The sequence below is a fragment of the Maniola hyperantus genome, chromosome 20 (genome assembly GCF_902806685.2).
Source record: "Maniola hyperantus chromosome 20, iAphHyp1.2, whole genome shotgun sequence".
Lineage (NCBI taxonomy): Eukaryota > Metazoa > Arthropoda > Insecta > Lepidoptera > Nymphalidae > Maniola > Maniola hyperantus.
In genome coordinates, this window is record NC_048555.1 from 9489142 (window position 1) to 9718523 (window position 229382).

Here is a 229382-nt window from a genome sequence, read left to right on the forward strand (position 1 = left end):
GTCTTGCACAAGTACAAAAACATACAGCGCTGGTTTTCAGTATACAGCGCTGGTTTTCAGTGCTGGTTCTCAGAATGACAATCAAAGAATCCTTCTCTGATTGTCATCACAAAATCGCAATGGCTGTGACTAGATTTTAACCGACATAGCTCAACGGGTTGCGAAGCTGAAGTGGCAATGGGCAGGGCACATAGTTCGTAAAACCGATATACATTGGGGCCTCAAGGTGCTGGAATGGCGACCTCGCACCGAAAGACGCAGCGTTATGATGGCAATCGGGGTATGAGGCGGGGGGACGCCCCGCACACCCGCATGTCACCCGCGCTCGCTCGCATCGGGTTAGTGCGGGAGCCGGTGGGTGTGCGGGGCGTTCCCTCCACGATTGCCATTTCAACCTGCCATTTCGCGTAGGTACTATAGGCGCTTGTATTTTTTTTTAAATTTATTTAATATAATGCACACGTAACAACAATTTCTCTCTCGGCAAACTCATAGTGGATTAACTATTATTATTTATAACTAAGCTGTGGTAGCCTAGTGGTTAGGACGTCCGCCTTCCAACCGGAGGTCGGAGGCTCGATCCCGGGCTCACGCATCTCTAACTTTTCGGAGTTATGTGCGTTTTTAAGTATCTAAAATATCACTTGCTTTAACGGTGAAGGAAAACATCGTGAGGAAACCTGCATGCCTGAGAGTTCTTCTCCATAATGTTCTCAAAGGCGTGTGAAGTCTGCCAATCCGCACTTGGCCAGCGTGGTAGACTATGGCCAAAACCATTCTCCCTCTGAGAGGAGACCAGCTAGTGCTCTGTAGTGAACCGGCGATGGGTTGATCATGATGATGATGATGATTTATAACTATATTCACTTCACTGTATATTCAGTTGGCGAAGGAGTCCTTAATAAAAACTTCTTTTAGTTTCTTCATAAGGACTCCTTCGCTGACCATTAGATCACCGAGGAGAATATTAGATACAGTAGGTAGGTAGGCACCTAAGTTTTATTTTATCCATTGTTTTGGATTTCAGTCCAGCTTTTAAAACAACTCATCTCTGTTATCACAATCATTTATTTCTATAAGCAACCCACAAACTATAAGTATATAACTAAAGTTATCTTAACTTAGGACTAATGTACCTAGGTATCACTTATTTACCTTCTTCATCACTATATTCGTTAGAATCCTCGAACGAATTATGACCTCGTTCGCCGCTGCCGAATTGATTTTGTCTTCTAGATCCGCTTGGTCTATCAAATCGGCCCTCATTGCGGAATCTGCCCTGGCTTTGACCTCTATATCCTCCCTGGCCACCGAATTCTCCCTGGCTTCCCCGGATGCCGATTCCTCCTAGACCACCTCCGCTGTTAAATCCGCCCTGGTCCTGTCCTTTAAATCTTTCCTGGCTTCCTTGTCCACGGAATCCTCCCAGACCACTTTGACTGTCAAATCTACCCTGGCTTCCTTGGCCTCTAAATCCTCCCTGACTTCCTTGACTACCGAATCCTTGGCCTCCGAGGCCGCCTTGACTGCCAAATCCAAATTGGCTCCCGCCGCCTAATCCGCCCAGAGCTCCTTGACTGTTTAATCCACCTTGGCTGCCTTGGCCCAGGCTTCCTTGATTACCTAACCTGCCTTGGTTACTTTGGCTTCCGAATCCGTCTTGGCTGCCAGATCCAAATTGGCTCCCGCTGCCTAATCCGCCCAGACCACCTTGACTGCCTAGGCCTAGGCTTCCTTGGCTACCTTGGCTTCCGAATCCGCTTTGGCTGCCAAGTCCAACTTGGCTTCCGCTGCCTAATCCGCCCCGGCTACCTTGGATTCCTAGTCCGCCTTGGCTGCCAGATCCAAATTGGCTCCCACCGCTTAATCCTCCCAAACCACCCTGGCTGCTTAATCCGCCTTGGCTACCTTGGCTCAGGCTTCCTAGGCTACCTAATCCGCCTTGGCTTCCGCGTCCTCCTTGGCTGCCAGATCCAAACTGGCTCCCACCGCTTAATCCGCCCAAGCCACCTTGACTGCTTATTCCACCTTGGCTACTTAATCCGCCTTGGCCTCCTAGTCCGCCTTGGCTGCCAGATCCAAATCCGACCCCACCGCTTAGTCCGCCTAAGCCACCTTGACCTCGGCTTCCTTGGCTGCCTTGGCTTCCAAAACCGCTTTGGCTGCTAAGTCCAAGTTGGCTTCCACCGCCTAATCCGCCCTGGCTACCTTGACTTCCGAATCCGTCTTGGCTACTGCTGCCAAAGTCTGAACCGCTGCCACCACCCAGGCTGCCACCAGTACCATATCCTGTCAAATGAAAAAAAGTACTTGAAGGGAGTTACAGCACCCCGTAGAAAATATTGTACATCGACCTTTAGAAAGAGATAGCGGTTTCGTAGAGCGTAGACTACGCTCTACGAAACAATATATATGTACAATATTTTCTGCCGGCTGCTGTATAAACCTACTTGGTAGATTTATCTATTGTATTGTAACTGGCATAAGACTAATCTTATAAAGCGTAGGTGCAGATTTAAATAATAATAATATAATAATATTATGTATACTGTATAGAGATAGAAATTGGTACGAACAAATAAGTTGCCGTTAATTAAAATAATTAGTGAGCAGATTCCTAATCTAAAAAATCTCACCTGGGCTAGCCGCCGCAATGGCAACTAATGTTAAAACGACCACCTGAAAAAAAATATTAGGTATGTGATTAGTATGTTTAATGATGATAATATGTGCAGAGTTCATAATTGTACCTATTAATACACAGGACATACCTAAGTTATGAAAAACTAGCATTTTCAATATCAAGTTAGCTCTTGATTGCGATTTCACCTGGTATAATAGTGACGATGGAAGGCATAGGTAGAGGTAGGTATGGAAGTGTTGAATTGAACAATCTATTATCCATATTTCCATCTAATACCTACCCTATACCTACCTACCCTGGTAGATGCATTTGACGATTCAAAAGTAGTTTACGTGTAAAAGTTCATTTGAATAAAAATCTTTCTATGTTACATACCTATTATACCTATTTTATTTATTTATTTATTTACGATTTTAGATTTAAAAAGGGATAGACAATTATATAAAAAAACTTAAATCTAAATTAAAAGTAAAATAAGATAACATTAAATAAAAACTAAAATAAATTAAATTAAATCTAAGACCTCATCGAGACCACCGCAGCGAGGCATTGTACCCAAGAAGTTGGCAGCCCGCAGCATTACCCCTTTGGATGGCCAAACTAATTCTCTGACCAAGATAGCTTCCAGCTCTTGGGCCTCCGATAGACTCGGTAACCGTTTTCGAAATTTTCTCAAAAAGAGCTTGAGTCCTCGGGCCCCACGGCCCCAAGGTCTCCACACCAAAAGGCACGAATATGAAGCTCTCATCGAAATTTTCATATTAGCGCCTCTTGGCCTGTTCGGCGCTGATGGCCGCTGCACCCGCCATAGAGGAGATCGCCTGAATGTGGGATGCAGCTAAAGTGTCTGCACACGTTGCATCCCAAACAAGCGACCTGCCCAACAACTTTTTATAAATTCGAAGTGTGTTCATTTGTCTCGTAATTTTTTCACGACTTTCAACCCCTTAACCGATTTTGATAAAATTTGGTGCAAAGTTAGCTTGCATTTTCTGTCGCCCTTTTGCTAAAAAGCGGCTAGTCCTGAATCGTCTAATTTATTACCTATTTTGAATAAATCATTTGACTTTGACTTAATTTACCACTGGTTTGGAAATACCGAGAGGAACCAACAAGAAACTAGGCGGTTGCTGTTGCGTTGAGCTCAGCCGGCGGTGCACGGTGGGTTGATTTGATCATGATGATGATGAATTTAATTTTACTTAAAAAGCTTCTTAAAATTTAATTAATTAAGTATTACGACTAACTTTACTTATCGACATTTTTCACTAATTTATTAACATTCCTTATTTATATAACTTTTATTTACTTATGTAAATATTTAAGATACTAATTAACACCGGTATTTCACATTAGATCATTCTATGGAAATTTAAGATTTAATAATGTTTACTTACCGTAAATCTATACATGTTTAGAGGCGGTCTGTCCAACCTTACGAATCAACTTCTTATGCCGGTATATTAGCACTGCGGCATATTTATATAAGCAGGTGCAAAATTCGTACCTATCCTGACCTCCGATGGTTGTTTGGGTTTTGTTATTAAGTATAACTTTAGTAATTAATGCTAGGTATTTCCTTACTTTAGGTGTTTCGTGGAACGACATCGTTCGACATTATTTTAATTTTATTTTACTTCTCTCGAATCTAAGTAATAGTCATAATAACTAAGTAGGTATAATAATACTTATCAGATTAAGAAATTTTCCTTAGCACGCTCCCCAGCACCTCTTATACAAACGCATAGATTAATTATTGGTCCGCTCTACACAAACGTTTAAATGTCAACCAATCGAGCTCAATGTTTTAGAAACAGATTCTACATACAACATAAGATCAGTATCCTTATTATAAATGCGAAAGTGTGTTTGTTTGTTGGTTTGTTCTTCAATCACGTCGCAACGGAGAAACGGATTACTGTGATTTATGGCATGGGTATAGTCAAAGATCTGGAGAGTGACATAGGATACTTTTTATCCCGGAAAACTAAAGAGGTCCCTCGGGATTGTTAAAAACCTAAACTCTGCGGACGAAGACGCGGGCGTCAGCTAGTTTGCATATAAATCTTTTTGCCCATGTTACTTTAAAAATAACTATTTTTGCAGAAATTTGGAAAACCACAGACATATTTTTTTCTAGAACGACACATTGAGTTTGATTAGTTAATATTATTCAAATGATAACCAAACTACGTTTGTTTGGTGTGCGCTACGCATAAAGTCCTCTTAATTACCTGAGTACCTAATGGAAATTTTATAAATAACTAGCGACCCGCCCCGGATCCGCATCGGGTGATGATCGGGTGCAACAATACAGTAGGTAATGAAGAAAATGAGGTTAATTTTTGTCCCAGAAAATCAAAGAGTTCCTAACCTGCGTTTAAAAAAACTTAATGACAGGGCGTTGCCATGATTTCTAATAAGTACTATAAAAAAATAGAAAATATAAAAAAATTAGACTTTATACTTTGACGTAAGATTATTTTACACCTTTATTACCTTTTATCTCTCAAAGCCACCATGATCCAAACAAACGTTCCTCCCAGTGTTGGGGACAATACTTACCTACGCAGATAAACTTTCAGCTTTTATAAGATAATGGCTGGCTCTCTCTATAAATCCATACCGAAGAAATTGCGCGCAAGATCTATTTGGTACAGAAATAGCTTGTATCCCTGAAATGGATATAGGCAACTTGTTTCCCGGAAAATCAAAGGGTATCCACGGGTTTTCTAACGAATTGGAATTGTTTTTCTAATTGCATTAGATACATAATATTTATCATTTAATTGTACCTAAAACTCTTTTTGGACGCCCCAGAATCATCAACGCCAGCGTGGTCGGCCGAGGCGACGTTGGCGTGATGAATTAGATAAATTTACAGTTACGTGGCCTGAAGAGGCACGAAATAGAAAATTGTGGAAGGATCGGAGGGAGGCCTTTGCCCAGACGTGGCAGCACAGGCTGATTTAGATAGATTAGATAGAATTGTACCTAAAATTGTATTTGCAATTCCCTGACAGGGTCTCATGTGCTTATAATATTTAGCTTTAAGCACCTACCATCAATTCATCAGTACCCTTATATAAATGCGAAAGTGTGTTTGTTTGTTGGTTTGTTGGTTTGTTGGTTTGTGGGTTTGTCCTTCAATCACGTCGCAACGGTGCAACGGATTGACGTGATTTTTTGCATGGGTATAGATAAAGACCCGGAGAGTGACATAGACTTTTTATCCCGGAAAATCAAAGAGTTCCCACGGGATTTTTAAAAACCTAATTCCACGCGGACGAAGTCGCGGGCATCAGCTAGTGTAAATATACATGAAAGCAAATAAATAAATCTAATCTAATCTAATCTACAACCCTTGACTGCGATGTCAACTATAGTGGTCAGTAATGATGCCGTCTAAGAAGGAAGCGGGCTAATTTGAAAGGGGTATGGCAGTTTTATTAAACCTTACCGGTTTTAACACAGTATTGTACCGGAACGCTAAATTGCTTGGCAGCATGGCTTTGCCGGTAGGGTGACAACTAGCCACTGTAGAAGCCTCCCACCAGACAAAACGCGGATGAAATCGCGAGCATCATCTAGTACAAATATGGTACTTACTAAGTATATATGTATAGCACGCGTCAGGTTGAGATGGAAATCGGGGTATGAGACGGAGGGACTCCCCGCACACCCGCACGTCGCCCGCGCTCAGCCGCACCGGGTTAGCGCAGGGGCTATGTGTGTGCGGGGCGTCCGTCCCCACCCCGATTGCCATCTCGACCTGTCGCGTACATAGGTATTGTACGTTGCTTGATATCAAGGCTCTCAATACTTAGTGGTAAGTGCTACCTACTCAAGCGAACCGGGGTGGGAAGCTAGTTTTTAATCCATACTTATACTTACATATACCTATCTATACTTATTAATATTATAAATGCGATAGTGTGTCTGTCCGTCTGTCTAACCGCTTTTCACGGCTCATCCGTTTACAGAACAGAATCTATGTACAGAGTTATCTTACAACTCGAGGACGGACATATGCTACTTTTTATCCCGGAAAATCAAAGAGTTCCCACGGGATTAAAACAAACTAAATCCACGTGGACGAAGTCGCGGGATTAATCTTACAAAGCTACACATATACTATAGATACTAGCGGATACCCGCGACTTCATCCGCGTTGATTTAGATTTTCAAAAATACCGTGGGAACTCTTTGATTTTCCGGGATAAAAGGCTGTCACTCTCCCGGTCTTCACTATCCATGCAAAAAATCAGGTCAATCTATTGCAGCGTGATTGAAAGGCAAACCAACAAACGAACACACTTTCGCATTTACAATAATATGGGTACCGATGTCAGTAACAAATACTCTATCCCATTTTAGGAAATTCTTCTCATTTATTTTCTTATAATTTTTCAGTACATATCGGCTGATATTGCACAATTCTTACATTCCTCAAATAACAATCAAGTGTTCTTCAGTACTTAATGTTTGTCACTGTCATATTTCCCGTGGCTGCTGTGTCCGCCGTGCTGGTGGCCATATCCACCTTGGCCGCCAAATCCACCCTGGCTATTGTGTCCGCCAAGGCTACCCTGACCGCCCAGGTGTCCTTGGGTTTCACCATGCAGGCCGCCTTGACCGCCCAGTTGTCCTTGGAATCCACTTTGGCCGCCAAATCCGCCCTGGCTATTGTGTCCGCCATGGCTACCATGACCGCCCAGGTGTCCTTGGGTTTCACCATGGCCGCCTTGACCGCCCAGTTGTCCTTGGAATCCACTTTGGCCGCCAAATCCACCCTGGCCATTGAGTCCGCCATGGCTACCATGACCGCTTAGGTGTCCTTGGGTTTCACCATGGCCGCCTTGAACGCCCAGGTGTCCATGGGATCCACCATGGCTGCCTTGACCGCCCAGGTGTCCTTGGGATTCACCATGGCCGCCTTGGCTGCCTTGGCTACCAAATCCAAGCTGGGCGCTAAACCCACCCTGGCCTTGTTGTCCTGTCAAAACATAACAACAACAAGTTTATTGTCGTTGTTGCCCAAAAGGGATACAGTGTGACCTAACTTCGAGTAGAGGAAACTGTTTTCAAAGTACATTTTTTGTTATTGGACCCATTTCTTTCAAAATAGTTTGTTGAGATTCCTTGTGATCTCAAAAGAGAAAATGAAAATTATTGACGGCTACTGAAAATTATTAACCTTCAACTATTGTAAGTACCTACTAGCGGATACCCGGCGTGTGCTACTACGTTAAAAAATGAAAATAAAACTCTAAAACCATCTTCGCATTATTGCCTTTCTAATGCAACTGGTTTGGGGCACATCGGTTGGATGGTTTCAAAGTCTTTAACGGGCACTGGTACAGTAGTGTAGATACATCGACCTTTAGAAGGAGATAGCGGATTTGTAGAGCGTTTTCTCTGTAGTTGAGTTGAGACCGACAAAGCGTCATATACATATAGGTATGAGTGATAGAGACAACCATATAGACAACAGGGGGTCATCAATGTAGACAACGCAAGACAACGCTTCTTTCTAAAGGCCGATTTGTACATTATTTTCTGCCGCGTAGGTACTGTAGAAACATTTTTTGTGTTTTAAATTATAATATAGAGATTTAACTTACCGTATCCGCCTTGGCTGCCGCTGCCGCCGCCGCCGTATCCTATGCAGTGAAAATAATTGTGAATGAAGAAAATAATATCAGAGTCCATTAATTATAACGGAATTAAAATAACTAAGTAGGTAGATAAATCTTTGAAATCGGGATGGTGCAGCATATTTCACCGATTTTTAGCTATTGATACCTGCTGTCTATTTACACAAATAATTAGGACGCCTAACACATATCTAGCCCTCTAACAAATAAACCTGGAATAGCGGTGGAATAGTTATACTCTGTTTTGTCTTTCTCTGTCATCAGTAATTTGACATTTGAAGGCAAAAGACAAAACAGAGTATACCTAACTATTCCACCGCTATTCCAGGTTTATTTGTTAGAGGGTAGCACTTTAAATTAATATACGTGTGTCTATTTTTCCGCGGTGAAAAGCTCGCGCGCCAAAGATGTAACTACTAGTACTAGATATATGCCATAGCATCCCAGTCTCACTACTTAAGGCCCTGTAGTGTTAAGTAGGTGAAACTATTTAAATCAATATAATCAGTAGGTACCCTCATCAGTAACATTTATTATAAATGCGAAAGTGTGTTTGTTTGTTGGTTTGTTGGTTTGTCCTTCAATCACGTCGCAACGGATTGACGTGATTTTTTGCATGGGTATAGATAAAGACCTGGAGAGTGACATAGGCTTTTTATCCAAGAAAATCAAAGAGTTCCCACGGGATTATTAAAAAACCTAATTCAAACAAGAACAAAGGGGACACTTGACGGCAACGTTAGTTCCTATTATCGCCACGCGCCAAGATAGCCTAGTCGCACTGTACATCAAATTACGCCAAACGTTTATGACGTCACGTCATACAAGATAGGCAAGCGTCGGCGCTTGATAAAAAGTCGCTGATTTGACTAGTAGTCATCATTCCTATTGTAATATAGTAGCTATATAACTCTAGACAGGCGGAGGTTAAAAACAGGACTCTTATTTTTGTTCCTAGTGCCTCTTTAGGCCATATTCTCTTTGTCGCGGTCCTTACTTAATTTTATTATTTTATTATATTATTCTTAATTCTGTAGGGTTAAGTATATTTAGGAGATCTGTTTAAAAAAAGGCACTTATGATGAACTAGGTGACAAAGGAACAATTTTTGATTGCATCGATTTTTCATCTTCAGTTTTGATTTGTACCTTGTTATTATCTAGCTTATTTCAGTATTAGGTATAATAGGAATGTGCAACATCCGCATAAACTCAAGAGAGTTTCTGGATGTCAAGCGGTAGAATGTAGGTACAATAATTATTATTTGGTTGAAATAAAGAATTAAAAAAAAATTTGCAAAGATTCCACATACCTGGCGACGCCGCCGCTACGGCAACTAACGCTAGTACGACAATCTGAAAGAAGGAAAATTTTACAATTAGTAAACAGCTAAGCTACGTGCGCACGAGTGGTTAAATTACAGTACGCGGCCAAAAGTGATGAACATCGATCTTTAGAAGGAGACAGCAGATTTGTAGAGCACTGTCTCTATGTAAGACGGACAGATGGACTTGATCGCACCGGTAGGTTCCTTTTCTATATTAATTATGTTTATTTTGTTTCGAAACCTTAAAAAATAAAAATAACAAAACTATTGAAGTCTCACACTTTTGTGTAAGGTACCTATTTTCAAGTTCAGTAGGCTTTAAAAAAATTTGCGTTTAAACTAGCGTGAGTGATTTCCATTTTACTAAACTAGTCGGGCTATGCTATTACCTCGACTAAATACGTGAGTAAAGCCGGCTATCTCCTATATGTATAACAATAAAAATATTCCAAAAATAAACCATGTAATACACAAAATCACAATCCTACCTGTACACAGTAAGTGTACACAATATGACAGTTTGTTCCGGCGCTTCTTTTGCTTGTTCTCAGGTAGAAGAAGCGCCAGAATAACCAGCTCTTAGCTTTAAGTTGTGATGTGTGGCACAATTGTATAAATAAACGTTTTTTCTTTCTTTCTTTCTTTCTTTCTTTCTTTCTTTCTAAGTATATAAAAGAAAATTAAGTGCTATCGACTATCGTCATGAAATATCATGCTCATGCAAAACACCCATAATTAATTCCATTTGGCCACCATCAGCTGACTCTGTTTATCCACCCTAAACAACCAATCTTCAGTAGGGTGTATACTCGAAAACGCATGTCCATCTATTCACCCCGAACAAATTACTTATAGTTACAAATTCGCCTTCTGGAATGCACGGACACAAGATTCCGCGTTATGGCTGTTTTAGGGTGGATTAACGGAAAAAGCCACCAGATCTTCTTTAATGTAGATGTCTCACGATTATTATAAATATAAAATAACTAAAGCTTTATATATTTATTTACTTACAGTGAACTTGTACATATTTATAAACACAAGTGGTCAGTCTGTTAATCTCACGAATTATGCCAATACATGCATCTTACGGCTTTTATAAGGACTGTAGGATACCTATATCATTCTGACCTCATAGGATCGTTTTTATGTCCTTTATAATTTTTATTATCCACACGATAACGTTAATTCTTGAATTCAGACATTTTGTGAAATATCACGGACGTGTTTCGTCTCTTTGACCTTGTCCTGATCAAATATTTTTCCATCACCTTAGTTGTCAAAGCAAGTTCTCATTTTCTCATAACTACATTATCGAAAAACTATTTTATTTTACATTTAGCCTAAAAATATCGACATGTGCCATTTTGCTGGTTTTTCAGCTTTATTCAGCAAAATGAATTTTAAACTGCACCTGTAATGTAGACCTGCTATTTGATTTGGTAAAAGCACAGTACTTCCTTAACAAAAGCTTAGCTCCATCGATGTACCGTACCTAATATTCAAACTCTACGATACAGATACAGTGTTGCGTAAAATAGACTGCCAGTGCCGCATACCTACTGTTTGTCCGCAAATGTTTCCATTTGCAGCATTCCACTAGAAGATGACCCCACACTATGCAGCATGCCGCATGATCACACGTATTTCTGCGTAAAACAGCCTTTAAACCTCAGTTTAACAGACATAATTCGTTTTTACCAATTTTAATATTTGACTGCAACTTGAATTATTAGTAAATAGATAGTTTTATTTTTCACTCGATCGACAATATTGTCAGGTTATGCAAATTTTATAAACAACTAGCTAATGCCCGCGGCTTTGTCGGCTTGGATTTAGGTTTTTAAAAATCTTGTGGGACCTCTTTGATTTTCAGTGGTAAAAAACCTTACATACCTACCTATCAGGTACCTTTCTTCAGGTCTATCTATCCTATGAAAAAATATCGTCGATCCTTTACACCGTTGCGTTGCGTGATTGGAGGACAAACCAACAAACTAACAGATAAATGGGTACCTACCTAGTGATAAAGCCTGTTCGCTGACTTAGTGTAGCTACACCCGCAGGCACACTTAATATTTTGCTTTTATTATGTTATTTTTCACTGCGTTTGATAAATAAATGTTTACTATTCTAAGAATACTATATACCATACCATACCATAACCATAAGAATAATATATACTAGGTATATTATTCTTATGGTTATTGTAATAAAATACGAATATAAATAATAAACACAAGTTGGGTATCGACACTGTGTTAGTGAACATACTTTATAAAGTAATAGAAAACAGGTTAGGTAATCTATTAATCAATTTTTTTAAATCGTATGTTCGCTTTTTAGAGGAGGAGGGATAAGGAGACCATTTTAAATCGTTAAAAAGTTTTTTTCACAAGAGATTTTTAATTATTATCTACTTTGAGTCATTTTATGGGGTCACAAATCACAAAACCTCTCTTTTATAAATCGGTTAATCGAGTTCCAACTGTAGGGTTAAGTCCAAGAAACATACAGTGCGACAAGGCTCACTTGGCACTTGAACGACATAGACAGGGGGGCGCTGTTGGAGAACAAAGGCTTAGAATATTCAAACAAGAACAAAGGGGACACTTGAAGGCAACGTTAGTTCCGATTTTCGCCACGCGCCAAGATAGCCTTGTCGCACAGATCTCATAAGAATCAGGTTTTATTTTATAATTTTTATTTCTTTCATTGCATTTTGACTTGCAAACATGCAAATATTGTTTTATTATATAATAAAAGGATTTAATAAATATAAATGCATAGGAGGGCTATCTATTAATTTACATGGGGTTATTCAAGTGGCGGACCAACAAATTCCAGCAGATGTTCATAGGCGGCGGTAATCACTTAACATCCAGTGACATGCCTGCTCGTTTGCTAGCTATTAGTTTTCACATAAAATAAATAGAGCTAGGTACTTATGCATATTTTTCTTGAAAAGTACTCGCATGACAAAAATAGGAAGTTCAAATTATCATTTTGCCTAGGAGCTTATAACTTTTCATTAAAATAAGCGTTTTACTTTTGTTCAAAATGCTTTGTAGGGACAACCTATATATAACCTAGAATTCGTACCTATAGATACCTAAAACTTTTCTCCTATTTGGATGAGGAACTGTTTTGACGACCTCCCTGGCGCAGTGGTGAGCGCTGTGGTCTTAATAGTGGGAGGTCCCGGGTTCGATTCCTGGCAGGGGCTTGGAATTTTATAATTTCTAAATTTCTGGTCTGGTCTGGTGGGAGGCTTCGGCCGTGGCTAGTTACCACCCTACCGGCAAAGCCGTGCCGCCAAGCGATTTAGCGTTCCGGTACGATTCCGTGTAGAAACCAAAGGGTGGGTTTAATAAAAACTGCCATACCCCTTCCAGGTTAGCCCGCTATCATCTTAGGCTGCATCATCACTTACCACCAGGTGAGATTGCAGTCAAGGGCTAACTTGTATCTGAATAAAAAAAAAAAACTGTGAAGATCAAAAGCATTTATAGAGGGGAGTGATCAGGATATGGCTACTTTCTGTTGCCAGATATTAAGTAAGTAGGTACGTCAGTCTGTCTGCCCTGAGTGATTGCTATATGTACCTATTTATGGCGTCTGAAAAACATGTTGTACTTAAGTCCTGTACATTGCTAATGCGCGTGGCTGCCATTTTAGTGACGTCAGCAATAGACTGAAGTTTCGAGCTGACGGTATATTTTTATTTCGGCTGCTGTCAACTGACATCATTTCGATGTTAATGAGACATGGTTCCAGCGCAATATTTTTTGCAAATTGTTGTATATCGTAAAACACGAATATATGGGTGGTGATGATATAAAAACCAAGTACTCGGTAGTTGTACTTTTGCGACTTATGTAAAGACTCTTTAATGTTCGGTTGCGTTTTGGAGCTATGACCTTTCAAAAAATATTATGCAAAAATAAAAACGATAATGGAAAGTGCCCGAGATGGTATTGTGAAAGCAAGTAGGTACAGTACTGGGCAGAAAATAATGTAGGTACCTTTACAAAGACATAGGGGTTTTGTAGAGCGTTGTCTCTGTCGCTGATACCGACAAAACTTTACATTGGTATGACTGGTATGAGTGATAGAGACAACGCTCTATAAAGCCGAAAACTCATTCTAAAGGTCGATTTACAATATTTTCAGCCGCGTACTGTCATCACCATCATCATCAACCGATAGACGCTGCTGGAAATAGGTCTCTCGTAGGGACTTCCACACGCCACGGTCTTGCGCCGCCTGAATCCAGCGGCTCCTTGTGTCTTGTCTGATATCGTCCGTCCACCTAGTGGGGGGTCTTCCAACGCTGCGTCTTCCGGTACGAGGGCGCCATTCCGGCACCTTGGGAGCCCAACGTCTATCGGTTTTGCGTACTATGTGCCCTGCCCATTGCCACTTCAGCTTCGCACCCGTTGAGCTATGTCGGTTACTTGAGTTCTCCTAAGGATCTCCTCATTTCTGATTTGATCACGTAGAGAAAGACCATATCTCGGATCCATATGTCATCACTGTAGGTATATATTATCATAAAATCCATGTTTAGGTACTTACTTATCTATATATCGCCTTCGGCTCGGGAGTATCAGTCAGATGGGCGAACATGTTGGATAAAAATCTATTATTCCATAAGATTTCATATTCCACATTTGTAAAATAGGCATTGTTTATCTCTTAAAGTAACAACTAAAGCATTCTATCTAAGCAGCGGATGTTACTGTCTTGGGAGATAAAGAGTCAAAGTAATCTATACCTACCACCCACCTACCAGTCACCCCACCAACTGACTGACTGACAAATCTCAGAAACTATAAGGCTTATAAACTTGAAATTTGGAAAGTAGATTCTTTCTAAGACGTAGGTGTTAGCTAAGAAATTGTTTTAGAAAAACCCTCCCTAAGGGGGTGAAATGGGCGGTGGAAGGTTATATTTATTATTAAGCAAACGAGCAGGCGGGTCATCTAATGTTAAGTGATGACCGCCGCCCATAAACATTTGCAGCACCAGACGAACCGCCACTGCTTGCAAGGCATTGGCGGTTCGTCTGGTCTACTCACAATTTTTACTAAAGGTAACTTTAACAGCTATTCAGCAGCAGGTTATTGTACACTAATTACTACTCCATCTCGTCTTTGGAAATACTTCTCATTTATTCTCTTATCATTTTTCATCCAATATTGCACAATTTAATTCTTACATTTCAAAAATCACAATCAATAAGGTACAGCTGTTCTATCTATGAAATCTTTCTATTTTCTCTCCGAATCAAATTCGCCATCGGAGTTTTCTCTGTCGCTATGTTGTCCGTGGGATCTGCCATGTTGTTTGCCCTCTTCCCCTTGATTGACGAATCCACCCTGATGTTGGCCGTCTTCATCTTGGCTGCCAAATCCACCCTGTTGTCGGCCACGGGATCCACCTTGGCCGCCGAATTCGTCCTGATCGTTTTCGAATCCACCTTGGCTACCTTGGCCGCCTTGGCCGCTAGATCCACGCTGGCGGCCTTGTGCTGTCAAAAGAATAACAAGTTAATTTTTTTTAATTTTTTTTAATGAAAATAGTACATAAACACTTAACGTTAGTTATCTAATTACTATACAAATCATGCCCGCGTGGAATAGTGCCAAGACTTTGCATTTCCACGCTGGACAGCCAGCCTGAGTCGTTGCGCAAAAAATGTTCCAGCCCTTCTGTCACCAGATGAGGCTATTAATCGCGGTGAAATGTCTTCGAATTTTTTTTAGCACCAAGACATAATGGCTCTAGGGTCTCCACGGCTAACAGGACAAAAATGTAACTTTCGATAAGAGAGGCAGACTTGCGCCGCTTGCCGTTTTCAGCTGTTTCTGCTGCGGCTTCCGGTCTTGATGCTGTCTCCCTGATATGACACGGGGCCAATGTGTCAAGGCAAGTTGCGTCCCACATTAGCACCCGTCCCCGTTCCCAGGGAACCAGCGCCAATCCATCAGGTCTATTTATTTATTTCATTTAGGACAACTAGTGTCTCCTATGCTACGTCTGTGACTACCACATTCAGAAAGTGGATTCTACTGAGGAGAGCCGACAAAAACTCAGTACAGTCTACACTGCATACTACAGTCTACAGCTGCACCATCTTGTGGGCAACTAATTGCTCATCCGGTTGCTTCCACGCAATTTTGTCACTTTTAGACAATAACTACTAACTACACTAACCGGCATAAACGTATAGGTAAGGTTTGCGGATGCCTACGTCATAATAGGCTATCGGCATGTCAAATTCCAGCCCGATCCGTCCAATAGTTTGCGCTGTGCGTTGATAGATCAGTCAGTCACTCAGTCAGTCTCTTTTTCCTTTTATATATTTAGATTACTTACCGAATCCACTTTGGCTACCGATGTCGCCACCACCGCTGTAGTATCCTTTGAAAAGAAATAAAAATTGAAGATATAGTATCGGAATCCACTGAAAATATTGGAATTAAAATAACTAAGTAAAATAGTAAAGTAGGTACTTAAATCTTTTAAATTGGGACAGCGCGGCGTTTCGCCGATTTTTATATGCACTGCGTGTTAGTAGCTAAAAATACCTACCTTCCTACAAAATCAGATTTATACGTGTAAGAACCGTATTAGGGACCCTTACCAGATTATCTCTAGCATGCAAAATGCTAATGCAAAGGGCTGCATGCTAAGCAGGTACCTACGATACCTAATTTAAAATGTAAATTTATCGTCCGCGTCGTCGGTAGACTGTCATAATATTATTGTAATATTCCAATTCTATAGCATAACGATGTTATTTATCGCATGTTGTTTCTTCGGCGTATATATCTCTATTTTGTATTCGGTGACATCGAATACAAAAGATAAAAAAATTGTATTCGATGTCACCACATAGGTACCTACTTATGTAACATATTTTATGGAGAACTCTCAGAATTCTCAGGCTTGCTAGTTTTTTTGCTAAAGCAAGTGATATTTAATTGCTCAAAACGCACATAAGGTGCGTGCCTGGAATTTAACCCTCCAATCCTCCGAATAGGAGGCTTTTTTTAAATTCATAGACTAGCGCTTGGCTTCCATCAGACCTGGTGGCAAGTGATGATGCAGGCTAAGATTCAGCGCGCTTGCCTAGAAGAGTCCTATAATAGAAGGCTGACGTGGCACATAACCACTATAGGCTATCATTGCTATAATTACTAACAAAGGTACAAAAAATACATAATGTCATAATATCCCTAGCTGAAGCACGCGACTGCGTCCGCGTGGATTTAGATTTTCAACATCCCGTAAGAACTCTAATGAGGAATCGAACTTTATCACTCTCCAGGTCTTTAACTAAAATTTTATTATCAACTAGCTTCTGCTCGCGGCTTCGCCCGCGTGGCCTACAGGAAACAAATAGTCACCTAACCTCAAGAAAAAACCTACTTTCCAAATTCAAGTTAATTATAATATCAATAATGAAAACTTTCCCATACAAACTTTCATCCCCTATTTTACCTATTTTACCACCCTTATGGGCGAATTTTCCAAAAATCCTGAAACACATATTTCTTCATTTGTGATCGAAAACCCAAATACCAATTTTCATGCAAATAACTTGACAAATGACGGACTTTCATACAAACTTCCATCCCCCATTTAACCCACTTAGGGGTGGAATTTCGAAAAATCCTTTCTTAGTGGATACCTACTCTTTACAAAGAATATACCCTCCAAATTTCATGTCTTTAGGACCAGCGGTTTAGGCTGTGCGTTGATATATATGTCAGTCAGTCAGTCAGGACTTTGAATTTTATATATACAGATGGTTAACAAATAAACTATTAATAAACTTAAATCTAAAAAAAACAACATTAAATTAAAACTAAAATAAATTAAATTAAATCTTTAACTACACCAATGGCAAAAAAAACTCACGTCGATCGGTTGCTCCGTTGCGACGTGATTGAAGGACAAACTAACAAACAAACTCACTTTCGCATTTATAATATGGGTAGTGATAATGGACAGTGAAATATGGGTAGTGAAATAGATTCGACATACCTGGCGACGCCGCCGCTACGGCGACCAAAGCTAGTGCGACAATCTGAAAGAAAGAAAATCCATTTAAGTAGGTAGGTTGTAACTTGTAGGTAAACGGTTTTAAAATAAAGCAACTGACGTAGATAATAATAGGCAAATTAATTTTCTTCCACTTGCTCGGGATTTGCTATAGGTACTTTACTGAAGAGGGATTTCACTACAGAGGACTGCTATCGGGTCTTTACTGGCCGCACGCCAACAATTTCCAAGAGGACTGTAATGGAAATTGCTGGACAGTTTCATACTGATGACGAGGTTCTTTATAGTGTAGACTAAAATAAATTGAGTTTTTTTAGGTACACGATTTTATTAATATTCTGATTAATAAAATCGTATAAGTATACAGGATGGCCGGGGATGTGACGTCTAAAAGGAAAATTGCCTTAAATGCCTTATATTAAGGGGTATCCAAATCACCCCTATGTATGTTCAGTGGTTTTTAGTAGTTTAAAAGATATGAATTTTTTAATGATTTTTTCACAATTTTCATCCGTCAGTGGTTTTTATTTTTTTTCTCTTTCTGTAGAACGTTTTTGGACATGTTTTTTGTGGTAATTAGTAAACATGAACTCAACTATTGCCCAAAAAATTACGATTTACCTAGGCATTATGAAACATGACTAAAATTTTATTGAAAGTTCAAAATTATTGTTCGAGCCCAGTAGTTACAAAACTTCAAGACTTGAAAAAAAAATTAAAAAATGGCGCTAATGGCATCATAGTATTTTTAAGAACTTTTATGGACTTACCAATTTAGAAATAATTAAAAAAAACCTAACCTTAATTCAAAATTAATCATAAAATTTTCTTCAAATTATGAAAAATTCACAAAAAGGTAACATGTACTTCATTAATTTAACAGTTTTTAGGGTTCCGTACCAGAAGAATGCCAATGGGTCCCTATTACTAAGCCTCCGCTGTCCGTCCGTCTATCCGTCCCTCTGTCAGTCAGCGGGCTGTATCTCTTGAACCGTAATAGGTAGAGACTTGAAATTTTCACAAAATGTGTATTTCTATTGCCACTTTCACAACAAACAATAAAAATTTCAAAATGGACTCGCGCACGGAGGGTTCCGTACAAAATTACTTCTTACTACTTACAAGGTTAGTACTTTAAATTTTTTTTTAATTTACCTGGTGGCTTATTTGTTATAGCAGTGATAGAAATACCCTGTGAAAATTTCAAATCTACCTATTGCGGTTCAAGAGGTACAGCCTGCTGGTGCTCACAGATGGACGGACAGCGGCGGCTTAGTAATACTAGGGTTCCCTTCGGGTGCGGAACCCAAAATATTAAAGCTTTATAGGTGTTATTTACTTACCGTAAACTTGTACATATTTACAAACACAAGTGGTCAGTCTGTTAATCTCACAAATTATGCCAATGAATAAATCTCACGGCTTTTATATGGCCTACAGGGGATACCTATCTGATTCTGACCTCATAGGATCGTTTCGGAATATCTTTTAGTAATTTTTACTATCCATATCGCTAATTCTTGAATTCAGAGATTTAGTGAAATATCCATTTACGGATGTATTTTTTTATTTCCTTGCCCTGCCTACTGATTCACTAACTCAGTGTCTAACACCAAATGATAGCCACCGAGCTCATTTGATAGATATTTATTTTTAATTCATTGAAGGTATTCTACGAAATAAATATCTTATTATCACTCAGTGAAGCAGTAATGTAGAATCAACCAATGTCAAATGAGCTCGGTGGCTATCATTCAGTGAGATAGTTCAAATCTTGGCCAGAAATCGACCAATATAGTTCAAAAGATTAGCAAGCCGAACAGGCAGTAGGCAGGCCATGTATGTTGCAAAACCGACGACCGATGGAGTATGCGTGTTCTGGAGTGAAGACCGCATACCGGTGAACGCAGCTTGGGATGAAATCCAGCGCGCTAGACCGATGTGACGACCTGAAGGTGGCGGGAAGCTGGTGGATGAGGAAGGCGGAGGACCGTGTTTGGTGGCGCGTTCTTGAAAAGTCATCGACGAACAGATGTTCATCTGTGTGTCACAGATAGAAAGTTGAAACTTGGAACAGTTATAGAATCTTATGAAATTTCTTGAACAGTTTTCCAAAAAATCTACAGTTTTTGAAATAGCCTCAAATCATTTTAGAATTAGATCAAAACAGTTTTAGATACCTATGTAATACCGACTTATGGCTAACTTTACCAGGAAACAACCGTTTTTACTATTTTAAATGTTTGACCGCAACTCGAATTATTAGATTTTGTTTTGGTTTTCACACGATCAACATTATTGTCAGGTTATGATAATTTTATAAACAATATAAAGTAATAGAAAACCGGTTAATCTATTTATCGTTGTTTTTCATATACTTAATGCTATAAAATTATAAACCTAGCTTAGATATATACCCGGAGCCTTGAAATTTTGAGGAGTTTTTACAATGAACCAAAAGCTTAATTTGCTGTATCCTGCTGAAATAGGTCGAATCTGTATGATGCAACATGCAGCATGCGAAATGCACCGCCCGCCCTCCCACTGCTAACCATGCAGGAAAAGCAGCCTCTCGGCAAGCAATACGCACCACCACCACGCAGCACCACACAAATCCTAAAACACACTCGACGCACGTTTCGCCCCGACACCGGAGCATCCTCAGGAGATGTAGACCTTACAATGCACAATTGCAAAGTTGGGAAAGAGTCCCATTGAAGCTTCGCATCTAAGGTTAAATAAAGGCTAAAATAAATAAAGGCTAGGTTCATAAAATAACAATATGGGGGTGTATTGCAGTTACACACTACAATACTTAGCAGTTTCAACTAAAATTCAAAACAGACCAGCTGATATACCAATTGCGGTGGTCCCCATACTTACGCACCAACGTAACTTTTCATCAAACAAACTCAAAATTCTTCTTCAAAAAGCTTAAAATTTCGTATGGGCTCTAGGGCTATACGAACTAGTAGGTACCTACTGCGTGGATTAGTTTTGGGCCATTTTTATTAGGTGATTACCAACCTATAACTTTTTATCCTATATTCTGGACTAGATGATGGAAATGACTTATCAGCGTGGACATAGATTTTTCAAAATCCCATACTGCAATATTTGATTTCGGGATAAAAATTAGCCTACGTCTGTCTCCTGTATATCTACCTGCCAATTTTTTTCAAATTAATTAAACAGATGGGTCGTAAGAACGTAACAGACAGACAGACACACATTCGCATTTATAATATTGGTATGGATGAACAAGGAGGCTACTTAAATTTATAAGTCGTTAAACAAGATTTTTACAAGTGAGTGGCATCTGAGCCATTTCATGGAATTACTAAAATTACATAAAAATTACTGTCGATTTTATTCACTGCACATAAAGCGCAGTATTGAGCAGCTGTTATAGTTTTAGAAATGGGAGGTCTTGCCGGTTTAGAAATCTAGAAATTTATAATTTCTAAATTTATATTTACACCGCGATTAACAGCGTCATCTGGTAACGGAAGGGCTGGCTCATTTTTAGCGCAACGGATCAGCCTGGCTGTCCAGCGCGGAAATGCAGCCAGTATTCTTGGCACCATTCCACGCGGGCTTGATTTGTACAGTAATTAGATAAGCCGCAGCAGAAACAATAAAAGCATATTACACAATTGAAGATTATCTTAATGATAAAAGAGCGTGGATTTGACCTGCAGCTCGTTCCAGCAACGCACAAGACTGCAAATACTATTTTATACATGGCATAATCTTGTACCTGTATCAAATATTTGAAAAGAACAACCGCCGAGTTTCTTGCTGGTTCTTCTCGGTAGGAAAGGCATTCCGAACCAGTGGTAGATGCATCCGACAATTCGTAAGTACTTGTAAAAGTTTCTACGAATAAAAAAGATTTTTATTTATATATTTATTTATTTATTTAAACAGCTGAAAACCAAGCAAGTATGCCTCTCTTATAGAGAGTTACATTTTTGTGCCGTTTGCCGTGGAGACCCTGGGGCCATGGAGTCTTAGTGCTAAAAAAAATTTACGAGACATTTCACCTAATTTTTTGCGCAACGGATCAGCCTGGCTGTCCAGCACGGAAATGCAGCCAGTATTCTTGGTACCATTCCACGCGGTCATGATTTATATAGTAATTAGATAAGGCTAACTATGTTAGTTAAATAAGTTTTTTTTGTGTAATTTATTTGGATTTGGCTTTTTAAAAATAAAACTTACAAATTACAAAAAAAAGGCTAGTTTTAAGTTTTATTGTAATATTTTTATTATTAAAAAAAAATTACAACAAAAAAACAAATCTAAAAAAAACATCTTATTATTAATATTGTCTCTGATCTGTAGGTGATTCGCTAACTCAGTGTCTAACACCATAAATGATAGCCACCGAGGTTGGTTGGTTCTACATTGCCGCTTCACTGGGTGTTACTAAATATTTTTTCGTAGAAAACCTTCAACGGATTAAAAAAACCAAGTGCGAGTCAGGCTCGCGCAATGAGGGTTCCGTACTACAGTCGTATTTTTTCGACATTTTGCAGGATAATTCCAAAACTATGATACATAAAAATAAATAAAAATCTGTTTAAGAATGCACAGGTGAAGACCTTTCATATGATACCCCACTTGATATAGTCATTCACTTCGAAAGTTGAAAATACTAATTATTAGTTCATGACCACAATTTAATTTTTTTTGTGTAACCTAACCCTAAATTCACGGTTTTTAGATTTTTCCCCAAATGTCAGCTATAAGATCTAACTACCTGCCAAATTTCATGATTCTAGGTCAACGGGAAGTACCCTGTAGGTTTCTTGACAGACAGACAGACAGACAGACAACAAAGTGATCCTATAAGGGTTCTGTTTTTCCTTTTGAGGTACGGAACCCTAAAAATGAGCTCAGTGGCTATCATTCAGTGGTAGACACTGAGTTAGCGAATCACCCCGGGTCTGGTGGGAGACTTCGGCTGTGGACTGCAGTTACCAGTAGTGATTTAGGGTTCCAGTTATACACCCCTAGGTTAGCCCGCACAGGTGAGATTGCAGTCCATGAATTTAGTTCTTCACCGACAACGCCAAGTGGAAGTTTCACTGCAAATAATTTCATAGCATTTGCTCGAATACTCTAAATCGCTTCCCTTAATTAATAGGTCCACAGCATTTGCTCGAATACCTCTCGACTCGAATCTAAATCGCTTGCCTATTCTTTAAAATAACTTATTTCAGTAGTTCTAGAACTCTAGTACGCGACAGGTCGAGATGGCGAGGTATGAGAGGGGGGGAAGGGGGAACCCCCGCACAGCCGCACGTCATCTCTGCTATGACTGGGGTCCAGCGTGTATTAATAGAGGTCACTGACTGTGACTGTCAAACTACGGCAATCATCAACCCCCAACAGAAATCATTAACCCCTCTATCCCGAGATATTTTCAGGGCCCAGTCGTTTGACTGATTTTGATGAAATTTGGTAGGTAAAGAGAGCCTTCCTTCCTTCTGTGAAACAGTAATGTTCAAGAAGGAGGCCGCCGAGCGGGTTCGCGAGCGAGCTGATCCTGCACGAAGGCGGAGACATCAGGGTGGCGTTGTTCAACGACCTGATCCGTCTAATCAATAATCCCTGGCGCTAGGATTTCGAGGTCGTGAGTGGCTGCACTTTCTCCAGGATGTGTCCAACGGGCGTCGCGCGAGAGAGGCACCGGCGTACGTTCTTTAAGAGTTCCCGGAGCCTCTCAATAACGCGCTGAGGAGCCACCGAGGGGGTTTTAGTGAGTAGAAATCCCACATAACCCGATTGGGTATCTTCAGAAGATTTCCCCCTCGAAACAAAAAAAGAAATAGGTAAAGAGAGCCTGTCTCAGTCGCATGCGATACCCGGGATCCTGAGACGCCTTATTCCTGACACGGAATATGCCGCTGGATTTTTAGTGGGTATCCTGTGGCAGTGCCAGTGAGTCCCACATACCTACCCGCTTTTGAGACAGGATCTAAGTGCATTTTTTCCAGCGAAAAAAGGTACAGAGAGTCTGGGGACGGACATAATAACTTTATGTCCCGGAAAACAAAAGAGTTCCTATGGGATTTTTAAAAATACAAACCTACCTGAATGAAGTCGTGGCCATCGTTTACTTATTTGGTACAGAGATAGTTTGCATCCTGGAAACGGACATAAGCTACTTTTATCCCGGGGAATCAATAAGTTCGCGCGGGATTTCGAAAAACCTAAGTACTTAGGTATATTATCCACGTGTACGACGGGTTAATAAATGCAGGCTTTCAGATTAAACTCAGAAACCAGTGATTTTAGATTAAAAGGCATAAGTAGGAAGTATAGGATAAGGAAGAAAATTGAGGATTAAAATATTGTTTATTCTTCTTCTACGACTCTTTGTTCTTACAGCTAAACATGGTTTATTAAATAATTGTATCTACTTATGTACAACAATATAATATTAAATTTATTAAAATTATCCTTTCAATACTTAAAAATACAAGTCTACTATCGATGTTTCTAGCAGGAGGTATCTAAAGTATCTTATTTGGAAATTGGAATCGATTGTGATTATTACTGATACGGACGGATGGTATAAAAATGACTTATTAAAAAAAAATTCAATGTACTTGTCCAACCTTGTTTAAACAGAATGGATAAGTATGTAACAGCCGTACTCAGAGTCGCTTAATCGTTACTTAAGATTGAGTTAAACGAGACAGAGCTATATCTCTCACATAAATCTGTCTCGTTTTAACGATTAGCGACTCTGAGTGCGGCAGTAAGTACGAATAAGATTCTAAAATATGTACCTACTTATAAACTACTTACAAGACTTATTTTATGTCCGTGTAAAATTTTATCGCGGTAGACATTTTTAAGCTTTGCAATCTTTTGAACCTGTTTCTTTAAAATTACATGTATCTTCTTAATTTCGTGGGATATCATGATTACGTAATACAGTAGGTATTCTTGATATTTCACAATAATAATAGTTTAATTTTTTTCACAATCAGTTTTAAATAAATATTCAGCTGCTGACGTCACGTAGAAAAGAGCTCTGAGCTATATAATATGGGTAAGTATGATAATATGGATGTATAATGTTCTTTCTTACAGCAAAATCTTGGCTGGCGAACCAATCGCATGTCGGAAAAGATAGCCAGGCTAGTAAATAGATCGATAAATCACCCAATGCGCTGAATCAAGGTCAGAGTCCTTTATATGTGACGTCATATAAAACAGTTTGATAAAACTCATTAATAAAAATCGTATCCACCGTGGTGTCCGTAATCTTGGCCATATCCGCCGTGGCTACCATGGCCAAATCCGCCGTGGCTGCCGTGGCCGTACCCGCCATGTCCGTGGTCGTAGCCACCATGATGGCCACCGTAACCTTGATCATAATATCCGCCGTGCCCGTAACCGCTGCCGTAACCAAGTCCGTATCCTTGATCATAGCCGCCGTGACCTGATCATGAAATATCTAAGGTTAAGGTGCATTTAGTGTCTAGACCAAACAAACGAATACTCACTCTATCCCCCCCTCTGTCGAATCCACTTGTTTAAGAGGATTCGACAGATGGGGGATAGAAGATGAACAGAGACCTAACTTTGAATCTGTCTTATGAAAAGAAAAGACACAATTGGGATTTAAAGGAAGCATTTGCTCGTTTGGTCTAAATCGACCTTTACACAATTAAATCTGATGCTCTACTATTGTTAAGACTCTTACAATGCGTGAATCTGTCATTCACTTACCTAAACTTACAGCAGCCGCCGCCTATTTTTTTTTGTGATTAATAACAGGGTTAATATTTGTGAGTAGGTTCGGTTCACCAAGACGTCCAAGTTTTTACCTAAATTGTTTTAGTTAAAATTCTAAAAAAATAAACATGTCGATTTGGTGGGGTGTCGAAATGGTCTGAATAACAGTATGTTTTTTATTTGAATATTGAGATAATTGGATTTTATTATCAGTACTATAGCCTAGATCTAACGATAATTATCACAGAGAAAAACTTAGGCGTCTTGTTGAACCGAACCTACTCAAGAAGATTCACACTGTTATTAATCACAAAAAAATTGGCGGCGGCTGCTGGACTGTTAATTTTTTTCGTCAAAACTATGACCAATGTCATTAGTTAAAACTAGTGCTTGCTAGTACCTATATAGGTATGTACTTATTGACTATTTTGCAGTTAAAAAAGTTAACTATTCGAAGGCACTTTGTAATTTTTTTTTAAAACTTTTTATTTCATGAATTAAACGCACCTGGGTAGGCAGCTGCTACAGCGATCAGCGCTAACACCACAATCTGGAAAAAAAATTGTTTTGGAATTCACTATAATCATCATTAATCCATCCCCGGCTCACTACAGCTGACCACGGATCTCATCTCAGAATGAAAAGGATTTGGCCTTAGTCCACCACGCTGGCCAACTGTAGATTGGCAGACTTTAAACACATTTGAGATCATAATGGACATAACACATATTGCACATAACTCCGAAAAGTTAGAGATGCGTGACCAGGATCGAACCCCCGAAAAGGAGGCTGAAGTGACTTCTCAACCACCACGCTATCACCGTTTGTGCCGGATATTAGCTAGCATTAAATATTTTATTTACGCACCTCTAACTTTTCGGAGTTATATGCATTTTATGTAATTAAATATCACTTGCTGTAACGGTGAAGGAAAACATCGTGACGAAACCTGCAATGCCTGAGAGTTCTCCATAATGTTCTCAAAGGTGTGTGAAGTCTATCAAGCCGCACATGGCCAGCGTGGTAGACATATGGCCAAAACCCTTCTCTCTGAGAGGAGACTCGTGCTCTGCAGTGAGCCGGCGATGGGTTTATCATGATGAAATATTTTAAGATAACAATATTATTTTTGTCGATTTTTCCTGAGTTGCATGTAACACTTGAATGGATTTTTCGATAGATAAATAATTGTTTAATTTTCCTCCTTAGAATACTTTTTCCTCGTTGTTAAACTAAGTAGGTAGTTTTATTAATGGTTACCTACTTACCATGAACTTGTACATAATTATTTATTATTTAGGTACTAAACACGCGCGGTCAGTCTGTTAATCTCGCGAATAATGGCGATGTAGCCCTTCCGCAGCCTATATATTACGGCTTGGTGATGAGTTGTAGCTTTTTGACCTCATGACCGCAAAAGTTACTGTCATTATCTCATGTCAACGCTTATTCTTGAATAGGGTCTTGGCTGTGGTAATAAAATAATGTGATTTTTTGTATAGGGGTACTTTATGGGGCGAGAATTAATTATTAAAGAGAATAATTAAAAAAAAACATAATTTATAATCATTTTTAAAATAATTAATTATTAACGTCACGCTGTATGGAAAGCGATTAATGACGTCACAAGGCGAAAACGACAAATGTTTTTCGATTTTTTACATACAAAATATTTTCGTGTAGCGTGACGTTCATGTTAAAAAGAAATAAAAATCATGATTTTTAAAATTATTATCTTTAATAATGAATTCTCACCCCATAAACTACCACTATACAAAAATCTACGTTATTTTATTACAACAGTCCAAAACCCTACTCGGTTTTTTGTGAAATGTCGCGATATGCCTAATTTTATTTGACTCACACTTTTCATGTACCTACCTTAGACTTTTTAAAAGCTGTGTTTAACTTATCACCAGATATTGCAAAATATAACGTGAAATAAATACTTTATACCACCAAAGTTAGTAAATGATTACCAAAATTAAAACACCAATTTAATGTGAAATTACAAGCAAAAAATGTAACATATCTTATGCATATCTTGCTATCCTGTGAAAGCAAATGACTATCTGAAGTAGGTATGTAAAGCACAAATAGTTATTAAGGACTAGCTGAACCGCCCCGGCTTCGCTCGGGTGGAGTTTAGAAAATTGAGGGGGAGGTTGAATTAAATTTTTTCTCTCCGTAGGAACCATCCTCGTACTTCAAGGAATATTATAAAAAAAGAATATAGCGAAATCGGTTCAGCTGTTCTCGAGATTTGCGATGAGCAACACATTTAGTGATTGATTTTTCTATACTCTATACTATTATATAAAGAGGTAATGTCGTTAAGTTTGTTTGTAGGGGGTAATCTTTGGAACTACTGAACCGATTTTAAAAGTTCTTTCACCAGTAGAAAGCTACATTATTCCTGAGTGACATAGGCTATACGGGATCTTTAAATACCTAAATCTACGCGGGCAAAGCCGCGGGGATCAGCTAGTATATTATAAAAGAGAAGATAGAAGATTACCAAACTTTGATGATTACAAAGATCTATGATTACAAGGACCGCGTTGAACACAGAGTAAGTGAATCAGCAGGCAGGTACCTGGTAACTTTATAACTAACTAGCTTATGCTCGCAACTTCGTCCGCGTAGACTACACAAATTTTGAACCCCTATATGTCACACCCTTAAGGGTTTAATTTTAAAAAATCCTTTAGCGGATGCCTACGTCATAATAGCTTGAATTTGAGCTGTGTGTTGATCAGCCAGTCTGTCAGTCAGTCACCTTTTTCCTTTTATGGTTTCTCATGAGATTAGAAACATTCCCGCTGCAAAAGGCACATCTCTAACATCAAAAACATAGGACTTTCATATAACCTTTCAAGCCCCATTTCACCCCCCTAGGGGTGGATTTTCACAAAATCTTTTTTAGCTGATACTTACTTACCACTTACAGAGCTTTCCTTCCAAATTTCAAGTTAGCTATGATTAAAACTTTTATCCCCTATTTTACCACCCTGAAGGAGGGGTTTTTCCAAAATAAATTATACCTACAGGTTTTTATAATTTAAAGCTGATAACCTAAATGCCGATTTTCACGTCTCTAAATTTAAAAACATAAAACTTTCATACAATTTCCCAACCCCCATTTCACCCCTTTAGGGGAGGATTTTATCAAAACCGTTTCTTAGCTGACACCTCCATTCTAGAAGGAATCTTCCAAATTTCAAGTTTGTAGGCTTTATAGTTTCTGAGATTCCGTGATGAGTCAGTCACTTATTTTAAGTTTTTATTTTAAGGGCGTTTCACAACCGCCAGATAAACCGATCGTGTTTAATTCATCCAAGACTTTATCTTATATAGGTACTTATATAAAAGAAAAAGCTGACTAACTGACTATCAACGCACAGCTCAAACGACTAGCTATTATGACGTAGGCATCTCAGAAAGGATTTTTGAAAATTCAATCCCTAACGGCGATTACGCACTGCTCGTCCGTCATCCGAGTTCTATCCGTCATCCGTGAGAATACCAGCGATTATCTACGACATAATTGTCATAAGCTCCCATACAAAACAAAAAGGAACTTATTTTCACGGACCAGGATCGGATGAGGGTGTAACCGCCGTAAGGGGGTAAATAAGGGGTTGAAATTTGTGCAGTCCACGCAAACGAAGTCGCGAGCATAAGCTAGTCTAATTAATAAAGACGTTATGACAGTTTTTGTATTGGGAATCTGTCAAAATGTTCTCTATTAATTAATTCTCTAGAATAAACGGGCCTTAATTTTTTTATTTTTAACAGCGATTTGAGATAGTTATTTAAGATAATTTAATAGGCAAGGTAGTAAGTAGGAAGAGGAACAAAACTGAATAGGTACGTTTTATTTTTACATAATATTGTTTACTGTTCTTCTACGACTAAGTTCTTATAGCTATAATAAAAAATGTTTATTAAATATTATGTATAGTACATAAGTATATGTTATACTTATGTACAACCATAATATATTTTTTTTAAAATGGCGGGTTAGGCGTAGCGTTTCATATTTTGTAAAAATTATTTATAGATCGATGTTTGTAACCAATAAAAATCTGTGGATGTTTAAATAAGTATGTACATTGTACATTGTGATTTTATTATTAATTGGGATTTTTTCATCTTAACCTTACAGATTTCAGGTTCACTGAAAACCCAATCGCGCGGCAAATAAGATATTATTTGGCCGTTGCGCCTCACTTTAGGTATATTCCTAACTAGATCGATAAATCATCCATTGCGGAGAATCAATGTCAGAGTTCTTTTCAATTGACGGAGACGGGCTTGTATTATAAAATTAGATAAAGCTATTTTGATCCGATCTACCGTGGTTTCTTTAATAATGTTCATGGCTATCTTCATGGCTGTCTTCATGGCTACCATGATGGCCATGATGGCTACCGTGATGGCCGTGGCCGCCGTGACTTCCGTGGCTGCCGTGGCTTCCGTGACTTCCGTGGCTGCCATGGCTACCGTGACCTCCGTGGCTTTCGTGGCCACCGTGGCTACCGTGGCCATATTGTTCATAACCGCCAAGTCCATGACCACCGTGCCCATATTCAGATCCACCGTGCCCGTAGCCATATTGTTCATGTCCACCGTAACCTGATAATGAAATATCTAGGGTTACATTAATAATACATAACATAACTTCGATACTAAAGCGTTATTCGTAGCTACTAACTAGTGTTACTAGTAGTAGACACTTCTAAGGCACTTCGTCGTCATCATCAATATCAACCGATAGACGACCACTACTAGACATAGATCTCCTGTAGGGACCTCCACACGACGTCTGAATCAAGCGGCTCCATACGACTACTTTGATGTCGTTTGTCCACCTAGCGGGAGTCGTCCAACTCTTTCCGGTGTGAAGTCGCCATTCTTGCACTTTGGGACCTCAACGTCTACGGCTTATGTGTCCTGCCCATTGCCACTTCAGCTTCGCAACCCGTTGAGCTATGGCGGATAAGTACTTACTTTGGTTCTACGGATCTCCTCATTTCTGATTTACTCACTTAGGGCCGTAAGATCATTCGTAGTTTAAATCACGCGAGATAGTTTAATCTCCTGTGTGTGTTAGAGTGCTTTCGATATTTTAAATATCAATACTTAAGTATTTCAAATATTTTAAAACTCAACATACCACCTGGGTTGGCAGCTGCAACGGCGACCAGCGCTAACACCACGATCTGAATAAAAATGATTTTTGTAAATATTTTATTTATTTGAAATTATTGTGTACGGTACATTATTTTGTACCTAATTAAAAATATAATATATATCTACTTTTCAAATACAGTAAAATAATATTTATAAATTATATGAAGTTATAAGACGAGTAGGTATCTGAATAATAAGGTACTAATAAATAAATAAAAATTGTAAAATTGGTAGGTAAGGTAGGTACCTATGCATTTGACAATTCAAAAGTAAGCACGGCACATACCTACGTAAAAGTTTGTTTGAATAAATAAATAACCTTTATTAATGATTTTAAGCTTATTTCGTGGTTAAACGACACAATAATAATAGGCAACTGAGTCGAAACATTGACACATAAAATCATCAAATTAATCGTGGTTAAAAATCTTTATATTTCTATTTCTATTATAGGTATTTATACAAGTTAAGTATATTAAGATTATAGTATTGTTGAATAATACTGTTGTATTTTATGGAAAGTTTGATTAAATTGTTTACTCACCGTGAACTTGTACATATTTATGTTTGTTTGTTTAACACGCGCGGTCACTTCGTTAATCTCGCGAATTATGGCGATGTACAACCCTCCCCCAGCCTTTATAATATTATAGGCCGGTGGTGAGCTGTATTTTGTCGAAGTCATGGCCGCAGGATTCTCAGTATCAATAAAAACATATCATGTTAACGCTAGTTCCTGCATTCGAATATTTTGTGAAATGTCCGGGTGTGCTAATTTTTTTAGCTCTTACTTTTCACGTAGGTCTACGTTTCTCTACTACAGGTTCTCCGCGTCGAGCCCAATAAGCGTCGCGCAAGGGGGCACCTATGTGTAAGAGATCTTCAGAGCCTTCCAATATGCGCTGCGGGTAGCCACTGAGAGGGTAAAAGTACTTTAAGTAGGTAAAAGTCCTACATAACCCGATGTCTTTTCCAGGACGTTGGGTATCTTCAGAAGATTTCCCTCCCCCGTTAACAAAAAAGCTCTACGTACAGGAGCAACCCATTTTTTTTAATTTGAAAATAATGTCTGTGTAGCGGTATGATAACAATTTTGTGTAATTGCACCAACTTTGTAAAGTTGAAAGTTGAAACCCAGCTGGTTCAGTTACAGGAACTTGATACTGTGCCGTGCGTAGTTTCTGAACCCATAAAGTTACTAAGTAGGCACTAGAAAGTCTGAACCAAATGGCTATGTCATGACATACAGACGGACTGTCAGATGTCAGACTGAGGAACTAACTGTAAGGGTTCTTTATTATACTGCGGAGCCTTAAAAAGGATTCGATTTTAACTATATTAAGTGTAAGTATGAGTCATAAAAACAAGTACTTAAGTAATAAAAAATGTTACGACAGAGCAATTTTATACAACCTTTATACTTGAATTCGGCACCTTTAAGCTCGATGTGTGTAATGTCATGTGAAACTTGTTATTTAAGTTTTTTTATCGATTACAAGTCAGCCCATGCGATCTCATTTGGCGGTAAGATATAAGTATATCTTACCGCCAAAATGAGATCTAGGAGTATTTCTTTATAATTTTATTTGATAAGTAGGCACTTGCTTTTATCTGCGCTTTAGTTCGGGGGTTTTAAGAAGTCGCGTTGGTAAGTATAGATATCTCAAAATCTTTAGTCAGTTTAAGAACTTACAAGTTTCAAGACCAAGTGGTCTGAGTGGTGACTTTTATTATATTTAATTTGGTCTAGAATAATATTTTTTTTTATTTTTTATTTTATTAATATTTTTACTTTTGTAGATAACTAGATGATGACCGCGACTTCGTTCGCGTGAATTTAGGTTTTTAAAAATGCCTTGGGAACTCTTTAATTTTCCGGGATAAAAAGTAGCCTATGTCCTTCCCCGGGATGCAAGCTGTCTCTGTACTAAATTTCGTCAAAATCGGTTGAACGGCTGGACCGTGAAAAGTTAGCAGACAGACAGACACACTTTCGCATTTATAATATTAAGTATGGATTATGTATAGAAGATAGCTCTAATAAGTTGTAGGTAGAGCCAGATTATTATGTGGTAGAGTTAAGTTTTAGCTTTTCGATTTCCTATCAATAGTACTTTTCTGCATTGACTTGTAGTCTAATGCAGAAAATATGTAATTGTCTCATTTTTATTGTTTAGCAGTAACTCTAACTCATAGATATACTATACTAGTTTTTGTGTTTTCGTACGGTAAGTTGAAACAAGGGTCAGATTTTTGACAAGTTATGCAAATGTCGTCAAAAACTAGCCAATGCTTCATGCGTTGCAATTTACCTCTTTCTATTTCCTTTTGAGTTACGGAACCCTAAAAATGTTGACAAATTAAAATAAAATTGTCTCGTAGGTAAGTATTTGAGTATGATTTTTTTGTTGTAGCTTTCCTATTGTTCTTAAAGAATAATAAATTAGATAGGTACGTTTATTCCTAGCTGATCCGAGGAAACACAACCTATTTTTAGGGTTCCGTACAGGAAGGGTGCCATTGGGATCCTATTACTAAGCGTCCGTCTGTCCGTCAGTCTGTCTGTCTGTCAGCGGGCTATAGATATCTCATGAACCGTAATAGGTTGAGTTGAAATTTTCACAGTCTGTGTATTCAATACAGATCAAAGGCATCATAATAAGAGTTTTCTGGTATGCAAATTCACTTATAGTACGCGACAGGTCAAGATGGCAATCGGAGATGGGACGCCCCGCACACCCGCACAACCTCCAGCTAAACCGGCGCGGGCGAGCGCGGGTGACGTGGTGCGGGGCGTCCCCTCACCTCATACCCCGATTGCGATACATTAATTATTTATTAGTCACTGATTACCTATTCATTTCCTTAGTATTCCAAAACATCTAATTCATACGTACCTATATGAGTTATTGAGATTAAGTTTTAATTAATCACATAATAATTTATTTGTCGGTTTTCCTTAATTCGGGTTTTATCGCTTATTATTTACTTAATTAGGAGTGGATAATGGAATTGAGTGTATCCGACCTCTCGTAACGACAGGTGGCCATGTATTTAGGTCTTAGGAATTAACATGCATTTTACGTAAAATAGTAGAATTATCTATCATATTTTTAGGGTTCCGTATTTCCAGAGAAAAAAAGGGACACTTCTTCTTCAATCTAGGCTGGTTTCCGCACTTAAACGTTTCCGTCTGTTGTGCGTGCCTAAAAGGGACCCTTAAAGGGTCTCTTCGTTGTCTGTCTGTCAAGCAAGACCCATTAAGGAAACCAAAACCTACCCAATACTTGCCCAACGTCAAGTTGCAGCTATTTAGTTGTAGTAATGGGCAGGTAGCAACTAGCAACGTCCCATAGTACAAGAATAGGAACAATCCGAAAACTGTGAATGTGTGGTTATATCTTTCAAAAATGGTTTGGATGGAGTGGAATGGACGTACGCTAGGTACCTAATAAGAAAACATACATGATACAAATTCTCAAGTTTCTATTCTATCGGTTTGATTAGCCAATCAATTTTGATTTAGTATTTTATTATTTTCATCGACATAGGACACATCACTGATTATTTTAGCGTTATTTTTTTTTAGTAAATTGTTACTTAGTAGATTTTATTAGATTATTATAGATATTAGAGCTATGATAGCCTAGTGGTTAGGACGTCCACCTTCTAATCGGAGGTCGGGGGTTCGATCCCGGGCACGCACCTCAACTTTTCAGAGCTATGTGCGTTTTAATTAATTAAATATCACTTGCTTTAACGGTGAAGAAAAACATCGTGAGGAAACCCGCATGCCTGAGAGTTCTCCATAATGTTCTCAAAGGTGTGTGAAGTCTACCAATCCGCACATGGCCAGCGTGGTAGACTATGGCCAAAACCCTTCTCACTCTGAGAGGAGACCCGTGCTCTGTAGTGAGCCGGTGTTGATAATGATGATGATGAGATTTTATTAGCAGACAGACTTAAATCAAGTTTAGCAATCTCAGGTCATTACCATTCGATATGATATTATTATATTATAGTGGCGTGAGGCGTCAGTTATTTATTTATTTGTATCTATGGCTAGAAACTCGATCAACCAGTTTGGCTTAACGACATCAAACCATAAAACTCTGTCGTAGAACAGGAAAAAAACACCAAAATCAGAAATATTTTAAGCAATTTAAGAATAAGGTTAAGGTCAAGATTGTCTGTCTGTCTATCTGGTAGCTTTTCACGGTCCATCTGTTTAACCGATTTTGACGAAATTTGGTACAGAGATACCTTGCTTTCCAAGCACGGACAAGCTACTTTTTGTCTCGAAAAATCAAAGATTTCCTACGGGGGTTTTAAAAAGAACCTATAGACTCCACTATGCACAGTTGCTAAGTGACTTTACCTGAGGATGCTCTGGTGTTGGAGTGAAACATATATTACGTTAAGTATAAGTCCCTCAAATTGCTATTGCGCTGGAACCATGTCCCATTAACATCGAAATGATGTCATGATTTTGACGTCAGCCGAAATAAAAATATACCATCAGCTCGAAACTTCAGTCTAGTGCTGACGTCACTAAAATCGCGGCCACGCGCATTAGCAATGGCGGGACTTATATATATTCTATTATATTCTAATTAATCTACTTTACATGCAGATTTCCTATCTTTTGTATAAAATGAGCCATCAATTTAAGGAGAGCGCTGTTTCCTAAAACACAGATGTAGGTAAACACAGACAGGTAGCTTAGGGACAGTCGGTGTTTCTGTATACTTAATAAATTGGTACCTATGTTATTATAAGAATTTATTGTACTTTTAAATATGAAGATGTACTTGTACATATGTTTTTTGATCAATAAACAATTTATTTAAAAAAACGTCGACGTATGGTGTTGTGTGCTGGTGGTGTGTGTTGCTTACTTTTCCTGCTTCTTTATTTGGTGGATTACAGCGAATTAAGCATATGGTTCCTTGTGTATCATGGACTTCCGCAAAGTTACGCCTGCTTCTATCCAATTTTTTTAATTTAATGTAGTTGTGCCCCTTGTTTGAATTTAATCTAAACGCAAGATATTTTTTGTTGGCCCCTATAAATCTACGTATTAACGTAATGGGTAAGTAGATATAAACTATTTTTTTATTGTTTACCGGTTTTGGCTTAATTGAGTTTCAGATTGTATCTGTATAATACACAGGTATAATATAATGCGTACCTACCTACCTACCTAGTCACCTAGTGCCTACCTCTGGCAAAGATTATAATATGTATGCCTATGGTTAGTAATCGTAGACTCTGATGAAACTAGATAATATCTATTTTTATTTGGATTGTTATGAAATTCTTTTCTTTTCACTCCATTTTAATTTATATTTACGTAGCGTAGCTGACATCAGGATATTCCCACGAAGTATAATAAATTGTAGAGGTGGCAAGCGAGGCGCGTGAGCCACCACGCGCTGGTCAAGTGTGGATTAGCAGATTTCACAAACCATTGAGAACATTTGTTGGACAATGATTTTTTCAATATTAAGACAGTTTGACTGGTACTCTTTGAGGTAAATACCCTGGCTTGCCCTCTGGTCTTAAAAACATGAAAAAAATAGACAAGAAACCTTAAGATGGCCATATTCAATCCAGGTTATGATCCAGATGATAAGTTTCTCTAATGATCAGATCAATAAATTTCTTTTGAGTCATTTAACTCATGAATGAAGAAGCAATGAAATAATTGCATAGAACTTGATTATAAATATAACTGCGGAAGAAGGCAAAGGTTCCTGTTGTTCATCTCCGTTTAAATCGTTAAAATAAACTTTTCGTTAGTGTTTTAATGGTTTTCCGGGTTTCAGTTAGAATATTTAACTAACTTTTTGCGTGATATTTTCTGAGGACGGCTCGTGGTTAAAAAGGTTGCTGCGGTTGAGTCGTAAGTAGATAAATGCAAATGTCGTTTCATAAAATTTGATCCGTCCTTTTAATCCAACGCACACAGCAAATTAATATAATAGTACCCGCCGCCATTTTAGTGACGTCAGCACTAGACTGAAGTTTCGAGCTAATGGCACACGAGTAGATATATAGACCAGAGGGGAAGCTTCATACTAGCGGCTGGCTGTAGGTTCACTCACTCTAGCGCAGCTCACGCACACCACGACATGTCACGGACGCTCATTTGCCGCCAAACTGGGCGCACGGAGCGTCAGTGGCACGTCGTGGTGTGCGTGAGCTAGTGTGAAGCTTCCCCTCTGGTCTATAATATCTACTCGTGTGCTAATGGTATATCTTTACTTAAATATACGTCAAATGACGTCATTTCGATGTTAATGAGACATGGTTCCAGCGCAATAGCAATTTGCGGGACTTATACATACCTAATATTGAAGAGATATGAAATAAATGAAATCTAAGTTCTTAATAATTATAATATTTAGATGAACATGAATAACGCTTAAATACAGAACTAATCGTATTTTACAGTCTTCAAAGTTACTTTTGGATTCATATACTAATACAATAATTAAATAGTGAAATGCAGTACACGGGGTACTTCGAGTGTAGAATTCTCGGGTTGACCCTAATAATAATAATAATAATAATTTTTTTTATTCAAGTAAACCTTCAAAAGTGCTTTCGAATCGTCGGATGCATCTACCACTGGTTCAATTAGTCATCAGGTTAATCAGTCCCGAACAGTACAAAGCGCCGTAACCATCCAATTTTTGAACTTTTGCGACTGGGATGAAGTAAAAAAAAACCGGCCAAGTGCGAGTCAGGCTCGCGCAATGAGGGTTCCGTACTACAGTCGTATTTTTTCGACATTTTGCACGATAATTCAAAAACTATGATGCATAAAAATAAATAAAAATCTGTTTTAGAATGTACAGGTGAAGACCTTTCATATGATACCCCACTTGATATAGTCACTCACTTCGAAAGTTGAAAATACTAATTATTAGTTCATGACCACAATTTAATTTTTTTTTGTGTGATCTAACCCTAAATAAATTTCATGATTCTAGGTCAACGGGAAGTACCCTGTAGGTTTCTTGATAGACAGACGGACAGACAGACAGACAGACAGACAGACAGACAACAAAGTGATCTTATAAGGGTTCCGTTTTTCCTTTTGAGGTACGTAACCCTAAAAATAAAACACAGACACAATCCAATTTTGTCTATGTATTCACTTATTATACCTAGCTATTTCCTAAATTTAGTTCTAAGTAAATTTCAATGTAGTTTTCACCAACATTAGAGCATTTCATGAGGAAGGTTTATATGTATAACACATTCACACATAGCCTAGGTATAAACACAGAGCTACTCGTGTGGCTAGCCCATCTGCAAATCTTGTGCAAGTTAGCTATTAATATAGGTATAGGATATACATCACTTTAATTAATCCCTTATTTTTTGATTAACCTGATTATTTTATCCTTTCCACTGCTTTGGTTTATGAACTCCCATTCTTCTCAAGTTATTATCACCGGGATATTTGAAGTACGGATAGTAAGCACCAACTTTTCTATTGAAAACTAAATATGGAGGCATGTGTTTGTAAAGTTCTGTGTTGCTAGATTTGGGAGACCAATTCCTTCGATGCACGGATTTGTCTTGGTGATGTTTTCTGTCATTTGTGGATATCGTGTTGTATGCTGCAGTATTTCTTGCTATGATGAGATTCAGGACGATTGAAGAGAGAATTATCTGTGAACAAAAGAATATGGTAAAGTCAAAGCAGGACTGGCTCAAGACATCACAGAGCTGGGCGCGTTTGGAACCCTCGTAGCTTTAGTTTTTAAGTTCGCCTAAAAATTATCACCACTATACATCTTACAAATGCAACAACCGACTTTCAAAAAGTGTAGTTTATTACCTATTTTGAATAAACCATTTGATTTGAAACACATTGTGGCAAATGCGATGCATTTTTCTAATATATTTCAGGCCAAACTAAACTGTAGCTCAAGTCTGTAATGTTTTCAAAATGTTTTCTCAACAAAAATAAATTATCTCTCTTTACATAGCGAAGCCAAAGTTTAGTTTACTTTAAAAAAATAAGTAGCTTTGCTTCAAAATAACAAAGACATGTCACTGCGCTTTGAATTTGGTGCGATGTGCTTCGTGCCTAAGTCATGAGTTTTTTCACTCATTAATTATAGCTATACCTGCAATTAGTAATTTATTCCATGAATCAGTCTTTAAATCACAATTGCTATAAGTAAGTAACGTTAGTACCGTAATCTGTCTGGGCGTTACACTTTTTGAGCCGTGATGTCGTTGAACTCTTTTGTATCGAGCATTATTTTTATTTCAATTTAACAAGTAAATTAAGTTTAAATCAGCTATGGTTTGGATTACAAGTAAATAAAATCTGTGTCTGTCTATGCCCATTTTAAGACATGCTGAATCGATTTCGATGGATACAGAGATGGAGTTTATTGTAGATGGTGCGAGCTGCTATAATGGCGACCTTGCACCGAAAAACGCAGTCTAAACGCAGTGCAAAACCCCAGACTACGTGTAAGAATGATCTTATGTGAGTTGCTGAGAGCCGGTAAATACAAGAAAACAATAATGTGAAAAAAGCTGTAAAATTTGTATTTAAAGCCTTCTTACCTTCAGTAGAAAGAGTCTAACAGCCTCCATAGCTCAAACCGAAATAACAAACAACACATAAGAAATAAAGTAGAAGTGTATAGGTATGAATAAAAGAAAACGTTCTTGTGAGGTCGCCTTGAACTTGGTTCTCCGCTTTATACTAACCTTTTTCGAAATGGCCTACTTTTTATAGAACATAGACATGTAGAGTCGACTTGAGTGAATGTAGAAATTAAATTTGTACATATTAATTTTATAACTAGCTGATGCCCGCGAATTTATCCGCGTAGATAATGGTTTTTAAAAGTCTCGTAGGCACCCTTTGATTTTCCGGAATAAAAGTAGCTTATGTCACTCTCCAGATGACATAGGCTACCATACAAATCCATGCAAAAATCACGTCAATCCGTTGCACCCCCTCGCGCCTCTCTACCCGCCTTCTTCACTCCTGACCGTAATGTAAATCCTTACAACATCGGGGTTGAGGAGTTTGGTCCTCGAGTTTAACGATTAAGTTTTTACGTGTTAGGTACCTTCAATATCAATTTATTACCGACAGTTTCTAATCCCATCTGTTTTATTAAACAGGTTCCTTGCAGCATCAGGATTGAGGAATTGGAATCCAAGTTTTTTATGAGACAATGTCGCAAGGTTTCTCTATCGGTTAAAAAAATTTACGAAAATCGATTTAGAAATCTCGGAGATTTCTGTGTACATAGGAAAGTCTCATCGAATTAGGTTCAGCCGTTCCGAAGATTAGCCCGCTCAAACAGTTGTTAGTGGTTGGGTATGTACTCGGCAGCGTATGTCCGTCTGTCCACCCCGGATGGCCAATTTGCTTATTGTTTTTTAGTCCGGGGGGGATAGATGGACACAAGTGTCCGAGTATACATGGAGTATACAAGCTAAGGTAGCTGTTTTAAGGTGGATAAACGGAATAACCAAAAATGAATGTTTGTGTGTTACTTAGGTATACGTTCGCACGTTTGAAGTAAAATATTATACTAAAAATATAACTATACTATCCTATGTCAATGATTAAAACCTTAATTAAAATACCCGGCTAAGTTTGTTGTGTGCTCTTCTCAGACTTGGGCGCGTTTGGAACCCTCGTAGCTTTATTTTAAAGTATGTAATTAATTATCACCATTATATTATATTATTATCATCTTAAAAATTACCAATTTTGACCATCAGTAAGCGTAACATGTTACCTATTCTGAATAAATAATATGACTTTGACTTTAACTTTGAAAACTTATCATAAAGTCATTCCCTAATTTAGAAAAAATTTGATATTAATAAAATCCATTTACTGGCGAAAATGCATTTATTTCATTCAAATTAATTACTTATTATGCAAATGTAAATTACCATTTGAATTAAGTACCAAGCAAAAAGTAACGTTGTGTTAGATAGTCTGAAGAGATTGTACCTACTTCTTGAAACTACTTACAGTTAAAGCACTCATTTATTTTTGATGAATTGTATTGTTTAATTAGTTAGTTCTTCAATTTATTTATGTGCTATTATTGCCACGTTTATTGCACTTCTAGATTGGAGATTAAGTTTATTACCTAATCCTAATTGTATTGTAATAATATATTATAGTAGGTACAATTTGAGAATCACAAAAGCCCCATAAAAATAAAGATTTATTTTATTTTATTGATAATCAAAAAGTGTACAATGGTACCTATTTTGTATAAATGGCTTTGACTTTATCACTTAGTACCTAAGTAGTTTTGTTTTTCTTTGGCATGAGACTTTATATTTCCGAAACATATATATACACCACACAATACCTAATAGACTAGACCCAGTGGCGTGCAGGTCATAGAGGCATAAATGCACTGCTTACCCCAGTTGTAATATCTCAATGCATAATTTTCATTATGACCTGCAAGTAAACAGGTAACCTAACTAATGCCTACCCTGGCTTCAAACCCTGTGCACGCCACTGACTAGACCACTACATTTTAAACAGCATAAAAAAGGCTAAATATAGCAAAAGTTTTATGTTTTAAATGTTCATTTAGATATTTTTTTGCATTAATTCAAACAATGTTATTTATTTAAGTTTGTTTTGTTTCTAAATAGTAATAAATGTGTGGACACACTGTATACATGGATAACGAAACTTCATGTCAATATTGCTCTTTTTTTGTATATTTTAGGACATTCAATTTAAATGTTTTAAACTAGATAAAAGTATTAATGAATATTTTTTATGGTGACTACCTAATTATAAATTATAGTGGCATATATTTAAAGTACCTACCTAAATTTAATTAATAACTAAAATCATCCTTTTATCTTAATTATTCAGTAATTTAATTCTTAGAACGACTTGTGTTATATAATATAGAAAAATATTATTCAAAAATTGAAAATAAGTTCCGTAACTACAAAAATTCCTTTAAAAATGAAAACAAAATATAATTATTCTCATATGACTCAAGATAGTTTTTTGACTTGCACACAATTTAAAAGATACCTACAATTTTTCTGAGCTTTTTAATAGCCAATTATATTTTATGACTGTGACAGTAAATTAGTTTTCTTATGAACCGCAAACGAGGAAAATGTGCCATTAGAATACCAGCTTAGCCAGCAGTTATAACAACATATATAATATTTAGCGAATATTAAAATATTAAATAATAAATTTATAGCACCCGGTTTTAAACATGTTTATAGATTCTCATACACACCTATTAACAATCAACACAATATTATGTAATATTTTAAAAGAACTTAAAATACTTACACAAAAAAATAGATATAAATAATACGTTTCAACATAATAATTATTAATAATTTTTACACGTGTAACAAATTAGCAATCTAATAAATTACATAAAATAATTTAAATTCCATGCAAGATTATTTAAATAGGTTCATAATAGTTTAATAATTGATAAATTGTGCAATTTACTATTTTTTTTAATTTTATGGAAAATGTTACTATAAAATTACCTACTGTAGTACCCATGATTAACTCATCGCCAGCTGAATAGCTGTGTGGCAGGGTAAAAGCCATAGTCTGCCACGCTGGCTAGGTGCGGATTGGCAGACTTCACACACTTATGAGAACATTATGGAGAACGTTCAGGTACCTATGCAGGTTTTCCTCACGATGTTTTTCTTCAGAAACTCCGAAAGTTAGGGTTGCGTGCCCGGGATCGAACCCCCGACCTCCGTCGGCGGCGGTGGACATCCTAACCACTAGGCTATCACAGCTTCACAAAAGCTTCAAGAATATCTACAGGCTGCTTTTTCTCGCTGAACAGTCAGGCTCACCCTTTGCGAAAGAATGAGCCAGCCTTTTATAACCAGACGAGGCAAAATGTCTGATTAGAATTTTTTAATACTAAGCATAGACCCCAAGGGCAGGTTTTGCACGGCAAAGTAAACAAAATATAATATAACTCTCGATAAAGAAGGCACACTTGCGCCGCCTACCAGCTTCAGCCATTTCTGCCGTGGATTCCGGTCTTGATGCTGTCTCCCTGATATGACATGGGGCAAATGTGACAACGCGCTTTGCATTCCATCCAAGGGTCCGTTTCCAATCTTAGGAAACCAGCTTTAAACCAGGTTTCTTATTTCTCTCTTCTTTTTATTTCAAGGGGGTTGCTTAGGCCGCAGGGAAGGCAAACTACTTTTTTTTATAAACATACATACAAATACCAAAAACTTGACCCTCCTTCCGGTGGAGTCGGGTAAAAAGCTCTAAAAGTATGCGACTCTACAGCGGTCACTGTTCCAAATGCGGGTCAAAGTAATTAGCGGATGTCTGAATATTGGCCAGTGTGACACTAACATTGATGTGTTTGCTTTTAGGGTTCCGTACCCTTGCTAATAGGTAGAGAGTTGAGATTTTCATAGAATAACATCCTTTGAAAATCTCAATAATTGCCGCTATAACAAGAAATTTAAATATATAAAAGTAAAAGGTGACTAACTGATTGACTGACTCTCTGACTGATCTATCAACGCAAAGCTCAAACTACTCGACGGATCGGGCTGAAGTTTGGCATGCAGATAGCTATTATGACGTAGGCATCCGCTAAGAAAGGATTTTGAAAATTCAACCCCTAAGCGGGTGAAATAGGGGTAATTTGAAATTTGTGTAGTCCACGCGGAGGAAGTCGCGAGCATAAGCTAGTACTTAATAAAAAATTCAAAACAGCCGGCATAAAAATTAAAATGTGTTATTTCTTGTACGATCGTACGGAACTTACTTCGTATGCGAGTCCAACTCGAACTTGTCCGTTTTTTTGTCTACATGTAGCTTGTTTGTCGGGCCCGTATTTAAATCGGATGTTACAGTGGCAGAACATTTTATATGCAGCTATTTACACTTTTTGGAAACCGATTTTGTGTCAAAATGTACTGCCACTTGAACATCAAGCGACAAATGACAAACGACAAGTGGGAACGGGGGGTTAAGCGGATTACGATTGACAGGAGTGCGGCGATGTGCGTTGGAATGCTTTTTTTTTTTTAAGAATATTAGCCATGTTAAATGACTACATGTTTGACGACCTCCCTGGCGCAGTGGTGAGCGCTGTGGTCTTAATAGTGGGAGGTCCCGGGTTCGATTCCTGGCAGGGGTTTGGAATTTTATAATTTCTAAATTTCTGATGACACAGATGTAGTCTGTCTGTCTGGTGGGAGGCTTCGGCCGTGGCTAGTTACCACCCTACCGGCAAAGCCGTGCCGTCAAGCGATTTAGCGTTCCGGTACGATGCCGTGTTGAAACCAAAGGGGTATGGGTTTAATAAAAACTGTCATACCCCTTCCAGGTTAGCCCGCTATCATCTTAGACTGCGTCATCACTTACCACCAGGTGAGATTGCAGTCAAGGGCTAACTTGTATCTGAATAAAAAAATAAAAAATAAAAAAAATGACTAATATTCCCTATACCTCTCCAACTAAGCGTCAAGCTTGTGCTAGGAGTAGGTACGACAATAGTGCAACGGGCGGGGTTTGAACCGTCGAACTTTCGGTTTTCAGTCCACTCCTTTACCGGTTGAGCTATTGAGGCTCTAAATGCGTTGTCTCTCAGAAGCTGCGCCACATGTAAAGGAACATTTATATCGCTGGATGTGTAGTACGCGACAGGTCGAGATGGCAATCGGGGTGGGAACGCCACGCACACCCGCACAGCCCCAGCGCTAACCCGGTGCGGGATAGCTCGGGTGACGTGCTGTTGCCCCGACCATCTCGACCTGGCGCGTACTATGGGTAATTTGCTTCAAAGTTCTTGTAGGCGTTACCTACCTATTTACTATGTAGTTATGTAGTAGTTATTGTAGTAGGTAGCTGAATTGATTCAATTCACGTCAAATACCACAAAATTGAACTGATTCCTGTAAGAAATGAATTTCGGTTCATAGTTTTTACTAAAAGATTTATTAATTATCCCCAGTCACTTAGTAGGTACCACTAGATGAGTGTATGGCAATCAAGAGCTGAGCTGTTGTTGTCGAATAAAAAAGAAAAAAAATAGAAAAGCCTTTATTTTACCTACTACTGAGACTATTTACTAAATTGGCACTGTAGAATTTTAATATTATCATTAAGTAACGAATTTCTAATTATTAATTGCACTAATAATGCAATTGTGCAATACTTCAATTAGAATAAGTTCACTATAAAATAAATAACTTTTGCCTAATTAGTTCATTTGCCCGTCAAATATCGAAGTCAAAATGGAACTGCGAGTTTTATTGGTGTTGGTGAGTTTTTTAAGAATTTTAAGAGCTACCGAGACGGAAATCAATTGACTGAAATTGACATCAAGCACGTAGATTTTTACTTGAGTCAAGCATTTTGACCGTTTACAAAGCTTGCTTGATGGTTGAGTCAAGCATTTACGTGCGTGACGCGTGAATGATGCGATTTTACTCGTATATTTTTGCTTGACGCGATTTTCGGTCAGTGTTCGAGATTTGAGAAAAGTGCCCTTTGCTTGATCTAGTCGCTTGAAATGCGCATCAAGTTCTCATCAATAGCAGCTGGATCAAGCAAAACAAATCTACATGCTTGACGTCAAAGGCGCTTGACCGTCTCAGAAGCTCTTGAGGAATTTATATTAATTTCTTGTTTCCTAGATTTATATTTTTTTTCTTTTTTCTATATGTATTCTTTACTCAATTATTATTCAATTCGATATACCTAACCTATACGAGTACGAGTAGGTATACTGGTTCATCATATTATTATGCTGTCCTTATCTTTGAGACCTGAGTATTTTCATTAAGTTTAACAGCTTATCTGAACATATATAATTTCTAAATTTCAGTGCTTGTGCGTCTGTTTGCTGACATCACCCACGCTTGCAACAGTAGCCATAGCAAATGCAGTGGCCCAGACAGCCATCAGCAAAGCGACAGCTATCGTGGGCGCTGGTGTGGCGCTGAAGACCGCCGCTGTCAAAGCAATTGGTACTAAGGCCCTGGCTGGAGTGGCACTTAAAGCAGCTGCTGTTAAAGGTAGGTAATTGCGTAGATAAACTGGCCCGCTCCGACGTGCTATAGTCGACGCACTTACAGGTCGTAGGTAAGTGCGAGCGAAACACATACATAGATAACTCCACGACTCAGTTTAAAATGCGTCGACTATAGGAGCGGATCAATTTGCCGCCCACTCCCCTCCCAGTCTTATCCCTGGACGGACTTGTTGCAACAGATGACATTTTGTATGAAGGCGTTCACAATACATTCTAATATTATAAATGCGAAAGTGTGTCTGCCTGTCTGTTTGCTAGTTTTACACGTCCCATCTTTTAAACCTCCGTGGACTCCGTCAGATAGGGTTGACAGGTTCTTAAAAAGGATCTATCATCCTAGCCCCACGAAGTACCATCACATGGTTTCCATTCCAAAAGGCACAAAAATATGAAATACCATAGTATACGACCAGTCATACCCCGATTGCCATTTCGACCTGTCACGGACTATATTTATTTTCTGTATCATTTGCGCCTATTGGCCCTGTAGCCGCCGCTTCGCCCGCCACGTAGATTGCCTGTAGACAGCGCCACTGTATCCAAAAAAGTTCTAATTCGATTTTTTACAGGTGTCCTGGCTTTGAAGGGTGCTGCAGTGGTCCTCGGTGTGAAGGGATTGGCCGCTTTTGCTCTTAAGGCGGCTGCTCTTAAAGGTAACTTCAGTTCTTACAATCTATACTGACTGATCTATCAAAATTCAAACCACAGCCTAAGCTGCTGGGGTTAGAATCTTGAAATTATGACAGTAGGCTCCTTTTATAACATACATTAGCTGCAGTAGAAACACGATAAAAGAAAAACACAGGGACAAGCTCTCTAAAGTGTAAAGGTCTTCTCATGCTCCACAATAACGTCGATAACTTATTATCGGTGATCCAAAAGCGTGTTTTGTGCAGCTGTATGATATTAATGATCCCTGTTTAGTAGACTATATTTTAACAGTCTTTATTGAGAACTAGATGATGCCCGCGACCTCGTCCGCGTGGATTTCGGTTTTTTAAAAATCCCGTGGGAACTCTTCAATTTTCCGGGATAAAAAGTAGCCTATGTCCTTCCCCGGGATGTAAGCTAACTCTGTACCAAATTTCATCAAAATCGGTTAAACTGTTGGGCCGTGAAAAGCTAGCAGACAGACAGACAGACGGACAGACAGACATACAGACAGACACACTTTCGCATTTATGATATTAGTATGGATTATTATTTCGTAAGCGGTGATAGCCTAGCGGTTAGGACGTCCACCTTCTAAATTTTAATCGAAGGTCGGGTGTCCGATACCGGCCCTCTAACTTTTCGGAGTTATGTGCGTTTTAAGAAATTTAATATCACTTGCTTTAACGGCGAAGGAAAACATCGTGAGGAAACCTGCATGCCTGAGAGTTCTCCATAATGTTTTCAAAGGTGTGTGAAGTCTACCAATCCGCACATGGCCAGCAACTATGGCCAAAACCCTTCTCACTCTTAGAGGAGACCCATTCTCAGTAGTGAACCAGCGATGGATTGATCATGGTGATGATGATAATTATTTCCTACATACTTAGTTTTGTCTGAAGTGATTTTTTTTCTTATATGTATTGCTATTATATTTTGCAGGAGCACTGATCGCAAAAGGCGTTATTCAAGGAAAAACTGCACTTATAAGCGCGGCGGCCGCCAAGGTCGGGGCGGCGTTGCTGGCAAAATCTTCTCTGCTGGGAGCTCTTACACCTTCTACTGTGAGTATTCATTATCGTCATCATTATTAAATGATAGACGTCCACTGCTAAATATAGGTATTAGTCTCGAAGCGACTTCCACACGCGCTGCTATGTCTTGTCACCTAAATTCAAGCGGCTATCTGCAACTTTTTTGACGTCGTCTCTCCACCAATATAGGGGTCTTCCAATCCACCATTTTAGTTCCTTGGGACCCCAACGTCTACCGGTTTTTCGATCTATGTGCTCTACCCATTTCCACTTCAGCTTCGTAACCGGTTGAGCTATGTTGGTTACTTTTTAACCGACTTCCAAAAAGGAGGCGGTTCTCAACTCGGTCCGTTTTTTTTCGACTTTTTTTGTTCTCCTAAGAATCTCCTTATTTCTGATTAATTGGTCACGTAGAGAAACTCCAAGCATAGCTCTTTCCATCGCCCGCTCTGGTGCAATCTCCAATTTGATGAAATATTTTTTTAAAGCCGTCGAAGATACCCACAATTTTCGACATCATATCGGGAGCTTCGAGCATCGTGCAGAGCAAACAGGAGATGATGGGCGATGTGATCGACAAGATGACCGGCCAACCGGAGATCATTGTGCAAGGACCACCAGTTTTATATGAGTAAGTTTTGATACTTATTAGTTACTTATTATAAGTTAGCCCTTGGGATCTCACCTGATGGTAAGTGATGATGCAATCTAAGATAGTACCGGGTTGACTTGGAAGGGGTGTGGGGGGTTTTTGTGACACCCATACCCCTTATCGGTTTCTACACGGCATCGTACTGGACGCGAAATCTCTTGGTGGCACGCTGTTGGTAAAAATAAATAACAAAAAAAAAAACAACCAAGTAAACATAAGCTTAAAATTTAAAATTATCTTGTTCTCTTTCAGCCTCTTAAAGATACCTCTACTTAGAAAGAATTTTCAAAAATTCCATCCCAGCGAAGCTAGCTAGTAACTTAAGTATAGAAAAAAAATATGTTAGTCTATGAAGTTGCCCTGCATAAAATTAAAATACTTAATTTGAATTTTGTACATTTAACCGAGTGTAATCTATACTAATCTATATGGACTAAGAGCCAGCGCGTGCCAGACCTTCGTTATTTTATAAAAGCTGAAAGTTTCTCTGCGTATTGTCACCAACACAGAGAGGAACGATCAACGACTATGAAGTTTGGATTATGGTGGCTTTGGGAGATAACCACCCCCTACTTGTTATCGAATCAAAAAATACAGAGTTCCTACAAGATTACAAAAAAACCGAAATTTGACTCGCGGCATCATCTAGTAAAAAAGAAAATTTTTTTTTTCAGGTACATAACTCAGCCGCGGGTATATTATGAAACAGTACCGGTCATAGAAGAAATAGAATACTAAAATTTAAATAAAGATATCAAAAACGTCTTTTGTTTTATGATTGGATTTGAAACCACATGCCATGCCATTCAAATGTTTGGGTAATCATTCATCTAAGGTTTGTTTCATTTCTCATATGACAGTAAAGAACTGTTATATTTTTGAACAGACGCAAGTTATTTAAAAAAACCGGCCAAGTGCGAGTCTGGCTCGCACACTGAGGGTTCCGATTTTGCACGATAATTCAAAAACTATAATGCATAAAAATAAATAAAAATCTGTTTTAGAATTCACAGGTAAATCCCTTTCATATGACACCCCACTTGATCTTACTTCGAAAACTGAAAATACTAATTATTAGTTCATGACCACAATTTAATTTTTTTTGTATGATCTAACCCTAAATTCACAGTTTTCAGATTTTTCCCTGAATGTCTGCTATAAGACCTACCTACCTGCCATATTTCATGATTCTAGATCAACGGAAAGTACCCTGTAGGTTTCTTGACAGATCGACAGACAGACAGACAACAAAGTGATCCTATAAGGGTTCCGTTTTTCTTTTTGAGGTACGGAACCCTAAAAATAGCTAATGAATTGCCTCTGTAAGAATTTTAATTACGTGTACCTATTGTTTTATATAAAAATTAGCAAAGGAAATTAATAAAACCTATTAGCAATAAATCTATAATTAATAAGTAGTTGCACCGACTTGGATTAGCATTTAAAATAAGTAGTCGATACTAGTTCCTAATAATTTGTTAAATCCTATTGCTTAAACGTACAGAGGCCTAGAATAACAATGACACGCGATTTGAATCGACTTGTTCTTATAGTCAAAGAGATGGAGAAAGTATTCGATAGAGGTTGGACCATAATAATTATTATGAGACGAGAGTACAAAAAGCAATCTAAGCAAAAAAAGAACGCTTAAGAATGGAATTGCTTAACAGCTTAGATAGCTAATAAGTTTAAGTAATTTTGTGAAGTGGTGATAAGAAAAAGAATACCCGGCTGAGTTATTCAGACCTGCACGCGTTTGAAACCCTCGTAGATTTAGTTTAAACTTTCTGAAAGTAAAATTTATCGCCACTATCATCTATAATCTGACTATCAAAACGAGTACCCTACTTCGAATAAATAATTTGAATTTTGAATTTTTGAAATTTTTTTGGCTGTAATCAGACTTGTTGGCAAGTGATTGGTGCCTAAGATGGTGTGCGGTTACCTAAAAGATGCATATTTTCTCTTGATTAAAGATATCTTTAGTAAAAGTGGAAGGGAAAACTGTTGCTGGAATGGCAATTCCATATGTACTATAGCGGTTCGAATTAGAAACGAGGAAGCAAATCACTTTATACGTGTCCGTGGAATTCCGAGTACGTACGGGTGCAAACCTTGATGATGCTTTGCGAACGATAGTATAGAAAGGTGAAGGAGGAACCTAGTCAAAAAGTTTTTGTTTTCCGATTACTGTAAGAGTAAACATGCAAATAACAAACCTGGGGGATTAAATTAAAATTCCTAAATCCACTGTGGACTGGCTGGAAAATCTTAGTTTCCATATTATTTGAAAGGCTACATTAGAAGTTATTATTTATATTAATATTTCATCACATAATCTTAGTTTTCATCAAACTCCTGAAAATATTCCATTAGCTCTTGAAGCATTACACGCTACTTTGTTATCGGTTGAACAATTACCTACATGGGACTTTAATTGAAAATGGTCTCAAAGTTTATTCATTTTTAAAATATGGGTATAAGAAGCAAAGAATTTAGTCTAGTCTTTATTATTTGAGGTAACGATGCCATTGCGCTTTTTTTGCGCAAATGAATCATTTTAAAGGTCTTTTCAAAAAGGAAGACAATAATAGTAAAGACTTAATAATAACTTTTCACAATTAATAAAATCCATAATATTACAAATGCGAAATGTGTCTATCTGTTACTTTTTCACAAAGGTACAGAAATAGCTTGCACGCTGGATATGAACATAAGCTACTTTTTATAATGGAAAATCAAAGAGTTGCCACAGAATCTTTCAGTCACCTAAATCCACGCGGATGCATCATCTAGTAGTTAATAAATAATATTATACATAGTAAAAATTAACTTCAGGCCTATAATAGTATATACCGAACTATAAATTACTTATTTGTTCGTACTTCAACCTTAGGTCACGAAATATTCATGAAAATTATTGCTTGTATGCACGACTTTCATGAAAACCAGCGTAACTGGCAAAATTACATCTCAAACCTACTATTCGGACCATTTGACAGCTAATTTAAATTTTAAAGTAGTTATACGTTGCACAGCATGGTTATTAACATATCCTATCGAGGTAAATCGGTCTGTTAAAGGAAACTGAAGTCGAGGGATGCAGGCGATTTCTGATCCTTTGTTCAACTGGACTTGATATCATGTACGAAATGCGTCATATTCTTTTCCAAGGAATTTTGTTCTTTTCTTCTTGGGAATTTTATTCTTTAGAGTCTATATTCCTGAAGATGTTTATTCTATTAAAATATACAAAGTTGTGTGGTCAGCCGTATCATTGCAGTACAGGTTCACCGATCGGTTTTTGTAGGCAGGTAATGATATTCAAATAGGGCGGCACAGTATTTAGCATTGTTAATTCGATGTTAGTAATTTTTGGCGTTGTATAAAAGGTGCAAGCAATTTGCAGAAGTCATCATAATTTGTTTTTAATCAGTTCTATTCACTAGTGTGTTGTAGCGGACAAATACTAGCCATGTCTCAACTTACGGTGAGTTCAGTGAATTTGGGAAGAAACAAAAATTAAAGAAAATTGTGCACATTTTGAAACAGTGAAATTGATATCGACGTATTTCCTTTCAGATTCTCTTTGTCATCGCCGCGGCGTATGGAGTGATTGCTGAGGGTAAATTACTAATCTTTCCAAAAGCTACTTTCATACTAAGAGATACCTTGCATCCTAGAGACGGGTGCAGGCTGCTCTTTATCCCGGAAAATCAAAGAGTTATCTCAAAATTAAAAAACCAAATACACGCGGATGAAGTCGTGGAAATCATATTTTAGTTAAGAAATAAAAAATTTAAAATATGAGGAATACAGATCTGATGTTTATTTTAATGTTGCAGATGTGAGGAAGGACGACTCCGCTACAGACTCTCGTGCTGCACAGAGTGGAGTAGTTGGATACGGTGTTCCCGCTCTTGGTGGACTCGGTGGACTTGGTGGACTCGGTGGACTCGGTAACGGACTCGTTGGAGGTGGTTGGGGTCTTGGCGTGCCCGCGGCAGGCATCGCCGTCGGATCTGGCCTCGTATCAGCTGGATCAGGACTCATCGCTGGTAGCGGCGGTAACCTGAACAACGCCGCTGCCGCTGGTGTGGCTCAGCTCAGCGCTATTCAAAACGCCCAGGCCGTGCAAGCTGCCCAGATCGCCAACGCCGCCGCCGCTGCCATCCAAGGTGCTCGTGCTGCCGAAGCCGCCGCCCGCGCTGGACAGGCTAACGCTATCCAGAACGCTCAGGCATTAGACGCCGCTCGTTTGGCCAACATCCAAAGAGCACAAGCTGCCGCCTACGAAAACGCTCGCGCTGCCGACGCAGCGAGACGTGCCTCCGCCGCTGCTGCCGCTGAAGTCGGACGTGCCGTAGAAGCCGAACGTGTCGCTAACGCCGCCCGCGTCCAAGCCGCCGCTATCGCTAACGCCCGTGCGGTAGAAGCCGCCCGTATTGCGAATGCAGCGAGAGCTCAAGCTGCCGCTATTGCAACCAGTGCCGCTCAGGCGCAAGCCGTAGCTGACACAGTCGCGAGGAACGCTGGAGCCGGTGGTCTGTTGCTCGGCAACGGATTAGGTTTAGGTTTGGGTAACGGAGGTGCAGTCATCGCCGCCGCTCCCGTAGCTGTAGGCAGTGCCATCCCAGTAGGAGTTGCTAACCTTGGCGGTCTCGGACTCGGTAACGGACTCGGTCTCGGCGGATGGGGACTCGGCTCTTACGGCCTTGGCGGTGGCTATGGAGGCAAACACTAAACTAATAAATAATTTAACGATTTACGTCATAAGGAAAGTCACCAAAAACTTATAGATAGAATAATCAATTTCTACAACCATTTCTACGTCTCGTTCAAAGGAAATGGTTAGCGGCATATTAATATTAAGTACTGATCGTGTAAATATAACATTAAAGAACATACGATTGCATTAAAAACGATTTTTCTTTATATCAGTTATTATAATATGATATACTATAAGTAGTACCTGAAACTTATACAAATCAATATATTAATTTTCGAAGTGAATCCATCGAAGAAAAGACAATTTTGCACGAATTAAAAACGCTGAATGATGAAAGACTTTAATTTTTACCCCCTTATCAAAGTTTTCTCCAAAATTGTATTGTTTCTAGAATTCTTAGGCTTATTTCAGCATTTTACGAAACTCATGATAGTATACCTACTACAATACATACAAAAAAATAAAATAAATGTACAGTAGGTAAGTATAGAATAATTAGATCCAGTTAGAGAAAACTTAAAAGATTATTTGTCATAAAAAATTATTAGTAGTACCAAGCAATACCAAGTCATAATAAAAAATGATAATAAGTAGTTAAAATGTCATAAAACAATAATAAAATGTCTATTATATGATATTTATCTAAGCATCTATACCTAAGTCCCACCTTCTTTTTTTGTTATACCTACCTATTCTTTTCCTTTTACAACCTCTCCTACTGCCAAAAGTCACTGGTAGAGATCTCAGAGAGTGCTTTTCTGTCCACTTTTATCTTTTATCTTTTTACTTTTATTAATTCTTGGTACACATAAATAAAAAAACAACATTTTAATTGAACTATTATTATCTATTGAAATAAAAATAATTAAAACGAAATTGTAGGTTGTTCAATGTAAATACAATGAACACATCCGGGAAATTGAAAATTAGTTAACATCGATTTCAGTCAATAGTAGGAACACACGAGTATAGAATATCTACTCGTGTGGTAGGAACTTCAAATTGAACTGTAGCTTTGGATGAGATTATGTAGCTACATTAAGTAGTAGGTACGATTATTTTATCTGTTACAAGAAAATGCATATCAATCTCCAAGGAAGGATTTGTGGTAAGTATAAACAGGTACTTAATAGGTCACAGCTGAAAATCAGCGTCCTGCATCTTATGTGTGTGAACGCATATGATGCAAGACATTATGCTGAGCTGTACACCCATTTAGGGTGGAGTCACAGATGAAAATGTTACATTTGTACTTTGTTTTTATCTGTGACACCAACAACAAATCAATGCATTTTCTTTCTTTCTTCTTTCTTTCTAACCTAATACCTAACTTACTACTTACTCTTAATTATTATTTTTCTCATATATTCTCAAGATGTTGCTAGAACAAATAAGTAAATGTTAATCGTCATCATCACATCATCACCATCATCGTCATCATCATCATCATCATCATCATCATCATCATCATCATCATCATCATCATCATCATCATCATCATCATCATCATCATCATCATCATCATCATCATCATCATCATCATCATCATCAACAGATAGACATAGTCTCTTGTCGGAACTTCCAGACGTCACGGTCTTATGTGGCCTGAATCCTGCGACCATAATACAATGGGGATGTTGTACTTTCGGTGCGAGGTCGCCATTCCAGTATCTTGAGACCCCAACGTCTATCGGTTTTTCGAACTATATGCCCTGCCCATTGCCTTAAATTCTTTTGTTTCCCAGGATAAAAAGTTGCCTCTATCAATTTACGGTACGCAAGCTAACTCTGTACAATACCAAATTTCATCAGTTGGGCCATGAAAAGCTAGAGCAGGCAGACATACTGACAGATAGACACACTTTCGTATTAAATTTATAATAATGTTAGTATGATTTAGTTCTTTTTTATTCTAAAAAACCGGTCTAGTGCGATTCAGTTTAGAAATGAACATTATTCTATTCTAAATAAAATGATATAAGAAACCTCAATATCATTTTTGAAGACCTATCCATAGATACCCCACACGTATGGGTTTGATGAAAAAAAAAATTTTGAGTTTCAGTTCTAAGTATGGGAAACTCCAAAATTTATTGTTTTTTTTCTATTTTTGTGTAAAAATCTTAATGCGGTTCACAGAATACATCTACTTACCAAGTTTCAACAGTATAGCTCTTATAGTTTCGGAAAAAAGTGGCGGTGACATACGGACGGACGGACAGACAGACATGACGAATCTATAAGGGTTCCGTTTTTTGCCATTCGGCTACGGAACCCTAAAAAGTGTAATTTACTCGTATATCTCGTATTCCATATTTATTCCGGTCAAGTAGGTCATAATGTAGGTACCTAGTCAAAAGATGTCGAATTTAAAATCGGTCGCCAATAAGTAATTTGGTTTTTAAGATTATTTTAACGAACATTCATCATCATCATCATCATGATCAACCCATAACCGGCTCACTACAGAGCACGGGTCTCCTCTCAGAGTGAGAAGGGTTTTGGCCGTAGTCTACCACGCTGGCCAAGTGCGGATTGGCAGACTTCACACACCTTTGAGAACATTATGGAGAACTCTCAGGCACGATGTTTTCCTTCACCGTTAAAGCAAGTGATATTTTAATTACTTAAAAACACACATTACTCCGAAAAGTTAGGTTTAGGTTTAAAGACGTTTATTCTCATAAAGACAAAGTCACTTACAAAGTTTACAAATATTCGCCATTGTTGCCATGAGTACCTACTCATTCAATGCATTTGTTGAAGTGATTCGCATTACTCATAATGTGAGCAGCTAATTCAGTTAAGTAAAGTTAGAGGTGCGTCCCCGGGATTGAACCCCCGACCTCCGATTGGAAGGCGGATGTCCCAACCACTAGGCTACCACAGCTTCTCGAACTTCTTAACGAACATTATCACAATAATATAACACTTATCATTTGGGCATAAAGACTGTTATTGCATAAACTTTTCCGCATTGTGTGGTCAACCGTTGTAATTCTTGTATGTGCGGGCTTGCATTTTTTCTCCTTACACGTAATGTTATACAAATAGAACAGTATCGTATCTATTAGGAGCTGTTAACAATTGGGTGCACTATAAAAGTGCATGCGTTTAGTAGAAAGTATTATTTACTTGATTAAGTTCCATCGAGCAGTATCTTGCAACGAACAAAATGTCTATATTTACGGTAAGAAGTGAGATGAATAGAGTTAAATAGATTAACATAAATCTCAAATAAAAAAATAGGTTTAAATTAGCATTTGTAGATAATCTTTAAAAGGTGAAAAAAAATATATATATAATACTTCAAAAATAATAAGTGAACTTAGCGCCGCAATTTTTAACCGACTGTGACAAACCCCAAAAGGAGGGCTATGTATTTAACATGTATGTCCGTATTGTCCTCTCGTAATTACTCAACGGCTCAACCGATTTTGATAAAAAATGATACGTTATTAGATTCAGTGTCACTGGGTATTTACATGAAATTCTTAAAAAACAAAATGGTAGATTTTATGCGTGTGCGGACTGAAAAAGATGCAGTGCAAACCGCAGTCGGGGTTTTTGGAAAACTTTTTAAATTACTTGTTTACAATTTTCCCTAATATTATACGAAACTTGTACTTTAAGCCAGTTTTATAAATAACTAGCTTATTCCCGAGAGTTCGTCCGCGTGGACTTCACAAATTTCAAACTTCTTTTTTTATCCCCTTAGGGGTTGAATTTTCGAAAATTCTTTCTTAGCGGACGTCTATACTGTATAGATATCCGCTAAGAAAGGATCATCATAATAGCTCTGGCTAATCAAGGGTCTGTCATAATAGCTATCTGCAGCCAAACTGCAGCCCGATCCGTGGTTTGAGCTGTGGTGTTATCAGTTAGTCAGTCAGTCAGTCAGCCAGCTTTGGCTTTTATATAATTTTACCATAGATCGATTGTACTTATTTGTTTTTAATATGCTCCATTTCGTTTTCAGATTCTCTTTGTCATCACGGCAGCGTGTGATGTGCTCGGAGCAGGTCAGTGGCTTCGGACACCTGCACCTGCTATAAATCCAAATTTATTTAACAATGCCAATTAATTGAAATTTTTGTGATTTATGTCAACACTTGGCAGGCGCGGACTGTGCCATGTACGAGGCACGGATTCAAAACATCCGCCTCGTACGTGGCGTGGCATAAATCATCCCTCAAGCAGTGATTTATTTCAAATTTATAGACTAGCGCTTGGCTGCAATCAAACCTGGTGACAAGTGATGATGTAGCCTAAGATGGAGCTATATATGTATAAGTGATAGCCTGGTGGTTAAGACGTCTACTTTCCATTTGGGAGGTCAGAGTTCAATCCCGGGCACGCACCTCTTACTTTTTAGAGTTACCTATGTGCGTTTTAAGCAATTAAATATCACTTGATGTAATGGTGAAGGAAAATGTGATGAGGAAACCTGCATGCCTGTGAGCTCTCCATAATGCTGTCGAACGTGTGTGAAGTCTGCCAATCCACACTTGGCCAGCGTGGTGGACTATAGCCAAACACTTCTCATTCTGAGAAGAGACCCATTCTTAGTAAAGGTTTGAAGATAAAGATGATGATGTTTATTTTTAATGTTTCAGGGGGAAGAAGGTCGAGAGGTCCCCCAGCAGTCCCAGCTGATTCAACGGGCGCACAGAGCGGTGGTAGTTCTATTATAGTTACCTCTGGTTCAAATAATGGATACAACCTGGGTTCGGCTGCAGCTGCCATTTCAGGCGGTCAGGGATACCAAGTTAGTGGACCAGCACTCGAAGCCGCACCAGTTCTAGGCAATGTTGCGGGTAGTAGTGCTCCTTTGAATAATGCTGCTGCTGTTGGCGCTGCTCAACTCAGTGCTATACAGAACGCTCAGGCTGTCCAAGTGGCTCAAATAGCAAACGCTGCGGCTGCTGCCATCCAAGGAGCACGCGTCGCTGAAGTTGCCGCTAGAGCCGGACAAGCTAACGCTCTTCAGAATGCTCAAGCATTTGATGCTTCCAGAATCGCTAATGTACAAAGAGCTCGTGCTGCTGCTTACGAGAACGCTCGTGCTGCGGAAGCTGCGAGACGTGCTGCTGCCGCTGCAGCAGTTGAAGTTGCCCGAGCGGTTGAAGCGGAACGCATCGCCAATGCTGCACGTGTTCAAGCTGTTGCTATTGCCAACGCTCGTGCTATAGAGGCTTCTCGTATCGCGAATGCCGCAAGAGCTCAAGCTGCTGCTGTTGCAACAAGCGCTGCTCAAGCTCAAGCTGTCGCTGAAGCAGTGGCAAGAAACACTCAGGATGGAACTTTAATACTTGGAGCTGCAGGTGGTCTAGCTAATGGCGTGGCACCAATAGCCGTTGGTGGAGGATACTCATACGGTGGTGTCGGAGGTGGTTGGAATGGATACACTGGAAAAGGACATAAATAAATCTAGCGAGTGAAAGAATTCAGAACAAAAACTAATGAAGATAAGGTCTCTACTGTATATCGATATTGTACCGTTTCACTATCTTCAAACAAAAATGGCGTGCCGTATATTAGATTATAGTATGTTTTGTAAATAATATAATGATTATAGATAGTAAAGAAACTTATGTGCCGTAATATGTGTATCTTTTGTTTTGCCTAAGATAAACAGTACTTGAAAACATTATTAATTAGTGTTTGGATTTTGTCCCTTTTCTGTCACTTTTTTTAAGGGAAACAGACAACTTAATAATAGTACTCAAATAAATAAAATCATTTTATTGCAAGTCAGTGACTCATATAAACATATTATAAACATTACCTAATGCTTTTACAACTAAGTACCTATTTGAAACTAAGTATTCGAATTATATTACTTAGTAGGCTATTTGTCCGTAGTCTGTACTGACATTATCGATCATATTTGGTGGTGGTATTCGTATAATAGTGCAGCAGCCGCCAAGTGGTTTTTTTGTGTTTAATAACAAGCTGATTCTGCGTCTGTAGGTTACCTTTGACGAGACGCCCAAGTATTGCTCTGTGAACAAAAAACTTGGCGGCTGCTGGACTATAACGTTATTTGTACCGTCTACCACTCCAGCAGCCGAAAACTTCTCATCCAAAAAGACTACAGATTAACTACAGATTTAATTAGCTTATTCTATTGGTCCTGGAAATCTATCGGTTGATAATGATGATGATGTTCCAAAACTCAAAATTTTGTAGCTGCTGCAGTTGGTATTAAGAATTAAAAACACAGTTCTTTACATAGAAACACCCAAGAATAAAGCAGCTGAATTTACAAGGGTTCGATCCCGGGCACCTATCTCTAACTTTTCGTTTTAAGCACAGACTCATTTATTTATTTTAATTTTTAAAATAACGGTGGTTTTAAGCAATTAAATAATACTTGCTCTTATGGTGAAGGAAAAAATCATGAGGAAATTTGCATGCGTGAGAGTTCTTCATAATGTTCTCACAGGTGTGTGAAGGTGTGGCGGACTATGTTCCAAGCTCTGTTACGAAATCTTTCTGAGAGGAGACCTGTGCTCAGTAGTGGGTCGGTGATAGGTTGTTCATGATAACCTATTGTATTGTTATAACAAGATAAACAAAGAGAATTAATTCCTGTAACTGATAATATTATTATTTATTACGTTATTCTTGATTCTGTGTAAGATCTAGGTTGGTAGGTACCTATACTTACTAATTATTATTTTAGGTAAGATAACAAAAATCGTTAATATTTACAAAACAAATATCTCGCCGAGGTCAAAAGTGTACACTTTGACGATAATCATGGTAATATAAAGCTTTGTGATCAAGTACTTATTACTTACAGTTCTTATTTTGTGAGACAAAATCAACAGTTAAAATGGTTTCCAGAGTGAGTCAACTGATAATAAATAAAATAATGATATTTATTGTAAAGAAATTGGAGACAGAAACAGGTCTGAGGAGAGCCCTCGACAAATTCGATATACGTGGGCCTCCTAGTCGGGGGTCCAGGGTTTGGTTCCGGACACGCACCTATAACTTTTCGGAGTGATGTTGATGTTAAGAAATTAATTATTACTTGCTTTAACGGCGAAGGAAACCATCGTGAGGAAACCTGCAGTCTAAGAGTTCTCCATAATGTTCTCAAATAACAACTCTCAAGATGAACTTTGCCAATTTGCACTTGGCCAGGCAGCATGGAAGACTATGGCCAAGCCATTTTCAATTTTCATTTAAAGAGGAGACCAATGCATAGTAGTGAGTGGGCGATGCGATGGGTCAATATTCTATCATATTTAAAAAAAAATCGGAATGTGAGTTTCTCTTCTGTATGATATGCTTTTTTTCAGACTATCTGCCTCCTTTTGCTAGTAGCCGTGGTCGTTTATGGTAATTTATTTTATATTTTTAAATTGTTATTTTTTTAAATTTCGTAACAAAAACGTTCAAGATGATGGTTAATTGTATTGTTTTTGTATTTATGTAGCGCTAAGCTGAAGAACATCCTTTTAGCGTCCATGTTTTCTCCCACATTAGTGCCTTCAAAGCAAAAGTGAATAAGTAGGTAGGCATTTTCGAAGCAGGTGTGACCTAGCACACATATTATTTTCTGTGATGAAGGCTTTTCATTGCTTGAAAATTGAAAAGCTCTTTAGAATGAAACACTCTTTAACTATGAAGTATCTTTCTTTCAGCGTACCCACAAGACGTCGTGGATGACCCTGGATTTGGAAATGGACAAGGACAGGGGGGTTTCCCTAGCCAAGGTAATGACCGTTGGAGTAAGGGTATTACAGTAAACATACTTACATTAGGGTTTAAACGTTGTGAGTGATTTTCATTATACATATATCACACACCGGCTTTACTCACGTATTTAGTCGAATGTTAGCCTGACTAGTTTCGGACCCATCCGGGGTCCTTTTTCACAGGGACCCAGTTCGCGCACGCGTCGCGGTTGAGTTGGGTGTACCCCGGATGGGTTCGAAACTAGTCAGGTTAACGTCGCCTAAACACGAGAGTAAAGCCGGTGTGTGATATACTTACATTAGCTATTTTGGTTGAGTTACTTAACAACTTTTTCATAATCTCTGATTCTGAATAGATTTCTGTATCGTTAAGCAGATTCTATTTTTTCATATGATGATTTATTGAAAGGCGTCGGAGATGGAGGATGGATAAGTGTCGCGATGAGTGTATGACGATTTCGACGACCTCCCTGGCGCAGTGGTGAGTGCTGTGGTCTTTTAGGTGGGAGGTCCCGGGGTCTATTCCCGGCGGGGTCAATATGAGGATTTATAATTTCTGAATTGTCTCTGGAGGTTTCGATCGTGGCTAGTTAGAACGCTAAACGATTTTAGCGTTCCAGTACGATGCCGATAAGGAGTTGGGTAGGTATAATAAACCTCCAAACCCCTTCCAAGTTGACCCGTTTCCATTTAGACTGCATCATCACTTAGGTACCATCGTGAGATTGCAGTAAAAAAGATTTTAAGCTAATCGTAATCCACCAATAAGTTTTTATGTATGTATTATGTAAATAACCAATATTGCTTATTAAACTTTTAGGTGACGTCGTCTCTGACCCCGGTTTCGGTGACGGCCAAGGCAATGGAGGTCAAGGTGCAGGTACGTACCTAAGCTTTATTTGTACACGTACGTGAGGTGGCGTCCTATTGTCATCGCTCGTGCGATGATGCGTTGCGTCCGACGAAAATGATCGCGCGTCCGTGCGTTCAAACAAACTGTGTTCTACTGAATGTCCTATTGAAGATCGCGCGATCATGCGATGCGTTCATATTGTCTTTCATCGCACGATGAAATCACATCGCATCATCGCGCGAGCGATGACAATAGAACGGCGCCGAGTCGGGCGAGCGTCACGCGTCGATTTCTAGTTCCTTATTTATTCCTTACTAGCTTATGCTCGCGACTTCGTCCGCGTGGACTACACAAATTTCAAACCCCTATTTCACACCCTTAAGAGTTGAATTTTCAAAAATCCTTTTCTAGCGAATGCCTACGTGTCATAATAGCTATCTGCATGCCAAATTTCAGCCCGATCCGTCCAGTACTTTGAGCTGTACGTTGATAGATCAATCAGTCAGTCAGTCAGTCAGTCAGTCAGTCACCTTTTCTTTTATATATTTAGATTATCACAGATCCAATAGATAAGCAACTAGCGTAGCCCCTATAGTCCCTCTCTACTTGTGAAATGTTATTCCTTATTTTACGTTCGCTTCGGCTATTGTAGCCTAGTATCACACGAGTACATACTACTCCTGTGGTAGTATATTGCAACCCACCATTGCAAAATATCAATTCACCAGCCCACACGGCTCACGAGTTCAGTACCTTGCAGCATCAGGATTGAAGAGTTGGGACTTGGAATTCAAAAACAAATGTCTATGCTCGGCATTTACAATATTATTTCACCAGGAGCAGTTCCTGCATCTCTATGGTTTAGGAGTGCTGTATGATGCTCAAACCTGATGATGCAGGGATCAACAGGTTTGAGGAGTTCGAACTTGGGGTGTAATCATGAAGCCGTTGCTTGATACCTAAAATATTAATTCACCATCAGAAATTCCTGAATCCCCACGGCTTAGGAGTTCAGTACCTTACAGCATTAGGATTGAGAAGTTGGGATCCAAAGTGCAATGGTATAGTCTATGCTTGTTACCTAAAATAATATCGCACCATCCGCAGTTCCTTAATCACTTTAGTTTATGAGTAGATACTATACCCCGCATCATCACTGCTTCATATTGAGGAGTTGGGACTTGGAATCTAAGCATGAAGTCCTGCTTGGTACCTACAATATTAACTCAATATGGACGCTCCCTGAATCTTGACGATTTAAACGGGCAGTGATCCTGCAGCATCAGGATTCCTCCTTGGATCCAGATTTTTTATGGAACCACCACAGAAACTTCTTCTGTTGATTAAAAAAAATTTGCAAATCGGTCCAGAAATCTCGAAGTAATCGGTGTGTAAAATGAAGATTTCAGCTCTGTTGGTTTTACCGAGTTTCCGGTATTCTTAAACCTACTTTTACCTAATTTTTGTAACTTTTCCAGATGTTGATCCGGGATTCAACCAAAATCCTAATCTGAGGACCACAAAACATAGATTTTAATAAATATATTTTTTCGTTTTACTTTATTGTTTTATTTATCAATGTAAGTAGGACGTAGGTCTAGACGTAGGTATCTTAAAATTTAAGAATTTTTATATTGAAAAATGCATAGAAAGTAGACAGGGGGTTGATGGCAGAAAAAAATTGAATCATTATGCCATGGTCGTATGCCAGAAGTGAGCTGTGATAGCTTAGCAATAAGCTCGGAGGTCGGGGGTTCGAACCCGAGCACGCACCTCTAACTTTTCGGAGATATGTGCGTGTCAAGTAATTAAAAATCAGTTGCTGTAACGGTGAAGGAAACCTTCCTGAAAGTTCTCCATAATTTTCTCAAAGGGTGTGAAGTTTGCCAAACCGTACTTGGCCAGCGTGGCCAAGTACGGTTATGGTCAAAACCCTTCTCACTCTGGAGGAAACCCGTGCTTTGTAGTGGACCCGTGATGGGTTGACCTTCATGAGTTGCTGGCCTGTGGTTGACGGACGTAAGGGGCATTCGTCAATCGAAATATAAACAGATCAGGAGGTAGCACGCCGTGTTCCGGGCGCACTTCCGAGACGGAATTGGTAGCCAGGCTAGCGATGGAACCCGCCTGCCAGTTCCAATACTACCGGTACAATACCGGTACCAATACTACTAAGGTATACCCGCGCAACCGCCAGTCTGTCGAGGCCCGAGGGACGAACACAGGATTAAGTGGGTACAAGCCACATATAACCCCTCCGTTTCGCTGACGGAGAGGTATACGTCAGGCATTTTCTGTGTATAAAAAAAGGGCACATAGTTCAAAGAACCTAGACGTTGGAGTCCCAGGGTGCTAAAATAGCGACCTCGCACTGGAAAGCGCAGCATTTTAAGACACCCATTAGGTGGACAGACGTCATCAAACGAGTCACATAGGGAGCCGCTGGATTCAGTCGGCACAAGACTGTGGTATGTGGAAGATCCTACAAGAGACTTGTGTCCAGCGGTACATGTCTATCGGTTGATAATGATGATGATGATGCTGAAGTTCCACAATAACTAAGTGGAACGACATAACATAAAAGGCATATAAATTAATCAGATTTATTTGTTTGTTTCCTCTCTGTGGGGTCAGAGATAAGTTAATAGTACATTACAATCCAGGCCTGAAATAAAGCGATTACTGGCCAAGTATTATTGAAAGGCCGAGGCAAATCCGAGGACTTCATAAGTGATTTTGAAAGGACGAAGCGCCAACCGAGTCCTTTTAAACCAAACGAGGTTGGTAATCGCTATTTCGGCCACGACTTGTATAGTAAAATATATTGTATATAATTATTATGAACCAGTAAAAAAAAAACCACAAAAATTTAATAAAATAAAAAGAACAAAAAACTAAAAAAAGAACAATAAGAGTAAAAAAAATTAAAAATAGGTACATTTATATAATTAAAATATATTTTTTATGAGTGTCTTTTACCTACATTTCAAGGAAATTTCTAAATAATTTTAAATACATATCAAAAATTGCGGAACTGGCAGGATTCGAACCCAGAAGATGCAGGTTCGAATCCTGCCGGTTCCGCAATTTTTGATATTTGTATTCAAATTATTTAAAAAAAATATTGAAAAAGAAACAATGATAATAAAAACTATACAAAACAAGATATCTTAACTAATTAAATAAATAAATAAATAAAAACTATTCAAAAAAAAGTTTAAAAATTAAAATTAAAAATAATTATATATGACGGCAGAGCCATCTTTAGTTGTAAACAGATTGCTCATTGAACATTACGCAATCGTCCCCACAGTCAGTTTTGCCGACATAAGAAATGAGGATAGCAGTTTAGTCAATTCAATGTTAATCTCCCTGGTTCTCCTACATATACAATATATATGCAATTTTATTAATATAAGTCAGAATATTATTAACATCGTGTAACATACATAAAAAAACTCAATTTGTTTTAGTCTACGCCATAAAGAAAGAACCTCATCATCAGCATTAAAACTGTCCAGCAATTTCCATTACAGTCTTCTTGGAAATTGTTAGCGTGCAGCCAGTAAAGACCCGATAAAGCTTCCTCTGTAGTGGAATCCTTCCTTCAGTAAAGTAGCAATTTCCGAGCAAGTGGAAGAAAAATAACTTTCTCTGGTGGGGTCAAACGCGCAAAATAAGATGCAGATAATTGCATCTTATAAAGCAACTAGAAATTCCATTTTTACTAGTCTGGAAACAATTGTGGGAGAAGAGAAAACTGTTCTAAATAAAATAATTGTTAAAATAATTGTCATAATGAGTTTCAGGGTAAGTATTTTTTAAACTTTTTTCTTTGTTGAAATTTAATGGACAGGGTACAGGTCTATATTTTCTTTGGAATCACCAGTTTTTAGAGCGTATAAATTACGTACAGGTCCAAAAAGAAAAAAAAAAATTGTATGCTGGACTAAAAATTTAACCACGATTAATTTTTAAATTAAATTTATTTTGCACCATTCCCACGCGGGTATGGTTTGTGCCACACGAATATCTATTCATGTGGTTTGTAAAAAAGTTAAAAAAGTAGGTACATACTTTGTTGAAATCTAACAAAAAGCTGTAAGCCTAGGAATCTCGCAGAAATATCTGAGCGAGATTCTGTTTCCGTTCTGCTACTCTGAGCATAGATAAGTTGTAGATATCCACTTACGCGGAACTAATGCGCAGAAAAACGCGAACGAAATTCGAACCGTTACTATGAAGCGCCCTTCCGGCATCAGATTTCTCCTTAAATTTTAATATACATAGGTATCTTCAAGCCAAGAGTGAATAGGCATATCTTGTAGGCAAACGCGCTCCATCTTAGGCTGCATCATTACTTTCAGCAAGTCGGATTGCAGCTAAGCGCTAGTCTATAAAAAATCACACAACAGTATTTGAGCGGAATTCCGTGCCCTTTTGGATAGGTGGATATACCATAGCTATATGAGTCGAAATGCGTGTGGTCAGACGGGCTCCACAGTACAACACAGTTAATTACAACGTATACAGCAAATTGGCAGGCTGCTTTTGTAGACGAAGAACTATGACTATACCCTATCCCCGGAAAGAAGTTAGTATAGCGCTCTCTCTAAAAATCTCAGTGGGCGCTAATCATTTTGAGCGCCCACTGAGATTTTTCGACCAATCACAAACATGTTTTCAGAAAACATTCGAAATTCAATATTTTTGTCTCTATAATTTGTATGGGATTACGTAATAGAGAGAGCGCTACTACTTTTTTCCGCGAATATCTTAGGAATATGTAACATGATGTATGAGAAAGAAAACGAAGAAGCGAAGCTCAAAACCTATCGAGTCGACAGCTCTTCATGTGAGGAGTTAAACCATTTGCTTCTATCTTCTTTTTAGTATAAATAGGTACAATATTGAAAACATTTTTTACTGTAAGTATATTTTAAATTGGTGTGAAATGAAAAAATTTCTATTCCAGGTATTTTGTTTTCTACTAATGCTCGTAGCCGCAGCATACGGTAAGATAGATTTATTCTTATTTTGAAATCCATACTAATATTATAAATGCGAAAGTGTGTCTGTCTGTCTGTCTGTCGGTCTGTCTGTCTGTCTGCTAGCTTTTCACGGCCCAACCGTTCAACCGCTTTTGATGAAATTTGGTACAGAGTTAGCTTATATCCCGGGGAAGGACATAGGCTACTTTTTATCCCGGAAAATTAAAGAGTTCCTACGGGATTTCAAAAAACCTAAATCCACGCGAACGAAGTCGCGGGCATCATCTAGTTAAATATATTATAATCCACACTATCCATCCATACTAATATTATTTAATGAGAAAGTGTGTCTGTCTGTCTGTCTGCTAGCTTTTCACGATCCATCCGTATAACCGATTTTTCTAATTGAAATTTGAATTTGAAATTGAATTTGAATTTTGATTGAATTTGAAAGGTACAGAGATAGCTTGCATCCCGGGGATGGATTTATAAAAACCTAAATCTACGCGGACGAAGTCGCGGGCATTATCTCGTATTAATATATGTATTATATAAAGTACTAAGTACCGACTTCGAATAGAAGTATTGTTTTCGCAAAGCAAAAGTTTTGATAATATATTATACTCGTATACTTACAAATGTAGGTATATTTAATATTTTTTAGGCTAAGACCTAATTGTGATCATCTTATTAGGGTTCCGTACCTCAAAAGGAAAAAAGGCACCCTTACAGGATCACTTCGTTGTCTGTCTGTCTGTGTCTGCGAATATCATCATCATCACTTACAATCAGGTGACATTGCAGCCAAGGGCTAACTTGTATCTGAATTAAAAAATTAAAATTAAGAATTAAAACGATGGTGCGGAACCCTTCGCGCGCAAGTTCAAGTTCCGACTCGCACTTTACCGGTTTTTTTTTTCCAGGATTCGAAATGTTATATGATCGCGAGCTTGCCCCTGGAAGAGGTAATTTTTTGAATATAATTATTTAGTAATGGTAAAGGTCACCCTTGCCAGGTTTTGCTGGTTTCCCTGATGGTGAGTTAGGTATTTTCGGGAATCAAGCGTTTTATGACTTCAATGTCCATCAAGATCAGTTGAGACCTGGGATTTTTTTCAAGTAAATTATTTAAAACTATTTTTAAGCCAGCCTTTTTTTTGTGAATTACCCATATTATAAAAATGCGAATGGGTGTTGGTTTTTCCTTCAATCACGTCGCAACGGAGCAACGGATCGAAGGTGTTTTTACTGACCTCATCAAAAGAGGCAAAGGTGACTGACTAACTGACTGACTGATTGACTGATTTATCAATGAACAGTTCAAACTACTGGACGGATCTGAAATTTGGCATGCAGATAGCTGTTATGACGTAGGCAAGGAATTTAAAGTATGTATGGAGTTTTGAAAATTCAACCCCTAAGGGGGTGAAGTAGGGGTTTGAAATTTGTGTAGTCCACGCGGACGAAGTCGCGAGCATAAGCTAGTACATTATATAAAAATAAAACTCCTAACTCGCCAATTGACTGACTCATTAACATTCATAGCCGACCTAGAAAGCTAAAATTTTGCACAGAGGTAGGTACATTTTATAGTGTAGATAAGATATTCCTAAAATGTAGCGTTATTAGGCCGGATTTTTCTAAATTCAATAATATACATTTTATTCCTCTCCTTCAACTCTCATCATCATCATGGTCTCGATCCATCCATCGGCCATCGATCGGTGGTCTTTTTTTTTTTTTTTAACGCTGGGAAATGCGTTTACGCATCCCCCCCTCCTAGAAGCCAGCCAGCTAACAAGCCAGAGAACCAACTGGAGGGAAGGTATGTGGGACTCGCCGGCCAAGAGGCGACCGGAATACCCACTGAAACCCAGCTGCTGCTGGTTCCCTGCACGTTGCCTGGTGACTGGGTTACGGGAACGCTGAAGCAAACCACCGCGACCCAGTCAGCGACATCCGCCGAGGCGGACCCTCCACCGGGGACCCCGCTCACGAGGTCCCCCACCAGGACCCCCACCACACGTCCGAGGCGCACCTTTCATCCCCCCCCCCCCCCCCCAAAGGGGGGTTTTGTTGGGGGTGTTGTTCATGTTTATTGTTTATGTTTGCACTTCGTTTACTCTTTCATGTTGTCTTATCATTTATTTTCCTCATATGCTTTTCAGGAGGGGTTCCAGACAAGGCTGTCTATGGAGGCGATGCAGATGCCTCGCTAATTGACGCGTGTGGACCTCCTGGTTGCGAGAAAAATTTAGGGGTTTTAGAATATTAAAATATATAAACTTTTGGTAATATGTACTATTGGTATGGTGGTATAGAATATTACAATATACATATAAACTTTTGGTAACAAATAAATATGAGTATTTTTTAAATTATTTTTTGTGTCAATCATTTGCCTCCACGTAAAGCATTCTACTCATGACACTGCGGCAGGGCCGATTTAGGAGGCAGCTAGATTGCAGCAATCTTGGGTGGTCCCTTACAACATGGGTCTGCCACTCAGTGAGATATCGGATGCATATTATTATCTAGGATGGCGACGTAGGATCCGATCTAAAATGACCCTATACACGACATGTTTAGGAGGCAATCTGGGATCCTCCCCACTATTTCACCCTATAAATCGACCCTGTTGCAGTGTCGTTAGTAAAAAGCTGTACATGGGCCAGTTGTCCGGTATAATTACCGCAAATTGCTAATGCGCGTGGCCGCCATTTTAGTGACGTCAGCACTAGACTGAAGTTTCGAGCTGATTGTATATTTTTATTTCGGCTGACGTCAAAATGACGTCATTTCGATGTTAATGAGACATAGTTCCAGCGCAATAGCAATTTGCGGCATTTATAACAAAGAAAATGAATAAATTATAAGTTCCTCCAAAATACTGACGTGATGATGATGAGTGACATGCTATTTTTTATCCCGGAAAATCAAACAGTTACCACGGGATTTTAAAACGTAAATCCACGCGTAGGAAGTCGCGGGTGGCAGCTAGTCTTTAATATGTATGCCTACTTTGAATTTGTGACGATTAGTGATTACCTTAGATAATGTGTGACATCATGATTATTTCTATTCGTTTTGGGTAACTTCCACAATAACAAAGTCGCGCAGTATAAATAAATTAGGGCACATAATATTATAATGAGTAGGTAAGTAACTAATCAGATTTGTTTACATATCGCCTGTCTATGGGGTCAAACGCGCATATTATGATGATAATTGTTGCTTATAAAACAACGAGAGATTCTATTTGTTGCTAGTCCGTAAATACTTGTGGCGAAAGAGAAAACTGTTATAAATTATAATGACTCTCAGAGTAAGTACTTTTTTAATTGTTTATTTTAGTAATTAGTAGATTATTAACCAAGGGGATAAAGCAGTGTCTTCTGTCGCGGGTGACGATTTAAGTTCACCCAAGACTAAGACAGCTTTATCACCGAGGTAAATACTCTACTTTTCGTACCATTTGCGAAAAAATTAACACAATTATAATATGAGATAAGCATTTATTAAACGAATTTTTAGAAAATAAACTTATTTATAAAAATAAATTAAATAAACTTAACGTTTAGGTACCTATTTGAAGAAAACAAAAACGCGGCAAATTCCTAATAACGCGACTAATGTTTTTTTGTCGGAAAAGCAAAGGCATCAAGCTCATACAGTCTCGTCGGTTTTCGTAATTTTATTTAATAATCATAACTGCATAATAAATGCGTATTCCTTTTTTAAAAAGATGTATAATGCTTTATATACAAACTCAATGGTGTAAACACAGATGTAGTCTGTCTGTCTGGTGGGAGGCCTCGGCCGTGGCTAGTTACCACCCTACCGGCAAAGCCGTGCCGCCAAGCAATTTAGCGTTCCGGTATGATGCCGTGTAGAAACCAAAGGTGTATGGGTTTAATAAAAACTGCCATACTCCTTCCAGGTTAGCCCGCTCCCACCTTAGGCCTCCTACGCACTGGCGACCATGGTCGCCGCGACCTGGCCGCGGCGACCAGTGAATTCTGGACTTTATATGGCAATCGCTATAGCCCCTACGCACTTAGCGGCCAGCGACCAGCGGCCACCGTTGGCCGCGGCGTCCAATTTGATGCCACGCGACCAGCGACCAATCGTGGCCGTCGAGAACATCACTTCTGTATTAAAATTCATCAGTGCTACCGCATCGGCCGCGGCGACCAGACGTGTAGCTAGCTACAGAGTGATTATTTTACAATGGCCAATTTCGACACGGAAAGGTTCATAATTGAAGTTGAAAATAGAAGAGGTTTATGGGATTTAGCATCAAATGATTACTCCAATAAAGTCCAATGAAGTCGACTGCAAATTTTTCGGCCGTCCACATGTCGCGCTTGCCTACGCACCGGCGACCATAGCCGCGGCGGCCTGGCCGCGTCTATGGTCGCCAGTGCGTAGGAGGCCTTAGACTGCATCGTCACTTACCATTAGGTGAGATTGCAGTCAAGGGCTATCTTGTATCTGAATAAATAAATAAAAAGAAATAAAAATTTCAGTATAAATTTCGGTACCTAAGTATTCCAAATTTAAATCACATTCTCTCCCTAGGGGATGAATGAAATTCAGTACAATTTTCTTTCCCTGTTTTTAACAGATTAAAAATAACTACTGTTATGTACGCTTTTTGTGGCATTGAATGTCACTTTTTTGAGCAAGTGGTACGAAAAATATATTTGCTATCGGAAACCTGAAATATCTAAATTATCTGAAATGCTCAAACTCAGATTACTTACTACAAACTCCCAGTTAATATCGCATTGGTTTTGTTTTGCATAATCTACATCTACACTAATATTATAAAGAGGAAAACTTTGTTTGTTTGTTTGTTTGTTTGTTTGTTTGTTTGTTTGTTTGTTTGTTTGTTTGTTTGTTTGTACTGAATAGGCTCAAAAACTACTGGACCGATTTTAAAAATTCTTTCACCATTCGAAAGCTAAATTATCCACGAGTAACATAGGCTATATTTTATTTTGGAAAAAAATAGGGTTCCGTAAGATATTTGGGTTTTTCGGACACAAGGTGTAAAAAATCAACCAGAAAAGTTACTTATTTTGCGTACGCTGCCTAAACTATAAAAGATAGAACCATAAAATGTTCTAATTAATTGTAGATCTTATAAATATCTACAAAAAAGTCCGCGACACACTATACCCATCTATGTCGAGTGAGGCACAGCAACCATTTTTTTTATTTAAAAATCTTGAATTTTTTTTGGACTACATTTAAACGCGTTTATTTTACTCATGCTATTAATCCTTATCAAAATAAATGATTTCATCACTAAGAACAGTTTATGGAGATAATATTTGGTCTTTGAATGATTAAAATTGGACGTTTGGTTTTGAAGTTATGGCGAAATTAAAATATTACGATTTCTGCTGCACGGCCCGTTGTATTATATTATATAAAGAGGTAATGTCGTTAAGTTTGTTTGTAGGGGGTAATCTTTAGAACTACTGAACCGATTTTAAAAATTCTTTCACCAGTAGAAAGCTACATTATTCCTGAGTGACATAGGCTATACGGGATCTTTAAAAACCTAAATCTACGCGGGCGAAGCCGCGGGGATCAGCTAGTCCTGAGTAAAAAGATGCAAGAATAGCCCAGCCCAACTTTCATACAAAATTCGGCATTGTCTTTTGTGCACGGAAATCCGCATGCAGAATTCTGTTTCAACCACTGCCTGACAACTTGAGTGGAGATTCTGTTTTTATTTTGTATATTTTGGTAAGCACAGGTGTGCCGATTGGCTTTTTACATTAAGTATTCTGAATTCGTGTGTAATGAGAATTTTCTATTCCAGGTACTTTGTCTTCTAATGGTCGTAGCCGTGGCATACGGTAAGTTTGCAATACATACCGATACACACAGCTCGAATAGAGGTTTTGTTTTCACAAAGCAGAACCTTTTTATTTTATTACTAGCCAGCGACTTCGTCCGCGTGGACTACACAAATTTCAAACCTCTGTTTTACCTCTTTAGGGAATTAATTTTAAAAAATCCTTTCTTAGCGGATGTCTATGTCATAATAGCTATCTGCGTGCCAAATTTCAGCCCGATCCGTCCCGTATTTCGAGCTATGCGTTGATAGATCTGTCAGTCAGGCAGCCATTCAGTCAGCCAGTCAGTCAGTCAGCTTTTCCTTATACTTACATATATATTTTTAGTGTTTGTAAACATCTTGAATTAATTTCAGGGCTCCCATACTACCATGGTGAAGATCGTGACCACCAAGGAGGTAATAAAAATAATATACTTAATTTAATAAACCGGCCAAGTGCGAGTCAGGCTCGCGCAACGAGGGTTCCGTACTACAGTCGTATTTTTTTGACATTTTGCACGATAATTCGAAAACTATGATGCATAAAAATAAATAAAAATCTGTTTTAGAATGCACAGGTGAAGACCTTTCATATGATACCCTACTTGATATAGTAATTATCTTACTTCTAAAATTGAAAATACTAATTATTAGTTCATGACCACAATTTAATTTTTTTTGTGTGATGTAAGCACAAATTCACGGTTTTCCGATTTTTCCCCGAATGTCAGCTATAAGATCTACCTACCTGACAAATTTCATGATTATAGGTCAACGGGAAGTAGGTACCCTGTAGGTTTCTTGACAGACAGACAGACAGGAAGACAGACAGACAGACAACAAAGTGATCCTATAAGGGTTCCGTTTTTCCTTTTGAGGTACGAAACCTTAAAAATCACGAAGGTTTATGTAACTTTCAATGGGGTAAGGTAGGTATTTTCAGGAATAAAGAGATAGGTATATATTTTTCAATTTTGGTGCGGAACCATATAATTGAAATTCTAGACAATGCCAAATACCTAACCCAAACAATGTTTAATTTAGGTATATTTTTAACTACGTAGGTATGCCTTATTACTTTGAGAGAGTTTAGAAATAGGTACCTAAGTATACAATATATAAATCATATATTTTTGATATTCAAGTATATATTTAAGTTTATTCAGGTACAGGCGGTTCTTCTGGATTTGGGAGGGGACAAGGAGGTTTTGGAAATCAAGGTACGAATAATTTTTCTGACTCATTTCTTACCCGACTACGGCAAAGCCAAAAGGAAGGGATGTCATTATTGAGTAAATAGGACAAAATTCAAAGTTCACAATATATCTAACTAAAGCAACTCTTAATTTTTAGGGTTCCGTACCTCAAAAGGAAAAAAGGAAGCCTTATAGGATCACTTTATCGTCTGTGTGTCTGTCTTCACTCGTAGTATAGAGATGTACAATAATAATAATTATTGTTATTTCAAAAAGGTGGATACGGTGGTAGCTCCGGAGGTGGCTACGGTAACCAAGGGCAAGGAGGATTTGGACAGCAAGGTACTAATATTATAGAAGAAATTAATTTAAGTCATTTATTAGGGTTCCGTACAAAAATGATACAAAAGGAACTCTTGTGGTGCGAGTTCATCCGTCCGTCTGCCACAACTTTATTTAGGAACTACTAAAGCTATAAAATACAATTAATTTCAAAAGGGCCCGAAAAGGGCAGTCAAAATTTTAAAGAGGGTTTACTAGATCAAGTGGAGTCTAAAGGTAAAGCTGACTGATTGACTGACTGACTGATCTGTCGACGCAATCGCTCAAACTTCAGGATGGGTCGGATTGAAAGGCATGCAGATAGCTAATATGACGTAGACATCCATTAAGAAATTTTCAAAAATCCTTTCTTATGCCTATTGCCTATCATACATACGCGTAGTACATACAGTAGGTACGCGGCAGAAAATAATGTACATCGGCCTTTAGAATGAGATTTCGGCTTTGTAGAGTGTTGTCTCTGTCACTCAAACCTATGTGACGTTTGTCGGTCTCAACGACAGAGACAATGCTCTAGGAAATCTCTTTCTGAAGGTTGATGTACGTTATTTTGTGCCGTGTACTGTATAATAAAACCCGTCTCTATCAAAAGGAATTAGTTATAATATGTTTCTATGTAGTTTATTTTGTTGCTCTCTATATGTTTGCACTTCATGTGCCTATCTACACATACTCTTATATGTTGTCCTAACATTTGTTTTCCCCATAGGCTCTTCAGGATTGGCTCCAGACAGGGGTTTCGGTCAAGGCGGCCAGGGTGGTTTCGGTCAAGGCGGCCAGGGAGGTTTCGGTCAAGGCAGTCAGGGCGGCTCCGGCCGCGGTGGACATGACGGCCACAGACACCAAGGAGGATACCAAGAACACGGATACTAAATATAACGGAATAAATTGTTAACGCTTAATTTTTTTTAATCCTACATTTTTTATTTCGCCCGCTACCTCTTTTTAAAAAAAGACAGAGAGACAAACTTTTGCATTCATAATATTACTAGCTGATGCTCGCGACTTCGTGCGCGTGGATTTACGTTTTTAAAAATCCCGTAGGAACTCTTTGATTTTCCGGGATAAAAAGTAATATATGTCACTCTCTAGGTCTTAAACTATACCCATGCAAAAAATCACGTTAATTCGTTGCTCTGTTGCGACGTGATTGAAGGACAAACCAACAAACAAACACACTTTCGCATTTATAATATGGGTAGTGATTAATTTAAATTGGGCAGGTATTTGTATTGATGAGCGAATATAACTTACGAATAAGTAGTTCTGACGATTGCTTGCGTGTCAATAGTTTAACACGACGTGGTTGCATAAAATTCTTCGAAGTTATGAATAATCAATTTGTTTATTGCCTCACTTTTACATGTTTTCATTGAACCGTTTCCACTGGTGATGCGAAAATATAGTGCAACAATGATCATTACCACGCGCTTCGTTATGAAGGTAGGTACATTGTTACTATAACCTAACAGTTCTAATTAAGTAATACACGTAATTCTGTTAATTACGATTATGATGGAGTGATTGATTATAGCCACAACAAAATTGCATCACAACATAATATCGTTGCATTGTACGTTTAAAAATACCAGTGTAAACAATCTATCTACAGATGCCGGCAAGAAGGATTGTACCTACCTACATCGAGTATTGTTCTAGTTTTCCGATATTTATGATGATTTTCTTTAGTCATTTATTTATGACAATGTTTCAATAGAATAAAAAATAGTTGATAGAGCTGAATTTAAATAAAATAAGTAAACAGTTGCAACTGATTTTATTATGCTTCATATTTTAAATGTTGTAAATATATAGACGAGTAAAATAGTACCTACATATTTTCACAATTTATCAGTTAGACGTAGCGTATCGTCATTTTGTTATCTGCCGCTGCCCAGTTCTGAAAATGTACTGAATTCTTGTACCCAACACAATCTTTTATATGCCTTGCATAATTTTAAGTTACAAATTAACATCGTACTGGCCACGTAAGTTCACTTACATAATATTATAATTCTCTAAATTAAAGGATAAATAACTTATTATCAATAATTATCAATAAAAATAACATTCATCATATTCTTCGGACCACATCTTCCTTGGGTTTCAAACTAATTACATAGTGATACCCGAAATCCCGACCATTCCCATTCGTGGTAGATATATGTAACTTTTTTTCTTGCTAATATTACCTAGGATTTCTGGTCCATCTAATACACAATTGGCATTACAAATATACTTGATATGGCTTCTATTCCATTCTTAATTATATTATATTTTTTTATAAGTGCCCTAGGGTGCCTGTTCAGTTCAGAAAACCGGAACGGAGATTTCCAAAAGACAAATTAGATAAATGTTACATAGATGACATGAAAAAAATTATCGCATCATCTATCAATATAATCAGATTTGTTTCCTGGAAATATCAATGTACGTGCAATGTACCTACTTAATCTGATTTGTTTGCTGGATTTATCTCCGCACCGCTCCACTAGGCACTCTTGTACCCATCAATCATAGACAAAATTTATTGTTCTAAGTTTCGGAATCATTTAACTCAGACCTTAGAAAACCATTTTATAATTGGAAATAGATAGGTACATTATATGGCATTTTGTACGTAGCAAACATTCTTTAACCCTTTCGACATTATGATAATAATAAAATCGTCTATCTATATTTATTATATTAATATTTTTGTACAAATTTCAAGAACTGGACTGGTCATAATTAATTAGGGTTGTTGAATTTGGGCATTTGATTGTTATCCGGCCCTTTAGGTAGTTCGGCCATCTTGTGGTGTTGTTCAGGAGGGTTCCCGATGGAGCCTGTCTGCTTCGGGTGTTCCTTTGTCTGGTGCTCGGGCGTCTTCGTGCTGGGAGGGTCTTCACAAAGGACCGTGGTTGCTAGCACCAGGATGCACAGGAATATCTACAAGTTTTAAGATTTTATAGTAATATGGTGAAAGCCTAGTGCTTAAGAGTCGGCCTCCTATTCGGAGGGTCGGGATTCGATTCCAGATTCCTATAAGTTTTCGAGATTATATGCGTTTTAAGAAATTGAATATCGCTTGATTTAACAGGAGTGCATGATCTGTGTTTTGCCGACTTCGCACCGGAAGGCGCAGTGTTGGAAGGCCCCCCACTAGGTGGACGGATGACATCAGACGAGTCACAGGAGCCGCTAGATTCTGGCGGCGCAAGACCGTGGCGTGTGGAAATCCCTACAAGAGACCTATGTCCGGCAGTGGACGTCTATCGGTGAAGGAAAACATCGTAAGGAGATCTGTAGAAGTTTTCAAAGTTGTGTAAAGTCTGCCAATACGCATTTAGCCAGTGCCAGCGTGGTAGACAAGGCAAACCACTGAGCAAGCTACTAATTCTAAAAGGACCCATGTTCAGTAGTGAGCCGGGGCGTGATCATGATGATGACGACACAATAACCTGGGATATGCCTACCTACCCGGCACCGTCGGAGAGAGATCAGGCGCAAGGCCACTGGCTAATGGCTGCTCTGCGCGAGGCACGGAGGTGTAACGTGTAACACTGTTAAGTTTTAATCCCGGGCTACTGAGTGAGGGAATAGAGGAGTGCATGATCTGCGTTTACAGTTGCACACACAGCACTCAATAGGTAACTCATAAGTCATACGGAGCTGAGAAGTCACTATTGAAATTGGCAGAAGTGGCCTAGTCAGTTAGGACTCAGGAGAAAGTTGACAACCTTCCTGGCGTAGTGGTGAGCGCTGTGATCTTAATAGTGGGAGGCCCCGGATTCGATTCCCGGCAGGTGAAATTTTGAATTTTATAATTTCTAAGTTTTATCTGGTCTGGACTGGTGGGATGCTTTGGCCATGGCAAGTAACCACCCAACTGGCAAAACCGTGCCGCCAAGCGATTTAGCGTTCCCGTAGGACGCCGTGTAGAAACCAAAGGGGTATGAAACTTACATACCCCTCCAAGTTAGCCCGCTACCATCTTAGCTTTAAATATAGAGTTGAGAACAATAAAGCTGTCAAGAATAAACACTTAACATCGACGCATAATCTTTTAAAAGATAAAATAATTAACGAACAAAATATAAGAATATAATATAGGTAAACAAGATATTACTTACCGGTATCCGAGACATCTTCTATGATTCCTATTATTTCTAGACTGACAGCGTATCTGTCTGGACGAACTTTTATACCAGCTTTCCTAACATCCTTTGTCACACGTTTTATTGAGAAAAAAAAAGTAACAATGGACTAATTAGTAATTGCCGAGTATTGCAGGCGGATTTACTGAGATTATAAGAAATTATATCGTCAAGATGTAGATAAGGAATCAATCAAATTGTCATAGTTATGTTATACTAGGAAATAAATGCAGGTACCTACGTCTGCTCAATGAATGTTTGAAAAAATCAGTCAAGTGCGAGTCGGACTTGCACACTAAGGATTCCGTACACGTACAAGAAATATAGACGATTCAAAAATACTTGTAAAAGTTTAATTGAATTTTTTTTTGTATGCAGTAAAGACTTTTCAATAAAATAAAATAAACTTCAATAAAGATTAGAACATAATATATTTATTTTGATAGTAATTAAGTAACTGGGCAAAAATATATAAGTGAGTTAGGTTTTCATTAATTTTGCGTCAATCACTTGTGTCCTCGCAACATGGGGTTGTCGTCTGTAACAATGAAAACATAACTTTTTACAATACTTAACTATTTTTACTTACCTACAAAAGGCGTGATAGCCTAGTGGTTAAGACGTCCGCCACCTAATCGGAGGTCGGGTGTTTGACTCCGGGCATGCACCTCTGGGCTGCCAGCCAGGTAACCTCCCAGTGTGGGTGCTGCTGGTCCCTTTTGGATATGTCCGAGGGGAAGAGCAGTATTCGGGCCGGTGCACCCCGGTAACATGGCTAATAATTTCTCTTCGGGGATATTGTTGGCCATGGGTAATGACCTGGCAGGGGGAAGGTTTCCCCGCGTGTCCCTCTGACTAGAAAAGGGCACAGTGGACGAGGCCGACGGAGGATAGGACGCGGGCGACGTGCATAGGATCGCGTTGTCGCCCGTTGGGTCCCCAGTGGAGGGTTGGCGCCGCTGGTTTTTAGTGGGTTGGTTAGCGGGATGACTTCCAGGGGGGAGGGGGGGGGGGAATGCGTACACGCATTTCTCAGCGATAAAAAAGGGCACGCACGTAATTAAAACCAGCCCAGAGGAAAGAAGTTAGGAAGTCTGCATCCCTGAGAGTTCTCCATAATGTTCTCAAAGGTGTGTAAAGTCTGCCAATCCGTATTTGGTCAGATTGATTTAATATCAAATCTGGCCTCTGGCACATTTTTGCGCCTTCTGGTTCAGCTACGTAGGTATTAGCCAGGCCCCAGACGATTCTAGATAATTATGCTAAGTGTACTTACATTGCTTTGGAGGGTACTGTTGTACATTTTCGGGTTCAGTATCTGAAATATAGTAACAAATGTTATTGGGTAAAAACTTCAATTAGGTTATAGGTAGACAGACAATCAACAATCAACAAGTCAATCCGTGGCTAAACCCTTCTCAATCTGGGAGGAAATCTGTACTTAGGTCGATTTCGTAAAACATGCATCAATCTTAATTACAATCTTAATTGTTGTGGTTGGCTGAATTTATGCTATTCTTAATGCAACATCGCATTGTAGCTAATAGTAAGCGAGCGTCAACCAATCAGAGGTGATTGCGATCGTGACACTGTAGCTGTCATTCTACCGCAATCGAGCAGCTGTGCTAAGTAGTGAGCCGGCGATGGGTTGATGATGATGATGACTTAGTCACCTACTTCTAATGTTATAGACATGTTACAGACGAAATTATCTGTGTTACAGACAAGTCAAGTTAATCCTTAGTACTTACTGATTGACTCGGTATCGCGGCTTTCTGTAAGACAAAGATACTTGATCAATTGTTAAAGACTAAAATACCTACTTATTAATATTATTCTTCTGATTAAAGGGAACCTCGAATACTCAAAATTAGGTAAGTATCTAATGTTAAAAATGAGAGGTATTTAGTACTTACGAGCTCCGGGCATATAGAAACCCTCGTCGATGACAACTGCAAAACAAAAAAAATACATTATTCCGGTGTCACCTTTACTTGAAAACTAGCAGTGCAATGTAATGCACAGTACTTAAAGCAGGATCCTTGACGCGACCTTCAGCACGATGACGCACTCACCGGAATTTGCGGGCGGCATAGAGATAGTATAAAATTCATCTAAAGGCGGGCGGAATACGCTAATTTGTATGAAGTTACATGCACGTTGAATATACCTACGCAAAGCGAAACACTTGTCGCTTCACTTCATTAATTAGCGCCGCTGCCGTCTGAAATTCCGGTGAATATTTCATTGTGCTTACAGACTATAGGTACTTACATCCTTCAGGATTTTCGGGGAAGGGATCTGAAAATAAAATTATGAAGTAAATATTGCATTCCGGTAAGCAGGTAAATTTTATTAATACAAGAGCATAATAATTTGTATCCTGTTGGATAATGCCATGTCCTTACATTTTTCTTCTATCTAGGCATGTAGCAGTTTTTAGCTCTACAGCCAGGTTGGAAAATCAAATGGTCAGAATTACCTGTGTAGTGAATTCCTAGCCTGCTCCACACGTTGGCCCCAACGCTGGCCCCAACACCCAACGTGTGGATCGGGAAATTAGCATTGGCCCCAACGTTGGCAAAGCTAATTTCCCGATCCACACGTTAGGCGGACAGTGTTTGGGCCAGCGTTGGGGCCAACGTGTGGAGCTGGCGTTAGATTAAGGAACGGTGGATTTATAATATAAACTTACTTTCAGGGTTGACGTCAACGTCGTTAACTGTAAAAATAACATATTGCAATTTAAATAGCGTACCTTCGTGTACTTAGACATAAAGTCGCGGGTACACCTGTAAGTTTTATTTACGTAAGTAGCTGACACGATTAACTTACGACAAATTTACTAATATATGTAAAACGTTAATAATTTTTTGTTGTCAACAGTTGTCAATTAATTATTACGTAAGCTACTTACATGAGTAAAACTTGCAGGTGTAATCGCGGCCTAGTAAAATTCAGTGAGTGTAATTAATTCATTTTAGGGTAGGAATGTATCTGAAAGCATTGTATCTATAGAAACTTTCGCTCACAGGCGTTCTTGTAACGTACTACGAGGGTTCCAAACGCGCCCAGTTCTGAGAAGAGCCCACAACAAATTAGTAATTTAAAAAGTTGATATTTAGTAATTCCATTCGGTCGTAGCCGGGGCGGAACCACTATGTGTATATTATGCCTTGTAAGTTGTATAACATAAATTTAATACTGGTATTATAATGAAATGTTGATTTAATCATCTTAGGAGGTTATTAAAGAAATTTGATTTTGATCATTGAACTATTAAGTATGTACTAACGATCTTGCTTCGTGATCCGAAGGCTAAAGGGACGAAATCTGGGGATATCCAACTTCCTGAGGGTAAGATCGACTTACGTGGTATTTAGGAGTCCCACATAAGATCTTACCCTCCAATATCCTCTCGGTGGCCATCCTCAGCGCAATTAGAAAAGCACCGGGATCCCTTCAACCAAGAGATAATAATTGTATATGGGACTGGACTGGGGAGGTTCTGATCTAGGTATGTTAGGAATGCACACGGCGTAACGCTTCCTGTACTGTACACGTGCTTAGTATTGAGGCAAGGCTTAAAGTACTTACTAGTTACCAGGGTCGCAGAAAAGATTAAAAACCTACATCGAAATATTATGATAAAAAAATAACATACCATCCTGTGAAACAGCCAATGTCATGGCTACCAAAGTCAAAGCCACGGCCGGGATAACTAATAAACTCTTCATATTCACGAAATAGGATATGATACGTTTTGGAACACTGCCAACTGTATTGGTTCTACTTGTTTTTATATTGGAAAACAGTGACAATTTTTTTATCAACTTGATAAGATAAAGTATTAAACCTATCAATTTAAGGCGTTTCATATAATATATGCTAGACAGTTGTCGCGGTGCGGTTAGTAAATGCGTTTTACGAACCGCAAGAGTAATAAAACCTTCTTTCCACTTTCACTGTTTTACCATGTACATAAATAAATTCGAGAAAAACATCAACAAACGCAGATTGTTTTTGTCGGTGAGGTGAAACCCATCGATAGGTTCTTACATCTATGGGTGAACCCATTCGCCTCCAAGTTTTGAAATACCTATCGAACACACTGTATGGGCTTCAAGTCATGTCTAACATGGTGTAAGGCGTTAGGAACATTGCTACACCGCCAATGCAGACGTAAAGCCGTCAGTTCTTAGCCGTGTATCGGCTAAGGCCTCCGTCTTGGCTTAGGACTATTACCTATTTCCTTGAATGCACTTGGTCTGGTGTCGAGTCCAAGGCCTTCGCGTTTTAGGTTATAGGCACCACCGCTGCGCCGCTACGATGACGTTCCAGTGTGCGGGACTCGCTCGTTTTCAATACTTCAACTGCCCGCCGCAAACGGCAATATACTTAGTGTGGCGAGGCACAAGAGACGCTTTTGAAAAGGATTTCTAACGGTGGTGTCATATAATACCTACCTACTTAATGAATAATAAATTTTAAGTATATTCCAGTTGATCAATTTTCGGAATTGTCATAAAGGTGTTCAAACGTGTACCTATGGGTGTGTATAGTGATCTATGATTCATTAATCCATACTCATATTATAAATTAATGCGTAAGTACCGTATCTGTTACCGTTTTGACGAATTTTGATGAAATTTGGTACAGAGATAGCTTGCATCCCGGAGACAGACATGGGCGGTAGGCCGTTATCAAGAAGCCGGCCGAAGAGTTTAACTGATGAAAAGGCGGACATCATTTAGCATAATGATATAAAAATTTATTTATTCACCATTCTGATACTAGCTGTTGCTGTCTCTTAAGTAGCGTTTGAGATCGAAACGATGAAAATAAAGGTAAAAATAAGTAAGTTGTATAAGTAAAATTCTCACGTTCGATCTATGAATAGGTAAATAATTGAAGTAATTTTCTACACTTATATCCATCCACTTTTTATAGTCACTATTTACTTAACTAATAACTACTATGTTCGTTACAGAAGTAACGGTTAAAATCGTTTAAGAGTGACATAATCATTATGCTACTATTATCCTGGAAAATCAGAACTCCCATGGGATTTTAAAAATACACCAGCTAGTATCGTAATAATTATGTTTTGCTATATAATATAAGAAACTAATATGATTTTTGTACATTATCGTAGTATAGACTGTAACATCTCTATTGTCATCGATATGCAGCTGGTTTTTTGCGCTGATTTCATCGCTATCTTCTCGAAAAGATGACAGATATTGAAATTTCCCATTTTATGACATGATGTCGAGATTGTATCAGATTTTGCACGGATCTAATTTTTGATATCGTACGTGCGTCGAGAGAGTGCCCAGAGGTCGTTGATATATCCAAAACATATGTTATCCACATTATGTTAACTATACATAATAATACATAATATTATGTTATTACACAATGTGAAAGTGTGTCTGGCTGTCTATCTGGTAGCTTTCAAAGCCCATCTTTTTAATCGATTTTCATGAAATTTGGTACCTACTGAGTTAACTTACATCCCAGAAATGGACACAGGCTACTTTCTGTCCCGGAAGACCAAAAAGTTCCCAGAGAATTTTTAAAAACCTACGTTAACAGGGACGGAATCACAGACATCATCTATTTTTTACAGACATAGCTTGCATTCTGAAGACTGACATAGTCTACGTCATCCCGAAAATCAAAGAGCGTGCGCATAAAGTCGCGGGCATCATCTAGTAAATCGTGAAATAAGCAAGTATTTTTGTCCGTCAGTCTGTCTGTCTTTCAATTTGTTACCTTTTCACGGTCTTAGAGCATTGATCTAATAGCTAGCTTATTCGGCTAGGGATTGTGAGACCCAGGGTTTGAGACCTGGGTTTAGCTGACAAGAATTGCTGGTTATAATATAATAATAACTCCTAATTTAGGTTTTATAATATTTAAGGTAATTTAATAATTATTGTATATGTTGTGTTATTATGAAGATTAAAAAAATCTTATAATTTAATACAAATGTTTAATGAAAGCTATATACTGTATTTCTTATGTATAATATATTATGATAAGTATATACAAAAATAATATCTTTATTTGGTATTTTAATTCTTCAAGGTTTTTCATCACGGAGCACAGGATTGTTATCTGAAAAAAAAAGTAGGTATTAATAGGTTGTAGTGAATAGGTAGGCTATTGAATTATTGGTGAAAAGTAGGTAGGCACCTATAGTATGCGACAGGGCGAGGCGGGGCGTCCTCACACCGATTGCCATCTCGAGTCGCGTACTATAATTGTGTGATCAGGATGATCCCACAAACTTAGAATACAAAATATTAAAATATGAAATCAATTAGGAAACAATATTTGAAAAATCGCGATTTTAAGTAAAATTTATTTACTCTTCATGAGATATAGTGATTGTTAGTCATGGATATTATTGACCTGACAGGAAAGGGGTGATCGCCCGCGCGTCCCTCTGAGCCCGAGCAGAAGGCTCACCCCTTGGCATAATGGATTTCCTTTACGAAAAAAAAAAGGTTTACAACTTACATTTCTTTGGTGGGTAGTCGTCGACATAGGCGGGGTCAGCGTCTGAGAAGAATAATAAAAACTTGTTACTTATAAACATTTATAAAAGTGCCTAGGTACTGTATCAAATTAATCGGTCCATTAGATCAAGAGCAAAATGGCTGTGACAGATGTATGGACAGATATACGAGGGATTTGTTTTTTAATTCAGACATACGAATTACTCTAAAAACAAAACAAATAAATCACAAAAGGTAGATTACAACTTTGCGTTCAGCACGGCAACCGACTTGCAGCATGAAAATTGTGATGCTTGCAATCGCAACAAGTACCTAATTGGCCGATTTTAACAGGGCATTTTAGCTAATATTAAGAGAGGTGTCAATCAATCAGCGAGATGATTTTGGTCATCACACTCATTGATGTTGGAATCCCCCTCTACCTGCAGCTCTGTCAAATTATGGCGGTAGGCCCACAGATTTTGGGTTGACTGTGATAATTATTAATGTGTCATTAGTAATAGGTTTAAAAAAAAAACTATTACTTTGGTATGCAATATATTATAATAGGTAAGTAATATTATGTATAAAGATTACTCACTTATAGGTGCGTCACCGTTAGCTGTGAAACGTAAAAAAATCAAATTAAATAAATGATCAAAAAGGTACAACAGTATTTTATTGATGTCCATATTATGATGATGATGAACTAACTCTTTAGGTTTATACAGAAATATAATAGTATTATCTACTTACGGACACCTGGTTGGTAGAAACCTTCATCGATAACGACTGAAAAAAAGAAAATATAATTTTGTAGATAAGTACATATTATGTTCATAAATCAGCAAATTAATAAGTTATGATTATTACTGTATAAAAGCTATTTTTACTATAAAATATATTATTTTTGCACTAATTTAAGTAAGTAACACAAACTTACAGCCGTCTGGGTTGTTGGGGAAGGGATCTAAAACAAAATAAATAATGAATAGGTATAAGTCCACAACAGGTTGAGATGGCAATCGGAATACGAGGCGAGGGAATGCCCCACACACCCGCAATGTCCCCCGCGCTCGTCCACACCGGGTTAGCGCGGGCGTTGTGCGGGTGTGCGGGGCTTTCTCTCCCCGACTGCCATTTCAACCTGTCGTGTACTATGTATCTATTTACGTTTAAAAAATTTAAGTTAAAAAAATTATTTGCAAAAATAGCACGATATGAAATGAAATATTAAGTATTTTTTGTGTATTTTGTTAAATATTAAGTATTTAAATGTTAATATTTTTTAATAATTTCTTAATACTTACTGCCTCCGCTGTTGTCAACTACGTTAACTGTAAAAAAAATTAAATTGAATTCTAAGGTAAGTAGGTACTAGGTAGGTACCAGGTAAGTACAATTAAATAAAAACGTAACATGATAAAAGTTTCACAGTAAGAAAAATAATTAAATTGAATCACAATTAGACGTAATGAGACAAAGTAGTATTAGTTTATAGCATTATATAATCATTTTATTTTCTTAGGTGGCGATTACGTCTGTAAGTTTTACTCACGTAAGTAGCTTGCGTAACTATTTGACAACACATTTACTAATGTACTTATATGTAAAAATACTGTTTACATTAGTAAAGTTGTAAGTAAATCATGTAAGCTACTTACGTGAGTAAAACTTATAGGTATATCCGCGGCCTTGGTAGCACTTAATTATGTACACAAAGAAAGCATGCGTGTTATTTGTAATTAACCCATTAATTGATTAAAGAGAATGCATTAAATAACATACCACCGCCGGAGTTGTCGACAACGTTCACTAAAAATAACAAATTAACCAAATTAATGTGTATTTGTTGAGATTGTATTAATTAATAATAATTAATTGTTTAATAAATTTTATAAGTAAACGATATCTATACAGCCGTTTAATTGATATATGGTCGATATCAATAAGTAGATAATACTTCAACTGCATCTCTGTGATCTGTCGATAATACGACTGTGTCTGTCTCTATATCTGTTTCTTATCTTTTTCCGGCCCATCTGCTTAACCAATTTTGATGAGTAGGTACAGACTTGTGTCCCGGGGACAAACTTTTGTCCTGGAAAATTTAAGAGTTCCCACGGGATTATTATAAACCTAAATCCTTGAGGACATAATCTAATCTAGTAATAAAATAACAGCTTTACACCGAACATTAAGGTACTGGAATTGGTCCACAAAGAGAAAGAACTCATGTCCACCAAAATGCGAAGGAAGCTCGCTTTCTTTGGACATTTACAGAGAGGAGCCCAATTTTTATGCCTAAGATTAGTGTTGGAAGGTAGAGTTAAAGGCAAAAGGACTCAGGTTGTCGAAGACGCAAATGGTTGAACGATATAAAGGGGTGGACACTGGACAGGGTTTGGTTAGGTTATAATCCAAAGTCACTCGTAAAAGAGGCGGCTTTAGATAGAGAAGCTTTTCTGTCGATGATGGCCAAACTTCGTTTCGAAGAAGGCATGTGATGATGATGATGAATACAACAAAGAGGATAAGAAAATACCTCCTTCAGAAGCAACCATGGCCACCAGAGCAAAAAGAAAGACCTGGAAAAAGAAAAGTAAAAACAATGTTTTGTTTATAATAATGTGTACCTATAAAGGTTGCGACTGACTTATGTAATATAAGATTTACAAAGAGCTGAAAAGCTAAAAATGTAAGGCGGAGATTTCAGCGAGCGATACAGCTCTCTGTCCTAAATATATGAATGCGCACATGTAGGTACTAATACATTAAGTTCAAATGATACAGGCCTTTCGCCAGCTTAAAGCACTGTACCTGAATCATTGAACTTTTAACGCTTGGACAAGATTGGATTGTATAGGTCGTATACCGCTTGGATGAGACCGTGGGGTAGGGTGCGGGTTGCGGGAGGGTGACTGTAACCTTGAGAACCTTGATTTATACATCTACTTTCTCTCTCCTGCAACTCGCGCCTTACCTCATGAGTTGTCTCACTGAAACGGTGAACCTATATGCTATAGCTGAATTTTTCGTCAATTGCATTGATTATTTTTTCATCTGTAATATTATATTGGTTTTATTGATTAAATAACTAATGATATTTAAACTCAATGTCATGAAACACTTATAAGACTATACTTAAATTTATTATCAAAGGTTAGGGGTTAGAGGCCTACGAGATAACAATATTCTGGATATAGTAGAGTGATTAAACCATATATCCGGCACCAAGAGCGTTATTATATTGTTATACTTGCCACAATGACTAAACCGATTTGGTTGAAATTTGGAATGGAGACAGATTATAACCTTTAACATAAAGGCTACTTTTAATACTGGAAAGTCAAAGAATTCCCGCGCGGTTTTGAAAAGTCGTGGCATTATCTAGTAAATTAAAAAATTGTGACTTCTGCGACAAATTTTATCAGATAAACTATTGACTGTAAATACTTATTAAAAACTTACAAAAAATGTATACAGTATCGTATAAAGCGCCCAGGGCGAGCCGGGCCCGATCCTAAAAGACGCGGGTTCGAATCCGGCCAGTTTCGCAATTTACGATATGTGTTTAAAAATATTTAGAAATTTCCATGAAGTGTATGTAAAACACTATCATAAAAATTATAAAATATCGTATAGGTATACTTTTGTAAGCAAGAAAAAAAATACAATTAAAAATATGACAAATAAATAAAAATATTGTAGTATCACATACCGCCAATTTCATGTTGAAGTGGGTACTACTGGTATCAGGGAGACACAAATAAAGATGTCAAAAATCGACTGTGAATTAACATCAAATACTTTAGCGTCTCACTTATAAAGTGAGAGATAACCTAGAGATACTATGGGTCAATATTTGGTGAGTGTCTTCGCTAACAGTAATTTTTCCCTGTAGAAATTCTGCTTAATCGTGAAAATTAATTATTAGTTTAACCCAAAATAATAAATAAGTAATTCTTAAGAATTAAATGCTTATGCATAATAATTTATGATTGTGTTGTTCAAAAATTCTTAGAACTTATGCAAATATTTCATACATACCTACGTATAGGTAAGTACTTCTTGGAGTGTAGACAAATAACAACATTTGGGATTTTTTAAAAAATCTAGATAATTCAAGTCAACTAATAATAATTTATTAAACCAACCAAAATAAAATAAATCAAAATGTGGCAAACACATAAGTCCCTATAATATAATTATTACGTTGCTAAAGGGCTGGCTTATTTTTGCGCTCCTTTGTGAAAGGCACGTGAAAGTCAAGCCAGCCTGTTCAGCGCAATGAAATGCACCCAGTATTCTTGGAATCATTCTACGCGGGCATGATTTTTACAGTACTAGAGTACAGCCTACATATAAGTTTTGTTGTAACAGTTTAAATTAAAGAAATATAATTGTTTTTTAGGGTTCCGTACCTCAAAAGGAAAAATGGAACCCTTATAGGATCAATTTGTTGTCTGTCTGTCTGTCCGTCGTGCCTGTCAATAAAACTTATAGGGTTGACCTAGAATCATGAAATTTCATAGGTAGGTAGCTAAGGTAGCACAAGTAAAGGAATAAATCCGAAAACCTTGAATTTGTGGCTACATCACAAAAAAAATTAAATGTGTTCATGAATTTATATAGCTAATGTTATTTGTATTATTATAAATAATATTATGTTATTCTATTTTTATTTTTCATTAATCTATAGAATCTACGTAAATGTTTGAAACTTTGACATAATAGTTATAACTTATCGGCTAGCTGTTTGATGTAATCTTTAACCTATTACTTAGTCTACATTGCCAAAAAATAAATATCAGATTAATAATATTATTAGTGTTGTACCTACAATAATGGTTTTGAAAACTGAGTATCATTATCTCAACAGTTATTCTGTTAAGTAATTTCAATTGGAGGTCACTATTAAATTGTTTATTCTAATATTATTGTTAAACAAACGGTACTAGACCAAGGCCAAACATTAGAGACTTTATCGCTTCATAAGAACGAGTTGAGAACATTATTCACATTTTATATTAAGTATACAGGTACTATTACCGACCCGCCCCGGTTTCTCATTCCCGGTACCTAGCTTATTTTCGAAAAATGTTCATAAATTATACTCAGTCTTTTTAGATAATCCCTCTTTCTCCGGATCCGGATGAAAATCCGCTGTATAGCCTCTGCGACTCCGTGCTAACGAGCGATTTTAATTTATAATAACAATAATGTGTAGAGACTAGCTTATTCCCGCGACTTCATCCGTTTGGACGGATTTTCTTAGCGGATGCCTACGTCATAATAACTATCTAGAAGTATCCTAAATTTCAGCCCGATCCGTCCAGTAGTTTGAACTGTGCGCTTACAGATCTGCCAGTCACCTTTTCCCTTTATATATTTAGATATACCTACTTAGACTAGCCGATCCTTTTCCTCTTGGGAGTCTAAGGTCTAAGTTATAAAGAAGTAGGTTCAAATACTTATACTTCTCTGTTTATCTCTAGGGGGTATGAATAAGAAATATTCGTAGTAATTACAAATCATTTATTTGTTTACATTTTCCATATTTAATATTAAAAATGCAAAGACGTGGTACTAAAGTACTTTCTTGTTCATTTGCCTGAGCGCAACCAGGGCGATTGCTGACCTGAAAAAAAAAAGAATTGTTACATTATGCACATCTAAAATATAATATTAACACAAATAAATGAAACTAAAATGTCTCTCTGTGATTTCGAAATGACTATTGTTTAAAAAAGGTTTCCAATAGTTATGTATGTTGTCCCTAATGTTACAAAAACAAATAAAATTCATCTATTACAAATTCAAATAGGTATTTATACCTAATTTATAATAATTTACTACTACCTCGTCTGCCAATCTGCATTAAAACTACCACTACTACGACCACGGGTCTCCTCTCAGAATAAGAAGAGTTTGATATTATTGATGATAGAGTTAGAAAAGAGATTAAGAAGGGTTTGGCTCAGTAGTGGTCCAGCAATATTTTGATGATGATGACTATGATGATATAATATAATATAATATAATATAATATAATATAATATAATATAATATAATATAATATAATATAATATAATATAATATAATATAATATAATAAATATATTTAACAAACATAAAAGCAAAAATACTTAACTCTACTTACGTCTGTAATAGATATCGGGATCAAGACTTCCTGTAAAATAGAAAATCTTAGTTTAATCTTGTGAACTCAATTCAACTTAGGTATAGATAGTTACCTAATTTTCACCCTTATCCATACTAAGCTATACTAATATTATAAAGTGATAAAGTTTGTAAGTTTGTTTGTAGTTGGTAATCTCTGGAACTACTGGACCGATTTTGAAAATCCTTTCGCCAGTAGAAAGATACATTATCTTGAGTAATAATTTTATTTTTAAAAATTAGAGATCCCTATGAAAATCGTAATAAGCTACCCGTACGAAGCCGTGGCGAGACACTAGTATTATGCGTGCCTAACCTTTCGCGACCACTCTGTTTAACCGATTTTAAAATTTAACGGGAACAGAGATAGTTTGCACTTTGCATTCCGAGGACGAACATATCAACATAGACTACTTTTTGTACCTGTGCGGAAGGATCTGGGAACCCAGCGCCTTATTATTCCATATCATTATGTGATTAATTTAAAGGGGCTACGGCCCTCAGCAATAAGGAATACGATTAAACAAAAAAGATGCAAAGACGCTTTTAGTATCTTTTAAAATCGCAGTTCTACCCAGTAGGTACCTTGTAAAATATCCGGCTGAATATAGCCTCGAATATTTTTGTATTTCAGGGTCTGCAAACCCTATAGGCAGTGGCGTGCAGGTCATAGAGACATAAATACACTGCTTACCACAGTTGTAATAACTCAATGCATATTTTTCATTATGACCTGCCAGTGAACAGGCTCCTACTTAACTAGTGCCTACCCTGGTTTCAAACCCTGTGCACGCCACTGCCTATAGGTACAGGAGAGGGTGACTATTAGGTATATTGTACTTACCCTGATTAGCTCCACCTTGGTTGAAACCTGGGTCTGGGTTTTGTATGACTACTGTAAAAAGGTAAAACTATAAATGTAGAGCCACAATTTACTTTTAATTTATAGGCCACTTTTGGTGAAGGGTTCCGTAGGGTACAAATGACTTTTTTTTTCATGGCGGCCATTTTAAATTTTATTATTTTGTTGTTATAGCGATAATGGAAACACACATTCATTCAACTCTCTACCTATTACGTTTCATGAGATACAGCCCACTGGCATACAGATGGACGGACGGACGGACAGCGGAGGCTTAGAACGTTTGCGCCCTTTGGGTACCAACACCCTAAAAACGATCGGCTGCTCTTACAAGTAGGTATAATCTTCTACTGTTGCAGTTCTGTTTCATTCAAATAAAAGTTGATAATGATGTTTAAGTATACCGTGGTAGAATAATACTAGTGCGGTCTCACCACAAAAACTTAAACTATGTTTGGTTTAAAGATGATGTTGTTAAAATTTAAATTCATGCGTTGTATGGGCTAAACAGGTTTAAGGTGACTCTATTCTTAGCGCTCTACAAATAAACGTCCTTTGAATAATAATCAAACAAACTCAATGAAATTATGTAGATACGCTTTGGAAACCAATGTCTGTCTCTATGGTTTTCCAGATTGCTATAAAAATGTTAAAACGTTTTAAAGTTGCACGGGTTCAGAGATCCCATACAAATTATTTAAATAAGAATCTAATTTTGTATGTATGGGGTGGGCTTGGGAGCGCTTAATCCATAATAATATTATGAATGCGAAAGTTTGTCTGTCTGTTTGTCTGTCTGCTAGCCTTTCACGGCCCATTCGTTCAACCGATTTTGACGAAATTTGGTACAGAGATGTAGCTTGTATACCGGGGAAAGACATAGGCTACTTTTTATTCCGGAAAATTAAAGAGTTCCCACAGGATTTAAAAAAATCTAAATCCATGCGGATGAAGTCGCGGGCATCCTCTAGTAAAGGATACCTACTTCTTCAATTACACCTGTAAGTTTTACTCACGTAACTAGGTTGTATGATTAACTTACGAAAAATTTACGAATGTAAAACACCTCTTAAAAGACGTTAGTAACTTTACTAAGGTAAATGACACGTCTTTTAAGCGGTCAATCAATTATGTAAGCTATTTTACAACTTACAGGTGTAATCACGGCCTTAAATAAGCTACTCATAAATTATAGTAAAGACGGAGAATTATTAAACTTACCCTGATTACCACCAGCTGTAAAAAACAAACAATTGGTTATTTTCGTAATTTAATTGATTTATTAAACAATGCTTCTAATGCCTGTTATACGGCTTATTCCGTTTATCCGCCATAAGCCTCTAAACAGCTACCCTAGGGTGTATAACCGGAAACGGATGAGCGTCTAGCCAGCTATCCACCCCGGGCTAAAAAATAACAATTATAAATTCGCCATCTGGGGTGGATAGCCGGACATACGTTACCGAGTATAGATACACCTTAGGGTGGCTGTTTTAGGGTGGATAAACGGAATAACCCATATTTATTATTTACTTACGTCTATAGGGCCTGCCTGCAGGTGGTCTGTTGAATCCAGGGTCAACACCTGTTAATGAATAAAATAATGACTAAGTATTCAATATTTGGAGTTAAATACAATAAGTATATGAATGCAAAAAGTAGACAGTAATAATGTATTTTTGAGAATTAGAAAGAAAGTATTATGATTTCAAAAAGTTTTACTCAATTTTTTTAAATTATTAAACTCCACAATGTATCTAAATGATCCTTCATATCTAAATATTTTTAAACAGATAGACCAGTAAAAAAAGAATGCGGAACTGGAGGCGTTTTTCCTTCCTCCTATATTCCTGACTAGCTGATCCCCGTGGCTTCGCCCGCGTAGATTTAGGTTTTTAAAGATCCCGTATAGCCTATGTCATTCAGGAATAATGTAGCTTTCTACTGGTGAAAGAATTTTTAAAATCGGTTCAGTAGTTCTAAAGATTACCCCCTACAAACAAACTTAACGACATTACCTCTTTATATAATATACAACGGGCCGTGCAGCAGAAATCGTAATATTTTAATTTCGCCATAACTTCAAAACCAAACGTCCAATTTTAATCATTCAAAGACCAAATATTATCTCCATAAACTGTTCTTAGTGATGAAATCATTTATTTTGATAAGGAATAATAGCATGAGTAAAATAAACGCGTTTAAATGTAGTCCAAAAAAAATTCAAGATTTTTAAATAAAAAAATGGTTGCTGTGCCTCACTCAACATAGATGGGTATAGTGTGTCGCGGACTTTTTTGTAGATATTTATAAGATCTACAATTAATTAGAACATTTTATGGTTCTATCTTTTATAGTTTAGGCAGCGTACGCAAAATAAGTAACTTTTCTGGTTGATTTTTTACACCTTGTGTCCGAAAAACCCAAATATCTTACGGAACCCTATTTTTTTCCAAAATAAAATATAGCCTTTGTTACTCGTGGATAATGTAGCTTTCGAATGGTGAAAGAATTTTTAAAATCGGTCCAGTAGTTTTTGAGCCTATTCAGTACAAACAAACAAACAAACAAACAAACAAACAAAGTTTTCCTCTTTATAATATTAGTGTAGACAGATGAAAAACGAGCCTGTTCGGATGACGAACCCTGTCTCAGAATACTGTTTGGAAACCGTGATTGTGTATAGGATTCTGGACAAAAAAAATAGTAAAGACGGATAATTATTGGACTTACCCTGATTACCACCAGCTGTAAAAAAACAAACAATTGGTTATTTTCGTAGTTTAATTGATTTATTAAACAATGCTTCTAATTCCTGTTATACGGATTATTCCGTTTATCCGCCATAACCCTCTAAACAGCTACCCTAGGGTGTATAACCGGAAACGGATGAGCGTCTACCCAGCTATCCACCCCGGGCTAAAAAATAATAATTATAAATTCGCCATCTGGGGTGGATAGCCGGACATACGTTACCGAGTATAGATACACCTTAGGGTGGTTGATTTAGGGTGGATAAACGGAATAACCTATACTTATTATTTACTTACGTCTATAGGGTCTGCCTGCAGGTGGTCTGTTGAATCCAGGGTCAACACCTGTTCATAAATTTACAGGTCAATACAACAAAAAAAAAACTATACATAGTAGGTATATACATACAGAAAAACTTATCACTAAAAAATTTATATTTACAAAAAATATACGCCGTCCAAATGGTCATTTATGGGCATTGTGCCCAAAACACTGGCGCTATTACCTCGCTGAACGGCTAGGCTCAACCGTTGAGCGAATAAAATAATGACTAAGTATTCAATATTTGGAGTTAAATACAATAAGTATATGAATGCAAAAAGTAGACAGTAATAATGTATTTTTGAGAATTAGAAAGAAAGTATTATGATTTCAAAAAGTTTTACTCAATTTTTTTAAATTATTAAACTCCACAATGTATCTAAATGATCCTTCATATCTAAATATTTTTAAACAGATAGACCAGTAAAAAAAAGAATGCGGAACTGGAGGCGTTTTTCCTTCCTCCTATATTCCTGACTAGCTGATCCCCGCGGCTTCGCCCGCGTAGATTTAGGTTTTTAAAGATCCCGTATAGCCTATGTCATTCAGGAATAATGTAGCTTTCTACTGGTGAAAGAATTTTTAAAATCGGTTCAGTAGTTCTAAAGATTACCCCCTACAAACAAACTTAACGACATTACCTCTTTATATAATATACAACGGGCCGTGCAGCAGAAATCGTAATATTTTAATTTCGCCATAACTTCAAAACCAAACGTCCAATTTTAATCATTCAAAGACCAAATATTATCTCCATAAACTGTTCTTAGTGATGAAATCATTCACAATGTATCTAAATGATCCTTCATATCTAAATATTTTTTAAACAGATAGACCAGTAAAAAAAGAATGCGGAACTGGGGGCGTTTTTCCTTCCTCCTGTATTCCTGACAGATGAAAAACGAGCCTGTTCGGATGACGAACTCTGTCTCAGAATACTGTTTGGAAACCGTGATTGTGTATAGGATTCTGGACAAATAAAACACTGCATTCTTACCCTGACCAATACCCGGTTGTCCGAATCCAGGGTCGACGTTCACAAAACCACCTGTTAAAAAATTACCATTTTATTGATGTTTTGAAATTTGAAATTAAGAAATATTTACCTATAAATACTGAGAAGAAAGTTCATATAAAATTTTCAATTTACTCGACTATCTGTCTGCCGGCCGGTTATTAAATAAGTACCTAATGTTTGTGTCAAAAGATTGGTTATTGGGTTAGCTAGGAACTCAATATACATTTTTGTACGCAGTGCACAATACAACACCCAGAACATAATAAGCATAATAAGCAAAAGCACAATGTGAAACTTTGAGATGCGTGACATCATTTTTATTTGGTATAGATACTTATTATGAAACATATGTAAATATTTAAAATGTATGTAAAACAAACGAAAATCGTGACACATACCTACCAATGTTTTATTTATTTATCACTTAACTTATGCGTAAAGAAAAGCAAACATACCATCGTGTTGGTACGGACTGTTATCAACAACGTTCACTGAAATTGAAATTAACCAATTAATTGGATTTACCTACTTATTTGTTTCAAATTAACCAATACATTGAATATACTTTCATAATTATTAATGTATTTAAGGAAAAGGTACCTCCGTCGTGGCTGTTATCAACTACGTGAACTGAAAAAAAAGTTTTTTTAAATGATAGTGAAATTATTATTAAATGGAAAAATAAGATTCGACAATAATTTTGTTTCACGCATACCGGGAGTTGGGTAGATATTATCAGCATTATGCCCTGAAATAAAAATTAAAAATTCAGTTAAAATTGATTGATTAAAAAATTGTGAATCGTAAATTAATATTTTTTAATTATTGAACGTGGTGATAGCCTAGTGATTAAAACGCTCTTGGGGGCTCTTATTCGAAGAGTCCAGGGTTTGATCCCGGGTACATACCTCTTACTTTTTGGTTATTTGCGTTTTAATCAATAAAATTTCACGTTTGCTTTAACGGCGAACGAAAATATCTTGAGGAAACCTGCGTCGCTGAGAGTTCTCTATAATGTTCTCGAATGTGTGTGAAGTTTGCCAATCTACACTTGGTCAGCGTACCTAGTTACACTGTGGCCTAATCCTATGTAATTTCAAGTGCACGCCCGTGCTAAGTAATGGACCGCAATGAATGGCGACGATGTTTTAAATTAACCAATAAAGTGAATATTATTTCTTAATTATTATTGTTAGGAAAAATTACCTTCGTTGTGGCTATTGTCAACTACGTGAACTGAAAAAGAAACAGATTATTATAGTAAAATTAAATTGAACAATGAATTTATTTCCAAGCTTGGGGCGCTGGGGCTTATTATCAAAATTATGTGCCGAGATAAAATCAATATTTACTGTTAAAAACGATTAACGAAAATATCAAATTATTTTTATTTTATTAATAAAATTGGGTACCTGGAGTAGGGAATGGGTCCACTACATGTACTGAAATGAAAATAAAAAATATTCAGTATGTAACTGTATGTGTGATTGCCATTAAAAAAATTAAACAATTTACTTAAAAAGTGAATATTTAGGACTTTCGTTATTACTTACCACCATGATGACTATTGTCAACTACGTGAACTGAAATTTAATAATATTGATTTTAATTAATATCAGACAATATTGATAATATGGATTAAATCATAATTACTATCATTTGTAAACCTACCAGGAGTGGGATATGGGTTGTTGTCAACTACGTTTACTGAAATGAAACAAAATAAATAAATTGATTGAACAGCTTTTAGTTAATTTAGCTTTTAGAAATTAAAAAATAATAATTAGTTAATGTGATAGAGATTTAAAATTGTAATTGTATTACTATCCATTTTAGACCTACCAGGAGTGGGGTATGGGTTGTTGTCGACTACGTGTACTGAAATGAAACAAAATAAATTAATAATTTAATTGTTAATTAATTTGGTGATAATTTAATTATTACATTTTATTGATTGCTTACCGCCGTGATTATTGTCCACTACGTGAACTGAAAATAAAAATAAAGCAAATTATTTTATGATAAATTGGGCAATATAAATCTTAGAACTGTACCAAATATTGCAAAGATAAATAATAGATATACCTACCTGGAGTAGGCGATGGGCTATTGTGGTCGCCTACGTTCACTGAAATAAATTCCATTAATTAATTAAACGTTCATTTTTCGTATCAATAAAACAATATTTCATCATTTTAAATTAAATTCTGACTGTTATCAACTGTGTCAGCTGCATTTTAATTTAATTGGTTATTTTCATTTTAAAACAAATAAGTTTGAGAACTCAATTAAGTACAACAAACACACCCGTGTGCAAGTTGTACTGCGATGGTGGTTTAAAATTTTAAATAAACTAACCAAATACTTTAGTAAGTATTATTGATTTGCGATTGATTGAATTTTTGCGGCAATTTAGACACCACATGTAGTGCCTATAAAATATTACTTATTAGCATTTTGAAATAGATGAACCTGGGCTAGGTTTCGTATAAATGTCTATGCTTTCTACCTCCTAGCAATGTTAGGACTCGGCTGGTTCTATCATGGACCTTAGACCTCAGTGAAGAAACTCGATCCAGGATTATGCCAGTGAAGCCCCCCACACGAGCTTCTGTGAACATTTTTATATTTTAAAAGGTTTTTATCACGTCACCTATGGGTTTTAAGGAACAAAATTGCAAATAAGTGGACTATTAGAGTGTTACGAATATAATATACAAGACACGCACACTAGTCTGACGTCGTGGTACCGGATTGGTTGATCGTCACGGCCACATACTTTGCGACCATCAATTATTATTATATTTCGAACCAGGCAGTGGTAGTTCAATTTCAATTTTTATTTCTATTCCTATTTCCACTTCCATCTCTACTTCTACTATTACTTCTACGTCCACTTCCATTTCTACTTCTACTGTAATTTGTTTACACTTTAACATATTCTTACTGATTTCATTTTTACATTAGGGAGGTAGGTACTTACCAACTTGAGGATTTTTGTCCACTACTTTCACTGAAAGCGTAAATTAATGATTTAATTAGCGAATGTAACAAAACATTCCTATTTGACGATTACACATTAAATACAATATAATCTTATTAAAAATATAGATGGACGAAATTCGTTTTACATTCAATACCAAGTTCAGATGCATTTGCCGAATTTTCTTCAGCGGTAAAAACATCATGACTTGTCAATTAGCTTTATTATGCTTACAATTGATTGCTCTTAGGTATTGTGATTGCCAGGAGAATTATAAGGTAATAATTGCATTTGAATCTTGAAAGTACGTAAATTGATTTTAGTGGTTCACCCTTAGGTGATTTGAAGGGCGGGAAAAGAGCGGCTCTGGCCATTGCCTCCATGCGAAAGGAGCGATTCACACAAAAAGTCTGATACATTAGCAAGGGCATTCCGACACATTGGTAGATTCACTTAACGATTCAAAAGCACTTTAAAGATTAAACACATTGAGCAAAGACTTTTCTATTACCATTTTAGTACTTAGTACTTAGTTTGATAGCACTTTTGATTTCATTTTTATAATAGGTACTTACCACCTTCAGGATTATGGTCCACGACTTGCACTGAAAGTAAAATGATTATATATTTAACGAATTTGACAAAACATTTGCATTAGAATTGATTGTACGTTGAACATGTCATCTTGTAAATAGAATTTCGAGATAAACCGTTTGTATCACATTCAGTGTTACCGAAGTTCGGTTGCGTTTTGCCAAAATTTTATTATTCGGCCGAAATGCGGTTCACGCTACCGATAATTTTGGTTCAAGGACGGAATATTTGGCAGCTAGAACACTAGTCACTAGAACAACTTATAGTTAATATTTCCTTTCCTCTTACGTAATTAATTGATTATTGATTTAATGATTCGCGGCTTTGTTGTTGAAGTCAGAAATAAGGTAGGAATTGACAGGCATGCCGTATCAGTGGTAGGTTCAGTTGAAGATAATACAAAAACTTTTCTTTTACTTTCTTATTGCTTAAACATTTATATTTATAATGGTCGTTAGCTTGCACTTAATTAAGTTCTTACTTATCTCATTTTTATATAATGTAGCTACTTACCCATTTCGGGATTTTGGTCCACAACTTGCACTGAAAGCGAAATTTAATGATTAAGCACATATTTAGCGAATATGACAAAACATTTGCATTAAGTAGTAAGTGTATTATTATGATTGCACATTGAACGTGTCTTGTAAGAAGTTAGGTATGTACTTCAAAAGTAGAGATAGATCGAGATTCGTTCATCACTTTTAGTTGAACTTCAGTAGGTATTACCGAATGTAAATTCGGTAATACTGAAATTCAGCTACAAGTATGTAGCTACTTACCCATTTCAGGATTTTGGTCCACTACTTGCACTGAAAGCGAAATTTAATTATTGCATTAGCGGACGACAAAAAATTACATTAAGTACCTAGATGATTGTACATTGCATTACATTTTGTTAATAAAAAGCAGGTCAAGTTGTTATGTAGCCAAGCAGGACAATACACAAGAATGTTGCTCCATTTATTTGGGCAGTTGCCCCCTTTGGCCCACTTACCCCGTTGCAACGGGGTAAGTGCACCTACCCCAAAAATATCATGAAGTTTCAGATCCTGATTCCTGCGAGTCAATTGAAATTGTAACGTACATCTGGACAAAATTACGTAATTAATTATTAGGTTCCAGTAGGTATTTTATGTACCTAACTACCTACTTGTTTTTATAGATACACAGTCACAGACAGATAGTCGAGTTTCTTATACTTAGTTATAAATACTATAACCTACAAATATTATAATACAGTACTGTATTAGCTTTTTTAAGTTTACCGTGGAAATCGAAACCTACCCATAATCAAAATCGACGAAAAGACTCTGGATGGAACGAGTCCAGTCTGTACTACCAGTACTAGTAATTGTACTAAGTACTACTTTATTTTGTAATTTTAAAGTTAGTAAAGTCTCTAACTAGAGCCAAGACTCTAATTAGAGGCCTACGAAAATTACTTTTATGGCAAATCTCTTAAGTCGGCTCCAGACTGAAGCCAGTATAAGATATTTAATACGTTAGTGGGTATACGTACCACCTCTTTGTGATGCAACCATTGCAATCACACCGAAGAGAACAACCTGAAAGAAAAAAATCATTTTATAAATAACTAGCAGTTGCCCGCGACTTCGCCCGCGTAAAATTTCTGATTTCTCATGAGTTCTGAAAATTTCCCGCTGCAAAAGGCCTCACTTTACTCACTCAGAGTCACCTTAAGGCACGGAACCCAGAATACCTAAATGCCAATTTTCACATCTCTAACTTCAAAAACATAGGATTTTCATATGACTTTTCAACCCCCATTTCACCCCCTTAGGGGGAGAATTTAGTTAGATCCTTTTTTATATGATGTGGCCTAGGCTTTTATCCAATTTAGAAAATTCCATTAGTTCTTCTAACTTATTCCAAAAATACCGAAAAGGTATTCTTGGAAAAAGTTAAAGAAACTAATAAAGAAACAAACCCCAGCTATAGCATTATTTTGTCGGCTCATTCCATTTATCCGCCTTAAAACAGTCACCCTAGGCCCCACTAGGGTGTATGCCTGTATGGGTATACTCGGAAACGTGTCTGTCCATCTACCCCGGATGGCGATTTTGTATAAGTATTATTTTTAGTCCGGGGTGGATACATGGACACGTTTCCGAGTATACACCTTATGGTGGCTGTTTTAGGGTGGATAAACGGAATAAGCCATTTAGTTAAATTAGGTACTTGTTTCGAAACTAACCTGTTAAAATTCGTAAATAGAACCTGAATCGTTTAAATAAGACATGTACCTATACAACTACGCTAGAAATTGTCAAAAATATTATATATTTTTGTATACTTACCACAATCATAGTTTTCATGATGAACAAAAATCACAGACAGTGGAACTATTTCGAAATCCGACTGGTAAGTATGGCGGCCATTTTTGTCGTGTCTCTTTATATGGATTTCCCAGTCTGAGCTAATATTTGGCAAGTAATTACTGTTGATTGTACAGATTGTTTTTCTTTAAAAACCTCGCGAAGTGCAAACATAGTAAAGCCGTCATATTTTTGGGAATTGATTCTACAATGAGAATAAAGCAAATTCATACTTATCTAAATCCTCGAACTCGACGGTAATAAATGCACACTAATATCCATACTAATATTATGAATGCGAATGTGTGCGTTTATTCTATCTGTCTGTCTGTTTCCTTATTACGACCCACCCGTTTAACCAATTTGACGAAATTCGTTACATCACAGTTTTACGATATGACTTGCATCCTAGGCCTGGACAAAGGCTATTTTTTGTCCCAAAAAATGAAAGAGTTCCCACGGGATTTTTAAAAACCTAAATCCACCTAGGCGACGCGACGCTACGTACCTACCTACATCATAATAATAATATTTGGTACAGAAATAGCTTGCTTCGCAGAGACTACGTACACGAATACACCTGTAAGTTTTACTAACGTAAGTAGCTTACATGCTTCACTTACGACTTTACTAATTTAAACATTGTAAGTAGGTACATTTACCTTAGTGTCGTAAACTAATTAGGTACGTAAGTTACTTACGCGAGTAAAACTTACAGGTGTAATCGCTTTCTAAGTATAGGTAAGTAGAAAATATCTAATAAAATTGTGATACATTATAGAATGCGCATACATACATAGGTACTGTACCTATAGGTAGGTACGTAATGCAAATGAATGAAGTACCTAGGTAGTTAGGTACCTAGGTCTTTATAATAATAAAATGCTGTAAGTATTTTATTATTATCAAGATAACCTTTACTAAGGAAAATAACACAAGCTTCATTAAATAATTTGTTGGTATTTTCTTAGTTATCTACAATGTTGTTTTTCTGGAAAATAAAGAAAAAAGGAAATCTTTCCTACCTACGTTACAGTCCGCGGCAGAAAATAATGTAAGTACATCAGCGACAGATACAACACTCTACAAAGCCGAAATGTCATTTTAAAGGCTGATGTAGGTACATTATTTTCTGCCGCGGACTGTACCTATGTAGTTATAAGTTAAGTAATTAGGCAGCCCTAATTAGTCTAGTAGTTACGTCGTTAGGGCACGTTAGGACGTCCATTTCCTATTCGGGAGGTCGAGGGTTTGATCCTGTGCATACACCTCTAGCTTTTTGGAGTTATGTGCGTTTTATGCTATTAATATGAGAAAACATCGTGAGGAAACCTGCATGCCTGAGAGTTCGCCAAAATATTTTCAAAAGTGTGTGAAGTCCCGGGTTCAATCAGTCGGGAAGTGAAACGGAACGTGGATTTCCCATAAGGCCGACTAAGCCCAGTCCTAGGGCGGCCAGATAATCTCAGGGCGGTCAAGATAGTCCGTCTCTGCGCAGGACACTGAAAGTCTGAGTAAAAATTACAAAATTTTGTATCATAATAATTTAGGTACCTACTTACCAACCATTTATAAAGGGCTTAGATAAAACTAACAGACTACAAACCTATACATGAATGTATCTAGGTACTATAACTCAAATAATTAGGTTAGATTTGTACGTGGGTTTGGATATGAAAGGATTTTCAGCAATGCCACCCATCAGAGCGGAGCCAGTGAACTAGTAGTAAATAATGCGTTATATAAATGTTAGTTACTATTTACTAGGTAGGTACCTACAATGTCTAAGTACTATCACCAATATAGGTACATAATATTTAGTAAGTTATAATATACCTATCAGCGTGGTAGACTATGGCCAAAAACCCTTCTCACTCTGAGAGGAGACCCGTGCTCTGTAGTGAGCCGGCGATGGCTTGGTCATGAATATACCTACCAATCTACTATAGGTACTACCTATAGTTCGCGACAGGTCGAGACGGCAATCGGGGTATGAGGCTGGGGGATGCCCCGCACATCCGCACGTACCCCACGCTTGCCCGCACCAGGTTAGCGCGGGTGCAGTGCGGTTGTGACTTGTGCGGGCCGTTCCCATGCCGATTGCCATCTCGACTTGTCGCGTACTATACTCACAATGACCTAGAGGCCATGAAATTACGATACACGGTGTAAAGATAGATATAATTATTTAATGGGTATTACCTATTAAATATAATGGATTCAAGTTCAAGGACTTGATGAACGGACATTAGAGTGCGGATTTGCTTCTTCTTAAATAGTAAGTAGATAATGCGTAGGTAGGTACCTACCGTAGGTATTGTTCGATAGGATCACTGGGTAATAACTTTAACGTGCTTTAACTTTATCCAGCTGTCCTGAATCTTAAGAATTCCACTACATTCTGCTGTATAATACGGAACCTTAAAAATGGATTGGTATGGAAATGGAAAATTCGCAAATCACTAAATGAAAAATGCGGGTACCTACATCATGCATTTTTATTACTAACGCAACAGAATATTATAATATAATAGTATTAACGTACTAACGCTATCATTACCACAGAAGATATAATTATAGTACTAACGTCATTAATCATTACATGATAGGAGCATAATAGGTATTATTCTGTTGTGGTGTAGACTGTAGACTGTAGAGCTAGTAGCTCTACAGTCTACAGTCTACACCACCACTTGACCAACATTTATTTACGCCCGCGCCATCTAACGTATATACGCTGTACTGCTTAGAAAACAAAATTTGCCGTGTGTCGACGATGTCGACTCTCTAAACTTTATATTTTGTGTCTATGAAATGTAGATGGCGCCGCACTTTTATTGCATGGCAGACATAGCTGTTATTTTCTAATATTAGGTAGGTAGGACTAATCCATTGATTAGAATTATGAGTTATTTTTAATAGGCCATAATTTAAAATTTGATGCCAGCCGGACCAACTCGTATACACATCGCCTAACACTCCTGATTGCATAGATAACTAATTGGAGTAATAGCTCTTGCAATCGTGAAAATAATGTCAAATTCGAAAATCAAAATGTCATTGCATCTTGTGACAGACGTCCACACAGAAATAAACAAAACATCTCAAACAAATTCTTATTTTGTTAGGGGTACGTACGAATATTACCATTATTTGTGCGATGGATTTGACGACAGGGTATGATGATTTTGTTTTAATGCATCCTTGAGCTATGCTTAAAATATAACCTCTTCCAGGGATTATTTTGTAGGTTAGGTACCTACTGGTTATTTAAAAAAATCTGTTCTGTAATGTTTCTAGGGATGGGGTTGCGGCTACAGAACCCTACAAACAATTTGCTCTTGGATGAAACATAACTATAACAGTGCCAACGTTCCAAGTATTAGAGAAATTCAGAAGATATTAGTAGAGCTTGAGGATAAACCAGAATCATTTCTGGGTTCCAGGCAATGGATTGGTAGTTTTGAGGTATGTAGCCAGTAGACACCTAATTCACTATCATAGTTGAGCTAATTTATAGAACAAGACATCACAGACAAGAATAAAAAGAAAGAAAGAAAGAAAACTTATTTGATTACTACAATAAACCTTAAAGCTAATTTAATCAATCTATATAATTAAACTGATAAGTAAAAAAATTATAATAAAAATATACGATATATACGTGAGACCAAATATAGGTCTCCCTATGTAAAAAACAGTGTGATCATGTGACAGAAGCAATACTGTACCTACTCTATCTTGCTCACTCATTTATGAGAAACTAGATGATGCCCGCGACTTCGGCCACGTGGATTTAGGTTTTTACAAATCCCGTGGGAATTCTTTGATTTTCCGGGATGAAAAGGAGCCTATATAAGGATATAGGCTCCTTTTTATCCCGGAAAATCAAAGAATTGCATCCCGGGCCTGGTTGTTTATTAGTATAGAGGTGACGCTGATTTATTTGGTTTCTAAACGGTGAAAAATTTTGTTCACTTGGCCATATCTTGTCATTTATATCGATAGGTTGTACCAATTTTTTTCAAAATCTGTTGAATGGATGGGCTAGCTATGAAAGGCTAGCGGACAGACAGACAGATGGACAGACAGACACACTTTCGCATGTATAATACTATGGAAGTATCTAGTACCTACTGGCTTCCCAGGATGTGATTCAGTCAAAAATATTTTATGGATCTTATATCTTTACTCTAATTATCTTACACACTAGGCAGGTCATACAGAACCAATATTTTTGAAGCTGCAACTCGTTTTTGCTTAGCTTACAACTTGAAGTCCAGTTCTATTTTTGACAGCTTCATAGAACACCATTTATTTAGAAAATACCCTGCCTATCAGATACTAATTTAGATCAATGTTTCATCAGCCAATCTCTATCGTTTCATCAGCCAATAAGTGCACGGCTTGCACATTTCATCACTGCATTTGTTCGTTCAATTCATTTTTAGTACTCCATGTCAAACATCTGTTAAGAAGCTTCACTTTTTTTAATGCATAATATCAGCAGCAGTCACAGTTTAACAAATTTTCAGGTATGCCTTGTCTTAGACAAACTGTACGATGTGCCAAGTAAAATAATCCATGTTAACAAGGGAGATGCTCTGGAAAGCATATTGGAAAGTTTATGCAATCATTTTGAGAAGTTTGGCAGCCCTATCATGATGGGAGGTGATGTTGACTGTTCATCTAAAGGTGTGATGGGTGTGCATAAAGACGGTGTGAACTCCAAGCTGTTGATTGTGGTAAGAAAACTCATGAATTTTTTATTCCCCTGTCCCAGGGTTGACAGAAATCCATTACTAATCCTAATATATAAAACACACAAAATGTTCCTACAGTATGCTGCCTCAGCCATAAGAACGACATTTTGGCTTTGTAGAGCGTTGTCTCTGTTACTCATACCCATATGAAGACAGTGTTCTACAAATCTGCTATCTCCTTCTAAAGGTCGATGTACATTACTTTTGGCCGCATACATTAGGTAGGTATCTATGTCCGTTATATAGACTTTTGAAACAATCCAACCGATTTGCCCTGAACTGATTTCATTAAAAAGGCATTCATTAATAATGAGACGATAGTTTAAGACAAAAAAAGTAGGAACTTTCTTTTTTTAGTGTACATAGTAGCACATACCGGATGTCCCAATCCGCTAGTATTAAATAATTTCTGAAGATTCTATTGTCAATTTTACTGTCTTGCTGTCTTGATACAAAAAGTTTTTAATATGGTAGATTGATATTTTTTCATATTTGTCAGAGATCTGAATATAGTAAACAGTTATTTCTGATTTTTTTGCAAAACTAACACTGTCTTCAATACTATTTAACTATGTTACTACGTCAAAAATAAATTATTTCTCAGTGCTCATTAAATAGAGGGTCTTCCAAAATACGTAAAATTCACGTCCTTTGTTAGTTTCAAGTGTAATAAGTTAATAACCATTTTAAATTATCGATTAAACTAAAAACTAACATAACAATTACGATATGACGTCACATTCCAGTATTTCATAGAATCTCGCATACTGAGCGTGCGTTTTCACGTTTGCTAAAAAGTTGCTGATTTGACTAGTCTTCAAATATCGTATTATGACAAAATGTAAATGCAAGGTCTTTTTTCTCTTGTTACAGGATCCACATTATGTGGGTAAAGAAGAATCAAAAGAATTTCTGCATCGCAAAGGCTGGGTGAAATGGCAATCATTACAAGATTTCCTGAGCACATCATTTTACAACCTTTGTTTACCACAAGCAAAACCGCATTAAAGATAAGTGAAAATAAATATATATTAATTGACATCTAGAGGTTTTGATTTTAATGAAAGCCAAAGTTAAAATTATCAGTCTTTATTGTTTAAAGTAACTTAGATCTAATGACATCTTCGGAGGAAAATAAACAAAATTAGTTGTACTTAACTTACATGGGCAATTGGAATTCCGCAATTCCAGGCAATTTATTTAATTATGAGAACACAACGACGTAAAGCAATTTAATGCATTACCCATTTCAGCAATGTTAATCAAAATAATTGCTCCAAATCTGATAATCGATCCATACGTGTTGCCGAGCTACAATTGCTTAAAAAATTGCCCATGTAAGCGCACCATAAAGCTGGAGATCAACTTGTAGCGTTCGTTTGTAATGTATCATTCGCGGCGAGCGCCGCGCGCTCCAATCGACTGTCGTTTTTCCGCGAATTTCCTTTTAGTGTTAGGTACATTACAAGTCAATGCAGGTCGCGTTATCGCGAGAGCAAATCTCAAGCGCAAGCTGTAAAAATGGAGCACACTTGAGCCATGGCCTCAAAATTAAATGATACATTACAAATACACGTTACAAGTCAGTCTGTGCCGCCTGTATTGTAACAAGATCGCCTTAATAATACATTACAAACAAACGGTACCAGTCAATCTCCAGCTTTATACATTTTACAATTACAACTTAATATCAAACCAATGTGGCTAATTCCGTTGTACACAATCTCCAAACTAAACTAAAATGATATGTCTAAATCTATTGCTATCCCTGTCATTATTTTGTCTGCAGAAAGGGATAGCACCAGATTTAGACCAGTTAATTTAGTTTAGTTTAGAGATTGTTTACAAGAGAATCGGCTCCAATCTCATACTAATCACACACTGCACTCTCAATACTTTAAATTGCCAAATCAGTCTTCTATACTCTCCCGGCTACTTCAGGCCTTTAGTCAGTATTCATCACAAGACAGACTCCTTGTAAGACCCAATGACTGATATGTTCCGCGGTCCATAGATCCGATTCAAACACAAGACCGACGCCCATAGCATTACGGCGCATCGATGTCGTGTACACCGGAGTACGCAGTGTATTCTGAAAAAAAAAAGAAACTTATAAGAAACAAATAATTTATCTATAAATAGTCTATCTATCTGATAGCTTTTCACGCACAGATAATAATATTACTATGCAAGTTCGTGCCGATGCAAAAAGGGGATAAGCAAGTTGCTTCAAAAATAGGTCAGCAATAGTAAGTTCAGCGTGTATTAGCTGTAGAAGTCAGTGTTTTTACGGCCCACCCGTTAAACCGATTTTGACGAAATTTGGTACAGATAATAAAGCACAAAATAAGACAGCTATATCAGCTTGCATCCTGATTCCTGGGGTTGGACATAGGGCTACTTTTTGTGCCAGAAACCAGAATTGGGATTTTTAAAAAACCTACCTAAATCGTGGGCCATGAAGTTGTGAAATAAATGCTGTTTGTGGAAAATTTTAGGTATGTTTTTTATTGATGGCGCTGAAAAAAAAGTTAAGCTAAAAAGATATTCTAATAGCGCAACACCATTCGGTTCCTGATGTGCTAAATTGACAGGGTTAAATAGTTCAGTCTTTTTCCGGTGATAAATTTTGAAAAAGAAGGCAAATTTTTAGTTAGAGCAATCAAAAATTTTGACTTTACATTATTAAGAATGTCACCTGTAATTTCAGTTTGTGGGCTTCAATGGGTATGATATACATAATGGGCAACTCGGTGATCAAAACTTTGGGGTGTGATCTTCTCAGGCAGCCGTCTTCTAAGTCCCAGCGTGCTCCTTCCAAATAAAGTCCTCGGACGTAACAACCCTGAAATTAAAACTCTTTAATAGCAAAGGTCTACGAGTTTATCATTTATGGTGGTTTGATAGAGCCAGCCGCGAAAATTCAAATTTTAGTTAGTTTTTCGAAAATAGTAGACTAATCATACATCGAAAGCTTATCGTTATGAGTTTTGCGGGCATAACACTTTAATGCATGTTTTTCCGTAAAAAATACTCATTTACTTCATATTTGTTCCTGAAAGATAATTTTCTGAATTTTCCCAGATTTGCACATTTCATTATCAAGATTTCAAATATCAAGCGGTTTTTTCACAAATTCTTCTATGTATTAAAAAAACTGACTTCCAAAAGCACTACAAAGTAAAAAGTAACTTTTGTTTCTACACGTGTACTATGTATGTTGAAGTCGGGCGAGCTTTACGCTTTGATTTCTAGTTACTGTTATTATGCTTTAAACAAAGCTTGCTTGCTTGCAAGCAAATGTAAGCCCGATCCGTCCAGTAGTTTGAGCTGTGCGTTAATAGATCAGTCAGTCAGTCAGCCAGTCACCTTTTCCTTTTATATATTTAGATTTAAAAAACAATTTAATGATTTATTCGACTCACAGTAACAGGCCGCTCTTCGATATCATCAGGAGATGTGAACTTGGTGACACGCGTGAACTGCGTGGAGCGATCTAACGGCCACGTGTACATTCGGCAAGCCATTTGAATGTGTGCGATCAGGTACGACTCCGGGATGTGGAGTCCTGACAACCAGATCACCACCGGTTCTTCTATTGTTGCCTGCAATCATGAAATTTTTCTCTAAAAATTTGTTTTTAAGGTTCCGTAACTCAAAAGGAGAAAAGGAACCCTTAAGGTCACTTCGTTGTCTTTCTGTCGTGTCTTCAATAATCCAAACCTATAGGGTTTTGGCAGGTAGGTATCTTTTATACTGGTAGGTTTTATCTAGGAACCTAAAGAAAAATATCTGAAAACCGCTAATTCGTAGTTACACCACAAATAAAAAAATTAAAATGTGTTCACGGGCAAATAATTAGTTTATTTAAATGACATGTAGATGGCGCTGTGCGTCATTAACTTCCAGTGTTATACATAAAAGGGCTAAGTATAGCTTGTATGATGGTACGGAACCCTTTGTGAGCGAGTCCGACTCGCACTTGATGTTTTCTGACGTTCCCTATATAGGCTCCTTTTATAGTAGGTAGGTATCTAAAAAGCTTGATGTGAATCGTGTTTGTCAGTCCCTTGCGTAAATCGATCGGGATAATCCGATTCTTCCCTGTTCCCTGATGTACTTAGCTTAAAGCCGACCTTTCTTTCGAACTTAGTTTAAAACCAATTTGCTGTCTTTGATATATTTTGGTGGCTATTCAAGTAAAGAATTCTTTAAGTCATCAAATAAATTGATTACTTTTTATATTTACGGTTAGATTTGTTAGAAATGTAGCTGATGATGATCAAGTACTTCCTAGATTTCTCTGTGAAATCAGTACCCTTATAAATGCGAAAATGTATTTGTTTGTTGGTTTGTCCTTCAATCACGTCGCAACGGTGCAACGGATTGACGTGATTTTTTGCATGGGTATAGATAAAGACCTGGAGAGTGACATAGGCTAGTCTCAGATAAGTAAAAGTAAAGTAAAGTAAAATCAGAATATCTCTCGGATCTATCAGTCAAGGGGCCTGTGTCAAATCGATTTTTCGTACATACTATAACTTCAAATTGTATGAGAACTGCTTTGCTTCAGAGATTTGCCTCTGCAAATGTCGTTTCATAAAACTCGATCCCTCCTTTTACGCCAACGTATACAGCAAATTTTTGACGACCTCCCTGGTGCAAAGGTGGTCTTATAAATGGGAGGCTATATGTTCGATTCCCGATAGTGAGTAGTGACAATTTGTGAATTGTCTCAGGGCTGGTCTGGCGGAAACCTGGCTGGTAGCCAGGTTCCCCCTATTGGCAAAGCCATACCATCAAGCGGTCTAGCGTTCCGGAACAAATGCCATGTTAAAACCGATAATTGAATGGGTTTAATAAAACTGCCATACCTCCCTTCCAAGTTGCTCGCTTCCATCTTAGACTGCTAGACGATTACTTACCCGTAAGATTGCAGTCAAGGGTTAACTTGTAAATGTCAATAGTTTCCTTTCGGATTATTTGTCTGTCACACAAGTTTGTCTCCCTGCTTACCCAGTCAGTATACTGCTTGGTCCTCGCCATGAAGTGGTCAATCCATCCGCCGAGGCCTTTGCACGTATCTGGAGCGAGACTGCGCCACACATTCGGCAGCTGTCCATTGAACAGACTGTAGGCGACGTTGTCCAACACCGCGTCCATGCCAATCTCACCTGCCAACGCCTTGCGTAGTTGAGACAGAGTCACCCGTAGCTTGCTTATCAAACGGTTGAACCTGACAAAATATTTACAACTAACTACCCGCCCTGGCTTCGCACGGGTAGCTTATTACAATTTTCATATCTATAGACTATCGGCCGCACTCAAGAGTCGCTTAATCGTTACTTAAGGCATGAATTAGTATGGTTAAGGAATGCGTTAAGTAACGATTAAGCGGCTGTATGTCACTCAGGAATAATGTAGCTGTCTACTGGTGAAAGAATTTTCAAAATCGGTTCAGTAATTCCAGAGATTACTACAAACAAACTTTATCCCTATTATATTAGTATGGATTAACTGATGTCCGCAACTTTGTTCGCGTGAATTTAGTTTTTTTACAAAATCCCTGGAAACTCTTTGATTTTCCGGAATAAAAAGTAGCCTATGTGACTCTTCAGGTCCTTATGCTTATGTAGAACTCTCCGGTATGCAGATTTCCTTACAAAGTTTTCTTTCACCGTTAAAGCAAGTGATATTTAATTGCTTAAAACGCAGTATAATTCTGATAAGTTAAAGGTAAGTGCCCGGCATCGAATCCCCAATCTCCCGTATAAGAAGTCGATGTCTTAACCACTAGGCTATCACTGCCTTTTTTTTGAGGAATGAATGAAATTACCTCTCAAGCTCCTGCAGTAGAACAACTATACTTGGAGTAATGTTCATCTCAAATTGCTTCCGTACGCGCCAGACCTCGTACAGTGGTGGAAGCTTTGACATGATGTCCACTGCGGTCATGTCTATGAATTCTTCTCTACTCATTGCACCACCGCCTTCGCCTGAATTTTTTTATAGGACTATTAGTGCCAGCTTTATAAGAGTATTTTTCACACATAGTTGTTAATTCCGTTTAGACACTGAACGCCAAAAATGCAAAATGCCAAACGATGTAAAACGATACCTACCCAGAGTGCCAAATTTGCGTAAACCTACGCGAAATGCCAAATTAACTTACCAATTTTTTCCACTGGTTGCATAAAAAAAAAAACAAAGTGTAAAGAAATATTTTCGTCAATAAAAATAAAATAAAACAAGGGATACTTATTAAAAAAAACGGCTGCTCTGCTATATTGAAGTTAAAAAAAAGCCAGTGTCACTCGGAACGAGCTGATGTGAAAATTCTAACGATACCTCATACTTCCAAATCTGTTGAGGGCTCAGGCATTTAAAAGTTATGGTGGAATAAAGATAATAAATACATACATGAATATTCTGAAAACATTGTGCTCTTTTTATTTTTGCATTCGTGTAGTGAAGTAATATAAAGTAGAAAATACATTTTTTATAGACAAACTCACCGAATACACTCGCTAGTAGCATGAAATCAGGGCAGAAAAACAAACATTAGGTAGATATAATCAAGAACCGACATGAAAATAATGAAGCGCAGAGTTCCCCGATTCCAATTTGTTTAACGAAACCCTTGTAGCCCAATTAGTTTGGAGCTGTTCAACATTACAATCAACCGGGGTTTATTGTTTCGTATATATTGAGCTGGTTTTAACAGATTTCGAAAGAAAATATAAACCGATCATATTACAAGATTTTCACAAAGACTTACTTACACTAAAACTTTGAATTTTTTTATGTACCTACCCTTTAATAAAGTCAGAACATATCTAAGGTAGGATTTTGTATTCATACTAAGTAATTGCTTAAGTTATACGTTATATATTATAAGTTAAACGACGATAGTTTTTTTAAACTGTTAACGAAATCTAATAATGATTACAAAACACCTAGTTAGCCAGGTACCTATGAATTGAGGGAGCAAACCAATTTTTTTCAACTCTAAAAGTGAGAGTTGAATAAAATTGGTTTGCTCCCTCCCTGATGATGTTGTTGATCCCTAAAAATCCTTTTCTATTTCAAAATTTTAATGTATCTGTGTTGCGGTAACGATTATTATACGATCATACGATAATATATATATATATAAAGACGAAAGTACAATTTTAGTCCTCGATTTAAAGGTGAACCGTACTTTTGACATGACAGAGCTTAATTTAACTTTATGCCTGTTATATGTAAAATATTTCCATAGGCTTTTTAGTGATCGATCCTATTGACAGACTCGTTAAAACTGAATAAATAAATAAAGTAAAGTTATGGTTATACTTGTTTGCGGCTGTAACTCGATGAGATGTCCCCACATTTCTCGCACGGCCTGGCTGAAGTATCCAATCTCTGCATTTGGGTGCAGTCCAAACACCTCGGGCGTATTCGCCAATGGCAATATATCGATGAAGGCTTAACAAAAACAAAACAGGTTATAAAAACATGTGGAAATTGTTTTTTTTTTTCTTTTTTCTTTTATTAAAGAATATTAGCCATGTTAAATGACTAATATTCCCCTTTCCTCTCCAACCAAGCGTCAGGCTTGTGCTAGGAGTAGGTACGACAATAGTGCAACGGGCGGGGTTTGAACCGTCGACCTTTCGGTTTTCAGTCCACTCCTTTATCAGTTGAGCTATTCAGGCTCATATTGGAACTAATATAGGGGTTTTATAAATTGGTTAGCTCTAATGATATTGAATTGAGTATTTAATGTGATCACCGATGGTCAATGAAGTAACTCAGGTTGCGTAAAATGTTTAAAGTTTAGATGCACAGTGCCAAAAATTTAAAAATTGCGTCTGAAGATGTTAAAAAATGCGCTAGCACTTGAAGTGATATGGAACTTGTAAACCATAGAGTATATATTTATCTCAATTTGTTTAATCGTTAGCAAAGGGATTTGAATATTTTAGTATGGAACCTGGCCTACCTAGTAGTCCACCATTTCCTTTTTGTTTCAAAATGGCGGCATCAATACAAACAAGTACTGTATGAGACAAAATCTTCCAATGTGTCAAATTACCGAGATATAAGCTATCAAAGTTGTACTAACGGCTAGATGTTGTAGTGATGCCACCAGTAGGTATAACTTTGATAGCTTATATCTCGGGAATGTGACACTTAGGAAGATTTTGTCTCATACAATACTTGTTTACCTATATTGATGCCTGCTATGTTATGCATTGCCGAAAATAATGTTATGATTGCTTTGGAAAGAAAAGAAAAATGGCCGACTACTAGGTAGGCCAAATATTAAAAATATCATTAAATTAAAATAACTAAAACTAAGAATTAAAGTACATATCAAAATTTTGAGCCCTAGGTAGGGTGCCCATTATGCAGGCAGCATTCCCGCGCTGAATAGCTATTGGAACCCTAAGTATAAAGGCTTATATGATTTCTCCTTACCAATATATTCCTCACGTTCGCCATCAGGTGGCATGACGTAATCAAATGTGGAGTCTTTGTAGAAATGGAAAGGCTGGAACTTGTCGAACAGGAACTCTCCCAAATATTCGTCCATGTACGTTTTGACAACTCTTCTGTCGAAATCGTCTATCACTCGACCGCCGTACATTACCTTTAAAAATTTCAATCATACTGTTAATTTTGCTTAGCTGTAATATTTTTTGATAGTCTTACGGCCGATATTAAAAAGTATTCAATCTTAACTAAAGACGTTTGTCGATAAGTTACTTAGCAATGTCGTTATTCGTGGAAAAATTTATGGTCTTTTCTTTTCGATAAGCAAAGCTCATACAATTGCACTTTAAAACGTGAAGACCACGTGACGCACTTTGTGCGCGTGAAATACGCGTAGAGACACATACTAGGTACATAGATATTGGCGCGGGCTTTAAAAACCTTCGAGCATGATCCAAAAAATGGCGACACGTTACTAGCGTTGCCTTAAAATAAATAAGCCTCCAACGTCCAAGCTTGCCACTTTAGCTGTTCCTGGCTTGGCTTAGATCACTGCGAGAATATGTCGTGACACCCTGTATGAAAACTTGGAGCCAAGGAGCCAAGGAGAAATTCTTGGAGCCTTGGAGATTAGGTTGATGTCGACAGTTTTTCTTTAATCTTCCTTTAGTAAAGCAATACTAACTTCACCAAACAAATACTTGAGCGTGGCCCACGGCACAGGGCCTTTAGCTGCGTAGCACCTGTCGAGGTAGCACTGCAATATCTGCATGCAAACGACAAAGTCCGACTCGCTGAAGTCGTACGATATGTTCCAGCCAATCTTGTCGTATTTGCGTCGTTCCTGATGAAAAATAAAAAGTCGGTTTTATTAGAATTTTAGTTGATGTTTGTGCAGTAGGTAAAGGTCCGCTATTTTGGCAGTTGGAGCTGGGTAACAAATTCACGTCGCTCTCAAGAAGGCTGTACCTAAGTAGTTGTACCAACCACCATACCGTACCAACGAGGTGTTTGAGGTCAAAGGATCACTTTCATCTGGGCGTGCCCAAATGGCGCCGTAAAAGGAATGCACTGGTGCATCAAGTGTCATGTGACCAATGATAGTGGGCTTAAGTTGGTAGAAACTCATACACCAGTGAAAGACCAGGTGTTTTCCACTGGCTGTATAGTAAAAAAAGTATGCCTAAAAAAGGAAAGGAAAAAGTTTATATCTGCTCATGCTGTTTTAAATCAATTTCGTGTAGTAATTAATAATGTATACCTGCACAACAGCGTGAAAAAATGCTAAGACGTAGACCAGTTTTTTGAATTGTGGATGTTTGCATTCGTCCAGCGCATGTGCACGCATCTTGAAATAAGTATTACGTAGGTTTAATTTCAATCCGTTTGGCGGTTCTGTGACCACTATAAAATAAAAGGTCTTGATTTGCAAGAACATTCTGTATAACATGACAACCATTAGACAAACAAAATAATTAACATTCTTGGTGAATATGCTACGTCTGCAGCTTTTTTTTAAATTCAGACACAAGTTCGCCCTTACTGCTATCTCACCTGGTGGTAAGTGATGATGCAATCTAGGATGGATGCGGGCTAACCTGGAAGGGGTATGGCAATTTTTTTTAAACTCATACATACCTACCCCTTTGGTTTCTACACGGCATCGTACTGGAACGCTAAATCGCTTGGCGGCACGGTTTTATCCGTAGGGTGATAACTAGCCACGGCCGAAGCCTCCCACCAGACCAGACCAGAAATTTAGAAATTCCAAACATCTGCCGGAAATCGAACCCGGGACCTCCCACTAACAAAGCCCACAGCGCTTACCACTGCGCCAGGGAGGTCGTCGAATCCAAGATTATTTATAACTAGCTGGTGCCCGCGACTTCGTCCGCGTGGATTTACGTTTTTCAAAATCCCGCGGGAACTCTTTGATTTTCCGGGATAAAAAGTAGCCTATGTGTTAATCCAGGGTAAAATCTATCTCCATTCCAAATTTCAGCCAAATCCGTTCAGTAGTTTTTGCGTGAAGGAGTAACAAACATACATACACACACACACACACACACACACACACACACACACACACACACACACACACACACACACACACACACACACACACACACACACACACACACACACACACACACGCACGCACGCACGCACGCACGCATACAAACTTTCGCCTTTATAATATTAGTGTGAAGTGTGATACATTCGTAAAACAATTCAGCCCTTACCCTTGAGAGATCTCTGAAGTATGCCGATTGGAAAAGTGGGAGTAGGATCCGTAGTCAGCCAAAGACGGTATTCGGGATGAGGTTTTTCCATCATCTCAAGCTGTTTCTCCAATTCACGCAAAAATGCCACAAGCAGGTGACAATTTTGCAAAATTAACCACTGCCCGTGAGAGATCGCGCCTTCTAGTAAAGCAAGTGCAGTCTAGAAATCAAGTAAGTTAGAAATTATTGCTCAGTTTCAAAGTATATTTCCAATAATTGTAGCCTATTTTTGAACGGGTTTTAGGAGGGATAGCTTTTATCATAATGGAACATTTTAATTACGTTCGCACATACATTTAATAGCTGTGATAGCCTAGTGGTTAGGACGTCCGCCCTAATCGGAGGTCGGGGGTTCGATCCCACCACCTCTAACTTTTCAAAATTATGTGCGTTTTAAGTAATTAAATATCACTTGAATTAACGGTGAAGCAAAATATCGTGAGGAAACCTGCATGCCTGAGAGTTCTCCATAATGTTCTCAAAGGTGTGTGAAGTCTACCAATCCGCACATGGCCTGCGTGGTAGACTACGGACAAAACCCTTCTCTCTGAGAGGAGACCCGTACTCTGTAGTGAGCCGGTAATGGGTTTATCATGATGATGATGATGATGATACGTTTCTGGTTATAGAGAACTACCAGATACCAAAATGTATATGCTAACGCAATTGATTGCTTTTTGAAAAAATAATTCGAGTATTTCCGTGTGAGATTATCATTGTAGGTATTAAATTTTTCTTCATACAAAATAAGGAAAACTATAAAGATACCCCTTCTTGTCCTTGTCCAAGGGATAGGTATTTGAATTTCCCGCCGCAAAAGCCGTATTTGTCACCCAACTTCATCAAATCAGCAGTGGGATCAGACCCAGGACTTAGGATAAACACCACAGGTGTGTACGGCGTGGTTTGTTCGTATATCATGTCGAGGCTGCAACACGAAATGGTTAAATATACCTAGTCCTTAGAACTATATTCCAAGGCAACTTTAAACAAGGTTAGGAAAAGATTCCGGATCCGATATTTTGCCACATATAGTATCGATAGTAAAATGGTGAGAGGGGAACTAGGTCGAATAGCACAAGAGAATTTCATTTAGAACTTCATATGACGAACAAAGTCATACCTGATGACAGGTGGTGTTATGTACTCCTCCCCCATAGTTGCGGTGATATAATCTGTCAACGCTCGATAGATGCGGTCGACGCGGAAACATCGGAGCAGCATCAGATTTTCGAAAGGGTTCAATCTCTCTCGATACCCATTTGGAATTTCGGTTGCTTCGGGATTGTCGCTGTCAAACCACTACAAAATTACTCAAACGTAAGTGTTATGTGCCTATTAGAAATTATCATTTATCTCACAATCTTTTTTAGAAAGGAAGCGTAGATCATATTAAAAAAAGAGATGTGGACTTTTGCTGTAGCAGAATCAGAAGACGTTCAATGATTCCTATAACATATTCCCCTGGTACCTAACTGTTCAAGGTCTACTCAAACAGTGTCGCTCCAAGTCGAGACGAAGTTAAAGCTTAAGTAAATTCATTGTTTTATAAACCAGTATAATGTTTTGTCTCTAGAAAGTATTTACCTCCTGCCAAGCATCCAGATTCCTAGTGATATCATCAACTAAATTGGCGAAACCCTCAGGAAAATCTGCACTCAGTTTAACGATATCTTGCCAACCCTGTCCAAATATACCATTGTTAAGATTTGTACAAAATCAGTTTTGTCAATACTATTATATTGTTTGAAGATGAAATTATTGTTGACGTCATTATGTACTTTAGCTTATGCTCGCGACTTCGTCCGCGTGGACCACAAAAATTTCAAACCCTTATTTCACCCCCTTAGGGGTTGAATTTTCAAAAATCCTTTCTTAGCGGATGCCTACGTTTTAATAGCTATCTGCATGCCAAATTTCAGCCCGATCCGTCCAGTAGTTTGAGCTGTGCGTTGATAGATCAGTCAGTCAGTCAGTCACCTTTTCCTTTTATATATTTAAGATAGTCATGACAGTAGTTTATTTCTTTTTGTCAGTATTTTGCCCTTTAACTTGAATTGGAACTTGTCATTTTCTGTAATATTTTTAAGGGACGAAAGAGTCAACTTCTTTATGGCCATGTTGACCTCTGTTAGTAATAAAGCTACCAACAGGGTGGTAATTATGTATTCAACCCCAAGCACCTATGTACAGTACGCGGAAGAAAGTAATGTACATCGACCTTTAGAAGGAGATAGCAGATTTGTAGAGCATTGTGTCTGTCGTTGAGACCGACAAAACGTCATATAGGTATGAGTGACAGAGACAACGCTCTACAAAGCCGAAATGTCATTCTAAAGGCCGATTTACATTACTTTCTGCCGCGTACTGTAGCTATTTAGGCGCTGCAAGGGCTTCCACAAAATCAACATATAAACGCCAAAGCACAAAGTGATAGGCCATAGTTCTGTACCTGTGTGGGTAACCATGGAGCAGGACATGCCCTCGCCGCTTTCTCCAAAGAGATGTTTCCCTTGATGAAGAAGTCCAGTTGCATTTGTGTTACGTTTCCTTCGCTTTGCTCGAGCTTTATGTCCATTTGGAACGAGAACAGCAACTTGTGCCTCTCAAAAATGCCTGCGTATAGGAAATTATGAGTTAAATATTTCAAAAATACTTGAACTTCCTTAGTTGTATGTAATAAAAATATGTCGAATTGAAGTACTTTTACGGCCGATACGTGTATGTTGTTCATGATTCAGTCAATACATCCCAATAAAATTCCTTTTGAAACTCTTTGATTTTCCAGGATAAAAAGTAACCTATGTCCTTCCCCGAGATGTGAGCTAACTTTGTACCAAATTTCATCAAAATCAGTTAAAAGCTAAAAGCTAGCAGACAGACCGACAGACACCCTTTCGAAATTACAATATTAGTATGGATTAAAAAGAAAGTTGATCCTTACAGTACCTCTGTGATTTGTTTCAAAAACAACATTAATATCTCTTCCCTGTATTAATATCTCCCCTAGTCAGTTCTATAGTAGTAAAAAATAATTGACTGGCTGCTTTTAGGATATGATGAGAATAAGTGTTTCGATAAAAAAGACTGCAATCATATTAACTTTCTATCATTTTTGTCGTGCCGCCTCTGCTACTAAGTTGTAGGACCTACTCCTTAACTAACTCTAAACTTTTATAATGACCCTTATAATAATGGCAGTGTTACCTGTGCATCCGTAGTCATAGATGTTTTTGCTTAACATGTCAATTATGTTCTTCAATCGTTTTGCCAGTATTACATTTGGCATAGCCTTGCGCAAAGAAAACGAGAACACCTATAAAGCAATAAAATCTTAAAAGATGCTGAAGTACCTGAACCGTTAAATAAAATCAATAACTATGCAGAGAAATGTAAGAACAAATTATAATTTACGTCAAGATATGAAGACAGTGAATACTGATACATTGTGTTGACGCTAGCCATGTCCGATAACACAAAGAATAGAATCGAGCCACGTTTAGCGACTGGCCGGTACCCATCTCGAAGTATCTCTATGTCTTTCGTAGTCGCTTCTGCCAATTCAAGTTTTTCCTTCACCTGCGAATAAAAATGTAATATTAAGTCACATTCATATTATACTGCGCTAAGACAAGAGACTGATGAGGCTGGTAATGAATGACTTACTTCAGCGGCTTTAGACTTTGTATTCTCCAACGTATCAACAAGTTCTACGTTATCCAGCATATTGCCCGTAGACGTTGCTAATTCTCTAAGCAAGGAGTCCTCTAATCCTGAGAGGAGACTCTTGTTAGCACTTGTCTCTATGATGAGACTCTCTCGTTGTTCTTCTAGATCTGATCGTTCCGAGCGAACCACAACGCTAAGCAGCTGGTCTTCTAAGCCCTAAGGAAGATAACTTATGATAATCTAAAAGAGTGAGACCAATTTACGTTCTTACATAAAAATATCTTGCTTTGCTTATCTATTTACTAATTGGATTTGGTAGCTGGAAATCTTTAATTACCTGTACAGTGACTGTATAGTTTATTACAACAGCTTTAGCATATGCAGCTGGGTTGAACTGCGGGTTGGCGAGTTTTGTAGTAAGGTACATTCGAAAGTGTGGATCGTAGTCCACCTCATTACTACCCAACATTACAAATGTCCGACCGCTTTCCACTGAAAGATAAAAAGTTTTAGATGCGTAATATAGCAGAAACATTTGTATTTAGCTAGAAATATTTTGATACCTTTAATATTTTTCTCCAAAACGTTATCAACTACTGGATCAATATACTCGTTAACATCTTGAAACAAAACCGGCATTCCATACTTAATCGCCATTTCCAAATGTCGCAGAAATTGCGGATCGTTAAATGAAAGTACCTAATAAAATATGAAATAAGAAGGTATATTGTATTCATAACTTATAGCGATAAAACTACTATGATCCTGATGGTCTTTCTATACATATAGATATGTGTTATTTTAGTACCTTGAGGTTGTTTTTAGCTTCTTTCTTTTTTATCCAATTGAGAGCTTGTGTCTGCGGGTCGATGCAAAGTGGAAATCGTGATGCCCTGACTGTGAGAATTCCGTTCTGTACTGACAACTCATCTGGAGGCAACCCCTCCGAGTTCCAGCTAAAACGAACATGTGAGGTTTGTTATTCCTCATGTGAGGAGCATGCAACAACTTAGAACTTGAGTTAAAAAACTTAATGTTCTCTTCTATATGAAATACAAACTGGTCTAACATACCCACTAATTTCAACTTCATTGGTCAAATTTTTTTCAACAGTATACGGTGTTGTAAGAGGGATGCCCTTTTCAAGAACATCTCCCATCCAATCCTCATACAACATTGTTTGTCGAAATGAGAACGAGAATGGACCAGTATAGCTCAGGAACGATGCTGACAACAAGCAGTTTCCGATCAGACGGGACTGTTCAACATACAACGCGGCCAAATCTACTGTCCAACGTTTCTGTTCACTTGACAAACCAGACATGAGTTTGTCTGCTGCTACTAATCTTCGCATCATAATATCTGTCTCTTCTTGCAACTCCTGTCTTCTTAACATGGCAGTTTCATATCTATTATTAAGCCCATCTAATGTTCGTTGTAAGCGGTCGATCTCTCGGTTAAGGGACGCTAAATAGTTGACTGCTTCGGTATATTCTTTTTCTAGAGCCTCTACCTTGTCCTTTTTGGGTTTTACTTCTTTGTATACTGCGCAGTAGCCTAATACAGCAGTAACGAATTTCAGCAGACCGTAACTACAATAAATAGAATATATTTTTAATATGTAAAATGAAGTTAAACTTTATGGGCTTAAAGTCAGCGCGTGCTAGACCTTTGTTATTTTATAAAAGCTGCAAGTTGCTTCAGGAAGGAACAATCAGCGACTATGAATGACTTTATTATCTGTTATCTTCCAAAGTCACGATGATCCAAACTTCATAGTCGCTGATCGTTCCTTCCTGTGTTGAAGACAAAAAGCAGATAAACTTTCAGCTTTTATAAAATAATGAAGGTTTGGCACGCGCTGGCTCTCTTTCCATTAATTAATTTCGGAATGCATTATTTACCCAGCTTTACTGATTTGTTGCATTGTTTCAAGTTTTTTGCTTTTTTTCATATGTGCCTTCACCGCCTTAACTTGTGCTTGTGTGATGAGGTCGCAATTCATTTCTTGCAAGTTCCTCAAAAAGTTTGGATCTGCCATCATTCCCTTAGCGCCTTTCCAACTAACATCTTTTATACCTCGAATTATCACCACGCATTCGCAGACAACCTAAAAATAATTTTAATAGCTTGTACATCATTTTTTGTGCTTCAATCATATTAAAGACTAGCGGACACCCTGTGTGTGCTACTACCCTAAAAAAAGAATGTGCCTAATGCATTGTTTTAATGGTCTAAAACCATCTTGGCATTATCGCCTTTCTAATGAAATCGGTTTGGGGCACATAGGAGGAGGTTTCAGAGTCTATAACGGACATAGGTAGAAACATTTTTTGTGTTTTATGTTTAGGTAGAATTATTAATGGTTTATCAAAACAAAGTATCGCATGGTCAAAAATCTTTTGATCACCTAATATTTTTTTCAGAACCGCTACAGCAAGTGATAATTAATATACCTATTCAAATTCAAATGATTTATTTGAAATAGATAATAAATTACGGAAACTTAAAACTAAAGCTACAAGGAAACTATATATAAACAATAGGACATTATGTGCTAGGCTAATGTACTCGACCCCTTTCTTGGCACCTACCTGAACAGCCTCAGGTGGGGTCGCAAAGGATCTAATTTCTGTGATGTCGTTCTTATCTAAGTCTGACAAAGCTAGTCTAGCAGCTTCAAGTGCTGGTAATGCTGCAGATAGAACTTCTTCGGCTTCCGACTTTTCCTCTGCTATAACTTTACTTTGTTCTGTTATTTCTACACTTTTAATTGCTGCGACATTCTGCTTGGCGACTGCTGCTTCCGTAGCTAAAATAATTTAACAAGATTATTATGAACTAGTTTATATTTTATGCTCGAGACTTCGTCCGCGTGGACTATATAAATTTCAAACTCCTATTTTACCCCCTTAGTGGTTGAATTTTCAAAAATCCTTTCTTGTTGTATGCCTACGGCATAATAGCTATCTGTATGCCATGTAGAAACCATACGGATGTGGGTTTAATAAAAACTACCACACCCCCTCCAAGTTGGCCCGCTTCCATCTTAGACTGCATAATCACTTACCACCTGGTGAGATTGCAGTCAAGGGCTAACTTTTATCTGAATAAAATAAAAAAAATCAGCCCGATCTGTCTCCTACTAGTTTGAGCTGTGCGTTGATAGACCAGTCAGTCACCTTTTCCTTTTATATATTTACAAAAAATGTTTTTGCTTTAATCTCTTTATTTGAATACCTGTTGAAATCTCATTGAGCAAAATTTCGCATTCCTTAGTTTGTTCCGCCACGATAACTTTCTGTACAGCTAACTTAGCATTTAGATCTTCTAATTGAACATTGGCTTCTTCAATCTTTGCAAGTCCACCAATCAGACGCTCGCACTAAAAAAATAAGAGTAAACGTAGCTAATGAGGAAGTTTCAGGGCAACGTTCCATAAAATGTTCATAGATTGACACGACCTAAAGCATATATCATATAGATATAGGTATTATTTTTGTTTTTAGTGGGTGCAGTAAACAGCGCAATCTATGAAAATTTTATGGGACGTTGCCCTGAAACTTCCTCATTATTCTACAAAGTGTACTTTGACTTTTCTCAGACTATATTTAGAACTAGCTGATGCCCGCGACTTCGTTCGCGTGGATTCAGTTTTTAAAATTCCCGTGGGTACTCTTTGATTTTCCAGGAAAAAAGTAGCCTATGTCACTCTCCAGCTCTTTAAATGTACCCATGTAAAAAATTACGTTGATCCGTTGCTCCGTTGCGACGTGATTGGAGGACAAAACCAACAAACCAATGGTAGTGATAAGAACGAGACATATAATGGCAGAGACTTTACTTAGGGTAAACATGAAACATAATTATGCTACAGATAAATCACTCGTTTCAAACTTCGTTTCTAATGCTAAGATCTTTGAATTTGCTCAGACTACTTAAAACTAAAACAATACTATGTCAGAGACTTTAGTTAAGGTGAAAACAAAACAGAATTATGTCAGAGACACGTTGACTTATATATTACTTCGTATGGACAGGGCTATTGAACAAACAAAATGGCACCGAATCAGTGGTACTTTAGCACCAATGCAACCTCAGTGACGTCTGGATTTCAAACGGGTCGTTCTAGTATCTAAGAGGTGGCGCTGATTTATTTGGTTCCAAAACCGTAAAAAAGTTTGTTCGCTTGACCATTATCTTGTCATTTATATCGATGCAGAGACAAATAAATCTGCCTCGTTTCAATTTTAGGAGTATAAATCTCAACCAAACAGTTTCACTCACCTGTGCTACAATAAAAGCATCTTTTTCGTTAAGCAATGAGATGTAGTTGGTAAGGAAGTCCATGTAGTGCTTGGGTGTGACGTAGTTGTTGCGGCGCAGACGAAGAAGGAATTCAGTTGAGTAATGCGCTACCGACATGTGAACATGCACGACATGCTCTACTATGATCGAACGGAACTCTTCAGGGATTTTTTGTACCTGTCAAATTTATTTCCGAACTTAGTCTAAACGCCAGGGTTAGCTGTTGTATAGAAGCTGGCGTTACTTTGCGGAAGTCAATGATATACAATGAACCAAAAGCTTAATTTGCTATAATCCGCTGAAACAGGTCGAATCTGTATGGTGCAACATGCAGCGTGCGAAATGCACCGCCCATCCTCCCACTGCTAAACATGCAGGAAAAAGCAGCCACCAGGCAATCAATACGCACCACCATCACGCAGCACCACACAAATCCCAAAACGTGCGTCGAGTGTGTTTTGGGATTTGTGTGGTGCTTCGACCTGTTTCATTGTATGCCAGGGTTAGCGTTCCGTTAGGTACGTTGTCGTATAGAATGCAAGACTGCATCATCAGCGATTCCAATCAAGTTCTAGCTTTTTAGTTGTCATTTGTTGGTTTTGGCTTAGTGTTCGTACAGACGAGCGGCACTTTGTCGACAGGGGCACAGTTCACGATGGCCACTTCACGCAGGATAGCCACTTTGTTGGCAAACTCTGTTAGTATTATTCCGATCGTTCTCTATAATATGGGTTTCTAATATTTACACCACCATTAGGCGCCACTTGGACGAGAGGTTCACCGGCCAGGAAGAGTTCTTATATTTTTACACCGCTATCAAAACACACACACAACACACAGACACAGACAAGGCTCTCTTGGCACTTGAGTGACATTGACAGGGGGCGCTGTTGGAGACCAAAGGCTTAGAATATTCAAACAAGAACAAAGGGGACACTTGACGGCAACGTTAGTTCCGATTTTCGCCACGCGCCATAATAGCCTTGTGTCACTGTATGTTAAATGGCTTTGATGATTACCTGGATCTGACGTTTCAGTAATGCCACCTCGTGTCCGCTATTTCTGAAAACCCTTATTAGGCAATCACAGAAGGTAAAACTACGTGTGTCTGCAAATTATTGAATAGTTTCGCGACAGTGGCTATATTCAGCTTTAGAGCTCGACTGACAGAATTAGTACTTACATCTGCAAGGAAAACATTAGCAACGGCGAGCAAGGCTTGCTTCGGCCAGGGAAACTGCCAGTCGATTGTCGTATTATTTACCAACCCAGGAAAACTGCGGCATCTATCATAAACGATATTGATTTGATCATATAAGTCTGAAGATTAGGTAGATGATTGTATTTTTGTGCAGTCAAGTGTGTGCCGGCTATCTATGTAAATATATCAAAGGAAAAGGGACTGACTGACTGATCTGTTAAACGCACAGCTACTATTGGATGGAACGAGCTGAAAGGCATGCAGATAAGTGCTAGTTTATAAATTAAAAAATAGATAGCTATTATGACGTAGACATCCACTAAGAAAGGATTTTTGAAAAATCCTTTCTGAAATGAAATTGAAGGGGTTTCAAATTTGTGTAGTCCAGGCGGCCGAAGTCGCGGAATAATAAGCTAGTAGAAAATAAAAGAGGCTCGATAGTTCCTGAAATCCGAAAGGTCGCCGCTTCAAACCCCACCCGTTGCACTATTGTCGTACCTACTACTAGCACAAGTGTTACGTTTAGTTGGAGGGGAAAGGGGAATACTAGTCATCATCATAAACGTGGCTGATATTCTTTAAAAAAACAAGAACAAACCTATTCCTCAATATGTCACCACTGGGTGACATGGATAACACGACATGCAGATTATCAGCACATTTGGTACAAAAGTAATGCCAGACTGCGTCCCTATAATGAACAGAAAATTGTAATTATAGGTACTAATATATTTAATTCATTTTAGGATAATTTTGGTCCCAAGGCGTTAAAGCGTCATTTGCCGTTTTATTAAGGATCTGCTTAACCCGCCATAGTCGATCGCCAGAACCTCGTCCGTTGTCTAGACTCTAGAGGAAGCACAACGGCAACCGAATAGTTGCCTTTGCAATTCTATGCGCGTTTGGACTGGTTCATAGAGCCTAAGGCTTAGACCCTTACTCAGACCCTTACTCCCCTTATAAAAATAGAAAGAAAAATTCGTTCTGACTAAAAATTTAGCGCCATATTGTATGAAATATTTGCTTGAGAATTCCGCAAAATTTTACCTTGACGCTTACTCAGCTTAGGCGGGAGGTTTATTAACAAGGTAGGTATATTGTTTTTACTTTCCAACGCCGTATCCAGCCTCTTGGCTCTCGTTTCGTACAGTGTTGATGATGGCATCCTTCTCGTCGTCTCCAAACAAGGCGGGTATCATGCCAATCATGAGAATATTGTTGATGAACTCCAGAAACCCTTCCTCTACGATCTGAGTTGAAATTAGAAAATAAAACACTTATTGAATCTAAGCATCTGACCTACTTACCTACTGACTGACAGAAATTTTAAAGTTCCGCTCAAATAGCTGGGACTGGAAACTTGAGATTTTGCAAGTAAATTCTCTCTCTCACCTAGAAATGATTTTCAGAAATACCAGCGGAGTGAAACCGGAACGGGTTAGCGATTATAATCACTAACTTGTTTGTTTATCCTTCAGTCATTGCAACGGGGCAACGGATTGACCAGATTTTTACATCGACATATTTGAAAATCTGGAGGTTACTTTTTATCCCGGAAAATCAAAGAGTTCTCACGGGTTTTTGTTGTTTCACTGTTTGTTTGTAGAGGGTATTCTCTGGAATGACTGAACCAATTTTGAAAATTCTTTCACCAGCAGAAAGCTACATTATTCCTGAATGACAAAGGCTATATTTTATCATTAAAAAATAGATTCCTACGAAAATTGTAATTAGCTACACGTAATAAGCTTACTCGGGGCGAGTTGCTAGTGAGAGATAAATTAATACCTGTGCAGCAGTGAACAGAAAGACGGTGGGCTTTCCATCGACACCGAGCTGATTATATAACTTTTTCATATCGTCCTTGAAGGTGTTCTCACTGTAGTTGCGCGTCACTGTTATTTCGAACACCTCATAACCTATGGTAAAGATAAATTAGTTGCATTTGTCGAATCTACAATGTTAAATGCTTTGTAGGCAAAATTTATGCCTAACTAACCCAAACTATGACTAACCAAAGGGGTAGGTATTGGTTTAATAAAACTAAAATAGCCCTACTAAGCCCGCTACCACCTTAGACTGCACATCACTTACCACCAGGTGAGATCGCAGTCAAGGGCTTACTTGTATCTGAATGATAAAAACTATGGCTAAACCCTTCGGTTAATGATCATGATATCACATAGGTAAAGTACACGATGTCTGCCTTATTTCTTAAGTTGGTTCCAACACTCACCAGCAGCAAAAGCAGCAAGGCGACAGACGTACTGCTTCCCAACGCCGATGATCATTGCATTGCCGCGGTCCATGGGTAAAATGCGGTGCGTCCCGCCGTCATCAAGTCCAGTCAAGAGTGATTAGGCATCTTAATGGCAAGCGCACTCCATCTTAGGCTGCATCATCACTTGCCACCAGGTCTGATTGCAGCCAACCGCTAGTCAATAAATTAAAAAAAAAAGTGTTCGTGGCAGTCTTCGAACAGCACCACCGACATTTTATTGTGATCAGAATCAGTGCCAATATCTGTCTTGTTTTAAGTTGGTTTCAACACTCACCAGCAGCAAAAGTAGCAAGGCGACAGACGGACTTCTTCCCCGAGCCACCAACCCCGATGATCATTGCATTGCCGCGGTCCATGCGCAAGATGCGGTGCGTGCGGGTCAGGTGTTCGAGGCAGTCTTCGAACAGCACCACCGACATTTTGCCACATCGCTCGTTGTATTCGTCCAGTATCTTTTCGATTTGAAATTAAGATTGTTATAGAGAAAAGTTTCCCTCAGGGAATTATGGCGCTGACATTGGTACATTCCTCTTTTTCCCCTGGTAGATTAAAGTGGAGTAAAAAGTGGAAACCAATTTTTATAGTTAAATCACCTTTAAAATTTTAGTACAACAAGTAGTTTTATTAAAACTGTTTTAAGCAAAGTGTTCTTAAATATTAGGATGTTCTTAAGTTTTATGGGTCTGTTTAAATTTTTATGTTCTTTTTTAAGGGTCTCTTAAATTTTAATGGTATTTTTTTTCAAGATTCTCTTAAATTTTAAGACGTAGCTGTGAGCTCGAAGGTTTTTGCTGGATCATCGATTTTTTACTTTTAGCTGTTCGCCTCCTAAGGGTTCACTGAAATCAGTGAAGCAAAGATGTGTTTAACCAAACAACCAGATTTATGAGAGATGACCTGAAAGATTATCGTGATTCAGACTGACGCGTCTTTTCTTTTATTTTTTTCTCTATTGTCAGCTTCTATGTGGCTAAAAGAAATCTTATAATCTATTCTAATTTAATTTCAAAGTTAAAGTAAAAATACCTCTTGGAACAGGAAATAAACCGCTTCATAGTCCAGCAAATCTTCGTAGTACCGTGTCTCTGCTTCGTCGAGAGAATTGCGATAGTCACCAAACAGAAGTGGATCACGAAGTACGTATTCCTCCAGCTATTATTGTGCAAAATGAGTTAGTTTAAACGCACAACAGACGGAAACGTTTAAGTGTGGAAACCAGCGGAGAGCGAAGAAAGAAAGCTAGTGTTATATCTAAACTCAATAGGTAAATAAAATGGTTTTTTTCATTTACTTTAGACTACAATCACACCTGATGGGAAGTGATGATGTGGCCTAAAATGGGATGATTTTTCTTAGAAGGTGCCCAATCACTCAATTTTTAAAGAAACGCGGATTATAATTGGCAGGAAACACTGATCTTGGAGATGAACAAACTCTAGCCATGCGAATAAGAAACGATGAGGCAAAGCGTTTTGCAGCAAGACACTCGAGGTGGTGGTCGGAGGGGAGGTAGGCGTGATGAAAACTCCCGTCCACATAGGAACGTTACGGTACGGTTCGGTTTTAGGGTCGTGATTGAGCCCGCGGCCCTACAACGCGTTGGCAATCATAGTACACACTCAGCAAAGCAACCCCTTCGATATGCTCAACTCGCTCACCACCAGCGTTTACAGCAAGACTTTAGTTGCCGCTATATTTTAAAGCATTTTACCGTTAATACTCGTTCTGCTTCCTCTTCGTGTTCTTCTGTTTCCTCCTCTTGTTCTTCAATAGTTGCTTGTTTAGCTGGTTTCGGTTCAGCCGTCATAAATTCTACAACACCATCAAATATTTCACGTTAAGACATTTAAAGGCTTAAAATATAAAAACTTCTTAAATATGAAGTGACTGATTTGATAAAATGCCAGAAACCAAAATGTATAAAATAATGTATTTTCATATTTAATTCATACCATCTTCTTCTTCTTCGACTTTTTCTTCTTCTTCAGGGATCACTATTTCTTCTAGAACTACTGGTTCTTCTTCGGGGAAGTATTTGACAACGTGTTCTTGTACGTGACCGCGCATCAGTTCATTGTCCTGTCACATTTGATTTAAATATAACTTCCTCACCTTTTTTTTAATTTATAGACTAGCGCTTGGCTGCAATCAGATCCTTTATATAATAGTTTTTGAATTATGTAGGTTGTCTGAATCGGTGCAATATTTTTTGCGTGATGCACATAATAATATCAACAAGTACCTAAACAGAACAGAATATGAAAAGGAGAGTACAGTACGCGGCAGAAAATAATGTACATCGACCTTTAGAAGGAGATAGCGGATTTGTAGAGCATTTGTCTCTGTCGTTGAGACCCACAAAACGTCATATAGGTATGAGTGACAGAGACAACGCTCTACAAAGCCGAAATGTCATTCTAAAGGCCGATTTACAAATACAAACCAACAAACAAACACACTTTTACATTAAATAATAGGGGTATTGAAAAGTATGGAAATTGTTTTACCGCCACACTGATAAGTCTATCGAAAATGACTCGCGTGAACTCATTCCTCCAGCAGCGGACCACACATCGCTTCTCGCTGAAGAAGTTTGGATGAGTGAGGCACATGCCCGCAGCTATCCGCGAGAGGTCTCGAAGGTTGAAGATGTAGTGGAATTTCGCAGGCGTTGGCGGCAGTTCTACGATGATAATCTGAAAAATATGGATGGTTCTTTACCCCTAATGCCGTCACAATATACAATACATCACATTAAGGTCTTGGACGACTGAGAATAATATTACTGTGATTTATTTTGGAATATATTTTTGTGACGTACCTACATATTTATAGTAACGTGATTTTCCAACGGAAAGGTTAAGTAGGTACATAAAAATATATTCACAGACGTTGAATAAGATTTCATTCTCCATTTTAAAATGAAAAATTATAATTTTTGCTTGAGTCGAGCACCTGCTTACCGCTTTTACGCAGCCTTTGTAGGCAAGTTTCTTTTGTTTCTTTACCGCTAACATTATGTATTTTTATTTTAATCTTCTAACGAGTCAAGAGAATACAAGAAAATTGCGCGCACTTCCTGATTGCATTACATTTTAACACTAGGCTAATGTTGCCGAATAATGTAAAGTAGGGAATAAATTTTAATTTTAAGTCAGAGTGCGCTCTATAGATCTCACCCTTAGGCCTCGTTTACGGAGACGCGGGGCGTCGCGCGTTGCGATGAACGACGCGGCCCGCACTGAATTTAAACATATGGCGTTGTATGAGTGCGTTTACGGAGAAGCAATTTTATACGCGTTTGTTTGAGATGGAGCATTTTTTGCGGCCGAGCCCGCGGATGGCATCGACGCGTCCCACGCGGCGTTCATCGTGGCGGCGCACGCGGCGGCAATTCTCGATGAAGCGATGCCCGCAGCGGAACCTTCTGCCAGTCTTCATTTGGAAATTGCATAACGCAGACGCGCCCGCCGCGTGCATCGCCACGGGCACAACGGCGGGCACCGCCTTCCCGCCTCGCATCTCTATGAACAACATCGTATATTGCCATATGTTTGTGATACGCGTGCGATGCTAAGTGCCGCTTCACGCGCCGCCTCACCGTAAACAAAAAAAAACGTACGACGCGCCGCGAGACGCCACGCCACACGCGACGCGCGACGCCCCGCGTCTCCGTAAACGAAGCCTAAGTCTTCAATGCTGCTCAATTTTTATGCACTCGTAGAGATATAATTTTCCAACTCACCTTATACAAGTCGAGGGTCATTTGTACAATTTTGTCGACGATCCCCTGTATTTCGTCGGGGAATATGGAGAAGTGTCCCTTTAGTATGGCAATGTAGATGTGGTTGAGGGTAGCTTCCGACGGGAATTGCAGATTGTACACGGAGAACATGGAAATGAACCGGGGATCCACCTGGAATAATAACATAAGCTCACCATCAGCTTTAAAAATAGCCTTATTCCGTTCCACTCTGAAACAGCCACCGTGTATATTTAGGGTGTATATTCGGAAATGTGTGATATATATACGTGATATTTATCTAACCCAGACTAAAAAAACCGGCCAAGTGTCAGGCTCGCACAACGAGGGTTCCGTACAACTGTCGTATTTTTTCGACATTTTGCACGATAATTGAAAAACTATGATGCATAAAAATAAATAAAAATCTGTTTTAGAATGTACAAGTGAAGACCTTTTATATGATATCCCACTTGATATAGTTATCTTACTTCGAAAATTAAAAAAAAAAAACTAATTATTAGTTCATGACCACAACTTTTTTTTTTGTGTAATGTAACCACAAGTTCACGGTTTTCAGATTTTTCCCTTAATGCCTTTAACGGGAGCCTTACTTTAACCACCAGAAACGCAAATGACCTTTTGGTCTGTAATGGTCGCAGATGTAGTAAAACGTTAATTTATAAATGCCGTTGTTCTTGCTTATGATGCGCAAATAGAATATTTTAGCATGCCTTTGTTCGCCGTAAGGTAAAATTACCGTGAGCCCAGGAAAAAGAAAAGTGCACATAGAAAGTCAACGCATAATAATTTCTAGCAGCGATGTTTCATGAATACCGCATTATGGCTCGTAACTTGTGTTGCATATAGGGTTGCCAACCGTACTCTAAAATAGAGTATTGTACTCTATATCATGTAGGCGTACTCTATAATCTATAAACACTAATAGATTATGCTATTTTTTTTTCACAATGTTTACTATAGGTACCTACCTACTAGTGCCAGTCATGTTATATTATGCAAATCAAATTATCATAACCAAAAAAGTCAACTATTTACTGTTAATTTGTTGGTATCCCTAATTTGCATGTTTCTGAACGCAGCCACTAGTCATTATAACAATGTCATATCACAAGTTGTTTTGAAAAGTGTTTTGAGGTTAGGTAAGGTACCTTAATGTGTATTGTCATCATCATCATGATCAACCCATCACCGGCTCACTACAGAGCGCGGGTCTCCTCTCAGAGTGAGAAGGGTTTTGGCCATAGTCTACCACACTGGCCATGTGCGGATTGGTAGACTTCACACACCTTTGAGAACATTATTGAGAACTCTCAGGCATGCAGGTTTCCTCACGATGTTTTCCTTCACCGTTAAAGCAAGTGATATTTAATTAATTAAAACGCACGTAATTCCGAAAAGTTAGAGGTGTGAACCCGGGATCGAACCCCGACCTGCGATTAGAAGGCGGACGTCCTAACCACTAGGCTATCACTGCTTCAATGTGTATTGTAATTTGTGGTATTAAATGTAATTTGTACCTACACATTTATCACGAAATACGAATTTTTCATTGTGTGGTACCTTTTTAAAAATATAAAATAAATGATACTCTTTTTTGGAAGTCCGTACTCTTTATTTACCTTCTTTAAAATTAGATACACTCTATTTCTTCTAATAAAAGTTGGCAACCCTAGTTTCATACCACAGCGAAAACTATACTATGCTATCTTTATAATGACTTTGTTTAAAAATATTGCAGCAGCACACTGACCTCTACTTATACAAGTAGGTATGCTGGGCTTTCGATTGACGACCTGTTTTTGAGGCAACTTCATTTTCGTCATTTTTTTGCCATTCTTTGTAAAGAGTAGGTATCCGCTAAGAAAGGATTTTTCGAATTTCCACCCCTAAGGGCGTTTCTGCATTTATCCATGAAAAAATACGAATCAAAAGAGTACGTATTTGTATGAAGATTCCATATTATAAATGTGAAAGTGTGTTTGTTTGTTGGTTTATTGGCATGTTGGTTTGTCCTTCAATCACGTCGCAAAAGAGCAACGGATCGACGTGATCTTTTGCATGGGTATAGTTAAAGACCTGGACATAGGCTACTATCCCGGGAAATCAAAGAGTTCCCACGGGATTTTTAAAAATCTATATCCACGCGTACGAAGTCGCGGGCATCCGCTGGTATAATATAATACTCACATCATTTCTTCCACCACCAGCCTTGCCCATAGCAGCAAGGAACCCTATGTCCTTCAAGTACTTCCAGTTGAGGTCCTTGCCTCTATCGTAGAAGCCTTTTCTTTCAAACAGCAGTTTCAGTAATGCAATCGGTTGCTGGGTGCCGTATGTGTCAACCTGATTGTGATAAGTCAGCGATCAATTACGTACTTTACACAACTGCCCAGAAAAGGAGTGTAGGTAATATTTTAGGGTGTATCTAAATATTTAAAAGGAATAGGTGACTGACTGTCTGACTGATCTATCAACGCACAGCTCAAGGTACTGGACGGATCGGGCTGAAATTAGGCATGCAGATAGCTATTATGTCGCCTACGTCACAATAGCTATCTGCATGCCAAATGCATGCATCCTTTAAGAAAGGATTTTTGAAAATTCAACCCCTAAGGGGGTGAAAGAGGGGGTTGAAATTTGTGTAGTCCACGTGGACGAAGTCGCGAGCATAAGTTAGTGTTAAGATAAAGATACCAAAGTAGGTGGTCAGACTAGTTAAAGGGATCCAGCAGGTGTGGATTTTATCCCATACCTAGTTAAAATGGCCACCAACAGAAGCCGGTGGAAACAGATAATCCATTCGAGTGAAGTTTGCCAGAACCACGATCTTCAGCAATGAAGGAACAACCGGAGAGAGAGAGAGAAGATAAAATGGCGCGTGAGAGGTCATTAATTACGCATGATACTTACTATAGGCATATTCATGTCATCTATGAACACAAGCATCTTCTTGCCAACGGGGGGCCCAAAGGTGTCCTTGGTCCGTTTCTCCACCACAGACTCCAGGTTGCGCTGGACGTCCATGGAGGAAGTTCGAGATGAAAAGTTCATCTGCTGAATTATCTAAAAAGGAAAGGAGAATTACACCTAATCTCATTCACAGAACCTTTGCTCAGTACGCGGCAGAAAGTAATGTACATCGACATTTAGAAGGAGATAGCAGATTCGTAGAGCGTTGTCCCTGTCATTGAGACCAGCAAAACGTCATATAGGTATGAGCGACAGAGACAACGCTTGGCTGCAATCAGACTTGGGTGGCAAGTGATGATGCAACCCAAGATGGAGCGCGCTTGCCTAGAAGATGCCTATATTCACTCTTGTCTTGAAGGTACCTACCCATATTATAATTGGAGGGGAAAACTCAGTGTTTCCTGTCAATTATAATCCGGATATCTTTAAAACAAGAGTCAATAAGCAAACGCGTCCCATCTTAGGCCACATCATCACTTCCCATCAGGTGTGATCGTGGTCAATCGTGTTCCTATAATGAATAATAAAAAAACATGAATATTGGCTAATTTTTGTCCCAGAAAATGGAAGTTCCCTTTTAATAAAAATCCAGGTGAATGAAAACGAATGAAAAAATGAACCACTAAGAAATATCTTCGTATGTATAATATTCAAAACGTAAACACGTGCGGAGTGCATTTTTAACCGACTTCCAAAAAGGAGATGGTTCTCAATTCGGCCCGTTTTTTGTACTAAAATTTTATCATCAAACATTTTCAATCGTCGAGTGTTCAATTATTGGTGTTGTTTAACACAACAAAAAATAAAATTATTAATATTGGAGGCGCCGGGTATCGATCCCGGTACCTCTCGCATGCTAAGCGAGCGCTCTACCATCTGAGCTACGCCCCCCGATACTATGTCAGTCCAAATAACGGTACGGATAATTTGTTCGTAGTGAAAGTCCATACAACCAGTTTCTGCTGTTCTAATTTCGCAATACCTCATTAATACAATTTAAAATATCAGTAAGTATTTTTGTGAAAATTATTGAAGTAAGCATATTATGTAAGTAGATAGTGCTTTTTAGTTTAGTAAGCAAAATATTTGAAAATTGTAATGTTTTAAAAATATTTTAACATTTTTGTAGTATTGCACGCCACAAAGTTGCAAACTGTTAGAACTATTAAAACTAAGTATAACAACCGAACATTTGTATACAGTTAATGTATAAAAAAATATTCTATTCTTATTAGAATAGATACATAATTGTTTGAAATAAACAAGGGTTATTATAACAAAGGCTTATTGACTAAGTGATTTAATTAGGTATGTGCATAGCATAAGCAACAGAAACGGTATCTTCTATTAATATTGCAAAATGTGAAAGTGTGTGTTTTTGTCTGTCCTCTGTTCTGCATACTGTCTGTCTCTCTGTCTATCTAGTATCTATTAGTCCTTGCTGCTAAACTACTGAACTAATCTTGATGGAATTTAGGGTAGAGATAGATTGAAGACATTTTGTTGTATCTATCCGTTAGTTACTACCTACCCATATTGAAAATGAGAAAGTGTGTTTGTTTGTTGGCTTGTCGTTCAATTACGCCGTAACGGAGCAACGGATCGACGTGTTTTTTTTTCATGGATAAAGATGAAGATCTGGAGAGTGACATAGACTTTTTATCCCGGAAAATCAAAAAGTACCCTGCACGGGATTTTTAAAGATTCTAAATTCACACGGATGAAGTCGCGAACACCAGCTAGTCATCACTATTCACTACCTACATTATAAACGCCAAAGTGTGCTTGTTTGTTGGTTTGTTGATCTGTTGGTTTGTCCTTCAATCACGTCGCAACGGAGCAACAGATCGACGTGATTTTGCATGGATATAGTTTAAGACCTGAAGAGTGACATAGGCTACTTTTCATCACGGAAAATCAAAAAAGTCGCGGGCATCTGGTAGTTTTAAATAAAGGTAGCTAAATAGAGAAAATTATTTAGTGATTATTGAGTGCATTGTAATTTCAATTTAAGAATCCTGTGTCTAACAGCTTTATTTAGAAAAAAATTCTTACGTATTTTTCCGGTGGTAGGCCACGCAAGTAGTTGTTGATGATTGCGGTCTTCGATGTACCAGTTTCACCGACCAGTAAGACTGGTCTTTCCACCTGAAAGTGTTGCAAGGTATGAGTACTTAGCTACAAAATGACGACGACGGACGGCAAATAATTGATCTAGCGTTCCGGTAGGATTAACCTATAGTCCGCGACAGGTTGAGATGGTTGATGAATCGTGGTATGGGGCGGGGCCCCCGTACACCCGCACGTCACCCTTTTTTTTTTTAACGCTGGGAAATGCTTTCACGCATCCCCCCCTCCTGGAAGCCAGCCAGCTAACCAGCCAGCCAACCAACTGGAGGGAAGGTATGTGGGACTCGCCGGCCGAGAAGCGACCGGAATACCCACTAAAACCCAGCGGCATTCCTGCACGTCGCCTGGCGACTGGGTCACGGGAACGCCGAAGCAAACCACCGCGACCCAGTCAGCGACATCCGCCGAGGCGGACCCTCCACCGGGGACCCCGCTCACGAGGTCCCCCACCACACGTCCGAGGCGCACTACCCGCACGTAACCCGCGCTAACCCGGCTATGTGGGGCTTTCCCTCCCCGATTGCCATCTCGACCTGTCGCGTACTATAATAAATAATAAAATAAATAATCATTTATTTGCAAGAACGTTGGTACAAAAAAGATGGAGGTAGGTATACAGTATAAAGAGCCCTTAACATTCGACTAAATTAATAGTGTGCACAATGCACATATTTTAAGAGATATAGATCTAAAATTGAGTTATTAAACATTATCAAATGGAACCAAAACAAATTATATAAACTTATTTGGCGTAAGAAAAAGAAAAAAAAACGTTTATGTTGTAAAAAATATTATCAGACGAGTCGCAGGGAGCCGCTGAATTCAGGCGGCGCAAGACCGTGGCGTGTGGACGTATATTTATGCCCATTTCAGGTAATTAATACATTCTGTGGCAGGGTGTATCTAGTAGGTACTTAAATACTTACACTTTCCATGATTTTGATAAGCCAAGTCATTTTCAGTGTGTCTACAGTAGGTACCAGGATCGCAGAGAACTTTGCCTCTCTGTCGTGGATGTATTCCGGTATTAGCCACTCCCATGCCTCCCAGGTCTTCGTGGTGAGTTCAAGACAGTAGTCGTATAGAGAAGGAAAGCCCATGGGGAAGTGTTCTGAGTGAAATAAAATTACATCGCATAGAGTACCTCCTTCCTTCTCTTTAAAAAGTCTGTTAAAGTTAAATAAAAAAATAAACTAAAATATATTTTTATTCAAATTAAACTTCTACAAGTATTTTAGAATCGTCAAATGCACCACTGCTTCGGAATGCCTTTCCGAATTGCCCTTTAATAAGTATTGGTTCAAAAAATGTAGCCCGCTTCCATCTTACACCATCACTTACCACCCGGTGAGATCATTGTCAAGGACTAACTTGTAACGGGATAAAAAATTGTTTCCGTATAGTGTGCGGACAAAGTCTAGCATTGAGTCGAGCAAGAGTTCAATCGATAATAGTGGTGGTGCCATAATTTTTTTAGATACCTATCACTAAATCTAGGCAGATAACTTGGCTAATATTATTACATATTATTACATATAATTACATATTAAATTACATATAAAATACAGATAAAAAACAAGTAATAATGCCTAGATATTGGCTAAAAGTCGGATTAAAGGACAAGAAAATGCTTTACCCACTATATTATATTTTCTTAAGGCCCTGCGGAAACGTATTTAGCAAACCAATAAGATTATTGATAGATGATATGAAAAAAATACTAGGTCATCCATCAATAATCTGATTGGCGGATTGATTGATTACTATAAGGGTGACCAATCAACACTGAGCTATGCTACGCTGTGCTGTGCTATAGTCTATCGCACCTCTTAGAATATAACGAAGATACAGTACGCGGCCGAAAGTGATGAACATCGGCCTTTAGAATGCCATTTCATTTTTGTAGACCGTTGTCTCTGTCACTCATACCCATATGCCGCTTTGTTGGTCTGAACGACTGAGACAGTGCTCTACAAATCTGCTGTCTCCTTCTAAAGATCGATGTTCATCACTTTTGGCCGCGTACTGTAGAAACAAACCCTACTGCGATGCGCTTTGTACGGTCGTGCTATGTTTAACATAGCAAGGATCGCGCGATATGTGCTGGCTCGCTCATCATCGCATTGCCCATCTCGCTCAGTCTTCCGTCTATCTCGCTTGCACTTGTGCGCATGCACGTCGCGCTGTCACAGTCGCACACAATGTTGTTTGTAGAAAAAACATAGCACTAGAAAGTTAGCTTAGCTGAGCACAACACAGCTTAATGTTGGTTGGTCACCCTAACAGCCCTTTCACACGGGCGTCCAGTTTTTTGCAGGATCCCGTTTGATGGCGAATGTGTTTATATGCTAGCAAGCATCCCGCATGCTGGATGCTCGTGTGAACGCTAGCATACAAACACATTCGCCATCAAACGGGATCCTGCAGAAAACGGGATCCTGCAAAAAACTGGACTGCCGTGTAAAAGGGGCATTGGGCTTACTTACTGGTGGTAGCCTTCTTTTCTGGTGTGTCCTCAACTAGCATCATAGGGCAGGCTTTCTTTATGTAGGTGTCGAAGTCGAATCTTCCGTCATCAATAATAGCGGCCCCGAGGCTGTTGTACATTGACTGAAATTTACATACAATCTAAGGATACCCTGACACTCCATACAAGTGAACCGATTTAATTACCTATCACTGCTACCAGTACACCGGCCTGTCCGCACACGTTATGCGCGTGTAGGTAACGATAGGACCTCCTTCGAGTAAAATTATATACCTATTCCTTAAATTGTAAGTACCTAGGGTTGTGGTCTGAGCAAAGCTTGTCATTGAGGAAGTTACTACAAGATAGGTTCCTATTGAAAGTCTATCGGTTGACGATATTGACTTATTGTAGTAGGTATATCACATCACTGGTTGACGATGATAAAATTAATGTTACTAAAAAAATTGAAAATTTATATTGAACATTTTCAGCACAAGTTTAACCGCTAATGCTCTTATATAAATTCTAGCGAAAACCCAGTGTTGCTACATTGCTAAAAAATGCCTAATGCGTTTTTATTGCACTAAAAACAACTCACATTATTGCCTTTCTAATTAAACGGGTTTGGGGCACATCGGTCTATAACGGACAACATTTTTGTGTTACATTGGTGGCATTTGCCTGGTGGGAGCATCATAAAAGTGAGCTAGTTCCACAATATTATTTTACAGTCAAAATCCATTTTAATATGTATCGGCGTTGCCGCTAGTGGATGAATCAAACTCTACGGTATACGCCCCGCAAATTGCTAATGCGCTTGGCCGCCATTTTAGTGACGTCAGCACTAGACTGAAGTTTCGAGCGGATGGAGCTGATGGTATATTTTTATTTCGGCCGGCGTCAAAATGACTTCATTTTGATGTTAATGAGACATGGTTCCAGCGCAATAGCAATTTGCGGGACTTACAGAACGTTCCGCGAATAATTTCCATAGAATTTGTTGCATCTGCATAAGTTGGCGCTTGCAGAAAATGGTTTTTGCCTCGGATCAAAGCTCTGAAACCTCTTCAAGAGATTTCCAACTTTTTATACTTAGTCACCTAAAAACACAGTTTGACTCCGTTAGCTCTAATTTAAATAAACGCAAATAAATTCATTTTGTATTCCATATTTTAAATTTAAATAATGGTCATTTAAATTTCCATCGCCTTCGCCCCCGCTTTGAATAAAAGATATTGGGGCGCCGTGTTTCCCACTTCATAATTTATTTTACTAATTTAATTGAAAATATATTTTTATGGGGTGACAAAGATTTTGAAAATTGCGATAATTTTTTTTTGCTGCTTTTCATCGTAGAAAAATTATTTCGAACCATGAAGTGGCCAGTTCATAACTAAGACAGTTGAAGTAGTACAGTAAGACATTTGAAGACCCCGAAGGACTTATCACAATCTATTTCAATTGTGGTATTTGCGGGAATGTCCCTGACAGTACGTGTCATCAACGTACTTTTGAATTATTAAATAAATAAATAAAGCCTTTATTGCTGAATTTACATTTAACAATTACATAATTTAAATCTCGCACTTTAGTTCCTTTCCGATCAGCGCGTCTTCTGACGCATAGGCCTCGTCCAGGTTTTTTTTATACCAGTACCAGTACCAGTCTGTTTTGTGCTTCTCTTGTCCATAGTGACCCCGCTGTCTGCTTTATATCGTCTACCCAGTACTTCCTTTGTCTACCCCTTTTCCGCTTTGAGCCATCCCTAACTTCTCATTCTGTTATAGCTTTGATCCACTTCTTTGACTTCTCTCGAAGCATGTGTCCAGTCCATCTCCATTTCAGTATTTTGGTTTGGATGACTACACCTTCGAATTTGGTGATTAGATCTTTGCATCTCTTCCTGGCCTTTCTGGTGAAGCCCATGCTTTTGCATGCTGCGTTCCATGCCATGTTAAATTATTAGTTACTTTTAAATTATTATTTTCAAGGTGAATTAATTGTCCATAATATTAATACCATAAATGTGAAAGTGTATTTGTCTAGCTTTCTGTTCAACTGTTTTTGCCAAAATTTGATACAGAGATAACTTGGATCCCAGGAAAGAATATGGGCTACTTTTAGTAGCAGAAAGAGTTTCCATAGAATTTTTGAATAATCTAAATACTCGCGGTTGCAATCGCTACCTACTTAGTACATGTTTTAAAAGGCCACGTACTTTTACTTGGTATGAATATAAAGTACTTACAAATTATTTGCTTTAATTTGTATCGGGGGCGTAGCTCAGATGGTAGAGCGCTCGCTTAGCATGCGAGAGGTACCGGGATCGATACCCGGCGCCTCCAAAAGTGATACACTTTTTAATTTTGATGACAGCCTGATTTATTGATTCAAAATTCAAATTTAATAGAAAAACCCTGAAATCTTAGCTCTAGTAAAACAAGATCAAGGCTATGTATAAAATTGAAAGCACCGATAAAGAACGTTAGGATTTTACATAAATGATACCTACACCACTTGCTACTTAAACTCGCACATTCCTACTTGTTTACTCCGATAAAACATTGTAGGTATCATCTACTTACTATTAAACACCTTGCTTTGAGCGCAAGTCAAAATAAAGGTTCGTACGCACCTAAGCGGCGCGGCGCGGCGCTTCAGCGAGCTGCACGTCGCGGCACAGAGCGTCAAAATATCATTTCTATCATTTTGTATGGCGCATATCGCACTAGAGCGGCGCTGCACAGCGCTTCACCGCGCGTTGCCGCGCGGCACGGCTGGAGAGAATATTTTGAAGCGCAGCGAAGCGACGCGCAGTGCAGTGACGCTAGTGCGACATACCCAGCGGCGCGGCGCGGCGCTTCGCGCTCCTACGCGAACGGGTATAAAAGTGACGCGCAAGTGACGCGAGGTGCCGCGTACTGAAGTTGTAGTGCGGTAGGCACCGTCGAGCGGCCTGAGGTGACGCGTTCTGCAGTCGGACTGAAGCGCCGCGCCGCGCCGCTCAGGTGCGTACGAACCTTAATGGTTGTTTTGTCAGCGGGTGATCCGAACAATAGTCATTGATTTTTTATGTAGTTTTAGCACACATTCATATTCATAAACTATATAATTAAATGAAATAGCTGCTTATTCTGTTTATCCACTCTAAAACAGGCACCCTAGGGTGTATACTCGGAAACGTACGTGTCTACAATTCCACCCTGAACTAACAATAATACCTATTGTGTATACAAATTCCGTTGACGGAGTGGGTAGATTGGACAAACTTTTCCGAGTATACACCCTAGGGTGGATAAACGGAAAAAGCGCCAAAATAACTCTTTTCCGGCTATAATACTATGCGCGTACTTACAACCATAAACACGCACTCTACAACGCTCCTGTCGATTGTTTCATTGCTGTCCTCCCTGTTTGGCAAAAGACCACTGATCATGTAGCACAACTGCACTACCTGAATGACAAAATGTTTGGGTTACTTACTATATGAATCAATACAAATAAGTTCACCAATATATAGAAAGAAGAAGAAAGAAAATGCATTTATTTGTTGTTGGTGTCACAGATAAAAACATACAAAATATGTAACATTTTCATCTGTGACACCACCCCAAATGGGTGTACAGCTCAGCATAATGTCTTGCATCATATTATGCGTTAACACACATAAGATTTTTTTTAAGAAGTGCATATTATGTTACACTAGCGTATTAGGAATAAGCCTGTAAAGCTAGATGTAAGTGTTGCTAAAAATAAAAAATAAAAATAAAGATGCAGGCGCTGATTTTCAGCTGTGACCCGGACACCCTAATGACACATTGATACCCTAATGGTTAAGACGTCGTCGGTCTATTCGGGGAGTCAGAGGTTCGATTCGGGGCCCTCTTCGGGGACTCCCCGAACTTTTGAATTGTCGAAGTTATAATGTGGGTTTTAAGAAATTAACTGCCACTTGCTTTAACGGTGAATGAAAACATCGTGAGGAAATGTGCATGACTGAGAGTTCTTCATAATGTTCTCAGAGACGTGTGTGAAGTTTTCCAATCCTCACTTGGCCAGCGCGTAGTGAACATGCCTAGCGTATCGTAGCCTTCTTATTCTGAGAGGAGACCCGTGTTCAGTGGCGGGCCGACAATGAGTTGATGATGATGATACTAAGAGTGTGTTAACCAAATTCAGCGGAGTCTGTGGCACAATGGTCTTCAATGGTGTCTGTTGCTGGAGCCCGAACATGCCGAACACGATGTAGTTGATAGCACCGGGCACGTAATGGTCGAACAAACCCGCTAGCTGCTCGCGTTCCTCCTCATTGTTGCGCCCCCGAATCCACCTGAATATTTTAAGTACCAGAACGATTAAAACTTCTTCGTCCTGAAGACTTACGGTTGAATTGAGTTGAGATGATTACCAAGTTAGCTTCCAAGTGCGGGAGGGGGACGGATGACTTAGTAGTACCGTCACCACTTCAGAACCTACCACAGAAGCCTTCTCAAATAGTCATAACATCTTCTCTTATGTATTAAAATGAAATTAAGCAGAAAGTTGAAACTTTGTATGGTGTTGTCGAGATTTGTAGTAAGATTTCTAATAGAATACCATCAACTTACCAATACCACGTAGTGTTAGTATTTCATACATACTTTTTGAATTTATTTAAAAACTAGCTGATGCCCGCGACTTGGTCCGGGTGGAATAAGGAATTAGGTTTTTAAAAATCCCGTGGGAAGTCTTTGATTTTCCGGGACAAACAGTAGTCTATGTCACTCTCCAGGTCTTTGACTATACCCATGCAAAAAATCTCGTCAATCCGTAGCTCGGTTGCGACGTGATTGAAGGACAAACTATCAACGAACCAACAAACCAATAAACCAACAAACAAACACACTTTCGCATTTTTAATAAAGGTACTAATATTTTATCTACTATTTGAGAGTAGGTATCACAGGATTAGTCCGCTGGATCGTGCTAAGTATCTAAGAAAGAAGTTACCTATCCCAGTACGGCTGATAACCAAGATTTTTCGGGTCCACGAAGACCATGCCCGCTCTCGACACAGTAGCCGGTGAGGCATAGTTGAGGTCTCCAACCTCGAACAACAAGGCGCAGTATGGCGCCAAGCGGATCCGCTCTCCATTCGCCAGGGTCAGCAGTTTGTTGTCATCCATCACGGAGTTCATGTTTTCGATCCACAGGGCGTCCACGTCACCGTCGAACAAGGAGTACCGACGCTCATCGTTCTCTACGGGTCTTAAATTTTATTGCTGCTTCATCTTAAAGCTGTTAAGACTAAGTTTTCGGAGTAAAAAAGTAGCCTACACCCGTCTCTAGAGTACAAGCTACCTCTCTACCTTTAACCAAAACTGGCTAAGCGGATGGGCCGTGAAAAGGTAGCAGGCAGGCAGAGATACTTTCGCACATAAGTAATAATGGAAGTATGGGTTAGTAATGATTAAGTGCTTTTCGATGAAGGAAAATACCCCGATTTCATTCCTCACGATGTTTGCCTTCACGTCTCGAACAAAATCCAGGGATATATGCGTAATCTCTCACAATATCAGAGTAGCGTGATGCAACGTAGCTGATTTATTTGCTTACCGCCAAAAAATTGGTAGCAAAAAATATTTCAAATATTGTCAACAAAAAGGTTGACTATATCTGAAATATTCAACCTATTCAGATATAGTCAACCTTTGTCAATGCCGACTTAACAAATATTTGAAATATTTGTCTGATGCCCGCGACTTCGTACGCGTGGGTGCGAAAAATCCTGTGGGAACTCTTTGATTTTTCGGGATAAAAATTAGCCTATGTCACTCTCCAGGTCTTTATCTATATCACTGATGAGTGAACAATACTCTAATCTGTGATCTATACCCATGCAAAAAATCACGTCAATCAGTTGCACCGTTGCAACGTGATTGAAGGACAAACCAACCTATTTTACCTGTTCATTTCCCGGAATATTTTGGAATAAAGTCCGTCGGTCCAATCTCGAGTAACAGGATCAAGTATGCCATACAACTCTATCACCGAACATGCCTGGAATATTATACCCCACTTTACCTGGCTGGCTTTTGTCTGCGAGCTGTACGCTTAGTATAAGATCTTACGTCTCACCAACGTTGCTAGAATTCGTGAGTCGAAACACAAAAACGTCAAAGTGAGATGGACCTAAAGAGTCTTGAATTGAAGTCAAAAGTTCAATACCACTGACTTTAATTTCGCAACGTTTCCGCTTGGAGCGCTGGGCAGAGCTAAGTGAAGACAAACTTGAGCTTTAAAACAAGGCTAGTTAAGATCCAGTTTACTATAACGCTGAAGTGTTTTAACACTCGAATACTATCAAGGTTGGCGAGGCATAAACTCTCGTACTAAGCACACTGTACTTGTTCGTTTCACACTTTAGTTAAATTTTATTACGTATTTATTATAAAAGCTTTTATTTCAGTTTTACTACCAGGTACACGGGAAACGAAAAACTTTTGCATTACCAAACTATAGTTTTTCCTCGTTTTAGGACCTATCACAGCTTTTTAATGGAATTTGACTATTGTAGTGTTGCTTTCTGTTTGTAAGTAAATAGCTTATTCACGTGCTTTTTAATGGAATTTAAAAATGTAATATATATTATAATATCACTTGCGTTAACGGTGAAGGAAAAGATCGTGAGGAAACCTGCATGCCTGAGAGTGCTCCATAATGTTCTCAAAGGTGGTGAAGCCTGCTCATCCGGGCTTGGCCAGCATGACTTAAACCTTTCTTATTCTGAGAGAGGAGACCCTTGCTCAATAGTGAGCTGGCGATGGGCACACTGATCCGTGTAGTCCAATTGTCCCCGTAAGCTGTGTCCCCGTTAAAGGGGACAGCGGTAATTGAATAAAATTATTCAAAACTCATCCCGTTGTCCCCGTTCTTTATTCACGTTCAACGGGGACTGTGGTGAATAAAATCGTTAAAAATACTTCCCGTTGTCCCCGTACTCTAGCCCCGTTGATATAAAAATTGGTTCAGCGCTTTCTGAGCCTAGCGCTTTCAAATACACGAAACACGGTAGACTCACTTTACTGAAACTGTAGTGAAATTGGTTTCATCTTTCATCGGTAATTGAATAAAATCGTTGAAAATACTTCCCATTGTCTCCGTACTCTGACCCCGTTGATACAAAAATTGGTTCAGCGCTTTTTAAGCCTAGCGCTTTCAAATACCTACCTATACGCTACACGGTAGACTTACTTTACTGAAACTGTAATGAAACTGGTTTCATCTATCATACCTTAGGGTTCAAGATAGTAAGCTTAGTTCGAAGCCCAAGATTAGTCTGTGCCTTCACCAGGGTCTTAATGATAACCGTCTTCCCACCGCCTGTAGGTCCCACCAGCATGGTGCAATGTCTTGTCATCATTGTCTCGTACAACTGTACTATTTTATCCACCTTAGAATCAGAGATATCCACATTATAATCTAGAAAGACTACATCATTTCAATGTGGATCAAATAGCAACATCTTGGACGTAGATTAAATTTTTTCACCGAGGTCAATAAATACAAAACTAACGAAGGTCTGGCATGCGCTGGCTCTCTCTTTATAATAGACTAGCTTATGCTCGCGACTTCGTCCGCGTGGACTACACAAATTTCAAACCCCTATTTCACTCCCTTAGGGGTTGAATTTTCAAAAACCCTTTCTTAGCGGATGCCTACGTCATAATAGCTATCTGCATGCAAAATTTCAGCCCGATCCGTCCAGTAGTTTGAGCTGTGCGTTGATAGATCAGTCAGTCAGTCAGTCAGTCAGTCACCTTTTCCTTTTATATATTTAGATAATCAAAAAGCACAAATAAAATGCAGCCAATAAGAATCGAATCCAATACCTGATGAGCAAGCACAATATATCCATCCTTTTCCAACACGTCAATGACTTCCGCATTAAAATCTGGATACCCAACACGCGGGCACTCCAGTCCCGGGAAGAGATCCTTAATGAGACCCAGAAATAGTGGTACATCGTCAAATACAAACTTTGGGTGGTTCATGTCCCTGTGAGAAAGAGGATGATTGCAAAATTATAACACTTTACTGACGAATATTATATTCATAAAAATAATAACCGGCTAAGTTTGATTTAGGCTTTTTTTTAGATCTGCGGGGTGATTGGCTAACTGAGTTTCTAACTCTGGATGATAGCTACCCAGCTCATTGGACATTTATTTTCAATCCATTGAAGGTTTTCGTCGAAAAATTATTTTGACATCACTCAGTAAAGCAGCAATGTAGAACCAACCAATGTGACATGAGCTCGGTGGCTATCAACCAGCGTTCGAGACTGAGTTAGCGAATCATTCCGCACGATCGCCCCACACAGTCTGCAGACTGCAGCCCCCGCGCTTACCCAGTGCGGGCGAGCGCGGGTGACGTGCGGATATGCGGGGCGTCCCCCCGCTTCATACCCCGATTGCCATCTCAACCTCAACGGACTATACCTACGAACAGCGAAGTGATCCAATAAGGGTTTCTTTCTTTTGTGTTTTGAGGCACGAAACTTTTGAAAAACAACGCTGTATGTTTTTGTATAAGTAAGTGTAAGGCATACAGCATGTTTTATGCTGAGTTGGGACCTATTTTTTCGGGTTGTACCACACATGACACAGTTTATTCCGGCGCTTCTTCTGCTTGAGGTCTTTTGACTTAAATCCTCGAGTATTAGAGGCGCCGCCGCGCCGGTATAACCTAATGTGTGGCACAGCTTTAAAAAAAAAGCCTTTTCTTTCTTTCTTTTTTCTCTTTTTTCTTTATCCTCGGGTAGCGGTTTTGGGGTGGATAAACGGAATACTCCCAATATACGGTATTTGACAACTAGTCAAATCAGTAACTTTTTATCAAACGTCAAAACGCGCACTTAGTATGCGATATTCTATGAAATACTGGAATGTGACGGCACATTATAATGACGTACTTGTTTAGTTTAATCGATAATTTAAAATGGTTATTACACTTGAAACTAACAAAGGACGTGGATATTACCTACGTATCTTGGAAGACCTTCTATTTAATAATCACTGAAAAATAATTTATTTTTGATGTAGTCATACTCAATTACCTTAAGGCTCTCATTAGCACCATAATTTCGCTTAAGCCAGGAGAGTTACTCCTTAGCTTTCCTGCCATTCTCAGCACAGCTGTTAAAGCACGCAGCCCCCAGTCGTAATGAGACTGTTTCGACAGTTGTTCACGAGCCACTTTGTATAGAACTGTCATTTTCTTGGCTAAAACCTAAAATATATTATAATTTATTTGGATATTACTTATGAAGAAATAAGTTAACAAGACAAAAAAAAACAGGAAAAGCAAGCAATACACCAGCAACAAACAACACCACACCTACATGTGTCCAGATCCGATCAGACTACAATGACACGATTTATGACAGTGTGTTGAGTGTGTTTCACAAGATTTCTGTGGTGTTGGTTGGTGGATGTTGGTTGTGTATTTCTTGCTTTTTCTGCATATCGCATGCTGCACATTGTATTGTAATACAGACAGCTAATTAATCTTGTGGTTCCTTATAAGTATATCATGGGACTTCCGCAAATAAATGCAACAAAAAATTTTTTTTTATGATTAAAAAATTAATAGTATAAGAATAATTTTAGGTGGTAACTTGTCAAGAAATGCTGCCAGAAGCAGGAAAAGAGTCGTTTTAATTCAAGTTTGTTTTCATGGCAAACAAAGGGTACAATTTACTGCCAATGACGCGTGGAATGGCAAAGATGGTACGCTTGAGCATGGTCGTTGATAGCTGAGAATTTTGTGAGTCTTTGGAGTGAAAATAACTATAAATATTACCTTAGCTGTTAGAAATCCATCAGAAAACAGAGATATCTGACAGATCATTTCCAAGTCCGGAAGGATGCAGACGACGGGACGAAACAGTGCCTTGACGGATTCGGGCAGTTCCGTCCGACCGGCGTACCCAGGGTTCATAGTTATGAAGATGCCCACCTTACTGTCCATGGCGATCTCTTGACCTTCAAACTAACGAAAAATAATACTTTAATAATTTCTAATCCCAATAGGGACATGGTGATGTGTCTATCTAAGGTTCAGATAGTTCATCATGTTCATCATTATCAACCGATAGACACTGCTGGACATACGAGTAAGTGTTGGAACTGTTCACAATGTCATTCAAAACAATTTAAACCGTTTTTGAGCTATAGCTATTTGTCTCTTTACTTATTGAATGACCCTCGTAGGTCTATTGCAGAGACTTCCACGTCATGTTACGGTCTTGTGGGCGCCTGAACCAGTGGCTCCCTGCGATTCGTTTGATGTTGTCTGTCATCGCCATTCTAGCACCTTGAGACCTCCAACGTCTATTAGTTTTTAGAACTATGTGCCCTGCCTATTGCTATTTCAGCTTCGCAACTCGTTGAGGGACACATAGTAAATTCAATTTTCAAAGAGCGCCATGGAATTGTGTTGGCACATAGCATTTCAAGTTGCTGTTCAAAACTATATTAATATTTATCGACAAGTTGTGCATAGTGAGATCTTCTTGTGTCATCTCAATGGTTAAGTTGGAATTGAAAATTTTATACATAGGTCTGTGAGAATGGGTTTAGGAGAGAAAATCAATAATATTGAGTTTTAAAACATCTTACGGTAAACCGCTTCAATTTCATTAGCAGCGCACTTCGTATACATTGCAATTGACTCGAGATGACTGATAGAACAGATATATCGATCCGGTTGAACTCGTCGAAACACCCCCACGCTCCGCACTGACACAAGCCTGCTAGAATCTGGCCAACAGCTCTGAAGTCCATGCCTTCACCACAATTCGTTACGACACATAGTAAACCTAAGGCTTTTGCTAGGTCTTTTGTTGTTTCCGTCTTGCCAGTACCAGCAGGACCTGAAAATTTATCAAGAATAATTATACGAATCTGTAAAAAATCTCAATGCCTAATTCTCACACCGGAATATTTGTGTTAACTTTACAGTCGCAACGCGATTGGTTGCCTCAGAGTTAGAATTAAGTATTCATTGTGGCTAATTCCGTTGTTCACAAACTCTAAACTAAACTAAACTAAAATGACACGTCTAAATCTATTGCTATCCCTTTCATAATGTTGCTTGCGGAAAAGGATAGCACTAGATTTAGACCTGTTAATTAAGTTTAGTTTAGAGATTGTGTACCAGAGAATCGGCCCCATTTTCTGTGTGAAATTGGACAAATTCTGGTGATAGAATGAAAAAATATAATGAAAATGAAATAGTAACTTATCAGTACCTGCAGGAGCTGCCCCAAGTTGCATCGTAAGAGCCTGTGTAATGGTGAGGTATATGCGATCAGTTAGTGGTGTGATCACTAGACGACCGTTTAGACCCATGTACTCGTATCCATATTCAAACAATCCTGCAAATGGAAGATGCAAATGATTTTGGTTTTTAAATGAGTAGGGAGTCTTGGACGAAATGATAACTAGTCTCTTTATAACAAATCTACAAGGACAAATTGGCCACTGGGTACCAATATGTTAATTATAATACACAATAATTTACCCCTATTGGAAGGGCAATGCCGAAATCATTGACTCACGACTTTGGTCTTCAAGCGCTAAGGAATTTTGGACGAGAAAATATCTTGAAGTTTCCCGAACGCTGCCCAGCTGAATTGGGTTCGGCGGCTTACGTCTTTCGCGAAATTGGATCTATCTATAATATGCAACAGGTTGAAATGGCAATTGGCAAGGGAACGACCCGCACACCCACACGGTGTCCCCCCCGCCTCATACCTCGATTACCATTCAACCTGTCGCGGACTATAGTTAATTCAATTCAAACCTCACCCGTTGCACTATTAATTGTCGTACCTACTCCTAGCACAAGCTTTACGCTTTTTTAGAGGGGAAAGGAGAATATTAGTCATGATTAACATGGCTAATGTTCTTTCTTTTAAAGGAATATTGAATTGTGATTTATACCTGTACACTGTTTTAACCAAAGGTTGTCATCTTCCTTCTGCCAATAAAATCGAAGTTGACTCTCCCATTCAAACTCGGTGGCTTCGGTGACGTTGTCGCGGACGAAGCCTTCTATAATATCTCGTGCGTGGACATCTATGGTTGTGATCGTTCGGAACTTAAGACGATCGTTGGAACTTAAATCTAAAAACATTACCGAGACGAAATATAATTAATTTGCCTCCTCGTTTCTCTCGTTTCTCCTCAGTTTTTCCCTCCAATTTTATTATGGCTGTCTTCAAGACGTAAAGAGTGAATAGGCATCTTCTAGGCAAGCGCGCTTCATCTTAGGCTGCATCATCACTTGCCAGCAGATCTGATTGCAACCAACAATAAATTAAAAATATATATTTAAAACTCAAAACTCTAATCATTTATTCAAAATAGGTAAGATTTACACTTTTTGATGGTGATTTTCATAGTGGTGATACTTAATTGCGTAGACTTAAAACTAAAGCTTAGAGGTTTCCAAATGCACCCAGGTCTGATAAAAGCCCACAACAAACTCAAATCACATCTAAATATATACAAGGTGACTGTCTGACTGACTGATCTATCAACGCACAGCTCAAACTACTGGACGGATCGAGCTGAAATTTGGCATGCAGATAGCTATTATGACGTAGACATCCGCTAAGAAAGGATTTTGGAACATTCAACACCTGGGGTAATATAGGGGTTCGGAATTTGTGTAGTCCACACGGACAAAGTCGTTATATAAGTTCTTGTGTTACCTTGTCTAACTTTAACCACAAGTCCATCCAACTGCTCATTCTGCTGCTGCAAATGCTCCTTCATCGCTCGTTTGTTGCCACTCCTGATCCGTACGAAGGTCTCCTCCGTCTCCGCGGTCCACCAAACACCGTTAGCAGCAAGACAAACCATCCCTTGGTACTCCATTATCCAGTCCGTTCTAAAAGGATAGGGACATTATAAAAAATCGGTCAAATGCGAGTCGGACTCGCTCGCGTAGGGTTCCGTACCATCATACAAGAAATAATCCATACTAATACTATAAATGCGAAAGTGTGTTTGTCTGTCTGTTTGTCTGTCTGTCTGTCTGTCTATCTGTCTGCTAGCCATTCACGGCCCATCCGTTCAACTGATTATGACGGGTACAGAGATAGCTTGCTTCCCGGGGAAGGACATAGGCTTCTTTTTATCCCGGAAAATCAAAGAGTTCCCACGGGATTTTCGAAAACTTAGCGCGGACGAAGTCGCGGGCATCATCTAGTACTTTATATTTTTTTTAATTCTCCTGGCGGCCATTTTGAAATTTGTATTGTTTGTTGTTATAGCGGCAACATAAATACACATTCTGTGAAACTTTTTTTTGCAAATTTCAATTCTCGGCCTATTACGGTTCACAACGCCCGCTTACAGACTGACGAACGAAAGAACGGACAGCGGAGGCTTAGTAATAGGGTCACATTGGCACCTGACTTGACATCGACTTCATCTGCGTGGATTTAAGTTTTTAAAAATCCCGCGGGAACGCTTTGATTTTACGCGACAAAAATTGGCCAATTGACCATTTCTGGAATGCAAGCTATCTCTGAACCTTTCGTTAAAATCCGTTGAACGGATGGGTTTTTCATAATCCCGTGGGAACTTTTTCCTTTTCCGGGATAAAAGTAGCCTATGTTCTTCCCCGAGATGTACCTCAGCTAAATATAATTGATTAAAATCGTCATGTTCGTCAAAAAAAGCTATAAGAGGCCCTTGTTTTGTTCTAAGTTAGGTTACCTGGGAGTTCTCCAATTCTTGCCATAATAGAAGATGGCTGATTTGGTGATAAATTTGTTAGTGTTCCGCATTTCACTAAGAACTAAATTCATCCAGTCTTCTACCCTTCCTTCTGTGTATACTACGTTGCGAAAATCCATTATCTGCATTTGTAAGTTTCAGAATGTTATACCTACTAATAATAACATTAATAATTTGTGGTGGTGCTGGAACCAGTGGCAGATGCATCCGACTATTCGAAAGTACTTGTAAAAGTTTATTCGAATAAAAAAGATTTTTATTTATTTATTATTTAATTGGGATGATGCCTATGTCAAAAAAAATATTTCTCACGGCGGTTACGCACTCATCCGATCCGAGTCCGTGAAAATATGTTAATTTTTGTTTTGTATGGTAGCTTATGATATAATATGTCGTAGATAATCGCTGGTATTCTCACGGATGACGGATGGAACTCGGATGACGGAAGTGCAGTGCGAAATCGCCGGTAGGAATCATTAAATTGAGGGTCTTCCAGAATTCGTAAAATCCACGTCCGCTGTAAGTTTTATTATTGCTAAACATTTTAAATTATCGATCTAACTACAAAAGTCAGCCTCAGAAGGAAGAGCCTCAATAGCTCAACGGGTAAAGGGGAGTGGACTGAAAACCGAATGGTCGAGCGACGGTTCAAACCCCGCCCGTTGCACTATTGTCGTACCTACTCCTAGCACAAGCGTCAGCGCTTAGTTGGAGAGGAAAGGGGAATATTAGTCATTTAACATGGCTAATATTCTTTAAGCAATGTACATATCGACCTTTAGAAGGAGATAGCAGATTTGTTCGTTGAGACCGACAAAACGTCATCTAGATATGTGTGTGTGTACAGTGTATCTCAGTACAAAAAATACGGGATTTTAAATATTTTATTTTCGCTTTATGTTGTATTTTATCAGTATTCATCAATATATCATCTGTCTTCGTTTTTGCTAGCCTTCTTATAACATTCTGTATATTAAAAGTTAAACCTCCTTACCTCTCCTTCTGCGGATATCATTTTCGCTGCAACAGGGCGATTCGTATGATCCACGTACAAGTCTAGAGCTCGAATATTGTCGAACATCTGGAAATTGTAATGATAAATAACAAACAAACTAAATAATAATAATAATAATTAACAAACTAAATAAAACATTTTTTTTTGGTATTCCGTATTGACGGACGGGTAATCCAAACTAATATTCTAAATAAGAAAGACTGTAACCTTTTCACAGCCTATCCGCTCAATCAATTTTGCCAAAATTTAGTAGGTATGTACAGAGATAGCTTGCATCCTGAAGACGATCCTGCTCTGCCAAGGGTCACTAGTAGTATATAAGTAGTATATAAGTGCTTCCCTGTTTATTTTCACTCTCTTTTTCTTGTAAATGTTGTTGGTACAAAAAATAAAAAATAAATAGGTACAGGACGGACACTTTTTATCCCAGAAAATCAAATAGTCTTCACGAGATTTTTTTAAAACCTTTATCCACGCGGGCAAAATATTTTGTGAAAAGTATGAACAGAGATGTTTGCAATTGTTTCAATTACTTCACAATAGCAATAATACTATCGTCCAGAGACACGGTAAACGCACCCCATCTTAGGCTGCATCATCACATCACACCACCAGGTCTGATTGTAGCCAAGCGCTTGTCTATAAATTAAAAAAAAACTTTGTTTTATAAGTCTAAATATTTATTTGGTCTGTTTTATTTATACATCTTAAAATGGTTCCAACCTTGATCATGTGCTCCTGTACGCAACTACATTCACTGCTACCAAGTATCGACAATAGTTCATCTGTTGAGATGAAGAAAAACCTCGGGAAAATTCGTCTCTTTGAATCTAAATAATCATTGAGTGACTTTTGGCACCTAAAACAACAATCAATTTTTTTAATGTACTTAGGTACGATACGTTTTTATAATATTTTTATCCTTACAATTTATTTGTTCTTTTCTACAATTTATTTGTAATATTATAAATAATAATAAATGTGTATATACAAATAATATAAAAAAAAAGAAAAAAAAAATTTAGAGGTAGGCTTATTGATTTATTATTATTTTTTATTAAATTATTTAATAATAATATGCAACATTTACTTTACAAAAGTTCAGCCTTTAACGGGGAGTAGCCGAAGCCAATTTGCTGAGCTGAGCGGACATGATTAGAGTAAATAAATTAAGAAAACGATTTATTTATTTATTACAATTTATTTACAATAGTAGCTATGGGCCTACCCTTTTACTGACGGTCAGTAGTTCCTGATAGAGAGAGAGCCAGCGAGTGCCGGACCTTCGTTATTACACCTTTGTTACCTGTTATCTCCCAAAGCCACCATGATCCAAACTTCATAGTCACAGAGCGTTCCTCGTTCCTCGTTGGAAATAATACGCAGATAAACTTTCAGCTTTTATAAAAAAAAAATGGCACTCGCTGATTCTTAGTCCATGAGGTAGATGTGGGATGCGAAAGGGTTGATAACGACTTAACTGTTTCGTCAACCGTCATTTCTCAAGCAGCTACTCAGGAAAAGTCTCACTTAAACGGGGTATACAGCTCTATAGTTGAGAATAAAGAGGAATAATTTTGGATTAGTACAAGCATAACTTACTTCTGGAGGCCCAAACCCAAATTAACGAATTCTTCTAATCTACCGCTTATTGTGCAGCAATCAACTACAATAAGCCGTTTTGCAGTGTCCAACATTATCTAGAAGAATAACAAAAGGATTAAATAGAAGGTATCCACAACATTGTTCCTCCTACAACGTTCTCAACGTGTTCAACCATAGAACAGCGAGGAAACGTAAACATTTGGCATCCTTAATAATGTGGTCAATCTCCAACTCTACAAATCTCCATCTCTAAATCTACTCGTAGGTATATGGTTATTTTTAAAAATTGATTTGAAGTGTCAAAAATGTTATAAAATTATTAATTTATCCAATGAAGGTAGTTTAATAAAATCGATATTTTCACTCATTCGATGTCTGTAGTCGTTCAACTGGAGTGAATTTATATAAATACGGGTGTTTTTAAAGTTTTTTATTTCACTCTCCTTCCGAGATCCGAATGGGATTATTGAATATTTTTGGTGTTTTGATCGTGGAACCGGATAATTGTATGTTGCGATAGCTATCGCGCTCTGATTAATTAACTTATTTTGCCATTAGTATTTTCTACTCTCGGATAACCTCTACGCGTTGAACTTGTGTTCTTCGCGCAGGTTTCATAATACCTGCTTTTCTGAGTGACCCTTATAGTACGAAAAGCTCAACGTTTCCGATACGAACCGCTATGGTGTGGAATATCCTTCCGGCGTCCATATTTCCTGCCACATAAAACGTAAATACCTTCAAGGTAAGAGTGAATAAGCAACTTCTAGGCAACTACGCACTACCCTAGATTTAATCTTTGCTTATTCTTGTAAGCCTATCTCGCTGTAAAAACCATAGATACCTTTCTAAATGACTTATCAATATCATCAAATTTCTTAGCCTCTTCAGGCAACTGAGTACGAATGTCGCCTCCAACGAATATCCCTTCAAGATAAAGCCATTTCCTCTGCGTTGCCAGCCATTCCTCGATCACCTCCGATATAAGGGAAAGACGTCGCTCCCAAGTTTGCACTACAGTCAGGAATGGCCCAATGAATCTGAAATTGAATCACTTTAAGAGCGATCACGCACTCATCTAGTACGAATTAAAGGTGTATGGCAGTTTTTATTAAACATATACCCCTCGCATCGTACCGGAACGCAAAATCGCTTGGTGGCATGGCTTAGCTGGTAGGGTGGTAACTAGCCTCGGCCGAAGTCTCCTACCATACCAGACCAGCGAAAATTTAGAAATTATAAAATTCCAAATTTTTCCTGCCAGGAATCGAACCCGGGACCTTCCCACTAATAAGACCACACTGCGGCAGGGAGGTTTTCAAAATCGCTTTGACTGCAAGAGAGTGTTGCTGAGTGTTGATAGCTCTTGTCGCAACGACAAAGTCACTTACTGCGATGCTGCCATGCTCTGCAGAGCCATAGCATCGTCGTCTACCTTCGCGATGATCTCGTCGCAAGGGTTGAGCGTGTAGCCACGGTCTTCGCCACGGTTGAAATGCTTGGTCACCGAGAACGTAATGTTCGCCCATGTCTCTTGGACATCCCGTACGCCGCGCTCGATTGCTAATTCCTGATACATTAACAAATAAAAGTTCATATCTCAAACATAAAGGACACGTTTTGCGTCATCATTTCTCACATGCATGGCTAAGGTTTGGTGCGATATGTATTTTCTAACAATTACAACCCGGGTATCTATAAAACAAGAGTGCATAGGCATCTTCTAGGTAAACGCGTCCCATTTTAGGACACATCACTTTCCATCAGGTGTAATTGTGGTCAAGCGTTTGCCTAAAATGAATAAACAAAAGTCTGAGTTACTAGCTTATGTCCACAACTTCGTCCGAAATTTTACTCTATTCAGGATTGAATTTTCAAAAACCCTTTCTTAGTGAATGTCTACCTTATAATAGTTATCTGCATGCAAAATTTCAGCCCGATCTGTGCAGTAGTTTGAGTTGTGCGTTGATACCTATATATGTCAGTCACCTATCCTTTTACATAATTATTTAAAGTACCTAGTGAAACTTTTTCTTAGCAATTCAGTTTACCTTAATTGCATGGTTGACGATTTCTTCAGCAACATCCTGGTACTTGTGCAACTCCATAGCAAACATGTTTTCTAAGGTAAATCTGTCCGGTGACATATCGAATGATTGACCTGCAAAATTATCACCTATTTATCTTATATTCTGATTGTAATAACCTTGAGAACCTTAATTTGGAGAAACTTGAAAGTACCAAATTGAATTTTGATACAACAGATTAATCATTCGTAAAAATTGGAAAAATAGTTAAAGTCGATATGAGTGGCTATTCGGCTTGAACGAATAAACCATTTCGGTTATAACATATTATAACATATAGTTATAAGTACACAAATCTGTCAATTAATACATTATACGGGCTGTAATAAGGAACGCTAGCAAAAACTAACTATTATTATACCTACTGGCACCTGGTACCTAAACACAATCCAATACCAATAACCATTAGCCTTATAAGAATCGGTACTTGTAGTTTTAGTAGATACTTTTGACGGGTCAAAAACACCTGTAAAAGTTTATTTGAGAACTAAATCTTTCTATTTCTATTTCAACACCTGTTTTTTCCATCAGCTCCTTCCAATGACGTTCACGCATTGCTTCGTTCTTAAGTGACACCATAAGTGGGACTACATTCTTGAACTGTTTCATTTTCGTATCTAACATGACACCAATAGGACTGAGACGAACGTTTTTCGCTAGCTTCCTGAAATGTGAAAATGATCTCATACATATTTCTACGACATAGCTCTACGAGTTACGAAGCTGTAGTGGCAATGGGCGCATAGGTTGAAAAACCGATATACGTTGGGCTCCCAAGGTGTTGGAATGGCGACCTCACACCAAAAAGCGCAGTGTTGGAAGACCTCCTACTTGGTGGACAGACATCAAGTGAGTCGCAGGGAGCCGCTAAATTCAGGTGGCGTAAGACCGTGGTGTGTCTTTTTTGGCTATTCCTAGGTGGAAAAATATGTCGCTGTCTAAATCTTGCTGTACATCCGGCACCAGTTTTTCCTTCTACTTTTATATTATCTTGATACCTTTAAGTCAAGAGTGACTCTAGGCAAGCGCGCTCCATCTTAGACTGCATCATCACTTGATAGTCTGTAGGTCTGATTGCAGCCAAGTGCTAGTCTATCTGTATGTATAACATTCAAAGACCCCGACCGACTGACTGTGCTGACTTGTATATCAACGCACAGCCTAGTGGCCTACACCGCTGGTCCTACAGACATGAAATTTGGAGGGTGTGTTCTTTGTAAAGAGTAGGTATCCACTAAGAAAGGATTTTTCAAAATTCCACTCTAAGTAGGTTAAATGGGGGTTTGAAATTTATGTAGTCCACGCGGACGAAGTCGCGAGCATATGCTGGTAAATAAATGAATACACAGTGAAATGACCAAACCAATTTTTGTTATTACTGGTGTGGAGCATAATTAATTGTCATAGTAGGTACAGTAAATTTTAAAGAGGTAATTTTTTTATAATAAAAAATCACTGAACAGTGTGTAAAAATATCAACTTAACATTAGATACCAGAACAAACTAACATAGAAATTGGACAGTCAAATCATACTGAACTATTTCAGTCAATTGGACTTTCAGCAAGATGCAACTTTTACAAGACTATTTTGCAAATGCAATGGCTATAAGTATTTACCAACATTTACCTATATTCTTTGAAGAACTGATCAATACCGTCAACCAGAGCCTGTGGATTTAAATTGACCCACAAAGTCTTGGCCCATAGCTCTCTGGCGTTCTTTTGTGCCTTGTAAATTTTGTAAATATGATCCATGGCTTGGAAGTCGGTCTTCGCTCGGTTGAACGTAGAGAAATCTGCGAGCGGATTGTCGAAAAGCTGTTCCGCTTGTTGAAGCGTTCTCTTTCTTGATTCCAGTTCATCAAAGTATTTGGTATATTCCTGTAAAATGATATAAGTATCTGATATCAAATTTATGATTACACCTAAATTTATTATAAACTATAATTAATATTTTTCTTAAATACATGAATAAGTATTATTATTATAAACTAGCTTATGCTCGCGACTTCGTCCGCGTGGACTACACAAATTTCAAACCCCTATTTCACCACCTTAGGGTTTGAATGTTCAAAAATCCTTTCTAAGCGGATGCATACGTCATAATAGCTATCTGCATGCCAAATTTCAGCCTGATCCTTCCAGTAGTTTGAGCTGTGCGTTGATAGATCAGTCAGTCAGTCACCTTTTCCTTTTATTTATTTAGATTTAGACAACAAAATCAAAGGATTTTTGATTAAAAATAAACTTATGTAAAAAGTACAGTTTGGAGGCGCCGGGTATCGATCCCGGTACCTCTCGCATGCTAAGCGAGCGCTCTACCATCTGAGCTACGCCCCCTGATGGAATCATATACGAAATATTACAATATTACACGTATAGTTAATATTAAAATAATGTTAGTTATACATAACTCCGAGTATGCAGTGAAAGTAAGTACGTGACCTTTTAAACATAATAATAACCTACCTATTTGTTTGAAATTCTTTACTATACATATCAAAATATAATGTATATAAGCGAACTTAATACCTAGAGGTATTCTCTTCCAAATACCCTTTGGTAATTGGGACAGGGTGGTAGAAACAGTGCGTAAATAGAGGAAACGAAATAAAGGAAAAAAAATCATACATACTCAATAGATAATACAGTGAAATGTAACATAATATAAATTTAAATATAACAAATAATGTTTTTAATGTAATTGGTACTGCATCAATTGTTATTTGTATAAGAGAATAAATATTGTAAAAATAAAATTGCATACAAACAAGTCGATCAGTTATTTTAATAGTTCCAGCATACTTGAATAAGTAAGCAAGAATATTACGAAACTAAAGTAGTTTTTGTGAAAGGTCACGTACTTTCACGGCGTGGCGTACGAGTATAAAGTACAAATTATTTGTTTTAATTTGTATCGGGGGGCGTAGCTCAGATGGTAGAGCGCTCGCTTAGCATGCGAGAGGTACCGGGATCGATACCCGGCGCCTCCAAAGATTACTTTTTGACCAAAAAAATTTGAAGATTCGAGATTAATACTCCCCTCTTTTCCGTAGAAAAAAGAACTTGCATTCTTTTGCTCACAGTATAAACGACATCATAAGTAGACCTCGTTATCTTATCGTAAACTAGTTTATACCCACGACTTCATCCGCGTGGACTACTCAAATTTCGAACTCCTATTTTAAACCCTTAGGGATTGAATTTTCAAAAATCCTTTCTTAGCGGATGTCTACGTTATAATAGCTATCTGCATGCCAAATTTCAGCCCAATCCGTCCAGTAGCTTGAGCTGTGCGTTGATAGGTCAGTCAATCAGTCAGTCGCCTTTTCGTTTTATATATGTACTAGATGATGCGCGCGACTTCGTACGCGTGGATTTAGGTTTTTAAAAATCATGTGGGAGCTCTTCAATTTTCCGGGATAAAAAGTAGCATATGTCCTTCCCCGGGATGCAAGTTATCTCTGTACCAAATTTCGTCAAAATCGGTTGAACGGTTGAGCCGTGAAAAGCTAGCAGACAGACAGACAGACAGACACATTTTCGCATTTATAATATTAGTATGGATTTAGATTTAGATGATAATATTTCAGTAGTAGGTAAGTAAAAGTAAGGGACAAAATGCGGTGGGAGTCCGGCAATGAAACAATAGTTACGCATTCATATTCATTTATAATATTATGTCACCGCCCTGTCAATTGAATTTAGATGCATGATCAATAAAAAAAAATTACCTCCATTAACAATAGTCCCCTATCCAAATCTTCTCCAACAGTACCAGGTCCTTCCCGATCAAACTTCTCCACAAATTCATCCAACTCTATAAGGAACTTGGATATCTCTACGACGTTCATCTTGGAGAACTTCTCCTTAGTTTGCTCCAAAGTATTGCCACGGAACAGTGAAGTCTGATACAAACTGCCCCAGGATGATTCTAAATTTTTGGCAAACGTCAAATCATCATCTTGCACCTGAAATAGAATTCTCATCATCACCATTATGATCAACCCATCGAAGGCTCACTAAGAATCTTTTCAAGAAATCCCATATCCTTATTCATGAAATTCTCTTGACTAGAGAAGTCGTGGTCGTCATGAAGCGAGACATTTTTAGGGACATATGTGTGCCTTACTTCTCTTTGCTGGTCCTCAGCTCGTTACACTCATGCAAGAGACTATGGCCACATACCATATTATCAAATGTGGAACCCAAAATATTCAAAGTTTTAACAATAATTTTACTCATCAACACCCCGAAAACTTAGACTTTATGTGACGTTTGCCCCAAAAGAGTAGCCTTGGTTGCTTAAGAGCATGGCGAGAAATAGCATAATATTTAAAAAAACTGACTGCAAGCTCCACTAGAACATAATAAGTACTGAAAGAAGATGAAATTAGTTACAAATTACTACTCCAACAGATTCTCTGCAATTTAACCGTGAGCAATAACTTTAGATATTAGTGGCAGTCACTTTATTAATTCTTTTTAGGGTTCCGTACCTCAAAAAGAAAAAAGGAACCCTTATAGGATCACTTTGTTGTCTGTCTGTCTGTCAAGAAACCTACAGGGTACTTCCCGTTGACCTAGAATCATGAAATTTGGCAAGGTAGGTTGGTCTTATAGCTGACATTCGGGGAAAAATCTGAAAACCGTGAATTTGTGGTTACATCACACAAAAAAAATTAAATTGGGGTCATGAACTAATAATTAGTATTTTCAATTTTCTAAGTTAGATAACTATATCAAGTGCGGTATCATATAAAAGGTCTTCGCCTGTGTATTCTAAAACAGATTATTATTTATTTTTATGCATCATAGTTTTTGAATTATCGTGCAAAATTTCGAAAAAATACGACTGTAGTACGGAACTCTTGTTGTTGCGCGAGCCTGACTCGCACTTGGCCGGTTTTTTTTTCTGAAGTCAAAGTATAAAATCAACAAATAAAAGGACTCACCTCAATACCATGTTGTTGTAGCATGTGAAAGATTTCTTGCATGTTCTTATACTTAACTTCAGCGGTGATCGTCATTTGTTGGACGAGGGTGATTGTCGCCATCACCAGTTTGAAGTCCTCGAGCCCTTTGATATTCATGTTCATCGTTGTGCGAAGGGACTGCAATCATAATATTGCACTGTTCGTAAATTGATAACCAGATAACTTTATGTGGGTAAAGGGAACACAAAAAAAGCTGTGATAGCCTAGCGGTTAGGACGTCCGCCTTCTAATCGGAGGTCGGGGGTTCGATCCCGGGCACGCACCCCTAACTTTTCGGAATTATGTGCGTTTTAAGTAATTAAATATCACTTGCTTTAACAGTGGAGGAAAACATCGTGTGGAAACCTGCATGCCTGAGAGTTCTCCATAATGTGTGAAGTCTGCCAATCCGCAAATGGCCAGCGTGGTAGACTATGGCAAAAACCCTTCTCACTCTGAGTGGAGACCTGTGCTCTGTAGTGAGCCGGTGATGGGTTGATCATGCGGATGATCATGATGAAGGGAACACAACATAATATGCCGTGCAAAGTAGCGTGCTGCTTAGTAGGAAAGCAAACCCTGGTATAAGCTGAGACAACGGAAGATGTGGATAGCACTTAAAATGTAAAGAAAAACCAATCCAAAATAATTATCTGTAAATTGCTTTATACCGTACCTAATATCGAAAGTAAAAAAATTGAAAAACCAAATTTTTCAAGCAATCTGTTCCTTGCATCTCTTCGAAACCTTTTAAAAACCGGCCAAGTGCGAATCAGACTCGCGCACTGAGTGTTCCGTAGTACAAGCGTATTTTATCGTCATTTTGCACGATAAATCAAAAACTACTAAGTAACTAGATCTCGTTCAAACCAATTTTCGTTGGAAGTTTGCATGGTAATGTACATCATATATTTTTTTTAGTTTTATCATCTCTTATTTTAGAAGTTACAGGGGGGACACATTTTACCACTTTCGAAGTGTCTCTCGCGCAAACTATTCCGTTTAGAAAAAAATGATATTAAAAACCTCAATATCATTTTTGAAGACCTATCCATAGATACCCCACACATAATATGGGTTTGATGAAACAAATAATTTTGAGTTTCAGTTCTAAGTATGGGGGACCCCAAAATTTATTGTTTTTTTTTCTATTTTTGTGTAAAAATCTTAATGCGGTTTACAGAATACGTCTACTTACCAAGTTTCAACAGTATGGCTCTTATAGTTTCGGAGAAAAGTGGCTGTGACATACGGACGGACAGACGGACAGACAGACGGACAGACAAACATGACGAATCTATAAGGGTTCCGTTTTGTTACCATTTGGCTACGGAACCCTAAAAAGTGCTTTGTTTGTATTATCAAAATATTATACAGATTATAAAATACCTCAATTTGATTTTTCAAATCATACATATTCATCCTAGTCTTCGAGGCGATACATTGGCCAAGTATATTTTTCCACTCTTGCGCATGCCCTTGCACTTGTTGAATGATAGGACGTAAGTTCACTCTTACAGCGCCAATGTCAACAAAATTCACGTGGTTATTCAAATCTGCTATAATGTCCTCAAAAAAGAAAAACTTTTCATCATACTTCTGTATTTGCTCGTGTTTTTGAATATACTTTTCGCAAGAGAGATTTTTGTCGAATGCCCAAAGATGCTGATACTTTTGCCATCTGTGAAAAGTATTTACTTATATTATATTTTGCCAAAAAATTTTAAAAATTTATAGATTAGCTTCTAATACGGAGCGCTTTCAAAAACAAACATCATTTTAATATACAAATAATTCAAGGGCGCTTTTCTGTGCTACTTGTAAAAAGTAAAAATCTATGTAATAAGTTGCATCGTCCCTGTGAGACTTATTCTGTTTATCCCATAAAATAGCCCGTTCGTCCGTCAGTGTGTCTACCTCAGACTAAAAACTTATATATTTCGCCCAAGTTGGATAGGAACACAGTTTCCGAGTATCCACCCTATGGTGGCTGTTTTAGGGTGGATAAACGGAATAAGTAAAATAAGCTCCTTCTCACTTTTGAATGTAGGCATTTATATCTTGAGTAAGTCGGTAAATAGTATCTTGTATCAGGAGCGTGACGTCATTGATTGAAACCACTCGCAGTACGTCCTCGAAATAGGAAAACACGTAGAATTCATTCCCAGTAGTTTCAGCTATCTTTTGCGGCGGACATGGAAGACATGTTTTTTTCATCCAACGAGTAAATACAGTTAACCTAAAAGAAGATTGATTATAGCTTGAGTAAATCGATCCATTTATACTAGGGTCAGAATTCAGATGCATGACAGGCTTTACCAACTTTACACTGTTTGTTTGGACTTTGGATCAAAACTTTACCTTAACCTTATTCATGCAGATATGGCTTTATCGTTTTATCCACCAGCGGCCACTCGGTGTATACTCGGATATGCCGGTCTGATCCCGGACGGTAATAATATGGATGGCGCTGCCGACATGTTATTACTTACATAATATGTATGTACCTATATTATTTTTAGTCCGGGTGGATGGACGGTCATATGTTTCTGAGTATACTCACCTTAGGGTGGATGTTTTAGGGTGGATAAATAGATTAAGCCGGAGGTATAAATTCTGACTGTACTGACGCGCGATTTTGTTATAAATAAAGAAAATGGATTTTATCTAGGTTTTTTATATGAAGAAAAACAGTAGACAATACCTATTAAGGAAATGTTTGATATTATAACCCAGGATATTGCAGACTTCTGCAGGCGTTGGTCGCATGGTGATATCAGGTGGTACCAACACAGTGTCGACTTGGAAGAGAGGCGTTTTTTCGCTTAGCGCTAATTGAAAGTCTTGAAGGTTTTCCAAAGTTAATCTGAAAAATGTCAATAGGTAAAATGGATTCCATTGATGTGCTTACCAAATTTTATTCCAACTTAAATCATTATTTACAATAATTCTAATATAATCCAGGCTATTTTTATATTTCGTCAAAAGCTTAACTCCAGCTTGGCTTTGGCAATTCAACCAAAGTAAAAATTCGTGCCTAGAGGATATCTATTTTTTTCTTTTCGTTTCGCAACTTTTTGAACTAAGAAAATCCTTTTTTATTCCATTCCAAGTTAGCCCTTGACTGCAATCAATCTGGTGAAGTGATGATGCAGTCAAAGATGCAAGCGGGCGAACTTGGTAGGGGTATGACAGTTTTATTAAAACCATATCCGTTATCGGTATCTATACCGGAACACAAAATCGCTTGGCGGCACAGTTTTGTCGGTAGGCAGGTAATTAGCCACGGACGTAGCCTTTCGCCAGATTAGACCAGAGACACAATTTAGAAATTATAAATTCCCAAACTGTCCCTGACGGGAATCGAATATACGGCCTCCCACTCATAAAACCACAGAGGTCACCACTACGCCGGGGAGGTCGTCAAAACCAAACTTACGTCACAAGACATTTAAAAATTTTCTTCTCCCAGAAGGTGTAGTAAGAGGACATGACAGCTGATCGTCCAGTGCTGGTGCCCAGGATCAGATACTCCAGTTTCATCAGGTTGGGTCCAATACGATCGTACAGGTGGGAGAGCATCGCCACGCGGTCCAGACGTTCGTTTTCAACTTCAACGAAGTAAGTCTAGATAGATAAATACTTTATTCTACAGTGATAGAGCACATAAAATATAGTTTAAAACTACGCTTGCAAAGGCGACCTTATTGCTTACAGAGTCAAAGTAATCTCCACCAGGCAACGTCTCCTAAAGAGGCCTAGGTTTAAAGAAGAAATTTTGGAAAATACAATATTGTATACTAGCTGATGCCCGCGACTTCGTACGCGTGAATTTAGGTTTTTAAAAAACCTGCGGGAACTCTTTGATTTCCCGATATAAAAAGTAGCCTATGTCACTCTCCAGGTCTTTAACTATACCCATGCAAAAATCACATCGATCCGTTGATCCATTGCGACGTGACTGAAGGACAAACCGTCAAACCAACAAACAAATACACTTTCACATTTATAATATGGGTACTGATTGACATCAGATGGCGCTTCTCAAACAAGATCAAACAACCACCAAGTGGTATTAGTTCTAAGTTCTTGGTATTAGAATGGAATAAATCCTCGGGAGGAAAACCTTCCTATTGTAGGTACGGTCGAGCACGCACACCGCTCCCGTACAACACCAAGGAGCAGGATGAATATTAATGTATCTACCACATATTACACTACCTTACAGGGATAAAGCCAGGTATCATCTGACTCTCCAGTTACAGGATCAACGTAGTTTTCCGGTCGGACAAGTGGGAACAAGTCGAACTCCGCTATCTGATCTAACAAGGACTGGATTTCTTTCTCAACCATTTTCAATTGTTGGTAAACAGCCTTCAGAGAGTTCTCACCTTCAAAATACAGGATTATAAAGCCTAGCGTCCATAAACTCGCTGAATCAAAATGTCATTGAAGAAATCTCGGCGTGACAAATTTCTTTGCAAAAATGTTGCAGTTTTACAAGAAATCATCATGACCATCATGATCAACCCATCGCCGGCTCACTACAGAGCACGGGTCTCCTCTCAGAGTGCGAAGTGTTTTGGCCATAGTCTACCACGCTGGCCATGTGCGGATTGGTAGAATACTTTACAAGACTAGTTTACAAGAAATACATGAATGCAAATTATTTGAGATACAATAAGGCAACCTTATGTGCTCTAGGTTCAACACTAAAGGGAAATAATTGTTTATGTTTATATTTAAGTAACTGATAAGAATTCTTTTGCTTTTATAATGTAAATTTTTCGTACTTATCTTTGTTTCGTTTAGGTATAATACAGATTTTTGTTTGCGTTTTGTAGATACCTTTAGTAATGTCCTTTATGTATTCATTAATTCCCAAAGCCGTCCACGTAATACTAGTCAGGCCCGGCAGTATGTGCCTCTCCATATCAAGTAGATGCTTTTTCATAAGATGTGTTTCAGAGGGACTCAAAGATTTATTAAGATTATTATATTTTGTAATAACGCTTGCTAGAGATTCTAGTTGGTAGTAAAGACGGGATTTTTGCATTGAATCATCTCTGATGTTGGATGGTAGATGAAACCCTGAAATTTTCAAGTTTTAATTGTGTAGAAATTGCAGATATTTTTTACTAGATGATGCCCGCGACTTCGTCCACGTGGATTCAGGTTTTTAAAAATCCCGTGGGAAGTCTTTATTTTTCCAGGATCAAAAGTAGCCTATGTCCTTCCCCGGGATGAGAGCGATATCTCTATACCAAATTTCATCAACATCGGTTAAACGAATGGGCCGTGAAAAGCTAGTAGACAGACAGACGGACATACAGACACTTTTGCATTTATAATATTAGTAATAGGTGTTTTTTTTTAATTAAAGAATACCGAGTTTCTCCATCAGTTCAGCTTCCTGTATAATTTGGAAAACGTGTTTGTTGAAATTGGGCTGAAACTCCAGGTCATACTCTTGCATCAGTTTGTGGACTGTCATATCACGCCAAGTTACGTGCGTCTGAAATAGAATATATCCATCATCATCATCATGATCAACCCATTACCGGCTCACTAGCACAGGACTTCGTTTGCGTGGATTTTGTTTATATAAAAATCCCGTGGGAACTCTTTGATTTTCCGGGATAAAAAGTAGCCTATGTCACTCTCCAGGTCTTTAACTGTAACCATGCAAAAATCACGCCAACCGATTGCTCTGTTGCAGCGTGATTGAAGGACAAACCAACAAACAAACACACTTTCGCTTTTATATGCGGCATCATCATCATGATCAACCCATTGCCGACTCACTACAGAGCACAGGTCTCAGAATGAGAAAGTTTCTGGCCATAGTCTACCATGCTGGCCAAGTGCGGATTGGCAGACTTCACACACCTTTGAGAACATTATGGAGAACTCTCAGGCATACAGGTTTCCTCACGATGTTTTCCATCACCGTTAAAGGAAATGATATTTAATTGCTTGAAACGTGCATAACTCTGAAAAGTCAGACATGCGTCCCCGGGATCGAACCCCCGACCTCTCGATTAGGAAGCGGACGTTTTAACCACCAGGCTATCACAGCTAAACAGAACGCCAAAACAGAATATATTTAAAGCCAATACGTAACTACGTTCTGTTTAGTATTTATTACTTGATGATGCCCGCAACTTCGTTCGCGTGGATTTAGGTGTTTAAAAATCCCGTAGGAACTTTTCGATTTTCCGGGATAAAAAGTAGCCTATGTCCTTCCCCGGGATGCAAGCTATATCTGTACCAAATTTCGTTAAAATCGGTTCAACGGCTGGGCCTTGAAAAGCTAGCAGACAGACAGACAGACACACTTTCGCATTTATAATATTAGTTTTGATGTATTCAGACGAGTGAATAAAGATTTATTTTTTAAAAATTTACCAATCCCTCCTTTGCTAAAAGTGATGTCGAACTTGGCGATTTAACATTTTGGTAGTGTTGCCCTGGGATTCGCATCAGCATTACTGCAAAAGCCAGAAAAAATCCCACATAAAAATAATTCGTCCAAAATAATTCATCCAAATTCAAAATTTAATAAGAGAAGGAAGGAACCCTGGTGCGATCTTCAGCGCTTTCCATACAAACCTAGTTTGGTTCTCATTTAAATATTTAATGAAATTTTGTTGACCCGTTCTAAAAACCAATATTAGTGTTTGTGGTTTTCCAGATTTCTGTAAAAAATGTAGTTCTAAATGCTGGGCTCAAAAGTTTACATACTTACAAAATCTTTGCGTCTATGTAACTTTTAAACGACATATTTTATGGAATCTGACAAACCATAGCCACGGATATTTGTTTCTAGAATCTCACAAACCATAGACACAGATATTTGGTTCTAGTCTACAAAATTTCTTTGAGTTTAATTGGACAAAGCTACGTTTGTATACAAAGCGCTTCTTCAAGTCCCGTACTTACAAGCTTTATCCCTTTTCTTCTTCTGGGCAATTTCTTTGTTTACAATATCAACAGGTCTAATAGATGTATCGGAGGCTTTCTTCTTGGCAACATGAGCTCTACCTGCTGCAGTTAACTGCATTCCAGGAGTCTTTATAGGTGCTGGATCTAAAAAAGGGAAACCTGCTATTTTAACGACCTCCCTGGCGCAGTGGTGAGGTAAGGCGCTATATTATTATTAGTGGGAGGTCCCGGGTTCCATTCCCGGCAGGAAAAATTTGAAATTATATAATTTCTAAATTTTCTCTGCTCTGGTCTGGTGGGAGTCTTTTACCCCTTTGGTTTCAATAAAAACTGCCATACCCCTTCCAGGTTAACCCGCTCCCATTTTAGACTGCATCATCTCATGCCACCAGGTGAGATTGCAGTCAAGGGCTAACCTGTATCTGAGTTAAAAACAAAACTCTGGCATCGACTATCACACGGTGGAGAACCGGTTGAATTGGAAGAATATCATAAAGAGAGTATTATCAGAAAGGAACCATGATCCTTATGAGTTACTAAATGATGTCCGCGACTTCGTCCGCATGAATTTAGGTTTTTTAAAAATCCCGTGGGAGTTTTTTATTTTTACGGGATAGGAAAGTAGCCTATGTCCTTCCCTAGGATGTAAGCTAGCTCTGTACCAAATTTAATCAAAAAATCGGTTTAACTGTTTGGCCCGTGAAAAGCTAGCAGACAGACAGACACACTTTCGCATTTATAATAGCATGGATGAGAAAGCGATGTGAGGAGAAAGAAAGTAGTGACGTGCCCGTTGCCAGAATGTTTTTTGAAAAGATTGTGTTAGCAGAGCCGTGAAAGATAACAAACACAAAAAAAAAGTAAAAAAAAAAAAAAAAAAATGAAAACCTACTTCAATAACCGCAAACACTAAAAAGTAAAAAATAATTTAATTTGTTACACAATAATTATGTATACAAGAGTTATTTTAGTTCTATAGTAATATTTTTTGGAGCCGGTGCCAATTAGCCGCACGACCCGTCAATCTACTCTTCATATTGTTTTGTGACTCCACATTGCCACCTTATTGGCCCATTGTACTAAAATATGATATGCCTGGTAAAATACCTACTGTTTATTAAGCTATTACACTGATCGCTAGCAATTTACTCTTATCCATTGAGGAGTTCCGTTCTCCATCTCCGAAGATATTCATCAGATCTTTACCGAATCAAAATGGGACTACCTCTGAAGTATGTCCTACTAAACAAAAAAGAATCATCAAAATCGGTTCATAATAAAATTGACGGAATAATCGCGTAACAAACATACAAAAAAAACATATAGTCGAATTGTGAACCTCCTCCTTTTTTGAAGTCCGTTAAAAATTACTTTCACAGTTAAAATGGGTGGATGGATGGTTGAAGCCTGAACAAATTTCTATTACCTTCCTCTTTGACGAATACGACATGCAGTATGTTCTTCTTCATCATATTATCAACGAGGTCTGAAGCATCTTGCAACCAATTTTTATATTTGGTTTCTTCAAATTCTTTGATAACTTTAGAAAATGCTTTGTACTGCAAAAATGCTGTCTTCTTTTGTTCACAATCGTTTAGTTCGGGAACCTGTATTTAATACCATGAAACTTAGAAAATAAACCAACTAAAATTCCATTTTTTAGAGTTCCGTACCTAAAGGGTGCCAACTATTACGATTCGCTGTCCGTCTGTCCGTTCGTTCGTCTTTCTATCAGCGGGCTATATCTTCTGAACCGCGGCAGAAAGCAATGTTCATCGACCTTTAGAAAGAGATAGCGGATTTGTAGAGCATTGAATCTGTCGTTATAATGTTCTCAAAGGTGTGTGAAGTCTACCAATCCGCACATGGCCAGCGTGTGTAGACTATGGCCAAACCCTTCTCACTCTGAGAGGCGACCCGTGCTCTGTAGTGAGCCGGCGATGGGTTGATCATGATGATGATGATGATGAATCTGTCGTTGAGACCGACAAAACGTCATAATTATAGGTATGAGTGATAGAGACAACGCTCTACAAAGCCAAAATCTCATTCTAAAGGCCGATGTACAATTCTTTCTGCCGCGTACTTTATTTCTATTGCCGTTTTAACAACAAATAACAAATATTTTAAAATGGCCGCCATGACAATTAAAAAATTAAAAAATATTAAGTATTTCTGGTACTTCGTGTGGGAGTCCGACTTGCACTTGACCGTTTTTATTTAAAGAATATTAGCCATGTTAAATGACTAGTATTCCCCTTTCCTCTCCAACTAAGCATCAAGCTTGTGCTAGGAGTAGGTACGACAATTTATAGTGCAACGGGCGGGGTTTGAACCATCAACCTTTCGGTTTTCAGTCCACTCCTTTATCCGTTGAGCTATTGAGGCTTAAATTGTTGCTTCTTACTTTCTGGAATTTCATAATTGGCTGTTTCATCTTATTGAAAAGTGCTCTTGCCCAGTAGATGGCACCAGCAACGGGGGGATGGTGTCGCAGTAAAGGCGGATTTTTGCGGAAACGCTGCAAAATATAAATGTTAAAGCATTACCCCCCTTCTGGTGGTTAATAATTATAAAAGGAAAAGGTGACTGACTGATCTATCAAAGGACAGCTCAAACTACTGAACGGATCAAGCTGAAAGGCATGCAAATAGTTATTATGACTTAGGCATCCGCTAAGAAAGGATTTTTGAAAATCCAACCCCTAAAGGGGTGAAATAGAGGTTTGAAATTTGTGTAGACCACATGGACGAAGTCGCGAGCATAAGCTAGTTAAAAACATAAATAGCAAATAGGAGTGATATAGGAATTCTAATGCCATTAGTTTCGAACAAAAATAAATAAATATAGCGTTATCCAATTGTATTTTTGATTTAAAAAAGTGATAGCATCAATAGAACTTACAGTAAATTTGTCTTCGATTATCGTGATTTCTTTGATGAATTGTCTCATGATGAAATCAAATTTTGTAACTAGCTGATTTCTAATCGACTCTCTTATATCGAACTCCAAAAATTTTAGTAGAACATCCAATGCCTCTTCAGATGATCTAAGATAAATAATGATTTCAACTTATTTTATTTCTTGTACGATGGTGCGAGTCGGATACGAACACGAAGGGTCCGTGTTCGTATCCGACTCACACTTGACCAGTTTTTTTTAATGTCAAGAAAAAAATATTTTAAATTAACGTAACATGTTGGAACCCCTATTCCAACGATTTAGTATCAATCAATGGCAACCTTTTGAAAACCATCATCATCATCATCAGCCTGTGGACGTCCACCGTTGGACATAGGCCTTCCCTAAAGAGCGCCACCACACCCGGTCCTCAGCTTTCTCATCCAGCCACTTCCCGCCAGTCTCTTTATATTTTGAAAATAATAGGTATTATGTTGAATTTTTTTTAATAGCTGTGCGAAATAAGTTTGATTCATTAAAATACTTACCGCAAATTACTAAAGCTTTGATTGATATAATTTTTGGCCTCCTCTTCTAAATATCTGACTTCATTCCAAAAGTCACCCATAATAACATCCCAGTTCTCCTTATTGTCAAATACGAAGACACTGAAGTCTATTGTACGGATAGGATACACGAGTTTTTCGACGCGTTTTCGGACATCGTCAATTTGAGTGGGATCACTGATGATGGACTTGAGTTCATTTCCGAATATTCGCTCGAAATCAATTAGTACCTTGGACAATACAACACTTGATGTAGTGTCTGAAGTTTTTATTTCTCGAGGGAAATTCGCAATATAAAATTTAAAAATATAGGTCATCACAATTGATACAGAAAATTCTACTGGTAAAAGAAGAACTTAAACTTAATAAACAATTCAATGTGACAATAGTTTCTTCCTTATTCCATGTTATCAATCTTATATCAGACGTAAGTAATGCTTAACAGGCCTGACTTAATATTAATGACTGAGCTTAGTGTGATGGTACGGTGATCGTCTCTGCTTCTTTCAATGATCGGCTATATAGAGAGGAAATTTAACAAAATAGCTAGGCTGAACTTAGGACACTGTTGGCATTTGGAATAACATGTTCTCTCACGTGTGGCAAATTTAATCTGCCAGGCACATTACGTTGGGCGGACACATGGACATCTTGACCTTCTACCAGGTTTTCGCGAGTTTGCTCATGAAGCTTATTCCAATTAATTCTACTATTTTGAGTCATTTGACTTCTCAAAATGTCCCTTTGGGAGAGAGATCACCTAGTTTAGAACGACCTGGTAGTGAGGAAAATCAGTTGGCATGTGTATTTAGCCAGATTGGGCCATCACTTTAAACCGACTGACGAGTCTTAAGGCAGGGGAAATCCCTACGCTAGAAACTAGCCTTTATCCATTGTTATCGAGGCCTCGGCTGACTACCCTTTTCGCTACGAAGCGTTCAATTGCCTTGTATGGGAGCAAGGTTATTTTTATGAGCTCGGAAGCTAGCCTCAGTACCATGGCATTTGTATATATGTATATATTTGTTCAGTTATGTAATAGGTTGGCCAACCTATCGTTCGGGTAGTCCAGCCGGATAAGACATGGCATGTACGTGTGTGCCCGATTCGTCACCGCCGGATGCCGCCAGAATCAACCGTGTGCCTTTAGTCTGGGGAAAACCAGACTTTTATACGTCGGACGTATCAAATTAATTACTTCCAAAATAATGCCTCGTGTGTCACACAGTTCGCCAGCCACATTTGCCCCGAAGTTCGGTGCAAAAGAAAAGACACAAGAAAAAAAAAAGGTCTGTACCTGCTCTATTGTTTACCCATTGTCCCGTTACCCGAAGATGCTCGTTCCCCTTCACAGCATACTGTTTATACGTCGTGATATCCTAAATGTTAAAACGTCTGCCATCTACTCGAAGTTCGATGGCTCGAACTCGACAAATACCTTTAGCCTTTCGTAGTTGTATGTATTCAACTTAATTAAATATCACTTGGTTCGTCGTAGAAAGAAAGCATCGTGAGGTAAACCGCAACCTGAGAGTTCTCTATGGAGCCCGCGCTCAGTAGTGAGCCGGCGAGGGTTGCTCATGATGATGGTGATGGTATCGTGGTAGCTGATAGTTCAAAACACACCACATTATCCAAATTATTAGTGCAATTTTGCCTACCCAGTCAATGTGTATTTTGGCAAGGGTCGTCCCATCTGACTGCGTTAGTCTGTCAATTTTATTCTATTTCTTATTTACTATTAGATAAGAGCTAATATTGTGAATTCGGTGTACTGCTGAAAAAAAAGGAACTAGCCTAAACTTTACTTAATAGTAAGAGTCGTGATATAGGTAATATGAGAGATTTAATATTGGAGTCCGACACATGGAACCATGTATCTACGGCATTTTTGAACACACACAGTTCGATCGTTTACCTCTAAAATGAATTTGAGCTCCATTATTAAATGTCTATAGAAGGTATCTAGACGTGATAAATAAAAGATGATATTTATACTCAAATGCTTTTATTTCTGGTAAATAAGTTGTTTTATTTACTCTCACAGTTGAGTATTTTTAGAAAAAAAAGAAACTGGTATTGTGATTTAGACGGAATTTTAAATGTGTTTGTTACATTTAAAACCCGCCAAATGTTCGCTTCCTAGGCCAATCTATTTAGAAGGGAAAAAACGAACATTTAAACTTTAAAAACCCTTACGGCCGCGCAGTTTATTTCACAATCAATTACACACATAATATGTCATAAAATTTAAGAGAGATTTCTTAAATTTTATTCCTAAAAACGAATTAGAGTTAAAGACACACTGTACACACGGTTATATACATAATCTAGCACAAGTATTTATTCTAAATACATCTGAACCTAGTTACACAACTTGTCCGGTTAAAACCACTTTCGGTATATTCTTTCTAATTTAAACCTACTCGCGAGGTTCACAATGCGCCCCCACTTCTCGCGACTATGCATACACAATGCGGTGATTAGGTATAATATGAAATTTTCACACGCTAAACCCGTGGTCCACTCCATCCAAGCCCAGGGTTGAGACCATTGCCTACGTCTAGCATGATATTGGTCTTCTAGATTATTTTCTAGATCTATTTCTTCTAGGTATACCGGCTAATCAATTTTATAAGCTTAAAAGTTGTGGAACTACTTTCAAAATTTACACTAAATACAATAATCTGGGTACTTCACCATTAAACCGCCGCTGGCTCGAACACACTGTCTCTATAACCTTATCTTATTTCTCAGGACAAATTTTAACAATACACTATACTATAATTTTAATCTACACTCCAATTTTGCAAAGGAAGCTCAAAATATCTCGAATGGACGAGGTCGCGAGGTTCGCGCTGGGATTTGTACTTCCGACCCGAGCCGAAATCCTGCCTTGACTGCCCTCCGTTCTTTTTCCAGTTCTCCCTAAAGGTCCCCGTGGTCGTGTTTCGTCACGCCCACAGTTCTCTGAAAACCAAAAACAGACAGGGGAGTACGGTTCTCTGATTGGTCTCCTCTTGCGCACAAAATTACCCTATTGGCCGAAAACAAAATTGCGTTCCAGGCCCCACCTCCAAAAATCTGTCCACATTTGTTCGCAGATACTTGTCGCCTGTTATTTGTCCCTAGACATATGGTTGCCATTTAGTATTAGTTTTTTGCCGTGTTTAGCCAGAAATTTTAAAATAACTCACGCATTTCTTGACGTCTTTATTAACAAACGCACTCTCTACTCTCGATAATTTGTTTTTGCTGTATTTAAAATTTATGGTCGCCTTTTTATTTTTCTTTCTTTGTTTTAGATTTATTGCCTTAGTTTTGAGAACGCCATAGAATCGTGTATCACACGGTAATAAATTTGGTGATTTATGAGTGACCATCTCACACGCCCCCAAATCGATTTTTTAATACACGTAATAAACCTCTATGTCCTTGCATCAAACATTAGTTGTTTCAAAAATCTATTTCCTTTACAATATTCACACGCTAATCCTAAATTTCCCACGCTTAGCCATCATATTCCCAGGCAAGACAATAACCTATTCAACTCGGGTATTTCCTTTTGTTAGAGTACTTCGAACTAATCGTTTTATGACCGCGGCGCCAACATTCTTCGCTTCTTTTCTATACTCTAAAGTTACCTTCCTTCTAGTTGTTTACATAATAGCGAAACAAGTGTATGGCATTGTAGTTACCTCTGATCTTATCAGAATGAACGTCAACTAATGTATATACATTATTGTACGGGACTGCCCCTATTATGTAAGGCCCTTCATATAGCCGCATAAATTTCCTTGTCAGCTTTTTATCCGCATCTGACTTTGCAAAAGTCTTAAGTTTCACCAAATCGCCTACTTCGAACTGTATTAACTTATGGTTCTTGTTATAATGAAATTCTCTACGTTCGGCCGCCCTAGCTATGTTCTGTCGCGCATGTTGTCGAATCTGATCCAACGTCTCCCCTTGCAAGTCCGACCCTGTCGCTACTTCAACGTTAAAGTCAGTTGATAACTGGGTCCGTTTCCCACATACTAACTCATTTGGTGAATATCCAGTCGTAGTATGTACTACCTGGTTGTAGCAATCTTCTATATCCACTAGCAGATCTACCCACGAACGGTGTGATTTATCGCAATACGTCCTGAATAACCTCCCTAGCTCTTTATTCACTCTTTCCGTCGAATTTGGTCGCGGATTCCTAACAGATGTATGTGTTAATTCGATACCTAGTTGACGGATACCTGACTCGAACACCTTCGAAGTAAAGTTCGCGCCTCTGTCCGAGCATAATGTTCTAATCGCGACCTGCCTATGAAACTTTTTAACACAGGTTAATGTAGCTTTCCCACTAGCCTGGCGTAGTGGGTATAACCTGATCAACTTACTATAAGCATCTTGTATGACGAATATGTATTTAAAACCAAACCTTCCCGCTGGTAAAGGTCCATAAATGTCGCAAAAGACTCGTTCTCCTATTTCCTCTGCTATTACCGATTTAATCGGCCCCGTATGAGTTTCTAAAACATGTTTCGACTTTTGGCATGCCTCGCACGACCTTACGACCCGACCTATTATACGAGACATATTCGAGAAATAGTACCGACGTTTCATCAGTGCATAGACTTTGTATCGTCCGAAATGACCTAATTCTTCATGTATGCTAACGATCAAATCTTTTTGTAAGTCCTCGGGGACATATAATCTTAACGTATCCTTTCTTATGTCTGTTTTATACAGAATCTCTCCCTTAAGCACGTAGTATTTAGATTCAGACGTGTCCGTTATTTGCATGCGTCTAATTATCTCACTAGCGGTTTTATCCCGTCTTTGATAACTACCTATTTCATCCCATCGCTCCCGTACTAACCGTCCTAATGATGATTTGAATAGATTCATCTCGTTTTTTCGTGAACGTGAGAGGGCTACAGTATGGTGTTGCCTCCTGTCTGATCACGCCTAGCTTTTCTAATTCATTTAATTCGTCTTTAACTTGTTCCCTATATGACAAAGGTACCGGATAGCTATGCTTCACAAAAGGTGTTTCGTCTACTAACTCAATAACATGTTCATATTTGTTAGTCAAGCCTAACCCTTTCGTAAACACTTTACGATATTTGTTTAACACAGACAATAAGAATTTCCTATGTTCATTACTTAAGTTCGATTTTTCCAATTGGAATTCCGTAATTTCCTCACTTTCTAATTCTCTACTCGCTACACTCTGTTCCACAGTCCCGGAGTCTTGATTTAATATCAAGTTAATCGTAGCCGCATTCGTCTCTCCCCCCAACCTTTCGATTTCGCAATCGGAATTCAATCTGACACAAGATCTAACTCCCATATGTTCTATAGTCAATGTGCGCTCACCATTACAGTTCACAATCCCTTTCACCCGTTCTAGCCAGTCATATCCCAGTATCAATGACCTAGGTAAACGTCGCATAATTAGTACAGGTGCTTCAACTAAGGTACTACCTAACTGAAACTCTATTAGTACCAACCGATTTGTACTCTCACTTCGAGATCCGAACGCCCCCTGTATTTGGATTGCTGGAATAGCGATTTCTGGTAGTTTCTTATTTTCTCTCACAATAGAATCGTACAATTCCCTAGTTATTCCACTAATCTGGCTTCCCGTATCTATAAGAGCACTCATACTCCTTCCGTACAACCTCACACACACTTCTGGTAATTTAGGTAAAGAATAGTCAATACCTACGTCGATTTGTTCATCTAGTTCATGAAACATTGTATACACGTTCAATTGTCTTTTCGTACACGCCTCGCACGACATGCCTACCTCGCTACATTCTGCTATATTCTCAAACTGGTTTTCCAATAAGACTCCTATGCTACTAATTTCCAATTGGCAATTTTGTTCGTCATTATCGGGGCCGCCTCTCAATAAACGCTTAAGGCCTCCTTCACCTATCCCTAGACTCTGTCCCGGTTTCCATCCACTCTTAATTAAGATCTTATAGACCACACCTACTCTTTCGTGTTCTGAGGTCTCACTGGCCCCCGTTCTACACAATATTGATTGATTCGACCTATTTTGTGTGGGGTGACCTAGTTTTTTGACGGTCCCTCCCCCACTTTCTTAGACTCAGCAGAGTCTTCGCCCTCTTTCACGAATGTGATAGCCGGTCTGACCTGCTTAGTTTCGGATACCGTGGGCCTGTTAAAATTTGCCCTAGAAATAAATCGACGGTAACCCCGACCCCTGGTCGAATTTCCCCTAGTCCTCCAATTGTTTGTCGACATTGTCGCTACGATAGGACGCCTCGATGGCGGTTCATTGTATCGCCTACCACCTCTATAATTACTATTCATACCACCTCTCATAACCCCCCTAGGTTTTTCAACAATATTTTGTTCTATGTCTCTGAGGAACTTTGCCCCGTTCATAATGCTAACTACTTCAGTTCTAGTAAACCATAGACGTTGTATGTCTATAGCATAATGACGCATAATGGAATTTACCAAATCGCGCTCGCTAAAAGCAATGGTTAATGATTGCATCGATTCTGCCTGCTCAGCGAAATGCTCAGACATCGTCATACCTGAATCGCTCGAGTATACTGCATTTATCAACCTATATCTAACAGATTCTTGGATTTGTTCGGTCCAATAGTTCCGCCTAAAATCGGTTTCAAAATCAGCGAATGAAGTCCACTCTTTCGAGTATAGTTCCATAACCTTTCGTGCATTCCCCGAAATGCAACCTAGCGCGATATCAATCTCCCGATCTGCCCCGTTTACTGCCTTTATATATTTTTTAATCGTTTTAAAAAGGTGATGGGATTAGTGAATGGCTTTCCGTCAAAATTTGGTTTGGTAACCGACGGTTGTACTACAAACAAGTTTCGGGTTTCAGCAAACGCTGTACTTGTGCTCGCGGTGTCTAGACTAACCCCTTGTCTATCAGATTTTCCGCTTTCACTTACTCCTATTGTCTGATGTGACGAAACACTCGCGTTTTCGTTTTGGCCTGCGTTCGAACTCAGCTGTTGTAATTTCGTTTCGAATTCGGTGATTTTTTTCAAAATCAACTCTAATGTAGTATTCCCTAAGGTCGACGTTTGCTCGCTCGATTCTATTGGGCTAGCTTCGCTCTGCCGCGTACCCACTTGCTTTGTTCTACGTGTTTTTCTACCTGCAGGCATCTTTTTTTTTTTTTTCAATTCGTCCCTTTTCGTTCTACCTACTCAAGTGCCAACTTAAATTATATTTGAATACCTTTCGTAAGACGCGAAGCCGTATTTTTAAAATTTCTATATTATTAATACTAATTTGCAATCATATGTCTGAGATGTGTTTCTATTATATGAATTCTCTAGGTTTGAAGAAATTTTAAGCCTAAGAAATAAGCAAGGAATAATAGCTCGATTCTCTGCAGTATCTTCTGAAAACCTGTAAATTGTACATTTATAAGACATACAGCTTATTTCTGCTCCTTCTTATACCTAAAATAAATGTAAATGTACAACATATAAACATAATAACATGCACAGTGTGTCCTTCAACCTCTTTTTATTTGTTTATAAGATTTTGCTCTCATATACCCAATCACGACTTCCTACGTTGTGTTCTTTTTTTTTTTTTTTTCTATAATCTAGTCATATCGTTAATTCGAATACATACATAGATTCTGGTCGCTCGGCATCAAAATTCTGTGATGGTACGGTGATCGTCTCTGCTTCTTTCAATGATCGGCTATATAGAGAGGAAATTTAACAAAATAGCTAGGCTGAACTTAGGACACTGTTGGCATTTGGAATAACATGTTCTCTCACGTGTGGCAAATTTAATCTGCCAGGCACATTACGTTGGGCGGACACATGGACATCTTGACCTTCTACCAGGTTTTCGCGAGTTTGCTCATGAAGCTTATTCCAATTAATTCTACTATTTTGAGTCATTTGACTTCTCAAAATGTCCCTTTGGGAGAGAGATCACCTAGTTTAGAACGACCTGGTAGTGAGGAAAATCAGTTGGCATGTGTATTTAGCCAGATTGGGCCATCACTTTAAACCGACTGACGAGTCTTAAGGCAGGGGAAATCCCTACGCTAGAAACTAGCCTTTATCCATTGTTATCGAGGCCTCGGCTGACTACCCTTTTCGCTACGAAGCGTTCAATTGCCTTGTATGGGAGCAAGGTTATTTTTATGAGCTCGGAAGCTAGCCTCAGTACCATGGCATTTGTATATATGTATATATTTGTTCAGTTATGTAATAGGTTGGCCAACCTATCGTTCGGGTAGTCCAGCCGGATAAGACATGGCATGTACGTGTGTGCCCGATTCGTCACCGCCGGATGCCGCCAGAATCAACCGTGTGCCTTTAGTCTGGGGAAAACCAGACTTTTATACGTCGGACGTATCAAATTAATTACTTCCAAAATAATGCCTCGTGTGTCACACAGTTCGCCAGCCACATTTGCCCCGAAGTTCGGTGCAAAAGAAAAGACACAAGAAAAAAAAAAGGTCTGTACCTGCTCTATTGTTTACCCATTGTCCCGTTACCCGAAGATGCTCGTTCCCCTTCACAGCATACTGTTTATACGTCGTGATATCCTAAATGTTAAAACGTCTGCCATCTACTCGAAGTTCGATGGCTCGAACTCGACAAATACCTTTAGCCTTTCGTAGTTGTATGTATTCAACTTAATTAAATATCACTTGGTTCGTCGTAGAAAGAAAGCATCGTGAGGTAAACCGCAACCTGAGAGTTCTCTATGGAGCCCGCGCTCAGTAGTGAGCCGGCGAGGGTTGCTCATGATGATGGTGATGGTATCGTGGTAGCTGATAGTTCAAAACACACCACATTATCCAAATTATTAGTGCAATTTTGCCTACCCAGTCAATGTGTATTTTGGCAAGGGTCGTCCCATCTGACTGCGTTAGTCTGTCAATTTTATTCTATTTCTTATTTACTATTAGATAAGAGCTAATATTGTGAATTCGGTGTACTGCTGAAAAAAAAGGAACTAGCCTAAACTTTACTTAATAGTAAGAGTCGTGATATAGGTAATATGAGAGATTTAATATTGGAGTCCGACACATGGAACCATGTATCTACGGCATTTTTGAACACACACAGTTCGATCGTTTACCTCTAAAATGAATTTGAGCTCCATTATTAAATGTCTATAGAAGGTATCTAGACGTGATAAATAAAAGATGATATTTATACTCAAATGCTTTTATTTCTGGTAAATAAGTTGTTTTATTTACTCTCACAGTTGAGTATTTTTAGAAAAAAAAGAAACTGGTATTGTGATTTAGACGGAATTTTAAATGTGTTTGTTACATTTAAAACCCGCCAAATGTTCGCTTCCTAGGCCAATCTATTTAGAAGGGAAAAACGAACATTTAAACTTTAAAAACCCTTACGGCCGCGCAGTTTATTTCACAATCAATTACACACATAATATGTCATAAAATTTAAGAGAGATTTCTTAAATTTTATTCCTAAAAACGAATTAGAGTTAAAGACACACTGTACACACGGTTATATACATAATCTAGCACAAGTATTTATTCTAAATACATCTGAACCTAGTTACACAACTTGTCCGGTTAAAACCACTTTCGGTATATTCTTTCTAATTTAAACCTACTCGCGAGGTTCACAATGCGCCCCCACTTCTCGCGACTATGCATACACAATGCGGTGATTAGGTATAATATGAAATTTTCACACGCTAAACCCGTGGTCCACTCCATCCAAGCCCAGGGTTGAGACCATTGCCTACGTCTAGCATGATATTGGTCTTCTAGATTATTTTCTAGATCTATTTCTTCTAGGTATACCGGCTAATCAATTTTATAAGCTTAAAAGTTGTGGAACTACTTTCAAAATTTACACTAAATACAATAATCTGGGTACTTCACCATTAAACCGCCGCTGGCTCGAACACACTGTCTCTATAACCTTATCTTATTTCTCAGGACAAATTTTAACAATACACTATACTATAATTTTAATCTACACTCCAATTTTGCAAAGGAAGCTCAAAATATCTCGAATGGACGAGGTCGCGAGGTTCGCGCTGGGATTTGTACTTCCGACCCGAGCCGAAATCCTGCCTTGACTGCCCTCCGTTCTTTTTCCAGTTCTCCCTAAAGGTCCCCGTGGTCGTGTTTCGTCACGCCCACAGTTCTCTGAAAACCAAAAACAGACAGGGGAGTACGGTTCTCTGATTGGTCTCCTCTTGCGCACAAAATTACCCTATTGGCCGAAAACAAAATTGCGTTCCAGGCCCCACCTCCAAAAATCTGTCCACATTTGTTCGCAGATACTTGTCGCCTGTTATTTGTCCCTAGACATATGGTTGCCATTTAGTATTAGTTTTTTGCCGTGTTTAGCCAGAAATTTTAAAATAACTCACGCATTTCTTGACGTCTTTATTAACAAACGCACTCTCTACTCTCGATAATTTGTTTTTGCTGTATTTAAAATTTATGGTCGCCTTTTTATTTTTCTTTCTTTGTTTTAGATTTATTGCCTTAGTTTTGAGAACGCCATAGAATCGTGTATCACACGGTAATAAATTTGGTGATTTATGAGTGACCATCTCATTAGTGTTATTTTTGAAGGCACAATAGCTGTTATGTTAGTTAACCAATTAGATACTTTCTCAACAATACACAACGTTAGTTTTAGTATTAGTACCTATAAGCAAAACCTTAAAGTATAGTTTGGTTAGCAAAATATAGTTGTTGTTAATTGACCAAAAATTACTTTAAAATCCTAAAAGTTTGGACACCTAGTTGAATGACCGCACGCATCAGCTGATTTAAGCCGTGCAAGCGGTAGCGCGCTCGATCGACGCGACGCCAGCCGTCCCGTTCGCTCACAGCCGCTCGCTTGGGGTGACTATGTTTTTGCGAGGACAACGACTCAACACAAGCTTATAACTTCGTAAGTTTTCATTAAATATATTTGAAATTTTGTATAATTGTTTATGTAAAGATATTCGACACGTGTTTTGGTTTTTGCTTATACTAAAACTACTTAAAATTGTATAAAGCGATATCGTAAAAGCGACATTAAACCTGGTTGATCATAAACTTTATTATTTGCTACCTGAACTATGTCTCCAAGGTCTCTAGCGACAGTGCCGATATAATCAGTGCGTGTGAATAGAAAGGGCTGGTCAAATTCCCAGCGCGCACCTTTTCCACTCATCTCGATATTACGTCGGGTCTCTTTATATAACATGTGCCACATTTCCATTATCTTCTGACCTGAACGTGCTAGTGTAAGGATCTCTTCGTTTGATTGACTGAAATTTTTATAGCTATTCAAATAAAATTGGTTGGAATCTAGTGGGAACACCGCCGATGGGAGTTGGTTCCACAGTTTGCATGTGCATGGAAAGAAGGATCTGGCACAAAGAACGGTCGAAGTGCGCCAGACACCCAGGCGGTGAGGGTGAAATTGCGTACGGTGGTGCGCGATGCGGTTGTAGAAAAAGGGGGGTGGAATGAGGTCAAAAAGCTCTTCAGAGCACTACTCATTATAAAGGCGATAGAACACGCAAAGCTCCTATTAATCCATTAGAATATTACTAGTTTTAGTCTGAAACCAATTTTATTTGAATCGGTAAAAAAAAATTACTTATATCTACATGTTATAAAATGAGTAATGGGTGTTGGAACATAACCGTAGTGATCTATTTACCTTGCTTTGAATTAGAGAAACTCTGAGGCAGAATTATTTCAAAGAATAAATTAAATCTTACTCAAATAATTTGTGCACATTGAGAAATCTCTCCAATTTATCGCACAAAGCCCAAGATATTCTTCCAAGCAGAGGGATCATCGTTTCATCCGTGCGATAACCTTTAGATAGGACCCACATCATGTAAATACTCTCAACTAATTCCGGTAACATGTCTATTACTTGTTGAAGAGGTGAATCATCTTCTAGTACCTAAAGTCATATTATAATTTAAGATTTAGATCATAAAGAGCACTGTTTTAAGAGTCCAAAAAGATTGCTAAGTATGATAGTTCTTACGGTAAAGAAACGCATCAGGGTCGATAAAAATTTGAGGTTATCTCCAGCCAAATTGTATTGTTCCATAAGTCTATCTTTGTAGTGTTGAAAGCCCTGAAATTTGTAACAAAACATTATTATAAGTACTTACTTATATACAGAACTAGATGATGCCCGCGACTTTACCGCGTGGATTTTGATTTTTAGATACCCCGTGGGAACTCTTTGAATTTCCATTCTAATGTTTATTTAACTAAGCCAATTTCGAGTGAAATGGCATTTCCGCATTGTTGAAAAATTCGCATTTTGAAAAATTTTAATTTTGTCAGTTAGACTGCCTTCTATAAAAAGTGCTCGTTAAAAAGTGTAAAATTTGAAAGATTAAAATAATATGTGATGAAAGTCTGTCATTTTTCAAGTTTTCCATTATAAATAATATCTATCCCGGCTGTACTCACGTGTCTAGTCGACGTTAGCCCGACTAGTTTCGAACTCATCCGGGGTCCTTTTTCAAGAGAGTCAGTTCGCGCACGCGCCGCGGCTGTGAGTCGGGCTAACGTCGACTAGATTCGTGAGTACAGCCGGGATGGATAATATTTATATCAGGCTGTCAGGCTTTTCAGAAATTCCACCCTCACGCCGATTTTCAAAACTCCACTTGAGCAAAGCCGGGTCTGGTTAGCTAGTCAGAGCTTACCATTAAGTAAGTTGAAGATCCTTTCTCGAGCAGAGACAATATTTTTACTACCATCGGTTGCTTCAACTGCTCAACAAGCAGCGATATTTCAGCATCCCTTTCACGCCAGTACTTATATTCTGCAACGGGGCCATTGCCTGCACGAGTCTGTTAAAAAAAGTTTTTTAACGAATAACATTATGGACTAAAATCCCGCGAGGGATACACTTTCGTTTATTTTAATATAAGCTGAAAGTTTATCTGCGTATTGTCCCCAAAACAGGGGGAAGGATCAGAGACTATGAAGTTTGGATCATGGTGGCCTTGGGAGATAACAGGTAACAAAAGTGTAAAAAATCTTTATGTATAAAGTGTAATTTTTATTATATTTTCTTCGAAATGGAATTAGAAATCACGGCAGGCATTGCCAGACACTAAGTCTGCGGCCCAGGTGGGAACGGGTGCAGCAGGCGCGATGCCATACTTTCCATGCCGCTCGGCACCCGTTCTCGATTAGGACGCGTCCGCGCGTCTTCCTTCCAACTGCTTATAAATATTAAGAGTTTCGGAATCCGGCTTGTTCGGGAGTTGTCCGGCTTCAACGGGTTGCGAAGCTGAAGTGGCAATGGGTAGGGCACATAGTTCGTACAACCGATAGACGTTAGGGTCCCAAGGTGCTAGAATGGCGACCTCGCACCGGAAGACGCAGTGTTGGAAGACCCCCCACTAGGTGGACAAACGACATCAGACGAGTCGCAGGGAGCCGCTGGATCCAAGCGGCGGCGCAAGACCGTGGCGTGTGGAAGTCCCTACAAGAGACCTATGTCCAGCAGTGGACGTCTATTGGTTGATGATGATGATGATTAAGAGTTTGTTCTACACGCTGGCCGCCTGGCCGCGCAGGATTCACCCGTTCCTACCTGGCCCGCAGACTTAGTGTCGTGGCACCCCTTTAAACTTTAATAAATTTGATAAGTAGATAAACTCTAAGCATATCTTTATAGCCAGCTGAGTGACTCTGAATAAACACCTACTTTACTCAAACAAGCAGATATCGTAGCGTCAATATGCGTCTGCCACATCATGACCGCCTCTTCCAGCTGCGCGGTAAGCGCACTGTCTACAAACTGTACGTGGCCCTCCTCTTGATCTTCCAAAAGCGCGGGTATATTTGGCATTGGGAGCTGAATTTCACCCTCCATATGCTGTATTGTCCTAGAAATAATATTATGTAGATAAGACTCAGAAAACACACCACTTTTTTGTTCACAGGGGGGAGGGAGGAGAATGGGGAGGTAACTTCTTAACATTTAACCCACATTTATCCGAAGTCCGTGTTTTTTTAAGAATTTTATGTGGGTAAAGCATCAAGCAAAAACTACGAGTAGTCTAAATATGTAAAAGGAAAAGGTGACTGACTGACTGACTGACTGACTGATCTATCAACGCACAGCTTAACTTACTAGACGGATCGGGCTGAAATTTGGCATGCAGATAGCTATTATAACGTAGGCCTCCGCTAAGAAAGAATTTTTGAAAATTCAACCCCTAAGAGGGCAAAAAAGAAGTTTGAAACTTAGTCCACGCGGACAAAGTCGCGGGAAAATGCTTTATAGAGACGGCTCGTAGAAGTGACATGTCAGATAATGCGGAAAGTTGTGCGATATGTTCCGCGCTAGATACTCGCACGTCGGATATTAAACTTGTGTTGAAGTTTGGTAAGCTTCCGACGTTTCAGTTCTGATGCTTTAATGATATTATAGCTTCTCTGTGCTTATAAGGGTGAATCAGGAAAATGATTATGCACATTTTGATAGAACACGTGAACAAAGTGTATCTCTAATCAAGAAAGACTGAGTAGCGTCAATAGACAATTTCATAGTTTAAAAGAATAATTTATCAGCTTAGGATAAACTTAAACTACCTACTTATCTATAATATAAAAATGAATCACTAAATGTGTTGCTCATCGCAAATCTCGAGAACAGCTGAACCGATTTCGCTAATTCTTTTTTTATAATATTCCTTGAAGTACGAAGATGGTTCCTACGGAGAGAAAAATTTAATTCAACCTCCCCCTCAATTTTCTAAACTCCACCCGAGCGAAACCGGGGCGTGTCAGCTAATTAGTTATAAATTAGGCTAGATCGTAGTATAAATGTATGTTTTATTCTTTGTCATAGTATCAAGCAATAAAGATTGTTTTTAATTCAATTAAATATTTTTAGCATTTACCATTCAACTATTCCAACAAGATTTTTTATGTCCTCTATAACTTCAGATGCTGCTGGTTTCTTCTCTTTAACACTATCCAAGATCGGTACTTCTGTTTCGGATGCAATAACCAGTGATAATGTCGGAGAACTTGGTCTTGTAACTTTTGGTGGCGGTTCAGAATCGTATTTTTCAGTACGCATATTCTTAATCCTACATTAGGAAACATAACTATTATTGTATACTTCAAATTTATATTTATTTCAAGGCTCTAGCTCATTGCGAAGTTACTTAGTTTGAATCGAATACAAACTTTGTACCGAAAGACAAACAAACAAACTAATAAATTGAATGACAAAAGTGACTAAATTTTGCATTGTCATACAGTTCCGATCTATATTTAAAATTTAAAGTCTAGCTCATTGAGAATTTAAGCATTGTACATACGAAGCCATCGCTGGCTGCCAGTCTTGCTGGCAGTCAGCACTGGCTTGATATTGGTCTTGTATAAACAGTTTTTCAAGCCAACCCAGCGCTGGCTAGCAGCGCTCGCGAGAATACAGTGCCTGTCAATTTTTAAGCCAGTAGGACTGGCGCTAGCATACTGGTTTCATATGAACCATACTTTAATTAAAAATTAAAAATAAATTTTGTAGTGAACAGAATACAGACCGATAAGAAGCAGAGTTTAAAAAACGGGTTAAAAGAAAAAAAATAGGTACCAAAAAAAATTATAATAGGTATTGCTTTACCTTCGTTCTGCATTTTCTCCTCTAGCTACATTAGACATCCATCGATAGTCTGACGGACGAAGGTAGTTTACCTGCAATAATAATTAAATTATGCCCCTGGTCTGACTGTGCGTTTTTGAACTTGTTTGTATACATGCATAGGCTTCTGAAGTTAACACTTCGTTAGCGTGATTTAGGCTTCATAGCGAGTGATTCAAGATAATTGTGCCATCTAGTAAGATCGTTCTTAATTTGCTTTCCGTCTTAGGTTCGAAGCGCAGGATTGTGTGATTATTTTATATGAGCGCTCGAAGCGCCATCTAGTGTCAACATATTGTGGCGACCGCGACAAGCTTTTATACAATAAACTAGTTCTTCTGCGTGGACTACATAATTTACGAACCTTTCCGAAAAAAATCGAAAAATCCTTTCTTAGTGGATGCCTACTCTTTACAAAAAACACACCCTCCAAATTTCATGTCTGTAGGATCAGTGGTTTAGGCTGTGCGTTGATATATCAGTCTGTCAGTCAGTCAGGACTTTGAATTTTTTATATTATATTATACAGATAAATAATAATAATATTATGTTTCCAAAACGCTTATTTACTTCTGAAAGCGAGTCCTCTGTCTGATGATGTTGTCCGGCATACGAGACTTGTCTCGAGATGACTGTCTCCGATTGTTCTACTGACATCGTCGTCGTGATGTCGCGGAATTGCTTCTCAAACAGTGGGACGAACGTCTGTAAAAGGATAATACACCTACATCAAAATATAATGGCTTAATTCGTTGATTCAACCCTTAGATGAAGATCCCATGCCGCCGTTGCAAAAAGATAAGTCATCACAAAAATCTGAGTTTCTTTCTTTATTTTCTTTATTTGATTCAAGACCATACACAAATTACTCGCTTACGAGAAGAAAGTCAAGAAAATCACCAAGGATGCAGACCAGAAGGTGGCTAAGGTGACATGCAATTCTATGCATACAATTGGAGTTAAGGGAATATACCTACATATAAAAAAACCGATCAGCCTCGCGCACCGAAGGTTCCGTACTACAGTCGTATAATGTCAACATTTTGCATGATTAATCAAAAACTATTATGCATAAAAATAAATAAAACTCAGCTCAACGATGTGTGAAGTTTACGAATCCGCATTTGACCAGCAAGCATGCATGCATGCATGCATGCATATGGCCAACCGCCAAACCCTTATCAAGTTCTCATTCTTAGAGGAAACCTATGCTCAGTAGTAAGTTGGCGATGGGTTGATGATGACGATGAAAAAAACTCTTACCTCTTTCAGCTGTGACCCCAAGCTCATCAGCACCTTCCCAGAAATGCACCCCACGAGTATGTACTTTGGCATTTTTAATTTCGTCATTTTGGGTGTCTCGTCCAGAGGTATTTCATCTTGAATCTGCCTTGTGAAGTAGAGGTAGCGACGATTGCGATGCGTATTTAGAGGTGTTAATCCACCAAAAATTGGTACCAGTTTTGGATATTGGATTATCCGGGGAACTGATCTCTGGAGAAAAAATGATTTACATTACAAAATGGTTTTTTTTATGTAGCAATTTATTCTTCACTCTAACTTTTAAGTAACTTCTAATTTATTCTAGAACAATAATATTTTAATTCTTAATCAGTAGGTACCCATATAAAAAAACGAAAGTGTGTTTCTTTTTTAGTTTGTTGGTTTGTCTTTCAATCACGCCGCAACGGAGCAATGGATTGGCAAGATTTTTTGCATGGTTATAGTTAAAGACCTGGAGAGTAGCATAGGCAACCCGGCTATATTTTATCCTGAAAAATCAAAAAGTTCTCACGGGATTTAAAAAAAAAACGAACGGAAACGAAGTCGTGGGCATCAGCTAGTTAAATAATAAATCCTTAAATAACTGTCCTTGCAATAAAAACCTATTTCATTATTGCAGTTTTTACTCAGATTTTAAAGAACTTGCAATTTACTTACGATCACCGTATAAAATTCCAAAGTCCCATCTATATCTGGATCCAGATCTTCAGGAGCTGTGGAATCCAAATATAAAATAAAATAAAATACACGACTAAAATAATAAACCTGTTCAATAAAAATACTCGTCTTGACTGACTAACTGATCTATGGTAGATGCCGCCCATGCAAAGCCGGAGACTAACTAGTGTTCTTTAATATATCTTTTTTTAACCTTTCAGTCAGTTATAATATCTCTTTTCAAATTTTTCTTTTATTTAGGTAGGTAGTTACTCTTATCACGGTGTTCTAAGATAATGATAAACGATCTTTAAGAAAAATAGGGTTACTTTAGGGTTACCAGCGTCAAATGTACTAACATTTGACGCCTGCCGGTGACGTCGATGTCTCGACCTTTTATTAGAAGTTCCCTTACTGTCGTGAACTGTGCATTAAGTCTGCCTTTTGTATGACTTGGTTGTGCTATAAAGTGAAAAATTTCTATCTTCTTTTTGTACCTATTCTACTCCCTGTACAACCTCTCGCACTGACAAGAGTCACTGGTAGAGATCTCTCATAGAGATAAGTGCTTCCCTGTCCACTTTTACTCTCATTTTCTCTTTATTGTAAATGCTCTTAGTCTTAATTACAATTTAAATTGATTCTCAATCGTTCACTCTTGACAGAGTGGTCGTGGCTATGAATTCTTCACTGCTGCTCGTGCGATCTCCCTCCAGCGACTTCTGTTGTTGGTATTGTGTGCACACACGGAGAAAGGCGTGTTCGTTGCGGATCGGATTAAGTCCGTCCACCTAGTCGGGGAAATTAAATTAAATTAAATTAAATTAAAAAAGTATAAGTTTCATTACGTGGTGGAAAATAGTGGTCTTCAGCCGCTGCTGGTGCCGGTTCCTCCGTCGCTAAGTTTACTAAGCTTTTCTTTGTCTCGTCAACATCAGATACATCAGTTACCGCTGCTGCTACAGTCTCTACATCTTCGTCTGCAAATTATGTTGTTATTTCAATTTGATTAAAAAAATAATTTCAATTATTCGCTTTCACCACAACCTTACAATTCACAATTGTAAACATTCGCAATTGTGAATTGTAAGGTCATCTCCTGAGGATGCTCCGATGTCGAGGTGAAATGTGCGTCGTTTTGGGATTTGTGTGGTGCTGCGTGGTGGTAGTGCGTGTTGCTTGCTTGGTGGCTAGCTTTTCTTGCATGTGTTGCACCATAATAATATAATATGATCTGTTTTAGCGGATTTTAGCGGATGATTCATTGTTTACTATTAGCATTAATAAAAATAATCTCACCTTCTTCCGGTTCAGAGTCTGAAACAAGTATACAAATTTATTGGATGTAGTTGGGACAATACAACATTTCGAAGTATAGCTAGAAGCAATAAGGAAAGTACCCTTGACAATTTTTGCGCCTTTTGCCCCTTTCCCGCCCTTCATGCCTTTGGCACCTTTGCCTTTAGCTTTCTGGTCATCCTGTTCAGCCTCCGGTTCGGGCTCGGCATCCTTTTTGCCCTTTTTCTTCTTGCCTTTCTTCTGTGGCACCGCTACTACTGGAGGAGGCACAATTCCTGAAAGAGTATTCAAATGATAAAAATAGTCCACGCTAAATCCACGTGGACGAAGTCGCGGGCATCATCTAGTTGCTCCGTTGCGAAGTGATTGAAGGACAAACCAACAAACCAGCAAACCAATAAGCCAACAAACAAACACACTTTCGCATTTATAATATGGGTACTGAAGTGTGGAAGTATGGATTAATACCGGAGAAGCGGTTAAGACTTCGGCCTTCTATTCTATAGGTCGGGTCAATCCTGGGCACGAACCTCTAACTTTTCGGAGTTATGCGCTTTTTGAGCAATATAGGTATACCAATAACTATCACTATCTTAACGGTGCACGGAAACATCGTGAGAAAACCTGCATGACAAGAGTTCTCCATAATGCTCTCATAGGTGTGTGAAGTCTGCCAATCCGCACTGGGCCAGCGTGGCTGACTTCTCATTCTGAGAGGAGATTCGTTCTCAGTAGTAGACCAGTGATCACGATGATACCAGTAACGCCTGCCGTACGATACGATTTATCAATCAGGAAAGGGTTTAAAATCTTACGCCACTCAGTATATTCTTTGTCCTCATGAATAAGTTTATCAACGATAATTTTATTGACGTAGAACGTTCGTTTAGTCAACGACAAATCGTTAGGCTGAAGAGGCGCCGCGATGAATCTTGCCAAGCTTTGCTTTATAGCCGGATCTTCGAACATGTCATAGAACAGGTCCTCGTCATCTGTGGCGACGTAAGCCAGGATACGCTCCTTGATCCATTGTGCTCGAGGATCCGTTCTGAGATTTATATCGATTTCAGCTTCATCTTCTATGGGTTGGTTGTCCAAATCGTCTGATGCTATATCAACGTCCAGACTTGACATTCTATAGAATAGAAATACAGTATAATATAGAAATACAAAATCTATATACTACAGTACGCGGCAGAAAGTACCTAATGTACATCGACCTTTAGAAGGAGATAGCAGATTTTTAGATCATTGTCTTTGTCGTTGAGACCGACAAAACGTCATATAGGTATGAGTGACAGAGACAACGCTCTACAAAGCCGAAATGTCATTCTAATGGCTGATGTACATTACTTTCTGCCGCGTACTGTATCTAATAGGAGACTGACTGACTGATGTATCAACGCACAGCTCAAACTACTGGACGGGTCGGGCTGAAATATGGCATGCAGATAGCTATTATGACGTAGACATCCACTAAAAAAGGATTTTTGACAATTTAATCCCTAAAGGGGTAAATCAGGGGTTTGAAATTTGTACAGTCCATGCAGACGAAGTCGCGGGCATAAGCTAGTTATAAATATATGCATAAAAATATACATCTAGTAGCTGATACCCGTGGAAACGCAAAATATACAAAATTTTAACTTACCTTTATGACCATAAATAATTATATCTATCTTAAATAATAATTATTTAATTAATCAAATAAAGCTAGTTTAAAGCTTATTGTATAACTAGTATTAAATAAGGAATTGTTTATTATTATTTACATTATTTTCAATTTATTTAGATCCCATGCGTTGCTAAGAAAACAATAGAATATTTTGTTAATAAAATGGTTGGCATGGGAACCGGTATCTGTGAAGGAAAAGGTTTTATACAACACATAGATGTATAATAACGTTACAATGACATTCTAAGCATGGACACATCGTGGCATACAACACAAGAGCCCAAACATGGCACACGTTTCTAAATTCACCCTATTTAGCTTCAACTGCTCCATTTATACATTCCCGCTAACATTCAAGTTTACAGGACGTAAACTAACCTCAGTGATTAAGCCGCAATGTAAATCGATTAAGCACTCGAAGCTGAATAAGGTGATTTTAGAAGCAAACTTGAACAAAAAATGGAATGGAGTAGTGTAGCACTATTAATTTTTGTTATTTCTTTGAGAGATTTTTCGTTTTTGTAAATATGAACTATGATACTATATCTATACTATATAACTATTATACTATATCTGCTCGTGCTGATTCACTGACTGACTGACTCATTTGATCACCTCTTCTGTAAAATTTTGTATGTTTTTTTTTACCGATGGTTTCGTATATAGGACAAAAAATGATTCGGAGGAAAAATATGGATAGAGCTGATGATTGAGGATTTCGGTGAGGAGCACGGCCAGGGTATTGAAGATAGGTGGGGGGTGCTCGAACAAATGTCACTCAGAACTTCATCCAATTGACAGGGAGCTGAAAAATAAAACCAAAATGGCGGATTCAAGATGGCGGCCATACAAATTTCATGGTGTCTATCTCGGAGAATATAAAAGATACAAGAATGCTTCTTTGGCGAAAGATGATCAGGACCCGAAAGTCTACTTGGTGAACAGAAAAAAATTCAAGATGGTGGATTTTTTTTGATATATAATATATGGCGAATATTGAAGAGACTAAAAGTTGGGAACTGTGCAAGTCTTTGATACGGTTTCTTTTCAAAATTTGTTTTTATAGAATTCTCATTCTGACAAATGATGAGAGCTGATGATTGAGGATTTTGGAGACGGGTGAGAAGCACGGCCAGGGTATTGAAGATAGGTGGGGGGTGCTCGAACAAAAGTCTTTCAGAACCTCATTCAATTGACAGGGAGCTGAAAAAAACTCTAAAATGGCGGATTCAATATGGCGGCCATACAAATTTCACCGGTGTCTATCTCGAAGATTATAAAAGATGGAAGAGTGGTTTCTTGGCAAAAAATGATCAGGACCTGAAATTCAACTTGATGAGCAGAAAAATTGCGGTCCGCTTGCGGGCCGCGAACTTTTACATTGAACAACAAAAAGCTACTCCACAGTTTTGTTTTCCGACATTCGTGACGCGCCCTTCCATCTGTCTCTTTCCGATGTGCGTGAGAGAAAGGAATGGGAACATTGTAAATAATTTTAGATATTTCTAGTGTTTTCAATGGTTTTAGTAAGTATTTTACACTTTTTCGCATGTTATCTTACGTAAATAAAATTAACTTACCGGTGGTAAGTCACACCATCTCTTTTCTGCGTCGTTAACGTATTATTTCGGCACTTTTTGATCGCGCATTTAGGCATGTTGACAGCATTGCAGTCAACATGCGACTAATGAAGAAAGTGTGCTTACACCGAGTATAAGCACACTTACTTGGTCCCTTGTTATGCGCGCCAGTGCGATGTCTTTGCTTATAATGTCATTGTAACGTTATAATAATACCATGGAGATACGATTAGACAATTTCATCATATTGAGTACCTGTGTTGAGTATGCTAGATATGTAATAAGAGCAATTGCCGAGTTTATCGCTGGTTGTTCTCGGTAGGAACGGCATTCTGAACTAATGGTAAATTATTTTGACGATTCAAAAGCACTTGTAAAAGTTTATTTGAATGCCAATATATTCTACTAGCTGATGCCCGCGACTTCCTTCGCGTGGAGTTAGGGTTTTTAAAAATCCCGTGGGAACTCTTTGATTTTTCGGGATAAAAGTAGCCTATGTCACTCTCCAGTCTTTTTCTATACCTATGCAAATAATCACGTCAATCCGTTGCACCGTTGCGACGTGATTGAAGGACAAAGGAATGAGCGGGTATATATTTTCAGTAATAAAAGTTTTTGTAAATTTTATACAATAGTTTATTTTAAAATAAATTCTTACTTGAGGTTTGGCATGCGTATACGAGTAAACTAAAGATTTTATGTATTTACTTAATCTAAATTCTAAAATATATTTAAGTCTATAGACTAGCGCTTGGCTGCAATCAGACTTATAACACGTAAAATTTAGCTCCTCACCTGCTATTTTAACTTTCTGTGTCAATTTTCATATTAAAAGTACGATTTTAGTCCTTATTTTTAAGGTGAACCGTACTTTTGACATGACTAGTTGACCCATGAGTTAAAATGGCGCGTGAGGAGTAATTTTGTACGTAGTATACTGGCAAGTGATGATGTAGCCCAAGATGGAATGCGCTTGCCTAGAAGATGTCTATTCACTCTTGACTTGAAGGTACCTATATTTAATATGTTATTATCCTATAACATAACAATGCATTGATTTCTTATTGTTTTTATTTACATTAAATAACTCTAATTTATAATCTAAATACCTCGTTTCTTAATGCACTCTAAAACAAAAATCTTTTTGCCGGTCTAATTTTTGGGTATCCATAATTTTTATCTTCGTCGGTGTCAAACATTTCTATTTTTGAATTAAAATTCGAAACACCTTGTACACTATTTTGATTTAGTATTAAATTGCCCACTGATTTTTGAGGAGCTGAATATGAATTTGGTCCATCATACAGAAATCGTGGTTGTTCAATATTTGCTGTTTTTGGGTGATCCACCGTAAAATCCACATTAGCGGCGATATCTTCTCGACGATTTGCATTTTCGTTAGGTGATATTTGCTTCGGTATACTATTATCATTTATCTGAAAAGTGTTTAAAATCTTTTGCTTTTCTCTTTCATCCTCCAGCTTATAACCTAAAGATGGGATTAACTCATACGCTGAAAGACGTGACAATTTATCGTTTTGAGAAAATGTTCTGCTTGCTAAATTGTTGGCAATTATGTTTTGAATATCGTTAATTTGGGTATCTGTACTTAGTTCATCATCATTGTTCAAGTGTGTATAAATGTAATATGTTTGGTCCTTTTTGTACTTTATTAATTTGTCATCGTCCAGTGGATGGGGTATTGTTCCAACAATGTTGTCTTGCAATTGTGCAGTAATACCATTTTTGGGTAGTTCGAGTTTATCTATAAAATCATTAGCAGAACTTCCTTGACCTGTTTTTTTAGGATTGTTGTAACTTGACTGGAAATTGTTTTGGTCAACAGTTTGCGATTGAATAAATTCATAATCTGCCTTAGATTTATTTATAATCTTATTGTTAACTGTATTTCTATTTGCACTATTTTCTTCTACGAGCTTAGCTTGTACAGCATTGTTAGACAACTTGCCATTAGCCGGGAATAGCGAGTTATATATTTGTTTACTTACAACTGGTAATGCCAGCTGATAAAGTTGTCCACTGTAGAGTTTATCAGAGTTTATATTTAAATCTGTAAACTCATTATTCCCAGATATTTGGAAAGGTGTCCGTTGGTTTTGTTTCTGTTGTGGAGTGTACTGCTGTGATGGTATCTTATGTTGTTCACGTTGATTTTGTGAAATACTGTTTATATTTTTTGTATTTCCATAAGTGTTTAATGTTGTTGAATCTGATGGAGATGGTGCCCTCAGGTCAGCTAATCTATAGTTAGCGGAATAATTATTTGCTGAAAATTGTGATGATGTTAACTGCGATATGTCATTTGATATTCGTTGAAATTCTTCGTTATTCACATTTTGAAACTGCGGTTGTGTAGGCGTGGGTTGTGTGGTAGCAATACTTTGTTGTACTATGTTGTTATAATCCTTTGCAGCATTGATAGAGTCTATCAATAATGAAAACACCAAATCCTGTGAATCAGAAATATTAGAATTTTTATTCCAAATTAATTTGCCAATCGGAATGACGCTGCCACCAGTATCTTCAGATACCTTATTTGACAATAACCAGCTGTTACTGTTACCTGTACTCAAAATTTCTAAGTTTTCAGAATCAGTTGTGCTATGATTCCTGAATAACAAATCAGCGATATTTTCTGGAATGGTGATTTTTAAGGAAACAGTTCTCTCTATAGTATTTGGACGTCGAGTGGATTCTTCAAAATATGGCAAGTTAGATATTTTGTTGGTATTTTGATTAATATTCTCAACGGATTCGATGGGTGGTTCTAAGTCTATTGACGGAGCTGCGATAAGTCTAGAACTTTTCTGAAGTGGTGGGGGAGGCTGTAATGTTAATTGTTCATCGCTTTGTGTATCTGAGCCTGAGTACAAATAGTTATCAATTGGATAGTCAAGCGATTGAACATTCTGATTAAAATGTTGGAATTCTACAGATGATCCTGTCTCTAATACATTGTTTGTATCTTTAACTATACCATTTACAGTTTTATCTAATTTGTCTTTTGTTAAAATGTCAGAAAAAGCCAAATTATTGTCTTTAGTAGGATAAGGTTGGTTACTACGAAAGAAGGAAGCATTATCATTAACTACCAAAAATGGCCTGGGTGAACTGGCTGCAGCCACTAATTTGCTATTTTCAATAATTGGTGATATGTATTGACGTGATATTTGTTTATCGTTCTCTGGAGGTGGAACATACAGTCGAGAGGAAGGCTTAAAAGTAGTAGGGACTAAATATAATAGGGCTGGTTTTGTTGGAGAGGGTGTTGGAAGTGCGTAACCTGTAAATGTTTCTGGTGATGTAGTGGATGGCACAAATTCTATGTCTGGAGTTTCTTTTGATGACGTGAGAATTTGATCATTTATTTTAACTGTGGGACCGTTATAAACATATGAATCATCAATAGTGTCTGTTACCACTTGTCGTTGTAACGATGCATTTCTGTTATTACCAGCAATGTCAGCAATAATTTTCCCCAAAAAATTTGCAGGTCTATTATATGTGTATGGAGTCGGTTCAACAATTAATTTAGAATTTCTAGATGGCCTTACTATCCATGTTTTAAATGTAATTCGCGATTTGGGGTTACCATTCGTGGAATCTTTAATTATTCTACGAAATGCTAAAGTTTTAGTTATGATTCCTGGAGGTGAATCATTACTTACCAAATTTCGTTTTGTGTCATTTCCTGCTTGTCCGACATTTAAAAATCTTGCTCGTGTGGTTTTAGCGGAATTAAACTTGTCTTGGTTAATCTTCCCATTTAATTGCTGTTTTGAAAATTCAATGCCTAATTCTGTTTGTTTACTTTTACTTTGGCGACTGTTGTTAAATATTTGATTTGATGTTGCGTAAGTTGATCCAATGTTTTCTTTTACTTTTTCTTGTGGTTTGTTGAGTTGTGTACGTTGTATGCTTCTTTGATACACTTCAGTGGGTCTCACTGATTGTGTGTTTTGACTATACTTAATCACATCGAGACTCTTAGCTTGAGAGTCTCTTGAGCTCTTTCCGAAATGACCATTCAAAATAAAACCACTGTTTACATTATTTAAATTTCCTGTGCGGTTTGGTAGCTGGTATGGTTTACTTTGTTTTTGATTTTGAATGAAGGTGTAGTATTGTGTACTAGGTGTAGAGGCTGCAGGGGATATGTCAGCTGTTGAGTATGGTATTGAGTTTTGGTAGGTATTTCTTTGTGCCTGATTTGTCTGAAAATATGCACTGTTAGGATTTCTATTAAAATTGTCCAATGAAGCCCCATGATAAAGCTGGTTAGACGGTGGTTTATATTCTTGTACGATTAGATTATGTTTGGTATACGTTCCATCATAAGGATTTCGCATAGGATGGGTTATCATTTTCTTGACGTCTGTCATAAATTGTGTTCCCGATTTTAGATTCACAAACTTCTCATTTTTGGTTTCAACGAGTTCTCTAGACTTTTTACAATTCACTTTCATCCACCAGTCACAAACCAAGACAGCTTGATTGAATAAAGTTCCATTTGGACATATAAAAGACTGGTAGTTATATGTCGATCCAAGCGTGCAGACTCTAAAAACTTGACAGTTCGTTTCTACGTCAGCGTAATATCCTGAAAAAACAAATTAATTTTTGTAATGAAATGTTCTGAGCGTATAGCTACTTCAAAAACTAATTACGTAACTTAGTTTGTGTCGTTTGGTCTCGTCCTTAAATAAAATTTTTCTACGTAACGGAAAACCCAGTGAAATTACAATGAAATTATATTATCAACGGCTGTACGCAATGTTTTAAGCTCTTGAGTTAAAAAAAAACGCATTTTAGAAATAGCACAGCAATTTACTCTTCCTTGTTTGTTACAGTGAAACAACTATTGTTCAGGGGTGGTACACATCTGGTACACATCGCACACGCCGTCGCGTCGTACTGGTGGGGCGAAATGCAAAGGCATGAGAGATAGGCGCTAATCTGGCATTTTTGCTTTTTTTAAATCATTTTTGATCATTTTGGTGATTTTTTGGGTTCCATAACCAAAGAAGAATACCAACGGAACCCTATTACTTAGCCTCCGCTGTCCATCCGTCCGTCTGTCTGTCTCTCAGCGAGCTGTATCTTATAGGTTAGAGAGTAGAAATTTTTACAAAATGTGAAACCGCTATACTTAATAAAAATTTCAAAATGGCCTAAGCCTCTTCTTAGCTCACCTGGATCTTTGCCAGAGCATGTGAATGAAGTCCTGGGTATAGCGTCCAGAGTAGGGTAATCGTTTCCTGGTTCACCCGGCACGGCTAGTCGTATGTCCCATCCGTGGCCATTGTCAAACGGTCGCTGGTTTCTTGGGTGTTGAGCTGTGATCCAAGGAATCGCGAAGCAAGCTGAAATTGTAAAGATTTTGTGTATTTCAGTGTCATCATAGGCTTACTAATCTAAATAGGTATATAAAACGAAAACGTGAACGTAAAAAAAGACAGCGCTCTACAAAACCGCTATCTCATTCTAAAGGTTGAATCAGTACCTACCCTTATTATAAATGCCAAAGTGTGTTTATTTGTTGGTTTATTGGTTTTTTGGTTTGCTAATTTGTCCTTATATCACGTCGCAAGCAACGGATTGACGTGTTTTTATGCATATAGTCAAAGACCTAGAGAGTGACATAGTCTACTTTTTATCCCGGAAAACCAAAGAGTTCCCACGGGATTGTTGGAAACCGGAATCCACGCGGACGAAGTCGCGGGCGTCAGCTAGTGTACAATATCTCCTGCCGCGTTCTATAATAAGGTCCCGTTGGCAGCCTTCGGGTGCGGTACAACTCTAATAATATCCTCTCGACCGGATTTCGGTCAACGTAGTCAGTACGCTTAGTATAAGATTTTACGTCTCAACAAACGTTAGCAACGTTCGAGAGTCGAAACACAATACCGTCAAAGTAAAATGGACCTAAAGTGCCTTAAATTGAAGTCAAAAATTCAATGCCACTGATTTTAATTTCGCAACGGTTCCGCTTGGAGCGCTAGCTGTAGATGTGTAGACAAACTTGAGCTTTAAAATCAGGCACTTAAGATCTAGTTTACTATAATGCGGAAGGTTTTCGACACTCGAATACTATCAACGTTGGTGAGACATAAAATCTCGTACTCGTACAGTCTCCATAGAGATTATCCCTCTGCGCGAATTTAACTCTCGATTCTCATAATTTGCACCGGCGCACATACTTTAACAATAACATGTCGCAAGCCTACCTATTTGTGTAAAGACAGTTTCCCATACGTTTTTGCCTTGGATAGTAATAAGTGAAGGAAAAACCGTTTCAATAACATGAGTAGAGTTGACATGTCAACTACCCATTTTGTTAATTGACTCGATCAGCTATTGTGTGACATTAACCCGTGGGCAAGGGTAACCAGGGTACAGATAGGAAAGATAAGATATCTAAATATATAAAAGGAAAAGGTGACTGACTGACTGACTGACTGATCTATCAACGCACAGCTCAAACTACTGTACGGATTGAGCTGAAATTTGGCATGCAGATAGCTAATAGCTATTATGAAAGGATTTTTGAAAATTCAACCCCTAAGGGGATGAAATAGGGGTTTGAAATTTCTGTAGTTCACACGGACGAAGTCGCAAGCATAAGCTAGTTTTTAATAAGATTGGACAGTTTCAAATAAATGTAAAAAAGAAAAGAAGGGTTTGTTTTTGGTAAGCTGAAAAACGACACATATTTACGGAAACTGTCTAAATTATCTTTCTGAAGAGATTTTTAGCAATATTTGCGGCCTTTTAATTGAAGCATCCTTTACAAAAAACTATGATTCCTGATCAGCCTCATCACTACCCATATCAGTCCCATTATTATCAGTAGGTTTGTTTATTATTATCAATTGTTTTTTTGGTTTGATGGTTTGTTAGTTTGTCCTTCAATCACGTCGCAACGGAACAATGGATCGACGTGCTTTTTGCATGGGTATACGTTAAGACCTGGATAGTGACATAGACTACCTTTTATTCCGGAAAATCAAAGAGTGCCCACGGGGTTTCTAAGAACCTAAATCCACGCGGACGAAGTTGTAGGCATAAGCTAGTTGATACGTATAATTAACGTGCCCTTAGGGCTCTATGTCCTAAAGGCAAACTTGATACAGGTATTGTTGTTTTCTGTACCATATTCCTATTCAGAAGCGGTAATAGCTTTTTTTTTAAATAGAGATAGCAAGCAAACGAGCAGGCGGGTCACCTGATGTTAAGTGATTACCACCGCCTATGAACATTTGCAGCACCAGAGGAACCGCCCGCCGATGCGTTGCCGGCCTTTTAGGAATTTGTTGGTCCGCCCCTTGAATAACCCCATGTTGTAATCTAGTGGGAACTGGGAACACCGCCGATGGGAGTTGGTTCCACAGTTTGCATGTACGTGGAAAGAAGGATCTGGCACAGCGGACGGTCGAAGTGCACCAGACACCCAGATGGTGAGGGTGAAATTCCTTACGGTGGTGCGCGGTGCGGTGCTTAGTAACTATGGCATCGGCTTCCTGTTTGGAAGACCCGGATTTTGACCTCAATCATGCAAGTTTTTGGAGAAATGCGCGTAGTGATCAGATCGATCGATCAGAAATGTAGATCAGTTGGTTGCCCTACACAAGACGTATTACCAGTTGAGGTTTACTTACGGAAAAAAGTTTCAAGATTTTCTTGGCTTCTGAGTTATGAGGAAATACCTATTGTAGTGATTCTTCAACGCGGAATAAGTATAGCAAAACAAGTTTCCCGAAAAGTTTATTACCCTTTTATTTTTTAGGGTTCAGTACCTGAAGGCTATAAACGGAACTCTTCTTCTTCCTTTCTGGGCTAGTTTCCGCACTTAAACGTTTCCGTCTGCTGTGCGTTTTAAAAGAAACGGAACCCTATCCTAACTAAGCCTCCGCTATCCGTCCCTCTGTCCGTCCGTCTGTCTGTTAGCGGGATGTATCTCATGAACCGTAATAGGTAGAATTGAAGATTTCACAGAGTGTGTATTTCTATTGCTGCTATACGGTTCTTGAGACATGGCCTGGTGACAGACAGACGGACGGACGGACAGCGAAGGCACAGTTTTAGGGATGATTTAGGGGTGATTTATGCTAGACCGTGCCGGGCCCGGCCGTGCCGCGTCCGAGACACCAGATTGGAATAATTCCAACGGTCTAATGTGACCTCATACAAATTATTTGTATGAAGTCACATCAGACCGTGCCGTGTCCGAGCCATCCGAGCCTTGTCCATGTTACATTTCTTCATATAAAATTGAAATCCATGGTTTGTCTGCGCGTCGGCCGTCGAACTTGTCTCGGACGTGGCACGGATAGGACCCGGCACGGTCTAGCAAAATCATCCTTTGCGATCTATAATAGCACGTACCTACCCGTTTGCACCCTTCGAATCCGAGTACCTACCCCTATTTCTACTCAGTAGAGTACCCTAATAACAGTTACCTGTTTTAATTTCCTAGTACCCACTATAGTTACTTGATACACAAAATACTAGAATCTGTGATAGCCAAGGTTAGGACGTCCGCCTTCTAATCGGAGGTCGGAGGTTCGATCCCGGGCACGCACCTCTAACTTTTCGGAGTTATATGCGTTTTAATTAATTAAATATCACTTGCTTTAACGGTGAAGGAAAACATCGTGAGGAAACATGCCTGAGAGTTCTCCATAATGTTCTCAAAGGTGTGTTAAGTCTACCAATCCGCACATGGCTAGCGTGGTATGACCAAAACCCTTCTCACTTTGAAAGGAGACCTGTGCTCTGTAGTGAGCCGGCGATGGGGTTGATCACAAAATACTAGAATTGAACCTTTGCAAACTCAGCACGAGTAAGGTATATATTTTGTTCTAAAACATTTGTTTCCTTCGTCGCGAATATTTAAACAGATGTCAACAGTCACGTAGTATTCGGAGATGTTTCCGATTCAATCGAATCGATTGGATCACATAAATCATGCCCTGGGGAGCTGTATGGAGGAAATATTTGTTTCTGTCTACCAGCGATTGCTTGTATCTTTACTAAAATGCAAATATTCTCTACAAGACGTCGAGCGAGTTTCCATCCTTATGTCGTCGATATTCCTTCTACACGCACGATACGTTTTGGGTCATCATTCCTAAGCGATACTAGCATACACAAGCTGTGATAGCCTAGAGGTTAGGACATGCGCCTCCTAATCGGAGGTCGGGGTTCGATCCCGAGCACCTCGCACCTCTTACTTTTCGGAGTTAGCGACGGAGTTAGAAGACCGACCTCTATTAAAAACAAAAACCAAACTTACTTAAAACCACGAACCTCCACATCGCGTCACGCCACAAGCACTAAACGTTCACAAAAATAATGATCATTTATTAATGTTAATTTCTATTTTTATGTATTTGCATATAATTTATGGTGTCTATTCTATACTATTTCCATCTACTCTAGTATGATACACTTCGGGTTGGCGGCAAAGGCCTTAATGCCAGGCGATTGTTTATCATGTGAGTTTAAGAATTCCCTTCCACATAGGTAATCTAAGGTATCCAATATAAATCTCTACATTAGAACTTAAGATGACTGATGTACCTACCTAGTTGCGAAGTAACTAGAGTATGTACCTAATGTAAGGGAGCTGATTAGATTCATTCAAGTGTTTTACATTTAAAATTAAATTAAACTGTATCTTGAAAGAAAGAAAACTAGTTTATTCATCTTGTGCCTAAGGTACAAACAAACTTAAAATTAATGGTTAGTAGGTAGTAGTTAGTAATAAAAAAAAACCGGCCATGTGCGAGTCAGGCTTGCTCAAGGAGGGTTCCGTACTACAGTCGTATTTTTTCGACATTTTGCACGATAATTCAAAAACCATGATGCATAAAAATAAATAAAAAACTGTTTTAGAATGTACAGGTGAAGACCTTTCATATGATACCCCACTTCATATAGTCACTCACTTCGAAAGTTGAAAATACTAATTATTAGATCTAACCCTAAATTAACGGTTTTCAGATTTTTCCCCAAATGTCAGCTACCTACCTTCCAAATTTCATCATTCTAGGTCAACGGGAAGTACCCTGTAGGTTTCTTGACAGACAGACGGACAGACAGACAGACAGACAACAAAGTGATCCTATAAGGGTCCGTTTTTGCTTTTGAGGTACGGAACCCTAAAAACCGGTCAAGTGCGAGACAGGCTCGTGCACCGAGGGTTTCGTATTACAGTCGTATTTTTTCGACATTTTTCACGTGCGGGTGTGCGGGGCATCGACACCGCGTCATAACTCATACCCCGATTGCCATCTCAATCTGTTGCGGACTATACATTATCTTGGATTGAAAATGTAATCGACGTGCGCTACAAATCCTCCATTTTGATTGTCATGTGAACGATGCCATGAAAAACTTGCCTGTGTCAATAGTGCGCTGGCAATTATCACATGTTTGTAAGACTATTATAGGTATTTACGAAACCAGGGCATTGGGAAAACATAATTAGATAATAGTGTTAGCTATTCTTTGTTTTGCGATAACGACTAACTCTCTGAAGCTGCTGTTCGATTTATTAGGAAATATCCTCGGTATGCTTATAGCTGAGCTGTGGTAGCCTTGTAGTTAGCAGGTTCGCCTTCTAATCTCAGATCGGAGGTTCGATCCCGGGCACGCACCTCTTACTTTTCGGAGTTATGTGCATTCTAAGTAATTAAATATCACTTTCTTTAACGGTGAAGGAAAATATCTACTAAAAATTACTGCAGCGGCAGAAAAGTACTTGCAATTAGTAGGAAACTTAAGATGGTAATTGGTAAATAACATTTTAAGAAAGAAGCAATGACATACTGAAATCCATACTTCCATACTAATATTATAAATGCGAAAGTGTGTCTGTCTGCTAGCCTTTCACGGCTCATCCATTCAACCAATTTTAACGAAATTTGGTACAAAGATAGCTTGGATTACGGGGAAGGACAAAGGCTACTTTTTATCCCGGAAAAACGAAGAGTTCCCACGGTATTTTTGAAAACCGAAATCCTCACGAAGTCGCGGGCATCATCTAGTAAGAAATAAATTACTTTGACTTTGAAAAAGATTTACTTATTCTATTTCTCCAAGTCTGTCAATCCAATCCAGTGCTATAAGATTTTTAAAACCAAGCTTCTTGTACATATTCTCAGCATTGGTGTTGTACGCAGCACAGTACGCAACCGTGTATTTGTTATCTTTCAACTGTATATTCGATATTAGTTTCAGAACTAATCCACCGTAACCCTTCCTTCTGTGCTTTTCCAATGTATATAAATGTCCAAGAGCGCCGATTTCTCTGACAAAGACCCACGCTAGTAATTCTTTTCCATTGTAGAGTCCGTATCCTAACTTGGCTTTGATTAGGAGCTCGAAGAAAAACTCTGAACCTGGGTATTTATGAGGCCACGTTTTATTGACCAGTGGTATGGAATCCAAGGTTAAAAACTCGAAGGAAAATGCGGGTGGTAACCTGGAAGTAAAAAAAATTCAAGCGTAGTTCGTTTCATCTAAAAAGATGGTTGATCTTGTACCTGCAAAGTAAGCGATTTATCGATCTATTTGATGGCACGAATTGAGGTGCGAAAGCGATTGAATCTACTCGGCATTCGTTCACTCAACCAATGTAATTCAGCGCTCTTTTTATATGACACGAGCTGAAAAATGAAAATCTTAATGGAGGTTAGTGTTATAGATAGCAAATTCAATTACACGATATCTATGTACTGTAAATCGGTTGTGCTTCTACAGGACATATCAAAACTCATTGTACTGAAGAACGCTGCATACCAAATTTCAGCCCGATCCGTCCAGTAGTTTGAGCTGTGCGTTGATAGATCAGTCAGTCAGTCAGTCACCTTTCCTTTTATACATTACTAGATGATGCCCGCGACTTCGTCCGCGTGGGTTTAGGTTTTTAAAAATCCCGTGGGAACTGTTTGATTTTCCGGGATAAACAATAGCCTATGTCCTTCCCCGCGGGATGCAAGCTATCGCTATACCAAATTTTGTCAAAATCGGTTGAGCGGATAGGCCGTGAAAGGCTAGCAGACAGACAGACAGATGGACATACAGACAGACAGACAGATGGACATACAGACAGACACACTTTCGCATTTATAATATTAGTATGGATGTATATTTAGATGAAGCAGTTTATGCTTCACGTCACGTGCTGGCATTTTACCTGGCATCGTACAAAGGTGCATCTTTATCCAAAACAAAAGTATTTGCTATCGTCAAATTCCCCACTGGGTCTATTTTCAGATTATTTTCTGAATAAAGCCTGTATACACAATCTGTTACGTGTCTTGGCACAGCAGGTATCTGATCGCATTTCCTCCAGTCTATGATTTTAGTGGTTCTCATGGCCTCTTCTAGTTTTCTTGTATCATCTTGTGGACATTGGATGATAATATCATGGTATGTGTTCTGTAGAAATAATTATAAGTTACTAGCTTGTGCTCGCGACTTCGTCTGCGTGGACTACACAAATTTTCTTACTATTACTATTTCACCCCCTCGGGGGTTGAATTTTCAAAAATCCTTTCTTAGCGGATGCCTTCGTCATAATAGCTATCTGCATGCCAAATTTCAGCCCGATCCTTCCAGTAGTTTGAGCTGTGCGTTGATAGATCAGCCAGTCAGTCAGTCACCTTTTCCTTTCATATTATTATTTAGATAACTGAAATATCCTTAACTGAAAATTATTCTCTAAGAGAGAGATAATTAATTTATAGACACCTTAGGTACTGGTTTTTTTTTTTGCATTTTTTGTTTATTTATTTTAATCATCTTAGACTGCATCATCACTTACCACCAGGTGAGATTGCAGTCAAGGGCTAACTTGTATCTGAATAAAAAAAAATGCATCGAGAACTGCACTGATGCGCAGAAGAGAGGAGCGGAGCTCCCGCTTCGCTTCAGTGGACAAGAATTTGTGGACTGATTATAAAAAAACCGGCAAAGTGCTAGTCAGGCTCGCGCAACCAGAGTTCCGTACTACAGTCGAATTTTTTCGACATTTTGCACGATAAATCGAACACTATGATGCATAAAAATAAATAAAAATCTGTTTTAGAATGCACAGGTCCTCATATTATGATACCCCACTTGATATAGTTATCTCACTTCCAAAATTGAAAATACTAATTATTAGTTTAAGACCACAATTGAATTTTTTTGTGTGATGTAACTCACGGTTTTCAGATTTTTCCCGTAATACCAGCTATAAGACCCACCTACCTGCCAAATTTCATGATTCTAGGTTAACGGGAAGTACCCTGTAGATTTCTTGACAGACCGACAGGCAGACAGACAGACACGACAACAAAGTGATCGTATAAGGGTTTCGTTTTTCCTTTTGAGGTACGGAACCCCAAAAATCATACATTTTAACGCGGAGCGGAGAAGCGGAGCGGGGGGGGGGGGAACAGTCCGCAACTCCATTCCACATTACTTTCTCGCTCCGCTCTGCTACCCAACAGTCAGTCTAGGGACAGATCCAGTCTGCAACTCCGCTCCGCATCACTTTCTCGCTCAGCTCCGCTACCTAGCGCCGCACCAGTGGACAGGCAGCGTTAGAAACGACATGACATCATTATCGTATTGACAGATAGGTATGATGAGTCCGTTGAACTGCATGAGATAATTGTTATGATAGATGCAAATACTGAATTGATATCGGTTGCTGGAGTGACGCAGGTCAAGTTTTACAGTTTCATCCAGACCTAAGTCAATTTGTAAACGATTAAGTAATCCTATGTGAAATTGAACTCGAATCTGTTTTTTGTTGATGCTCATTTGAAATAGTGATATTAATCAGTAGTTGTTTTTTTTAATTCATTATAGGCGCACGCTTGACCACGATCACACCTGATGAGAACTGATGATGTGGCCTAAGATGGGACACGTTTGCTTAGAAGGTGCCTATTCACTCTTGTTTTAAATATACCCGGATTATAATTGTCAGGAAACACTGATCTAGGAAGAGTATTCCAGACCCTAGCCATGCGTATAAGGAATGATGACGCAAAGCGTTTCGTACGCGAAGATGGAATGTTGACGACATAGGGGTGGAAACTCGCCCGGTGTCTTGCGGTACGGTGGTAGAAAGGTGAGGGAGGGACAAGATCGAACAGCTCCTGAGCACACTCTCCGAAATATATCCTTTAAATATATCCTGTAAATAATGATAATAATGATCCATTGTCTCCACCCCATAATAATAATGCCCAGCTGTAAAAATCCAGCTTACCTTAATATTAAGTGCAACCATTCCATTATTTATATCTCCAAAAGGGCAATACACTTTGAAGCCGTATTCAATGCCGGATTTCAAAAGAAATTCTTGCTTTTCTAATGTAAGCAAACCCAATATACTTCTGGGCCAGTCAGATTTGAGCACTGACTTTAGCTCACTCCATCTATCCACAGGAATGAAGACTAAAGGTTCGACAAACATCGTCAACCAAATAATTCTGATCTAATTATATTATTATTATATCTTATTCCTGATAAATATGTAGCAAAAATTGTAATATAATGTGGTCTAAGCCTCGTAGCAATATGAACTGTACCACCACACTGCAATAATTGTTATCTTACCAACTTAATAATCAAACGACTATACAATCCGTAGGCATTTTATTATCATCATTAAATTGCGCATACATACATACATACACATCTCGTATAATATAATCAATTGGGTTATACAGATAAATATTGAATTGAAATGCAATATAAGATAGCAGAGATAAGATTAAATTAATTATTTGGTACATTCTAGAAAATACTTCGTTTCAACTCTCCCGCAGCCTTTATCATAATATTTTCAGTGCACTAACCCCCGTATTCACAATCATTACTATGAGGTCCCACAGTGCGCTTGAACGCACAGTGTGTGGTTCCACCAATCATATTATTTTGTCACGTCAATTTTCGATAATCTGATTGATGGAACCCACACTATGCGTTCGAGAACACTGTGCGATTTCATAGTAATGATTGTGAATACGGCTGTTAGTATGAAATTCTACATCTTACCAACAGTACGAGCAGTTCGTACATAATCTACAGCTGGTACTTCAAGCGAAAAACTTGTGAAATTAAAATCGGTGGTACTGGATTTTTCGACGCACATTTGGATTCATTTCACTTTACACACAGTCACAGTTTTTTTTTCTGTTCTCAAAATGCTGAATGACATTCAATAAGTACGAATGTATATACTATGTATGTACTATGAATGTATATGTGTATCTCTACGACGAATGTACATAAAATTTTTAGGTTACTTAAGTTTTTTTTCATGTTTTTTATTTTTTATTTTATTTATTTTTTTACTTAGTGGTTCCTTAAGTTAGGTAGAATATTAGGTATATAAAATTTGCTTTTAGTAATAATTGTTAATTAAGTTAATCTATATTATAAGGTACGATAGGGTTGTCGTTTACATAGTGTATAAAAGCCCTTTAAAAATAAAGATATTAAAAAAAAACGATCCATTATTATTGTAATGAAAGGCTCGAATCCCGTCAACGTTGGTGCCCGTAAGATGTGAAATCTCATACTAAGCACACTGATTTCACATCAACCTACAAGCTTTAATCAGTCTGTTAATTAATTTCGATTGCACCAATGCAATTCGTGAACCCTTTTAAACCCTAATTTACTGTACAAATTGGCAGCATTCATGTTTCCCACTGAACAGAAAGCGACTGTACACTTTTTATCTTTCAAACGCATATTCGATATCAATTTTAGAACTAATTTGCCGTAGCCTTTTCTTCTATGGCTCTCCAGTGTAAATAAATGTCCTAGAGCACCCATCTCCTTAATAAACACCCATGCTATTAGTTCTTCTCCATTATAAAGTCCATAACCTAACTTGGCTTTGGTCAGTAAGTCGTAGTACCACTCTGAACCTGGGTGTTTGTGTGGCCATTTATCATTGACCATTTGTGCGCAATCCGGAGTTAGGAGGTTGAATGAGAATCCGGGAGGTAGCCTGAAACATTAAAGTATGAAGTGGTGGTGACAAATACCTAGTTGGCAAAACTGTACACAATAATTGTGCTAGTTAAAACACGTTTAAAACCCGAGTTGGTAACTACTGGATTGACGGTCCGAATTTGGTCTTTACTTTTCCTATTTATGTGTAGAACACGCTAATAAGCTATCTATTGGCGTCGATTGAACGTACTAAAATCTGATAATGTCTATTTATTAAACCTTGAATAGTCGTTATTGTATCTAGTTGTCTCAGCGGGAAGGATCTGGGAGTCCACTTCCCTATTTAAAAAATAGCTGATATTTTAACAATTTTATGGGAATCCAAATGCCTTAAAAGTACTCAATTTGTCACGACTTACGACAGTGCAATTTTAGTCAACTTTCACACCTATCACACTTACCATTATGTTGTCAATTTTTTGCCCTTTACGGTATTAATATGGTGTCATCATCATCATAATCATGATCGGCAATCAATAGACGTCCCCTGCTGAACACCGGTATCATGCAGCGACTTCCACACGCCACGGTCTTGTGTCGCCTGGATCCAGCGGCTCCCTGTGACTCGTTTGATGTCGTCTGCCTACCTAGTGGGAGGTCTGCCATCTGCGAATAATGCGCTTTCCGGTGCGAGGTCGCACTTTTAGCATCTTGGGGCCCCAACGCCTATTGGTTTTACGTAGGTACTATGTGCCCTACCCATTGCTGCTTCTACTTTGCAACTCGTTGAATTATGTTGGTGGTGTGGTTTCTCTGAACCTTTAGAAAAGAAAAAGAGATAAGGCCTTTTACCTGACATCGTACGGCGGCGCTTGACTATCCAAAATATAAGTGACGGTAGTGTTTATGTTGGTTAATTTAAGATTCTTCTCCAAAAACAACCTTTGTACACAATCCCTTACATGTTCGGGCGTATAAGGCACCTGGTTACACCTCTCCCAGTCAATGATGCTGGTGGTTCTCAAGGCCTCTTCCAGTTTTCGTATATCATCGCTAGGACATTGGATAATAACTTCGTAAAATTTATTCTGGGGAAACAACACACAGGTATTAGGCAAGACAATCTGAATTTTTTGACCTTGGCTGCAATCACACCTGATAGTAATGTGATCATGCAGCCAAAGTCCTTGGACCATCGACGTACAGACCTTGAAAAACGAAGAAGCGAATTGCTTCACACTCGTAAATATCCGCGTGGCCCGTCGATACAGGTATGGGCGCAGACTTTGACGATCTTTTCGGTGCAATTTAAGATGGTAGAAAATTATGCGAAGAACCAGCTCAAAAAGTTTTTGAGCTGGTTCTTCCGTTCACAATAATAGTTACGTGTATATAAACTATGATTTAAAGCTTATTTCTTGATATAAATGGTATATTTATGGTATTGGTATGAATGGTATATAAGTGGTGTACAAAATATCACCTAATAATTAATCGTGGTATGGACCCGTTTTATACAATACGTAGATATGTTACCTATTTAGGACACACTCTGATCAACCAATTTAGGAAAGGTTTACTATTTAGGTCATTTTATATTTTTGTTCTTTATTTGACGTATGGGATTCCCGCCAGTTGTTTAAGAGGGGGATTCCAACATCAATGGTTTAGATAGATAATGAGTAATAGAGCGGCAACAGGAAAATGAATATTTTTTTAATTTATTAGTCAGAACCATCTCAACACAGAGCATACGCATGACATTGGCAGCATTAATATCTGCCATGACTGTGATGAATGTATAATAATGTTTAGGTAAATAAACATTGTTGGTTGGTAGCTTACTTCTTATCTATATTTTATATTTTAATGTAATGAATGCGATAGTAGGTCTGTCTGTCTGTTACGTTTTCACAGCTCATCCGTTTTAACCGATTTTGTCGAAATTTGGTACAGAGTTAGGTTGCATGGGGATGGATTGGACATAGGCTACTTTTTGTCCATCAAAGAGTTCCCGTGGGAATTAAAATATATCTAATCCACTTGGACAAAGTCCCGGATAATATCATCTATGTGATACAGAGATGGCTTGCTCCTGAAGACGGTCATTGACTTGTTATCATCCCGGAAAGTCAAAGTTCCTTCGGCAGCCTATATCCAAGGGGACGAATTCGCAGGCATCATCTATTGTGAAATAATTATAGGTTGTCTAGCACCAACGTTTGTCTTTTAGTAGTGGGTCGGCAAAAGGTTAATACATTCCGTGGTATTCCCTCTTTAATCTAGCTAAAATTCAAGATTGTAGTAGGGTTAAATCCACGCGACGAGTCTCATGAAAAATGTTGCATAGCAAACTGAGCTTTATCTCAACTACTAAGTGAATAATATATTTGCGCAGAACAAAACAAACATAATCAATAAAACAAAAATAAACTAACTTTTTACAAGGGAATGGTATCCTATGCCAATGAGGGAATGCAAAGAAAGATACATAATATCAATAGATATAAATAATCATGCTTACCTTAACATTAAGGGCAACGATTCCGTTATTCACATTCCCGAAAGGGCAATATACTCTGAAGCCGTAATCAATACCGGATTTCAAAATGTACTCTTGAGTGTCCAATACAAGATAACCAGATAAACTCCTCGGCCAATCAGATTTGTACGCTAACTTAAGTTCACTCCATCTATCCACAGGCATGAAGACTAATGGGTCACAAGACATTGTTGAAACAGCTCAATTATGTTTTTTTTATTATAGTATGATCAAAGCGACGTTACTCGTTGAACTGACCTTGCATACTGTTATTCTGTAGTCTGTACTCGTATTTAGGACGTATACATTTACACTGGCAGATATTATACAGGCTACTGAGGCTAGTACAGTCAATCTACTATCTCATATTCTCGTTACTATTTGTTTTAGTTTTATATCGATGAAGGAAAACATCGTAAGGAAACCTATATGCCTGAGAGTTCACTATGTTCTCATAAACGTGTGAAGTGTGCCAATCTGCACTTATTCAGCGTGATGGATTATAGCGTAAAGGGGAGGGGTGAGGGGGATCTGTGCTCAGTAATAAATAGGTTGAGATATGATTTGTCTTTAATAAAACTTACGAGTATGATATAAAATTCTTCAAAATGAAACACTAATACCAAAGTTTTATTCTTTTTCAATAAATAACCACATATCAAATCCAGTCCTTTCAAAACTTAATTTATCGAATAACTTCTGTGCCTTTAAGTTATTTTCCAGCGTATGACCTAGGACATCTTTTCCTTTGCTAAGTTGATCATTCACTGCAACCTTCAGAATATGCTCAGCATAACCTTTTCTTCTATGTTCCTCTATGGTGTACAGGTGAGTCAAAGTACCTTTCCAACTTATTGTTACCCAGGCTACTGGAGAGTCATCTTTTGTAGAGTAAAGGGCATATATTAGGTGGTTTTCAAGTAACGATTGGAAGAATCTGTAAGACTTCTCACTGTGAAATGTCCATGTTTTATCAACAATAAAAAAAAAATTATTTGTGATCAAATTGGAGACCATTAATCGTGGATATTTTGTTAGTTATATTTTGTTAAGTAGGTATATCTATATTTTTCTTTAAATTTAAATTCCTTTACATATTTAACTATTTTATTTTTACCTACTGTTAATCTGTCAAGTTACTCTGTACGTTATTAAGTCTGTCTGTTATTAAGTTAATCTATACTTTAATCTGTTAGTCTGTAAGTTAGTGCATGTTAGTTTATAAGCAAAGTTTCACCTGTAATTGACGACCATACTGTTTATTGTATGTATTTAAATGTGCGGTCTTTTATGTATGGAAGTTGTCGGTGATAAATAAAAAAAAAAAAAAAAAAAACAATATGCAGATGCCCGGGTTTCAGCTCGGCTACGTACGTATCTGGTGGATTATTACTAAAAGATAATAGAATTTGTTATAGTGATATTATTAATAATGGGCTCATAATATAGGTGTTATGAAGAATAAACCGGCCAAGTGCGAGTCAGACCCACGCACCGAGGTTTCCGTACCTCCTACAGTTTTTCGACATTTTGTACGATAAATGTTGTTGTAAAGTCTTTTCATGTGATACCCCACTTGTACTAATCTTTTACTTTGAAAGTTGAAAATACTAATTATTTGTTCATGGACACATTTTTTTCGTGATGTAACCACAAATTCACGGTTTTCGGATTTTTCGCCTTACGTGTGCTATAAGACCTACCTACTTGCCAAATTACATGGTTCTAGGTCATCGGGAAGTACCCTCTAGGTTTCTTGACAGACAGACAGACAAACAACGAAGTGATCCTATAAGGATCCCGTATTTCCTTTTGAGGTACAGAACCCTAATAATACGTAACGTTTTAGGTAAGTATAGATAAAGTTTATTGTGCTGTTTGTTTGATAATATACGTTGCACAAGGATAACCTATTTAACAATATTTATTGTTAATTTATAGCGCGAATTTATGATCTAAAGGGAGTATACCTACTTAATATATAGGTATTGCAACTAGTTAAAAAAAAAAATCCGCTGGATCGCGTGGTGTGTTGAAGGCCTTATAAGAGACCTCCAGCAGTGGACGTCTATCGGTTGATAATGATGAAGATAATGAAAGACATTTACTAGTGTTATGTCTCCACGAGTTATATGCCTCTTACCTTATTTCAAATTGTTTCGAACTTCTGTCTAAGAAATGTTTTAAGGCTTTATTTTCTCCAGTTCTCAGTTTTATGCCAAGCGATTTCTCCAATCTTCGCATACATTCTTCAACAACAGGACTTGCCGAAGAGATAAAAAATCTTTCATTCCATTTGATGATTTTTGTATGAGACAGTGCCTTTTCAATTTCATTAATGTTTAATGGGTAGATCATTACTTCAAAAGCGACATCCTTAAAATAAATCTAAATATATAAAAGGAAAAGGTGACTGACTGACTGATCTATCAACACACAGCTCAAACTACAGGACGGATCGGGCTGAAATTTGGCATACAGATAGTTATTATGACGTAGGCATCCACTAAGAAAGGATTTTTGAAAATTCAACCCCTAAGGGGGTGAAATAGGAGTTTGAAATTTGTGTAGTCCACGCGGACGAAGTCGCGAGCATAAGCTAGTTTATTATAAGGTCATCCTATTTTCGTGGCTATGGGTGACTTCACGCATAGTAAAATAAGCTTTTGAATTTTTAGCCCAAAAAGTAAATCAAAAAAGCATTGGATGGAATCTTTAAAAAAAAACCTGATAGAAGTGGGTAGTTAAATACAATACGCGGCCGAAAGTAATGTACATCGACCTTTAGAAGGAGATACCAAATTTGTATAGCACTGTCTCTGTCGTTGAGACCGACATAACGTCAAATAGGTACCTATGAGTGACAGAGACAACGCTCTACAAAGCCGAAATGTCATTCTGAAGGCCGATGTACATTACTTTAGGCCGCGTACTGTACACAAACTAAAAAAGGCAGATGAAAGATAGCAAAATAAATGAAAAAAAAACTATGGAAGATGCCAGGACTTAGAAAGGGTTGAAGTGCTGTAAGATGATGATGATGATCTTCACATACCATAAAGTGATCAGGAGGCTATCTATCACAAAAAAACTGTAACTTAATCATTAAAAAAAACCGGCCAAGTGCGAGTCAGACCCACGCACCGAGGGTTCTGTACCTACTACAGTCGTATTTTTTCGACATTTTGTACGATAAATCAAAAACTGTTTAGCATAAAAAGAAATAAAAATCTGTTTTGGAATGTAGAGGTAAAGTCCTTTCATATGATACCCCATTTGATATAGTTATCTTACTTTGATAATTGAAAATACTAATTATTAGTTTATGACCACAATTTAATTTTTTTTGTGTGATGTGACCACAAATTCACGGTTTTTAGATTTTTTCCCTAAAGCCAGGTATAAGGACCCACCTACTTGCCAAATTTCATGATTCTAGGTCAACGGGAAGTACCGTGTAGGTTTCTTGACAGACAGACGGACAGACAGGCAGACAACGAAGTGATGCTATAAGGGTGCCTTTTTCCTTTTGAGTTATGGAACCCTAAAATGTTTGAATCTCATAAATGTTTCAAATAATTTCGGATTGGGGAAGAATTTTACACATCTTGATTTCGCTTTCACCGGCCTCTGCCGTGGTCCTTTTAATAGATTTTGTACTTTTGCAATCTAGTAACAACCCTGGTAAGGGCCGCCATTTTTGACGCACGCTCGAGTGTGTTTTGGTGGATTTGTGCGGTGTTGCGTGGTGGTGGTGACTGGTGCGTATTTCTTGCTTGGTGGCTGGCTTTTCCAGCATGTTTAGCAGTGGAAAGGCAGGTGGTGCATGTCGCATGTTACATGTTGTATCATACGAATTTGCCTGTTTCAATTAAGCTTTTGATTCTATGTACACGCTCTAGGTGTCAAAAGGTGCGTAAACCTTGCGCCAATATCTGTGTCGCTACTAGTGATGTGCCGGATGATTACAAATGTAGATCCGCGGATACGGATACGGATACGGATCTTATTTCTCCCGCGGATATCCGCGGATACGGATACGGATATCCGGAACATCACTAGTCGCTACGCGTAAGTATATACTAAGTATGTCTCACGCACACAAGTGTACGAATTTGTCTTCACTTAGCATAACTTAGCGAGTGTATACCTTAGTACCTACTAAGGAAACTTTACGTCAAGCCAAAGGGAGTTAATCGGAGATGGAGAGAAACTGTTAGGTAAAACTTCCTGCAGGTTAAGCAAAGTCTACTGCGTTCTCAAACTCCACTTTGTGGAGTAATAGTGTGGGAAGTTGTAAGCCGAGATACCTGTAGTACGCGACAGGTCGAGATGGCAATCGGGGTATGACGCGGGGGGACGACCCGCACAGCCACACGTCATCTGTGCCCAGCACAAATGTACGTCACCCGCGCTCGCCCGCACCGGGTTAGCGCGGGGGCTGTGCGGGTGTGCGGGGCATTCCCTCCCATATTGCCATTTAGACCTGTCGCGTAGTATACGTCGCTGTAGGTACATTTTTCAGGTCACGTGATCAAGTTAGCCCGGCCTGGTTCTATCGCCCTCTCTTGGGACAAGTGTAGGTAAATGATTACATTAATTTAAAAGACGGGCAGCAACCCAAAATGAAACAAACATTTGCAACATCGCGGTGCCATTAGGATCGTCTGAATGAGACCTTATGTAATAGACCGTTTACATAATGCATGGCTTGACCGTTATCCTATTGAACCTGAATTAATTAGTACAGTCAGGAAGAAAGCTAAGTTTACACCCGTCCATAGTCATTGGTACTGGCGGATGCATACCTAGCTTTGTTGATGACTGTACCTAGGTATCATCAAACTGCTATAGGTAAGAGTTTTTGTATTATTATTCTTACTTTTCTATGGTACTTCTATGTTAGTGAGCTTTCTTGGCAGGTCTTTACAGATTTTACCTATTTTTAGGTGTTTTACAGCCGCACGCAGAATCGCTTAATTGTTACTTAAGACATTCCTTATCCATACTAATTCATGTCTAAAGTAACGATTAAGCTACTCTGTTAGTTAGTTAGTGTTCCATATCTCGTTATCCAAATACAAAATGGATCACTTTTGATCCATCCACCTGTCCGTGTGTTAAGGCTCTTTTTTCAGAACCAACTTGGGGAAACAAGCTGAAATTTATATCGCTGAACGTCGCATACTGCCAATCGCCTTTTTAGTTTAACGCAAAGAATCTTCAAAGCGTATTTGCATACTAAAAGTCCTAGTCACTAACACTAATTGATTAACAAAGCCTTAAAAGATACGTCCTGCAACCTTGATAGGTCAATCTTGGAAAAGCCAATTATATATACGTTATCACGTAACAAAGTCTTTAAAATATGTTCTGTAGGGTGGATACAGTACTCAGAGATAATGGTCAAATTAACAATAAAAGAGAGGTATTCCAGCCCAGCTTAATGTATTCTTTGCATTTAAAATTCAAGTGGTTACCAATATAATATGAAAAGTCTCATGGAGAACATAGGTAATTCTACGTTCAACGCGGCATGTAACAGTGCCTTTAGGTCTCTGTGGGGTTGATACATTACTCAGAGACGTGGTCCAATTAGCAACAAACGAGCTGTACCTACTCTATCCCAGGTTAAAGTGTTCTTTGCATTTTAATGCGTCATTATAATATAACATAATACCTAATACCCGAATTTTTATTCAAGGTAGGTATACCTTAGATTCCTAAAATCCATGTCCACTCAATAGCCGCCAAAATCTTTGTAAACATACATAGGTACGTAATATTATTCGTACTTAATCCATACTTCTATACTAATCCATACTAATATTATAAATGCGAAAGTGTGTCTGTCTGTCTGCTAGCTTTTCACGGCCCATCCGTTCAATCAATTTTGATGAAATTTGGTACAGATATATCTGTACCAAATTCTAGCTAATTAGCTTGCATCCCGGGGAAGGACATACGCTAACCTTTATCCCGGAAAATCAAAGAGTTCCCACGGGGTTTTCAAAAACCGAAATCCACGCGGACGAAGTCGCGGGCATCATCTAGTATAATATAAAGAGGTAAAGTTTGTAAGTTTGTTTGACTGACGGACGGACGGACAGACTGCGGAGGCTTAGTAAGTGGGTCCCTTTTGCACCCTTCGTGTAAGAAACCTAAAAAAAACCAATGAATTTCTTAGAATACATAATAATATTATAGTTCACCCTTGACCTTACCGCGTCATGATGGAATCTTTAATACTCGCCGGAATGTGGACGCTGATCTCACGAGAGTGAATATAAATGTCAACTATGACATGAACAATGTGTGGAAAAGAAAATTATAGAGAAGATAACTTAGAACCAATAGTACAACGTTAGTTTTAAGTAACGCAAACACGTGTCGAATATTTATTTTCACATAAAGAATATGTATGCAAAATTTCAAAAAAAATTAATGGCAATTTACAAAGTTATAAGCTTGTTGTGTTTAGACGACTATGTTTTTGTGATGATAACGATATCATCACAAAAACATGGTCACCCCAAGCGAACGGCTATGAGCGAACGAGACAGCTGGCGTCGATCGTGTGCGCTCCCGCTTGCACGGCTAGAATCAGCTGGTGCATGCGGTCATTCAACTAGGTGTCTAAACTTGCAGGATTTTAAAGTATTTTTTGCATTTCGCACTCAGCATAGTTTTAATGATCCAGGTAGAAGCTAGTGGGTACTTAACAACAACAACAACAGGGACAAGGGGTAATTTGCTTTTTAAAATGATGCCTCTACAAGTACAATGACACTACGGGTTTTTGAAAATCCTCTAGGAACTCTGTGATTTTCATGGATAAAACGTAGCTCATGTTACTCTCCAGGTCTGTAACTATACCCATGCAAAAATACATCGCTCTGTTGCGGCGTGATCGAAGGACAAACCAACAAAACAAAAAACAAACACGAGTGATTTATGAAAGCTCTGAACAAAAACTTTTATTCATTTTCCTATAATAAAATGAAGTTGACGTACAAAAGTCGTAAAAACCCAGATAGCATCATAGCATTGCAATTTCGCACTCAACATAGTTTTAATGATCCAGGTAGAAGCTAGTGGGTACTTAACAACAACAACAACAGGGACAAGGGGTAATTTGCTTTTAAAAATGTTGCCGCATTGTTACTTTTGTAGCTACGATGATACTACGGGGTTTTGAATTACAATTGACAAGTTTTGTTTTCGATAAGAGTCGTGCTTAACTGAATTGATTGAGCCATGTTTGAAACCTATTTTCTTTCGGCTTTGAATCGACTTTGCATTCAACAGCCCACTAGGTAGTTTAATAGTTACATTGCTATGTTTTGTATATTAATATATTGTAACATTTTGTTTTAAAAAAAAAACTGCTGTGTTTCTTGCCGGCACTTTCAATAGAATCTTCCAACACTGCGCTTTCGGCGCGAGGTCGCCATTCTAGCACCAACGCGTCGCAACGCAAAGCATCGCATCGCATCGCAATGTAACGCATCGCATCGCAGCGCAACGTAACGCAACGCATCGTATCGCAACGTAACGCATCGCAACGCAATAAATGCGAATGTGTGTTTGTTTGTTGGTTTGTTGCTTAGTCCTTCAATCGCGTCGCAATAGAGCAACGGATTTACGTAATATTTTAGGATATAATGTTACTGTGGGATTAAAATTCGAACTACTTAAAGGAGGCATAAATCCAATAGTGGATATAATGTTAGCTGAGGATGATTAATGCTAAGAGCACCGTGGCACTTATATTCTATCCTTATTTTGAAACACAATTTCTAGTCGAGTATTTTGCAGGATTGCGATTGGACTGAGCTCGAACTATAATTGGAATCTTCTCATACCCTCGCAAACAGTATTCCATCAATCTGGATGAAGAGCTTTGCAGGGTCGCTTGTAACACGTAGCTCTACTAGCTACATTTCTACAGCATAGAACGCTTTGCCGCCCGTCCGTCTTCCTGACACATACGAAGAATGAAAAACGCATTTTCATTTTAGATAGCATTTTGTTACATTTATTATGTATCATCATTATCAAACTGATAGACGTCCACTGCTGGACATCTTTCTCGTAAGGACGTCGTCGTCTCGTCTCGTCGGGACGGACGTCTCTTGTAGGGACGTCCACACACCACGGTCGACGACACGATTCGTTTGATGTCATCTGTCCACCTAGTGGATGGTCTGCCAACTACGTTTGCCTGAAAATAATTGGTAGAAGAATAGGAATTCTGACGCACAACAGACGGAAACGTTTAAGTGCGGAAATCAGCCCAGAGTGAAGAAAAGGAATTCTGCCCTAAAAAAGGCACTCGCTTTTATATTTGACACAAAAAAGGAAAACTTTATCACAAAGATTCATCACCACTCTTTTCGTCCTCTAAAAAGTTTTAATGGTCCAGCAGATAAATAATGCTACGGCGTGAACAAGTGGCAATTTGTCCGTTAAAAATACTTCAGCAAGTGGTTGGCAATTGTTGTCCATACGTCACACGTCGCGTCGTCGTGACGAAACATGTGACGCAAAATTGTTATGTTTGCGCTAAATCTCGGCAATAGAAAATAAATATGACTACAAAGAAACAGAGAATTTCTTATATTATTCCATACCTACTACTTAATATTATATGCAGAAGTGTGTTTGTCGTTCTGCGACAGTTTTTGCAATTCACGAAGACGATTGAACTTTACTTCTGGTTACGTCATATAGGTGGACACTGCGTGTGCGTGCATGTCGGACCAATCAGTTGCGAGCAAGCGCTCGCAACTGCACACATTTACTGTACCTTACTTAATACCGATACGACTTAAACACAAGCATGAGTCACTCGCCTTCGTGAAATGCAAGAACCTTTGCACAGCTCATCCGTTGAACAGATTTTGAGGGTACAGAGATAGCTTGCATCTTGGGGACGGATATAAGCTTTTTTGTTATCCTGGAGAATGAATCTGTTACTCATTTCGACGGAATTACAACATATAAATAAATCAGCTTCTTTCCTGCTCCGAATTCCTAAAACCTTCATATTATGTCTCCCCATTGTGTCTTTAGGCCTTTAGGTCTTCTTCAGTCTCTACGATTCTCTATTTTCCATCCATCAATTTTTCCGGGACTCTTGCACCGTTAATATTGCGTTGTTTACTCTGTGAAGAGAAGGCCTAGTACATAGATATAGTTGTGGAGAAGCCATAAACTCAGATGTTAGATATTATTAAACATAAAAAATCGGGCAAGTGCGAGTTGAACTCGCATGGTTCCGTACAATGAAAATACCTATAAGTCGGTAATATTGAGAGAATTAATGTAATTTTAAGACCATAAACTTCTTGTAGGTTTGCTTCATCTTCAAGTAAAAAAAATATTTACTACTACTAACTATTTGTAGTCATCTTTTATTTATTTTAGGTTCAGTAGTTTCACAAAAGAAGTAGGGGGAAATGTTCAATTTTTATGTTTTCTTATACTGTACACTTTTTAATTTGGCATCCAAAAGTGACAACCCCACATTTAAAGCTCATTTCTTTACGCTACACGTCCGTGTTTGTGTTATAGAAATTCATATGTTTTAAGTCAACCTACCTTTCAACTTAATCGGTCCAGTAGAATCGGAGCCAATTGGCTGTGACAGACGGACAGACTGACAGACACGAGTGATCCCATAAATCCGGTTCCATTTTTTTTATTCGGACGTACGGAACCCTAATAAAGAAAATACAGATGTTATTACGAGTCAATTTTACGATTGAACCTTTTAGCGAAAGGAATTTTCCGACATCACTCCGAACTGCGGTGGAATCATAGAGCAGAAACAAAGAGGAGATGTTGTATTAAGATTTCCCTATGAAATATCGAGTGACATTTTGCGGGGTGAGGGGTTGTGGAACGCCGCCCACTTCTCAATTTTCCATCTGCGGGTTAGTAGCAAAACTACTCGCTTAGCGACCTAACATCGATATATTGATGTCACTACATAGTTCAGCTATCTCACACTAGATGTCAATAATCTAGAACTATTTTAATAATTACGTATAAAATTACTTACAAATGAAATGTGATACCATTCATAGCATCAGAACGTCTGTCTGAATAACTTTGACACGATAAAACACAACACTTCATCCTTTTGTTCTTAAAAACGCGAAAACACACCGATAATACGAGTCTCAATATATGTGAACCTGACGAACGCAGACAGCATACTAACTAAGGCCCCGCCCACAGTGATGACGTCAGGACCTAGTTGAAAATCACAGTGCACAGTTGCTTAGGCCAACTCCTCTTTGTTTCTGCTCTATGGGTGGAATGGTTTCAAATGAACCAAAGACAATAAAATCTTTTCCTTAATCTCTAATGGCGAAATTGGAGTGAAATGCCATGTCACACTTTTTGTGTTTCAATATTAATTTCTACAGGCAACCTTAAAGTTTCCGAAGCCCTATTATAAACAACTTAACCTCCAATCCGGGTTTATTAGTCTTGGGATGACCCTAGTATGAATCAAACGCAGTTCCAATGTCCACAGTCTTATATTCAGGTACACTTGTCACATCCACTTAGTTTATAACTAGCTTAATTAATCACCTAGTACTTATATCTCGCTTAATTACTTTTATCTCGTTCCTCTTTTACTCCCGCGCGCTGTCACACCTCCACTCACGGGTGACAGATGGCAGGTTTTTCTGTGTTGCCCACAGTCGTCCATCCTGCTCCAGATATGTCCCCATATCTGACCACTCGGCCTTCCAACTGAGGGTAATGCCCTCATACCCATAACTCAATAGGAGCAACATAGAATACCTTAACAGTCCTATATTATAATTAATATGATTAGTATAATAATTCCTCTAACAGATCAAAGCTAACATTGTTAGATTTAACAAGTGCACAAAACAAGTGCCAATGAGACCTACAAAATACTGGTATCAATAATCATTATGTACATTGCAATCAACATCTGTAAGTCTAATTCTTATAAATACACAACAAATCACACTGAGATAAGTAAATAGTAAATACTATAAGTCATTCTGATTTAAGCTTGATATTAAGAAAATTCTATAATCTAGTTATTGTTAGTGATATACGTATACAACCCATTCACAATAGTATAATCAAATATTGAAATCAACACAATTTATGTTAATACTTAATACAAGGAAATTATAGTGAAATCAATAATTTAATTTTTAAATATTATTATGAACTACATATTCTTCAAGTTTGTATTTGTATTTAGTAATACGTGAATAATATTTGCATGGCAAATGTGGCAATACTAATTATGAGAATTATAAAACATCTTTGGTAAATTGCATTTAAAGCGAATAAAATATAATCAAACTTAAACAAAACAACAACGAGGAAAGAAAAGAAGGATAGTGAATTATCTCCAACTTGAATTCTGAGTGCTAAGTACTCTATGATTTTAAACCATGTCACTATCAGTTTTCAATTAAAGTAAGTTTGTTTGCCCTTTCCTTCTTACCACTGTAATGACATGAATTCTAATCCTACATAATGTTCTAATGCAACACAAATACAATATTTTCACTAGTATAACCATTTTAAGAGATATGGTAAGAGTGGTTGGATCCCATTGACCATTACTAACACTATACAAAATTAATCACAAAGTTCTACAATATACCAATGAACCTAACTACTTCTGTAGACTTCATAATTTCTTTAAACTTAAAAATAAATTAAAAGAATATCTTATAATCCAATGTTCTCATACAATTGATGAATATTTGATATGAGTTGACCTTGATTATAATGTCTTTGTAGTGTTTCATGAATTATCAATTTGACTATCGTGAATTGACATTTAATTATTCTCAAGTGGTACCTACTGATTGACACCGTTGAAAAAAATAATAATATTACAATATAAGTATGTAACGTAAAACAAATAATAAGAAAACAATATGCCAATCTTTAATTGCATATATGTAGTATTATACTAAGCAATGTCGGTAAGTATATGAATAATGATTGTAAAATATTTTTGCCGACCAGAAAGGCAGAAATGTCGGCACAGATATTATGTGACCATATTTTGTACTCTACTTGAATAACAATAAAAGATAATTACCTATCAAATTGAATTATTGAATATTGAACCAATATTCTTGATGTCTACGAAATCAAGATAAATAATATGGTTAAATGTAGTTGTTATTATTAATAAGTACTAAGATCGAAACAAACCACAATGTATTCTAAGGAGAACCCAATAATCATATTATTTCAGAAATTTAAAGAAACATGAATCCACTAATTGATAATGATACACAGTACAGATCACTATGAGATCTACAATGTGCACAATGTAATCCTATATTTTCAAATAACTGAGACGACTGCCTCTGACTGTATCTCGATTGTAGTACAACAAATACTATTATTAATATAACAAAATAAGTCACAATGATGTTAGCCAAGGTATTATTGTATTATTATAAACTCGTTACCCGTGGTGCCCCATATCATCCTTGCACTAGGGGTAGATGCATGCATAACTGTGTCTACCATAAGCCCCGTAAGTGCGATAGAGAGCGCAACAGACGGCGTTTTGTTGCCCCATTTTATTGTCTCGCAAGCAACGAGTCCTTGATGGCACTATAGACTTAATTGATGTAACATACAATAAAATCTGATTTCTGGACACTTCCATTCTTGTACATTCTTGAGCGCGTAAGGACGAACGATGCCAGAGACCCTCGTCCTCTTATGATAATATGGTTAACTTTAACACGGTGATTGAGGACAGACAGCACCCAACGCTGCACCAACCCAGCGTCATGCTGAGCCGTGAATTGCTGCATCGGTCACCGTTGCTTGTCTCGTGTCAGTGTGTGACAAATGAATGACAAAGATGTAGGAAATTATTTCGTGATACATTGGTGTACTTATACGCTTTGATAACATATCAGTGATCCATACATTAATACCTAGCGAGTGAAGTAAGCAAGCCTTCGTGCGCGAACTGCTTATATAGTCTATTGGAATAGATGTTACTTGAAATAGTATTTAAGAATTTGCTCTTTACTGTGCTGTTCCCACCAAACATCAACGTAATACAATGAGTGACTGCGAAGATGTGCATTAACATGAACCGATATTTAGCATTTACAATCAGCATGTCATTTTAGATCTACTTTAAAGGGTCTATACAACTTCTACTACGTACCGAATTCAGCAAGACATAATTAATATATTATTACTGAATACGTCCATTATAAGAACTTTAATTTGAATTTAAGTAACCCTTGAACATTAGTAAGTATCTGCTAGAACAGGTAAAGTGATTTCCAACCATGATATCTACTTCTGTACCCCTATTCTGTAGATAAATCTATTATTATTAATAAAAAGGATACACCCTTTCCACTTGCCGACCCCGATTTAGTCTGCTTGTTTTCCATCAAATTAACTGGACTCCCTCTTGTCACCATCGCGACCCGATCAGTTGCTGAAGTTCATACTGAAGATCACCGTCCACTCGCATCGGGATTATCGAATCAGGTTTTACCAGACTATTATTGTTGTTGTCGTCATTTTTCAGACGCTTCGTCAGCCGTTTTCCAATTCGTTTGTTGGTTCTTACTAGGACCAGCTTTTGTCACCGGAATACGAGCCATTGTTTACGTCAGTATTGCCACCTTCCATTTGTCATTCTTGATTCCTTATTCTTAGGTTTATATTATAGTCAATGCTGCCCTCCTTTGGCACGATTGCTACAAAATCAAAAATTTCCACTTGCTGTATGTCACAATTGGGACATGAATTAAATTTTCCAATAACAATATGTCTCATTTGGAACATATAAAATAGACAACCTTTGACACAATTGGGACAAGGTATATTACATAAACTATTCTCAGCAATTACCGCTTATCACACCAGGAATAAGTCCATACATAAGTCGGTATTCGTTTCCCTTATTTGCTTGTTGGGTTATCATAAAATATTCTCAAGAATCACCGCTTATCTCACCAGGAATAAGTCCATACATAAATCGGTATTCTTTTCTCTCATTTGCCGGTTGGTTCATCATAAAATATTCTCAGGAATCACCGCTCATCACACCAGGAATAAATCCATACATAAGTCGGTATTCTTTTCAACTATTCTCAGGAATCACCGCTTATCGCACCAGGAATAAGTCCATACATAAGTCGGTATTCGTTTCCCTGATTTGCTTGTTAGGTTATCATAAAATACTCTCAAGAATCACCGCTTATCACACCAGGAATAAATCCATACATAAGTCGGTATTCTTTTCAACTATACTCAGGAATCACCACTTATCGCACCAGGAATAAGTCCATACATAAGTCGGTATTCGTTTCACTTATTTGCTTGTTAGGTTATCATAAAATACTCTCAAGAATCACCGCTTATCACACCAGGAATAAATCCATACATAAGTCGGTATTCTTTTCAACTATACTCAGGAATCACCGCTTATCGCACCAGGAATAAGTCCATACATAAGTCGGTATTCGTTTCACTTATTTGCTTGTTAGGTTATCATAAAATACTCTCAAGAATCACCGCTTATCACACCAGGAATAAGTCCATACATAAGTCGGTATTCTTCTCTCTTATTTGCTCCTTAGGTTATCATAAAATACTCTCAAGAGTCACCGCTTATCACACTAGGAATAAGTCCATACATAAGTCGGTATTCTTTTCAGATATTCTCAGGAATCACCGCTTATCGCAACAGGAGTAAGTCCATACATAAGTCGGTATTCGTTTCTAATATTCTCAGGGATCACCGCTTATCACACCAGGACTCAGTCCATACATAAGTCGGTATCCTTTTCTCTCATTCACTAGTTGTCAGTTTGTTTAGAGTCTAAAAATAATAATCACATTCATAACAATGACACGTTATATCATAACAATATTAAACACCATTTTTTTTTTTTTTTAATTCGCTTCCTCAAGACAGCCATCAGAAGCGATTAT

At 38.2% G+C, this 229382-nt stretch overlaps 17 protein-coding genes, 2 long non-coding RNA genes and 4 other non-coding genes across 31 annotated transcripts; 8 read left to right on the forward strand and 15 right to left on the reverse strand.

The window, feature by feature from the left end:
• Positions 1-1121: 1121 nt before the first annotated feature.
• LOC117991999 (spidroin-1-like) lies at positions 1122-4153 on the reverse strand. 2 transcript variants are annotated; one of them, XM_069505218.1, is made up of 4 exons: positions 4042-4153; positions 2637-2679; positions 1669-2289; positions 1122-1599 (listed from the first exon to the last, which is right to left on the reverse strand). In XM_069505218.1, the coding sequence occupies exons 1-4, from the start codon at positions 4054-4056 to the stop codon at positions 1148-1150; spliced, it is 1131 nt and encodes a 376-aa protein (XP_069361319.1). In that variant the 5' UTR covers positions 4057-4153; the 3' UTR covers positions 1122-1147. The 2 variants fall into 2 exon arrangements, with proteins under 2 accessions (XP_069361319.1, XP_034835535.1); XM_034979644.2 differs by having other exon boundaries at positions 1122-2289.
• Positions 4154-7071: 2918 nt separating this feature from the next.
• On the reverse strand, positions 7072-10693 carry LOC138403777 (uncharacterized PE-PGRS family protein PE_PGRS20-like). The gene is made up of 4 exons (XM_069505598.1): positions 10643-10693; positions 9614-9656; positions 8269-8307; positions 7072-7640 (listed from the first exon to the last, which is right to left on the reverse strand). The coding sequence occupies exons 1-4, from the start codon at positions 10655-10657 to the stop codon at positions 7123-7125; spliced, it is 615 nt and encodes a 204-aa protein (XP_069361699.1). The 5' UTR covers positions 10658-10693; the 3' UTR covers positions 7072-7122.
• A 4208-nt stretch (positions 10694-14901) lies between these two features.
• LOC138403766 (uncharacterized) lies at positions 14902-19088 on the reverse strand. The gene is made up of 4 exons (XM_069505553.1): positions 19045-19088; positions 17684-17726; positions 16010-16054; positions 14902-15161 (listed from the first exon to the last, which is right to left on the reverse strand). The coding sequence occupies exons 1-4, from the start codon at positions 19057-19059 to the stop codon at positions 14902-14904; spliced, it is 363 nt and encodes a 120-aa protein (XP_069361654.1). The 5' UTR covers positions 19060-19088.
• A 4970-nt stretch (positions 19089-24058) lies between these two features.
• Positions 24059-26814, reverse strand: LOC117991661 (uncharacterized). Its single transcript, XM_034979257.2, has 3 exons — positions 26728-26814; positions 25967-26009; positions 24059-25163 (listed from the first exon to the last, which is right to left on the reverse strand). Exons 1-3 carry the CDS (start codon positions 26740-26742, stop codon positions 24952-24954), a joined length of 270 nt encoding a protein of 89 aa, XP_034835148.1. The 5' UTR covers positions 26743-26814; the 3' UTR covers positions 24059-24951.
• A 2508-nt stretch (positions 26815-29322) lies between these two features.
• On the reverse strand, positions 29323-31277 carry LOC138403731 (antifungal protein-like). Its single transcript, XM_069505387.1, has 3 exons — positions 31200-31277; positions 30639-30684; positions 29323-30097 (listed from the first exon to the last, which is right to left on the reverse strand). Exons 1-3 carry the CDS (start codon positions 31212-31214, stop codon positions 29829-29831), a joined length of 330 nt encoding a protein of 109 aa, XP_069361488.1. The 5' UTR covers positions 31215-31277; the 3' UTR covers positions 29323-29828.
• Positions 31278-44956: 13679 nt separating this feature from the next.
• LOC138403767 (antifreeze protein Maxi-like) lies at positions 44957-48831 on the forward strand. Its single transcript, XM_069505554.1, has 6 exons — positions 44957-44983; positions 45550-45739; positions 46326-46409; positions 47350-47471; positions 47930-48072; positions 48768-48831. Exons 1-6 carry the CDS (start codon positions 44957-44959, stop codon positions 48829-48831), a joined length of 630 nt encoding a protein of 209 aa, XP_069361655.1.
• A 2737-nt stretch (positions 48832-51568) lies between these two features.
• On the forward strand, positions 51569-52837 carry LOC117992001 (antifreeze protein Maxi-like). The gene is made up of 3 exons (XM_069505555.1): positions 51569-51583; positions 51676-51718; positions 51939-52837. Exons 1-3 carry the CDS (start codon positions 51569-51571, stop codon positions 52835-52837), a joined length of 957 nt encoding a protein of 318 aa, XP_069361656.1.
• Positions 52838-55884: 3047 nt separating this feature from the next.
• Positions 55885-58417, forward strand: LOC117991900 (antifreeze protein Maxi-like). 2 transcript variants are annotated; one of them, XM_069505375.1, is made up of 3 exons: positions 55885-56012; positions 56802-56848; positions 57446-58417. In XM_069505375.1, exons 1-3 carry the CDS (start codon positions 55998-56000, stop codon positions 58248-58250), a joined length of 867 nt encoding a protein of 288 aa, XP_069361476.1. In that variant the 5' UTR covers positions 55885-55997; the 3' UTR covers positions 58251-58417. The 2 variants fall into 2 exon arrangements, with proteins under 2 accessions (XP_069361476.1, XP_034835428.1); XM_034979537.2 differs by having other exon boundaries at positions 56802-56844; positions 57439-58417.
• Positions 58418-65088: 6671 nt separating this feature from the next.
• Positions 65089-68759, forward strand: LOC138403723 (uncharacterized). Its single transcript, XR_011237917.1, has 4 exons — positions 65089-65197; positions 66363-66402; positions 67302-67343; positions 68547-68759. It is a non-coding gene; the product is annotated as an uncharacterized lncRNA (long non-coding RNA).
• Positions 68760-69559: 800 nt separating this feature from the next.
• LOC117991910 (uncharacterized) lies at positions 69560-74672 on the forward strand. Of its 6 annotated transcripts, none has more exons than XM_069505592.1 (6): positions 69562-69703; positions 72215-72251; positions 72608-72649; positions 73390-73452; positions 73705-73770; positions 74480-74672. In XM_069505592.1, exons 1-6 carry the CDS (start codon positions 69692-69694, stop codon positions 74641-74643), a joined length of 384 nt encoding a protein of 127 aa, XP_069361693.1. In that variant the 5' UTR covers positions 69562-69691; the 3' UTR covers positions 74644-74672. The 6 variants fall into 6 exon arrangements, with proteins under 6 accessions (XP_069361697.1, XP_069361698.1, XP_069361693.1 ...); XM_069505593.1 differs by having other exon boundaries at positions 73399-73452; XM_034979548.2 differs by having other exon boundaries at positions 69563-69703; positions 73405-73452.
• Positions 74673-75531: 859 nt separating this feature from the next.
• LOC117991912 (uncharacterized) lies at positions 75532-78016 on the reverse strand. The gene is made up of 2 exons (XR_004674975.2): positions 77886-78016; positions 75532-76701 (listed from the first exon to the last, which is right to left on the reverse strand). It is a non-coding gene; the product is annotated as an uncharacterized lncRNA (long non-coding RNA).
• An 11921-nt stretch (positions 78017-89937) lies between these two features.
• On the reverse strand, positions 89938-101603 carry LOC117991903 (uncharacterized). The gene is made up of 22 exons (XM_069505206.1): positions 101451-101603; positions 100652-100697; positions 99912-99941; positions 99643-99672; positions 99111-99140; positions 98536-98565; positions 98062-98163; positions 97224-97259; positions 97106-97135; positions 96965-96994; positions 96759-96788; positions 96268-96300; positions 96153-96182; positions 96008-96043; positions 95532-95582; positions 94510-94557; positions 94193-94207; positions 92997-93044; positions 92681-92695; positions 91442-91492; positions 90578-90607; positions 89938-90056 (listed from the first exon to the last, which is right to left on the reverse strand). The coding sequence occupies exons 1-22, from the start codon at positions 101466-101468 to the stop codon at positions 90022-90024; spliced, it is 804 nt and encodes a 267-aa protein (XP_069361307.1). The 5' UTR covers positions 101469-101603; the 3' UTR covers positions 89938-90021.
• Positions 101604-104495: 2892 nt separating this feature from the next.
• On the forward strand, positions 104496-107272 carry Ufsp1 (UFM1 specific peptidase 1). Its single transcript, XM_034979543.2, has 4 exons — positions 104496-104645; positions 104769-104936; positions 106004-106213; positions 107105-107272. Exons 1-4 carry the CDS (start codon positions 104502-104504, stop codon positions 107237-107239), a joined length of 657 nt encoding a protein of 218 aa, XP_034835434.2. The 5' UTR covers positions 104496-104501; the 3' UTR covers positions 107240-107272.
• Positions 107273-107384: 112 nt separating this feature from the next.
• Positions 107385-190777, reverse strand: Dhc98D (Dynein heavy chain at 89D). Its single transcript, XM_034979551.2, has 85 exons — positions 190613-190777; positions 189920-190054; positions 189332-189402; positions 188601-188792; positions 187400-187580; positions 186387-186533; positions 185711-185803; positions 185433-185623; positions 184775-184973; positions 173661-173908; positions 173116-173260; positions 172619-172732; positions 171638-171818; positions 170209-170355; positions 169675-169757; positions 168655-168781; positions 168115-168357; positions 167488-167657; positions 166706-166893; positions 165971-166132; positions 165305-165505; positions 164656-164947; positions 163246-163404; positions 162025-162261; positions 159918-160171; positions 158805-158953; positions 158254-158363; positions 157594-157772; positions 157047-157242; positions 156200-156297; positions 155321-155456; positions 154577-154663; positions 153562-153704; positions 152550-152728; positions 151777-151959; positions 151083-151208; positions 150451-150704; positions 149633-149821; positions 148887-149059; positions 147661-147826; positions 147063-147221; positions 145734-145828; positions 144779-145036; positions 143960-144119; positions 143145-143243; positions 139806-139929; positions 138246-138430; positions 137245-137337; positions 135130-135282; positions 134407-134562; positions 132199-132369; positions 130961-131149; positions 130406-130532; positions 130165-130265; positions 129480-129605; positions 128728-128905; positions 127961-128091; positions 127280-127422; positions 126771-126863; positions 126155-126257; positions 124951-125148; positions 123904-124048; positions 123258-123475; positions 122568-122773; positions 121737-122255; positions 121472-121619; positions 121227-121362; positions 121001-121155; positions 120661-120879; positions 120409-120573; positions 120202-120310; positions 119447-119610; positions 118582-118677; positions 118118-118296; positions 117763-117922; positions 116953-117154; positions 115971-116113; positions 115395-115553; positions 114695-114866; positions 113567-113698; positions 112068-112227; positions 111248-111467; positions 109657-109836; positions 108930-109076; positions 107385-108323 (listed from the first exon to the last, which is right to left on the reverse strand). Exons 1-85 carry the CDS (start codon positions 190697-190699, stop codon positions 108177-108179), a joined length of 13938 nt encoding a protein of 4645 aa, XP_034835442.2. The 5' UTR covers positions 190700-190777; the 3' UTR covers positions 107385-108176.
• TRNAA-AGC (transfer RNA alanine (anticodon AGC)) lies at positions 136008-136080 on the reverse strand. Its single transcript has one exon. It is a non-coding gene; the product is annotated as a tRNA-Ala (tRNA).
• On the forward strand, positions 142062-142134 carry TRNAA-AGC (transfer RNA alanine (anticodon AGC)). Its single transcript has one exon. It is a non-coding gene; the product is annotated as a tRNA-Ala (tRNA).
• TRNAA-AGC (transfer RNA alanine (anticodon AGC)) lies at positions 160558-160630 on the reverse strand. The gene has a single exon. It is a non-coding gene; the product is annotated as a tRNA-Ala (tRNA).
• Positions 161211-161283, forward strand: TRNAA-AGC (transfer RNA alanine (anticodon AGC)). Its single transcript has one exon. It is a non-coding gene; the product is annotated as a tRNA-Ala (tRNA).
• Positions 190778-191319: 542 nt separating the features above from the next.
• On the reverse strand, positions 191320-193723 carry LOC138403755 (uncharacterized). The gene is made up of 6 exons (XM_069505537.1): positions 193405-193723; positions 192691-192864; positions 192590-192607; positions 192139-192270; positions 191631-191752; positions 191320-191346 (listed from the first exon to the last, which is right to left on the reverse strand). The coding sequence occupies exons 1-6, from the start codon at positions 193721-193723 to the stop codon at positions 191320-191322; spliced, it is 792 nt and encodes a 263-aa protein (XP_069361638.1).
• A 3037-nt stretch (positions 193724-196760) lies between these two features.
• LOC117992002 (putative uncharacterized protein DDB_G0286901) lies at positions 196761-205270 on the reverse strand. Of its 2 annotated transcripts, XM_034979647.2 has the most exons (4): positions 205161-205270; positions 201058-201228; positions 199534-200465; positions 196761-198315 (listed from the first exon to the last, which is right to left on the reverse strand). In XM_034979647.2, the coding sequence occupies exons 1-4, from the start codon at positions 205180-205182 to the stop codon at positions 196972-196974; spliced, it is 2469 nt and encodes an 822-aa protein (XP_034835538.1). In that variant the 5' UTR covers positions 205183-205270; the 3' UTR covers positions 196761-196971. The 2 variants fall into 2 exon arrangements, with proteins under 2 accessions (XP_034835538.1, XP_069361486.1); XM_069505385.1 differs by having other exon boundaries at positions 196761-200465.
• A 320-nt stretch (positions 205271-205590) lies between these two features.
• On the reverse strand, positions 205591-210448 carry LOC117991901 (uncharacterized). Its single transcript, XM_034979539.2, has 3 exons — positions 210138-210448; positions 208068-208312; positions 205591-207353 (listed from the first exon to the last, which is right to left on the reverse strand). The coding sequence occupies exons 1-3, from the start codon at positions 210342-210344 to the stop codon at positions 206954-206956; spliced, it is 852 nt and encodes a 283-aa protein (XP_034835430.1). The 5' UTR covers positions 210345-210448; the 3' UTR covers positions 205591-206953.
• Positions 210449-211154: 706 nt separating this feature from the next.
• LOC117991902 (uncharacterized) lies at positions 211155-214749 on the reverse strand. Its single transcript, XM_034979540.2, has 3 exons — positions 214362-214749; positions 212690-212925; positions 211155-211892 (listed from the first exon to the last, which is right to left on the reverse strand). The coding sequence occupies exons 1-3, from the start codon at positions 214566-214568 to the stop codon at positions 211505-211507; spliced, it is 831 nt and encodes a 276-aa protein (XP_034835431.1). The 5' UTR covers positions 214569-214749; the 3' UTR covers positions 211155-211504.
• A 223-nt stretch (positions 214750-214972) lies between these two features.
• Positions 214973-218178, reverse strand: LOC117991908 (glycine N-acyltransferase-like protein 3). The gene is given in 4 exon segments (XM_034979546.2): positions 214973-215361; positions 215721-215771; positions 216523-216805; positions 217983-218178. Coding segments are annotated over 4 exon segments (882 nt in total). The 3' UTR covers positions 214973-215009.
• Positions 218179-229382: the final 11204 nt, after the last annotated feature.

Bases quoted from the DNA above. Each gene is read 5' to 3' on its own strand.
- LOC117991999 (XM_034979644.2), bottom strand. The intron at 2,290-2,636 runs GTGAGATTTTTT...TTCATTTGACAG, and splicing joins CATTGCGGCGGCTAGCCCAG to GATATGGTACTGGTGGCAGC.
- LOC138403777 (XM_069505598.1), bottom strand. The intron at 8,308-9,613 runs GTATGTGGAATC...TTCACTGCATAG, and splicing joins CGTAGCGGCGGCGTCGCCAG to GATACGGCGGCGGCGGCAGC. The intron at 7,641-8,268 runs GTAAGTTAAATC...ATGTTTTGACAG, and splicing joins CGGCAGCCAAGGCGGATACG to GACAACAAGGCCAGGGTGGG.
- LOC138403766 (XM_069505553.1), bottom strand. The intron at 16,055-17,683 runs GTATGTCGAATC...TTCTTTTCAAAG, and splicing joins CGTAGCGGCGGCGTCGCCAG to GATACTACAGCGGTGGTGGC. The intron at 15,162-16,009 runs GTAAGTAATCTA...TTCTTTTGACAG, and splicing joins CGGTAGCCAAAGTGGATTCG to CACAAGGCCGCCAGCGTGGA.
- LOC117991661 (XM_034979257.2), bottom strand. The intron at 25,164-25,966 runs GTGCGTTTAATT...TTTCATGATCAG, and splicing joins TGTAGCAGCTGCCTACCCAG to GTCACGGCGGCTATGATCAA.
- LOC138403731 (XM_069505387.1), bottom strand. The intron at 30,098-30,638 runs GTATGTTGAGTT...TTTCATTATCAG, and splicing joins TGCAGCTGCCAACCCAGGTG to GTTACGGTGGACATGAACAA.
- LOC138403767 (XM_069505554.1), top strand. From the start codon at position 44,957: ATGGAACTGCGAGTTTTATTGGTGTTG. The intron at 45,740-46,325 runs GTAGGTAATTGC...GATTTTTTACAG, and splicing joins TAAAGCAGCTGCTGTTAAAG to GTGTCCTGGCTTTGAAGGGT. The intron at 46,410-47,349 runs GTAACTTCAGTT...TATATTTTGCAG, and splicing joins TAAGGCGGCTGCTCTTAAAG to GAGCACTGATCGCAAAAGGC.
- LOC117992001 (XM_069505555.1), top strand. The intron at 51,719-51,938 runs GTAAATTACTAA...TTAATGTTGCAG, and splicing joins GTATGGAGTGATTGCTGAGG to ATGTGAGGAAGGACGACTCC.
- LOC117991900 (XM_034979537.2), top strand. The intron at 56,845-57,438 runs GTCAGTGGCTTC...TTAATGTTTCAG, and splicing joins GTGTGATGTGCTCGGAGCAG to GGGGAAGAAGGTCGAGAGGT.
- LOC117991910 (XM_069505592.1), top strand. The intron at 72,252-72,607 runs GTAAGTTTGCAA...AATTAATTTCAG, and splicing joins GGTCGTAGCCGTGGCATACG to GGCTCCCATACTACCATGGT. The intron at 73,453-73,704 runs GTACGAATAATT...TATTTCAAAAAG, and splicing joins AGGAGGTTTTGGAAATCAAG to GTGGATACGGTGGTAGCTCC.
- LOC117991903 (XM_069505206.1), bottom strand. The intron at 96,044-96,152 runs GTACCTTTTCCT...TTTCAATTTCAG, and splicing joins TGATAACAGCCACGACGGAG to TGAACGTTGTTGATAACAGT. The intron at 90,608-91,441 runs GTAAGTACAATA...TCTATTTTACAG, and splicing joins CCAAGGTGGAGCTAATCAGG to GAAGTCTTGATCCCGATATC.
- Ufsp1 (XM_034979543.2), top strand. From the start codon at position 104,502: ATGTCAAATTCGAAAATCAAAATGTCATTGCATCTTGTGACAGACGTC. The intron at 104,646-104,768 runs GTATGATGATTT...TAATGTTTCTAG, and splicing joins GCGATGGATTTGACGACAGG to GGATGGGGTTGCGGCTACAG. The intron at 106,214-107,104 runs GTAAGAAAACTC...CTCTTGTTACAG, and splicing joins ACTCCAAGCTGTTGATTGTG to GATCCACATTATGTGGGTAA.
- Dhc98D (XM_034979551.2), bottom strand. From the start codon at position 190,699: ATGACGAAATTAAAAATGCCAAAGTACATACTCGTGGGGTGCATTTCT. The intron at 187,581-188,600 runs GTAAATGCTAAA...TATTATTTCTAG, and splicing joins CTTGTTGGAATAGTTGAATG to GACAATACAGCATATGGAGG. The intron at 132,370-134,406 runs GTGAGTATTATA...TTATTATTCCAG, and splicing joins CTGGTGGTGGAAGAAATGAT to GTGGATCCCCGGTTCATTTC.
- LOC138403755 (XM_069505537.1), bottom strand. From the start codon at position 193,723: ATGTCAAGTCTGGACGTTGATATAGCATCAGACGATTTGGACAACCAA. The intron at 192,865-193,404 runs GTAAGATTTTAA...ATACTCTTTCAG, and splicing joins CAAAGAATATACTGAGTGGC to GAATTGTGCCTCCTCCAGTA. The intron at 191,753-192,138 runs GTAATGAAACTT...TTCACTTTATAG, and splicing joins AGACCACTATTTTCCACCAC to CACAACCAAGTCATACAAAA.
- LOC117992002 (XM_069505385.1), bottom strand. From the start codon at position 205,182: ATGTGGAGGTTCGTGGTTTTAA. The intron at 201,229-205,160 runs GTAAGTTTGGTT...TTACAATTTCAG, and splicing joins GTGGAGGTTCGTGGTTTTAA to CTTGCTTCGCGATTCCTTGG. The intron at 200,466-201,057 runs GTGAGCTAAGAA...TTGTTTTTTCAG, and splicing joins ATGCTCTGGCAAAGATCCAG to GATATTACGCTGACGTAGAA.
- LOC117991901 (XM_034979539.2), bottom strand. From the start codon at position 210,344: ATGTTTGTCGAACCTTTAGTCTTCATTCCTGTGGATAGATGGAGTGAG. The intron at 208,313-210,137 runs GTAAGCTGGATT...TTATTTCTACAG, and splicing joins TGGTTGCACTTAATATTAAG to AACACATACCATGATATTAT. The intron at 207,354-208,067 runs GTAAAATGCCAG...TTTTACTTCCAG, and splicing joins GCACCTTTGTACGATGCCAG to GTTACCACCCGCATTTTCCT.
- LOC117991902 (XM_034979540.2), bottom strand. From the start codon at position 214,568: ATGTCTTGTGACCCATTAGTCTTCATGCCTGTGGATAGATGGAGTGAA. The intron at 212,926-214,361 runs GTAAGCATGATT...TTGTTTCCCCAG, and splicing joins TCGTTGCCCTTAATGTTAAG to AATAAATTTTACGAAGTTAT. The intron at 211,893-212,689 runs GTAAAAGGCCTT...TTAATGTTTCAG, and splicing joins GCGCCGCCGTACGATGTCAG to GCTACCTCCCGGATTCTCAT.